The following is a 261,501-nucleotide window of genomic DNA, read 5'->3' as shown; positions in this document are numbered from 1 at the left end:
AAGTGTTTGGGTGTCTTTACCCCAGGTTTTCACGTGTGTTTTCTGTTGGGCATCTTAGCTCATGTCCGCATTCTCCTCGGCCCCAGGCAGCCACACGGCCTCCCTGGTGGGTGCTGAGACCCCTTCCATCTCACGCTTTGTCACGTCATTTCTACTTCGTCATGGCATACGGTGTCATCTCCTGGCCACTTCCTCAGTTTTGCTGTCGCATCAGCTGTGCGTTTATATTATAAATGCTTATTTCTCCCTTCTGTGGATTCTCTGCTCTCTCTCATTGGGATGACCCTGACCTGTGGTCGAGCTCTCACCAAGCTCAGGTGCAGAGTCCCCCGCCATATTGTGAGTTGAAATGGTTTTTCTGTGGCCTTGATCTGGAGGGCCGTCAGGTTGGATATAAAAATGTTGGTTCATGCTTGCTTTCAGTGATGTTTTTAATGCTTTTCCTTGCTTACTGTATATGGGCTTCCCTAGTGGCTCAGTTTGGCGAGAGCAATGGCACCCCACTCCAGTACTCTTGCCTGGAAAATCCCATGGACGAAGGAGCCTGGTAGGCTGCAGTCCATGGGGTCGCAAAGAGTCGGACACGACTGAGCGACTTCACTTTCCCTTTTCACTTTCATGCATTGGAGAAGGAAATGGCAACCCACTCCAGTGTTCTTGCCTGGAGAATCCCAGGGACGGGGGAGCCTGGTGGGCTGCCGTCTATAGGGTCGCACAGAGTTGGACACAACTGAAGCGACTTAGCAGCAGCAGCATGGGTTTGGGAAAGCCTGATTCCAGGTTAATTTATCTTGGAAAACTGACAGTTTTATGAGGCTTCGTCAAAGTTGATTTTATGGGTTAATTTTCCCAGGTGCCCACTTGCCTTGTCCATGTAGGTTTGGTTTTTTGGTTTCCATTTCTTGAAAGTTTCCTCAGATTATGGTTTAGTATAACTCCTGCCCTCACGTTTGCCTCCCTCTCTGGGGCCTCTGATAGCTCAGTGCATGTCCCCCTTCCGTGTCTTCCTTTACCCTGGGTTTTCCTGGCCCTTTAATTTTTTTTTTCTCCTTTGTTTCCTTTCTATTCTGGTGTTCTGCTTTTCTTCTGAATTCTTATGAATTTTTATTCGAGATTTTTCTCCCCTGAGCACCTTACAGTTTATATTCGTGTATGAGATAATTTTGTCTTTTTTTCTCATTTCTTTCTTGAGTCAGTCAACTCTCGTTTCTTTCTGGCTTTTAATTCATCTTGCCCTTATATTTTGAGGTTTTGATTCAAGGTGATTTTCATACTCTCAAATGTGTAAATACATTTTTTTGTTGAAAGCGTTGTCTTGTAGTTGCTTATTTTTCCAGATTGCATTTGGCCCTGATATGTGTAGAATTTCATTTTCTGACTTTTTGTGGTGGTTCTTGGTGCACTTGCTGATCTTCCTCTTGTTAATTTTGTGGTATGGGTGTTGACAAGATTTGTGGTCTGATGGCGCCCTCTCCTGACTGTTGTGCAGAGCCCAGTGACTTAGCTGGTGTCTGTCCTGATGAGGAGGGCTGAGGTCCTCTGGTGGCGCCCGCAGGATCCTGCATCACCCCCACTCACTTCTTGGTGTGCACTTAGGTACCCCCCGGCCTGCTCTGGCGGGAGGAGGACTCTCGCTGCTGTGTCTGCTGCTTGGAGCCGTGGGGGCACAGCCCCACTCCTTGGTCTTTGTGGAGCCTGGGCTGCGTCTTCATGTTGTGCGAATGCTGTGTTCCCTCCCTGTTCTGGATGGCCCTGGGGGAGATGATGGAAGATAACCGGGGTGACCTTGGCTCTCCTCTGCCAAGTGCCGGGGGTCCCTGCAGCCCTCCAGCTGCCTGTGCTTGGGCGTGGACAAGCTTGGGAATTGCACTGGTGTGAAGAGGACCAGAGCGAGCCAGGGGGTGTCTGTGCTTTTGGTACTTTGACCTATGTTACTCACCACCTAGCACATGGGGCATCACTCAGACACCCTCTCATGGGTGTGGACCTCTTGCTACTATTGTAGGGGCTCTGGGGGGAGTGGCAGTAAGGCCCCCCACGTGAGTTCCCCCAGACAGTCCCCAAGAGGCTGATGCTCCCTGCCACCTTGGTGAGGGCCCATGGCAGGTCCCTGCAGCTGCAGTCAGGTGCCGTGGCCGGTTGTGCCTGGCTCTGGGGGCCTGAGTGAAGTGACCAGTGAGCTAGGCAGGTTGGGGCTAAGGTGATTGTTTCCACTTGGTTTCCACATTGAGTGCTTGTTGCCCGTCAAGTTGGTTGTGGCATTTTTGGCAGAGTTAAGGTTACCTTCAAAGGAGACATTAGGGGATAGCCTTTCATTGATCTCATGATAGTCTTGGAATGGGACAGGTTGAGTTCACACAGTGCTTTCAGGAGGGGAGCTGGGGTCCAAGGTTGCTGTGTTTCAGCCCCAACGCCTGCAAATGCAAAACAGAACAAACCCGTCACCCTCTGTGCTTGAGCCTCTTGATGAAAGTGGACGCTGGCGTCTGCCGTGCAGTTTTCTGTCATCTGAGGTCACTGCCGACTACTCAGGGCCGCTTCCTGCAGGCTGGACACTGGGTTCCTGTGACCACCTTCTGTGGCCAGGACACCCCAGAGCCAGTCGGTCACAGGCTGGCACTCACCCCGTGACTTCGGACTATATTTAGTGTCAGGCAGGAGGCCTCTGAGCACAGCCTTCTTGTTAAAGTCCACGAAAGAGTGACGTGTGGCCACCTCGTGACCACTGGAGCCTGAGACGTGGTGAGTGTGGCCAGCACGGCCATGGAGTGGAGTCCCGCTGTGGGCTGTGCTAACGCCTGCTTGTCTTGTTTGGAGCCACTTTTGACTTCTGAAAAAGGTTTCATTAAAATAGCATTGACCTTGATTTCTGAGTTTCAGCATCCTCTACATTCTGTGCCTGAAGTGAGCCCTCACCCTTCTCCTAGCTGGTTTTGGTCGTTGAACTATTTTGAAAGTAAGAGCATCAAACATGGTCCAGAATTGTAACAAGTGTCACAGAAGACACCTGGCCCATGGTTTAGGTAGTGCTTTGTTCTCCGTGAGCCTTGAGGTCAGGTGGGGCCCCCCTGCCCTTCCAGCGCAGACACTGGCCTCTGCAGGCTCCCCCATGTTGAGGGTGCAGACCCACAGGGCCCCGGGCGCAGGCCAGCTCCCATTTTCCTGGTTCCTCTCGGCTGTGTGTTTTCATCACCGCCTTTTCAGGGGTGCTGTTTGTTTTGTACCCAAAATGCTCCTATAAGGCTGTTACGGAGACTCAGGGAAAACTGGCAAAAACCCTAAGTAGTTGTTTCAAACACAGACAAGTAGTCACCAGAGGACTTGTCTGGAGGACGGACTGGTGATTAAGGTTCTGAAGAGGGCGGGGTGTAAGGAACTCATAAATTAACAGAAGACGCATGGGATGCCTCGCCTGCCACCTGCTGGCCGCTTGCTGCACTGCGGCCTCCTCCAGCATCACAGGACTCATGGCTCCCACCTTCTTAAACTTTGAGAAAACGCTGTAAAAGTTCCATTGTAAGTTTTGCACTTGAAATACACATGAGCAACTTTAACCATCAGAATACAGACACTTCCTGTTCATTCTGAATGGAAAACCAAGACTCGTCCAGTTGGAAGTTGTGTGGTTTGTGCCCACGAGTATCGGATGGAGACGGTGACAGACTTGCTGAAATCATGGATGCTGCTGCTGGGGGGGGCGGCGACGCGGCAGGAAGGCACCCAGTACCCCAGCTCTGCAAGCAGGCAGGCACCAGAGCTCACATCTTCGGCTGGATCCCCCTGCAGGCTGACCAAACTGGGCTCCGAGCAGTGCAGGCCACTGTCAGCCCAAGGGAGTGGGGAGCACCCTCCAGGCCACAGACGACATGGTGACTAAAGAGTCCTGCAACCCAGCTTGCTGACCGCCAGCCCGCCCAGCCCACGAGCCTGGACCTTGCAGCTTTGGGAATGTGCCTTTGTTGGCGAAGTGGGGGGGTGACATGGCCACCACAGGTGCAGTGCCAGCCCACCTGAGTCCTGGACACCAGCAATGCCAGCCACGAGCCCTGGAGCCATTCTGCGACCCTTTGGGGCAGAGGAGCCGCCACGTTTTACTTCTGTGCCCGGGGCCAGAGTCTGACCTCTGTGGGGAGTCGCAGGGTTAGCATCTTCCAGTGTGTGCCTGAGCGCACCAGGCCTGGAGGTGGGCGCGGGGTCGTGCCCCCTGCTCTCACCCCTTCTGTTAGGGACTGGCTGAGCACCACGGCTCCAGCAGTTGGCCTAAGCCTGTCCAGGCCCGGCTTCCTCCATAGCCGGGTTCCGTGGGACACCTATAGGGAACCGTGCGCTGCCCCCAGGCCTGCGGTCCTGGGGTAGCACCTGGCATTGCCCCTTCCTTCCAGCGCTGAGGGCCCTGCCTACCTCTGCGCTCCACTAACTCGGCTGTCTTCTCCTTTCTCGTCACCAGGGCTCGGGCCCAGGCTCGGCGGTCCCAGGCAGTTCCGGCGTCGGAACCCCCAGACAGTTCACGCGGCAAAGGATCACGCGGGTCAACCTCAGGGACCTCATATTTTGTTTAGAAAATGAACGCGAGACAAGCCATTCACTGTTGCTGTACAAAGCATTCCTTAAGTAGCACGGACGCGGCCTCTTAGCAGAGACGCCTGGGGACTTTTTATATATTTGCAGATTACGCCTTTTTGTAACGAGCAAATGGGATATTGTTTAAAAAACAGCCACCTCTTTACAATGGAACAGTTTTATATTCCTGTTTCTAAGTCAACTCTTCAGTATGGAGGAAAACATGTTTCTGTAACAGAGAACACAGAGGCCTGCAGGTACTCTTACAGGACAATTAAATCCTAACTCATCTTTGATTGAGTGGCCTTCTTGCCAAACAAGCCATATATAAAAACTGATGGAATCGTTTAGCAAATAACTAGCTGCCCTCTTGTCACCTCATAGCGGTTTCTACATCGTTTGTGCATTTGGTTTAGTTCAACCCAGCTTACTGCGTAGGTGTGTGTCTACAGCCAGTGACCTCATTTCACTTATTTTATTTTTGTATCAGTCAGTTGGCAAAGCAAACTGATTTTTTAGACTATTTATCTCCCTCCTTCCCGGCCCCTCCGTTCAGGACCCTTGAGGAGCAGGCAGCCCACCGTCCGCCCGCGCCTCGGGGCTTGTCCCTCTGCTTCGTGGGGCCCCAGTGATGCGGCTCCTTCTGAATGTGTGGTCAGCATCTGTACAAATGCATTTTACTTGCTATTGTTTGTAAAGCTGTAAAGTTAAAAGAAATGAAAACCTTTTCAGCATAAATCTATTTTACTTGCACTGTGTTTTTTAGCTAAAAGTGAAAACTTAGATGAAATAAAATCAAAGTTGAGAAGAATCATCAAAAGACTGTTTCTCAGTGTGAATCAAGTGTTGAAAAATGGTTGGTGTATTTTGTCAGTAATTGTACATAATTTTTGGCACATAACATGAAGATGGCTATGTAACTATAATTATTTTGCTAAGAGACTGTATGCAAGCTGTGGGCCCACTTTACAGACGTCCAGAGCAAAAGCCCCTTCTTTGTACCTATTTTTTTATTACAAATATACTAATTGGTTCTTTATATTTTCAGAGGTTATTGTATTAAATTGTCTATTGATAGTACTTTTATGACTGTAAATACTTTGGCTTTCTCTTGTGTGAATTCTCATGTTAGACTTTATTCGCGCGTGTGAACTGAATGCTGATCAGTATTTTTTATGGACACCTGAAAACTGTTACACCTTTTATTTTGTCTTTTAGGAAATCCCTGTCTTTCCATTTTTTCATGTAAATTTTGCACAGTTACTTGTTCATATGTAAATATTTTACTTTCAAAAATGAAGTTTTTAATTGCTATTGTTTTATATAGGATTGAAAGAAAATTAACTCCTTTATTAAAAACAAATTTATCTGTATCTGTTTTGCCTGTTTTTCCCAGTTTTCCGTTGTAGATTCTGCTGCCAGAGATTTAGCTCTGGCTCCGCTGAGGTGTGTCTTTATGAGCCACTTGTTAGGAGTCAGTGTCTATAACCCAGCGAGTCCGGTAGAAATAGCCTCACCTCCGAGGACAGGACCTGCCTCCAGAGTCAGACCTGGTGTCACCTGTGAGGGCCCAGGAGCCGAGCTCAGGCCTTGCTCCCTGCCGGGCCACTCTTCCTCGGAGACGGATGGACTCGTGCAGCGTGGACGCTGGGCTGCTGTCCGTGCAGAGGCCTGGGGCGCCCCTGGGAGAGGGAAGGTAAGGCGGGGGTGGGGACACGTGGGCGTCCTGGCCCCAGCCCTGATGTGTACCCACGTTTCTGGTGGTGGTGGTGGTGGTGGGGTGTGGTGGCTGGAGGCCCCGCCCTGTCTGGCGGTGAGTGACAGCTTGGCCTCGATGCACGGTGGTTCCTGAGGGGGCGAGTTCACAATAGCTCAGGTCTCGCGAGAGCCGCCGCCGGCCTCGTCTGGCCTCGTCTGTGTGATGGCAGTTGGCGTCCATGTCTCGTTGATTTTTGACTGGATTTTTGGGTCTCTCAAGATCCGTGGGTTTCTGTCAAGTCACAGCATCAATCTGACCATGTTGTGTCGGTCTCCCCAGTGACGCAGCACTGCGGTTGGTCGTCTCCGTGCTGGAGGCGGAGGTCGAGACCCAGGTGCAGGCAGTGTGGTATGGAGGGCGCGCCCAGGCCTCCCCGGCTCCTGGCGGTTGTGCGCATGCCGCTGTTTCTTGGCTTGTGGGATCGTCGCTCTTTGCCTGCTGGGCCGTTTTCTCTGTGTGCACCTCTCTCTCCATGATTAAATCTCTCCCTTTCGTAAGATGCCAGTCGTTTGGGTGAGGGCCTGCCGTGGTCACCTCGTTTGAGCTTTGATGGCCTCTGTGAGGACCGGTCACGTTCTGAGGTCAAGTTCTGAGCTCTTGGGGCATTGGGACCCCCAACGTGATCCTTTTTGGGCCGGGGAGGCAGTTCAGCCCATAACACCTGTGATGCTGGCGATGAAAGAGGGTAGATGTGAATTTTTAGAGCCTTTTCCTGGTGGCTCAGATGGTAAAGAATCAGCCTGAGATGCAGGAGATCTGGGTTCGATCCCTGGGTTGGGAAGATCCCCTGGAGAAGGGAATGGCAACCCACTCCGGTGTTCTTGGCTGGAGAATTCCATGGACAGAGGAGCCTGGCTGGCTACAAGCCCATGCGGTTACAAAAAGTCAGACAGGACTGAGTGACTAACACTTAGCAGGAAGCACCAGGGCATGATTTCCAATATTCCCTCTGTACCAGAATGGCAGAGGTGGTTGAGTACTGAGGTCATACTTGGACTCTCCCCCAAGACTAATACTTTGTTCTCACTAAGTTCTTGGCTGGGAAATATTGAGAGCAGGAGGTGAAGGGTGCAATAGAGGATGAGACGGTTGGATGGCATCATCGACTCAACTGACATGAGGTTGAGCAAACTCTGGGAGACAGTGAAAGACAGGGAAGGCTGGCATGCTGTAGTCAATGGGTTGCAAAGAGTCTGACATGAATGAGCAGCTGAACAATGATAAGTTCTTGGCCCTGAGATAAACTGGTTTAGTCAGTGAAGGGCGGCAGTACTTGTGTTTCTGCTGGTGCAGCCTTGGTTCCAGCTTACCTGTACGTCTGATAGGGTCTGGTCGTCTTGCCCAGGGCCTCACCCAGCTGCAGACTGACGCTCCCTACCTAGGAATGACCCCCGAGAGAGGTGTGGCCAGCAGCTCAGAGGCAAACGTGTGTCTGTGTTTATGCCTCCTGTGAGCACTGGGTACTGCTCGGTGTCTCAGTAGAATCGTTACCAGTTGTCTCAAGTCCGACTCACATTCCTGTGGGATAGAAAGCTGTTGGGCTGGGCCAGGACCATGACCAGGATGTCTGTTCTGACCACGTGCATCTCCCAGGGAACTGCAGTGGCAGCTGGGCAGAAAGGCAGAGGAGAGAAAGGCATGAGGTTTAGAGATGAAGAAGGTGAAGGCAGGGCTTTAGGCAACACACTCACGGGCACAGAAATCCCTGAAGAATCTACAGACACATTGAAACTGAGCTGTGTATTTGGTAAGATATTGGAGTACAAGGTCAGTATCCAGAATAAAACGTTAATTCCCATGCACCAGAAGCAGAAAGGTAGAAAGTACAAAAGAGAACATTACCACCACCACTGAAAACATTAGGGTAGCTCGGAATATATGCAGTTAAAGATCTTTACGTTGAAATTAGATGAAAGAGGACCTAAAGGGAGAAATACACTGAGCCCTTGGAGGGGACCCAGTATTGTGAAGACAGCGGTTCTGCCCAGACTGATTCAGTGCCATCCCAGTCAGAACCCAGCAGTTCTCATAGAAACTGCAATCTGATTCCAGAAACTGCAGAGGATAGAAGAGCCAAGACAGCTTGGAACAAAATTGGAGAATTTCCACCCCTGGATTTCATGACTTTCTGGAGAGAGAAAATCATCAGGACAGCGCAGTATTGGTGTAAAGACAGATAGGATCCACGAACAAAATAGAGTCCAGAAATGCATCCGTACGTTGTGGCCACTAGGTTTCTGCTGGTGTGAACCAGATCCCTGACGGGGGAGGCACACCTTGACTCTACCCTCACACCACATGTGTCGCTTCGAGATGGATCACAGGCCTGAAAATGGGGCTAACACCACAAAGCTTCTGGGGGAAGATGTCACAGATCATTGTGACCTGGGAGTGGGCAGGGATTTCTAAGGGCACAGAAGGCACAAACTGTAGAGAAAAGACTGGAAAATTGGAACTTACAGATCCACTCATCAAAAGGTGCTCTTGTGACAGAGAGAGGCCAAGCCAAGGACTTCCAGAAGACATTTGTGGTATGTACTCCTGACAGAGGACTCGTGTCTAGAATACATTAATAGAATTTCACAACTGAGCAGTCAAAAGACAACTCATTAAGAAATGTACGAGACCCTTGGACAGGTGTCAAGACATGCCAGTGAGCCAATACATGAATGGAACGGTGTTCACCATTACTGGTCATCTGAGAGGAGCAAGTAAAAACCACAGCAGGTTGTCACCAGGTGCCCACATTGGCTCAAACTGTAAAGGTCAATGGTATCACATTGTGGGTGCCCTGGGCAGATGGAACTTCGTACGTGCTGTCATTGTGTGACATGGCGGGAACACCTGAGGAACTGTGTCACTCTTTCTGTATAAACATACTCCATCAAGGTGAATGCATACAAACCGGAGGTTATTTATTCAGTGAAAAGGCTGTGCTTCGTGGGTGCTTAGTCATGGCCGAATCTTTGTGACCCATGGACTGTAGCCTGCCAGGCTCCTCGGTCCATGGACTGCTCCAGGCAAGAATACTGAAGTTGGTTGCCATTTCCTACTCCAGGGGATCTTCCCAACCCAGGGATTAAACCCTTATCTCCTGCATTGGCAGGTGAATTCTTTACCACTGCACCCCCTGGGAAGCCCTCAATGCAGTACTACCCAGGAGTAAAAGGAACGAACTACAGGAAGTCCCCTACATACAAACCCTCAAGGTGTGAACTTTCAAAGATGCTAATGTGCGTTCTGTCAATGTCAGATGTGAGTGAAATTGCAACTTACCCTCCATCTCCTATTGTTGACAATCTTTTGGCTCCACCATCTCCCATCTCCTTTCCTTCCTCCAGTTAGTAACTCTCCCTGCTTGCTCACTCGATGCCAGCCTCTATATGCCAGCTGTAGTACTTTCAAGGTGCTGTCCTGTAAGATTAAAAGTTTTATTTTTTGTGTTTGTTTTTTATGTGTTCTTTGTGTGAAAAGTGTTGTAAACCTATTACAGCGCAGTACTATATAGCTGATTGTATTAGTTGGGTACCTAGGCTAATTTGAACAAATTGGGTTTATGAACGTGCTCTCGGAATGGGACTCATTCGTAATGTAGGGTACTTACTATACTGATGTGGTCAGTAACCTGGGGCATTAGCTCAGGTGAATAGACGCTGGGGCTGGGGCTGAGGTGAGGAGCTGTCAGCAGAGGGAAGGCCAAGGAGGCCCACGGTGTCTGGGAGTGACACCCAGGGCAGGGGCATGGCACAATTTATGTGGCTGCAGAGTCACCAGTGCCACGTGAGGGTTCAGGCCAGCACACGGTTAATCATCAGGCCGGGGGCAAGGAGTGCCAGAGAGTGGTGAGCAGCTGCTCTGCCCCCAGGGATGCCCGGCAGGTGGGATGCTGCTGAGTAGGGGGTGATGGTGGGGAGAGGATGGGTTGGGGGTCGAGCTGTGTATATAAGCTTGGGAACAGACTGTGTGGGAAGAGGGGCAGGAGCTGAAGGAGGGCCTTTTAAAGATGGGAGATGACCCCTGAGGGACTGCTGGTGCTGGCAGCAATAGTTTCAGTTGGTGGTGGGATGGCGCATGCTAAGGAAAAGAGAGGGTGTGAGGAGGGGGCAGATGGGGGATGTAGGGACGGGGAGCAGAGGAGGTGAGAGGAGGGGAAGGGGGTGCAGAGGGAGGGCTGTGGGCAGTCTACAGAAAGGAGCTGTACATGTTTGGGGGTGGGTAGGAAGTCAGCTCTGGCTGCTGCTTCTGGAGAGCATGGCTGAAGCCGAGGCCAGTACAGAGGCAAAGAGTGGTGTTCTTGGAGCACCTAGATCCAGCCATGCCTGAAGGCCCAGTAGTGAGCCTTTTTTGGAGGTGCTAGGGCAAGGTGGTGGCAAGAATTTCACTTGTTAATTCAACCAGGCCTGCAGAAGCAGCCAGGCCCTGAGAACCAGCTTCTAGGAGGTTGGGGAAGGACCGAAGACTGCCCCAGTGTTACAGACCCCACCCTGGAAGGAGCCTGTCTAAGCGTTCCTCACTCCCACCCTCCTGGTCCTTCTCCTCCTCCCCTTCCCAGGGCAAACTCAGCGAGGAAGCCAGGTGCAGTCCCTAAGTCTGGTTGGGCCAAGGACCCCTCCCCTGCTGAGAGGAGGGGAGGGACTACCCCTTGGGAGGGGGTCCTCTACCAACTATGGGTGAGAGCCCACTGGGTTTTCTGGAAGAGATGGGCCTGGGCAAGAAGGGAGTCATGCAGGGAAGGAGGTGGGGGAGTGACAGCGCCAGACCCAGGCCCCTCGATTGGGCACCTGCAGAAGGGGTGGGGTCCTCAGGCCTCGCCCCACCTTGTTTGCCCGCACTGGGTTCCTGGCAAGGTTGGCCTAGGGCCCCTGCTCCTGCAGCACGGAGTTGGGGCTCGCATCCCTCCTCTGGATGCAGCTTTTTCACCTACTGGGCCTCAGTTTGTTCGTCTCTAAAGTGAAGACAGTAGTAACATCCCCAGGGTGGCTGAGAGGTTAACCAAGGCAGGTGTGAAGCCCACTTATTCAGAGTGTGGGTTCCATCTTTACTTCCCTGGGGAGGGGTGGAAACCTGGCTGGCGCCCTGGGTTTAGAGCCCAGAGGGCCCGTTACTAAGCTGATTGCCCGAGGGGCAGTTGTGTGCCTGCCTCCCAGGTCTGTAGGAGTGGAGGACCTCTCCATTCCCCCAGAACGCCCCAGTGAAGCTACCAAAATGTTATTAAAAAGCATGGGCATGCAACTGTATGTGTGAAAACACTGGTCAAGTCTGAGAAAGAAATGGGAAGTTTTTGTGCCAATCTGCGGATTATAATCTAGGAGGCAGCTTCTCAAAGGGCTCTCAGGATGTCTCAGAGATGAGGGGAGGGGCAGCATAAGTGATCTTTTAAAAAATTATTTATTTTTGGTTGCACTGAGATTTTGCTGATGCCTGTGGGCTGGTCTTTTCTTTAGGGTGGCTTCTCATCTCGGAGCATGGGCTTTAGTAGTTGCGGCTCAATGGCTTTAGAGTGCAGGCTCAGTATTTGTGGCCCACGGGCTTAGTTTCTTTGTGGCATGGGCAGTCTTCCCAGACCGGGGATCGGGCCGAGTCTTATCCCCTGTACTACCAGGGAAGTCCATGTATGTGACTTTGTTCGTGAGGTGCAGGCCAGCCAAGCACACAGCTTGGTGGGAGGTAACTGTTGTCTTTGAGTAGGTCTCTAGTTAATGGTTTTAGTGCTTTTCTCAGTATGGGAAGAGGCAAGAAACTGGGTTCCTAAGATTCTCTCCTAAAAATATCTGACTACCTGAAGCCCAGTCCTGCCAGTGTCCCCAGAGCACAAAGCGCCTTGCCCTGGTCTTTGTCGTGAATTCCTGTTGGGCCGTGCTGCAAGTCAGCAACTGTGGTGCTGGTGACTTGATTCTTGTAGGACTGGGTGGCGGGCAAGGGTCTTTGTGTACAGTCCCCTCCCTTTCAGCCTGAATTTCCACGCAGAGTTGGGAGGCATTTCATGACCAGTTTGTCCCCCTGGGCTCATTCTCTGGTCAGGTGAGGATTTTGTTGCTGGGTGCTCGATGTGCTGTTACTGGACCACACCCTGTTAACAGTAGTCAAGCCTTTGGGCCACCCAAAGGTCCTTCCCACGGGCCTCCTGGATTCCCATGTGAGAAGTCCTAGGGCCCAAGCTGAGTAGGCAGAAAGCCGACACATGCCCTGAGATACGTCTTCAGGCCCGGAAATTGCCTGGCCCATCTCTGTTCGCCACTTGAGGTTGACCAGCCGCCCGGGGTAAGCAGGGACCCCCCCTTCCTGCTAACAGAATGGGGCAGGGCAGGGGCTGGCACCCACCATCCTGCAAAGGGTGTGTGAAAGACCTGCTGGATTGCTCCAGGCATAGTCACTGGCCCTTCACGTCCAGCATCCTCCCCCGACTTCCTCCATATCCCAGCCCAGAGAGAAGTCCTGTAACTTCCCAAGAGAGGCTGAGAATTCAGGTTTTCTTTCTTTCTGCAGAGTCGGAGGGGTGGGGTGTGGGTGACTGGCCCCACCTGGCTGCAAGCCCAGCTGATGGAAGCCCAACTATGCCTTCTCCTCAGCTGCTCTTGACTGCCAGCCTCTAAGTTTCCATGGCAACCATTCCAGAAATTTAAAAGAAGGAAAAGTCTAGGCTGCCAGCACAGACCCACTCCTGGCTCCAGGTGCAGAGTGCTCACCTCCTACCCCCTGCCTGGCCACTGGGGCCAGCATGCTTCTGGAAGTTTCTTGCCCCCTCCTTAAGTCACCCCCAGAGTCTTCTACAGCGTTTGGTGGTGGGTGGAAGTCTCAGTCAATAGGGCCAGGATGCAGTGCCCACCAGCTGCCTGGTTGGTTGGTGAAGGGAGATGGTGCCTGTTTGGTGAACAAACATGTGCGCACAGCCTGTGCACACCCTGCTTGCGTGCTGACCATAGCACTCATCCCTGGGGGCTGGCCCTGCAGTGTGGGTCCCCTGGGTGCCTGCGCACCCCTGGGCACTCTGAAATGCTCATGGACACTTGGATTTTATCTCCTCTCAGTTCATCTTCATCTTCCCAGCCACCCACTGGGCAGGTGGTATTGGCCCAGAGACCTTTAGGGAACTTATCCAAGGTCAGAAGCTCCAGGAGGAGCCAAGCTGGATTTTGGCCAGGCTCTGGCTACACACTCACTGCTGCCCCAGGGAGGCGGGGGGGCCTGGTTAACGAGTCTTGTCAGCTGGGGTGCCAGCTCCTTTGAGTCAGGCCATGCTTGCTGCTTGGAGCACAGTGGGGACTGCCAGGGCAATAACTGCCCTGCCAAGATGTAGAGACAGACTGGGGGAAAACTTGAGGTAAAACCCGTGAACATTCAGTAGTGAAGTTGTTGAAGGAATCCCATAAGGAGGCAGACGGTGAGAACTGAAGGACCATCTTGTGTGGGGAGCTCTGCACACAGAGGAATCCGAGGGCTGAGGACCATGAGAGCCTCCCAGGCATGCAAGGTGGCAGGCTGCTCACATGGAGCCCCGGCTGCTGGGCCCCCTCCCCACTGCCTGGCCCAGCAGGGGAGGGCCAGGAGAAGTGGTGTCCCCGTGGAAGGAGCTCAGCAGGGCCAGACCTCTCCTCTCTCTGTCGCAGTTCTTGTGTTTGAGGTAAGTTCCCAAGCGGGTGATTTATTCCCAAACAGGCAGAAGTTCCCATGGGCACTCCTGAGGCCACACGAGGCAGGGCCAGGCAGCTGAAAGTCAGCACCGCGGACAGCGCCCTTCAGCCGCATGTGAGTCAGGACAGCTCTGTGTGTGTGTGTGTGTGTGTGGTGGGGCGGGGTGGGGACAGGGTTGGTGGGCATTATTTGGGGTGGGGCGGAGATAGAGCATGTGGGTTGGGAGGGAGGGCGGAGGGAGTGGACATGACAGGCTGTGGGCAAGTGACCCTGACACCCGGCCATCCCCTGCCCCTTTAGTGAGTATCCAGGGCCTCCTGCTTCCTCAGGGTCAACCTTGAGGACCCTTATTTGGTGAGGCCTGATGCTGTCCAGGTGAGTCAGTGTTTAGGAGGCCCCCCGGCTTCAGAGTGTCCCCCACTCCAATCCAACCCCTGACGGCCTGGGTCAGGATGAGCTTAATGCCACTCAGGCTTCTGGGGAGCTGCCGGCCAGGGTAGCAGGTGCAGGGAGTGTAGGGTGGTCATCAGGCCCTCTCATTCCATCTCACCTCTGAAGGGGGATGACTGAACTACTCACCCCACCTTTGCTCAGGGGCCCTTCCGTCTCTGAGGAGGCTGCTTCAAGCTGCGGTGTGGAGGGTCGAGAGAGAACTCTGTTTGTGCCCAGGCACTACCCCTCTTCCCCAGACTGAGGTGCTTCAGGGCTGTGCTCGAGAGGCCTGCCCTGGGCGCCATGAGGGTAGGTCCAGTGAGCTGGCAGCACCCCTGCCCTTGTGGATGGGCCTGCTGGGACAGATCTGTGGCAACTGAGCCTCCCTTCACCTCCCTCACCTGGCTCTGGGCTGTTGGGATGGGGGCAGCTCCCGGGGGCATATCCCTGAGCAGATGGGGGAGGACTATGTGTTGGGGGAGAGGGCACTTAGGGGTTGAGAGAGGACGGGAGAGCAGTAAGGGATAGCCAGGAGAGCTTAGGAGAGCTGAGAGTGCTCCAGGCTCTTGTGAGATAGCACCCAGCCTGTGTTTATCAGTTAAAATTGGGTTCAGGGTGAAAGTTTATTTTTTTTCTTAAGTGAAAATTTTACCGAACTCAGGTCCAGCTGCTCACTGCTTAAAAATCAATACTGGCGTGGCACGTATTGGCAGGAATGGAAATGGTGCTTTTAATCAGAAAACCAGAAATCTGTGGAGGAGGGACTCTGTCCCCCAAAATGGAGTCCCAAGATTCTGCTTGGCCATGAGGGTTTTAAGGGGGAAAGAGGAAGTGAGGTCAGTTAATCATGGAGACGGGGGCCGGCCCCCACTGTCTGCAAGCTCGTTGGCTCCTTGTGATCTTTCCTTAGTTGCTGTCTTGTTCATGCACTTTGTTCATGAGATTGCTGAAGGGGGAAGCTGGGATAGAGTCCCGGTTATCTATTAATTGGTTAGTCTTCCTTTCTATGTCTTTGATCCATGGAAAGAGCCAACAGGTTAGGCCAGGGATTGTGTGATCAAAGATTTGAAAGGTGTGCTTGGGCCAGAGATGAGCAGAGCATGGGGGTGTCTGGTTTGAGGTTAGTGACAATATAGATTTCTAAAGTGACAAGGTGAAAGGGCCTCCTGCAGAGAGCTCTTTCTTGCAAAGAGCTGCTTACAAATCCCTACTTGTCTGAAAATTATTCCATTTCTGTGGGATCAAGGGTGAAGTCCATCTTGTGTAACTTCTGTATGTTGACATAGTGAAAGTGAAGGTTGCTCAAGTCATGTCCCACTCTTTGCGACCCCATGGACTGTACAGTCCATGGGATTCTCCAGGCCAGAATATTGGAGTGGGTAGCCTTTCCCTTCTCCAGGGGATCTTTTCAACCCAGGTCTGCATTGCTGGCAGATTCTTTACCAGTTGAGCCACAAGGGAAGCTCAAGAATACTGGAGTGGGTATCCTGTCCCTTCTCCAGCGGATCTTCCCAACCCAGGAATTGATCCAGGGTCTCCTGCATTGCAGGTGGATTCTTTACCAACTGAGCTGTCAGGGAAGCCCTGCATGCTGACAGAGGGCGCCATATTCTCAGAGTGGAAGCTGTTGACGTGGGTGTGTAGCATCTCTGCTGACAATTTTAGTCATGTGTCAACACTGAGTCCGTGACTATGTAGTATTCATTAGCTGCTGGAGCTACTCCTTTGCGACTCTGGGAGGCCTGGGAGACTCAGCTTTTCTACAGAGAGAGGCAGGGGGTGTGGAGGGGCCTTTGTGTGTGTGTGGGGAAAGAGGGGTACAGGGGTTCTGCTGGGTTTGAAAAGCAGCTCACGGGGGTGTATTTGCCCACCAGTCTGTCCATCCGTAGGCCCCGCCAGCATCAACCTGGGGTTCTCATTTAGTCCTGGGTCTCCACTCAGTCCCTTATCACCCACTCCTGGGACATGTGACTGCCTCCTCTCATGGTGTCTACTTTCCACTGTGCCCTGATCACCCCCCATCCGTCCCACTTGACCTCTCCCTGAGCTCCAGACCATCTTGCTGCCGGCCCAGGGCATCCAGCCACAGGCCAGAGCTGAGTGCGGGTCCTCCCCACGCCTGGGCTGAGCTGGAACAGGGCCTCCATGAGGGTCAGTCCACCGCCTGCCCCCCACATCCTGCCCTCACCCACACAGCCGTCTCCTCGTCTCTTGGCCCTGTTCCTGTCACTCTCCGAGCCTTGGCTCCTCCTCTTCTCAGGCTCCTCTCTCAAGGAAGCTTTCTCGGGGGTGGGCATCGGATTTGTGGTGGGGGGCTGCCATGTGGCTGGGGCATATGGAGGGCCAACCTGTATCACTGCCTCCTGTGGCCTCCTGTGTGCATCCCCCAGCACATTGGTCCCAGAGTCTGCCCCTTCCCCCAACTGCTGGCTGAACCCGGCCTCCTTGGTAGAGCAGCGGAGGCCCCAGGGGCTTTGCCAGTGCTCACCTGTGAACTGACTGCTCTGACTACCCTCCTGGGCCTGTATCCACATGTAGGCGAGGATAGTGACCTCTCTCTGGCAAAATGACCCAAGGAGAGGCCCTGGGGTCAGAGAAGGGGCTGCCTGGCTTCCAAGAGACCCCAGCCTGGCCTTTGTGGTTGTTCGAGCCAGGCCTCTGCTTTGGGGACAGGCAGGCCTCTGCCTCCAACCCCATGGATTGGGATTTCCCAAGCAAGAATACTGGAGTGGGTTGCCATTTCCTCCTCCAAGGTATTTTCCCCACCCAGGGATCAAATCCATGTCTAACCCTCATCTCCTGCTCGGGTCTCTTGCATTGCAGACAGATTCTGCTGAGTAAAGAATCTGCTGAGCCACTTGGGGAGCTGGGAGGCGTGACCTTAAGCAGAATGACCCCACCCTGGGCATTGCCCTAGGGGTCTGATTACAAGGAGTTTGTGCCCCACCCCTCTTTGACTGCCTGTCCCAGGCCCACAGCAGTTGCCTAATTGTGAATGTCATTAGCTGCAAGTATTAATCATGCCTGTGATTGTCAGCTGCGCCTGTGATTAGCTGTGATTTGAGCCCCAGAAAGGCCTGGTGGGGGTGGTTGGGGCTCCCTCTGCGGGTCTGACTGCATCACTTAGTTCTGGCTGAGCTGGGCACCCTTCAGCCTTTCCGACCTGCTTCCCTGAGGCTGGCAGAGCCCCAGCAAGTCCAGCAGTGTCCCTGGGGGTTCCCTGTGTGGCTCTGTGACCAGCAAAGTGTGAGCCAGTGCAGCTCAGACTCAGGCCAGTAGTCAACTGCAGGCCGTGCTGTGAGAGCATCTGAGGACTGGACCCACTTGCCTTGGGGTTTCTGGCCGGCATGGGGCTGGGGCTGCAGTTTGGGCTGGAATGAAGAGCCCCTGTGGTGGGGAGAAGGTGCGGGGCGCACAGAGAATCAGAGGGGCAGGAGAATCCTAAAGCTGACCCAGGCCTTTCCTGCTGTTATGAAGGTATGTCTGCCAAGGCAGGAGGTGGGATGCACCTTGTTTAGCAGTTTGTTAGCTTGGTTTATACCTTCTAGGAACGTTACCATATTTAGATGCATGGCACTTGGGTCTTATTTGTCCACACCCCTAGGCCTGATCCGTGTGAGGAGCCTGGTTCTGTTGAGGGCTGTGTTCGGAGCCCAGAATGGAGCCCGAGACACAGTGGGTGCTGAGATGTTTGCCGAGTGAGCAAGTCCCACTCCTGACACCAAAGCACCTTTGTTCATCCATCTGCTGTTTACAGGGACACTCAAAGAAAAACAAAGCAGGGTGAGGCCGACTGTGTAAAAGGGGGGCTTTATTTACTCCCCTGTAGCAGCGTCCGCTCCCGCACACGACGACCCTGCGGAGCCGCTGCTCAGTGTGGAACCAAAACCGCCTGGCACTAAAAACACATTGAAAACATCCACGCTCTTCCCTTTTTTTCCTTTTTTTTTTTTTGGTACAAAATGATACAAACAACAATACAAAATAGTTGTGCTGTTGACAATTACAAAAAAAGTTGGAACATTTGTCTAACTGCGCAATGCTCAGTTGCAGTGAGAATACGTCATACTCCAGTATCTTTCCCCAGAACAACCACAGTCATGCGGGCTGCTACACATGTTGTCCATTGTCAAAAAGAAACATGCAAAAAAAAAAAAAAAAAGATCAGAATGGGAAAAGGAGAGAGAAAGGAAAAGCGAAACGCGTTCCAATTATACACAGAGGTGGTCCCCCCACGGATCCCAGCTTTGCAGGGCCTGTCGTATATACACCACGTGGCCGGGGCTGTCTCACAGGGCGCTCTTCGTGGGGGAGACTCTGTTTACTTTTTTGGTGTTCCTTTCAGCCATGACAAAACCCAAGACTCCCCTCCCTGACATTTCCCCTCAGAGAGAACAGAGTTGTCTCGAAGGCCCGGATGGGTCAGTGGTGCTCACAGTAGGGAAGCCTGATGGCTGGCGGGTACCCTGACACTCCGGCGATGGAAGGCCTGGCGCCTGGGTGTTCTGAGAACACGTGAAAGGGAAGGCCAGCTGGGCTGTGGGGAAGGGCTGCCAAGGCCTGATAGGCTTGGGGCTCCGGGCTGGGGATGCCTGCTGCCCGAGACTGGAGTGTCCTTGTAGGTGAGTCCTGGTCACAAGAACAAAAATCTCTGCGGGCACAGGACTTGCCCGAGCACCGCGCCAGCGCCGAGTCCAGGCTTCCTCTGGCCGCACCCCCTGGTCTGGACCCGTTGCATCTACAAGCTACGTGAGAAATGTTTGACACTGACTGTGTAGCTAATGCTAACTGTTGGTTGGGACAGAGTTCCCGGATGCTTCTGGGAGAGGGTAGGGGTCTCCAGAGGCTGTCTGGGATGGCAGTGAGGAGGGGCTGCTCTCCAGCTGCCTGGGAGCAGGGATTGGGCCTGTGTAACATAGACAGATTGCGGGGTGGGGGCCTGGCAGTGATGAGGAGGAGAGGAGCTGCAGGGAGGCTGGGGGGCTGGTGTTCAGGACAACGAGCTGTTGGCTGGGCCTGGCACCCCATCCCTGGGGTGAACCCAGGACCTGGGGACCCAAAGAGGCTTCAGGAATCCAGTGGGGAGAGTCCACAGCTGTCTGGATCCCCCCCACCCCATATTCATACTTAGAACTTTGACTGCAAAAACATGAGATTCCAGCTAACATCTCACCAACCCTGAGGACACTAGCAGTCCTCAAGTGGCCACGCCCCCAGGTGCTGGGACAGTCCTCATTGGCTGTCTGAACCCGAGCGATTTGCATAGCAGGAAGGGGGTATCCCCCACCTGGGCAGGCTACCCACCTAGGTCTGTGAGATGGGCTATCTGCCTGGGGGCATCAGCACATGACCCAAGCGGCCGCTGGCTCTGTCTACCTGTCCCTTCGTCCCTCCTTGGGCCATTGTGGACGAGGTCAGGATGGACCTGCCTCCCTCAGGCCACAAGCCAAGTTGCCTCCCCAGCTCAGCTCAGCCCTGGGAGAGTGGATGGAGTTAGCGAGGAGTTTGGTTTGGGGAAGACCCTGATGTCCAGTGGGACCCACGCGGATCACACACACACACACACGTGTACACTCAAGTTCATCTTCGAGGGTGAAACTGTTTAGAAAAGAGGATGACCATGGCATTGGGGGCAGGCCACGGGTAGGGGTGTGGATCAGAGACCCTCTCCATGGAGAACATGGGGAGTATGTGCACCCCTGTCCCAGGTCCTCTGGAGGCCTGACCCCAGGAGCAGACCCAGGGTGGGGCTCCAGGGCAGGCCTGACGCCAAGTCCTGCTGGGGAGCCAAGAGCAGGTGAGGATTCCCCTGGAAGGGCCTCTCCAGCCAGCCCAGGTGCCTTCACACCAGACAGGCTATCCCTGGGTGATGCTTGGGGGAGAAGCTGCCCCAGGGCATTTTCTCACCCGTTTCCCTCTAGCTGCCCACCCCCTGCAACCCTGGCAAACAGCAGGGGCTCTGGTGGGTCCTTGGGACGCAGTGCCTCTTTTTGTCCTGTGGAACTGAGCCTGGAGTCTGGCTTGAGAGTCACACTGCCCATCAAGAGGGCACGTCCAGGTGTGAGAGCTTGAGCAGTTAACTGGCCCAGCACCTGCTGGGGGCTGACACCGGTCCAGAGGAAAGGAGACTGTTCCCGGCGGGCGTGGCCCAGACACGTGTGGGATGGACCTCACGGACGATGAGACTGTCCCAGCATTGGAGCAGACTTCTGCCATCCTTGTCAGCTCCCAGGCTCCAGAGACCAGTCCAGAGGGGTGGAGCTGGGGCAGACCCCAGAATCTCCTGCTGGCTGTGCTGGTTTCTGGACCCCAAGTGAGCATCAGCTGTCCCTGTGGTCGGTGCAGCCCTGCCAGTGGCCAGAGACATCCAGAGCCTTTGGGGGCTGGACTGGTGAGTGTTTGGGGGCTTTTGACATGGAGTCTCTTGGGAGTCTCATTGAGAGGGTGGAGGGCTCATGCCAGGGGTTGGTGGGATGCTGGCTGGATTTGGTTGTGGCTTCTTGGGATACCATACTCTCTTGGACAAAAGATAGTGGGGACCTGGGTGTCTTTCAGGGTCACAGTTGGCCCTGGGGGAGGCCTAATGATTGACTGGGGGTCCCTGGGCAGCCATGGGGGACATCAGGGACGGCCCCAGCTGTTTCCAGCTTCTGGGAGTCAGGGCAAAAGTCAGAGTGCACAGTGGGTCTTGGCTCCACGGGCTTGGCCCACACCCAGGGGACTCGCTGCTGTAGAAGCTGAAGGTAGGTCTTTGAGCTGACCTGGGGACCCCATGGGGTAGGAGACCCTAACTGTGGACAGCAAAGCATGAGGACTCAGAGGGGCTGATGGGGTTTGGACCCGTTATTCTTCTTTGTCAATTGTCAAGCGAGTCACCCATTTGTTTCCTTGGTAAAAGATCCAAAAAAAGAAAAAAGGACACATTCTTTCCAATTCCTTAATAGGTGCCTTCAGAGCTGGGACTAGCCAGGGCTGGGGGCGCTCAGGACCGGGTGGAGGGGTCTGTCTGCTTGCTTTTAGTCGCTCCTGAGTTTGAGGGAATCTGATACATGTACCAAAAGGCACTTTCATTTTTTTTTTTTTAAAACAGTGCTTCTGTCCTAAGAAATTCAAGTTAAGACAGAGTGCCTCTTGCTCTCCTCAGTGCTGAGTCAGCCGCGGGTCAAGTGTTCATGCCAGACAGCTGGGGCGGGGGCAGGGCGGGGACCCCCACCACTAAGTGACATGGCCTTGGGGGTCGGGAAGGCCCGTTGCCTCCTCCGGTCCTGCTCCTCCCGTCCGTCCGTCCGTCCATCCATCCTTGCATCCAGCAGGGAGGCCCGTTAATCCTCCTCACCGCCTCCATACATGTCCGCCAGCTTCTTGAATCTGGGCCCCCAGTCGTTCAGGTAGTCGTAGTCCTGGTCTCCGGAGCTGGAGGAGTCCAGGGAGCTGACGGAGCCCGCTGTGGAGCCGCTGCCCTCGTAGTCAAACACCAGCAGCGAGTCGTACGGGGGCGCCGTGGGGTCATTGTCGGCTGCGCGCAGGCCCTGGGGCCACAGAAGCGGGGTCAGAGTGCGGCCGAGGGGCTGGAGATGTGGGGTGGGGCCCTACAGTAGGTGCTCAGGAAGTGCTCCCGCATGTCCATGAAAGGCGTCTCAGAGCTCAGAGCAGAGCAAAGTTTACAGGTTGGCCTGGCAGGGGAGGGGGCGTGTGGGGAGGCGGCCACACAGTGGCTTCGCCATCCCCCTCTTTCCCACAAAGGAAGATGCGGCAGAGGTGGGGCGCACCCTGGACTTGCCAGGTGGGCACCTTGGGGTCAGTATCACAACGAGGAGGGATGAGCAAAGGCAGGGGCCCTGTTGGCTGGAACTTCAAATCCCAGATGTCAGGAGGGGGACTCAAGTGTGTGGTCAGGTGGCTGCTCTGGATGAATGCCCACCTCCTAGGCCATTCCCAGTGGGGATGCTGAGGGGAAGGGCTTGACCTGCCCGCCCCTGCCACACCCCCAGGCAGGACTCAGTGAACCCAGGTCTGAATCTGCCTCCTCATGCCATCCCCCCTCACAGAAAAGTGAGCTTTTCTGGTCCATGTGAGCAAGTATGCCCACCCCGCCCCCCCCACCGGACCACCCACCTCGTTGATGAAGTCGCCGATGTCTCCTGGGTGGGGCACCATGGGCCTGACTGGGTACTGGGGTTCGGCCCCCACGGGCCTCTCGTCCACCCGCCGCACCCCGGGGGCCTTGCTCAGCACATGCTCCATGGCCTCTGGCTGCTGTAGCTGGCTGAGGTCGTAGTCCTGGGGGGGTGGTGTAGTCAGTGAGGGGGCCCGGGTAGGGGTGGGGGACAGCAGGCAGAGACACCAGGGAGGTCCATGGGGTGCATCCTTGCCTGGTTCTATCACCTGGTCTGTCCTTTCTGAAAGGCTTGCCTTGCATCTGTCCATCAGATCCTGTCTGTCCTCAAGGCACATGTGGGGCCTGTGCCCCCAGCCCTCCCCAACCCGGGTCCACCCCTCACCTGCTCTGTACCACGTCCCTGACCTGGGGCCAGTGTTACCCCACTTCACAAGGATCCCTGAGCTTTCATGGGGTAAAGTGAAAGTTGCTCAGTCTGACTCTTTGTGATCCCCATGGACTATACTGTCCATGGAATTCTCCAGGACAGAATACTGCAGTGGGTAGGCTTTTCCTTCTCCAGGGAATCTTCCCAACCCAGGGATCGAACCCAGGTCTCCCACATTCCAGGCGGATTCTTGACCAGCTCAGCCTGGTAAGACTCACCCCAAATCCCCAGTGAGGCCCACCCAGCAGCTCCCAGGTCCCCTCAACGAGCCCTGGGATGCAGGGTGGCACCGGCCTGGGGTCAGTGGCTGAGGGAAGTGCAGGTGGGGGCACAGGGCTAAGGAGAGGAGGTCACAGGGCCCCTTGTGGGTGTGCTCGGCGGGGCCGGGAGGGTCCCCACAGCCTCACCTGGTCCTCCTCGCCACCCCCTTCCTCGTCGTACTTGAGGATGTTGTCCCGCACATCGTCCTCGGGGTCGATGAGCAGCTGCTTTGTGTGCCGCTCCTTCTCCCGCCGCTTCATCCACACAACGAAGAGCAGGACCATGGCTGCGGGGTGGGGCTGCTGTGAGCAGGTTGTGTGTGTGCACACTCGGGGGTGTGTGGGAGGCGGGCACGTGTGGCCACTAGGGCCCGTGTCCATTACTACGCCCCTAGTCTGGATCAGGCTTGTGGCAGACTCTGGTGGGTAGGGTGCCCCCCCGCCCTCCCGGGACCCGTCGGCCGCACTCACTGAGGAGCATGACGATGCAGATAAGGATAGCCACGATGGCACCCGTGCCCAGCCCGGCTGCTGCCACTGCGCCCACGGTGGTGCAGTCGCCGTTGTCGTCGCACGGGCACACCTTGACTTTGATGATGGACGTGTGGGACAGCGGCGGGTTCCCCGAGTCTGTGACAGTGATGGGGACGTCGTACACCCCGGCCTCCAGGTGCAGGACGCGCAGGCTGAGCTGGGCGTAGTCACCTGGGTGGGGGCGGGGTGCGCTTTGCTCAGTGGGCAGCCAGCCCTCCCTCCTGAGCGAGACGAACACAGGCAAATAGGCAAAGGCTCGGCCTGTCTGGCCAAGACACATGTAGATACACACGCACGTGCGCACACACATACCACACACCATCTGTCGTCCTGTAAGGTTAAGAGACTTGGCGATTCAGGAATAGAGCAATTGCAACATGTAGGATGAAGGAATTGTTTCCTTAATAAGGAAAGAGTTCTACCAAGTCAATTATATATTAAAAAAAAACCATTCCAAAGAAAAATAGTGAAGGACATTGACCAGATAATTCACAGAAGCAAAAAATGGCAAATACATGAAAAAATGTCCACTGGTAGTTATAAGATGCAAATGGAAACAGTGATTTTGGCTAAGAAACTGGAAAAATGATTTTAAAACAATAATGCTGTGTTGGCAAGGGTTTTTTGAACGAGTAAATGCTATCAGAACTCCAGAACTCGGAAGCCCTGTCCACCAAGGCCATGGCTAGGAAAGCGCCTCAGGGAACACGTGGTGGTGGTGGGGCCCATTGTTTGATGACTGGCTCAGGGAGTGGTCTCCATCACGTGGAGCTCTTTAAAGGACAAGGTTGGGCCTGCCTTGGGGCCTCCTCGGTGGCTGATCCCTGGAGCAGGCAGGGCCCCTGCCCTGCGGGAGAGGGCTGCGTGGCCCCTGTGAGACTGGCTCCCTACTCCACTGCTCCTGCTTCCCTGGTGACAGGCCCGGGTGGGGCTGCCCTCTGGACTCAGTCTGACTTTCTGGATGGCTGGGCAGCCAGTGGGCGGGTGCCTCAGGTGGGCTCACCATTAAGGCGGGTGACGGTCCAGTTGTTGCGCACGCTCGCCGGGACAAAGGGCAGCTCGAAGACGTACGGCCCGATGTTGGGGTCCACGTCAGCATCAGCCGCTGTGATGTTGATGGCATTGAGGCTGGGCTTCTCACAGACCTGCGCCTCCTTGGGCAGCAGCTCGGGGGCGTTGTCGTTGATGTCGATAAGATAGATCTGGAGGGTCCCGGTACCACTGGCCGGGGGGATCCCTGTGGGTCAGACATAGGCAGTCACGTGGTCACTCCTGGGCTCCTGAGCCCAGGCCTGCCCAGGACACACCCCATGGCCCCACACACTGACTCTGCTGTGTGATATACACAGCGACTCAGTTGTAGACCATGTATGAGTGGCACACGCCTGCGGACTGTGGTCATCCTGGAGCTCCCAAGCCTAGCCCCTGCCTCAGTGCAGGCCCACGGTGTGGGTGGACTGGTGCTGGCCGGCCAGAGCTGCTCCCTCTGTCCTCTGTTTGCTGACCGTGGTCCTGCCTTTTGGTGGCATCTCCAACCTGACAGTAACAATCGTGTTTTTTGGCTGAGGCAGGCTTCGAATGGATGAGGGAGGGGCTCCGGGGCACCAGTGGCCGAGGGGACCCAGCTCACAGCCCCCTACCCAGCACATCTCCCTGCCCCCTGGCGCACCGTTGTCAGCTGCCAGGAAAGTGGCCTCGTAGACGTTGTTCTTGATGTAGAGAGACTCGCGGTCAAGTACAGCTGCCGTGCTGATCTGGCCGTTGGTGGCGTTAATGTGTAGCCAGTTCGCTGGGTCCGAAAGCTTTGAGTATCTGCAGGGAGGAGGAGGGGTGAGGTGAGGGGCTAGGGGAGCCCCTCCTGCCCGCCCGCTTGCCCCCTGAGCTCACTGGGGCCTCCCACTTGGGCTGGTGACAGCAGTGGCTGGAAGTCTCTGAGGAGGATGGGCTACTTAACCTCACAAGAACCCTGGGAGGCAGATTCTCCTATCACCCCCCTTTACAGAGGGGAGACGGGAAAGCAGAGAGGGCTGGTGACTTGCAAAGTCACAAAGCTTGGGAATGAGAGGTGGGGTCCAGACCCAGTCTGACGCCAGATGTGGATGGATGTCCTTCAAGCTTTTCCCACCATCTTGTGCGAGGGCAGCCTGGTGGCTGGTGATCCAGCTGTCCCCAGACTGGGCCTCCCTGCCTGGGGGTGCCCCTAAGCACCCACCCAGGACTTTCTGGGTCTCAGGTTTCACTGGGCACTTTAGGCCTCTTCTCTGTGGAGCACAGAGCACCCCATTCCCAGAGTCCGAGGGTGCTCTGCGGGCCCACCTCACAGCCTGCTGCATGAACCGGTCGGGGTCCACTGCTGAGAACGTGGTGAGCATAGTGCCAGTGGGCACGCCCTCCTCCAGGCGGATCAGCTTGTGGTTGGAAGGGAAGTAGGGGGCCTCGTTGATGTCCATGACAGAGATGGTCACCCCCGCCGTGGACTGGAAGGACATCTGGATCCCGCTGGCCAGGGGCGCCTGGTTGGACACCATCACGGTCAGCATGAATGCTCTGTTCAGCTCATAGTCGACTGCCTGGAATGAGAGGCACCAAGGGGGCAGCCAGCTTAGTGCCCATGGGGCTGCTTGGTCTGCACCTGCTAGCTCTGGGCCCCAGAGGCCAGTCCCCAGGAATGCCATCCCCCAGCTTCTGTATCTGGCTTCCTGCAGGGTTAGGGCAGTGGGAGGAGAGAGAGAGTGGGGTTGGAGGACCTCACACCTCACCTTCCACCCCCATGTCATGGAGTGGCAGCAGCTGGGCTCCCTGAGGCCACAGTTCCCCCAGGTCCCCCCAAACCAGGCCTCCAGCTCTCATCCTACATTGGGAGTATGGAGCCCCCACCCTGTTCCTGATGCCCTGGGGGGTTGTTGTCTGTCTAGGCTGCCCATATGCTCTGGTGGCTGCAGGGGTAGCCCCCAAGGACGTGTCCACCTGGAACCTGTGAATGTGCCCTTTGGGCATATAGGCTCTTTGCAGGTGTGATGAAGGTGAAGGTCTTGAGAGGTGTTGTCCTGGATTGAGGTGGCCCCCAGTCCAAGCATGGGTGCCTGGGAGTCAGGGGAGGGAGACTTGAGATGCAGGGAGGGGCCAGGTGAAGGCATGGTGGCGGAGGTGGGGTGGTACGGATCCAGCCAAGGACAGCACCAGGAACCGGATGAGGCTGGGGGGACCCTCCCAGAACTGTGAGAGGACGTCCTTCAGTTGTCACCCACTGGGTCAGGGGTGAGTTACAAGACACCAGCCCCTGAGGGCTTGCGGGCCCTTCACCTCTGTGTGGGCCCCTGCGTGAACATTCTTTCCAGTTCACACACGTGTTGGGGTATCAGGATCCTGACTGATAAGTGCTGGTGTGGTCTGCAGGGTGTGGCTGGCCTGTGGGGTCATCTTCACATGTTGAGGAGGACGAAAGCTGCACAGAACTACCTGGGGCCCCAAGACGTGTAATTATTTGTGGCAGAGCTCGCAGCAGCCTCACTGGATAACAAGCAGCATGTCACACTGCGACTGCCCTTGAATAATTCTGCTTGGATGCATGTGAGGAAGCACGTGCCCAAGAACGTTCACCACAGCATCATCTGGATCGTTCAAGGAGGATGCCGCGGTTTCCACGGCACTGGTGGGTGGACGAGCCGTGTCGACACAGTGGGGACATTTGCAGCTGTAAGAACCAGGGTGATGTACACGGAAGTGGTGAGACCTCCAGGATGGATTGGTGAGCCGGAAAGGCAACATCCTTCATTTGCTGTCTCACGTGTAAAAGGGGGAGAGGAGTGTGGATTTGTGTATGCACCTGCTTGTAGAAAGAAATGCTAAAAAGAGGGGAAAAAACCTCGTAAAAATGGTCACCCCCGAGCAGAGGGAAGGACCCGATAGAGGGGAGTCCAGGGACATGAGTTTGCTGCATGTTTTGCCATATGGCTTTGGTTTTTGGAGCCACATAAAGTCTTGCTGTTGTGGTCCAGTGGCTAGGTCGTGTCCAACTCTTTGCAACCCCTTGGACTGCAGCATGCCAGGTTCCTCTGTCCTCCACGGTCTCCCAGAGTTTGCTCAGATTCATGTCCATTGAGTCGTGATGCTCAATGGTAAGACAGCTCCCAAGAAAATAATGACTTCTAGTGACTAGGACAGTATTAAGATCATGAGTCCTTCATGGGATTTATTCTGAGGATGACAGTTATTGCAGAAAAGTCTTAAATTCATTTGGTCTTCCTGGTGTTAACAGTGATGTTTGGTTTGTTATTTTTTAAGCTTTTTATGTACAGTCGGTTCTCTATATCCATGGGTTCCACATCTGTGGACTCAACCAACCACCAACTGGAAACATTTGAAAAAAATTCCAGAAATTTCCAAAAGGCAGACCCTGAATTTGCCACACACAGGCATCTATTTACACAGCGTTGGCATTGTATCAGGTATCATAAGTTAAAATATATGTGAGAATGTGTGCAGGTTGTGTACAAATACTGTGTCATTTAATATGAAAGACTTGAGCATCTGTGGATTTTGGTGTCTCCCTGAGCTGGAGGTCCTGGGACCAGTCACCCCATGGACGCTGAGGGACAACTGTGTGTTGTAGGTTCAAGTAAACTAGCAATTAACATTGTTTGGAGCCAACCAAGAGTTTCAGTGTAAGAGAGATGAGATCAAGTATAAAACGCAATGGAGTTAAGTAAAACCATCCCACGTTCAGTTTGGATGAAGTGTTCATGTGAATGAATGGGTGAAAGATTCGAGATGGTCAGGAAGCATGTGCTCTGAAATGAGGGACCAGATGTGCCATGAGGAAGCCATCGACAGAGCTGGCACCACAGACTCTGAGTCTGTGACAGGTCGGCGTTTGGGGGTATGTTCTAGGTGTTGAGAAATTCAAGAGATGGTGCAACCGAACACAGCCTTGGGACCCTTTTGGGATCCAGACTCGAAAAACGGCACAGCAAAGAGATGGTTTTAGGAAAATGGAGAGAAGTTAGGTGTGGACACATCCTGGAGACTGCAGAGGTATGGCTGGCCGTGCCAGGGGCCGTAGCGGTACATAGTTAGGCGAGCAGAGGAAGGGATCTTGAGGTCTGGAAGCATGGATAGAGCAACACTAGTAACCAGGGAACTGCAGTGCCAGGCGCGGGCACTCCTGTCTCTCTCACAGCTAAGTGCCCTTGGAAACGTCTGTGATAAGTACTGCAACACATCTCTGCTTAGAGGGGAATTGATGGCCTCGTGGGGCTGGTGGTCCCGTAAGACCAGTGGGTGCTGGAGGCAGGCCCCCTGCATGCCCAGCTGAGGTGCCCCCGCCCTGTCTGGACTCCCACCGCAGCTCAGCCTTGGTTTCTGTGAGTATTTAGTCATAATGCCTGGTACATCAAACCCATGCCTTTTCAGCCTCTGTTACTAAACAAGCTATGGAGTACAGGAAGGAGTTTAAGAAGTAATCTAACTGGGTGGGTGTGGAAAGGGGGCTTAGGGTACCTGCCCACAGGAGGGCCTAGAGGTGGCAGCAGAGATCAGGGTTCTGGGGCCGACACCCTCATCTCCTCCCCACTGTCCCCTCACCACCCCCGATGACCTTGGGGGACCCTTATCCTCTGCAGGCGTGGTCTTATCTGCCAATAGAAGGGGTATCTCCCAGACCCCCCCCCCCGCAAGATCCCCCAGTGAGGCACCCCATCCCTCCATGGCACTAACCTCTTCATGGCTGAGGCCCCCCTCCCCCTCCCCCAAGGCCTGTGTGGCTGCCAGGTCTCCAGCCCCTCCCCCAGGACCCCCCTGAGTAAAATGGGGGCCACTCCGCTTGCATACACTGTTCCATAGAATTACAGTGGTTTCGTCTGTGAGCAAAGTCACTGGAGGAAGTGATCTTTCTCCCGTGTGTGTCAGGTCGTGTCCCTGGAGGACGTGGGATAATGCTGCGTTTGTGTTAAAACTGTGTCACCATGTGAGCGAAGACGCCATCCAGAGGATGGGCATGGTTGGCAAAGTCCACAGGAGGGAAAGGAAAGCATATTTATAATGGGGAATCAATAACCAATTGTAATGGGGAAATCAATAGGTGATTTGCTCCAACCCTTCAATCCGAGCCTGACACACTCAGCTGGTCTCTGTTTGGCCGCCTCCCCCCAACATGGCCACGACCGCTTGCTCAAAGCCCGGGGCCGGTCTATGCCCCGAGAGGGAGTAGCCCAGGGTGGGTGCAGGCTCTTGGGGCGGGGGCACTAGAGCCTGTGGGGAACCCGGGAGCCGCACTGCCCCCATGGTCAGGAGGCTCCAGGGGAAGCTGCTCTGGGAGCTGCAGGGGGGGGAGGGCCTGCGACCCCTGAGCTGGCCTGCTCCCTGGTGTTCCCTCCTCCCTGACCCTCCTCTGGGCACCTGGGTCACAGCTTGCTCATTGCCCCTGACAAGGCTTGTTGCCTCCTGAAGGGAAGCAGGAGGGGCCGATTCTCGGCTTTCAGCTTCTGGAGCTTTGGGCCGGGTGTGGGGAGAAGATGGGAGAGTTCTCTCTTGGTGGGGCAGGGAATGGAAGGTCAGGCTGGCAGCGTCCTGGGGGTCATGTGACTGGTCCTTGTGAGGCTGCCTCTGACCCTGGCTTTTGGGGGTGCAGGCCTGAACCTGGATGTCATTTCTGTTACGTCTGTCTTGGGGTGGGAAGTGAGGGAGCACCCACCTTAACCACGGTGACCATGCCCTCGTTGGTGGCGGGGTCCGTGCGGATGCTGAAGTGGCCCGAGGGGTCCCCACTGATGATGCGGTAGACGGCGTTCCAGTTCGGGGAGTGCGGCTGATCTCGGTCCATCACTGTGAGGTTCGCCACCACCATCTCCACGCGGTTTTCCGGGACTTCCCCTGCATACTGTAAGGTGTCAGAAAAGACAGTGTGAGGAACCCACGTGGAAGCCCAGAGAGGCCGGAGAGCCCTCTGCCCACCCTGGAGGCTGCCCTCTGCCCCCAGCTGCTTCCACACGGTGATTCCCAGGGGTTGGCCCGTCCCACGTCTCTGCCGACCCAGGGGCATCCAGAGAGGCCCAGGTTTCTCTGCATACTGAGCCCCGCCTGTGACACCCCCACGCCAGGTTGCTCCCCTAAGTCCCCTCACGCTGCCCTGCTCTGTTCAGCTGAGGACCAATGCCGGTACCTGGGGCTTACGAGAGAGTAAAATGTGCTTGTGAGATGGGAAATGAACAGGAGAGGGCGGCAGCTGCAAAGGGCTTCCTGAACTGAATCACCCCTGGGTTCCTGGGGCCTGCGGTCAGCGGCTGCGGCTGGGCAGGCGACCAGTCACGGAGCCTTGGCCCTTTTTTTTCCCTGTCGCAGCTCAGTGAGGGCTTCGAGCCATCCCCGTGAGCGAGTGTGGTTCACGTGGCAGCAGTGGTGATGGGCAGGCAAAGTGAGTGTGAGTGTGCGTGGCTGTTGGTGCTGGTGCGGAGGTGCTGATAGAAAGCTGAGTGCCTCTCACCAGTGAGAGTCACTGCTGTGCAGACATGGCTCAGCTCAAGAGAGCCCTGAGCTGGGTTTATGCTCTGTGTCAGTCTTGAAATTCTTCCTAATTCGTGAATGAGGGCCCTGCATTCTTTCTTTACACTGGACCTGCAAGTCACGTGACTGTCCTTTGACCACGCAGTGTACTCTTGAGCCACAAAAGCTGGGCACAAACCTGGACAGATAGCCCTGATTTCCTTGTGTTCACAGCAGCACAGCCCTAACCGTGGTTACTGACTTCCAGGTGAAGTTTATTGGAAAAGGGTATTTTAATTCATGCAGGTTTAATAAAGGTTCACAAAGAAGGCCTTTAGCTGGTAAGTCTGGTTTAGGATTTTCTTGTCAGACTTCCTCTAGCCATCATGAGTTTTTAATTTAACTTCTGGGGTTTTCAGGCACAGGGAAAGCCTCCCCCATGCCCCATGGGATACTAAGGCAGATATTTGGGAAAGGAAGGATTTAAGGAGCGTTGGAATGGGATTTCTTGCCTTGCTGATTGGTAATCCAGAACTACTCACACCTACCCACCCCAGGGGCAGGTGGATTTCCTGTTCATGCCTGGGCCTTCCAGTACAATCCCAACTCCTCTCAAGGGAGGGTCATGGTAGCAGAAGAGTTGGGGGGAACAGGGAAGCCCAGCGACCCCTCAGCTGGGCCGAGCAGATGGAGATGACAGAGCCTGCCCCCCGCTCCCTGGGGGACGCCAAGCCCCCGAGATGTTGCTCTATGCCCCCTATTCAAGCCACAACTGGTCCTATCTCCGCTCAGGTCTGAGGACCTGCCCCCTCCTGCCACCTTCTCCCAGGGCCTGGGAGCCTGGTATGGCCGAGGGTGTGAACTGCAAGGGGAGTGCCCCGACCTGGCCCCTGCCTGGGGATCTGTCCTGGCAGCCCTGTCCAGCCAGGATGTGGTCAAGCCCCGCCCGCCTTGGGGCCTGAGGGGCTGAGTTGGCTTCTGTTGGGAAGTGACATTCCAATAATTTTAATATATATTTTTTCAGTTTCTTTGTTATTTGCATTTGGGGTTTCCAGTCTCTTCTCTCCTCTCCACCCTGCACTTTCGGGCTCCTCTCTTTTCTCTTCATTTCTCCACATGTGAGGCCCTGGGGGCTCCACGGGGAGGAAAGTCCAGCTCAGGGATATGGGCCAAGGGGGATGGAGCTCTGTGTGGCTGGTGCAAGGGGTCAGAGGTGGGGGCAGCATAATGTCCTGGTGATTTTAATCCTGTCCAGTGAGACTGCGGCGATTTCTGTTGACTGCTGAGCTTGGAATCGGGAGCTGACAGGTGGGAGCCGTGGCTCATAATGGGGTGAGACCGAGGTGCTGACATCCATGCTCCTCCACCCCCAGGAGGAGCCTGGGGCCCAGGACCAGGTGGGATGCTGCAGCCTCGCCCCTCCTCACAGTGCTGTGGTAGGAGCTCGTGAGTAACGCGGGGATGTGCCCGTGACGCTGGCTCAGGGGAGGACCCGACCCTCAGCCATTAAGACACCTTGAAGTCCCTCCCTGGCTTTGTGGTTCACAGGCAGGCTTGGTCACCCCCTTTCCAGAAAAGGAGGGTACTGGGGCTTGTCCTCTCTTCCATCTTCAGGGAACCCTGGGATGGGAACTGCCATAAACTCATCCTGCATTTTAAAGATACGTGTTTTTTTTTTGGCTGTGCCAGGTCTTAGCTGCGGCACGTGGGCCCTTTTGTGTCACGTGGGATCTTTTAAGTTGTGGCATGGGAACTCTGAGTTGTGGCATGTGGGGTCTAGTTCCCTGACCAGGGACTGAACACAGGCCCTCTGCACTGGGAGTGTGGAACCTTAGTCACTGGATCACCAGGAAAGTCCCCCTTTTAAAAATATTTAACCTAATATATTCACACTTCATTCACACTTGCCTTGGATGGGGAATAGTCATCCAGTCAAACACGGTGAAAACGAGCCTATCACAGTCTACAGCTATGTACCTGCAGGACTCCTGGCCTCCTCTTTTGGTACTTATATAATATAGTTTATTTACATGGAAAGGATCGTTATACTCTTTACCTGTCCTGTCCACTGGCTTTCCGGTGATTGGAAAGGATTTGGAGGATTTTCCACATTAGAATATGACACATCACGTCATGTTTGTTTCAAGTGGTTCTGTTGTATTTGATTGTATCAACATATAAGAATTTCTCTGACCACCTCCTTTACCACCCTCCTCTTTTTTTTTTTAACAGATGAGGAAACTGGACTTGGGATGAACGTTCTCGTGCCTCCATCCTGACTTCTCGCCTGCTGAAGGCAGAGCTGGAACCCTGTCTGTTCAACTGCCAGGTCAGGCCCCTTGTGATGGAGGTCAGGTACCACCTGGTGGCATTTTTAGGGCAGAGAACAAACTTCCCTGTAGTTCAGTAGATGCTCCCAGCTTCACCCTGAGCTGTGTAACACTCAGGTGTAAAGAGGGGAAGACATTCCTATGCTCAGAGAGGTCTGGCCATCAGCCCAAGGTCACACAACAGGAGGGACTCAGGGCAGAAGGGGTTTCCTGACTCCAGGAGACCCTCCTGTGGGCTTGTGTGTGGGTGGTGAGGAGGCTGGGTCTCGGGGCTTCGGTCCAGAACTGGGGCTTGGTGTGGAGGTGTGTTCTGGGGGCTCAGCCCTGCCCCCAGGGAGTGCTGAGGTCAGTGGCCTTCTCACAGCAGGAAAGCGATGCAGGGGCAGCAAGCGTAGAGCAGGCCCAGAGCAGGCAAAGGGAAAATGACTTTCAGTTAACGTTTAGGAATCGGATCATGCAAATCCACCCTCCCATCTCTTCAGCTTCTGCTGATTGTTCTTGATTAAACTTGATAAAAATAGCCCAGCTGTGTGTGGGGGTGTGGCTGGCCCCCACTGAGCCCAGCAGACCGTGTCCTGGGGTCCTGCTTGCCACTGGGCCCCAGGAACATGCTTCAGGGTGCCTCCTTGGTCATATGCACCCCCTGGCTGGGGTCTCAGTGTAATTCCTGGGCTGCCCACTCTTCACAGGTGGGTATGGACCTGGGCATATCTTGCTGGTCATCCCCCTGCCCTTGTGCAGATGCCCCGGTGCACACAGGGAGTCAGGATGGTTGTCCTCCCCCTCCTGTCCCCCTCCCCTTTGCTTCCTTGCGGGTCACCCAGGATCCAGCCTTTCTGGGGGCTCAGGGTGTTTGGATTGTGGCTGGTGTGCAGAAGGGCAGACAAGGTTAAGATTAAAAGCACAAAGAGCCACAGGAGGCCAAGCTTTCAAAGCCAGATGGGGGCTTGGGACAGTGGACAGAAGTGGTCCCCCGAGGACCCGCCCTGCAAGAGCTTGGGTGTAGGGGCCATGTCGAGGCCCTCTCTGGAGCTGCAGAAGCCCGGGTGGGCGACGGCTGGCAGGTGCAGAGGACACGGGAGCTGGGAGCGTCTCAGAGGACCGGGGTGTGGTGAGCAGGTGGCCGGGCGAGCAGGGGACCTCGGGCAGCGCAGAAGTAACCCTCTGGGCCTCAGGTGTCTCTGGTGGGAAAAGGGTAGCAGCCATTTCCCTGACGGAAAACCCTCCTCTTAGGACGGGGTGTTGGAACACGAGGCTTCACAACGTATGGCTGATTGTCCAGCCACTCAGAGGAATTCTGTGGGCACGTCTACAGGGAGCGGCAGGTATGGAGAATGGTGCTGGTGGGGTCACGTGAGTGGCTGTTGTTTTTAACTGAAGTCTAGTTGATTTACAGTGTCTGTCAGTTTCAGGCATGCAGCAAAGTGATTCAGTTACATGCATATATATGTGTATTCTTTTTCAGATTCTTTCGCCATATAGGTTGAAAAAGACTGAGTAACGTTCCCTGTGGTGTACAGTAGGTCCTCATGGATTATCTATTTTATATATAGTAGTGTATATATTTTTTATACTATTTATATATAGTAGTGTAGTTAATCCAAAACTCCTCTCCCCACTTCCCCTTTGATAACCATAAGCTTGTTTTCTAAGTCCCTTGAGTCTGTTTTCTGTTTTGTAAATAAGTTCAGTTGTATCATTTTTTAGATTTGACATATAAGTGATATCATACTGTGTTTGTCTTTCTCTGTCTGACTTCACGTACTATGATCATCTCTGTGATCACTTACTATGGATCATCATCCATCCCTGTTGCTGTACATGGTGTTATTTCACTCTTTTTTATGGCTGAGTAATATTCCACTATACATATGTCCCACACCTTTATCCATTCCCATATCAGTGGACACTTAGATTGCTCCCATGTCCTGTCTGTTGTAAACAGTGCAGCAGTGAACACTGTGGTGTGTGCATCTTCTCAAGTTATGGTTTTCTCCAGATATATATGCCCAGGAGTGGGATTGCTGGATAATATCTAGATCTGTATTCAGTTTTTTTTTAAGGAACCTCCATACTGTTCTCCACAGTGGCTGTACCAGTTTGCATTCCCACCGACAGTGTAGGAGGGCTCCCTTTCCTCCACAGCCTCTCCAGCATTTGTTTGTAGACTTTTAAATGATGGCCATTCTTACTGATGGGAGGTGGTATCTCTTTGCAGTTTTGATTTACATTTCTCTACTAATTAGCATTGTTGACCATCTTTTCCTGTGCCTTTTGGCTATTTCTATGTCTTCTCTGGAGAAATGTCTACTTAGGTTTTCTGCCCATATTTTGATTGGGTGTTTTTTTTATATTGAGCCACATGAGCAATTTGTTAAGTCCTCATCAGTTGCTTCATTTCCAAGTATTTCCTCCCATTCCATAGGTTGTCCTTTTATTTACGGTTTTCTTTGCTGTGTAAAAACTCTAAAGTTTTATTAGGTCCCATTTGTTTTTTTAAATTTATTTTAAATATTTATTTATTTGGCTGCTTTGGGTCTTAGTTGAGGCATGTGGGATCTAGTTCCCTAACCAGGGACTGAACCTGGGCCCCCTGCATTGGGAGTGAGGAGTCTTAGCCACTGGACCACCAGGGAAGTCCCTATTTGTTTTTATTTTCAGTACTCTGGAAGATGGATCCAAAGATATATTGCTGTGATTTATGTCAAAGAGTGTCCTCCCTATATTTTCCTCTAGAAGTTTACAGTATCTGGTCTTCTATTTAAGTCTTTAATCCATTTTGAGTTTTTGTATGATGTTAGAGAATGTTCTAATTTCATTCTTTTACACATAGGTGTCCAGTTTTCCCAGCACCACTTACTGAAGAGACTGTCTTTTCTCCATTGCATATTCTTGCCTCCTTTCTCATAGATTAGGTGACCATAGGTGTATGTAGGTTTCTTTCTAAACTTTCTGTCCTGCTCCATTGGTCTATATTTTTATTTTTGTCCCAGTATCACAGTGTCTTGATGACTGTAGCTTTGTAGTATACTGTGAAGTCAGGGAGCCTGAGTCCTCCAGCTCTGTTTTTCCATGATTTCTTTGGCTGTTTGGGGTCTTTTGTGTTTCCATACAAATTGTGAAATTTTTTGTTCTAGTTCTGTGAAGAATGCCATTGGTAATTTGATCAAGATTTCGTTGGATCTGTAGATTGTCTTGGGTAGTATAGTCATTTTGACAATACTGATTCTTCCAGTCCACTTGGTGTATCTCTCCGTCTGTTTGTGTTGTCTTTAATTCCTTTCATCAGTGTCTCATAGTTTTCTGAGTACAGGTTTTTTGTCTCCGTAGGTAGGTTTATTCCTAGGTGTTTTATTCTTTTTGTTGTGATGTTAAGTGGGATTGTTCTCTTAATTTCCCTTCTGATCTTTCATTGTAAATTTGTAGAAATGCAACAGATTTCTATATGTTAATTTTGTATACTACAGCTTTACCAAATTCATTGATGAGCTCTGGTAGTTTTCTGGTAGCATCTTTAGGATTTTCATGTAGAGGATCATGTAATCTGCCAACACTGACAGTTTTACTTCTTCTTTTCCAGTTTGGATAAGTTTAATTTCTTTTTCTTCTATGATTGCCTTGGTTAGGGCTTCCAAAACTATGCTGAATAAAAGCGGCAAGAGTGGACATTCTTGTTCTTACCTTAGAAGAAATGCTTTCACTTTCTCACAGCGGAGTATGATGTTAACTGTGGGTTTGTCATACATGGTCTTTATTATGTTGAAGTAGGTGCCCTCTATGCCCACCTTCTGGATAGTTTTTATCATAAACGGGTGTTGAATTTTTTCAGAAGTTTTTTCTGCATCTATTGAGATGATCATACAGTTTTTCTTCCTCAATTTGTTAATGATTGATTTGCAGATGTTGACAAATCCTTGTATCCTTGGGATGAATTCTCCTTGTTCATGGCTGGAGGTCCCAGTCTTTTTTTTAATTGATTGATACTTTTAATGTGTTGTTGGATTCTTTTTACTAGTGTTTTGTTGAGGATTTTTGCATCTATGTTCATCAGTGATATTGGCCTATAATTTTCCTCTTTTGAAGCATCTGCCTGATTTTGGTATCAAGGTGATGGTAGCTTCATAGAATGAGTTGTTCCTTCATCTGAAATTTTTCAGAATAGTTTCAAAAAGATATGTGTTAACTCTTTTCTAAATGTTTGATAGAATTCACTTGTGAATCCATCTGGTCTTGAACTTTCATTTGTTGGGAGTTTTTAAATCACAGATTCAACTTCAGTACTTGTTATTGGTCTGGTCATATTTTCTGTTTCTTCATGGTTCAGTTTTGGGAGATGGTACCTTTCTAAGAATTTGTCCATTTTTTCTAGGTTGTCTTAATTTATTGCTATATAGTTGCCTGTAGTAGTCTCAAAGAACCAATTTTTAGTTTAACTGACCTTTCCTGTGATAGGATTTGATTACATTGTGAGAGTGCTCTCCTCCCCTCGTGTTGTGGTTTCTTCTTTATATCCCTGGATGTAGAAAATCTCTTTTGGCAAGTCCCAGTCTTTTTTATGGATGACTGTTCAGCAGTTGTGATTTTGAGTTTTGGGGTAGGAGATGGGCTCGAGGCCTTCTACTCCACCATCCTGCCTTCTCTCTGTGAGGCTGTCCTATTCCCCATTCCTATTCTTGCAATCTTTCTGTGAACTTGAAATTATTTCTAAACATATGTTGAAAAAATTCCAAGGCCACTTGGAATCTGGATGTGGAAATGTCTTCAGGGCACATCATAAACAGAAAACTAGAAACGACGCAAGGGACAGAATTAAAACACCAGGGCCTCTTCCTCAAGGTAAGTCATTTTGTAACTTTAAGTTGCTGTGCTGTGTGTGTGAATGACCTAACCAAAATTCAAGTTAAAAGAGAATGATTAAGTCAGCAGACACAATGAAAATTTGTTACTGAAAGTTTCCAAGGATCCATGCTGAGAACAGAAAAACCCGGTAAGGGTTGGGGCTGCCTTGGCGATGGGCCTGGGGTTCTTGCAGGCTTGGGGGTATGTCTCACTTATGTCCAGACTCCCTGGATGTTGCCCCCTGGCCGTGGAGAGCCCACAGAATGGATGCTATCCCACCCTGACCCCACAGGGCGATCTGCCATCTGCCCACCAGGTGGCACTGTGCCCTCATGGCTGGGACTGCCCTCCTGCTGCCTTGGTCCACCTGGACCTAGAGCCTGGGACTCTAGGACGGAGCACTGCGAGATTGGGATTGAAGAGTGTGGGGGCCGTGGGGAAGCAGGCTGAGGGGATGCTGATGTGGGCTCATTGCAAGGGGCTCCCCTCTCATTCTCCTGAGAGCTCAGCTTCTGGGGCCCACTCCCAGCTGCTCCCCTCGTGGACTCTGTGGCTCTGGGTAAGTGACTTAGCCTCTCTGAGCCTCAGTCTCCTCTCCCATAACTGGGTCCTGAGCCTCGGGGGGTAGGTGGGGACCAAAGGTTGACCAGAGGCCCAGGCTGGTGCTGGGGGAGAGGGGCCTGGTGGTGCCCTAGGAACCCTCACTGACCACCCCCCCACCACCCACCACATTTCCAGCCAGGCAGCTGCAGGGTGGGTGTAGGTTCCTGTCCTGTCAGCACCTCCACGCCAGGGCGAGTGGACCGAAGGACACAGCTCCTTGGGAACCCAGAGGAACTGGGAGCCCGTGACTCCGTGATCCCACAGCTGTGCCACTGGGCCATTCCTGTGGGCACTTAGGTCTGTGGGCAGCCTGGCTCGTGGCCTGGTCACAGCCCGCCAGCCGTGCCTGAAGGGGCAGGACACGTTGTGTCCCCCACTGCCCTCCTGCTGATGGTGGGTCCTTCCAGAGGGACCTGGCATGTATGTCCCCCTGCAGCCCGCAGACTGTCCCGCCGAGCACACCCCACAGTGGCCGACACTTCAGCCTCCCCCTGGAGTCTGAATGCCACCGGCCCACTCCTCCAGATTCAGGAGGGGACACGCACTCACCGTGCTGGCAGTGAACTCTGGCGGGTTGTCGTTCACGTCCGTCACCGTGATGATGGCGGTGGCCGTGTTGGAGAGGCCGTAGTTCAGGTTCCCTTCCATATCCGTGGCCTGAATGATGACCATGTACTGCTGGACTTTCTAGAAGGGGCAAGGGGGAAGAACAGAGCAGCAGCTTGGGTGTAGGTGTTTATACTTTCTGCAAAGAAACATATTCCTTGGATGGATTCAGCTGCTGCTGGGTCCCCTTCCTGCCCAGGGTGTTGGCCGCAGGAAGAACATTTTCCTCACTCACAGTGGGTGGCAAGGTCTTTGCCTTCATCCCAATACCTGGTTTTCACAGGTGTGGATCGAACTAGAAGGAAGGAAAAGGGGGCTTGGACTGTAAGACACTGAGGTTTGTAAAATTGGGGTGGAAGTATGCAAAGAGAGGCGACCCCGGATGTGTGTCTGCAGCGACCTCATTTCTTTAGCATCTTCAGTGTCAGAAATTCAGACAGGAGAAGGGAAGTTGAGCCCTTGACCCCGTTACCTGCACACCAGCAGACTGTGTCTGCATGCTGCCTGGAAGGAGTGCTTAGTGTTCGGATACAGGTGTGGGTTTTAGGAGGCAAATAAAGCTGGATGGGGACAGCAGATTTCTGGGCACTGAAGGGGCTCCCCAACCCTTCTGCAGCCAGACCTTGCCAGGAGCCACCAGTGCAGCACCCCTGAGAGAGCAGTGCCTGGTAAGGTGTCTATACCTTCTTGGGTGCTGCGAGTCACCAAGGGGCCTTTGAGGGTCAGTAAACTCTGGCCTATGGGCCAAATCTGTCTGCCACTGTCTGTTTTTTGTAAATAAAGTTTTATTGGCACACAGCCAGGTTCATTTATTTACACGTTGTTTGTGGCTGATTTTGCACAACAGCTGAGCTAAGTGGCTGTGATGAGCTTACATTACTTCCGAAGCCTAAAACATTTGCTGTCTGGCCCCTTTCAGAAGCTGTTTGAGTCTCTTCAGCAAGTAGTGTTGGGAAAGCTGGACAGCCGCATGTAAATGAAGTTAGAACACTCGCTCACACCATACACAAAAAGAAACTCCAAAGAGCATAAAGACTTAAATGTAAGACACGACACCATAAAGCTCTTACAAGAGAACATAGGCAAAACATTCTCTGACATGAAACGTAGCAAGTGTTTTTTTTTTAGGTCAGTCTCCTAAGGCAACAGAAATAGAAGCACAAATAAGCACAAGTTTTTCACACCAGAGTGAGAAAACCTACAGGTTGGGAGAAAATATTTGCAAATGATGTAATCGACAAGGGCTTAATTTCTGAAATATACAAAAAAGCTCATACAAATAACAAAAACCCAAATAACCCAATCAAAAAATGGGCAGAAGACCTAAATATACATGTCTCCAAAGAAGATATACAGGTGGCCAACAGGCATATGGAAAGATGCTCAACCTCACTAATAATTGTGCGTGCTAAGTCGCTTAGTCACATCTGACTCTTTGCAACCTCTGTAGCTTGCCAGGCTCCTCCGTCCATGGAACTCTCCAGGCAAGAATACTGGAGTGGGTTGCCATTTCCTCCTCCAAGGGATCTTCCCAACTAAGGAACCAAACCCAGGTCTCCTGCATTGCTGGTGGATTTTTTTTTTTTACTGATTGAATCACCAGGGAAGCCGTTACATATAGAGAAATGCAAATCAAAACCACAATGAATTATCACCTCACACTGGTCAGAATGGCCATCATCAAAAATATCTATAAGCAATAAATGCTGGAGAGGATGTGGAAAAAGGGAACCCTCTTCCACTGTTAGTGGGAATGTAAATTGGTGCAGCCACCATGGAGAACAGTATGGAGGTTCCTTAAAAAGCTAAAAATAGACTTACCATATTTTCTAGCAATCCCATTCCTAGGTGTATATCCAGAGAAAACTCTTAATTTGAAAAGACATATAACCGCAGTGTTAACAGCTGCACTACTTACAATAGCCAAGGCATTGTGTCCATCAACAGATGAATAAAGATGTGTTAAATACATGACAGTGGAATATTACTCAGCCATAAAAATGAAACAATGTCATTTTTAGCAACATGGGAGCAACTAGAGATTATCATATTAAATGAAGTTAAGTCAGAGACAAATATATGATAGCACTTATATTGTGGAATCTAAAGTACGATACAAATGAGCTTAATTTATGAAAGACTCCCAGAGAACAGACTTATGGTTACCAAAGGGGAAGGGGGGTGGCGAGGGAAGAACGGAGTGGGAGTTGGGATTAGCAGATACAAAGGACTACAAACAAACCGGATGAACAATAAGACCCTGCTGCAGAGCACAGGGGGCTGGATTCGATATCCTGTGATAAACTGATGTTTCTCTAGCACTTCTGACCCCGACCCTCCAGGGCACCGCTGGCCTGAGGGCAGACTCAGGGCCTGATTGTCATGGCCTTGGGGTGGTTGTGGTGGGGGCTCCCCCTCTGGACACGCTGGTCACCCCCACAGTGCAGACTAACACTGTGCCCCCCCCCCCGCCCAGTTCTGTCTACAGGTTGTCCCTGACAGCAAACACATTCCTGTACTTCAGTAAGCACGCTTAAAAGCAGTTTCCCAGACTCACAGACTTAAGAGAATGAACTTACGGTTGCCAGGGGGAAGGAGCAGCAGGGAAGGGATAGTTAGGAGTTTGGGATGGACATGTACACACTGCTATATTCAAAATGGATAACCACAGGGAACTCTGCTTAATGTTATGTGGCAGCCTGGATGGGAGAGGAGTTTGACAGGTGTATGTATGGCTGAGTCCCTTTGCTGTGTACCTGAAACTATCACAACTGTTAATTGGCTATACCCTCATAAAAAATAAGTTTTAAAAAAAAGCAGTTTCTGCCACTGCTATAAATGGCAAACCAGCATCACCTGCCGTAAATAGAAATTAGTCCTAACATGACTGTTTATTTCTAAAGCTCCATCTGTGAATATCTAGGCCCAGCCCACAAAGTATGGGGAAGGGGGCCACCCAGGCCGACAGAGCCTAGAGCAGCCTCCTGTCACCTCCCATCGCGCAGAGAAACAAAGGCTGAGACACACATGCAGATGCCAAGAAGACCCTGCCCCTCTCACCTGGCGGGTCTGATTAACACAGAGCTGGGGGCTCACCTCTGCTCCGTGGGGAGGAGCCATGGGTCCCAGGAGCAGGTGGTGGCCTCAGTGGCCTCATTCTCTCCCCTCCTGCCTCATCCACTTTGCTGTAACCACGGGGCCTCCTTGCTGCTCCTCAAATGCATGTTCGCCTCCCCCTCAGGGTCATGCAGGGCTGCTTTGCCTGCTCTGACACTGCGCCCATCAGCAAGACCTTCCCTCCTCGAATAAAATACAAGTGTGCACCTGCTCCCCCTGACAGACACCCGTTCTCCTGAGACCCTGCTTTTCTTCTCAGCATCAGCACGGTGGCCCTCTGCACGTTCTTGCTCCAGAGCCCAGGACTTTGTGGTCAGAGCTCTCCCTCTGGCATCTAGAGCACGTGTACACACTGTCACTGGCGGAGGAGACCCTCCCCAGCATCCGCGGTGACCGTCTGCGTCACAGCTTGAATCTGCAGGCACTGGTCAGTTGCTAGTTGATTCCAGCTGTGCTAGACACTGGCCTGGGCCTGAGGATGGTGGCCAGGCCGGGGGCACACCTCGGACAGGCCCGTCCTATAGCAGCTGGCACAGGAGGGGCCTGGGCATTGGGGACGCCCCTTGAGCTGACCCCCTCCACACGCCTGGCTGCAGAGATGCTTCTGGACCTCCCACAACATAAACCACGGCAGGCAGAGTCAGGAAGGGGGCTCCTGGAGTCAGTGTTAAATGGAGACTGCCTCATGGCTGGCGACCTTATGGGGCTGAGGCATCCAGAGTCCCATTGCAGGGCACCCCCAGGGCTCTGCCAACCCGACGTGGAAGCTCTGGCCACCTGGGGTCCTGGGGGATGAGGAGCAGGAAGGAGATGCCTCCCGTCTGACCTGCCCAGGCCCTGCTCTGCATGAGCATCGTGGGGAAGATGACATGCAAGACCCAGCTCAGGAGCCCACTGTCCAGTGCAGGCAGCTCCTCACTAAACAGGTCACATGTGGGCCACATGGCCAGTCTGAGACAGATGGCGCTTGGCTCCTGGGCCCCAGCTGTCCACCTCTGTTCCTACCCTGCTCTCAGTGGCCAGCAGAGGTCATTCTTCAGGGACAGTAGAGATGATAGGACAACCTGGTGATTGGTCCCAAGTCCATCATGAGCCTTTTAGATAAAGTGAAGGTCGAGATGGACCTGGGCCCTCTGGGTCAGGGCAGCCCAGTGCAACAACAGGTGTCCAGTAAGAGACGATGAGGGCAGAGGACACATGAGATAGGGCAGAGGCTGGAGCGACCACAAGCCAAGGATGCCAAGGGCTGCACCATGATTGGAAGCCAGCGGATGCACAGGCAGTGTTTCACGACCCTCCAGAAGGAGCCAGCACGGCCCAGCCTTGGTCTCGGACCCCTCCCCCCGACAGCTGTCATTTGATGGCACACAGTGTGTGGTCACCCCAGGAACCAAGGCCTCAGCTTGACCTTCCCAGGCCACTGGAGGGACCGAGGCCCCTGAAACAGCCCCATCCCCACGCTGGCCTTCCTTGAAGCAGATGGCGAGACCCTGCTGGGAGAGGCTGTGCTGCGATCCCATGGCCTCAGCATCGGGACTCTCTGCCCGTGTAACTGCCTGGTGGGAGGGAGGGAGGGAGACCCAGGCTGGAGGGCTGAGAGGAGGGACTTCACCCCACCTTGGCTCCGACCCCACAGCAAAGGGAGGGGCTTAACCAGAGCAGAGGAGGGAAAGCGCTCACCCCGTGACACCACTGCCATGCGACTGCAGCGAGAAGGCGCCCCTCCAGTCTTATCTTTAATATAGAGGTGGAGTCACCACCTCTACATTGCGACCATTATGGGCTGTGGCCCTAAGAAGACACTGGAGAACCAAACCATCTTAGAGACGCGGGGGCCCTTCATGTGTGTGTGTGCATGGGTGTATATGCGTGTGCAAGCTCGTGTTCCTGTGTGTATGCCTGTGTTTCTGGACCCATATGTATGCATGTGTATACCGGTGTGTGTGCACATACATGTATGTGTATAGGCATGTGTATATGTGTATGTTTGTGTGTACATGCTGTGTGTCTGTGTGTGCATGCCTGGGAGTGTGTGCATGTTGGTGCTTATACAAGTGTGTATTGTACAGACAACCACCACTAGACGGCATACCGGTCCTGCTTTGGGGAGCCAGGTGGTGGTGGTGGTGGGGTCCTTCTAGGCTGTGTGGTGCAGGGGTGAGGGGAGTGCGGGGTGCAGAAAGAAAATCCAGAGGCCCCATGGGTGGGGCCTCTGAGATCCAGCCAGCCCTGCTGAGCTCAGACAGGTCATCGCGGGGGCACTGGGGGAATGCGGGCCAGGCTCTGCTGTGGCTTTGGCTTTAGAAAGTATACTTTACAGACTTCATAATGGTCACCCAAGGGTGGGTGGTGGGGCCCAGGTAGAACCTGGGAAACATCCCTGGACAGACACCCTCTTGCAAATGTTCCAGCTTTACTTGTTGGGAGGGTCTAGCGTGGGTAAGAGAGTTGATGTTTTTATATAAAAAGCCTTCCTTGGGCCTTGCTTCGTGGCCTTAGCGTGCTTGTCACCATTTGCCTGAGACCAGGGAGGGGCCCTGGAATTGGTGGACTGCGTGGGGCTGTTTTCAGGGTGGTTCTAGTGCCTCCTGCTGGTGGATCCACAGACCATACGCAGTATCCCCACCCGTCCTCCAGCCAGCCCTGGGGAATAGGGTGCAATACCATCCCCACTTTGCAGGTGATCAAACTGGGTTCTCAGGTCGGAACTGGTGAGCCATGTGGCGGCTGGATCCTGGACTCCAGCAACCCTCTTCCTGGGCCCCCCTGGGACTCAGAGAGGACCCTGGGCCCAGCTCTGGACCAGTCAACGGCCAGCGTTCCTCCTCCACCTCTGCTCTCCCTATGACATGCCCACCCCAGTGGAGCAAGAGGGAGGTGGGGGTGTGGGCCACCCGCTGAAGGATGGTTGGTGATAGCTGCGGCCACCAGGAGGCATACTGAGCAGGTGCCTGGCAGCTGCCCAGCAGTCCCCCTGCTCCTGCCAAGTGCAGAGCCCTCAGAGCCGGGCAGCAGTAGTGCTGCAGTGAATTCATTAAAACGTGATCTGACCATTTCCAAGTTCAGGAGGAGGGAAGAAAACTGCGAGCGGGAGTCTCTGGGGTTTTCACTCACCGCCCCGTAGCTCAGCATTTAAATTTTGCAGAACATCCATCAATAATGCAGCCGGGCGGCCTGCCCCAGAAAAGCATCAAAGATTCTTGCACCCTCCACTCTCGGCCCTCTCCACTTGGGGCTGCCAGGGCACGCAGCTCGGACCCTGCTGCCCCGCTGCTCCTGGGACTGGGCCAGCCTGTCCCTGGAGACAGTGCAGGCTAACTGCCTTGCCTGTGTCTGGTTCTCATGTGCTCAGCCTGTGGGTGTCCTCAGGGCCTGAGAACACAACTGGGGACCCACTAGATGGGCCCTGGGCGTGGGATGAGCCACAAGGCTGATGACCTGTTCACGCAAGCGCATTGAGACTTGTCCCAAAAGGGATAGAGTGTGTGGCCACCATGGAAAATAGGCAGTGGGTCCTGGGAATTCACACAGTCACCTTTTGACCACAAGTCCATGTCTAGGCATATGCCCAAGAGGACGAGAACAGGCATCCAAGCAGGGGCTGATCCGTGATCACAGCAGCACCTGTCACGGGGAGTGGTCTGAACACCCACCAGTTGACGATGGGACTAGCAAATGTGCCTGTCCGCAGCAGAATACGATTCAGCCGTGAAAAGGGGTGAAGCACTGACCCCAGCCACAGTGTGGACAGACCTTGAACGCTAGATGCTCAGTGAGAACGGCCAGACCTGCAAAGGCTCACAGCTTGTAGGAAATGCTCAAAGCAGGCCGCTCCACTGGGAGGGCAGGTTAAACGGGCCGGGCCTGGGGGGCTGAGGGTGGGGAGTCACTGCTGGCACCCAGGTATCCTTCAGGCCTAGAAAGGCCCTGAGGTAGACAGTGGTCCAGGGGGTGGGGAGGGAGCATGGTGCTGCAGAGGTGCCGAACGCCGCCGACCCACCCACGTGAACACAGTGGGCTTCCAGACCCAAATGACATTTCCAGGTACCAACACTCTACTCCTGCCTTGTGGGGTCCCCAGGCACCCACATCCCACACTGGGCCTGCAGGCTGACCGCATGCTGAACAGCCTCACAGGGCACCCACTCCGCACCCACAGCTTCACCAGGTGGCACCACCCTGACCTGGATGGGAAGATGGCCTGTGCCTGGTGGTACCCCAGTCCATCTTCCTGGTAGCTCCAGACTCTAGGCCCAGGTCTGCTGCTGCTTCTCTTAAAAGCCACTGTCAAGAGTGAGAAACCAGGACTTCCCTGGTGGCTCAGTGGTAAAGAATCTACCTACCAGTGCAGGAGACACAGGTTCAAATCCTGGTGTGGGAAGATTGCACATGCCTTGGGGCAGCTAAGCCCCAGAAAGCAGGTATGGGCCTGAGGGCCTGAGCCACTCCTGGCATGCTCTGTGGGCGGCTGCTCTGTGGCCTTGAGGGCTCTGTCCCGCATGGAGAGAATCCATCAGGGAACTCAGCACCGACCCTGGCTTTTGTTTTGCATTTCTCATCTTTCTCTAAAGGAAGTGCTGTCATCTGCTTCCCTGGGGCTGATTTCCCACTGTGACAACATTAAGTGGAGGGAGGTGACATCTGGAAAACCCTGGGAACCAGCTGGACTCAGTGTGGCCAGGAGTGTGGTATTGAGGGTCCCCGTGAAGACGAATGCATGGGCCGTGGGTCCTGGAGGGGTTGCCCTGCTCACTGCCAGACCCCCACGTCTGCAGGACCATCCTGTGACTCAGCAGACTCTTGGACGGCACAGGTGAGGCCAGTCTCGGAGGCAAGCTGGAGCCCTGAGGCCCTCCTAGGATCACTATTCTTCTTCCCTCTGTTTTTTTTGGGGGTGCAGTGACTTCAGGGGTGACGACCCAATGTGAGGGGGTCAGTGGATTCAATGGGCAATTTTTTTTTTTTCCTCTGAGACCACAAAGCCACATTCGGTGTCTTAAAAATAGTGTTTGGCAAAAATGATTCAAGGATTGCCAGTGGGATATATTGAACCCCCTTCATGGATCACAGCCTTGTCATGATAAAGGGACTTGTGTAACTGAATGAAGCTATGGTAACTCAACGGTACAGGGCTACACAAGATGGATGGATCATAGTGGAGAGTTCTGACAAAACATGATCCACTGGAGGGGGAAATGGCAACCCACTCCAGTATTCTTGCCCCAAGAACCCCATGAACATATGAAAAGGCAAAAAGACACGACATTGGAAGATAAACCCCCCGGGCTGGTAGGTGTCCAATGTGCTACCGGGGAAGAGTGAAGGGCAATTACTAATAGCTCCAGAAAGAATGAAGTGGCTGGGCCAAAGCAGAAACAATGCTCAGCTGTGGATGTGTCTGGTGGTGAAAATCAGGTCCAATGCTGTAAAGAACAATATTGCATAGGAACCTGAAATCTTATGTCCATGAATCAAGGTAAATTGAGGTGGTCAAGCAGGAAATGGTAAGAGTGAACACTGACTTCTTAGGAATCAGTGAACTAAAATAGACATGAATGGGTGAATTTAATTCCGATGACCATTATATCTACTACTGTGGGCAAGAATCCCTTGGAAGAAATAGAGTAGCCCTCATAGTCAACAATGGAGAAGGCAATGGCACTCCACTCCAGTACTCTTGCCTGGAAAATCCTATGGACAGAGGAGCCTGGAAGGCTGCAGTCCATGGGGTTGCTGAGGGTCGGACACGACTGAGCGACTTCACTTTCACTTTTCACTTTGATGCATTGGAGAAGGAAATGGCAACCCACTCCAGTGTTCTTGCCTGGAGAATCCCAGGGACGAGGTAGCCTGGTGGGCTGCTGTCCATGGGGTCGCACAGAGTTGGACACGACTGAATTGACTTAGCAGCATAGTCAACAAGGAGAGTCCAAAATGTGGTATTTGGGTGCAGTCTCAAAAATGAGAGAATGATCTCTGTTCACTTCTAAGGCAAACCATTCAACATCACAGTAATCTAAAAGTCTATGCCCCAACCACTAATGTCAAAGAAGCTGAAGTTGACCAGTTCTATGAAGACCTACAAGACCTTCTAGAACTAACACCAAAAGTATCCTTTCATCACAGGGGACTGGAATGCAAAAGTAGGAAGTCAAGAGATAGCTGGAGTAACAGGCAAGTTTGGCCTCGGAGTAAAAAATGAAGCAAGGCAAAGGTTAACAGAGTTTTGCCAAGAGAACACACTGGTCATAGCAAATACCCTTTTCCAACAAAAGAGGTGACTACACATGGACATCACCAAATGGTCAATACTGAAATCAGATTGATTATATTATTTGCGGGTGAAGATGGAGAACTTCTATACAGTCAGCAAAAACAAGACCTGGAGTTGACTGTGGCTCAGGAGCCTGGTGGGCCACAGTCCATGGGGTCACAGAGTTGGACATGACTGAGTGACTAACACAGGGAAAACCACTAGGCCATTCAGATATGACCTAAATCACATCCCTATGATTATACAGTGGAGGTGGCAAATAGATTCAAGGGATTAGATCGAAGGTCATGGCATCCAGTTCCATCACTTCATGGCAAATAGAAGGGGAAAAAGTAGAAGCAGTGACAGTTTTATTTTTCTGGGCTCCAAAATCACTGCGGGTGGTGACTGCAGCCATGAGGTTAAAAAACGTTTGCTCCTTGGAAGGAAAACTATGACCAACCTAGACAGCATATTAAAAAGCAAAGACATTCCTTTGCTGACAAAGGTCTGTATGGTCAATGCTATGGATTTTTCAGTAGTTATGTATAGATGTGAGCTGAACCATAAAGGAGGCTGAACACCAAAGAACTGATGGCTTCGAAGTGTGGTGCTGGAGAAGACTCTTGAGAGTCCCTCGGACTGCAAGGTGATCCAAGCAGTCAGTCCTAAAGGAAATCAACCCTGAATATTCATTGGAAGGACTGATGCTGAAGCTCCAATACTTTGGTCACCTGATGTGAAGAGCTGACTCATTGGAAAAGACCTTGATGCTGGGAAAGATTGAGGGCAGGAGGAGAAGGGGGCAACAGAGGATGAGATGGTTGGATGGTGTCACTGACTTAATGAACATGAGCTTGAGCAAACTCTGGGATTAGTGGAGGACAGGAAGCCTGGCACGCTGCAGTCCATGGGGTCACAAAGAGTCAGACACAACTTAGTGACTAAATGACACACACCAAACTCTGCCTGGTCCAAGACCACCGCTGACCCCACTCCCCCTGATGCCTGCTATAGTCTTACAGGGAGCTCATTTTCCAGGAAAACACATTTTTGGAATTTCCCACATGGCCTGTTGTGATGCTTCTTGTGAGCAAGGGGGGGGATGCTGGTCTTGTCACTAAGAATATTTTCCACCTGAGCTGAGTCCCATGAGTGAATTCGTATAGTTAGTGGAGGTCACGATCATCATTGGCCCTGGGATAAGCCATCTTTATCACTCGTCGCTCTCTGTGAAATCTCATCTGATAGCCACATAGGGTGGAGACGTTTGAAAAATATAGAAAGGTGTTGGAGTTGCTTTCTTAAAAGTCCTATGAACCATAATATGGTGAATTTGGCCCACCTTGGGGAGAAAGAAGTTTCAAGACGGTGAGCTACCCATGGTCAGTGGTTCAAGGATGGAGCTGGACGGGCAGATCACATAGCCCAGTGACTACCCTCCCTCCAGAGCACCACCTGCCTGGCTTATCAGGCCATAAATATTCTAATTAGGAGGGAGGCAGATGAGCAGGATTAGCGAGAGGGGCCCCTCCGATGATGGGGCTGCGAGAGACACTCAGGCGCTCCTGTGTCACCCCGGCTCTCCTGACATTTTAATCATGTAGAAATGCTCGATTTACATAGCTCTGCCTAATTAGACACAGTGGCAATTACGTTTGTGGATTTTCCTCCTTTCTAAAGACGACTTACTCTGCAAACAGGAAGCCAGTTCTGAAAGAAGTATCTGCAGTGTTTCCCCACCAAGAGGAAACCTCTGTCCACAGGAGTGGGGTTGGGGATGGTCAGCATCCTTCAAAGAGAGCAGAAAGGCCCTGCCTGTGGTCCTTTGTGCGTTTAAGCCACAGGTCGTGTTGGGAAACCACATGGGCAGGGCGCGGCAGGCTGAGTTCCCACCCAGCGTGGGTGCGCCCTCCACACATGCAGCCGAGGCCCTGCAAGGTCTGTTTCTAAGTGGAGACACACCGGCCACTGCCAGCCAGAGGAGCCTGGCATCCCACCCACAGGGGACACCTCGGGACAGAAAGCGGACAGTGTAGTGGATGGCGCCCCCAGCAACCGGGCACTGGCTGCCCCAGGGGGCTTGTCTTGGTGCAGTTGTATTGGGAGTGCATGGTACACAGGAGGTGCCCAGTGAGCACCACCTTGCTCCCTCCCTCTCCCCACTGCCCACGTGAATGACCATTTCCCTGGGGGAGGCTCAGAGCGAGCCCCCCAACCCTGTGTGCATTCTCTGACCCATCCCCTGTGTGGCTCCAAGCCCCAGGCCACCATCCTCGTGCCCCCAGCTCCCACTGGTCCCAGGTGCCTGTGTGGCCCCAGACAGGCTGGCTCTGGGCCCTCCCTCTGGGCCACCAAGCCTCCAGCTCACCTGTCCAGCCACACTGTGTCCTTATCCTGGCCTCACATGACCTGGGGATGGAGCCTTCTCTCGGCCCCTCACCAAGTCTCTTCCTGTCCCTCACTGGAGCTGGGGACACTGGCCACCCCCTTGGGTCACATCTCCTTGTGGGGACACTGCCCTGACGGTGGGGTACAGGGGTGCTGGGAGAGAGGTGCATGCATATGACATGGGCCATGCAGGCCCACAGGAGGGGACCCCCAGCAAAGAAGAAAAGCCCACAGAGTATCTGCCCCACACTGGGCTCTGTAGGAACTGCAGGTTCAGTGAGAGAAGAGGAGTCTGGGGGGCTTCCCTGAGAAGGTGACATCTGGTGAGAACATGGGAAGAACCAGATGGGAGAGGCCAGCGAGCCCGGTGGCAGGAGAGGGGAGGGGTGGAGACAGAGCCTGCGTGGTGGTGGTGGGGCCAGGCCGTGGGATAGCAGGGCCGAGGAGCTCAGGTGCGGCAGGCCTCGGGTGCTGTCCTTCTGCCCTTGTCTGGGTCCACCCTCCCCTTCCCTCTGTCTGCGGGGCTGCCCTTTCCTGAGCTGGGCCCTCCCAGGCTGCCCCCGCACACCTGGGGCTCACCCCGCAGTGGGGAAAGCGGCGGGAGGAGTGGCCAGCAGCTGTCTCAGGATAATCGCAGCGCTGGTCCATGGATGCACTAATTAGTGCAGACAGCTTGTGCTTAATTATTTCACTTGACCCGCTTAAGATTCAGCAACTACCTGCTCTGGGGGGAGCTGGGGGAAGGAGATTTTGGGGGGGCAGCCAGTGAGGTACCTATGACCAACCCAGGAGCGGTCCCACAGGAGAGGCCGGCCTCAGGGGTGGGACTGAGCCGATCAGAGGCCAGAGGACATGGGGCCGGGCACCGCCCAGGCTGTTTCTTCCCATATGGTTGGGTCTCTGAGAACTCAAAGTCAGGCTGATCCCAGAACACCAGCTGGTCCATTGCGTGCCGGGCAGCCAGCCAGGTGCTGCGGATCCCAAGGAGGGGGTATGCAGGAGGAGGTACGCACACTGAACTCTCCAAGAGGCACCCCTGCCCCCACCTGGGCCCAGAGTGGGCAGCTGCTTCAGAGTCGGTTGCCAGAGCAAACAAAAACAGAGCCTGCTCAGTTAAAAGTGAACTTCAGACAACAATGGACAGTTTGTGGTATGGGGGTTGAGCTCTGAGACCCCATGGCCCTGGGCAACTAAGAGCCCTGCAGCCTCGCCTTTCTCTTCTGGAAAGAAACGCTGCTCCAGGAGTCCCCCCAGGGCAGTTTCAAGGACTAAGATGTGACAATGAGCACAGTGCTTGGTCCGTGCTGGGGTCCCCAGGGAGCCCCACTGTCTGGAACAGGCTCTGCCACACATGAGCTCAGCACACGCTTGCACGAGTAGCAGGCATGCCCACACCTCCTCCTGCTTCTGGCTGACCACCCGTCTTCCGTCTGTCCCATTCCACACCTGCCCGGTTATTCGTACTTAAAGGCAAACCAGGACAGCCCACAGGCCACTCTCAGGGGAAAGCAGGATCATGGTGTTCAGAGCCGCTCTGTGCCTTCGGAACCAGCAGCTTCCCCGAGCTTTCCCAGCTGGGGTCTCCCTGCTCTGCAGAAGGTCCCCTGGGTGCTGCCCTCTCTCCTTGGGACAGAGGCCCCAGAAACACCTCTTCTATCCTCCAAGCCTGAAACTGCAGCCAGGCTCCCAGCAGGACTGTGCGGCGGGCTGCTCATTATCTCAAACAGGGCAGGTGATGGCTCAGCAGGCTGGGCGATCGGGGCCAAGGGCTGGTATCACCTCCTCCCGCCTCTCTGCTTTCTTCAACTGAAGTCCAGGCTCATCTAGCAATGAGCAGGGGCTCTTTAGAGGTGGTGGAGGCCAGCGAGGCTCTGCTGGGCGGGACAGTGGATCTGCGCCCCAGGGGAGGTGGGTGGGACCTTCTGCTATGCCGGGCTGGAGCCCAAGGTTGCCAGGATCTTGGACTCATGGTCTCCAGCACTGTGAGAGGACACACTTCCTTTGTCAGGACAGCCCTGGGACACTCATACGTACCCTTCCTGAGACCAGGATGGGGCCTCCGTGGACACCCCCGCCCCAGTCCTTTGTGGACGGCACATGATGCCATTCCCTTATAAGCCACGCCACTACCTGGACTCATTTATCTGGCGAGGATTGTCCTCCATCACCCCCTCCTCCCTCCTGTGAAGTCAGCTCCGCACAAGCAGTCACCACTCGCCCTGTCCACTGCTCTCTGTCTGGCACCCTTGGTGGTTTCCAGCACAAAGTTGGTGCTCAGTGAAAATTTTTGATTGCTCAGAACCAGTTAGACGGGTGGTGTGCAGTGTTCAGAAAAAGTGGGTCTTTAGTCCCAAAGGGGAGGAAATATAACTGATTAATCAACCTCCAAGGCTCAGAGCAAGGCCATCTCTTCTGAGAAGCCTCCGACTTCTTCATAGTTAGCTCTACCTCATCCATTCACGACAGCTTGTGGACAGTCCACTGCCCATACATGCAGCCCACTGTATATACACAAGATCTACTCTATATACATGTGCGACCCACCACACACACACGTGATCTACTGCATATAAACACATGATCCACTGTACATAACGTGATCTCCATATTCACATGCAATCCACTATATATATATGCGAAACCGACTACTTATATGTGTGATCCACTGAATATACACACAGTCCACTGTATATACACACAATCCACTTCATATCAACATGATCCACCTCATATCAACACATGATCTACTTCTTAACACACGATCCACATAATACACACAATCCACATAATACAAACACGTTGGAGAAGACTCTTGAGGGTCCCTTGGACTGCAAGGAGATCCAACCAGTCCATTCTGAAGGAGATCAACCCTGGGATTTCTTTGGAAGGAATGATGCTAAAGCTGAAACTCCAGTACTTTGGCCACCTCATGCGACAAGTTGACTCATTGGAAGAGACGCTGATGCTGGGAGGGATTGGGGGCAGGAGGAGAAGGGGACGACAGAGGATGAGATGGCTGGATGGCATCACTGACTCGATGGACATGAGTCTGACTGAACTCTGGGAGTTGGTGATGGACAGGGAGGCCTGGCGTGCTGCGATTCATGGGGTCGCAAAGAGTGGGACACGACTGAGCGACTGAACTGAACTTCACATAAGCATGTGATCCAATCATATAAACATGATCCACTTTATATAAATGTGACCCACATCATATAAACACATGATCCACACCATAAACATGTCATGCACTGCATATACACATGACCCCCCTCCTCCGTTCCTCTGGTGGCAGCAGCAGCGCACATCACCATTCCACGCAGGCCCACAGTGAGCTCCCTCTGGGTCATCCTCTCCCACGGCTGCAGTGGGGAGGTCGTGCCCCAGCCCCACGGCGCCCGCCTCACCTCTCGGTCCAGGCCAGCAGCCACTGTCACGATATCGCCCGTCTCACTGTTGATGGTGAACATGTTCTGGGAGGGGCTCTGCGGGGTCTGGGTCACGATCCGGTAGCGCACCATCCCGTTGGCTGTGGTGGCATCATCCGCGTCGTTGGCTGTGACTGTCATCACGTAGGTGCCTGCAACAGAGATGGCAGCTCATGTGGGACTCGCCTGTCACGCCCGCTGCTGCCCCTCGCACACATCCCAGCAGATGTCTCCTGCAGTCATATCTTCCTGGAGGCTGGATGTGGTGGCGTGTCATCCTTCACCCATGGGCTGGACTGCTGCCAGGCCCTGGGGACTGTGTCTGTCCCTCCCCCCACCCTCATAACCCCCTGCAGAACCATGGGGGTGGGGCCTTCTTCCCAGGCTCAAGTCTGCTCTGAGGTCGCTGCTCTGACTTCATCAGGAGAGGGAGCCACCCAGGGTCAGCGCAGCCCACAATTCTGGCTCAAAACCCAGCACATTCCCTCCTGAGCCACACAGCCCAAGGCTCCAGCTGGCAAGGGGCGGGGTGCTCAGCACATAGTAAAGAAACAGGGCTGTGTCCTGAAGGTGCCTAATAGGCACTGGAGGATGCTAAGTGAGAAGAGACCCCACAGAGGGGATGCTCTGCACGCGGATGCAAGCCCAGAGGTGGTGAATACCTACACCCTCCCCAGCTCAGCGCCTGTTCCCCACCAGGCACCAGGGTCGAGGTCTGCAGAGGACACCCCGGGAGAGTCCCTTGCCTCCTGAGAGTGGGGTGTGGCGTTCCTGTTGGTGTCCACCCTTCCCCACTGGGAGGCCCTGGCTAGATCAGCATACCCTCCACCCCTCCACCCGGTGATCAGGTCAGCAGTGGGCTGACCAGTCAGAGCTTGGGAGCAAAGGGATATGCTTTTTGGGGTTTCTAGGAATTCAGTGTGCCATCCCTGCCCCTGGACTTGGCTGGGCCAGCGTGTGAGGTTGGAGGCTGTGGTCACTTTTTGGCAACAGAGATAGAAACTGAAGGACAGGGCCATCTCAGAGGAAACAAAGCCATGGCAGGCTCAAGTGACCACCTCTCAGTGGGAAGCCCCTGGGTCAAGCTGCACCTGAAGCTCTTATCTGTATACAGAAAAAAAATGAAGACTTTTCTTTATTAAGCAGTTTTAGGTTCACAGCAAGATTGAGGGGAAGGTCCCTTAACAGATGCTTTGTACACCTGAACCAATATTAGAACATATTCCCCTCCTTGTCTTATGCTATTTTAGGCTTCCCTGGGGGCTCAGATGGTAAAGAATCTGCCTGCAATGCAGGAGACCCAGGTTTGATCCCCGGGTCAGGAAGAAGGGAAGGGAAGGGAGAGGTCAGGAGAAGGGAATGGCAACCCACTCCAGTATTCCTGCCTGGAGAATCCCATGGACAGAGGAGGCTGGCGGGCTACAATCCATGGGGTCACAAAGAGTCAGACACGACTGAACTAACACTATACTACCTTTGTTGCTTGCAACCTGGAGTTCTGACTGGCATGGGCTCTCAGCCCTGCACCTGCCCCTGGGGCCTGCGGGACACTGCCTTTGTCCTCATCTGCATGTTCTTGGTTCAGCTCCTTGTTCCCAGGTTGGAACAGTGTGCTGTTGAGGGCCCACAGGAGTGAGGGAGTGTGGGCACCATCCTCCACTGGGTCCTTTTTGAAGGTGCTGGCTTATGCTGAGGCTGAACTTGGCTTGGGGCCTCCAGGCCTGTTGGGATCCAGGGTGGTAATGGGCAGGGGGCTTTATTCATCAGACACATGCTAGGCATTTGCTCTGGGCTGGTGCTGCATGAGGAGCTGGGTGGACAGTGGTGTAGACGCTTCCATGGTCGAGGCAGGGGTCTCTCCTGGATGCTCCTGGAGTCTCTCACTGCACGAGGTGTGTGCCCGGCAGGTCTTCTTGCGTGCCTGTCCAGCCTTTCCTATCCCCCGTGCAGGGAGGGCCTGACACAGAGTCAGCTTTGCTGTCGACTTTGACTGAATAAAAGTTTCTCAAGGCAGATGCATTTTATGGAAACAGAAAAGAAGGCAAACAGCAAGAGGAAGGCGGAAATCTGTTTTATAGGGCTCAGGTTTTCTATCCTCATCCTCCAACCAGAGACGAATGGGCTCAGGACCCGCCTTTTCATGACTGAAAGACAGGACATCCTTGCTGGGTGGGGCTCGACGCTGTGGGAGGAAAGGTGCTGGAGGCCTGCAGCCCCTGCTGCCCACTCATAGAATCCTCAGATTTATAGTTGTTTTTTTTATCAACATGTAATCCACGCATCAGAAAATTAACCCTTTTAAAGTGCACAAGTCAGTGTATTCTGGCATATTCCATTGTGCCATTGTCAGTAGAAAGTATCTAGTTCCAGAGCATTCTGTCATCCCCCCAAAGAAATGTGTGCCCACTAAGAGTTTCCCCACATCCTCCTTCCCAGCCCCCGGAAACACACGTCCACTTTGTTTCTATGGACTGGCCTCTTCTGAGCATGGCTTATCAATGAAATCCTATACCATGTGGCCTTTGCATCTGGTGTCTTTCTCTGAGGCTAATGATTTCAGGGTTCATTCCTCTTTATGGCTGAATAATATTCCAGTGTATGGGGATGCTTAGCCCCCAATTTCCTGGTGGCTCAGCTCATAAAGAATCTGTCTGCAGGGCAGGAGACCCTGGTTCATTCCCTGGGTCAGGAAGATCCCTTGGAGAAGAAAACAGCTACTCAACTCCAGTACTCTTGCCTGGAGAATTCCATGGACAGAGAGCCTGGCAGGTTATAGCCCATGGGGTCACAAAGTGTTGGACATAACTGAGTGACTTTCACTTCACTTGCCCCTCAGTTACTGAGTGAGCACTTGCTGTGTGCAGACTCTGGGCTCTGTGCTCAGTGTGTAGGGAACAGCCATATGGCTGTGGTCCCACCCCTAACAGGCCAGTGAAGATGGGCAGAACGCACAGGAGACAGATCCTTGCAGCTGGGGTGAGGGCTTTGGAGGGGGTAAGAATGCTTGTGTCAACATGTAGAGTAACTAGGTGGGAGGGGACTACAGAGGAAGCAGGGCAGGCCTGAGAGATGAGGGCAGTGGGGTGGAGAAGGGGGAGCAGGACTCTAGGCAGGGGGGACAAAGGCCCTGGGGCAGAGAAGAGCTCTGGATGTTTGAGGAAAAGAGAGGTGGGGGCATGTGATGAGGCTGGAGGTAGGCTGGGCTCACGGCAAGGATTTTGGATTTTGTTCTAAGATCACAGGGAGATGTTTTCATCAGGAGAGTGGGTCGAATGTATGTCTTAAAGACACACAGAGGGCTTCCCTAGTGGTCCAGTGGCTAGGAATCCACCTTGCAATGCAGGGCTGGGGACACCGGTTCAATCCCTGGTCCAGGAAGATCCCACGTGACTGAGGGCAACTAAGCCTGAGAGCCACAACTACTGAGCCCACACATTCCAACTGCTGAAGCCTGTGTGGCTAGAGCCTGTGCTTGGCAACAAGAGAAGCCACCGCCTTAGAAGCCTGGGCACCACAATGATGAGTAGCCCCTGCTCGCCACAACCAGAGAAAGCTGACATGCAGCTCCAAAGACCCACCACAGTCAAAAAATTAAAAAAGTAAATAGATCAATCTTAAAAAATATATATCATTAAACAAAACAAAAGACATGCAGAGAACAGGCTGCAGGCAGCCGGAAGTGTGTGTACGGGGGTGGCAAGGGTGGCAGGGAGGACATGAACTCATTCGCTGGATTTCAGAGGGAATTGGCTGTAGTCAGACCAAGATGTTGCACACCCACTAGGATGTTTATTCCTTACTAGGATGTTTATTCCTTCATTCCACACATCTTTATCGAGTGTCTTCTAGGGGAAACATACAGAACTTCTGTGTTTTGAAAGCCATAGGAAGAAAGTCCATCAAATGCACCCACCTAGCTTCATGCAATGGCTATTCTCAAAGAATTGTGTGTAAACCCAGTTTTAATGAATTTAATTATCAGTAGAATTTCCCCAGAGGCATTCAGTATTTAAAATAAATCCAGGAAGTCCTGTTTTTAGCAAATGGTGGACAATGTTTATTTTAAACCAGTCTTCCGAGGAAAATGAGAGAAGCTGGACCTCACATGCAATAAGAGCACCTCATTCAGGGCAGAGAGACACCAGAGGCACAGACTTGGAGGGGACTGGCTGGAAAGGGGAGCCCAGGCCCGGGGCCGTCTTTCCTTTCGAGATGTTTGCTGATTCCAAATCTGACAGCCGAAGAGCTATACGGATCTTTCAACAGACTGATGGGAATGGGGAGAAAATACTGAGCTTAGGGCTGGCTGTGGGTGTGTGTGGGGGAACACCTGGAAAATGCTTGAGTCTTTGGGCTGATCTGGAAGGGCAGTGCACTTCCACGGGTGAGGGTGAATGGGAAAGAGATGGCCTCGCAGGAGCACAGCTCTAGTTAAGGTGACTTTGGTTACCAGTGTCCCCGGCAGGAGCAAAAGCACATCCTCCACAGAGACAGGTACCGTCTCACACAGCCTCAAGTCACCACGGCAACTGTTCATACGCAGGGCTCTGCCCATGATGAACCAGGCACACAGGAAGACAAAACCTGTCTGAAAACAGCAAAAGAACTGACCAGGACCAGACCAGGGGAGACTCTGATAACTGAGTCATCAGAGGCAGATTAAAAACAAATCAGCCAGGAACTTCGCTGGTGGTCCAGTGGTTGAGAATCTGCCTTGGAATGCAGGGAACACAGGAGCCAAGATCCCACATGCTGCAGGGCAACTAAGCTCGTGTGCCGCAACTACTGAGCCTGTGCTCTAAAGCCCATGTGCCACAATTAAGGTCCCATGCAGCCAAATAAAAACAAAACCCAAATCTTCCAGAAAAGTCAAAATGAACCCCTAGTCAATCACATAGGATGCCCCACACTAGGCCCCTACTGCCAGTCCCCCAGCCCCCACTGGGGCATGCCCAAGGCCCTCTCCATGCCTTCTTGTCTGCCTGTGATGGTGGCTGGTGACCAACCCCCTCCCCCGCCCTGCCAGCCCGTGCTCTGAACACACAGCTTCTGCTGGTTCCCATCGGCCAGTCTTTATTTCCACATTACTGTCAGGGAAGCTGGATGTGGGCTCTGTGTGTGTTCTGTTGCACAAGTGCGTGTGCATCAACAATGGTCTCAAATAAAAGTAGAAAAATGTCCCTGACCTGTGAAGCTCACACCTAGCAGTGCAAACAAGGAGCACAATTAATAAGTAATTGAGAACTTCCCTGGTGGCTCAATGGTAAAGAGTCTGCCTGCCAATGCAGGGGACAAGGATTCTATCCCTGGCTGGGAAGATTCCACATGCTGCCAAGCAACTAAGCCTGTTGCTGAAGGATGCTGTTCTAGAGCCCACCAGCTGCAACTACTGAGCCCGCATGCCCTAGAGCCTGTGCTCTGCAACAAGAGAATCCACCGCAATGAGAAACCCGCACACCACAACGATGAGTAGCCCCTGCTTGCTGCAACTAGAGAAAGCCCATGCAAAGTGGTGAAGACCCAGCACAGCCAAAAATAAATAAATTTAAAAAAGTAATCGATGCTGAAAGTCTGACAACTGGCTGAATAAACTGGTACATTCCCACAATGGAAATCATTTAAAGCCAGAATATTTCGACACTTGAAGTGTTCATGATATACAGCAAAATTGAGAACAATCTAGTTTCTAAACTGTGTTCTTTAATATAACAATGTGTTCATGCAGAGAGGAGACCAGAGGGATCTTTGACAGACATGCTCACGGCAATCTGCGTGGCAGGCAAGATGGGAGAAGGCGTTTTTTTCTTTGTGATTTTCTCTATATCTCCCAAGTTTCCTCCAAAGATTATCACTTGATGATCAGAAGGTAAAATGTTATTTTTGAAAAGGAAAACTGATGGGATTTTTTTCAGCCTTAATCACAATTTTGTTTCCTTCAAAACAGATTCTGAAAACCTGGCGGGTCCACAGCCGCTGCTCTGTGGTCAGGTGACCCAGGCGTGCCCAAGTGCTCTGAGCCCAAAGGCCAAGGGCAGGGTTGCCATGGCAACAAACCCAGATGAAATGTAAGTGTTCGGGGCCCTGGAACTGATCTAGGGCTCAGGGTTATTTTTGCTTCCTTCCTAGAAGAAGGGGGGTGCAGAGGTGGAAGGAGCTCCTTTCTGAAATCTGGAGAGCTGCCTGGGGGAGACGGCCTCTTCCTGTGGTCTGGGCACTCGTCCTAGCCCCCAGCGCCACCCCCAGTGGGCACTCAGAGATGGTTCCTGACTTGTGGGCCAGGCCTTGACCTGGGCAGCACCCTACCTCTGCCCCTGGCCCGTGTCCCGTGACTCACTCTCCTTACACTGGAGGGCGCCCCTTCCTAAACCCTCCAGCAAGTGTTCAGCAGCTACATCGCACCTTGGGTTGTGAACAGGGCTGGCCCCCAGTGTCTGGGAAGGCGTGACCTGGCCATCAAGTCCCCGGCTAAGCCTGACCCTTCTCCAGTGGGGCAGGTCTGGTCCACGGGCAGCCATAAGCATCCAGTAGCCCCAATGTCATGGTACACCTGCCGAGGCAGCCTGGGCCACCCATGGGAGGGAGCAATTTGACCGTGGTACCCGGCTGTGCGCTCTGCTGGGACTGCTCACAGCAGCAGCCTCTGTCATAACCTGGGAGCTAAGCCTCTCCCCACCAGCTGGGCTGTGAGATCCAGGAGGAAATCACCTTCTGTGGCTTTCTCCTTGGGTCTCCCTCCCTCCCCAGTAGAAAGGCCTGACTTCATCTTAACAAATGAAACTGAACATCGCTCTGCATTTTCATCTAAGAGGGCATGCCGTCTGCTGCCTGAGATGCTGGACATCTCTTTATTAATCGGGCCAGCAGGAAAAGGGGGAGAAGACAGAGGTTGGGCTCTAGCGAGGAGTTCATGTACAAACGCTGCCATGCGCCTTAAAGGATTAATTTCACAAGCCTTAAATCGCAGTTTAATTTGAAAACTAATTCAGCCCCATAATTGGCTTTCTGCTCAAATCACTGAGGCTAAAGATTTAAATTCTTAATATTCGGATGACTTTCAAGTATCCGGTGCCATCTGTGCAATAGTCCGTGGCATTAGTCTCAGGGGGACCTCCACCGGCACAGAGATAAAATAAATAAATAACCAGGGCCGACTAATAGAATAATCTATTTAAGCAAAAACTCTGCGTTATATAGATGAAGGTTTTTTTGACTTCATTTGCAGCATGTAGATTTCTCTGCTATTTAATATTTTAAAGTGACATTAATTTCAAAATTTATAATATAGGCCCTCATGCAGTTACAAGGGGTTAGGAAAAGCAGAGATTCCAATTAGAACTTTTTTTTTTTTTTAGTAAAAATAATCGATAAGGAGGCATCTTTTCTTGGGAGGCTCGAGAGACGCCATGCGACCCGTCTGGCTGCCTCCAGGCAGGAGAGCACACGGCAACTCTGATTTCCGGAGGGAAATGCTGTTGTAAGGACATGGACCCCCAGCTGGCGCAGAGGGGAGAGGGGGGTCCAGCTATGAGGATGGAGCTATGAGGTCTGTCCTGAGCCCTGTGAGCTTGTTTCCTGAAAAGTAGGGGCTGGGCAGCATGGCAGGAAGTGTGAGAGTGGAGGGTCAGCAGGATAAACTTGACCAGGGGTTGAGTCACATAGCATCAGACACCACTGGCCGCTGGGGTACGCTGCAGGCCTGGCCGCCTCCCTCTGCACAGGTGTGGACCCTCCAGGAGGCCTTCACAGAACTGCTGTGCACCCTCTAGGGAGGGTGGGGGCCTGGGCACGGAGGTGCGGTCCCCACCCCCGAGCTGGCCTGTGGCTCAGGCTGAGCTGTCACTGAATCCCACCCTTGCTCAGGCACATGGTGGTGATGGAGGAGGTGATGGAACAGACAGGGTCTCTGCCCCGCAAAGGGGAAAAGCAGTGATGACAACAAACTGAGAAAATGCAGTAGTGATAGGACCAGAGTGTGCAGGGAGGGGCTCCCGGTGAGAGCGGTGGGGAAGACAGCTCTGGAGAAGCGAGGAGGAGCCAGTGTGCTAGCGGTCAGCGGGAGGATGGCCAGGCTGCGCGCGCAGCCCGTGCAGAGGCCCTGGGGCAGGAAAGACTCCTCCCATCCTAATGGCCTTTGCCCACGCATGTCAGATATCCTCTGTAGGCCCCTACCTAGCACACCTGTCTTTTGGTTCCTCAACTGGACAACGGGCTTCCTGGAGGTGGCGCTCACGCTTTCCCACCCTGGAGAAGGGGCCCCTCACGCACAGCTTTTGTGTGTGCTTTTCCAGAGGGATGGTTCCCACGCTACACACTGCCCTTCTCTCCTGATAGTGGGTGTGACGCTTGGAGGTACAGCAGCGATATTGTGACATCGTGGTGAGAAATCAGAGAGGGAGGCAAAAGGCACAGAGATGGGGAGCCTGCCGGCTTCATGCGCTCATCTAAAACGCCACTTGTTTCAGCTGGGTTTTCTGAGACTTGCGTCCAAGGTTATTCCTGACCCAGGCTGGGGAGGGGAGGCAGTTTAGCTCCATGGTTAGAACTGCAGCTCACGAGCCAGATCACCTGGTTTAACTCTTGTCCCCACCTGAACCGAAGCAGGACACTCCGGGACCTCTGCCCCTACTTCCCCGACTAGCCCTGCCCCGCGCTGGCCCCCGCCCCGCACTAGCCCAGCCCGCATGTCCTCTGCACCAGCTCCTCTCTGAAATACCCTGATAACAGCATCTGATGCTGGTCTCTTGGGTGGGTTAACAAAGGCTGAGACCACCACCCCGTGGAGCACATTAACTACTTGATGACCATGAGTTCTGAGCACGCGTGGCCCGACCTACAGGCGCCTAAGAGTTACGACCCCGCCCCGCCCCGTGACCCTGCCAAGTAGAGATTTGTGCAGGAGCTAATGATCGCTCCCCCCACTCGCCCCACACACCCCCACCCCCACCCCCGCAAGAAGGGTTTGGATCTTTTGAGCATGAACCGCCTGTCCTGGTTTGGAGCCGTTTCAGTAAACACCACACGTTCCTTCACCACAACCACACCCCATGTGGGTGGACTGGCAGCGCCCGGCAGGGAGTGTGGTTCTACGGCGCGTGCTCCCCGGTGTGTCTTCTTACCTGCTCTTCGCCTCTGTTCCCTCCTGCCCACAATGCCTGTCACGGGGCTGGACATGGTTCAGCAGGTTTCCCGTCTGGAGGCCCTACCACGGTGCCCAGCCCCCAGCGGCCCGGGCAGAGCTGTTTCCATGCTGGCCGCGTCGTCAGAGCATCAGTGGTAGATGCGCCCGCTGCTGGGGAGTCCGAGGCCTCCAGCAGAGACGCGGGGCTTCCCCGGCCAGGTTCGGGAGCCTGGGAAGCAGCTGGGCTCAGAAGCTGCAGGTCAGGGGGCCCAGGGTTTTTTAACCTGTCCTTCTCAAAGAGGCCAAGTTCCAAGGAGCCGAACTTGACCTTTTAAAGATGTGCCTGCACCCGGGAGGGGCACCCAGAGGTGCAGGAGAGTGCTTGTTTCCGGTGAAGAAAACAGTTGGCCTGGGCGAGGGCCTCCCAGGGTCTCAGCCTCCGTTCTGCAGTGCCATCCCCCAACCCCATGCAACTCTGGGAACAGGACTGGCGTCGGAGGGGTGAGTGGGGGGCCCGATGGGGAAGCCTGCTCGGCTGGAAGCCAGGGTTTACAGGGGTTCCTCCAGCTTCTCCTCCTGAACACCCTCTGCTGCGGCCCACTGGCCCAGCTGTGGCCTCGCCAAGGAGGGCCCCGCCCCTTCCCTCTCCTGCGCATCCTCCTGAAGGGGGCAGGGCCTGGAGGAGCACCTGGGCCCAATCCTCCCATCAGCGCTGGGACCAGGCCTCAGCTTGGCTCCGGCTAGCCCAGCCCAGGCTACAAAACGGCCATCGTTCAGCCGTGGCCAATGGGGAGTCTGTGACAATTCAGAACGTCTGAGGTCTAGCTCGGCCATCAGGTGACCTGAGGGATTCAGGAACGTAATGTAGAGGACAGCTGGTTTTAAGCGAGTTTTATGGTTCAATCTGAGATTCCATCTGACAGTGTAACTTGCTACTAGAGTTGGGAAAATGAACCGATATTTTGAGTAAGAACATTTAACAATAGTAATAAGTTAATACCCGTTAATAGTAATTACACCATTAACAACAGCACAGGAGTCAGCTGCCACAGGTGGATGCCTTCAGCTGATTCCCCAAGGTCGGTGGTACTATCACCTCCATTTAACGATGAGACAGAGTGAGTGGCTGGCCGAGGCCTCGCCATGCCACATGCTGGCCACAGCTGGCCACCGGGAGTCAAAGATGAGTGGCTGAGTGCCACACGATGGCACCTGCCAAGTGCAGTCCCACCCCACGAGGATAAGGGCAGCTGGAGCCCGAAACAGCCTTTACCTCCGCTCCGCTCAAGGTTTCCTGTGGAGCTCCCGGCATCCAGGGAGCAAGGGGCTGGCAGATCAGTGGATGGGAGCAGAGAACACTGAGCAAACCCGTAAACAAGCCAACTGAATTTTGACAAAGGTACACAAGCAGCTCAGTGAAATAGAGAAAGCGTTTCCAACAAACAGCGCAGGAACATCTGGGCATCCGTAAGCAAAAAATGAACCAGACTGTCTCACACCTTCTATAAAAATCACACAGAAATTAACTCAGAATAGAAAAGTCAATGTCCAAAAGTGAATTTCAACAGTCTATAGCATCCCTGAAATGTGAATATGATGGAGGGGGTGGGGGAAGCGCCTTTCTTGGTTAATAGATGAACAAATTTGAAACATTAAGAAAAAAGAAATTAACTTGGAATGGACCAAGGACAAAAAATAAAATGTGAAACTTAAAACCTTTAGAATGAAGCCTAGAACATACTCAGGACCCAGGGTTTGGGAAGAGTTCTCAATACCCAACTCCAGTCCATCAGAGGAGAGTGAAGAATTGAACTTCATCAAAATGAAAAACTCTTGCTCCCAAAAGACCGCCTGAAGAGCATGAAAAGCATGAGTCCCAAAGTAGGAGGAATTATCTGCAGACCACACATCTGGCAAAGGGCTTGCATCTCAAATAAAGAATCCTCAAAACTCAATGATTAAAAAAGCAACCAATTAGAAGATGGACACAAGACATGAAGAGATGTCTCAGCAAGGAGAAGATGCAGATGGCAAGCACAGGAAGGGATCTCCCCCATAGTTAGCATCAGGGAAAGAAAAAAAAAACCACAGTGAGGTACCACTGCGCACCTATCAGAACAGCTAACACGACATGATGACACCACCAAATGCTGGTGAGGACACGGAGAAGCCGGACCACTCAGATGGTGGGACAGGAGATCGTACGGTCACCTCAGAAAAGTGTGTGGCACTTCCTGGCAGAGCTAAACACCTGGTGCCCGAACCACCCAGTGATTGAGTCCTTAGGCATTTGTCCCAGAGAAATGAAAATTCACATGAAAGTCCACATGTGAGTGAAAGTTCTTGGCAGCTTCATTACTGCCCCAAACTGGGACAAGAATGCCCTTCAAACGGTGAATGAGGGTAGGGCATAAACTGCGGACTTACAGCAATGAAAAGAAATGAGCTTAGGACACACAATTTGCCTGAATATCCAGAGAATTATACTGAGTGGAAAAACCCTGCCCCCAAAGGTAACATGGACTTCCCAGGTGGTGCTCAGTTTAGTTCAGTCGCTCAGTCATGTCCGACTCTTTGCGACCCCATGAACCGCAGCACACCAGGCCTCCCTGTCCATCACCAACTCCCAGAGTTCACCCAAACCCATGTACACTGAGTTGGTGATGCCATCCAACCATCTCATCCTCTGTCATCCCCTTCTCCTCCTGCCCTCAATCTTTCCCAGCATCAGGGTCTTTTCAAATGAGTCAGCTCTTCGCATCAGGTGGCCAAAGTATTGGAGTTTCAGCTTCAGCATCAGTCCTTCCAGTGAATATTCAGGACTGATTTCCTTTAGGATGGACTGGTTGTGCTAGTGGGAAAGAATCCGCCTGCCAACGCAGGAGATGCAAGCGACATGAGTTTGATCCCCAGGGCAGGAAGACCCCTTGGAGGAGGGCATGGCAACCCACTCCAGTATTCTTGCCTGGAGAATCCCTCGGACAGAGGGGCCTGGCAGTCTACAGTCCATGGGGGTCACAAAAGTCGGATACAACTGAGTAACTGAGAGCACACTCAAAGGTAACATACTGCTTTGGTCACAATTATATGAAAGTCTTAAAATGATAAAATCACAGATATGGAGAGCAGGTCAATGGTTGCAAGGGTAGGGATGGTGGGCAGATGCATTGGTGAGCGGGGAGATGGGTGTTAGCCTTCTTAAATGTTGCTGTCTTGACCATGGAGGTCATGCGAATCTGCACGTGTGATAAACTGCGTGGACACACACACACTCACATACACACGCGTGCTGAAGTCTGAGTAAGGGCCAGGGCTTGCACCAATGTTACACCCTGGTGTGACCCGGCATCTGTGAGATGTTGCCACTGGGGGAAGTCAGGGGAAGGGTCTGTGGGATGTCTCTGTATTACTTCTTACAACTGCATGTGCGTCTACAATCATGTCAAAGTAAAAAGATATCTTAAAAAGACATTTCTTCCAATGAGACCCTATCAGGAAGCACATTGAAGAGTTGCCTGGAGCGGTGCTTGCCTAGGAGGTTCAAGGTTGCCCAAAGCCCAGCCTTCCTGCTTCCTGCCCACCCAGGGCCAGAGATGCCTCTGTTACCCCAGACCTCAGTAAGCACCAGGTCACAATCCTCTTGGGTTTCTTCTCGTCACATCTCAGTTGAACCTTTTTTATGGGAAACTCTAATTTTGGTTCCACTTTCTGGTGCACTTGAAATAAATGAAACTCCATTTCTTTATGGAAAGCATCTATATTACAGACATAATTTTTTATAGTTATTGTTAATCTGAACTCACAAGCACGGGGTCAATTTCAAAGCTAGGGAAAGAGGATTTGATGGAAAAGACTGCTTTCCTTAAGACCGGTTTTGCTGGACAGGGATGCACACCCAGCGCCCACGTGTCCTGACAGTGGGAGTGCAGAGCCGGTGAATCTGCTCGCCTGCGTGCACTATGCGGCCACTCCTGCAGGCGCAGCTTCTGCCGGGAGGCATGAGGTGGTCCTCTCCAGGGGCGGGCCCAGCAGATTTGGGGGACACAGAACGGGGGGCATCAAGGCGGGCTCTGCAGAAAGGGCAGAGTTTGGAAAGGCAGAGGTGGGGTGTGTGCCTGGAAGCGGCAGGGCACCCACCCAAGCAAAGCTCCAGTGGCGGGACATTCAGAGGGTGGCCAGCGAATGTGCCTCCCCTTCTCATCTGCAGCCTTGTATGCAGTCTCTCAGGTCTTGGTGGCTCCTGGCCAGTTCCCTCCAGGATATGGGACCATGATCATCAGGAGGGGCCCGAAGGTCCCAGGCATGGGGAGGGACTGCTGCTGTGGCTCCATCTGGGTGGGGACTCAACATGGCAACCACTGCCCCCACGTGGCCATTATATGGAATTACAACGAGAACTTCAGCTGCTCAGCTGGATGTGAGAGTTGGACTGTGAAGAAGACTGAGCACGGAAGAATTGATGCTTTTGAACTGTGGTGTTGGAGAAGACTCTTGAGAGTCCCTTGGACTGTAAGGAGATCCAACCAGTCCATCCTAAAGGAAAGCAGTCCTGAATATTCATTGGAAGGACTGATGCTGAAGCTGAAACTCCAATACTTTGGCCACCTGATGTGAAGAACTGACTCATTGGAAAAGACCCTGATGCTGCGAAAGATTGAAGGCGGGAGGAAAAGGGGACAACAGAGGGTGAGATGGTTGGATGGCATCACTGACTCTATGGACATGAGTTTGAGTAAGCTCCGGGAGCTGGTGATGGATAGGGAAGCCCGGTGTGCTGCAGTCCATGGGGTTGCAAAGAGTTGGACATGACTGAGTGACTGAACTGAACTGAACAGCCGTATGAACCAGAATTGTGTGTGAGGCCCCTGCGACTCAGCAAAGCCAGAGAGGGCTTCATGACATGGAGGGGCCTGGGGGTCAGGGAGGATGTGGGGTGACCTGGGATCTGGCCCCCAGCAGCTGGCTGACGTCCCTGCCACAACTTCCCAGACCTTAGCTGACTCCTACCCGACTGAGTCAATACTGAATATATCTTTTCACTTGTTTTCCATTAGAACATGCGTCTGAAACCCTTCATTAGCCTATCATTCCAGAGAATAATGACTAATTTCTGGCGGTAGTTTTTCCTTATCCCACAAAGGCACTGTGTAAAACCTTCTATTATTGTAATTTACTGGGGTGAGAAAAGGACTTATAGAGACTGTTTCCATATCCTGGGCAGCCTCTTGCGTCGAGGAGGTGGGCTCGGCTCTGTCTGGACATCGCCTCCTCGTCCTGGACCAGGGCGTCAAGCCAGGCCCAACGAGGCACCGTGCAGCTCCATCCTGGCTTTGCACAAAGGGATTGCATCTCTGGTCCCCTCTGACAGTTTTCTGGGACCAGAAATGGAGCTGGGGGCACCGACGGGCTCCGAAAGTCACCCAACATTTAGTGCAAACAGTCTTGGAAAGGTGTTGAGTGCCCTATAAGGGCCAGCCTTCAGCCCGCCCGGGCCACGTCCAGCAATCTGAGGATGCTCCAATGTCCTGGCTTAAAGATTTATCAGGATTTTGAGGGGAAGATAAAGCAGTTTGTTGTTTTTGTTATCCTAATGAGTAAAGGCAGTCATGTGTTTGGGAAAACTGTCTCATTGATTTGTTCGAAAATAAGATGTGGGAGGCTTGATTTGAGGCACCTTCACAGAGTGTCCTGGGTCTTGGGGAGAGAGGACCTGCCGCTTCCGTTAACAAGAAAGTCCCCCGCCCCAACCCACCAAACCCGACAGCCACTCTCCACCCTGCTCCTTAAAGAGCTGGCTGTCAGCAGTCCTTATTTGGTTTCTTTGGTTGGTTGTAGCTAATCTGGCCACCCACCTGCCCCTCAGGGGCCTGCAGGGGACTGCAGGGCCCAGCCACCGAGGTTTCTGCAGAAACAATGTCACATTGCTTTCTCTTTGCTGACACTGGGCTGGCCCGAGCCTTCTGATTCTGAGGACAATCAGTTGTAAATGCGTTTCACCTTGTGGAAGCAGCAGCCCCTGGAGACGGAGCTGTGACAGTTGCCTCCAGGGAGAAGAGATGATAAATGCTTGCTTTCCTGCTCCTCCGCATGCTGGACGCCTGCTGACCCCTCCTCAGAGGCCCGGGAAGTCTTCCCAGGATGGGCACCCACTAGGGCTGGGGAGCGCCAGCCTCTGTGATGTTCAGATGACAGGCAACACCTTTACTGTGCGTATGTTCCCAGTATTGCACAGGGCATCACTTATGAATCAAAATGACCCTTAGTTTCTCTCAATTTCAAATGTTACCACAGTCCGAATTTTAGTGGCAGCTTCCAGCAGCCCTTAGCAGGGGCCTCAGCAGTGGTGCTTGGCTCAGCTCCACACTGCCCCCTGCCTCTGCCTGCCCCAAACTGAGTAGTTGTCCTGAGGACAACTGCCCCCCCCAACCCTCCCCCAAATCAGGAGACAGTGTGGGGCTGGGTTTCTCAAACCTTAGCAAGTGCAGAGTTACTTGGAGCTTGGCTGCCTCCTCGGGGCCCCACCTGCAGAGTCTGAATCAGCGGGCAGCCACCAGCGATGCATTTATAACACATTCCCAGGTGACGCTGGGGATCTCTGAGCTGTCGTGCCAGCATCTGCTGGGAACTAGCGCCCATGTCCACACTGAGGGGTTGGGACTGCTTGCTCCACCTCCTCAGGCCTTGAGTCCTGTCTGAGCTGAAGGGGGAGGGAGGCGCCCACTTCTTGGTCTTTATGGGATCCAGAGAGCAGACATTGTAAAGTGGTCGTTATCATTTATGCTGGACAGGAGTCCTTAGGAAGACGGGTCAGCTCTTGGGTCAGCTCTGAGGGGGACCAAGGGCTTCAGCCACACAGCTCACTTCAGGCTGAGGGAGTCAGCCCTCTCAGGTGCTTCCCACTATGCCCAAATGTGCCCAGGAGGCCTCAGATGGCAGCCTCCTCCCCGACCAGCCCCAGGACCTTTGCACATGCTCTCCCTGCCACCAGACTCCCTCCCTGCCCTTCTGAGTGCTGCTTCTGATCACAAGTCAGCTCCTGGTCCACAGGTCACCTCTGCAGAGGAGCTTTCCCTAATCTACAGCTGTTCCCATGACTCAGCGCCCAGGGGGCTCCTGAGCCAAATCGTCACCTCAGGGGCTCTGCTCCCTTGTTTTGACCCTTCTGTCTGTGCTTGGCCTGGACTGTGAGGTATGTGGGGCAGGGATGCCCCTCCCTAGGGCATGCAGTGGGTGCTAAAATAAACCATAGGTGATGAGTCCCAGGTGTCATCATGGCGGCGGGGGCTGCGTGTCCCTCCTCGGGAATGTCCCTCCCTTGGGGCTCAGGGCTCACCTGGCTTGGAGCCTTCGTCCACGGACCCGTTGTACACCTGGTTGAGGAACTCGGGGCGGTTGTCGTTCATGTCAATGACATAGATGTACAGGTCGATGGGGTTCTCCACCTTGTTGCCATTCATGTCCACAGCATGTGCTCGGAGCTAGAAAGAAAGCAACATATGCTGTCAGGGCCAGCAGCTGCCCCCAGTGGGGAGGCGCCTGACCCGAAGCCTTGTGAACCACCAAGAGCAGGTCTCCTGTGACCTACAGCCCTGGGGTGGGGCTACAGAGCAGTTCAGGGACCCCTCAAGGGGCAGCCTGGGGAGTGTGGGGTGGGCTTGGAACACGTCATGAGTCTGGGTTCTCTCATCTGTGGAAGTGGGAGGTGTCCTGGGAGGGCGAAACAGGGCGACCATGGGAGCTGGAGGCTGACCTGAGGGTCCACGCTGATATCCATCCCTGAACCACTGATGCTGAGGACTCATGTCTACCTAGAGCAGCTGCAGAAAGGCCATGTGTGCTAACGGGGTCGGGGCTTAGGCCCCTTGTTGCCAGGAGGCCAGGCCTGGGGGAGACTCAGAGAGGAGACACAGTGGGTCCTTGAACTTGGGCATCCACTTCGAGTCTACCCTGTTGGCCATTCACACCCTGGCTTATCTTTCCTGGGGCAGCAGAGAGGAAATGGGTCCAGGGGCCCTGGGGTGGAAGGCCCCACTGGAGCCTTCCCTTCCAGGGAAGGTGCTCCAGGGAGCTCCATCTGGGAACAACTCAAGGTACATAGGGTAGGTACCCCAACTTGGGCTGACGGGCCCACAGGGGCTGCTCAGACTCCCCTCTTCGATTTTGGATTTTTATTCATTCATTCATTCACTCATTAATTCATTCGCTCAATCAATATCTATTGAGGGCCCACCTGTGGCAGGCACTGGCTGTGCCCTAGTCCATGGCTCCATGAGATCCAGGGCTGCCCTGGGGCTTCTCATGCAGGAGATGGCCCCTGAGAAGGCATGTGACTGTGTGACCCATGGGGTGGGGAAGAGGCCAGGCAGGCCTCTTGGAGGAGGTGATGCTGGAGCTGAGCCCTGGAGGAGGAGCCCAGAGGACAGCAAGCATGGGGGATGCAGAGTGGCTGAGCCACGGGCAGCAGAGTGGGCTGGAGTGGGGCCATAGGGGCCCTGAGACTAGATGGGAAAACCACACTTGGAGGTGGAAGGGGCCAACCTGTTTCTCCAGACCAACACTATGACTGTCACACAGCCGTGCCCTCATCTGTCTGTGGAAACCATGTCACCCTCGAAACCAAACACACTGGACTACAGGATCCTTATGCCAAGACAGTGCCAAGTCAAGGGTGCCCAGAGGAGCCTCCAGCAGGAGAGGTCTCTGAGCTGGGGGCCCCACCCAGTCATCAGGCAATCCCCTTGGTGCCCTGCATCCCCAGCCACTCTGCCAGCCTTGGGGGAGGGGAGGGTGCCATCCATGACTGCAGGAGGGGCCTTGACCTATCCGCAGCCTCGGCCGACAGCCCTGTGTAGAATTTTCCCCTTGAAGCCATGTGTTTGGGGAGAGCTCCAGGCCGGCTTCGTGGAGGAGACGATCCGTGTCATCACAAGGAGACAAGCGAGCTCAGGTTCCTGGGCGCAGCAGCCTGCAGAGCCAAGCAGCTGCCCCTTCAAGACAGATCAGCTTGAAGCATCACTTTTAAACATCTCAGGGTGGGGTGCTGTGTGGTTGCTTCTCCCAGCCGACCGCTCCCCCAACACCCCCCCATTGGGCCTCCGCTCCTGGAGCCCAGTTTGCACCTCCCTGCTGTTGACGTCCTCCCATGGACGGCCAGTGTATGCTTGCTAAGTCACTTCAGTCGTGTCTGACTCTCTGTGACCCCATGGACTGTAGCCTGCCAGGCTCCTTTGTCCATGGGGATTCTCCAGGCAAGAATACTGGAGTGGGTTGCCATGCCCTCCTCCAGAGGATCTTCCCAACCCAGGGACTGAACCCAGGTCTCCCACGTTGTAGGCAGATTCTTTACTGTCTGAGCCACCAGGGAAGCCCAAGAATGTTGGAGTGGGTTGCTGTGCCCTCCTCCAGGGGATCCTCCCACGGGCAGCTGGGCCATCCTTCATCTTGTCAGATGCGGCCAGGCAATAAGGCGCCGAGCCAAAGGTTGAGGAGGCTTTGAAAAAAGTAATTCTGAGCTAAAATTAAAGTTATTATCTTCTAACTAAAGTGACACCCCGGTTGGGCCGCTATCTTTAGCAGCAGGAGCAGGCCGAGTGGAGCTCTCGATGGAAAGTGGTTGGCAGGGTCTCCTCATCCCCCTCCAAAAGCTTAAAACAACATTTGATAGATTGTGTTGGAAATCTCTAAGAGCCCACCCACCCCTCCCCTCCATCTCAGGCTGGACACACAGCTGCAGGCTTGGGGATAGGGGTCTGTCTTGGCATTGGAGACAAGAAATGCTTTGTGATTTGGAGATAAAGAATGTCCTGAGACTTGCAAATCTGGGTGTCTTGTGCAGAGTAAATTTCCTGCAACGCGCTGTATGTGCCTGCCATGTGCAGGCTCCTGTTGTCTTCCGTCAGCCTTGCACTGGCTCTGGCTGGGAGTGCCCCGAGACCTCCACGGGTGCTGCCTCACCTCATTGTTCACAGGAACCACGAGACGGGTCTGTTGGATTTCTGTTCACAGGGAGGGAAACGGAGGCTCAGGAAGATCCTGCCCAAGTTGACCGCTCGTGGCCCCAACAGCAAGGCTTCCTAAGGAAGCCATGAAGGTGCCTCTGTGGAATCGCCTTGCAGAGCAGACAGTGATGCTCGTCTGTCTCGTGATCACAGGCTTCACACAGTCACCTCCAGTGACCCGTGTCCACGGTCTCTCAGGTGGGAGGTGCTGCCCCACCCCCTCAACAGCCATGATGACGGTGGAACTCGGGACAGGATTAAACGGCACCCGTCAGGGGAGCAGAGAGGACTCTGGGATCTGAGGCGCAGGTTCCAGGTGGGAAGGTTACAGGGGTCACCCCGTGATCGAGTCACGTCATGTGGGGGGTTGACTTTAGTGGCAAGGAGACAGTCTGGGTGGGCAGAGGTAACTAAAATCAGAGCCCCACTAAAATCGTGGACTCTAAAATCAAAGCGATTCTCTGGCCCACGGCAGGCAAGGAATCGGGGAGCTATCTCTCAGTCCACAGCCAAGCGGGTCTCCTTTTCCCAAACGTGTCTCCTGCTTTCCCAGGGTCTGGTTTGGGGATGCAGGGAGAGGGGGTGTGGTGCTCTTGGGATCGAGCTGCTCTTGGGGTGCCCAGGGCTGGGGGGTCTTCAGAGTGGACAGTGACACCTGGGTGTGGCTCTGAGCTGTTTGCACCGAGGTGCAGAAGGGGCTGGGGAGGCCCGGACTGCCACGGGATGGGGCCCACAAGTCCTCCAGCTTCAGCCTCCTGTCTGTCCCACTTCACAGGAGGCGAGTGCGTGACCCTCATAGTCATTCGGGCCTTGTACTCAGAAGGGTCTGTGTGTGGTTTAACGCTTGGCCGTCATCATCTTAAAACACGTAGTAAGCTCAGAGGGGCCCCCATTTCATCTTGTGCTGGACTCAGAAATTCTGCAGCCATCCTGGGCTAGGAGCTGAGTAGTTGAGAGAGGAAAGCCTGTGACTCAGAGGGGCCTGCCCGCCCCCAGTGGTGGGTTCTGTTCTCCGCCAGGGGATGTGGTATGGACAAGCCTGCCCGTGTGGAGCCTCCCTTCTCAGGGTTCCCATCTGGCACTGCGGGCTGAAGCCAAGTGAGGTCAGTGCCGGTCCATAGATGACACAGGGCAGAGGCTGCGTCCTCCTCACCTGAAGGTCTTTGTGAACATAACCCGGGAGCTGGGAGTTCTGATGCCCTGGCTGTAGCCACAGAGGCAGCCTTACCATGTGCTGGGCTGTCCTGAACACCGCAGGGATGCTCACCCTGAGTCCTCAGAACACACGCTGAGGCAGCCTGACTGTTTCCCCTTTGCAGGAGAGCATGGAGGTCGGAGGGGTTAAGGGCACAGGTCTCAGCTGCTGGGTGGGGCTGCCCAACCCTGCCCCCCAGGTCTGGCTCCAGCCCCTGCCTCCCGCAGGTGCAAATGCTCATCCCACGAAGAGGAGGCATAGCCCAAAGGGAGTTGGACGCCAGGGCAGGCGGCGTGAGAGCCGTGCACCCACCGAGCTCTAGGGCCAGTTGTGTGCCGCCAGGCCAGGCGGCCAAGTGGAAAGTGGTGGACGGGCCCTTTAACTGAGCCTCGCAGCCTTCACTTTCTCATGGTCTTTTCCTCTCCACTGGCAGCTCCCCATGAAAGCAGCAGCGCTCGCTCAGAGCTGCCTTTCTGCTCTCAGAGGAAGGGGCAGAGGGGCTGGGGATGCGTGTCCAGAACTGGAGAGGTGGCAGTGACAGGTCAGCTGCACCACCCCTTCCCCAGCAGAACTCCCAGCAGGTCCTGTGGGCCCACGGCTCTGACCAGCAGCTCCTCCATTGTGTCCCAGACCCTCCCGGCATCACCGGGGACACGTTACCAGAGCACATTCTCTGCCCACCTGCTCTGTGAATTGCACAGCCCGGGGAGGCGCCCCGCAGGCAGGTGGGCTTTTCTGATATGGACTTGGGTTTGCACTCCCCTCCAACCGCCCCCCGACCTTAGGACGGAGTCCAGGGACACTCACATGGTAGGAGGCTCGCTCCTCCCGGTCCATAGGCCGCGTGACGTACATCCGGCCGGACATGGAGTCGATGCTGAAGACCTCCATGGGGGGCTGGTCAGCGCCCACGCCTGTGATGCTGTATCGGATGGGGATGTCATTGTCCTTGTCGGACCGGATCTGGAAGGGGGAGCAGACGGGGGCGAGGGAAGGTCAGGCTTCTTACCGGGACCTTACGTTCATCCCACTGGATGGCCTCACATGATGTCTCTCTCAGGGGCATGTGAGGCCACAGCCGGCGCTTGGTCCACTCTGGGGACCAGAAGGGCAGGTGAGGCCAGGGGTTCACTGAGAGCCTGCACTACATGTCCGGTGAGCCCACCAGGTGACAGGGAGGAGGAGACACAGTATTCCAAGAAGAAAGGGTCTGCAGGGAGCTTGGCAGAGGTGAAGATGCCCACGGTAGAGCCTGAGTGACGGTCTGAGATGGCTGAGGACCTGGCACAAAGGGCCCTCACATCAAACCTCCCGAAAGACAGGGGCGAGGACACAGCTCACTGCGTGGGGTTTTTAGGGAAAAGGTCAGGGCCCAAAACACTTGTGCCCCCGAGTGATCATCTGTGCAGAAAGGCAGTGAGCATGTTTGGATGTGCAAAGACACAGAGAATGTCCCCTGTTCCTGCTCTGGTCCTCCTGCCCTGCCCTGAGAGGGGGTCACAGCAAAGACTTCGAGAACAGGGCTTGCCTCGGAAATGCCCTCCCACCAGCATCTGGACAGAGAAACACAGCCCTGAAAGATGTTGTCAACGTGGTTACAGAGCTGAGTACAGGCGCAGTGTTTACAGAAATGGTATATTGTGGAAAACAGCAACTTAATAATGGTGAAGAGTGAAAATGATAGTCACTCAGTCGTGTCGACTCTTTGTGGCCACATGAACTGTAGCCCGCCAGGCCCCTCTGTCCATGGGATTATCCAGGCAGGAAGACTGGAGTGGGTTGCCATTTCCTCCTCTAGGAGGTCTTCTTGACCCAGGGATCGAACCTGGGTCTCCTGCATTGCAGGTGGGTTCTGTATCATCTGAGCCACCAGGGAAACCCAAGAATCCTGGAGTGGGTAGCCATTCCCTCCTCCAGGGGATCTTCCTGACCCAAGGATCAAATCTGGGCCTTCTGCATTGCGGACAGACTCTTTACTGTCTGAGCTACCAGGGAAGCCCCTACTAATGGTGATCTGGGTCCCACATCTAAAGTAAGCTAGCAAAGCCTGAGAGTTGGGTGAAGAAATGGAAAGAACAGAAGAAAAAATGCACAATTCTGTGCTTTACGTGGGTTGGGGGCGGACTATGCGGACACACACCAGATCGTTAGATAAATGCCCGACTATAGGAGACGGCAAGGACACCCACAGAATTACACATAAGGTGCGTGTCCTTCATTCAGATGAAGCAGAGGTCCTGGGCACGCACGGGGCAGCTGATGGGCAGGAGACCATGTAAGACAACAAGCTTCTCCGATGGCGAGAGATTGTAAATAAGCCACAGGGGCGTGAAAGCAATAGCTGATGGGGCCAAATTAAGATTAGCATAAACTCTGAATACACCTTTAGAAAAGACAGCTTTTAAAAATCAAAGCCCAGGGGACCATGGCAACATTTTACAAAAAAAATGGACCACAACAAAAACCTCAAAAAAATTCCACAAAGCAAAATTGACCAGGACTTCTTACTAGAATAATATGATTAAAATTTAAAGATGATTTTTAAAGAGATATTTTAGAAAACATTCTGAAGTAACCACAGGTTAAGAATCAAAACTGCATTTAGCTTCCCTTATGGCTCAGCTGGTAAAGAATCCGCCTGCAATGCGGGAGACCTGGGTTTGATCCCTGTGTTGGGAAGATCCCCTGGAGAAGGGAAAGGCTACTCACTCCAGTATTCTGGCCTGGAGAATTCCATGGACTATGTCCATGGGGTCGCAAAGAGTCGGACACGACTGAGTGACTTTCACTTTCACTTAAAAATAGTAATGACAATGAAACAGCGAAACCCAAGGAATTTGGCCAGAGACGGAATCAAAACAAACCCTTAACTTCAAATATTTTCATCATTAAAACAGAATTACAGTGAATGAACTGAGCATTTATATCCAGAAGGAAAGGAATGACAAAGCAGGATATGGTGAACACCCGGGTAATTAAGACGAATGCAGAAATTTCTGAATCTGAAAACAGAAAAGTTGGAAGGATTGATAAATAGATGCAAGAGCTGTACTCTGGGGAAAAAAATTCATAAGAAATAGATGTACCTTTGGCAAGCTTAAGAGGAAAAAATAAGACTTAAAACATCTATTTTATTCTTTATCTTTTATGCGAGCCAAGTTGAAAATCCTGATGAACGGGTTATTTTTTGAGAAAATATAAAATTTCACAGTTGGCTGAAGGAAGAACAAACGTGAAGAGACTGCTAATTCTTCAGGAAATTCCTCGGCAAAGGGCTCGAGGGTCAGGGGAGCTTACCTAGGAGGTGTTTAAAGTCTTCCATAGAAGAGGACATATAGAGAAAACACCTGCCCTGGCTTTACAAATCCTCCCTGGTACCAATCTACTAAGACCACAAAGTAAGGTAACTGCAGAGCACTCCCCCAGGCCAGCGGAGGTGTGACGGTCAGCGTGGAGACACCAGCAGGTGGGGTCAACCCACCAGAGCTGCCTTCATCAGCTGAGTAGAAGGGCCTGGGTGACCAGAGAGAGTCCTGGCTAGGAGTTACTGCCCAGCAACCTCCCAAGAGTCACGTCAAATGAGACCAGACTTCCTTTGCAAACAAATTGGTTTCACCATGATTATCTGATTATCTTAGAAATGGAGGTGATTATACAGAGAAAAATTAGGTTTTGGTAGAACTCTGTGCCTTGAGATTCTAGTCCTGTTTGTGGTCTTTGAGGTTTTATTTTTTACCTGTAACTGTTAGAGCTCTTACCTGTAAGTGGACTGGATTTGACTTCTAGTTTCCTCAAATATCTGGCTACATGGTTCCAGACCAATGCTTCCAATGTCCTTCTGCCCTTCTGACTTGGAATCACTAAGAACTGTGCTGCTATGCTCAGTTGCTCCATTGTGTCTGACTCTTTTCGACCCCATGGACTGTAGCCCACCAGGCTCCTCTGTCTGTGGGATTTCCCAGGCAAGACTACTGGAGTGGGTTGTTATTTCCTCCTCCAGGAAATCTTCCCAATCCAGGGATAGAACCCGAGTCTCCTGCATTGGTAGGCAGATTCTTTACCTGCTGAGCCAACTGGGAAACACTAAAAGCGAAACTGCCCTTTTCCCAGAGCCCTGCAAACTAAGGCTGGAGGAGTGGGAATGAACTTCAGGGAAGCACCTGAGAGAGCTCATGCACAGACAACCTGCATGCCTGCTGCCGTGCCAGTGACCACTCAAGGTTCCCCAGACAAAACACGATCCCACCAGAGGCATCCAGACCACAAAGATGCTGTGAGCTCACCATCCAGAAATATTCTCGACGGGCTGCCTCCCACCCCAGGGCTCAGAAACAGGTCTGGTCTAACCAGTAAGTTTGGTTTTCTTTGGCTTTCATAGAGATGCCTCCTATCATAACCTGATGGTATGCCTGCCCTAAAGCCTGCCCGCAACCCCACCCCCTGAAATGAGACAACTGTTTACTGAACTGACCTCCTCTCAGGACTGAGAGATGGGTTCAGGGAGATGGAGCAGCCTGCCAGCCCAGCTTCCAAGCCTAGAAACTGCCTGGGGGAGTGTCAAAGGCAGGAATGAGGGTTAGTGCGAGGGCCCTGCCATGTGCTGCTGGGTGTCGTGACGTTTGTGCTGCGGGCACTTGAGAACCACCAGCTGCAGGAGGCGCTTTCTCTCTGAGTTCCCTCATCTACCTGGAGAAGAGCCTCAGAGGGGCTCAGGTGTCACAGTGGCCCCTCCCCGGAGTGGGAATTATCCATCGAGGAACATCGTTGCTACCAGTCCTGGAAGGGGGCCTGGAGGAGGGCAGACCTGTCACAGCTCTCCTCCGAGGGCCATCATCTTTCCTACAAGTCACTTTGTCTCCCCCTTTCTCTGGGTTGGGAAGATCCCCTGGGGAAGGAAATGGCTACCCACTCCAGTATTCTTGCCTGGAGAATTCCAAGGACAGAGGAGCCTGGCGGGCTATAGTCTATGGGGTCATAAAGAGTTGGACACAACTGGGTGACTAACACTTTCACTTTCACTTTCACTTCCTCTTAAACCTGAATTCTAAGGCATCTTGGGGAGCTGCTCATTTTTCCCTGGGTCTCCCCGATGTGTACATGAGGCACACATGTTAACAAACTTCTGTTTTTTCTCCTTTTGTTTACCTGTCTTTTATTACAGGGGTCTCAGCCAGGAGCTCAGAAAGGGGAGGGAAGTTGACTTTTCCTCCCCTACATGCCTAGTAGGATTTACCTCAGAAACTAAGGGCAGCTTTTTCTTGAGCAGCTGATCTCTGTAGCTTGACAACCACCACAGGATGGTCTCTATGGAGGTGCCTCAGAGATTTGATAATGAACATCCTTTCCAACTGAATTTGGACCGTTAGCACAAGCCATCCCCGAGAAAACTCCGCTTCTGAGAAAATTCGGCTTAATAGAGAACCACTTTCCTAAACCAGCAGTGACTATTTACATATCAGAGGTGACCCCACCAGGGCAAGAGCGTGGGGGTAGGGACACTGGCCACCCTGACCATGATGGTGGCTTCCTACCTGATACACTGGAGGACGGGGAACAGAAAATGCCAGGAACAGTCGGCAAGAAGGAGGTGATGCCTCATCACACAGGCGTCAGTGACCTGGGGTGCTTGGGTGTTGACCAGGGTCTCCGGGAGAGGAACAGTCACGTGCACACATGGGCATGTGCATGCGGGCCACGCACACACGGTACGCATGCATACGGGCACGCACGCACATACAGGCTTGCGCACACTTGGGCCCGCACACATGGGTCCTCAGAGTCCGTGAGGAATATCTTCGCTCTGGCTTTCTGGGCTCCTCCTGCCTCGCATCAGGTCAGGCTCCCCTGCCCCTTCACTGCCCTAAGCAGGAGCACTGACCACGGTCTAGCTGGATGCCTGTCTGCACCCCCAGGCTCCCGGGGGCTCCCCTCCCTCTATCAGCGCTGCCCACCTCCTGCTGGAGAGAGATGAGCGGTCCCGGCCGCCCGCCTTCTGCCAGCTCCTTGGCTCCCAGTGCCGTGCGTCCCGGACACGAGGCTCTGGCCTGTCGGCATCACACATCCCCTCTCTGTCCACCAGGGATGGTCCTTCAGGCAGAACCACATCTGACCAGCCCTGTCCAAGGCGCTGAGCAGGGAGGAGTTTTGACCCAGCTCCATTCCCTGGAATCCGTTTGTAGAAAGAGGGTCCTCCCTGGCTGAGTTCCCTCATCTCCAGATCTGGGGGGCAGGGAAGTGCCTGCGCCTGATCGATTGAGGGCAGAAGGAACTGAGAAACTGGGCAGAAACTCAAACCAGTTCTTCTTCCCAGGAGCCAGGAAGATTCTAGAAAGGCTGGTGAATTCAGAGGCTTGCTTTGAGTTTAGCTTAAGAGAAGAGGACGTAGGGTACACAGGAGGGCCCCCGAGGACGGCGGTTGAGCTGAACTGGATGAAGGGGGGAGTGTGAGCCCCTACAGTCCTGCAGAGACACCGCCGGCCTGCACCCTCCCGGCCAGACTGCCCATCCTTCACAGGGAAATTTAATTATGAAACTGCTGAAAAGAACCCGCCACACATTTAAAGATTTTGATTTTTTTGCAAAGGAATCTCATTACATCCTGACCATCAGGCCACATTCCCCTAATTCTCCAGGTGCTGTTCAGCGGCGCCTCCTGAAATACACACTGAGTGAGCCCGGGGCTCTCAGGACGCCCTCAATTCTCCCATAGTTTACCGTGTTAAGAAGAAATACTGTGTGAATGAATTCACCAGATCAGGCGAGAGCGGTTTCTCCTTGATTTGTGGCTGGAAAATGAGAAAAACATCCCAGCGGCGTCCGGCAGGGCCGTGAATAAAGAGTGGAGACGGCTTCCATCACCCGTCCTAGTTTTATGACGCCACCGAGGATCATGCTGTTTTGCATTTGTTATGAAAGGACAGAACAGATGGTAAAAGGTTAGTTTAAAGTGATGTCTACATTAAAATAACGTATGGTGCCTGGCCATTGTGCTCACCCAGGGACCTCGTTCGAGGGCCGGCTCCATCCTCCGGAAAGGCTGTCTGGATGGCAGGATTCCGGCAGAATCTCCCCCAAGGAGGAGGTATTTTCCTAATTTCAAATGAACTTGAAACTGGAGAAAAGTCACCCTGTGTGGTCTTGTGAATTGCAAAGGCCTTGGAGGTTTATCCCAAGAACTGAAGGAGTGGAGGGTCCTATGGATGCAGAGGAAACCTCGCCCCAGGAGGGGAAGGAACCTGTTATCCCTGGGAACCTCACTGTTGGCTGGGCACTCCCCACCCCAGTTGTTTCAACAATGTCTTCACTCGGCCCAGACGGCCTGTGCTGTGCGCCAGGCCCCCTGCGCTGGGTGGACATGGTCCTGCCCTCATGTGGTTCATGCACCAGACTGCATGTGAGCTCAGTTGCTCTGTCGTGTCCTACTCTTTGTGGCCCCCTGGACTGAAGCACGCCAGGCTCTTCTGTCCATGGAGTTTCCCAGGCAAGAATACTGGAGTGGGTTGCCATTTCCTCCAGGGTATCTTCCAAACCCAGGGATTGAACCCACATCTCCTGAGGCTCCTGCATTGGCAGGTGGATTCTTTACCACTAGCACCATCTAGGAAGTCTCATGGACCAGAGGGATTAGATTTAAAAAGTGACGGCCAGTCAGTGCAGAATTATAAGATGACAGTTATGAAATGGGGAAAGAACAGGGTCTGTGAGAGACTCTGGAAGGACTTGAGGGCAGAGGGAATCTTTGAAAAAGTCGAATTAGAATTGTGTGGTTTTGTCTACTGTGGTATGTGATTCCTGGACAGGCACAGATAGAGTAACACACCCAAACATATGCACAAACAACACATGCATAAGTACACATACACACACTGACACACACGTGTGTACATGCATGCACGACTGGATGTCCCCGCCTTTCTGCGCTAAACCTCTTGGAAGGCGATGTTATTCTGCAGTTTAATGGCTTTGCCACTAACAAGGCCTCCCTGACCCCATCTCTGTGTTTTAAAAGATGCTCTCAAAACCCTTAGGATCAGGATCTTCCACGAGGATGTAATTCTTTGGTGAACCGTTTTAGCTCTTTCTCTTCGTGTGATATTAAACCCAGGGATCTTCCCAGGAAAGCAGATTGCAAGCTCTCATTTTCTTTACCTGGTGGGAGTTTCGAGTTGCTGGCAGCAGCAGAGTGAAAAGCCCTGAATCGTGACCGCAGATGCTTCGTTCCCCGCCTACCTCGGATTTGAAGCAGGCCAATCTGAACTTGGCCGTGACTACAGCCGGCCAGGAGAGGCAATTTCTTTTAAAATCTGACTCTCATGAGAGTCCAGAGGTAAGAACATGATTACACCTAAACGCATTTCAGCTTCCGTGGCCTCACTGGTCCCTACGCCAGCTCTCGACGCTGGGACTCCTGGATTCTCATGCTGACAGAGAATCTGCATTTTCTCAGGTTCTGTGCCTGTCCTCTTGTCTGCCTTGCAGGGATGGCTCTCTGTCTCCCATCTCCTCCTCCCCATCCCCTACTGCCAAGCACTGTGGCTGCCCCATACCCTCCTGGGCCGTGGGAACACAGACACCCTGCCTGACCCCAAGGATGGCAGGTGCAGGCCTAGCACCACGCACACAGTAATCACCGACCAAACCGACCGAACAAACGAAACAAGGACATGCTGCCCGGGGGGTGGGGGCAGACATACAAGCCGATGGCCAGGGTCACAGCCAGGTGCTTTGGGAAACCAAAGTGGGTGGGAGGCCCTCTTCCTGGAGGAGAAACGTCTTCTCTGAGCCAGGAGGGAGGAGGCAGTGGGCGCAGAGGGAAAGGCTGGGGGAGAGCCTGAGGGGGTGTCAGGCGTGGCAGGGTTCTAAGACCCTGGGTGGGAGGGAGAAGGACCAGCCAGTCCCGTGCTTACTGTCTGACGGTGAAGAAGCAGCAGGGAATCGTGGAGTGGGAGAAAAGCAGGAGGGAGAGTCAGGAGGGGAGTGATCACCCCTCCCCAGGCGCCAAGGAGGAGGGGAGGCCCACCCCAACTCCGTCCCCCTCCGGGGTTGGAGGAGGGGTCAGAATGGTTTTGCTCTAGAGACACCAGGGGGATGAGGGGCGTGGTGCCACCTGGTCCCCACCTCTGGCAGGAGAGGGAGGTGTGTGTGTGTGAGGGGAGGTGGGGAGGTGGGGGTTGGGGTGGCGTGGGGTGAGCGGATGGGGTGGCAGCCTGCCCTCCACTGTGTTTATCCCGCATCCTCACTGTGTCTCGAACGCCTGCAGCTGGGACGAGCTCCCCTGTGAAGAGCAGGGCCCAGGAATCTCCCCTCCTCACCCCTGTAACTCCTTAAGGACCAGTAAAGGGAAGTCCCAGGATGTCAGCCCCTGACCGTCGGGTCCAGTCCCTTCTGCAGATAGGGAGACCAAGGCCTGAGAGGCCAAGGACTGGATGAAGCTTTCACAAGCCATCAGGGTTCGAGGGCAGAGTTTCAGTTCTGGTCTTGGTCATGCTGCCTTCCTGGGAAGCTTCATGGGGCAGAAAGTGAGGCCGAGGAAGCTGTGCCCACTTGAGCAGACAGGACACGGGGCCCAGGAGGTCTCTGTATCTCCCTAGGGTCACTTGACTGCCGATGCAGACTCAGACCCTGGGTGTTGTGCTCACTCTGGTCAGTTCTGCAAATCTGCTGGGATTGCTGAAATGCTCTGTGTTTTAAAAAGACACCACCTCACACCAGTCAGGACAGCCATCATCAAAAATTCTACCAACAGTAAATGCTGGAGAGGGTGTGGAGAAAGGGGAACCCTCTTGCACTGTTGGTGGGATGTAAACTGATACAGCCACTATGGACGACGGTGGAGATTCCTTAAAAGACTAGGAATAAAACCTAGGATTAAAACCACCATATAATCCAGTAATCCCACTCCTAGATATATACCCTGAGGAAACCAAAACTGAAAAAGACACACATACCCCAATGTTCACTGCAGCACCATTTACAATAGCTAGAGCATGGAAGAAACCTAGATGTCCATCAACAGATGACTGGATAAAGAAGCTGTGGTACATATATACAATGGAATACTCAGCCATAAAAAGGAACACATTTGAATCCATTCTAATGAGGTGGATGAACCTAGAGCCTATTATACAGAGTGAAATAAGTCAGAAAGAGAAAGATAAATATCACATACGGACACATATGTATGGAATCTAGAAAGATGGTGCTGATGAATTTATTTTCAGGGCAGCAAAGGAGAAACAGACTTAGAGAACAGATTTGTGGACACGGTGGGGTGGGAGGGGAGGAGGGAGAGGGTGAGATGTATGGAGAGAGTAACATGGAAACTTACGATACCATTCGTAAAATAGATAGCCAATGGGAATTTGCTGTATAACTCGGGGAACTCAAACGGGTTCTGTGACAGGCTGAAGGGTGGGCTGGAGATGGGAGGGAGGGGACATGAGTGTACCTGTGGCTGATTCTTGTTGATGTAGGACAGAAAACCACAAAATTCTGTAAAGCAATTATCCTTCAATTAAAAAAAAAAGTCACCGTGGCTCTAAGGCCCAGGACTGGAACCTGATTTCAGCTGCTGTTGAAAGCAATCATGAAACTGTAACTGAGTTCTGCAGGCGGCACTGTTAGCTTGCAGCAAAGTTTAATTGAAAAGCCCTCTGCCCTGGCGCTGGGCGAGCAGTGAGATCTGGCCAGGATAAAACCGTTCTTAGCGTGTGATGGGACAGACCTGGGGCCGGGGGTGAGTGAGAGTCCAGATTCCCCTCACTCTGCACTCCTCCCTGATACATGAACATGACTTTAAGAGGCTTGACAATGTTTGTGTTCCTTGCATTTTACAAAATACTTTCCATGCACAGTGAAATTCAGCTTCCAATTATTTTCAATTAGGTTCTTGTAATGAGCAGAAAAACCCAGAATATGATGGGGAAAGGCATTTGTTGTGTAACATTGACACTGTTATACATTTCCATTCACAATTACTTGGAATTTTACAAATCATGAAAAAAATCCTCAAAGTCGTATGAATATTAATAACAGCCATGAATATGTTCTTACAAAATTTGCCTGGTGGGAAGAGTGAATTAGATGCTTCTCAAAAGTGTCCTTCAGGTTATACCAAATTAACAAAGACAGGTAGCTTCTTAGTTCTGGGTATGGGACAACTAAGACATTATTGCTGAAGATGGGAGTGGGGCAGGGTCCACTCCCGGCTCTTCTGGCAACAGAGGCCTGATTTTCTTTGGGGAGCACTGTTCCCCATTGTCTTGGTCAAGTCAAGGTGTCAGTCAAGTCAGGGGGTTGGCCAAGACTCCCTGCCCTCCCCTGGGCAACAGGCGGGCCCATGAGCTGAGCTGGCTGGTCAGCTTGGCTCTCAAGTGTGGACGCTAAGTTAAGAAAGAGTTGGGGCCGGGAAATGTGGCTGGAGCCCCCCACTGTGGGCCATCTCCCTATCAAGACCAGAGCACTGGGCCACCTGCTGGCCAGCCTTCCCTTCCATTCGTGAGCAGCCCAGGCACTCCTGGCATGTTCCTTGGGGAGAGGGACCTGAATGGGTCCCCCCGTTGCGTTAGGTTAAACCTCTGCCTGACCCAGATGTAGACAGAGGGGCTGGGCAGGGAAGTGCTAAGCAGAGGGCAGCATCTCCGAGGTGCCAAGGCCCCCGCCTATGCCCCGTCCCCTTGGAGGCCCACCTGACCATTCCATCCTGTTTGGGGTGGGGCTCCTTACAAGTAGAGATGGGGATGGGGTTCCCATCTGAGTGGTCGCCTGCGAAGAGCCCGGAGGAACAGCTTGGCCTGGGGTCTGGCTTCAGCCCCGTCCCCTGGGGCACCCTGCAGTGTGGAGGTAAGCCTCGGGGAAAAGAGGTGGCCTCCAGGGGCTGCCCAGGTGAGGAGGGGTCTGTCCTCTCCTGAGGTGTCCAGCCAGTCATCAGGGAGGTTTAGTGCGCCTCTTATACCTGCCTCCTCACCTCCCCAGCCCCTACATGGCCAGCGTTTTCTCGTCTATGTTTTTGCTGACCGGCCTCTTTCTGTCTCCCTCACTGGACTGTCCAGGAGGTGCTCAGGAGAGAGGGTCATGTGGCTTGTGTAATTTAACTCACATAGCACCCGGCCTCTAGTGGTGTTCAGTGGACACAGGGTACCTGGACCACCTCCTGGAAGATCGAGGGCTCTGAACACAGTTTGGGCTTCCCTGCAGATTCTTGAACTTAATGGCTACCAAGGGCTGTCACTACACAGAAGCCAGAGCGGGGACAGCTTTCCCTCTGAGCCCCCTTGCTGGACCCCTGTGTTTCAGGGAACAGAGCCCATGGATGGGACTCTGCCTGAGCTGGAGAGATGGGGTGCCCAGGGCAGATGGCAACCATGGCTGGAGTGCACTCTCAAGTCTGCCACCCACGTCCTGCCTGGTGTCATTTCTGGTCCCCATATGAAAAGTCAAATGTCTCGGGACTTCCCTGGGGGTCCAGTGGCTAAGACTCTGTGCTCCCAATGCAGGTTCAATCCCAGGTTTGATCCCTGATCAGGAAATGAGATCCCACATACTGCCACTTAGAGCTTGCATGCTGCAACTAAGACCTGAAGCAGCCTAATCAATCAATAAATGTTAAAAAAAAAAGAGAGTCAAACGTCTTGCCAGGAATGCTTCTTCACTAATACATAATGCATGTCCCTGCCCATTTCTGGAAGGCCCTGCACACACGGTCTCTGACAAGATGACCCCAGATGAGATCCAGTCTCTGGGATGGAGGTTATGGCAGCCAGACCACGGATGAGGCAGGGGAGAGGCCCAGATGGGAGCCCAAGGGTGAATTTTGAATGAGATCTTGTATGTGAAGCATGTGGACAGGGTTTTGTCCATAGTAAGCATTCAGAATTCTTATGAGTAAGCCTTGTAGTAAGGCAAGAGCCAGAGGCTGGATTTATAAATACTTCTACTTTGTATCACATAGGTAATTTCTCAAGTCAGGCGACAAATATATGAAGGAGGGAAGAAAGAAAAAAAATAGCCTCCAACTCTGGACTCCACAAGTCAAGTGAGAAAAATCTACTCTTATGCTGTAAATGCAAACATTTTAAATGTAACTCTGAGATGAAAGAAATGGCTATTGGGTCCTAGGAGAAGCGTGGGGTTTGGAGAGACCCAATACTTAGACATCCTTCTTGAGGAATCTTTGTGTTTATGCTGCCGACACTCAGAAAATGTAGCTTCATCTTGTAATCTTACAAGGGTTAAGCCTGTTCTTACAATGCTCATGGCCCCAGTGTTATTGCACAATTTAATGGTTCTTTTATAGAATAAGAGAGAAGAGACTCTAGATGAAGAAGGCCTTAGAATTAAAGGATTCTTTTTCTCCTTCTAAATATCCCTACAATTGGATTAAACTTGACCTGGATCTCTTGTTTGGCACTGGCTTACTATTTCTTATCAAGACCTCTTTTCTTGGAAGTTTTCATGCTGGTTAATTCCAAATAAATTAATGAGATCAGTATCAGAAATACGAACACGTGCACACACAGACTCTCATCACAGAGGCAGACAGCTCGGCACAGGAAAGAAATAAGGGGAGTTTTGCCTCCTTAGGTGAGACCCAGGACCCTGTGATGTTGCTCCCCAGGAGTCTCTCTGTTTTAATTCCTTCCACCTCTTTACATCATCAGTTCACTTAATTCACATCACTGAGGCAGGAGAGCATCCTTTGTGTATCTTATCCACCTCTATGAGATTCTGGAGCTGCTTTTCATGCTGAGTCATACCAGTTACCTGGGGATCCAGCTACCCAATGGCAACCCACACTTGCCAAGACGACATTCAGTGGCGATGCCTTTGGACACATGATGAGACCACCCTGAGGAGCCCAGATCTGAAAGCTGCAGAGTATCACAGGATTTCTCCCTAGGGGACCTGTGACTCCCAGACATCTGCTGGAAGATTATAATGAAAAGGAAAACAAGCTGATGTGTTCAACTGTGGCAAGCAGAGTAACGGTTCTTAGAGACTTGCTTTCCTTGAGCAACTGCTTCCCCACCCTAAAGACACTGTCTCTTCCAATCTTTCCAATAAAACACACCATTTCCGCCTAAGAAGCTGCCCCATGACGTGGCCCCACTGCAGAGCATTTATTGACTGACCCTTACTTTGACGTACATTTACTTCATGCAGAACAGCATGTCTTGTTTTCCTAAGACTTTGCATGAACTGGCAACATAAACGTGCTACGTGTGTTTATTCTCATGGTGCCAAATTATTGATTTAAGTGGACGTCAGCAAATCAGCTGGGTACAAAACACACAAATTCATGGTGAAGATATTATATCGACAGTGACAAGCATGGGTTTTGGGTGAAATAGTTCTGGGTTCAAATCCTCATTCCATTATTAGTATCCACGTGGGTAGATGTGATCTCCTTTGGGTGTTTCTGTGAGGGCATTTTTGATAGAGATGATCATTAAATGAGTGGATTTTGAGGAAAGCAGATTGCCCTCTTTAGCACGGGTGGGCCTCCTACAAACAGGTGAAGGCCTGAACAGAACAAGAGACCGACTGACCCCAAGCAAGTGGGGATTCTCCAGCAGATGGCTTCAGACTTTTCTAGATGGGCAGCTCTCCTGAGTCCCCAGGCTGTGAGCCTACACTGCTGATTTTGGCGTGAGCCACTTCCTTATATCATAAGTCTCTTTCTTTTACATCCATCCATCTGTCCATCCAAAAGGAAGCCAACCCTGCATATTCACTGGAGTGACTGATGCTGAAGCTCCAATACTTCGGCCACCTGATGTGAACAGCCAGTTCACTGGAAAAGACCCTGATGCTGGGAAAGACTAAGGGCAGGAGAGAAGGGATGACAGGAGATGAGGTGGTTGGATGGCATCACTGACTCAATGGACATGAGTCTGAGTAAACTCCAGAAGATAGTGAAGGACAGGGAATCCTGCCGAACTGTGGTTCTTGGGGTTGCAAAGAGTTGGACTCAGCTGAACACAAAACTAAAAAGTACACTCTTTAACGACTGAACAAGTTGCCTAATGAAGTCCCAGACCCTGGAATAGCTGAGACACCTTTAGGGTCCTGGCCAGGATATTGGGGACCCTGGGGTGGGCTCTGTGCCAAAGTGTGTCGCCTTGGCTGGGTCATACCCCTAATGTGCCCAAGCTCCGGGAGATGGTGAAGAACAGGGAAGCCTAGCATGCTGCAGTCCATGGAGTTGCAAAGAGTTGGACTCAGCTGAGCAACAAGAGCAATAACAATCCACCCTACTGGCCTTGTTTCTCTGAATAAGCCTGGTAAATACATCCCCTCCTCTCCCACAGTGGATGGGCAGGTTGCACAGGGGGTCAGCTGCCGGCTGGGAGCATGCTGATCTTCAACCTGCTGTTCTGGCACTTCTCTGTCCAGAGATCACAGGCGGGACTTCTCTGGTGGATAAGAATCCACCTGCCAATGAGGGGACACTGGTTTGATCCCAGGTCCAGGAAGATGCCGCATTGCAACTAAGCCCATGAGCCACAACTAACGAGCCCAAGGGCCGCAACTACTGAAGCCTGTCACCTAGAGCCCACGCTCCCGCAACAAGAGAAGTCGTTGCAACGGGAAGTCAGGGCAATAAAGAATAGCCCCTCCTCTCTGCAATCAGGGAAAGCCCATGTGCAGCAACGAAGATCCAGTGCCGCCAAAATAAATAAATAAATTAAAAAAAAATTAAAACAAACTCACTAAAATTACAGGTGGTGCAGCCTCCTGTTATGTCCAGGGTCCAACTAGGGGTAGTTAGCCCTCATCATCAGGGAGAAGGAAAACTGGGCAGCTAGCTGATTTGACAAGTCCAGTGGCCTTTCATCGGCCATGCTTGAAACCCCCTGAAGCCCAGTGACATCCTCTGTGGGGAAGGTGGGGGTTTGGGGGGGACACACTCTCTAGTGCTTCCTCACAGAGCCTTCTACTCCCCAGGCCTCCCCACCCCGGGCCGTGCACAGGGAGTCACCCCTGTCCACCTTGGTGACGGCTGAGGTACACCTCTGGGGTAGCCCTTTGCCTCCCAGGCCCTGGGAACTACAGGTATGTCAGCCCACTTTTTTTCCTTTATCAGTTTTCATTTTAGCACCATAATAAAAATTCTGATAATCTAAACATGGCAATAACTCTGCTCCATAAAACGACTGTCTCCTCATGTTACTGCCGTCATCAGAGGTGCCGTAATAACACTCACAACACGAGGGAAGATGGTTATTGTATTAAAATGAATAAATGACAAAGGTTTTTATTACATGAGTGATTCTTCTAGGCATCGAGACGCTCTTTCTGCTTCACTCGCATAATGAACACATAATTCACCAGCACATTAGAGCACTGGCCTTGCAGTCTGAAGGCACAGTCATGGCAAATAAGTAAATTATTAATGAGATGAAATCTAAAAATAAAATCGCAAAGCCCCACCTTCCTCCATAAAGAAGGGAAAAAAATTTCTAGTAAGTCTTCAAGTTGGAGGAGCTGGGAAGGGACCTGCTGGCAGTGCCTCCTTGCTCTAGAACATGTGTGGGAGGGCAGCTGATCCCAGTCAGGGAGCTCCCTTCTCCCTCCCTGCCTCCTACTGCAGAGGCTGGGATTTGCCACCATTTGCTGTCACAGCAGCCTTTGCAGTTCAGAGGGTCTTTGACAGTATCTGAAGGGTGAGAAATGAGGGAAAGTCTGGAGGGGAAATCCTGGGCTTTTTTTTTTTCCTTTCCTTTCTTGACAATAAACATGAAAAGATAGTTACTACTGTCATTTCTTGAAGTGGAGAACATTGCAGGAACACTGGCAGCTCTTTTGCAACCATGAGGACACAAAACCAATAGCTAAGGGTGGCAGAGTAAGGAAATAGAAGGCTTGATTCCTTGAAGACATTGATGAGCCCACTAACTGGCACCAACTCACTTTGCTTCTCATAACATTAAATAAAGACTGTGTCCAGGCCACTGTAGATTGGGCACTGCTCCTTGCATGGAAAACGAGATCCTGCACACTGCAACTAAGAGCTCAGACACCTCAACTAGAAGATCTCACATGCCACAACTCAGACCCAGCATAGCCAAGGAAATAAACAAGTTAAAAATAAATATTCAAAAAATTGAGAAAAAAATTCTCAAAGGAAAAAAGAAAAAAAAGGAATTCTGACCCATACTACAACATGGGCAAACCTTGAAGAGATTATGTTAAGTGAAATAAACCAGTCACAAAGTGAAACTCTATATGATTCCACTTTTATGAGGTCCCTAGACTAGGAGTCAAGTTCACAGAGACAGAAAGCAGAACTGGAGGGTTTCCAGGGGCTGGAGGTTAGTGTTTAAGGGGGACCGAGTTTCAGGTTTGCCAGATGAGAAGAGTTCTGGAGAAGAAAGGAGGTGATGGCTGCATGGCGTTATAAATGCATTTTCAAGCCACTGAAACGTGCATTTAAAAATGGCTATGACTGAGAATTTTATGTCATGTGTCTTTGACAACAATAAAAAATTAGTTTCACATCTTTTTTTTCTCTTCTAAATGTGCCTGGTAGAAAATGTGAATTTCACGTGAGGTTTGCGTGTTATCTCTGGAGAGCGATGTTCTGAGCTGGGGGAGTGGCCCCGCAGCATCCTACATCTCTCCTCTGGCCCTGAGTTGCTGGGGCTGCTGGATTCATGCTTGTTTCCTCGGGTTCTGGGGTGTTTACTTCTCTGGGTCTCTCTTCAGGTACACTGTGCCCTGGCCAGAGAGGGCCTGCTAAATGTTGGCAAAATTGAACCGAATTACAATGATAAGATTCTTTCCTTTGCTGTTTCAAATTGCAAACCCATCCTAAAGATCACAGGGAGCACAGAGTGGGGCTGAATCACAGAGGAGGAGAAGGTGGAACTTGATGGGGGTGGGTGCGGTTTCTGGTTCTTTCACAATAGCTACTGCCTTATAAGCACAGCAAGGAGGTCAAACCAGTCAATTCTGAAGGAAATCAATCCTGAATACTCACTGGAAGGACTGACACTGAATCTGAAGCTCCAATATTTTGGCCACACGATGTGAAGAGCTGACTCATTGAAAAAGATCCTGTTACTAGGAAAGATTGAGGCAGGAGGAGAACCAGGCAACAGAGGATGAGATGATCAGATGGCGTCATCGACTCAATGGACATGAGTTGGAGCAAATTCCAGGAAACAGTGGAGGACAGAGGAGCCTGACGCCTGCTGCAGTCCATGGGGTTGCAGAGAGTCAAACCCAACTTAGTGACGACGCAACGACTGCCCCACAAATCCTAGAATTTGCATTAGAGGCCAGCGCCGGGCACGTGGGATTCCCCGAGAAATGGCAACTATTCCTAAGGCCCAGTGCCCTGGGGACCCTAAATGACCTTGGGGTTCTGTGGGGAAGGGAAGGCTTGGGAGAGGTGAGTGTAAAGACAGGATGGGTGCAGCCAAGGGGAGGAAGGAGGAGGAAGTCGGTTGGAGATCTTCCCCAGAGGAAACCAGCAGATCTCGTGGGAGAAGCGGACCCCAGATTCCAGAAATTGGTGCCTGAGGACTTGACCTTTCAAAGCAGGTCTGCCACAGCTCAAGGTCACAGAGTCAAATTGGTAACACGTGTCCCCACCCTGGCGTCCCATCCCTGAGAACCCAGCGTGCCTTGCAATAATAGCTAATTAACCCAGCCCCCTCGCCCCATAAATGAATATGCATTTCATCAGTACAACTAAAATAGCTCCTTTAGAAACATCTTTCCTCCTTAGAGTGCACAAAGCTGGGAGAAGGTTGGTAATTATACGTGTATCACAAGCAGTCCCAGCCCGGCGGGGGCTCATTGCTTCATATAAATTATACCAATCAGCAGCAGAGGGAAGAGACCCCACAAGGGGATGGAAAGTGGTGCTTTCCCTAACTGATGTACACAAGTACGGGATCCTGGCAGAACCGTGTGGGGCTGGGGTGGGGGTGTCATCGTAAAGTGAGAGTTGCGCTCCCACTTGGCTGCCGTCAGAAACCATGGAGATCCTCTTGATGGTGTGTTTGGAGGAGATGTGATCAACCACAGAGTTAGGGGGTCTGCAGAATACAAATGCATCTGCAGGTTTCCTTGGGCAGTGGGGGATGGGTGCATCTGAGAGGAACAGTGGGTGCAAATAACGATACATGCTCTTATTCCTTCTGTGTCCCCCTTTCAGAAAGGGACAATTTCAAGGCTAATGCCATATTCCCTTGGTTGTCTCTGATGCTCCTTCAAGTTCACTTGGTCCCCAATGGGCCTGGCCAAGATGCTCTTTGAGGGAAGGTCCTGCTGGGAGGTAGAAGATGAAGTCCTTGCAGGTGCAAAGACCCCAGACCTCAGGGATGGGGCTAAGAAGAGCGGAGGGAACCCAGAGGCCCATTGAGGCAGGAGAAGGCAGTGAGTGCCTTGGGGTGCAGCCACGAGGCTCCTGCTGCAATGCTAGCGTCAGGGAGTTCCAGCGGGCCCCTTGACAGCTCTCCCTGGCTCGTCCTAAGCAGACCCACCAGCGAGGGCTGTGAGCAAGAAGGAGAAGCTCAGAGAACCCACAGCTGTTTGTGTCATTAGTTGGGATGACACACAAGGCTTCTGCTTGGATGATTGGGAGGTGAAGATGTGCAGAGAGTGGGTCTGGGCACTGTCTGGTCCTGGGTCCCCAGGAGATGCCACTGGGGTCTCAGACACTCCCTGGCCCCACAGGACCTGTTCCGGGGTGACTCTGGTGCCTGTCTTGAACAAGCTGCTATGATGCAGAAGTCACTTATGGAAGCAAGTGCAGGTGGCAGAGACAGGCTCAGGAATGAGCCCAGACCCCGTGGTGAGAGTGGAAGGTGTGGGAACCAGGGGGCAGCCTGTGGGTGAGCGTCTAGTCGGCGAGGTCACAGCCGTGCCTCCGGGGAATGGCTGCACCTGCGGTCCTTTAGGAGAACTTCTGTCTTTTGTCAACCTGAGATGACCAGGATCGTCCCCTAAATTCTAGACTCCATCAGCTCCCATCTGCCTGTGGACAGATTTCCATGTTTCACCAACAGCTCACCAACTGCAGGAAACCCAGAGGTCACATTTGGCTTTAAATGGTCATTTGCATAAGTCCCGAAGAGCCGAGGGCAAGGTTTCCATCTATAATAGGGGCTACATTTTACGTTTCCGGTTGGCAAAACATGGCCTGTTATTATGAAAATTAACATCTCATAGGATAAAAGAAAATAAATTTGGTGTTTAAGGAAGTGGAAAATAGAATTTTCCATCCTCTCCCCCTGAGAATCTCAGCTTAATGTGGCCATCAGGATTGCTGCTTTTGTTTTTAGAAAGTCAGGGAGCCACTGAGAGACCTGTTTGCTCAGCTGTGTATTTTTTAAAACAATTGTGTTTTTTTTTGGCCGTGCTGCCTGATGTGGAATCTTAGTTCTCTGACCAGGGGCTGAACCTGTGTCCCCTGCACTGGAAGATGGGTTCCTAACCCCTGGACCACCAGGGAATCCCTCTGCTGCGTATTTTTACCCCTCTGAACACTGGGGAGATATTGCTACTAGGCAAACAACGATGAAAGCAAACTAACATGTTACGAGGGTTTTCAGGTCGGGAAAGTGGCTGCACCCCCTAAATGCTGCACCCCCCACACCCCCACGCTCTTGTCCTCGAGTTTCCTTTCTCGCAAAGCTGCTGCAGGACAGACTTCCCCACCATACCTGGGCCTTCGACTGCCGTTGGGTGGATGTCTGCTCCAGAGCGAAGCTGTGACAGCCTCGGGAGGATCCCCAGGGGGCCGCCCTGGGAAGCTCCCATCTGCTCCCTAAATGGAGACACTCAGTTCCCAGGTTTTAGGTGACTTTAGATTCCTCTGTGCCAAGGCCAAGAGAAAGCACTTGCTGAAAGCTCTTCTGTAAATGAGCGATGTGGGGTTTTAAAGTCAGCATAGGTTTTCCAGGCAGTGGGAGACGACCCAGTTCCCGGCTCCAAACCTTCCTGTTGCGAGCGTCTCATTTCTGATCGGGGCGTATTTTGCATTCGATAAGCTAGGATTAACAGTTTCAAAGACTTAGAAACAGAAAACAAGTGTTCCTTTGGTTTATTTTCATTCCAGCTTGGAATTCCCTGGGCTGCGGCCTCCAAGGCCTGAGAACATAATCTCTGAGCTTTTATGCCCCTTCCCCACCCCTTTACTGCAAAGATAAATCACATTCTTGGGGGCTTCCTGGGGGTCTTCAGGATTCCTGAGTACCGAGGAATTTGGATTCAGACTGTTTACCCTCCAGAAGTCCAAGATCAAGGCTAAATTCTGAAACTTCCTGGACTGATGGAGTCAGGGAACACCAGGTCAGGAACTCAGATTGCTCTGGAAGCAGCAGTGGGCTACCCTCCTAGCTCATGAGGGCAGAAGGTGCTGGAATTACTGCAGGGGCCACTCCTGGGCCTGGACAGACACCTCAGGGCCACAGAGGAGGACATGTGGCCCTACTTCCCGGGGGAGGAGGGCCAGGGTGGTGACCTGGGCACCACAACTCTCCTGGGAGGAGGTGTCAGGCCGGGACTGTGGTTGTGAGTCAGAAGGCCGCCTTGGGTTATGGGGCATACACCCTTTCTGCCCGCATCCTTCTCTAGCCCTTGACCTCCACCTTGCACCCTAGGGCATGCACTCTGTCCAGCTCACACATCCCTGGAACTCAAGTGCACCCAGGTGCAGAACTTTCCAGCATCCAATGAATACTTTCAGAGCTTGTGTTGCTGCAAAAGTAGGCAGGGGATTCTTGGTTTACAGACGGGAAGAAATTGAGTTTTTTTCAGGAACTGCCTCCCAACACCCACAACTGAGGTCACACAGGCAATCACAAAGCCCTGTGCAGCGCCAAGGTGCCCCAGGCCGCTGGGCAGGGAGCACCCTGTGGGTAAGTAGGGGCAGAAAGGAGCATGACCTCCCTCAGGGGGCTTCCTGCAAAGAACTGTCAGCGTTAATCTCGCCCCACCCACGGCAAAGCCCCAGGGTGAGAATGTGCTTCCTTCAAAATGTTCACCTGGAAGGGGCTGCCTGTCCCAGAGGACTTGAGATGATGGCGATAAAGTGCTCAGCACCTGCCAAGGAAGACGATCAAGCACTGGAGTGAGTGGGAGCAGGAATTAATGAGGGACCACTTACAGACACACCACATTCTAGAGATGTATTTATGAGCGTGGCGGTGGGGTGGGGAGAGCCCATTTTCCTATCACGTAAAGCAGGGTTTAATTGCTGTGAACATTCCCTCGGAATGGGGGTTCTGCCTTGTGTCTCTCGCACCAGGGAGTTTTCTGCCAGTTGTTTTGGGAGGTGCCAGCTCACAGATGAGAGGGCAGCGTGCACCAGTTCACAGGCTGGAGGTGGCGGAAACCAAACCAAACGTCAGCAAGGATGTGGCTCCCAGGGCAGACCAGGTGCCTCCCTTGAATCCCTGGGGAAGGTCCGAAGGATTGCTTCGCCAGCCTCGTTTCCAGTTCTGCCCCTGTGTCCTGGCTGTGTGACCTCGGGTGACTTACTACAGTCTCTGTGCCTTACTTTGCTTGTCCCTGAACTGAGGTGACAGTACGGATGAAAGCAAGTAACCCCTAGGATGTTCTGGGTGGGGGGTCAGTCCTTGCCTACGGGCGCGGGGCATGTTTCAGATGCACGAGTGGCCCCACAGGGGCAGGCCGGTGGCCCCCAGTCACATGCTGCAGGGGGACCCGATGTGAACCCAGAGCTTGAGCTCTAGAGGCTGGGCCCTCCCCTGGGGGGTTCCTCTGGGCCACTAGACATAGGTGGTAGGGGCTGTGGTGGAGTGTCAGTGGTGACCGTCTCCCACCATTTTGGAGAGGACAGTGGACCAGATTCTGGGGGCCCCAGGTAGCCAGGGAGGGACGGGAGTCACACCCTGGGGGGAGGAAATGAAACACAGGCTGGCTGGAGCTGGAAGAGGCTGGACGCTTTCTCTGCCCTTGTGGGCAGCTCTTCTGGCCCAGGTACTGGGGTGGGGGTGCTTGGAGGCAGGCGGGCCTGTAACTGCAGCTGCTGCCTTCTGCTGTGGGACCCTGGGCAGGTGACTAAGCCTCTCTGACCCTCAGTTTCCTCATCTGTGAAAAGAGAAGGATCACGAGTCCTCGTGGACACGCTCACTCCATCCGACCTTGGGAACCAGGTGAGAAGTGCAGCACGAAGCCCCTCAGAGGCTTCCCTGGTGGCTCAGATGGTAAAGAATCCACCTGCAATGTGGGAGAACCTGGGTTTGAGACCTGGGTCAGGAAGATCCCCTGGAGAAGGGCATGACAAACCACTCCAGTTTTCTTGCCTGGAGAATCCCATGGACAGAAGAGCCTGGTGGGCTACAGTCTATGGGGTTGCAAAGAGTTGGACACGACTGAGTGGTTAACTTGTCCCCCGAGTGTCCCAGCAAGAAGACGCAGTTGTCAGCAGGCAAACCTGACGCAGGAGCCAGAAGCCGAGTGGGTCCCCAAGGGTGTGAGGCTTGGGAGGACGGATAAGAACTCGGGCTCATTAACAGCCAGAAGGAGGGTGGGGGCCTCCACAGTGCTGGAGGGAGCAGGAAGCACATTTTAAACATCCCCCTTGCAATCTTGTTTACTCTGTTAATTCTCAAAACTGAACGGGTTTGCTGAGGATGCTTAGAAATTCTGTTTGAAATCTGCGGCAGCAATTTAAGCTCTTTCTGTTGGAGAAGGGAGGCATACTGTGAATCTGGGTCGGCTCTAGTCTATGTAGTGCTTGCAGTCCCTGGAACCCGGGCATCAGCGGCTGCAGTGGGATCCTGACTCAAGCCTTGGGCCGCAGGGCCGACCTGCTGGCCAGCATGTCAGGCCTGTTTGTTAGCAGGAGGCTGTGGTTTTTCTCGGTCTGTTTCTGCAAGTGCAGTTGACCTGCCTGAAGAGGCTCCTCTCTGAGCCTGTGGAGCAGAGCAGCTGCTCTGAAACCAAGTGCTTCTCTGACACATCTGGGGTGCAGTAGGTGAGGAGGTGGAGGAGGCTGCGTGCCTTCTGCACATGACGCAAACCCTGAGAAATTCACATGTCCGTGTCCTAACTCCTGGGATCTCCTCAGGGGGTGTGGCCCGGTAACAGACCACCTTCTACAGAAACACAAAGACTATCTGCTTGTTGCTTCCCTGTTTCAGATGATAAAGAATCTGTCTGCAGTGCAGGAGACCTGAGTTTGATCCCTGGGTGGGGAAGATTCCCTGGAGAAGGGAATGGCAACCCACTCTAGTATTCTTGCCTGGAAAATCCCGGGGACAGAAGAGCCTAGCAAGCTACAGTCCATGGGGTTGCAAAGACTCAGATACGACAGAGATTCACACGCACATCTGTTGGTTGGTGAGGGAATTATACATCAAGGGTGGGGAACATTCCTATCCAGTTTCAATACTATGTTTGGGATGGTTTGACTTAAGGTCTAGGCCATGTGGAGTAGGAGAAATCCTCTTGGGATGTTGGAAAGCACACCAAAAAGAAGCAGATGTGCACGTGGCCAGGGCTCTGCCCAGACCCACCTCCCTGGGCAGCAGCCTCTCCTCCAGCTGCTAGGAGGGGGCTGAAGAGCTGCCCCTGGCCAAGTGAACCCCCTCCCATGGGAAGTTACTGCTCCCCGCCCAGGCAGCCATGGTCATGAAGGCTGTGGGCACAAGGGTGGATGGGGCTAGGGGCCACTTTCCTCCTTGGCTCCCGGGACCAGTCTGAGGCTGGGTTCCAGTTGGATCCAACTCTCTGCTTGGCTTCTTCCCTGCCCATCCCACTTCCCTGCCTCTTCTCCTGATAATGCTACCCCCCCCCCGCCCCGCCCCCACCCCACCCCCCAACCTCCATACATGCACCTAACCCCCAGCCTCAGCTCTGCTTGCAGGAAAACTCAGCTAAGTGCAGGCAGCAACCCTTGAGAGCAGATGAACCGAGCAGGAGGGAAGCCTCTTCCGGAGGCTCCCGGCCGGGGATACTGCTGAAGACACACAGGTGGTGGATGGCAGAACCACCTGGGCTTCGATGCAGAGTGCAAGCTGAAAGTCAGCTGGCTGGGCTGCAGATTGCCGGGGAGGGGCCCCCGCTGGGCTTATCGCCAGGATGGTGGCAAGGCCAGGGCTCTAGGAATCCCAAGACCTCTTGGCTCAGGCAACAACCATTTCCCATTTTGCTTTTCTATTTTCAACTGGTTGATATCATCTGCTTTGCTCATGCCTGTATGGTGAGCATCCTTTTCTCACAGCAAAGGAATGAAAGCTATTTATTTTTTTCTCCTTGCTTCAGATCGTTAAAGTTTGATCTTTATTACAGGCCATTGATGGTCACCGCTCTCCCTTCTGGGTGATTCTGTGTGAGCCCAGCAGACGCGTTTAATGCACAATCTTGATTAAAGCCTAACTGAGATGCTGGCATGCCAATCCTGCGTCTCAGGAAAACCTCGTTTCTTAAGCCTGAGTCCTGTGGATCTTTCTTCCAGCAACTTCTCACTTCTACCTGGATCAGATCCTCAGCATGGAGTGTATTTTTTTCTCCCTAAGAATTTGGGGATGTTTGTGGTTTTTCGAAACATGATTTCTGCTAGGTTCCTCCAGAGCGGTGTGCCTGACAGGCAGAAGCCGGCTGCTGATGAAGCAGCTGTCAGCGCATCACCAGCACTTTTGCAGGGACGAGGTGTGCGTAAGCTCGTTTGATTGACTCCCTTCCAGCTCAGGTTACAAATCCCGTTACAAGAGTGGCATAATTTGCAGAGCAGGGTAATGTCAGGATCTCCAGCCCCCAGCAAGCCCGGCTGAGAAAGTGCAGAGGCCACATGCTCCTGCCAGTGCCCCGCCAAGAGCAGTGGAGGGTCGGGGGCAGCGGAGGTGTGGGGGGCAGTAGCTTTGCTGAGAAGCTCTGAGACTTACAGGCTGACCAAGGGTCTGGGGTATGGAAGTTCTCAGGGACAATGGCCTCCGATTGGTTCTGCAGAGAGCTGATGGGTTTATGACATTTGGGGTTGCTCTTGAATTGGCAGGGGCCAGGGGAGGGGGCTTGGCGGAGATGGAGGGGAACAGGGTAGGGGCCGGGCAGGGAACCCGGGGAACACAAGCAGACTTGGATCTCCAGTGGGAGAGGCTCCATTTTTCTGATTCCTGATAACTCTCCACATTGAGTGAACAGAGGAGGGACCCCCGGTGTCATGTGGGTCTGAGAATCCAGGGGGGCACATTCCCCGGGGCAGGCTGCATTCAATTTCTATTTGATTACGATCTTGACTGTGAGATTGTGGAGTGTCACTTACTTTCATTTAAAAAATGGGTCTTGAGTGAAAATAGGAATATAATGGGGTTTCCCAGGTGGCTCAGTGGTACAGAATCCACCTGCCAGTGCAAAACACGCAGGAAGTGTGGGTTGGATCCTTGGGTTGGGAAGAACCCTTGGAAAAGGGAATGGCTACCCACTTCAGTATTCTTGCCTGGAAGATTCCATGGACCAAGGCGCCTGGCAGGCTGCCGTCTATGGGGTCACAAAGAGTCAGATATGACTGAGCAACTGAGCTCACAGCATAGCACAGGAATATAACGCTATAGCATCACTACAGGTCAGAGTCACGGTGGAATATACTCTAGAAAAACTCACCAAGTTAGGGAGAGAGCTCTGAGTCTGGCTCAGCATTTCTATTTAAACAACAAATTCTTTTTTTTTTTAATAAAGGGTTTTTAGATTTCACTTTATTTTATTGCTTTGCTTAGCTCTCTCTTATTGTGGTAAAAGATACACTATGTTAAATCTACTCTCCTAATCATTTCTACATTTGCTGTTAAGCAGATTTGCACTGTTGGGCCATAGACCCCCAGAATTTTCCCATCTTGCAAAACTGAAACTCTGTGCCCACTAAACACCAATCACTCCCCCTTCTCTCCCCGCACTTGACTGGAGCTGGTTTTTACTGGCAAGAATTCTGGGAACCTGCCCACAAGCAAAACCACTAAGCACACACAGGGGGCAGAAGGATGACAATAATAACACCTACAGCATAGCCTCGTGCATTGCAGCTCCATGATGATGGGTGGATTTCAACCCAGTCTAAATCCTCTCCCCATGTCCTCCCCACCCCCACCACCCTACCGTCTTCGCTGGGGTCAACCAGCACCTCACTTGGCCAGCAGGCCAGCAGTGACTGGTCTTGGCTGCCTTCTGCTTCTCTGCTTCTGTCTGGAGAGCCAGCCTGGCTCCTGCTGGAGGATGGAGGCCTTCCACTCAGCCCAACCCCCACCAAGCACCCAGGCTCGAGCAATAGTTGCTGGGGTGGTGAGGACTACTGCAGCTGTGATCTTTTCAAATAAAACTCAGGTCACGCCTCCCTATAAAACTCCCACTGCCCCTGGGAATGCCTGTATACCTCCCTGTGGCCTCTGGGTTGAGCTGAAGGCTTCCCATCACCCCTCTCTGGCCTCTCTGCCCTTGCCTCTCAGTCACTTGTCTGTCTTGTATGTAGGTTGTAATGTTTGCACTCAGCATTCTGCCTTTGTTCCTGAAGAACCAAGCCACGAAAAACAGCTCTGGCCAGAGACGGCCTGCTTTCCTTCACAAGTCCTCATGCATTAAAACCCAAGTTCCTGCTCTGGTCTCCTCATCCATCACCTCCAACTGGATAAGGTTGCACCTCCGCACGTGCCAGCTTTGCCTCCCCTCTTCCTTGCAAAAGCTAATTAGCCCTGGTGTCACGGACACGCGGCTATGATTACAGTCATCACTGGCTCTCAGGACCTTGAGGGCTAATGAGAGGTCCCTCGTTGCCAGGTGCCTCCGAGCTGGGGATCGGCTTTAGTTATGTAAACGGCGGAGATGACAGGTGAACGTGTCTTCCTGGGTATCATTTACAATTTGCCACAACACTGAAGATCCTAGATTAATTTGATTTCTGAATTGTGCTGACATGTCACAGCCGTTGTTCATTCGGCCAGCCAACCCTGGAAAGATGGGCTGGTTGTGATAGCACACCGGTCTTAGAAACACTTCTGACCAGCCGCAGAGAAAGGAGAAGGCTCAACTGGTGGAACTGGTCATCTATATTAATTCCGAGTTAAAGGTCTCAAGCCCACGGAGCACTCTCCATGCGGCTGCCATCTCCCAAGCAGTAGCATGTGCCTTCCTGATGGGGCTGCAGTTGGTTTTCAGGGGCAGATGGACAAACACAGCTTTTAAACAATCACATCATTTTGCTGCTGTTTTTTGGGGCGGGTCTGTTTTCCTTAGGCTTAGTTCTGGGGCTTTTCATTAAACAATGATTGCATAAAGTGGCCTTTAAGCTTATTTTGAGGGGGGTGGTGATGGGGTGATTTGGGAGGTTAGGATTGACATATATACAGGCTTGCCTGGCAGCTGAGTGGTAAAGAATCCACCTGCAATGCAGGAGATGTTAGTTCGATCCCTGGGTTGGGAAAAATTCCCTGGAGAAGGAAATGGCAACCCACACCAGTATTCTTGCCTGGAAAATCCCATGGACAGAGGAGCCTGGAGGGCTATGGTCCACTGATTGGTCCACCAATCGCAATGAGTCAGACACAGCTTAGTGACTAAACAACAACATCAACAAAATAAAACAAAGAATGAATGAGAACCTACTGTATAGCACAGAGAATGCTACTCAGTGCTTTGCGGTGACCTAAATGGGAAGGAAATCCAAAAGGCAGGGGATATATGTATACATATAGCTGTTTTACTTTGTTGTAGAGCAGAAACTAAAACAACATTGTAAAGCAAGTATACTCCAGTACAAATTAACTAAAAAATAAACTTAATTCATAGGAAAAGTGAGCTGATTAAAACAGCACCATCATAGCATATGCAGAGTCCAACCGAAGGCAGAAAGTATGGAGGTGGGGTCATGAAATGCTCACCCCAGGGGCTTGACCCAGACCCCACCACCATCCTGACCCCACCGGTCCCCACAGGACGTGGTAGCACATTTGAAATGCAAACGGGAGGCTGCAAACACTGGGAGGGAGGAGGCAAAGCTGGGAAGCTGCTCTGAGGTGCAGAGTCTACTGCTCTTCTGTTGCTAATCATGGTAGGAAGGGTCCTGCAAGTACCCCTCAATGTTCCGAGACGAGTTTGCTCTAGGAGGGGCAAAGCGGGGTGGAGGAAGCCCCACACATCATTAAGATCTAGAGCCGGGCCTTAATGTGCCCACGGTCTTGAAATGAAGTCTAAATGGAGCCTTTTTTCTGACTGCAGGGCACGGTGGTTATAAATGTGTCTTTGCACGGAGATTTAGCTGTATTTTTTGCAGCTGCCGTTGCTGCATTTGAAACGAGGCCAAGAAAACAGATGTACCCTTTAGGTTTGAGATCAGAGTCACGGTTCTGGAAGTGCAGACTCTTGGGTGACCCAGAGCTTTGTGAGGAGGCAGTTCTCACAGCCCTGCCCCCACCCATAGTGGTACCCGTCCCCTCGTCTGTCGGGGCAAGGTTTCCGAGTCACTGTGGCCCAGGTGCGTGCAGCCACAGATGACTTCCAGGCGCCTCGAACGCGGCCGGAGTACTTCTCACCGCCTTTGTCAGTCTCAGGCATAATATTGTCTGGACTGGGGTATGCTGGTGGACTGGCCTTTTCCAGCCTCGGGTCTTGCCCAACCTAGCCCAGCCTAGCACAGCCCAGTCCACCCAGCATGGTTTTGGAGCGCCTGGTGCCTACATCCAGCAATGCCTGCCAGCCCACTGCTTGGCCGATATTATTTAAGGTAACAGTGACGATATCACTGGCTCTGAGTGTTCTGTCTTTGCTGAGCAACCCCAGATACCCTGGGGGTTGATAAAGTGCTGTGGGCAAAATCCCAAGGTACCTGGTTGCCCTCTTGATACAAGATACTTTCCCCGCTTGTTCCACCATGTCATTCGAGCCTGAAGAGCTGTCAGTAATTTCTCAGCTTGTCTTGTCCTCTTGCTTCTGCTTATTTTCCTGAGCACAATTACCATGTGGCTGCTCCACACAGTTTATCACAGCGCACAAGACCTGCCCGAGGCTGCCCTCCCTCCTGGATGGTGGGAGCTGCCAGACCTCTAGGCGGGGCCAGGATCCCAGGCTCCCTACAGGCAGCGGAGGGAGTGGATGGGAAGGTTTCTGGACCTGATCGATTTAGCCTGAATAGCCCCAAACTCAGACACGGTAGGTATCCTGAACCCCTGTTATCAGGTGCTCAGAGAGAGGCCATAGAACAGATAGTCCTCTCAACATCCTGACCATTCTAAGGCCCCCAACCTCCACAAAGACACCAGCCAGGCAGAGCCAGACTGGCCCACCCTGTGGTTTGGAATACAGCGACCGTGGGCTTGACAACACCCGTTGCTTCTTCCAACATCACTCACTTTCTTCCCACGGCAGCTTCTCCCCACCAGGCACCTCCTGAACCCTCCCAGAGGACCCTCCACGCCCCCCATAGCAGTGTGTCAGCTGGGGCGGGCGTGTGTGTGGTGGGGGTGTTTCCATGGTCTCGGAAACTCATAGATCAGAACAAACGTCTCCTTCGTTTTCAAAATCGTCTACTGTGGTGGTTTCTTAGCAACCCATTATTAGAGGGCTTCTTGGCAGTTAAAATAAGCTCTGCCTCTCTCAGAAGTGTGGTTCTGGTTTCAAGAAGCCCAGATCCAATCTGTGCCAGGCATCTGTGTTACCTGGTGGAAGGTGGCCCTCAACCGTGTCCTCGGGGCCAGCTTGGCCCTGCATTGCTCCCAGGGGTGGAGGGGTGGCAGATGGCCCCTCCATTATCCCACTTGGCCTCACGGAGTGCTGACGTGGAGAGGGGCTACACATGCCTGGGGCTGAGATGGATGCGGCTGCGGTGGGGATGAAGGGGCCTGCTTTCACTGTCTCCACTCTCCTCCACAAGTTAAACACCTGTCAGAGTGAAAGGCTGTGCGGTGTTCCTCCAACGGCCCCACCTCTAGCCTGGTCTGTGCCCAGACTCTGCTATGGTGGTGAACTTCTAACAGGAGCCTCCCTCAGCTCTGCCAGGGCCCGTGTGCGGGCGTCTGGGTGCACACGTGTGCATGTGGGTGTGCCTGTGCATGCATATATGCACGCACAACATATGCACACACGTGTAGGTGTGCACACATATGTGTGCAGGTGGACACACACACTTGTGCATATATGTATGCATGGCACGGACATGCATGTATATAGGTGTGTGCACATGTGTGTGCACACATGTACATATATGCACGTGTGTGTGTGTGTGTGTGAGCATCTCTCTGGGAAAGGGTCTGGAACTACCCTCAGACCCTCAAATGGGTGTGGATTGCCCCCAACCCCACATTATAGTTTTTCATGGCAGCAGAGCACCTTCTGAATTATCGGGGTACAGACCCATGTGGGAGGGTTCTGGCACCCACCTTCAGGGGTGTAGACTGACCTTGTGCTATTCTAAACCATGGGTAGAAGTGGAGCCTGGTCTCTGTTCTGGGCGTGAGACTCAGGTGCACGCCTCAGCCCTGGGGAAGGAATGAGGACATCCCTCTTCCTGGTGCCTTTGAAAGAACAAACAGGCCCTCTGGAGAGGGCCCTGCACCATGCTGGCCCCAGGTGGGTGTACTGGACATGGAGCCCCCTGCCCTCCCCAACCTCTGGGGCCTGGCTGAGCACAGGGGTGGTGGGGGTGGGGGTGGGAGAAGATGAGTGGAATTCTGCTCCTTCATTTACTGAACGTCTGCTTCCCACAAAAACACTGCCAAGGATTTTCAGCCTTTCTTCTTCACTGTGGATAAGAAACCAAAGGCTCAGAGTCCCATCAGAGCCCTGTGGTTCCCGTGCAACTCCCTCTCCTCTGAGAGGGGTGGAACTCTGCCAGGATGATGGGAGGTTGGGGGCGGGGAGCTTGCCTGGCACCCTTGTCTTATTACAATGGGGACATGGCTCAGTGTGCAGGTGCTGGGACAGCCTGGGGATACCAGACCCTGGCCATGCACCAGGGTCACCTGGACAGCTTCTGAACATCCTCAGGGCTCCAGCTGTCCTAAGACCAGTGCGAACAAAGTCTATGGGGCAGTCACTGGGGCTTCCCTGAGAAGCGAGCGCAGTTAGGCCCACTCTGCCCACTGGTCTCCCTGCTGCTTCTAGAATTCAGCTGTGGCTGCTTAAAATGGCCTGGCCCTGTGTGGTCCCCAGGATCCAGCCCCATGCCCCTCGGCCTCATTCCTGCCCACGCTGCCCCCACGGAGCACACATGCTCTTGGGTGGCTTGTTTGGAGCTGCTGGTCCCTCTGCCTAGGAGCTTTCTTGTGTCTTCTCACCTCATTGCTGGGTGGGTATAGGAGTTAATCAGATTCATGAACTGCTCCTGAGAATTTGCTGGAACCAGTGGGTGGAGAGAGACTCTCTCCTTCCATAGAACTGGGGATGTAAGGGTATGTGCTCTGTGCTGTTCACGCCTGGGGCTGAGGGGTGCTGCTGAGATGGGCTGATGTTAAGGATGGCAGATCCGCAAGACGAGGAGAAAGCCACCTGATGACACAGACTTTGCCTGAGCGCCTAGATCCCACCATTCCTGAATCTTACACAGCTCATCGTGTTTCACCTACAAGAGCCATAAGCCCTGAGTTTGAGAGTGGACTTCTGCCATTTGCAGGCAGAATCCTGACTCTTCTGCTCCAGACCTCTGCCCCCGTCATTTCAAATTCAGGTGATGGTGGCTTCCACACTGGCCCCTCGACTTGAGACCCTTCCTCCCCTCTGAGTTTCTGAGTCTGCTACCCCTGCTCACCTGCTGGGGCCCCACTCTGGGCCCCCCAGCTTGACCCCAATACATCAGAAGCTGAACTTGCCCTCGGGTGAGAGGTGGCCGGGTCTAAGCTCTTCTTATAATGAATTTTTATCTGGACAGTTTTATAATCCAACGGCTTGGGAGGCTGGGGAGACTGTTTTCTACAGACGGCCCTTCCTTTGTGGCCAAGCAGGGAGCTAGTGTGTCCCCCTCCTAGGACCACAGACAACACCCTGAGACTGTCGCCCAAGATGCCCCACCTGGAGAATGCCTGGGTTGAACCTGGTCCATGCTTCCCAACAGCAGTGGCACGGAGCCCCCCATTTGGGTGGATTCCATCAGCAGGGGGATAAACTCAGAGGAGCAGAGACTTTGGCTGCAATCCCCCAGCCAAAGCTTCCTTAACATGTAATCAAGTTACCGTTTCACAGTTCCAAATAAAGTTGAACAGGCGAACACAAAGATCTCATTCGGGAGTCGAGCTTAAATTTAAATACCGCCTGCCTCCCGGAATTAGGGATTTTCAGACTTTGAAATAACCAGCCCGGGGAAATTGGTTTGGACAGACTCTTTGCCTGCACGTCTCTCTCGGTGGCATTGGTAATTGCTGGCTGGACGGATTGCCACCGGCATGCCAAGTACCTGTGAGTTCCTCGCTGGCCCATAAGCACTGGGAGGTCAGAATCTGCTGGGGCCACCCAGAGGGGACCCTGCAGCACTTCACGGGCACACGGGTGAGGCAGATGCCATCGGACACCTCACTGAAGGGAGTGGACGGCTCATGGATAGGTGGTTAATTAGCGGGTTGTTCTGTGAAGCATGGGGGTGGGGTGGGGGTGAAAGAGGAGGCTCCTTGTGGTCCACAACTAGTCAGATTCCAGTGACATCGCAGACATGACTGCCTCCCCATCTGCCCACACGCAAGGATGCCAGACTCACTCCAAATAGATGACAAGGCAGAAATACCCGAGCCAGACTCAGTCTGTGAGCATTGTGCAAAGGTAGGTGGGGTGAGGAGTACAGGACCCAGCCTGCAGCACATAGGGTGCCCTCTCCCAACCAGTGGCCCCCAGTGACGAGGCTTGGGAGTCAGTGGAGGGCAGGCCTGGTCACCTGCCCCACCCACATCCACACCTGCGGCAGCATCTCTGCTCAGAAGGTCCTCAGCCCCTCGCTGCCCCGGGGCGTGCAAGGCATCTCCACGGATCTCACTGCTTCTCTTCAGTCGTTAGCTTGTTTGCAGCCATCCTGGAGCTGAAATGGCTGAGCAGCTTAAAGCAGCAAGTGAAAACCACAAGCCATAGATTCCTATTCGTCCTTCCCTTCAGCAGAGAAGCTTGCTTTTCTTTCCCCGAGTAAATTTTCCTTCAAAGAGATATTCTGCAGCAATAATGCCTTTAGTGCTAATCCAGAGATGGTGAAAATGGGGATGATGGCCACCCCCAGACCTGGACACTCTGGGCTCCCAGTACACTTTGCCAGACTTTGTGGGTTCCCAGGCTAGCTCTGTGCTTTGAGCTGTGTGACCTCCAGTGAGAACCTTGGCCTCTCTGAGCCTGAAGCCTCTGCTGGGAACAGACATGGGTCAGAGTCCGCTCCTCCTCCAGGGCTCAGGGGTTGAACTGAGCAGGGGAGGTGTCGCCTGCATTCGGCCCCTAGGGAGGCTAGTAAAGGTGAGCTGCTGGGAACATCCTTGTTTCTGGGGGAGCAAGTGACACAGCCTGACGGGAAAGGGGGCAGAGACCAAACAGCACCTCCTCTCCCCCCACCTACAGGGCTCCCCACATCCTGCCTTGGGATTGACCGGCTGAACAGGGCCACGTGTCCTATTCAAAGACGTCCGGGTCTGGATCCCTGGAGTCCATGAGTGTCACCTCACAGGACAAATAAGAGTCTGCAGGCATGATTGCATTCAGGCTCTGGGGCTGGGAGATGATCCTGGATCAGCCAGGAGGCCCTAAGGTCCTTACATGGCAGAGGGAGAGAGGATTTGACAAAAGAGCAGCCAGGGGTGGGTGCTGTGCTGCTGGCCTTGGAGACACAGGAGGGGGCTGCTGGCCGAGAAATGCAGGTGCCTCCAGAGGCTGGAAACAGCCAGGATTCTCCCAGAGCTTGTGGACCGGCGGGAAGAAGAGGGGCCCCGCGCTCCTCGCATTCAGAGGTGCCGGAGCAGCATCAAGAGTTCACACGGATTGTCCTGAGCCTTGGAGGGTTCTGCTTCACAAGGGACATTGAGGACACACTCCTGGCCCCGAGACTTGACCGGGAAGGGCCAGAGGTGGCCCAGACCCCAAGGCTGACCCCCGATAGCCCTCAGTCTGGCTGCCCCTGAAGGAGCATTCCTGTGGGGTCCAGCTACAGACAAGGTGCTCTGAAAGAGGCCACGTGGGTGAAGCTGTGTTACCTGGGAAATCCCTGACCTGAGTCAGGGTTCACTGGCCTCTGAGCACAGGATGCCCATAGAGGGGTCTCTCCAGGCACCCCTCCTAGGTGGTAGCTAAGTGTCCCAGAGCCACTGCTGCCCCTCCCCTGCAGGCCTGTGACTGAACCCACCCCTCCCATGCCCACCTCTGCTGCCAGCAGCTCAAGAAGCCCCAGAAAGGCCTCTGGTCTGTCGTGTTCTGTCCCTGCTCCTGGCCGCCGAGCTGTTAAGCTGTCCGGCTGGGGCACCTGAGCATGGAAGGCAGGCTGTTTTGGGCTTGTGGGGAGGTATGAGACACAGCACACCTTGCCCCCCAGGGCTGGCAGCAGGGTGGGAGCAGGGGTGTGCCAGCCTGTGCCCCCCGAAACCATGAGGGTCAACGCAGAGAAAACTGGGGACCCAAGCTGAAGCTGCCGGGCACAAGTGCCAAACGTGAAAGCTGACTTTGAGGAAGGAGAGTCAGCCCGCAAAGTCCCCGCCAGCCTTAAGAGAATTTCAACCCAGGGCTGTTTATGGCTTGCTCGAGTTCTTCTGATATTCATGGGGCTATTTAAAAATAATCCTCTTACACTCTGAAACATATTAAACTGTTTTTTTCCCTGGAGTGCAACAGCTGGGTGTCAACCAACTCTCCACTTACAGCAGCCAGATGCGTGGACCTGTCCCTGTAAAGTTCCCAATTTAAACGTGATTTCCCGATGGAAGCAAAAAGACAGCTATTTAGTTTATTTAAACTATTCAAATATTATCTGAGTATTTAGAAACATTTATAGGGGCTAATTATAAGTAACAGTTGATCAGGAATATAGAGGCTAGAAAATTAACCCTCAATAACTACAGCTCTGATGAGTAGCTGGTATGTACTTAACGTTACATTAAAAGCTTTTAAAATTTGCATTAAGAGGGGCTAGAGCTCAGCGCACTCCAGGGGCCCGATTTCGAGGAAGGATCTGCCACCCCTCGACCTCTGGCTCCAAACGAGACGGGTCAATAGGGCTAGTTTTTATTGGCTTCCCCAACCTGGGAGCCAAGCAAAAGACTGGAAACAGCCTGGTTTTCTTCAGCAAACATTCTCCCGGTGTGAGAGTCCGTGGGGCCCATAGCTGGCCCCATGGGAGGTGTGTGTCCTGATCCACAACAACCTCCCCTCCTCATCCCAGAGGCTTGGCCTGGATCCCACCTGGACCTTCTTGATCCGAACCCTAGGCTCCTAGAGGCCTGGCACCAGCATCGTTATGAGCCCAGATGCATATTACTATTTCTAAACACAATCAGAGCTCCACATGAGCCGGAGCTTGCTTAATTTAAAAACCCGGCTGGGACTTCCTTAGTGGTCCAGTGGCTAAGACTGTTCTCCCAATGCAAGGAGCCCGGGTTTGATTCTTGGTAGGGGAATTAGATCCCACATGCTGCATCTAAGAGTTTGAACGCTGCAACTACAAAGATTCCACGTGCCTCAGTGAAGACTGAAGGCCCCTCATGCTGCGACTAAGACCTGGTGCAGCTGAAACAAAACCAGACCTGGGCTGTGGACAGACACATTCCGCTGTCAGGCAAATGTTTACCTCTCTGTCAAGATGCTTTAGGCTTTTTCGTGGTCATTTCTTGTCCTGAGCTTTGCCAAGGTTCACAGGAAGAAAGGATGGTGTGAACTCCTCTAATTGGTGGTGACATTAGTGTCCCTTCAATGCTAGATGGAGGGGAGGGACCCATGTGGCTTCCTCACTGACTGGCCTTCTGGCCCCCAGGGACCAGGCTGAAGAGCAAAGCACGCGCCCCTCGGGCCTGGGCTGGGGCCCCACTTACCGTGTAGCCAGGAGGGAGGCTGCCTTGTGGCAATGTGTCCCCCCACCTTGGGGCAGGGTTGGGGCATCCCACGGGCAGTCATCACTCACACCAGCCAGTCAGGAGGTGGCGCTGTCCCACTCCTCCTCTGTCTCCCCTCCTGTCTGCAGGCCCATGTCACCGTCCCTTGGGCTGAATCCCCCATCCTGGAGCTCAGGTGCAGTCCCCGTCCTTAACCTTCCGTCTCTCACATGCAGCCTGCTGCTGAGGGCGTGTCACAGAGGACAGACCAGCGTTCCTGGAGGGGATTGCCTAGACCTGCCACCTGGTCTGAGGCCCTGAGGGACCCAGTTCCTGCTCTCCTCCCTGGTCAGCCTTCCTACCTCCTCGCGGTGCTGGCCACATTCTTACTGCACAGACTTCCATCCCTCTGTGCACCAAGCTCATTCCTGCTCCAGGGCCTTTGCGCTTGTTGTTCTCTCTGCCTGATCCTCGCACAGCTGGCTTCAGCCCTATAGGAGCTCAAGGGCCTTGGGTGACACACCCCACCTGATGCACCGGTTCTGTCGCCAACTGGCCCGTCCCCGCCCGTCTCATCCCCGTGCTTGATTTTATCATGGTTCCTTCCATGTTCTGAACCTCTCTCTTCTCTTGTCTGTCTCCACCACCAGCACGTAAGCTCTCCAGGACAGGATGGGACCACGACTATGGGGCTCAGTGCTGACCCTAGAGTCAATGCTGGCTAGATGTCTTTGAAGTGATTGGCTAGGCCACTATTTCCTTCCAGCCTAAACTGGACTTCTTTCTAAAAAAACCTGAAATTTCCTCTAAGGAGGAATCTGGAGGAACAAACAGACTTCTTTCTTATAAGCCTACACTTTTTTGGCTGTTGATGATCTGAGAAAGCAATCAAGATGTTTTCTCTGGTCCTAAAATCTTCCTCAGGGATCGGCGTCATCATCGAGCCCAACAGTTCTGTCATGCTCATAGTTAAGCCAAATGGATGGCTTTCCCCCAAACCTGGGGGGGAATTTTCCACCACTGTCAAAAATCTATTACCTTTGTCCTCAATGGGGAGCCTTCAAATGCTGAAAGGAATTTAATGATGCCAACTAATGACGTGGGGTTTTGACTTCTTCAGTTTTTCCTTTACTTCGAAGGCCTTCTAAGTTTTGAAAAAGTGGCTGGAGTGTGTGTTGCTGTGGTCGTGGCAGATTCTGCCTTACAGTGTGCAGGGCGCTGAGAGGGCGAGAGTCCTGGATGGCCAGCACGGACGGGCAGATGCTGGGTAGACAAGTGGGTAGGCGGGCGAGGGAGAGATGGATGGATGGACAGACAAACGAGCGTATGGAGCATATGGTTGGATGCGTGGGCAGAAGGATAGGGACATGGATGGATGGAGAGAGAGGTGGACAGATAAATGTACACAGGGATGGAGGAATAGGTGTACAGATGGACAGTCACTGTCCCGATAGGTTACTAGTCACCCCGACATCCTTTCCCACCAACCCTGTCCAAATCTACAGGGTAAGTTTGCAGCCCAGTTTACCTTTGGATTCTCTTCTTTTTATTTACGTGTTTGGCTGCGTTGGGTCTTAGCTGTGCCACGTGGATCTTCGATGCCTCACACGTGTCTTTCATTGTGGCTCATGGACTTTCTAGTTGTGGTGAGCAGGTTTAGGTGCTCCCCAGCATGTGGGATCTTAGTTCCCCGACCAGGGACTGAACCCCGTCACTTGCATTGCAAGGCAGATTCTTAACCACTGCACCACCTGGGAAGTCCCAAGGATTCTATTCTTTTTAATAGGAAGCCTAAGTGTTGATTTGGGTGCTGATTTCTGGAGACAAAGTGCCCAGGCTTGGGCCCTCCCTGTTTGGCCATGGGGAACAAGCCTTTTCTCTCTCCTCTCTATCGGTTCCACCTCCTAGAGGCAACAGGTAAGTTGAAAACGCTGTGCTTCTGACCTCTGGCCAGCTCCGACCTGCATGCAGCTCCCTGGGCTGCGGGGATGATGTGCGGGGGACAGAGGTGGCCTCAGAACCCAGCGGAGCATGGAGAGCAGGCTTCTGCCAGCACATGGGACACACCACCGTACCCTCTCCCTTAACTTGTTTCACACGTGTAGACCGTTCCTGAAGCCATGACTGAGGTAACCCGCTTCGTCCTCGTGATGCACTGCTCAGGGATAGAGGAGGGGCATGAGGGTGTGGGTCAGGCTGCTGGCACCTCGTCCCGGGTGCATCCCCACAACCTGGGGGGCTTAGGAGGGCCCAGGCTTCTGTGAGATGCTGCTTAGTCGTCTGCTTAAGTTTGCTTTTAACAAACAGACACTGAGGCTCCATGGCTTTTCTTGTTCTTAACGCCTCCTTCTTTGGGAAAGGAAATCAGCTTTTTGACTTAAGCTTTTATAGCTCAAGAAGCCCCAAAGCCCAAATCAAGCTGGTAACTCAATGGCCAAGCAGACTGGGAGGCTGAACACCTACGTGCAGGTGCAAATGCCTCTTTGGACTTGGATTTGATTAAGCGAGGGCCAGTGCTGAGGCTGTTTCCGATAGTCGAGATGCAGAGGCCCTGTGCCCAGGGCTGTGGTGTCCGGAGACCCAGTCGCTCTTGGACGGGATTGTAGCCAGAAGTAAACAAAGCTCAGAGCAGTCTGGCTGCAAGTCCAGCCGTCAACACAGCCTGTCTCTGGGGTGTCATTTTTAAGAATAACTTTGGAGATGTAGGCTTGACTGCTCCAGCATTACGGGGGCGGCTGAAACCGCACCACCGTCTGCTGCTGTCTTCTGTAGGTTAGAGGCGGCCTGAACTCCCTCCCCAGACGCTCTCTGTTCTGACTGGCTTTGCTTGTGAGCTGGCATCTCTGTTCTCTTGTTCCAGGGAGAGGAAGTCAGATCCTCAGCTGGGAGCTTTGTGGACACAGATTGCACCGCTCCCATGGCGGCTGCTGAGCCCCCAACCTGATTCTGTACAATTTTGAGGAAGAGAGTCTTCAAAATAAAATGTCTGTGGTTTGGAAGTGATTAACAGGAGACACTAAGTATCAGAAACAAATCTGTGTCTCCTACAGGACCGCGGTAACTGGGGGGGTTTCTTGTCATCCAGGAGGGAAGGGGCCTGTGGGCTTCTCCCCCTAGGCTCCAGGGAGCAGCTGGACAACCCCTGGACACCAGCAGTGGTGTCCTCTGCCATCTGCTCCCTCCTGAGCTTGGCCGTCTCAGAAAATAAAGACTGCACTGTGCATTCTCCCTCCTCAGTGCCTGCAGGGACCCCCGTCCATGACCACCCCGGGGTCATGTGTCCTTCTGGTGGTCGCCCTGCAACTGCTGCTCCCATCACATGCACACTGAGGGTCAGAAGCTCCAGGGCTGCCTGGCCACAGGATGGACTCAGAGTGACTAAAGGGAGCCCCTTATTCCCCGGGGATCATAAGTACCATATTGGGTCATCTTGATGGGCAAGCCCCTTGGGACCTGGCCCTGGCACTCCCTGCCTCATCACCCTCACCCTCTCTCTGCCCATCCCATACAGCCAATCTGACCTCCTGGCTCTTCCTTCAAGACTGAGCTTTTATACTTGATGTCCCCTCTGTCTAGAATGCTCTTCCTCTTGGTATCACCCTGGTTCATCTGCCCCTGTATTCGCTCTCATACCAGGGAAGGCTCTTGGGTCTGCCTTGTGCTGCCTCGCACCCCACATCTCCTGGTCCCCAATACATAATCAGCAGTTTGCTTCTCCCTCTCCCTGAACATTAGACCCTGGGTGGCTGGGCTCTGTCTCATCATGTCTTTGCGTGTCCTCTGTGCCAAGAACAGCAGAGGGGATGCTCCGCGTGCATGTCCAGGCTTAATCTTCATTGTGACCTGTCATCATTTCATACAAAAAAGGAGGTCACACAGCAGAATGAAGGGCACCCCTTCCAGGAAAGGATGGCTGACAGCCCTTCTCCGAGGTACCCTCAAGTCTCTACATCCTCAAGCTTATCTGCAGGCCACCCACCCTGCAGCAGCCCCCCGACTCCACTCATCAGTGTGGGAATGAGGGTCAGAAGTCAGTTTCCCTGGTAATGTCCACATAGTCCTGGAGGTGACTTAGGAGTAAAAAGAACAATGAACTAGTCCTGCCCACATGGGTTGGTGGGGGGAGAGTGTGTGTGTGGGGAGAAGCAGGCTTCACCCACATAGCCACCTCTTCCCTCAATTACTGGCCACTGTTCCCCGAGTTCTGGAATCTTCTGAGCTCTGATGAGCCCTGCCCCGGGCTTTTCCCTGGTGTCCACAGTAAGGCCCAACCATACATGTGGGTCATGTCCATACTTGTGGACATCTGGTCTGTAGACACGAGGCCTGGGGGCCACGGCAGAACCCTGGCTGGTGGGAAACGGTTGGGGAGGGGGAGGCCCTAGGACCATTCTCAGCAGGTGCTCAGAGTCCACGTCCTAAACCCCATCCACCCAGGGTGATCCAGAGATTCTATGACTAAATTACATTTCTGAATATTAAATTAATGGTGGAAACCTAAAATATTAATATATTCTAATTGAATATTCTCCAATAAATTATCTGAGCATTTACAGAAATTTGATTTTACTTTCATTTCTTAAGGAACTTTCAGCTGCATAAATATAGCCATTAAAGCAATTCAAGAAAGGGAACATTCTCTACTCAGATGAGGGAGCCGTAAATACAAAGGGACTTGCACGTGTCTTCTGCACGATTGATTAAATCACAGAACCCATGATGCAGAGGCATTCAACAATGCTTTCTTCAGGTCCCTCTGGCTTTTGTGAGGGTAATGCATGCTCCCCTCAAGTAATTACAGGGAGGCCTGGAGGCTGCCTTGAAAGAGCCCCAAAGGCACATTTGGTGGGGGCTGTGCTTTCAGAACTGACCTGGGGGCTGACGGTGCTGACCCTCCCCCCCAGGGCTGAGCAGACGGAGGACCCCGCATTGCAGGTGCTGGGCACTCGTGCTGCCCCGCCTCAGCAGGAAAGGAGTCCTGCTATTTCTCTGAAACTGTCACTCCCAATACTTGAACATGTTCTTGTGGAGGGTGGAGGTGCGTCTCCTGGTGGGGACAAGCAGATGCGCAGTGGATTCTCTTCTTCAATCATTTCAACTCCTTTCATTCCAGCTCCTTCTGCTGCAGCTCCTTCCATTTCAGTGACCCTTGAAACCGTGGGAAGTGTGGTGGAGGCAGAGGTGACACTTCCGCAATCTCTTCAGATCTATCTGCAACGGAAATTCAGACACGAGCAAAATCCCAGAGCAGCTCTGCTCTGTTTCTTCCCAGAGGCTGAGAGAATCCACTTCACTCACCGATAATGCATTTCTGGCTTTGATGAATAGGCCAGAAAGACCCACTACAGAGGTTAGGAATTGGAGCATCTGAAGGCTCTGCCTCTTAGAAAGCAGCCACCTCTGCCCAGAACCTGCTCCCACGTGACTCCTTGAAAGGGAGGTACACTGAGCTCAGAGGGCAACATCCACCTGGCAGAGGGCCCTGCGCACTCAGAGGAGGGTCTTGTGCACCTGTAGAAGTTGCATAGCCACAGGGGCAAGTTCCAGTTACACCGCTTGTGCGTCAGACAATCACCCTGACAAGCAAGGCTGGGTCTAGAGCTCGGGCCACATTAGTTGTCTTTCCAGCAGATCCTGTTATTGTCATATTTGTTATAACTATAGAAATTATAAACCCACAATATACTGCTATATGTTTGCTTTAAATAGTCAGCTGCCTTTTTAAATAAGAGGAAAAATAGTCTTAAAATTTTATTTTTATTTTTTTTACTTTACAATACTGTATTATGTCAACCCACACATTTACTTTTTCCTGTGTTCTCCATTTCTTCCTGTAGATCTGAATTTCCAACAGGTGTCATTTCTTTTTAGCCTAAAGGACATCATTTGCTGCTTAATGTGGGCTCGCTGGTAAGGAGTTCCTTAAGTTTGTTTATCAGAAATGCCTTTATTTAACCTTAAATTTTGAGGGATATGTTTTTTCTGGATATAGGATTCTTGGTTGACAGTTTATTTTCATTTAGCAATTTGAAAACATCATTGCCCGGAGACCTCCATCACTCCTAAAGAGAATCCAGCCCTTGCTCTCATTGTGGTCCTTGTTGTGCTTCATTTTTCCTCTTTTTCAACATTTTTCTCTCTAGTTTTAGAATTTCAGCAGTTTGACAGTAATTAAGGTATGGCTTTGTTTGTTTTTATCCTACTCAAGATTCACTGAATTTATCAGATCTGTAAGTTTGTCTCTCCACCAAATTTGGGGACATTTCAGGCATTTTTCTTATTTTATCACCTCTCTTCTCTTACTTTGGGATTCCAGTTACACACATTAGGCCACTTGATCTTGTCCTATCAAAACTCTGTGCATTTCAATACTCTCTCTCCTGCCATTCTTCAGATTGAATAGTTTTTACTGATTGATGCACTGACCTTTCTTCTGCCCTCTACAATCTACTTTGTAAGCCCATCCAGTAAGTTTTTCATTAGAGATTTCATGCTTTCCAGTTTCACCATTTCCATTTGGTTGTAGTTTTGGAGTTTCCATTTTTCTGTTGTGATTCTCAATGTATTCATTCATTCTGACCATATTTTCCTTTAAGTCCTTGAAGTATATTTGTGAGAGATATTTTAAAGTCCCCGTTGTTAATTCCAATATCTGGGTTAGATTCTATGAGCAGTTTTTGCCTAATTATCGGTCACCTTTCCTTTATTGGCATGTCTAGTAATTTTTGTTTGTATTCTGGTCATTGTAATCATTGTAGATGATACACTGTAGAGAAGCTGGCTCTGCTGTCTTTTTCTAAAGAGTGTTAACTTGGCTGGACTGAAATTTAAATCTGTTTACCTTGCCTGGTAAGTCTCTTCTTGATTCTTTCAATCATCTAGGTGTTGCTTTTCTCTGGATTCTTTGGAATCTTCTGTGTGCATGTAAAGTTCAAGGGGCAGCTGAGGAACTGGACAGAATTTATGAGTATTTACAGGATTTACCCCCTCACATTCTAGCTGCTTTGTCAGTTCTAAATCCCATCTTCCAACTCCTCTGGCCAGTAAGATTGGTTTTCTGGGTGAGATCTAGCTACATTTTGATGCAAGGACAGATTGGGGGTGCTCTTAAAGACACACAAACACAGGTCACACTCAATTCTGTTTTCTTTTCAAGGGTGGAGTCCCCAACAGTTTCTGCCTACTATTGACCATTCTCAAGCAACTTCAAATAGTTTTTAGCAAAAAAATTTCCCCAAAGTTTACAACTGTTATTTGAGGAGTATTCGTCTGATATACACTACTGCTGCACTGCCAGAAACAAAACTTCCGGTTTCATCATTTCCAAGTATTGTTTATCTAACCCAACAATCTCCATAATGATCATGAAAAGCTACTAGATCTGGGCACAATAGTTGAATCATTCATTCACTCAGTAAGTACTTAATGACATCTGTTCTGTTCCCATTGTTGTGTTTGACAGGTGAACTATCTCTCAAGGACCTCTGTGTTTACTGGGGAGACAGATTGATAATTACTGAAAAAAAACTGTCAAAAACTCTGCCACATAGGCAGACAATGGGTAAGGGCCTGTGTTAGTCCTGAGACGTGGAGCATTCTCAGAGAACAGAGGAAGTAGGCAGGTTAGGGTGGCTAAAACACAGGGAAAACACAGGACTCCAGGCAACCAAGGATGTGATCAGATCTGAAAGCTGTGTGTGGCCCAGCATGGTGGGAGTTTGGTGCATGAAGGGCAGAGTCAGATCATGGGGTCCCATAGGATGTGCTTGGGGGTTAGGTTTTCTCCTGGTGACGACAGGGAAATGATGGGAGGGGGACAAGACATGCCCACTGTGCTTTGAGAGATAACCTGGCTTCCACAAGAAGGTGCATAATGACCACATCCATCATTCATGAATGGATAGATGCCTTCAGAGTACCAGGTTCTGAGGTAGGCGCAGTGACAATTACATTGCTAGGCCACCAGCAAATGTTTTGTAGGATAACACAGAACTCATACATGTATAGGATAACACGTGTATTCATACATCTGATGAACATTTATGGAGAGTCTATCCTGGGCAGATCTGGGGTTATCTTCCATTTCCCTGTCATACATCTCATGATGCAGACCCAGGCCCAGGGCACTTTTCATCCCACAGCTGGCTCCTGAGCCCTTGTTCCCCAGGGAACCCCAGGTCATCCTCTGTTTATACAAAGGTCTGTAAACATTTGTGGGTGGACCTGAGGCTGTATGGTCCATATGCACAAAATGGGAACTAAACTGTCAAGAACATGTGAAGAAAACCTTTGACTTCAGTTGGTTGAAGCTCATTTGGGTTACTTGATGTCGAGGGGCTGGTTTTTATGACCCTTCCCAAGCCACCTGCAGCCCAGTTCTTGCTCTCCCTACTCTAGGTGAGTCTCTGGCTCATCTTCTCCACGTTGCCGTCTTGCACACAGAGCAATTATGTAAGGACTTCCTTCTGGAGCCTTCTATTCAGAGCTCCCTCTCCAGGCCGGCTCTTGGGCAAGGGCTCCAAGGATAGGTTTGGATGACTCGTTGTCTATTAAAATGCCAACTTCCAAAATTAAAGGACTTGTCTCCCAAGAGCATTGCCTGCCTCCTCGTCATCTTGAGCCGACTCCTACGGTTGCCCTGGACAACCTCTCAAGTTAACCAGTTCTGAATTTTTATTAGACTCAGCTAAGAAATGTGTCCTCTTTCTAAAAGTTTGATTTTACCCTCATTCTGAATCTTGCCAGAAGTCAAACATAACATACACGCTAGAAAAGCGAGTGTCTTTTCAAAACCCTCCTCTAATCTACATGTGAAGGAGTCCTAACCGAGGTAGTAAAGGGACCAAACTCTGGATGACAAGTGGGAAATGGATGCCTGCTGCTTTTTGAGGCCACAAAAGGGCTGTGTATTTTCTCTCTTCTGACTTTCCAGCCTGCACGGTGCCTGGCACCCATAGGTGGCCCCAAACTGTTCAATCCAGAGCCCAGACAGAACTGGAATTCAGGAGCAGGAAGGTCGCCTGTTACCCTTTGCCAGGGGGCCTTCTCCTGCGTTTTCCATGATCCTGGATAATGAAGAGCCTCTGTGCAGCTTCCTAGGGGGTTGGCTTAATGGCTGTGAACTGCTTCCTCCTTCCTTCTGAGAGGAAGCACAGCCTGGATCTTCCGAATGGGATCTCCGTGAAGTGGCTGCATCTCCTCACTCACCACTTAATTTAGCTTGTGATTTAATTTCGGTGGGCACAGCCCCTGAGTTGTTCCATGCCTCGCCATGGCCATCACAGCTCCCGGCAGCCCCGCCAGTCACAGCAACCCTCTCCTGGCCCAGGACTCCCCTCTGCCTACCTATTATCTCTTCTCCTCTCGCAGCAGAAGGAAGGCTTGTGAAGAAACATGATATCCTTTCCAAGGAAAAAGCCTGTAATTAACGGAGGTTTTTTGGGAAGAACATTCTGCTTGCTCCTCTCCCTCCCACTTTTTCATTTAACATATTTTATCAGAATGAAATGCCTTAATGAGCACAGAATTGCAGCTGATCCCAGCTGCACCTCTATGGTCTGCAGCCGGCTTCCCACTCCCATCAAGCTGTATTCACGCTCACTATGACTGGGGGCTTCTTTCAGGAGCACCCCTCCCCCCCCGAAAAAACACTGACAGCAAACTCACCGATTTCCTGTAGACAGAAATGGGTCAGAAAAGCACCCCAAACCCTTGTCTGTGCTACTTAAGAGTTAAGGAGGAAACGGGGGAGGAGAGAGGCACAGAGGGCAGGAGAAGGCAGACAGTGAGCACGTGAGTGCATTTGTATGCATGAGTTTCTGGGCTGAGTTCTCCAGTAATGACTTAAAATTCATTGTGTGTGTGTTAGTTACTTAGTTGTGTCTGACTCTTTAAGACCCTATGGACTGTAGCCTGCCAGACTCCTCTGTCCACGGGATTTCCTAGTCAAGAATACTGGAGTGGATTGTGATTTCCTTCCCAAGGGGATCTTCCCGATCCAGAGGTTGAACCTGGGTCTCCTGCATTGCAAGTGGATTCTTTACCATCTGAGCCACCAGGAAAGCCTTTTGGAGTCCATTAGGAAAACACAAATACTGTACAGAAACCGTAACAGAGACTCTATTTTCCATCTGCTGAAGATTCATCTCCCCAAAAGGATCAGCTCAACTTGGACGCCTGACTCCAGTGGAAGCAGTCTGACCCTGGAGGAGCCAGGACAACAGTGCCAAGATCCCCCAGATGCCCTGTGTCTCGGCCACCGTGGGCGCCCAGGACAGTGTTTCACCACTGGGGTGGCTTCGATTGCTCACTCATGCATTCATTCAACACAGGCAGTGCCTACTGTTCACAGCACTAGAGATGCAGGCAGGCCTGGCCTTCAGGAGGCCTGTCCTTAGATGAGTAAATAATGAGCATGATGTCGGAGCAGTATGGAGGACAAACAGCAGGACAGCAGAGTAAAGACAGACCAGCTCAGAGAAGGGCAGTAAGTCAGGTCCCATCGCTCACCTCCGCCACCCTCTCCTTAGAGCAGAGGGACCCTTAGAGAGGAAAAGACATGCACCATTCTCATCTTGGGGAAACCTGCTGGGTCAGCGCCCAGTGCTTCCCCACATAGCTCTCCTCCTGGGCTGGGCTGTGTACCCCAGTTCCCCTGCAGTTTGGCCAATGGGAATCTGGCCCAATTGGCATTTGCCAAGTCCAGGCCCAGCCGTCCTGTGCCCCTCGCTCTGGAGCTCTGAGTGACCACCCTCAAGTGACCGTTCCAGGAGTAAGAAATAAGCAAGTATTGAGTTACATTTCTGAAATTGTGGGAAAGTTTGTCATAGCATCAGCTCACCCTAAGCCACCCTCTCTTCCTGCAGTCTGCGTCGGAGCAGACATCGACTTGGAGGTAGCCTCCCTCCAAGGGCTGCAGACACATTAGACATCTGAGGAGCAGAGGACACACTCCCTCCAAACCACAGCAACGCTTCAGACTGGAAACCAGGAGAGCTTGCCCCCAGTGACTCTGAACTGTGACCACTGGATTCCAGCATGTGGAATGTGCAGCTCTGCTCACCTGACGCCGGACACCTCGCCGGTCGCCAGCAAGGTCCGCCATCGGAGCTTGCGTCTACAAGGATCTGACAGCCTCTGCCTGCTGTTGCTTGCCTGCCCCACGTGCAAACTTTGTGTTAACTTGGGAGGGGGCGTGTTTTCCCCCATTGGAGCATGTAGACATCACTGTGGCTTGTGAGAAGATGTGTCCCCATCAACATGCCCGCGGGCCAGTGGGGTGGTGAGCCCCTGCCAGTGGGGGGAAGCCAGCCCTCCCCCTGCCGTCACCAGCCACAACTTCTCTGTCCCTGGGACCCTGGAGGGGGTCAGGAGGAAAGCACACCTGTGTCTTTTCCTCCATCATCCAGCAGAGGACAGACACAGCAGGACCAATGGACCTAGCAGGTCCTGGGGACCCTCGCAACACAAGGCTCTGCCCGTGGAAGTCTCCTCCCCTTTCACAGGCCTATGTGCAGCCTGTGAGGCAGAGGAGGGGATGTCCATGCGTCAGGTGATACTAGCGTAACCTGGGAGACTGGGAACCAGGGCAGTAGAATATTCCAGCAGTGCTTCTGCCTGGCTGGCCGTAAATCTGAGATTCCAACAATTCCTCTTCGGGTTCGGGTTGGATTAACATGCTAGAGCAGCTCACAGAATTCAGAAATGTGCACTCACTGGCTTGTCAGTTTATTGTAAAGGCTGTGACTTGGGAACAATCGGATGGAAGAGGGGTGTGGGGTGAGGCGGGGAAAGGGCACCCCAGATCTCCATGTGCTCACCCCCGAGGCTCTCTGAACCCCATCCTTTTTGGTTTTTATGGAGGCTTCATCACGTCAGCATGATTGATTAAATCATGGCCATTGGTTCAACCTCCAGTCCCCTTTCCATCCTGGAGGTAGGACAGAAGTACAAGTACCAGCCCTCTGGTCTCAGGGTTGGTCCGCCTGGTGACGAGGGTCCCCTGCTTTCCAAAAGTCCCCTTGTGCATAAACTCAGATGTGCTAGACAGGGTTTGCTATGAATGTCTGCAGACATCTTTTTCACTCTTATCTTTTAGGAAACTGCACAGGCTTTAGGAGTTCTGGTGAATAACGGGGATGAACACCAAACTATGTACTTCTTAAGTCCCAGCATCACATGTGGAGAAGGCAGAATGATGTTCATGACACGTCACTGTGGCTGTGATGTGTGTGTGGTGGGGCGTCTGACCTGGGGTCCCTGCAAAGTTTGAGGCTTCATCTCTGCATATTAAACACCACCCTCCCTTTCTGCATCAAACAGAATAGGAAACAAAACAGACAAATCAGGCCAAGGAATGAAGATGACGGCTTAATAACAGAGTGGGGCAAGGCACTCTCCATGGATGGCATTGTCTACTGGAATTCTCACTAGCATTTTATCAAATTATTGCTCATATTGGGTTGCAATTTTCATTCAAAGGGAAGAAGAAAATGCTAGTTGATGGCCTTAATTATTGAAACATGAATTTGTGAAATGAGTCTTTCCCTCCTTCAGGAAAAGCAACCTCATGGTGGCTGTCAGGAGAAGATGACACCAAGGGAAGAGATACAGAACTGCCCCCTGGCATCCCAGGCTCATTCTCAGGCCCTCTGACTTCACCAAGGTCACTGTCAGCACAGAGAAGCCATCATTCTCCATTTAGCATCTTAGTCATAATGGGGAAGAAGTATGAACACACAGATCAAAGGAAGATGTCAGAGGTCAAGGGCCATGAACCAAGTTCCTGTCCCATCTCCTCCCAAGCACCAGAGTCGTCATTTGACAGTGACCGGAGAGAGAGGACTCAAAGCGAGCAGGCCTGTCCACCCTGGAGGATGCGACCACCCTTATGACTTTTTTCTGTTCTGTGCAATACTGATCTTGTTACTGAAAAGGCAAAATCTTGATCTTCTTGGACACCCAGGGCAGAGCCATCCCAGGCTCCGGGAACATGCCTACCAGGCTCAATTCTCGACATCCTGGGAGGAGAAGCCCAGACTAAAGCTGAGAGCAGCCCCCTCGGCTGGAGGCTCTCCACTCACCCTCACCAGCTGCTGCGGGAAGGGCCCGCGCGAGTTCTCTGGCACGTTGATGGGTGGGATGACCCAGTCCCGTTTCTGCCTTCTCAGCCCATTGGAGCTCTGGCGCTGTGGCCATGGCAGCAGTGTGTCTTTTGGAGGCTGGACAGGGTCCAGGACTGTGTTCTTCTTTCCTTTCTGCAGAAAGGGAGAAAAGAGGCAGAGGAGCCTGGTTAGGTGTTGCAGAGGAAAAGGCATCACTTAGAATCTGTGTGTGTGTGTGTGTGTGTGTGTGTTTGTGATTTAATCACTAAGTCGTGTTAGACTCTTTGCAAACCCATGGACTATAGGCTGCTAGGCTCCTCTGTCCATAGGAGTCTCCAGGCAAGAATAATGGAGTGGGTTGCCATTTCCTTCTCCAGGGGATCTTTCTGACCCGGGATTGAACTCTGGTCTCCTGTATTGCACGCTGATTCTTTACCATCTGAGCCACCAGGGAAACCCCTGGAATCTAGATCCAGGAAAAGACTGGATGGTGTTGGGAAAAGTGTGTATGTGTGGATATATACTAGGGGGAAAAAATTCTACCAAACCTCTCGTGTGTACAAAGAAATGGACTAAAGATTGAGTGGGGGTAAAGAAAATACAGCTGACTATTTAACAAGTAGATCAGGGCTTTTAAAGAGGAAAACAATGGGGAAAAAATGACAAAGGAAAGTACTCATACATTCTAATTTAAAACCCTTATTTATGGATGAATTTACAACAAATATGACGAGTTAATAACCTCACTATATAAAGAGTTCTTATAAATCAATAAAAATGGAACTTTATTATAACAGGAAAAAGACCACGAATAGATAATTACAGCAAAATAAATACAAAGGATTGATAAACTCATGAAAAATGTTCACATCTTCCAGTTATCAAACCAAACTAAAGCAGTGTGTCTTCCTCACCCATCAGAGTGGCAGGAGTAAACAAAGCTAATCCTTTGCACTGAACTGTATGCTGTGCGTCAGCAGGGGGTGATGGCTGAGGATGTGGGATTTGGTGTCACAGAGATCCTCGTCCAAAGATTTGTGGACATGGGGCAAGGCCCTCAATCTCTCTAAGCTTCAGCTGCTTCTTTTATAAAGTAGGGATGGTATAACAGTACTGAATTCAGAGAGTTGCTATGGAAATTAGACTGATAAGAGCCCATGCCTGATGGGAACCAGTGGGTCTGGATGTCGGCTGCTCTGAAGTCATGGACCTCATCACTGCTGGGACCAGTGTTTAGCCAGCGACTTTCAAGGACCTCAGAAAAGGTCCTCGCTCTTGACCCCATAACTCCAGAGCTGAAACCTGTCCCAGTGAAACTGTGTGGACAAAACCCTACAAATAAAGATGTTCATTGTAGTTGTCTTTATAATAATGTGTATATATAAAAGAGTAAAAATACCAGGAAAAAATTCTGGAATTATGATAGTAGTAAATAGTAGTTAAAGGCATTGCACTGCATTCATATTTTGGGATATTACATGTCATTAGAAGTTACTCTGAATACATGAAGAAATTCCATATGATAATAGTAAATGAAGAAACGGTGCCAAAGTTATAGGCGATATGAGTCCCATGATTTTTCAAAGGGTAGAGAAAAGGCTGGGAGAAAACACAGAAATGTGAACCCTGGTCTTCTCTAGTCACCAGTGAGTTTTATTTTACTTTATTTTTTTTACCTTTCTGTATTTCGGGATGTTATAATGTGCATGAAATTCTATAAATAAGAACTCCTGTGTACATGTGGCGCCTACACCTGTGTGGCCTCCAGGTTTACTCACGGTGCCCCGTGTGGCTGCTTCTGCACTTTCCACTGTTGATGTTCATTTTACTCCAAGCTTCAGAGCCAGGAGCACACGGGAACTCATGGTACGGAGACAGACCTTAGACCAGGATAGCCCAAGCCTGGCTGGAGGCACCTGGCCCTACATGGCCCTTCTCCAGTCACGGCATCGTCTCCACCCTCAACTGAGCTCTGGACCCAGTGAGAACCCGCTGGTCTTGGTATTGTCCGCTGTGGACAGAGAACCTCTCCCACTCCCTTTTGCAAAAAAGTTGCATAGAAATGTTAGACACACGCAGACAAAACTAACTGATTAAAAAAAACAACAACTTGTATCCTTCCTGAATGCCCAAACCTAATGTTGATTTTTCTGTTGTAGTTTAGTTGCTCAGTCGTGTCCAACTCTGCGACCCAGTGAACTGCAGCACACCAGGCTTCCTTGTCCTTCACTATCTCCCGGAGCTTGCTCAAACTCATGTCCATTGAGTTGGTGTTGCCATCCAGCTACCTCATCCTCTGTCATCCCCTTCTGCTCAGGCCCTCAATCTTTCCCAGCATCAGGATCTTTTCCAGTGAGTTGGCTCTTTGCATCAGGTGGCCAAAGGATTCATATTTAAGCTTCAGCATCAGTTCTTCCAATGAATATTCAGGGTTGATTTCCTTCAGGATTGACTGATTTGATCTCCTTGCTGTCCAAGACTCTGAAGAGTCTTCTCCAGCACCACAGTTCGAAGGCATTAATTCAGCCTTTTTTATTGTCCAGCTCTCACATCCATACACAACTACTGGAAAACCATAGCTTTGGCTGTACAGACCTTTGTAGGCAAAACCTAATGCTACATCAGCGGAAAAACCTATCTAGGCTAACCGTATTCCACTGAGACCCCCACTGGGACTTTCCCTACCAGGGGCCCAGCTGTCTTCCGTGTTGAATTCCTGCATTTAAGAGTCTGCGGCAGTTAAAAACCAAAAGGTTCCCTAGGTTGCATCCCACCTTCATCAGAAGGATCCGTGCTAGGTGTGTGCATCCCAAGGCCTTGATTTCTATGGAAACCTGACATCCTCCCAGCCTTGTGACCAACCCTGCGTCTCTCATGATGATGGGCGGGGTTGTCTCTAGGCTCCTTGATGAGCATCACAGAACAGCTTTCAGGTTGGTCCTAGCTGCACGTTGCCCTTTCCCTGGCAGCCAGAAAGTGAAAGTGTTAGTGGTTCAGTTGTGTCTGACTCTTTTTGACCCCGTGGACTGTAGCCCACCAGGCTTCCCTGTCCATAGGATCTCCCAGGCAAGAATACTGGAGTAGGTTGCTATGCCCTCCTCATGGGAATCTTCCTGGGCCAGGGATTAAACCCAGGTCTTCTGCATTGCAGGCAGGTTCTTTATCGTCTGAGCCACTTAGGGAAGTCCCTGGCAGCCAGGAGGCAGATGACTGCTCCCCATGTGCCCCGGGAACTTCATGGGCACTGAACATTCTCCACTGTCTCTGCCTGTATCCTTCCTCCCTTCAAGGCCACAGGAAGGTCATCCCTTCTCTACCAGGGGACCCAGAGAGGCCAAGTCACTTCTGAAGGCCACTTAACTCATTAGGCAGAGGCAGGATCTGAGCGCCAGGGGTCAGGCCTCAAGGTTGGAGCATCTGGCTGCATGCCACCCTCACTTCTGGGGTCTCTTCATCAGGTCACATCCCCTCTAGGAGTCCTCATGTCAGCATGCAGTGGGTTGGTTAGACAGGGACATTCCCATCTAAGAGGCCCAAAGACATTGGTTTATCTCTGAGTTCCCCGCAGGTCAGCTTGCAGGATAGAAACGCAAAGTGTGAGATCCCAGCCTGGACTCATGCCCTCTGGGGTGGGGCCTGCGGTGTGTGTTTACAGAGCCCTCCCGGGGACCAGGGGCTGTCACCCTTCATAGACGTAAGACCTTGCCCCTCAGGAAATGAGGGTCACCTGTCCCAGCAACTGCCTCAGGAGACAGGAGGGGGACAGTGTTTGTTCTGAGCTTGTCAGCATGAGGGCAGCAGCTGGAATCAGCCAGATGCACCTTGCAAGATGGTGGGGGTTGGTGGGCCGGGGCAGGGGTCCCAGCCACAGGTACAACCTCTGGGAGGCGAGGACTGGACATCTGGGCTCCCCGCACGTCTCCCTGTGTGCGGTGCAGAGAACACAGGTCTACCTGGGCACCTGCTGAGGCTCACGTGCCTCTGAATCTCAGACTCAGGATCTGAAAGGTTTTCATTGAGCTGTTCTATTCTCCTTTAAAAAACCTGCCTCATCCTCCTTTGCTGAGGCTGCGCCTCCATGGCGTTAATTTCCCTAGTGTTGTTTAAATAAATTGCACATATTTGCTACTATTTTAAAGCTGTGAGACAAATGTAATAACAAAATCTGGAGAAGATCAATGCCAGACCTGAGCTAGCTTCGCCGGGATGGGAAGACACACCCGCTCCTCTGGGGGAGGGACGCCAACACCAACATGGACGAGCCATTGCCCACGGACCCGCAATGACCTCAGGCCGCTCAGATCATGGCTCGCAAACCCAGATGCACAATCACACAGATGGGAAATAATGCTGTGGCCGCTGTGGAGAGCATCTCTGAGCAGATGACAGCAGGCCCATTTCCCCATGTGCCAAGGTCACCAGTGCTTCTGAGCCACAATGGTGGATGTCGGGTGAGACATGAATGTGGCCTCTGTGCTCCTGTTACTAAAAACCACACGTGTGCGTGTTCATGTCCAGGCCTATATAGGGACATGCATGTATGGACACGGACACGTATGTATATGTGTACATGTGTACATATGTGTGTGCTCTGTATGTCTCTCTCTCTGTATATAAGGTATCACAACTTTCTCAGAACCAAGAGCTTGGCCCTGACCCGGTGACCAAACCCACATCACTGGTTCCTTACAGATACTTCAGCTCAAGTCAGAGGCCTTGTAAGTGGTAGGCGGAGATTCCTGACTGCTGGGCTGGCCTTGGATTCGGCCACACTCGTACCTGCAGGTCTGCAGAACGGTGAGCACTGAGGAAATTGCCTGGTGGTCTGGTTGGACCCTCGATCCAGCCCACCTGCCCGCAGAGTTGGCAGCTGTGGGGATGGTATGCAGCAGGGGGTGGCATTTGAATCCTGACGCGGTTTCCCTGAATTCTGTACGTCACCCCCTGCACCTCTGTCCTGTGAGTCTGGGTGGCTGCTGGCTCTGGGGACTCCTTGGAGCCCTGACCCTGGGATGGGGTGGCAGGTGGGCTTCTACAGGGACACCTGGAGGGGCCAGGGCTGTCCTGCCCACAGGTATGCCTTTCCCCAAGAGGGCAGATGAGGGTGGGGACCATGGCTCCCAGGCACAGACGATGCAGAGACTGGACGTTCGTTTGTGAAGCCCTGAGTCTGCCTGCTCCTTAATCGGCTCTTATTTACAAAGCGTCTCTCCTTTGAGATGGCCTCTCCCACTGAGCCTTAATCGATCGGGCTCAGCACTGGATTCTTCTGCTGAGGCGGCTCTGAAACGGTGAGCTGCCCAGAGGAGCTTCCCTAGCGGGGGTGGAGTGGGGGGTGTCCTTGCACCAGGCCTGGACCCTGAGTGAGTCTTTTACTTCCCCTGGGCCTCTTTCCCTCTCCAGAGGCCAGACGAGCTCTGGGGGCAGCTGGGCTGTGGGCCAGAGGTGGGGAGCGTCTGTCTCAGGTCACAGTCCGGGGAGGTTAGGTGGTCTCACTCCTAAGCGATACAGGTGAACTACAGGGTCACATCCTCAACAGACATGCACCCTGTAAAGAAAACACCCAGTGTTTGTGTGGCTGCTTGGGCTGGTCCCCCGGGAGGGGTGTGCGCCCCGCTCTGCCTGTGGCTCTTGGGGGTCTGGGGTGCCCAGGACAGGGTCTAAGATCCTTCCAGGTCACCTTGTCTCTGGGCTCAGTGCTTCTCTCTTGGCAGGGTTTCTGGACCAATCTCAGGTGTAGCATCCTCTGTCCAGCGATAAAGGGATGCACCCTCACACTCAGGAACACACTTCAACAAGCTCAGGAGAGAAAGGGACGCAAGGGAAGGCCACAGCCCCAAGTCCACAGACAAGCTGCACGATGCCCCCCATCAAAATCATCACTTTCTACCCTCTCCCTGCACTGAGCCCAAACCTGGAGCCCAGCAGTGACCCTTGTGCCAATGTCCCCAAGGTGGCTTTCTCCCCAGCTCCTCACCGGGCACACTGTCTCATTTTCTTAAGTTCCCGCAGCCCTGCACCCGCCCAGCTCTGAGCTCCTTTCAGCGAGGTTGTCCTCTGAGTCTGATTATCAGCGTAATTGAGAGCGACTCCCTGGTGAGGTCTTCAGGGACTCGCCGACATCAGGAAGAAGCTGGGTCATTTCCCTCCCATCATCGTTCACAAGTGAAAGATGAATAATGCAAAGCTATCCTGGGGCAGGTTTTAAATTATCACTTCTTTTTTCTTTCCTTTTTTTTCAAAAAGGAAAAAAAAATGAGAGAGAGAAAAGTGTTAGGGGAGGACGATAGTCATACGCTCCTCCTCCGATCTATATGCAAAAACTTATAATTGGTTATATTTTCCTGTTATCCAACCACTCACTGGTAGGAACACAGAACTATGAAGAGCCGAGTGCAAGCAAATAGGTGACTCAGAGAACACTCAGAAGTGAGCAGGGAATACAAACAACCCAGGTTCTGTCTCCAGTGTAGAAACTCCTTCTTGGCCATTCTGGATTGAGGAGGGTGTCAACTGGTTAGCAGTGGGTAAGTGGAGAATATTCACCTCTCCCGGTGATGGGAGTGCAGGTGAGGGTCCCACCATGAGCCAGTCTGAGTCCTGGGGCTCTTGGCTGTGCCTGGAGCAGGTGGACAGGGAGCAGGGCCTGGGACACAAGCCCAGGTCATCACACATGGGTGCCCAGCCCTTCAGTAAAGTGCAGTGAGCTCCACTGTCCTCCAGAGAAGATGGCTCCCCAGAGGCCTCTGCCCTCAGGGGATGACGCGGATCTGGAAGTGGCTTAAAAACTCCCAGACCACAGTGTGTTTCTTAAGAGCGCCCAGTCACCCCACCCTTCAAAGATGGGGTCACAGATGAAGCCTGACACCCCACAGTCATTGCACGGAGTTGTCGGGTCCCAGGCTGCTGTGCCTCAGAGCCATAAATTTCCCCCACTAAAAAGTTATTTATTTACTTTTGGCTGTGCTGGGTTTTCGTTGCTTTGCAGGGTTTTCTCTAGATGTGGCAAGTGGGGGGTACTCTCCAGTTGTGGTGCACGAGTTTCTCGTTGCAGAGACTTCTCTTCTCGGGGAGTACAGGCTCTAGGGTGCACGCCAGCTTCAGTAGTTGGGGCACAGGGGCTCAGGAGTTGTGGCTCCCTGGCTCTAGAGCACAGGCTCAGTAGTTATGGCACCTGGGCTTAGCAGCTCCGTGGCATGTGGGATCTTCATGGGCCAGAGATCGAACCTGTGTCTTCTGCATTGATAGGCGGATTCTTTACCACTGGGCTATTAGCGAAGCCCCCCGCCCCACTTTCGAGAGAATAGCATAAGCACAAGTCCACCCGATTCAATAAAAGCTAAATTTATTAGAAAATGTTCAAGCTAGCTCCCTGTGGGACCTGTCCACCAGGCAAGGTAACCCTGATGTCCACAAGGACGCTTCTTAATCAAGGGGTGCAGGGTGGGCTCCCTCCCCCCAGAGGTGATAGTGGGCTCTCACTACCCTGGGCAGCTCCTTCTGGGGAAGGTGCCCCACACATTCCACCGCCCTTGATGGGCAGTGCAACCCCGGACCCTTAATGCTGAGAGAGGAGGCTTCTGTGAGGCTGGAGCCTGTGGCTGCAATTTGCATAAGCAGGTAAGAGAGGGATGATGCAGGCAACAGGGAATCCTGTTCCTTAACCTGCTAGTCTTCCCTGCTCTCTGGTCTCTAGGCTGGCCATGTTCCGGGGAGCCATGTGCCAGCACCTCTCTGGGAGGTGGACGCGCAGCTGAGGGTCGGAGGTCTGGGACCAGGACCTGCACTCAATTTCCTGGGAGATGCGGGGAGAGGAAGTCCTCAGGTGGAAGGCCCTGGGAGCCCTGATTAGGCTGGGCTGCTTCTCTTTCATCACAGAGGTCAACCTGTGCCCGTGAGTCTCACTCTACTACCATCTCTGGGTACCCACCCCTTTCCTTTAACCGGCATCCAGCCCTGCCTGCTCCTGCACCTTCTTAAAGTGACCAAGATTGCTCGCAGTCTCACTGGACCCTCTTGGGGGCCTTGATATTGGGGAAGGGAGTGGCCCATCCCAGCAGAAACATGATGGTGTAGGGCTTGGTGCTCCCAGGTTACAGAATTTGTGGGTCTGTGCTCAGAATGAGACATGAGGGGATGACACGCTGTGTCTGCGTGTGGACTCACACTGTGTGTGATGGATCGCAGGTGCATGAGAGTCAGGCTCAAGTATCAGTGTTATTTAGGGCTCTCTCCTTGGTCTCTGATTCACCAGCCTTCCTGTTTTCATTGCTTCCTTACAGCTTTGGGTTAAACATGCTTCAAATAAGGAAACAGCGTCCTACCCATCCCAACTCCCCCAAATGTCAGGTCTAGTACTGATTTTCACTGAGGATAATTAGATTTTATGAGAAAAAAATAAAGGCACCAAAATCTATAAGATAGTTCATTCCTCTACCTCTGACTTCCCTTTCAATATACATTTGAAAAATGGTACATTTTGTTTGCCTGCAAGCATGTATATTTAAAATATTTAACTAGGGTTCTGTCTGCAGCCTTCTGGCTGGTTTCCATGGCAGCTAAGGACCGACAGAATAAAATGGTATTTAACAAACACAAAATAAAACAACAGAAAGATAGCTCCCTTCTTTAACAAATAGAGCATGGGAGCCATTCTAAACAAACATTTGCATGAGTTTGGTTCTGAAAAGGCACTTAGTGGAATTTTTTTTACATCCACAACACAATGGGGAAGACCAATGCCCTATCCTTGCCCCCCTCAAAGCAACTATGGTATTTCTTACTTCCCATCTCTTCTAAGATGGGGAGACTGTTTTGAGAATTCCCATAAAAGTCATGGAAAGAAAGGTCTCCTGCACGAAACAGCATGATTATTTCCTTGTGTATCCATATTTGGAAGGAAAGTCTGAAGCTAACACTTCTGTGCTCACTGCCTGGTGTGCGGGGGATGCGGGGGTGGGGTGGAATGGGGGATGGGATGGACTCCTCAACCCCCGGCCTCGTTCACTTGTACCCAGAACAACCCAGGAAGGGACGAGCTGACACGGTCGTCACTCATACCTGGGCAGAGGTCCAAGGACTGGCCAGGTTCATACAGCTGTGACGGCGGCTGGGGTCTGAACTCGGCCTCCCTGTTCCTCACTCACAAGGTGAAGCCCTGACGTGGAGGGCGGATGTCGCCTTGCTGTGCTGTTCTGAGACCACTGTCACTGTTGCCTAAGCAGACGGGTCAGGGACTGTGGGGGTGGGAGCATCCCTGGGAAACCACTGAGCCCTGGTTTTTCAGGCGGCTTGTTTCCATCATCATTATCCTTAGGGAAGCTTTGTGTTCTCAAGTAGTTTGAAAACCTCATTTCTCTTAACAGACGCTCAAAGCACACCCCTTGCCCTCTCCAGCCTTGTGTCCCCTGCAAAACGAAGACACAGGATAACGTGTCTCCCAGGGCCTGAGAAGTTCCCCCTGATCCCACCTGGCTCTAAACCAGGCTCTCTGCACTGCCAACATGTGGAAGCAGGGCGTGCTCTGGGGGGCGTCCTGTGCACTTGTAGGGTGCTTGGGTCCACGCAACGCCAGGAGCACCCCCAACTCTCTGTGACAACCCAAACTCCAGGCTTCTCCTCCTGGAGAAGCCCCGAGTGCCCCGCTGGGGGACCTGCTCTAGAGAATTAGGAAAATTATGTTTTGCCAGCAACAACGTAAATGAAATTACTCTTTAGTTTACAGAAAGAAGTACAATTACGGTAAGAGAAGATAAATAAATTAGCAAGTTGAGCCAAAATGTATGACTTTTTTCTGGAGTTGCAAGCGGTGGGACTGGTTGGGATCGCTCACATTGGTGTCAATTAGTGAGAAAAACGGTCAGTTTCGTCAACGTGGATGATTCTGGAAGGCTTCGGTCAGGATGAGCATTTTGTGGGTGGTGAGGGAGGGTCTCTTTCTGTTTGTACTTGCATCTTGTTTCCTGCACAGCTGCAGGAGAGGCGATGAGGGATGGAGGGGTGTGTCCTGCAGAAGTGACGGGTGTCCCTTCATGGGAACAAGGAGGCAGAGTGGGGGACTTGGCTGGGTGGGGATGGCTTCCGCCCTCTGAGGCTTTTGTATTTTCAGGAAAAAGAGAAGCTGAGAGGGAGGAGGTGCTAGGATCCAGGTGGTGGGTACTGGGTGGTGGGACCTCCTGGAGCAGGGAACGGACAGTGGCCGGCCGGAGCACAGTGGTGAGATGCGATGGTCCCCATGGGGCAGGAGAGGCAGCCAGGCCAGCCCCTGGGGGCCTTCACCCCACTTAGTAAACCAGCCCTGACCGGAGCCCACTCCTTGCCTCTCTCTCAGCAGAGACACAGCAGGAAGCAGGCTGGGCATGGTGCTGGCCCAGCCAGGGTTGCTGCAGAAAAAGCCTCACCCTCCCACCCTTGCTCTCAGCTCCCCCGGAACGTCGACACATCTTAGAATAGACACAAATGCCTCTCGAAGGGCCACCTGACCTGGGCTCTGCCTAAGGGTGCTCCCCTAGCCCGAGGGTGCTCCCATCTCTATCTGCTTTTCCTATCTCCGGTCTCGAATCAGATGTCACACTCCTGGTCTCCTGGACAGACCAGCAGCCTCTGCCTTCTACCGGCCCAGCCCTGGGCCATTCCGCACTCCCAAGACAGGCCAGGGAAAGTGACCAGTGATTATCAAGCCTTTCTCCCTGGGCCTGGACCCTGGACACCTCTCCTCTGCAAAACGCAGACCCTGACACTCATTCAAGGACATCAGCAGCCTGAAACATGGTCCGAATTGGCCCTTTTCCACCGTGTCACTCCTGCTCTCCCTGGGGCAGCCGGGAGCCCTCCAAAACTGCAGAAGGTGCAGTTTCCAGGGGTTGGAACTCACTCCTGCTTTTGCACTTGCAGAGTTAACAGCTGCGGATTTCTGGGGAGCACTGTGCCCCCACTGAGGTCTAAAACTGATCACCCATCACTGGGTGGGTCCACCTGGCTGTGGTCAGTATGGATTTCCTTCCTGGCAGTCTGTGTGGGTCTGTGACACGGACACTCGGTTCTCGAGTCCCCCAGGCAGTCAAGCCTGTGCCTGAAGCACCGAGCTCACCATCACGCATGAATGTGGCTGCCACCCTCCGGAGAACAGGCACATGGACAGCAGTGTGCTTGCTCGCCAGCCGTACTCTCACGTATTGGCCACACTGGGAATCTCTGTTTCTGTCACGTGGAGGCCACCTTTTGGAAAAGCATAAAAGGACCGTTTTGCTACTTTCTGAAGGTGCGTGCACACTCTGCTTCCAGGGCTCCACCTGATGACCTTCACGTGCTTTCCCTAGCTGACACTGCGTGTGGCAGGCTCCACTGGCCCCCTTTGGTTAAGACTCCCAAGTGGGCAGCGTAGGGTTAAGGCATGGGTGCTGGTCCTCTGGCGCTCATGAAGGGCTGCTCGGGGGCCAGCCTTTCCTTAGGGCCTCATTGCTGGGGAGGGGGGGCGCAGGGTGTGTCTCAGAAACTGCTTCTCAGCCAAGTCCTCTCCATTCTGTGTCCTGTCACAGATCTGAGTGTCTGTGATACAGACGGGCTCCTTCTACTCACAGAGGCAGACCGTGGGGATGGGGCTTTAACACCTGTGGTCTTGGCAAGATGTCCTGCTGGGACTGGAGACCCAAGCAGTGGCAGGAAGAGGACAGGAAGCTCCGAACTCTCATCCACCTGGATGTCTCCACCCAGCGACATCCCCAGTGACTGACTGTCCTGGGCCCACCAAAGACAGGGGCTTCCACGGCAGACGCTTATGTCATGATTCTGGAGGCTAGAGGCCAAGACCAGGTGTGGGAAGGGCAGTCCCTCCGCAGGGCTGAGTGAGAGGCTCGCCCCAGACCCCTCTCCTGGAGTCTGGTGGTTGGCGGTGTCCTTGTTTTGCAGAAAGGTCACCTCCATCCTTGTCTTCATCTTCACACGGGTCCTGCCCGGGACTGTGCCATTGTGCTGTGCTTAGTCACTCAGTCGTGTCTGACTCTCTGCGACCCCATGGACTGTATCCTGCCAGGCTTCTCTGTCCATGGGATTCTGCAGGCAAGAAGACTGGAGCGGGTTGCCATTTCTTCCTTCAGGGGATCTTCCTGGCCTAAGGATTGAACTTGCATCTCCTGCATTGGCAGGCAGATTCTTTACTGCTGCACCATAGGGGAAGCACCAAGGACTGTGTCTGTGTTCAAATTTCCTCTTTAATAAGTTCACCAGTCCCGTAGGATTAGGGTCCCTCTGCCCCGAGGACCTCACTGGAACTAATTACGTCTGACAACCTGGTCCCATTCTGAGGAACTGTGGGCTAGGACTTCCCCACAGGAACTCTGGGGGCACAGTTCAGCCCAACACTTGGGGAGGTGGAAATCCCAGGGAAAGATGGCGCTTTGGCATCTGGGCTCAGGCACGGGATAACGTGCGACTGAGTTTATCTTTCATAGATGCTGACACACTCTACAATCTAATATTCGTTTCATAAACAACAGTTTCCTTTTTCGCAAACTATACCCACTTCCAAGTGCTGCACAGCCAGCCAGATGACGAGGGTGCAAGAACTTGATCTCAGCATCGACTGTGAGGCCGAACGTCGCTCCAGTTCCTTGGGGGCGATGCAGCTCTCCCGTGGGAAATATGTGACCTCATTTGCATTTTCTAATTGAATTGCTATCAGCTTTCCTGCAAGACTGCACACAAAAACCTTCTTCCAGATTCCAGCCCTGCTGGTATTACCCACAAAAAGACCGCCTTTAAATGGTTGCTAAGAAGGGAGAGGAAAGGGAGAAGTTGCCAGGAGTTTATGGTTCACCTGACCGTAAAGCTGCTTTTGCCCACTCCCTGAGAGTCGCTGAAATAACGGACGAGGGAGACCGTGCTTGATGGGACCTGACACGAGAGAGCAGGGATTTACGGAGCCGGGAAATTAGGGGGTCCCTTTGCGCCCTCCTCCAGGGATTCACATCAAGTCTCCTTTCATGAGAGTTTCTTGGGACTTTTAACGCTGCAAATGGCTCCTTTGCAGCAGGCCCTTTGACTTCCCTGGTGAATCAGACCAGGGCATCTACCTGCAATGCAGGAGACCCGGGTTTGATCCCTGAGTGAGGAAGATCCCCTGGAGAAGGACATGGCCGACTCACTCCAGTATTCTTCCCTGGAGAATTCAACGGACAGTGGAGCCTGGCAGGCTACAGTCCATGGGGTCACAAAGAGTCGGACATGACTGAGTGATTAACACTTACACTTTGTGTTTCTAGAAACTTCTACCAGCAGAATTCCCACTTGCGGTGTCCCCCTTGAACTCCCCACCTTTCCAAACCCAGCCAGAAAGCCCTCTGCATGCACTGAAAAGATGCTTTGAAATTGTGAAGTATAAAGGACCTGTGGAAAAGTGCTTGCAACTTCAGTAAACAAACACAGGAATGATAACAGAATGAACACCTGGCCCGGTACCCCCACTCATTCCTCAAAGCCCCCTAGGTCTGCCTCCTCCTGCTTCCTCTGTGAGGTTGTACACACATTCCATGTTGTCCACGTCTGGACCACAGTCTGCATTTCCTGGCCCTCTGTCCCTCGGTGCATGTCTGTGGGATTTGCCTTCCCGGTTCATTTTTGCTGCTACACAGAATTTCACTGCATGAAGCCACCACCAGGTTCTTAAACAACCTAGTGCCGATGAGCCTTTGGGTTCTTTTCAGGTTCATCAAATTCTGGTGCAGAGCTCTTGGTATGGATGAGCACATACTTCCTTGTACCTATAACCAGCGGCATGATGAAAAATACACGCTTGGTCTCTGCTCCTCATTCCTGACACAGAGCTCTTGAAACCCCTGCAACCTCTGCAGTGATGGATTGACAGGGGTACCTAACCCATGGCTCCTAAGTCCCTAGGAATTTCCTGGATGATAGAGCATCTTTTGTTCTAGTGAAGTGACTCTGGGTGGGCTCCTGGAGGGGGCTGGTCACCAGAAAGTCTGAGTCATGATTAGGAACTTGGAGCTGTCAGCTCCCTGCCCACTCTATCCTCTGGGCAGGGGAGGGGGCTGAGTTGAGAAGTTGAGTTCATGGATCCTACCTGCGGGATGAAACCTCCATAAAAATCCCTGAGCTCTGGGGTGTAGAGAGCTTCTGGGTTGGTGAACACATCCATGTGGTGGGAGGGTGGTGCACCCATCACCACGGGGATAGAAGCCCTTGCATTTGAGATCTGTCTGGACCTCTCCCTATGTAGTGCTTGACCTGGACATTCCTTCATGATAAACTAGGAAGAGTAAGTGTGTGCTGCCCCCAATTCTGTGAACCTTTGTAGCAAATGATTGACCAGAGGTGTGGGTGGTGAGAACTGAGTTGGACAGGAGCGAGCAACCAGGAGGAGACTCACCACTTGTCACCCACATGTGACGGGAAGTGGGCTTGTGGACTGAGCCCTGAGCCTCACGGTCTGTGCTGACTCTGGGCTGTGAGGGTCAGAATTGAAATAAATTAGAGAATACCCAGTTGGTGTCCATGGAAAGTCAGAGGATTGGCTGGGGTGGAAAACCTACAGCTTTGGTGTCAGAGGTGTGAGAAGAGGAACAGTTTTCCTCTCAACTAGGCAAAGGTATATTCAGATTTAAATGGAAAATGCTGATTGTTATTGGAGAGGCTGTACCATAATGCATCCCCACCAAGCACATGGGAATGCCATTTCTCCACATTCTCATTAGAGAAGATCCCCTGGAGGAGGGCATGGCAACCCACTCCAGTATTCTTGCTTGGAGAATCCCCAGGGACAGAGCAGCCTGGCAGGCTGCAGTCCATGGGGTTGCAAGGACTTGGACGTGACTGAGCGACTAAGCACAACAAAGGGGTCACTTGACTTTTCCCCTTTCGGGTACCCCATTGGCCCAGCATCACTTACGGAAAAGACAGTCCTCCTCCACTATTCTAAGTAGGCTTGACAATTTTTTTTATTAAGGGGTCACACAGTTAAATATTTTAGACATTGCAGGTCAAGAAGCAAAGTCGAGGATATTAATTTAAGTGCTTATACAACCATTTGAAATTACAGAAACCATTCTTAGCTTGCAGGCATCAGCAGGCAGGTGGCAGGTCAGATGTGACCTGTGAGCTGCAGTTTACTGGCCTCTGCCATCCAGCGCCACTCATAAAAAATCCAATGTTGGCACCGTGTGTATTTGACAAGGTAAATCAAGTCATTTATGTGAAGTTGGCGAATTTTGTTGTATAAAAGTTAAACCTCCATGAAGATGAAAGTGAAAGTGAGTTGCTCACTTGTGTCCCACTTGTTACAACTCCATGAACTATACAGTCCGTGGAATTCTCCAGGCCAGAATAGTGGAGTGGCCTTTCCCTTCTCCAGGGGATCTTCCCAACCTAGGGATCAAACCCAGGTCTCCTGCACTGGAGGCGGATTCTTTACCAGCTGAGCCACAAGAATACTAGAGTGGGTAGCCTATCCCTTCTCCAGAGGATCTTCCCGACCCAAGAATTGAACTGGGGTCTCCTGCATTGAAGACGGATTCTTTACCAACTGAGCTATCAGGGAAGCCTTCCATGAAGATAAGACTTTCCAAAATGTTAAATAGTTTTTCTGGACTATCCTGTTCCATTTGTTTGATCTCAAACAGTACCACCTAATGACTGTAGTTCTGTGGCTCTCAGATGGGGCTCCTGGGGAGCATGTGAGGATGACATGAGACAGCTTTGTTGCAAACAGGGGTGGCGGGCTGCTGCTAACATCTGGAGGGGGCAAGGGATGCTGGCAAACATCCCACAGTGCACAGGGCTGCCCCACATCAGAGATGATCTGGCTGCAAATGCCAGCAGTGGTGAGGCTGAGAAACTGGTGTGGTTTATTCGGAGTCTTGATGTCTGAAGCACCTGGGCCTCCCATTTTTGTGTCATTCTAGGTTATTCCTGCATGCATGCTCAGTCATTCAGTTGTGTCCAACTTTTTGAGGCCCCATGGACTGTAGCCCACCAGGCTTCTCAGTCCATGGGATTCTCTAGGCAAGAACACTGGAGTGGGTTGCCAAGCCCTCCTCCAGGGGATCTTCCCAAACCAGGGATCGAACCTACGTTTCCTGTGTCTCCTGCATTGCAGGCAGATTCTTTATCACTGAGCCACCAGGGAAGCCCTTTGTATTTCTCTTTAAAAATTTAAAGTCAGCTCTTAGCCTTTCTATAGAAAAGCAAAGAAAAAACATGTTGGATTTTTGGTGGGATTGTGTTAAATCTGTAGAAACCTTTGGGTAGAATTGACATCACCATAACATTAAACCTCTTATGAACAGGGTGTATCCCTCTATTTTCAAAGATCTTTAAGTGTTCTCAGTAATACATAGGGAATTCCCTGGTGATCCAGTGGTTAGGACTTCATGCTCTCACTGCCGAGGAGCCGGGTTCAATCTCTGGTGTGAGAACTAAAATCCCACAAGCTGCAGAGTACAGCCAAAGAGAAAAAAATTCCTCTCAGTAATTCGTAAGGGTCTTGTATAATTAATGCAGTTGTAACCGGTATCTGGTTCAGATTTTATTTTCTAACTATTCCTGGTCTGTTGTTGTTGTTCAGTTGCTCAGTCATGTCCAACTTTCGACCCCATGTACTGCAGCATGCCAGGCTTCCCTGTCCTTAACTATCTCCTGCAGTCTCAGTTCAGTTCAGTCGCTCAGTCGTGTCCGACTCTTTGCGACTCCATGAATCGCAGCACGCCAGGCCTCCCTGTCCATCACCAACTCCTGGAGTTCACTCAGACTCACGTCCATCCAGTCAGTGATGCCATCCAGCCATCTCATCCTGGGTCGTCCCCTTCTCCTCCTGCCCCCAATCCCTCCCAGCATCAGAGTCTTTTCCAATTAGTCAACTCTTCTCATGAGGTGGCCAAAGTACTGGAGTTTCAGCTTTAGCATCATTCCTTCCAAAGAAATCCCAGGGTTGATCTCCTTCTGAATGGACTGGTTGGATCTCCTTGCAGTCCAAGGGACTCTCAACAGTCTTCTCCAACACCACAGTTCAAAAGCATCAATTCTTTGGTGCTCAGCCTTCTTCACAGTCCAACTCTCACATCCATACACGACCACAGGAAAAACCATAGCCTTGACTAGACGGACCTTAGTTGGCAAAGTAATGTCTCTGCTTTTGAATATGCTATCTAGGTTGGTCATAACCTTTCTTCCAAGGAGTAAGCGTCTTTTAATTTCATGGCTGAAATCACCATCTGCAGTGCTTTTGAGCCCCCCAAAATAAAGTCTGACACTGTTTCCACTGTTTCCCCATCTATTTCCCATGAAGTGATGGGACCGGATGCCATGATCTTCATTTTCTGAATGTTGAGCTTTAAGTCAACTTTTTCAATCTCCACTTTCACTTTCATCAAGAGGCTTTTTAGTTCCTCTTCACTTTCTGCCATAATGGTAGTGTCATCTGCATATCTGAGGTTATTGATATTTTTCCCGGCAATCTTGATTCCAGCTTGTGTTTCTTCCAGTCCAGCGTTTCTCATGATGTATTCTGCATATAAGTTAAATAAGCAGGGTGACAATATACAGCCTTGACATACTCCTTTTCCTATTTGGAATCAGTCTGTTGTTCCATGTCCAGTTCTAACTGTTGCTTCTTGACCTGCATACAGATTTCTCAAGAGGCAGGTCAGGTGGTCTGGTATTCCCATCCTGCAGTCTGTAGAGATGCAATTGCTTTTACATCCAGCATCCTTGCTAACATTCATTAATTCCAATAAATTAGCCACAGATTATTTTGGATTTTCTACATTCACAATTATATAAACTACACATAATGCTAGTTCTGTTTATTCTGATTTCTTTTTCTTGCCTAAACTCACTGGCTTGCAGCTCTGGTGTGTGATGTAAGAGTGTCCTTGCCCTATTTTTGAAGTCATGGAAGGCTTTGAGTATTTGAACTGTAGTTCAGATGTTTGCTATAGATACTCTTTTTGAGATTAAGAATGGTTTCTTTTCCTCATTTGCTGAACAGTTTCATCTTGAATGGAAGTTAAATTTAATAATCACTCTTCAGATGATCATGGGATGTTTATTCTATTTTGCATTACTTGGATTAATGTTTAAGTGTTAAACCAAATCCTGATTTCTTGAAACAGACAAATGTGGCCATTGTTTATCCCATGTAAACATGGGTGGATTCATGTGTGTTAAAATTTTGCTTAGAGTTTTTTCCCATCTATTCTGAGTGGACAGGCATGTAACGATCCTCTCTCTCATGGTTCTTTCAAGGTCCTTGCTGGCTTTGGGGAAAGTTCCTGTTGGTTTCAACATGGTCCCCATTTGGTTGGGGAAGCCATCCCTCTTGTAGGATGAATTTTAACTCCTTATAGCTTGGGTAAAACTTATCAGTGGAGCCATCATGGTGAGAGTAATTTTTTGTGTGTCATAAAAATCTGAACTAAAACTTTATTCACAATAATAAAACAGTTCAGATGTTCCTTTCATGTTAATTTTTGTAAATTTTATATTCTAGAATGTTACCTATTCCATCTTTGTTTTCAAATATATTGGTATAAATTGTATATAATGTCCTCAAGTGACCTTTCTAATGTCTGTGTGATTGGTCCTGAAGTTCTCTTGTCATTCTAGATAGGAATTATTTTCAGGTTTTTTCTTAGTCTATCTGAGCCGACTTCTGTCTTTGTTGATTCTATTATTTTCTGTTTCATTATATTCTCCTCTTCGTTTTATTATTCCCTTCTTTCTACTTTGTATTTCATTTCCCATTTTTATAATTTCTTGAGATAAGTGTTAAAATTGCTGATTTTTTGCATTCTTTATCTTCTAATATATGTATTTAAGGCTAAACATTTCCACCTGGCATGACTTCAGCGATTAATACATCCCAACTGGTTTTATTACTCAGTTCAAAATAATCTCCCATTTCCATGTGATTTATTTTCTACCCAAGGGTTAAGAAGAAGGCATTTACTTAACTTCCAAATCTATGGGGATTTTTCAGTAATTTTCTTTTTTATTGATTTCTAGTTTAATTGCTCTGTGGTAAGAAGAACAGAAACTACATTTTGATTCTAAACTTCTGAAGCATTTTGACGTTTGCTTGACGTCTGGCTAAGTTTTGCAAGTGTTCTGAGTATACCTGTAAACAATCTGTATTTAGCCGCAGCGGGTTTCTGCGCTTTATGTACATTTCACCAAGGTCAGCCTTCTTAGTTCTGTGCTTCTAATCTTCTGTCTCCTTACTGATAGTCTGTCTGCATGCTCCATTGTTTACTTACAGATGTTAGTTAAAATTTACCATTAATTTCATACTTGTTTATTTGGCTGGTATTTCCCCGCCCCATGCTCTTACTTCAAGCTTTTCTGTATCCTTATACTTTTTAGATGTATCTTTTGTAAGCTACATGGTGGTGGTTTAGCTGCTAAGTCGTGTCCTACTCTTGTGACTCCGTGGACTGTAGACTCGTAGGACTGTGGCCTGCCAGGTACCCCACTGTCCATGGGATTCTCCAGGCAAGAATACTGGAATGGGTTGCCATTTCCTTCTCCAGGGGATCTTCCTGACCCAGGAATCGAACCAAGGTCTCCTGCATTGCAGGCAAATTCTTTACTGACTGAGCTATAAGGGAAGCCCTGTAAGCTGCATATGGATAGATTTTGAAAAATATATTGTCAGTTTGTTTTTTTCCAAGTACAAGAGTTAATCTATTTTTAATGATTATAATTAATAATATAATTGTAAATCTACCCCATGGGTCTTTGATTATTATCTGCTTTTCCTCTTAATTTTTAGTTATCTTATCTTGTTCCTCCAGTCATTTTCGGTTGAGTGCTAGAAATTGTATATAAAAGAAGACAGATATAATTTGAGGTCTGGCATGATACCTTCCCCTGGAGAAGATTGACATTTGCTTCTGGCAGGTGACTAAGGACACCAGCCATCTGGATCACCTCAATCCATTTACACAGAGTGACATTGTTCAAAGGCCAACCCTGCTTTGTAAGGGCGCACCAGCTGGTCTCCCACACCGGCACTCCTCCCTGTCCTCCCAGGCACCATCCTGGTGAGGACCCCGTGGCCGAGAAGAGCAAAGGATTCAGAGGGCTGGGACCATGCCAATGACAGCAAGAAGATCTATTTTTCACCTCTTTGGGGACGATGGTCTCATAGAGTCTGCACCCTGCCTGACCTCTCATCATCCCACATAATCCTCTTAACAACCCTTGGGTGGGATGTAGGCAGCATTGCTGTCCCATTTTCCAGAGTAACAAAGCCTCAGAGAGGTTGTATGCTTGTCCCAGAACATCAGCTGGTAAGCTGGAGGAGCTTGATCCAAACAGACAACCCAGGGCAGCCAGGCTCTGTTATGATGCTGGGCTCAGCTGTGCCTGGAAACTCCCTTATTTACTCCTTTCCAGAACATCAGTTCTCCCATGTAGCAAGAGATTGCAGTCACACAGCTCAGCTTCCCCACCTGTAAAGCGGGGACAGTGACAGTGTCCACTTTGGGAGATGGTGTGAGGATTGATGTGGACACACTTAGGGAAGGGTCCTAGAAAGTCAGGGTAAGGCTCTTTGGGTTTGAAGATATGAAGCACGGAGCCCTTAGCAACGAAGGTGATGGGAAATAAACAGGGAAGGACTGGCTCAGGTGGGTGGCAGGGAGGTACCCACTGTCTACACGGTCGCGTGTCATCTGTTCAGGGTGCGGCCCCATAGTCACCCCACGGATGCCCTTAACCTGGGACGTGGAATCTGCAGATCAGGTGCTTCTCGGCCCCGCCTGCCATGGGGTTGGAGGTGCACGCATCCTGGGGATTGTCTAATTGCAGTCACCTTCTTGGAAGATCAGGGGATTAACTGCCTCAGAAATCACTTCATTAACATGCTTGACAAATGGTGTCATTATGTTTTTAATTAGTGCCTTTTATCTGAGGCCATCTATGGGCTTTAGAGAGCCCTGCTCCTTGGCCACAAGGCACTGTTTCCGTTTCCGCATTGCAATTGCAATCAAGATGTAAGCCTTCTACTGCTGCCCTTGGCTCGGCCCTGGCAGGGAAGGGGGCCTCCCTGAGGGCCATGTTGCCCACCATGGCGTGGCTGGTCATGATCACTAAGGAAGGGATGGAAAACCACATCCATCTCAGGATTTTCAACATCCTTAAGGTGAGACTCATGGTCTGAGGGGCACCCCTGTTAGAAGTGTGTTTCAATACCTAGCTAGTTCAGCACACCCCTGAGGGCACTCAAGATGTCATCAGCAAAAGTGTCAGCCCACCTCCCAGGATAAGGCTAGCCACCGAGTCACTGATTTTCTAACCTAAATCACCTCCTGGTGGTTTAACAATATGGCTTAAAAATAAGACAAAAATGAAACACAGCCCCAGTTTTCCAAAGTGAGTTCCTCAGAACACCTGCCTTGAAAGATTTCCCATAAAGAAGGTTTCTTTGTCAAATAGGTTTGGGGAAACTTACAGACTGTCTCCCACTGGGGTTTGCTGAGCACTTTAGTCCTGTGAGGTTCTGGATAAATCTACAGAAAGGCATCTGGTCAGTCTGGTCTAACCCTCCACTTCCTGGGGGCCCTTCCGGAAGGAATACCCCTGGATGCTGTCCCTGACGGCCTGTCCTGCTTTAACTGCTGTGTGTCTTTTCTAGTGAACCTCATGCATATCGTAACACCAATGGCCACAAGGCCTCTCAAGGGTCCTCCCTCCCAATGGGTCCACCTTCATGTAGATGGACGAGCAGTTGGACCCACCATGCCGGTCCTCTGGGCCGCAATTTCTCTGCTGACCTAGCAGCCCCCAGCCTGAGGCCAACACAGCTGCTGAAACGCGGGCCAAGGTGAGAGCTGATCCCCTCAGACTCGGGAAACCTAACGTGGGCATTTCTGGGGGCTAAGGGGTCTGGACCTGGAGTCCTGGGGCACACGGGGCGGAGAGGTCTTTCAGGATGGGGGGGCGGTTGGGGGAAGGTGAATTCACCCCTCCCATCCTATCAACACAGTCACGCAGCTAAGTTAGAGGGGAAGTCAGAGGGAGGGCTGGGGCCTGGGGACATGGGCTGGTGTGTGTTTATGTGGTGTGCCCTTTCTCCTCTCCCTCCTCCCATTCCTCCCCCTCCTCTCTGAATCAGTCTCACACCAGCTACCCTGTCTGCCTTGTGCGGCCAGCCATGTGGCCTCTGTCTTACTTCTCGTTCCTCTAGGCCTCGGGAGCCCCCGGGCTGGGGGGCTGCAAGCTTAGGCAGGAGAGGTGCCCAGTGAGAAATGGAGCCATGAGGCCCTTGTTTGCAAAGGAACTGACCGTCAGGGTGCTGATGACTGTGCACCAAGCTGATGGGGGCCTGTGAGCAGCCCTGCGTGGGAAGGCGGGAGGTCAGAGGTTGCCCCCAAGCCTTGTGCCACTCACTCAGGTGTCTGCCTCTGCCAATCAGGCTCCGCTCAGCCACCTGAGGAGGAAGGACATGTGCCCAGGCCCTCCCTGCGTGCAGTCATGCCTCACCTTGTGTCCGGAGTGCGTGGACGAGGTCTGGGCCACCAGCAGCCTCACTGCAGCGTCCCAGCGCTCAGCCGTCTGGTGGTCCCACGCCGTCACGGTGAAGGCCACCTGCTCGGAGGGGATGCGCAGCTCCCGGGTGGCGAAGACCGTTCCGTCGGCCCCGACCTTGAAGTCCATGCTGTTGGTCTCATAGTGCGTCCCCTTGGTCCCCAGGCAGCTGCTGAACTTGACTGCAAGAGAAAGGGGATAAGGTCAGGGTGGATGGGAAAGCCTGGCAGGCAGGCGTCTGCTCAGAGCTTATGTTCAGCTGCGGTCCTTGGTCTCTAATATGGGTGAGAAAGCGGTTATTTAACTGATTGCTTGACCTTCAGGTACTGAGTTTTATCACTGTGTGCGCTTAGCTGTGTCTGACTCCGTGACCCCACGGACTGTATGTAGCCCTCCAGGTTTCTCTGTCCAGGGGATTCTCCGAGCAAGAACACTGGAGCGGAATGCCATTTCCTCTTCCAGGGATCCTCCCGACACAGGGATCGAACCTGCCTCTCTTGCATTGTAGGTGGATTCTTTATCACTGAGCCTCCAGGGAAGTCCAGGGGTTTTTATCTCTACCTCCTGGGAATCAGCTGAGGCCTTAGAAAAAGGAACAACAACAAAACACAAGGAATTTGCTTCATTCTCTCTGAAGCATAGCTGTTCTCATCTCGCAAACTCATCCCCCTCTCCCCAACTTAACTACCACCTCTGGGCTCAACTGGAGTCTGAGTTGACGGCAGCGGGGGCATTCAGTGGATTCTCTAGTGACCTTGGGCAGCTGGAGCTTTCTCATGACCTGGAAGCAGGCGTGTAAGGTGGACGGTCTACTGACCCCAAACATCCGTTAGGCACTTCCTGTGACTCCATCGCCGGACCACTTGTGGCCCCCTGCCCCCTCCTTGCAGGAGAAGACAGAGCGGAAGCTGCCTGTTGCCTGGGACCGCATCAGGGCCTTTTTATCCATGTACTTCTGTAGCTGCCACCTGAAGCCATGGTAAATTACGAGGCACCCACAGCCTGTGTCACGTTCTGCTGATGAAAGTAACGGATAAAGTTACCTAACATTTATAAAAATGTGGGTATCTCAGCAATTATGGTGGGAGGATTGGTTTTTTAAGCAATTTCACTGTCACAGCTTACATGATTTAATTACTATTTATTCTAGAAACTAAAAAAAGCTCCTTACTGTTCTGATAAAGTGTTTCCCCCGGGTTCACCTTTTATTGTTGGCTGCCTTGAAATAATAAATAACATGAACGTTCCCTCGTTTCAAATACTTCACTCCAGACATCTCCCCAGTCACCGACACCTCCCACTTGTGGGTTTAATACAAAAATGCTCTTCAGTGTGATGGAGCCAGGCGTCTCCGCGTGTGCACAGACTCCAGGGTTCACAGACGAGGTCCTCGGGTGGAAGAGGGCAATCCAGGTGACAAGTGGTTGGGGCTCCAGGGAAATGCCCTCTGGGGAGGGAATAGTCACATTCTTTCCCAAGTGACAGGAGAATGCTAGACTGCTTTCATTGTACCATCGCCCAACGGTATATAAATTAAAGTCAGCAACAAACTGAATGGATCAATCATTTCTGATGCTCAATTGTCTTTGACAAAGATAAAATGACAATGCTGTGATTGCCAGAGATTAGCACAAAGTACAGAAATAAGCCTTTTGTTCTCTGAAAGCAAATTTCTAATATCACTAATGGGACTGGACAGCAGCAGGGAGTGTGCGTTTCTTCCAGATTAAGTGACGGTGTCACTGTATTTTTTTTTTTTTTAATTAGTGCAGAGCTTTGGCGGCATTTGAGGGAAGTGTGGACGCAGATGTCAGAAAAAAAAAAAAAACTACCTGTGTAGGCGCTGCCCCAATAGGAAGGTTGGGGCACCGTCCACAGGAGCAGGGACCTTGCAGGGGTTGGACATCCTCCGTGGATGGGAGACCCTCAGATCATTGAAGATGGCACTACCAGACGTGATCTACAATGATAAAGCCAGCCTCTCCATGCAGGCGCCTTTAAGACCATTTCAACCCCGGGGTCTGACTAGGACCCTCCAATCCTGAGGAGGCACAGGGGCTTTGGGACAACACAGAACTGGCCTCCGGCTTGTGTCACTGCAGGCTGGCTGATCAGCTCCACCCAATGGCTCATTTCACCACCTTGTCTGAGACTCCGAGCCCATGTCAGTGAGGAGGCGGGAGCTGGAATGTGTCTGTGGGAAGTTGGGGGCCGTTCCAAGCACACACAGAGTCGGGGAGCTGGGTTTTCAGAAGGAGGAGAGTTCAGGACAGTGCCTTCCTGGGCACTGCTGGGTGACCGTCTCTCTGTCAAAGGGAAAGATCAGGAAGGCTTGTTCTTCGTGACACCAGGGGCATTCATGGCACCTAAGCTCTGAATAAGTGAGCACCCATCTGAAACCCTAAGAAATGTGGGTTTAGATTTCTCAACATGCAAACATTGCTCAGAAGGTTACAAACACTACATCTTGTCATAAAAATGGGAAGTGAGCTCTTGGTGCGGGGGGGAGTGGGCAGACTCCCCTGAGACACATCTGGGGTCTTGGGCAGGAGCTAACGCTTCACCCAGGAGCCCATTTGTATTTTCCTGGAGAGTTGCTCAAGGCGGTTGCCTCTTTATTGGTGGCTGGGAAGCTCAGAGTTGGCGCTGTAGCCAGGGCCTAGCCAAGTGGAGGCATTTACCACCCTCAAGCATATCCTGCCCAATTTTCTCTCTTTGCTTCCTCTTCAACCTACTTCCCTCCTCTTCTTCCTTTTCGTTTTGGGGTCTACCTCCTCTCTGCAGGTAAAGTCCTTCTCTTTTAGGGGTCAGAAGCTGCCGGGCTGTTGCACACCCATGGACTCCTCTCGGGCCAGGCCGGGTGCTGTGACCCCAGCATGAGTGTCCGAGAATGTCCTCCAGCCTCGTGGGAAGAAAACACCCATGCAGAGTTGCAGGCACCGGGGTCATGACCTCCTCCAGGCTCCACTGGAGAAAACTGCCTGGAGAGGTGACTGCATCTCCTTCTATCCGTGGCTGGGATGTGGACCCCCTGGTGTGCTTGCTCCCCGCAGCCCAGATAGGCCACACATCTCCGAGGCCTGCTAATTACTTCCATTAGTTTTAAACAAACTTGACAAGAGGCAGAAGGATTCCTGAGAGAAATCAGGTCCAGTTGATGAAACACGCACAGTCACAGCCCCCGCTGCCTCTGTCCGCTTGGAGGTGTGGTGGGCTGTGGGAGGCCCAGTGGTCCTGGGGGGAGGACTTGGCCACCTGCCCAAGGACAGGACCGGGGGTCGGGGGTGATGTGTGTGCCCCTGCTGGGATGCCAGGGTGTGGAGGGCCTGCGTGGGGTGTAGCTGAACTCTGCAGTCATGCCCACTCTGGCATGCCTCCTGGGGATGCACCTGGGACCCTGGGTCTGTGACCTGACCAGCAGCAGGTGCTCTGAGCACTGGCCTTTGGGAGCAGCAGCAAAGGGTGAACCAGGGCCGGTGCAGGCAGAGGCTGGCTGGATGAACCCAGCTCATCTTACATCCCAGCATGTCACCCATCCGAGGAGATGGGGAGCAAAGGCACTGGCCAAAGTCACACAAAGTCATTCACTGCACAAACATATTCATGGGCCCATGGTGCCCGGCTCTGGGGATCTACCCAGGAAGACCTAGAGTGAAGGCTCCAGGTGGGCGGTGACTGGGAAATGGCAGTGTGGATGGTGGAATCTAACAGAGGGCTGGCCAAGCTGGGGGCCCCCTGGTGAGGAGGCCTGTGGGTGTGGGGTCAGCCAGCCCTTGACATTCTGACCGTCTTGCATGACTGGGAGCCTAGGTCCCCTTCCCCAGCTGGCCTGGCCCCCCAGAGCCTGCCTCTCCCTTTAGACTGGATTCCATTTCCAAGCCCTATTTATTCTGAGAACAGACACCCGCCAGCATCCGCTCTGCTCCTGAAATGTAACTTGATGCTGAGAAGGCCCAGTGTTCACAGCAGCAGCAGCACTGTCAATGGCTTGAGAAGCACGTGCAAGAACCCAACACCCAGGAAACTGTCTAGTTGGACACAATGGGAAAGGCTGAACACCAGAAAATTCAAGAAGAGCAGGATTTCATCTTCCAGGGGCCTCCCCTCTCTGACCCTCACCAGGAAGCCAGGAAAATGAAGTGGAGGCTGATGGGCACCCTGGGCTGGTTGTCCTCGGGCTGGGACCAAGGGCAGGGATGCACCCGGCCAGCCATCTGTCAGTGAGGCGTGTGTTCCTTTGTGCTGTGTACATGTTAGTCTCTGTTTGTCATCCTAGTGGTGTCCCTGCCAACATGCACAATGCGAACTCACTGAGTTATCGCTGGAATCTCTGTGGCCTCCCCCGCCCCAGGGCGGCCTGCATTCTGCCCACCCCTGGAAGGGCTTTGGCCCTTGGGGAAGGCAGCTGCACACACAGAGCTCCCATGGGAAGCGCCATCCATCCATCCGTTTGTGTGGATTTACAGATGCCACAGTCCGCAAGAAGCACATCCCTGCCAGATGGAGCTCAGGGTGGGGCGGGTCATCACACGGGGTGTGGCTCCCAGGGGTTGTGGGGTGGGGGGCTCTGCGTGAAGGAAGGAGCCCGGTTCTGAGAGAGCCCAACTGAGATGCACAGCGGGGAGTGTTTTCCCAGGATGAGGACCTGGTGCCTCTGCCAAGCTCCAGGGATATAAGGGTCTCTAGGAGGCCTGGGCTGGCGTGGGCTTCCAGGTGGGCAGCATGTGCAAAGATGGGGGAAGGGCGGAATCTCAAGGACTGAGAGCCGCTGTGGTGGGAGCTGGGCTATCGGGTAAACCAGAGTCAGAACAAGCACACAGGAAGGTGCTCAGCCAGCGAGGTGACCTGTCAGTAGTAAAGAACCCACCTGCCAATGCACGAGATCTAAAAGAAGCGGGTTTGATCCCTGGGTCAGGAAGGTCCCCTGGAGGAGGGCATAGCAACCCACTCCAGTATTCTTGCCTGGAGAATCCCATGGACAGAGGAGACCTGTGGGTTACAGTCCATGGGGTCACAAAGAGTTGGACACGACTGAAGTGACTGAGTACACACTTAGTGCACTGGGAAGGAAGAACCACCCCCCCGAACTCTGGGGGTTTCTAGGAAGGTCCAGTGGCCTTTGAGGCTGAGGGGGTGTCCTGAGTGAACGTGACACCCTCTTCTGGAGCCAACGTTGAGAGAAGATCACAGCCTTTCCCAGCCATAGAAACACCCAGTCAACTGAGTTAGAGGCCCACTGCTGTGACTTCAGAGGTATGTCCTCAAAGTTTAGCTACAGTGGATCACAGTATCCCCTATACCCACTTCACACATGTCTGCTTGCAGGAGAGGCTCTAGAGCCAGGAAAAGATGGAGAAAAGGAAGAAAAAGAGTGAGGAATCCAGGAGAGGCTTCCACAAGTAGGTGGTTCACCACCCGCCCAGCAAGGATGCATCACCAGGGGGATGTGTAGGGACATCACCACCACCTCCCGGGATGGGGGCAGGGGCAGAGAAGAGACTGGCAGTGCCTGCACAACCTCAGGACTCCCTGCTCCCCTGTCCTGGGGGCCCCCGAGGGAGGCTTTCGCGGGTCACCCACTGAGCGTGGCCATGTCCCTGTGGGGTCTCCCATTATCCCTCAGAGTGACTGCGGGTCCCCGAGAGACTGTCACCATTGCCATTACCCATTCGGAGGGCTGGAGCTGTGGCCATGGGACACAGATGCAGACGAGTGGTGGCCGGTGGCTGGGGAGTGTCTGCCAGGATGTATGGGGTCTCCTTTGGGGGATGAGAAGTGTTGGAACTAGGGAGAGGCGATGACTGCTTCACACTCAAATGTACCGAATCCCGCTGGATTGTTGCTCACGTTAATGGTGAAATTTATGGTGTATGAATTCACTGCAAAGCAGTTTCCAGGGCCTTCTGGCTGCTGGAAGGACAGGGAGAAGGGTCTCTCTGCTTTCTGCCCCTGGAAACCCCAGTCCCCCAGGCCCCGAATGCCCAGAGCTCTACAAAGCCTTCCTGTAAATAACAGCGCCCCAGGACTCCAGCTCCCCTCCTCAGGGCCCCTCCCTTCCTGGCCCAAGCACAGGTCGGAGAGAGAGGAGGGTGGGGTGAGGGGATACTGCCCTCATTGGAGAAGTTGGGAGAAGGGGAGAGCACACCTAAGCCCTGGAGGGAGGCGAAGGCTTCATGAAGGGGTCATCCAGGCTGCCCTCCTGAAAGCCGCCTGCATGCATGAGCCACGTTCCGGGTACCATGCCCCACTCCAAGAACCTGCGATGGCATCCCCGTGTTGCCAGCATCTCTGAGGGGTGTTTCAGTCCTCTAGGATGTCAGGACTGGAACACGCCCCAGAAGCCATCTATCCCACCCCTCATTTTATCAACAAGCAAACTGCTCTTGCTGGGAGAAGATGACATTGTGGAATGCACTCATTCACTCCAGGAATTCCACAGATCCTCCCCGAGCCCAGTGCTACATGGGCCCCGAGTCGTTACATACGCCAGCGTTTCCCATCCGGGCCCTGGGTACTTTTATAATGTAGCTAACCAACACCCCAAACGCAAGGCATTTGTAATGTTTTAGCTTCTCACAGCTCAAAACCGCACAATCCGCAAGTTGGGCTCAGCAGTGTGGGGCCCTGGCTCTGGTGAGTCCAAGTGGCTCCGTGTGTGCAGCCCCATAATTAAGCCCTGGGCTAAACAGCAGAGATCCGCTTCTTTTCTTTTTCCAGGACAGTGCAAAACCCTTTCTTAGGAGAATTTTCCCTCCCCCATGCCCATCTTGCTAGCTCACAGCAGACAGGTGCAGCCATGCTTATCCGCAGCATCTGCCGAGAATGCATGGCACCCACGAAAGGAGGCACGACAGCCGCCGCAACCAGGAGGATTTCATTTAACTCCCTACCCTCATCATTTTTAATTGCTCGCTCCATGAGAGGAAGGGGGCGCTAGTGTGCTGGGAACGGGCTACCCCCGATCTGCTTCCTTGTCGGCCCCGGCACCGTGCTGACATTTATGGGGGCAGGGGGCTGCGCCTGCGGTGCTGGAGACGTGAGCTACGGTTATGAAACCTCTAGTTTTATTATTTTTCTTGTTAGTTGAGTTGAGAAAGATCAAATGAGCCAGAGGTGAGCTTGTAGCTGGGCCTGTGCTGAGGAGTAAATATGTTTGCCTCCCTCCTCTCTCCCTCCTTCCATCCATCACCTGCTGCACCTGCTCAAGTGGCTGCCAATCCTGAGGTGTCCTGTGTGTGCAAGTGTGTCCCCAGGGGCCACCCAAGCTGCCCCGTGGTCTCCCTCCTTGTGGTCCGAGGCTCAGCCACCCAGGCCTGTTCCATCCCACCCTGCACCCACTTCGCTTCCCTCCACTCTGTGTGCAGGAATGCTCTCTCCTGCCCAGGGATCGCCCCTCTTCAGGGCTCCTTGTCCTCCAGGATATGGGGGACCATCCTTTGTGCCCCCAAGGTCACTGCCCTGTTCATGTGGCTCCAACCACTTACGTTAAGTATGCTGGGCCCTCAGGAACGAGGTCTGCCTTCCTCACTGTGAATTCCAGCACCTGCCGCGGGGTTCCTCTAAACGCTATCGGAATAAATGCACGAGTTCTATTCTCCTTAGCTTCAAAAATGGGAATCCAGGGATACACCAAGTCACGACAAGATGTGGAGGATACGTAAACACTTGTTATAGTGAGAGCAGCCAATCGGAGCCGGCTGCAGACTGTGTGAGTCCAGCGGCGTGGCACTCTGGAAAAGGAAGGACTGTGGAGACAGTGAATAACCAGGGGCTGGAATTTACTGATGGTCCAGTGGTCAGGACTCTGCCTTCCAATACAGAGGGCGTGGGTTCAATCCCTGGCCAGGGGACTAGATCCCATATGCTACCGCTAAGAGTTCTCATGCCACAACTAATACCTGGCACAGTCAAATACACACATAAATAAAAACAAATATTTTTTTTTTAAAAATCAGGAGGTGCCAGCAGTTGGAGGAAGAGAAGGATGAAAAGGAAAAGAGCACAGAGGATTTTTCATGTGGAGGAAATACTCTGATACTGAAATGGTGGATACATGTCATCACACATTGGTCCAAACCCAAAGAACATACAGCACCAGGAAGGAACCCTAAGGTTGGCTGTGGGTTTTGGGTGACGGAAGGTGTCAGCACAGGTCCATCCACTGTAACCATGTCTGGCACTAGTTGTAATAAGTGAAAGTGAACGTGTTGTTGCTCAATCGTGTCTGACTCTTTGTGACCCCATGGACTGTAGCCTGCCAAGCTCTGTCCATGGAATTCTCCAGGCAACAGTACTGGAGTGGGTTGCCATTTCCTTCTCCAGGGGATCTTCCTGACCCAGGGATTGAACCCAGGTCTCCCACATTGCAGGCAGATTCTTTATCTTCAGAGCCACCAGGGAAACCCCTAGTTGTAACAATGTCCTGGGGAGGTGTTAATAGCAGGGGAGACTGCAAGGAGGAGGGAGCATCTGGAACTCTGTTTTCTGCTCTATTTTCGAATGAATCTAAAACTTCTCTAAAATGTAAAGTCTACTAAAAAACGGATATTCACTCTCCATCAGACACATCTTCTCCAGAGGAAACACTCTGTATCAGAGATGTTAAAAATCCCATTTTAAAACAAAACACCAAAACCTCTCTGATGCCATTTCGTCTATGGCAGGCAGTGTGAAACCTGCCTCTGCCCCGGGTTTCTTTTATAATGAATCTAGTGCAGTGATCCAGCTACCCCGACTTCATACCCATTTTTCTCTCCAGGAAACACCAGTGGAAGTGGCAACAAGCGTGCTCCCTGGTCTGGGTGACTGTGTTTTCCAGTGTGCCTCCACCCCAGTACTGCTTTGATGAGCTCCCGGGGTCCTAAGTGAGGATTCACACGCCCTGGGAATCCAGGGATGCTGGTGGGAGAGGCAGAGCTTGTCTCCCCACACACTGCCTGCCACAGCTGGGACTGCATCACAAGGCTTCACTTTCAGAATGGTTCTGAGCCCAAGTAGGAGGGGTACTTCTCTAGGTTGTGGGACTAATTAACAGTCCTTTGTTGAGGAAGACAGAGGTGCAGGTGTCTCAGGAGACAGAGGGCTTGGAGAGGTGGGGGAAGGCAGCAACTCCAGATCCCAGGAAGGTTATTTACACAGACGTTCCTTCTGCAGTGGTCGTCAGAACCGAGGTCTGAGCTCCTTGTTAGTAAATCCCACTGACACCCCATCAGAATGGAGCCCGAGGCCCTTAAGTTGGGAGGATCCTCTGATGAAAGAGGCAGTCCCAACCCTGATGAAAGAGGAGGTTGGCGGTCCTTCTGCCTGCACTCACAGGGAGCCAGCAGGGGGGACGCTGGTGAATCTGGACGCAGACCTGCCGACTGGCCTGCAGAGTGCCAGGTGTGGGAGATGCCCAGATCACAGCTGGAGGACAGCACGATGAGTGACTGGCCACGCCCGTGTCATTCCCATGCTTAGAGATTTGGGCCATGAGGGATGTTCTTCCCCCAAGAGCCCAGTGTCACTGGAAGGAGGAAGGGCCTTGTGGTCCATATCTGATCTCGAGAATGTAGGAGCCTTGCTAATAGCCAAGGATGTTGGTGGGGGGGGGGTGCTCCAGAAATTGGGAGTTGACCCTAGGGGCATGGCCCTGCCCAGATTTTTTGCTCTCTCATCAAGATTCCTGGAGTCCATTTGATTCTTTGGAAAAATGGAGGTGGTTTTTGACTGTTAAGAAGAGAAGTGGTCCACTGGCTAACAATCCATGCTGTCAGTGCAAGAGGTCTGGTTTGATCCCTGGTCAGGGAACTAGATATCACGTGCTGCAACTATGAGTTCAAATGCCACAACTAGAAATTCTGCATGTTGCAATTATGACCTGGCACAGCCAAATAAGTAAAGAAAAATAAGTAATACAGGATACAGGATGCTTGGGGCTGTTGCACTGGGATGACCCAGAGGGATGGTATCGGGAGGGAGGTGGGAGGGGGTGTTCAGGATGGGGAACACATGTATACCTGTGGCGGATTTATGTTGATGTATGGCAAAACAAATACAATATTGTAAAGTAATTAGCCTCCAATTAAAATAAATTTAAATTAAAAAAAATAACAAAAGAAGTCTATGGGGACTTCCCTGGTGGTCTGTTGGCTAACATCCATGCTCTCATTGCAAGGGTCCTGGGTCTGATCCCTGGTCAGGGAACTAGATCTCACACGGTGCAACTGAGAGTTCTCATGCTGCAACCAAAGATTCTGCATTCTGCAACTAAGACCCAGTGCAGCCAAATAAATAAACAAAAATACATAATAAAAAAAGAAGTCTATCACCTTACTGGAGATCTGCACTAACATTTCCTGAACTAACGGATGTCCTGTGAGTTTTCCTGCGCTCGTCACTCAGGGGTCCCGCGAGGCACCTGGAGCTCATCGTTGTAGCGAATCTCACAGATCTGTCAGGACTCTGTGCTCCACACTGTCCAGGAGAGGAAACTGAGGCCCATGGCCAGCGAGCGCCAGAGCTCAGGGCTCATGGGGAGGGGCTCCTGGCTTCCAGCCTGCGCCAGAAGCGCCCTCTTCCTTCTGGGGTGTGAACATGACCGTGGTTGTCCCTGCCCCGGGGCCCTTCCCCAGGGACACAGACCAGCCAAGGGCATCATAGGCGTCATTTAAGAAGCACCACTCCTCAGTTATTTCCAAGGCTCCCCCGAGTCTTTCCATCAGCTCCTGCCACCAACAGCTTGACATGTAAAACCACACCCAGGTGTCCATTCACAAACAGATGGTCATGACTACATTTTAAGCCACCACGAGAGACATGGCTACACATGTATGGACAGTCTTGACAGTCTACAAGGGCGGTTCAGGCTTGTGGCTGTAATTCTGTGCACTATGGTGAGGCTGGCCTGGGGTAGACCTTTCCTGCTCTCCTGATGAGGATGGTCAGGAAGAGAGGATAAGGCTCAGGCGATCCTTAGACCCCAGGGAGGAGGTAGTGGGCTCTCTGAACAGGCTCTGCGACACCCAGGGCGGTGCCCATGGGCTTCCTGTTCCATCCCAGGCATGGGAATGTTATTGCCACTGGTGTTGCTGGCGATGAATGGCTATTGCTAAGCTGCACAAGGACAAGCTCACGTGTCTCTTAGGGGCCCTGATTACAGCTAACAAAGGTGATCATTCTAATAGTAAGGACTACGGTTGCTTATAGAGGTCTCAGCACCTGCCAGGCTCTGGGCCAAACTCCACACCCAAAGCACACAGCATCCCCGCCACTTGGGAGGGACAGCTGTCACCTGTTTTACAAGTGGGGGTGGGGAGGCAACCCTCACACTTGGCCTCTGTTTGGAGAGTGTCAGGGTGGGGGTTCCCGAGAGAAAATGGTGTGAGGTTGCTCCCCTGGTGGGGCTCAGGGGACAGCTGCTTGCCTGGCGGACATCCTGTAAGCTCCTGGCCGCTTTTCTGCCTTAGTCTTCTTTGTGGGGCCACCCGGTGCCTGGTTGCCCCAGAGAAGCCTGTTGCATGAGAACAGGGTGGGTTTGCAGTGAGGGCCTTTCATGGCCTCCTCCATCCTCTAGCCTCGCCTTCTGCCGGCTCGGCTTCAGTGGTCTGGGGCCCAGCTCCATCCCCTCTAGGGCTCCTAACACATCTGAACTGGGTGGGGGGCAAGGGGTAGGTGCTGGGGTAGACAGCAGGCTTGGGCTGGGGGCAGGGGCAGGCCAGAGGGCAGGCCATGGGGGACCCTTTACAACACAAGGAGCAGGACCGGCTATTTTTAGAACCATCAGCCTCTGTCATTAGCTCCCGTGCATCAGGATGAAGCTAATGAAATCATTCACAATTAAGGCCCAGGTAGAGAGGAGGTGCTTTCTGTCCTCCGGGGCCACCTTCCCTCCCCCTCCCCCCTCCCCTTCTCGCCTCCTCCCCTCTCTATTCCCTTCTCCCCTCCCCACCTCCCTTGTCTCCCTTCCTTCACTCCCCCTGACTGTCCTCTCTGCAGGTGAGGCCGACAGGAGGAAGGGGAGATCCCGGCTGGGCCCCAGACCTGGTTTCTGATTGTACTCCATTCTACTGAGGGGCAGTGGAAGGCTCTTTCATGCTCTCTGTGTTTTAAAAGCACTTGCAAGCATTCCTGCTCCCCAGATCCATCCACTCACAGCTTCCTTCTCCTTTCCAAGCTCTCAGAGACTGTTCCTACCACCTAGGGAAGACGTGCTGTTTGAGGACGTGCTGTTTGAACCTGGGCTGAGGATCGGGAGGGCGGCTCCAGGTGACACAGGGTCCTCAGTCTGGTGGGTGACTCCGGAGACTCCAGCTCAGAGAGGTGGGATCAGCCTCCTGGCCACGGTCCCTCCCAGCCCCGGGGTGCGGGGGCTCCTCCCACACCCCACGCCAGGAAGAGAGGAGCAGATACATGCTCCGCGTCTGTCCATCTGTCTATTCTGATCTGCGTCCATTCATCTGTCCAACTGTCCATCCACGTACTGACTGTCCTGGCTCACCCCTCACACCCTGCTCTCTGCTGGGCCCACCCCCTACCTCTTGAGGAGCCCGTGTTCTTCAAAGAGGGGAGACCCCTGGGCAGAACCAAGGAGGTGCTCAGGTGGGGCTGCACCACAGAGCAGTTCTTTGGAAAGAGAGTGGCCACATGCTGCCCTCTGAACTCTCGAGGGCGGGCCTCCCTCTGACTCACTGTGGGCTCTGATGGTCGGGACCTGGAGACACATTCACCAGGCTCATGATGAGGAATGGTTGGTTGGTAAAGAGTGAAATCAACCTCGATGCGGAGAGAAAGAGCACAATTCTTCCTGTCACCCGTCTTTCTGGAGCACCTCATTCCTTAGCCAGGGACCATCCCAAGGAAGCAAAGGCCGGAGACATCTGTGTTATTTCTGGTCCTGATTCCGCATCTGCAGAGCTCAAGGAAGCAGGAGCACGTTCACAACATCACCGTCCACAGAAAGCCCAGGACCACAGGTCCAGGAACGAGGGGGCAGGAACGGGGCTTCACAGTGTGGCAGCCATGCTCCCTGCTTATCCCTCTTGCAGCCTTCGTTAGAGGCACAGGGGCCTGGGAAGCCTGCGAGGGCCAGGGACTATAAGCCTAAGATGGTTGGACCCAAGGCTGCGAGGGGTGTCTCTGCTCTCATGATTGCTGAGCAAGGAGTACCTGCTGCTGAGAAATGGGACTCACTGGCTCCTGGGTCTCCTCCTGACCTTGCTCTGGCTCCCAGTTCTGGCCAAAGCAGGGCACATGGTAACCGTCCAGAAGCAAGGGAGCCAGAGCATGCCCTGTGTCGGAGGGAAGAAAGGTGGACTCTGTCAGTTAACACGTGAACACATACCTAGTGACCAAGTTAAGGACAGTGGCTCGGGGACACCGTTGTTCTGTGGAAGCCTCATGACAACTGTGATTTCTTTTCTACCATAAATACAATGGCGATTAGAAGGATAAATGTCCAAAGCAAGTCCCGCATCTAAGGAAACTGTTGTAATAGATGCCTCCAAAACTGCTGCCGCTTCATCTCAGCCTGGGGCATGGGCTGGATGTGCCCCTGCAAGGGCTTCCTGACCTCCCTGCCTCTGTTTGCTCTTCCTCTCCTGTCAGCAGTGGTTCCTGTCGGTGGAATCTGTGACGCTGCTACTGTTCTCACGTTGAGCAGAAAACTGAGGCTCCGGGAGGTTTGTCCATGCTTCTGCACCCCGTTTCTCTGATGGAGGCCACTGGACAATTGTTGCTCTTGTTCCCTAGCTCAGTCATGACTAACTCTTTGCGACCCCATGGACTGCAGCATGCCAGGCCTCCCTGTGCCTTGCCATCTCCTGGAGTTCACTCAATTTCTTGTCCACTGAATCGGTGATACCATCCCACCATCTCATCCTCGTTTGCCCTCTTCTTCTGCCCTCAATCTTTCCCAGCATCAGGGTCTTTCCCAAGGAACTGGCTCTTCGCATCAGGTGGCTGAAGTATTGGAGCTCTTGCTTCAGCATCAGTTCCTTCCAGTGAGTATTCAGGGTTGATTTCCCTTAGGATTGACTCATTTGATCTCCTTGCAGCCCGAGGGACTGTCAAGAGTCTTTTCCAGCATCACAATTCGAAACAGTGTGTTGGCCATTAAATCCCAAAGAGGAGGAGAGAGCTGTGTGCTGGGCTGGGTCTTGGAGGAGTCTTTGCAGATTCCTCTCTCACCGCAGGGGCTTCACCCACCGCAGGGAGAACAGCCAGTTAATGAAGTTGATTTGGAGGTGATGGATCCTGGCCCTGCCTGCAGTCCTTGCCAGGCTCCCAGTGCTCCCTCCCAGGCCTTGCCTGTGGATCTTTGTGCAAATGCAGCGTTTATCCTGGGGTAATTACCCCTGGTGCAAATCTGACATGAAATCTTGATAAAGAATTGTTTTTTAACATAGTGGCGAAGAAGCTCAGCCAAATGCATAAAAATTATGTGACATTTTACTTCTGAGTGTAAATTAAAATTTGCAGAAAGGTCAATGAACCAGGGATGATTTCGTTTCAGATGATTTAGACCACGAGAACTGGGAAGGCTGGAGGCAGGGGGAGAGCTCCTGGTGTCATCCACACCTGCTGAGGGTTTGCCTGCAGGGGGCTGTCCTGCCATCCAGCCCGCCACCCTGGCCTAAACGCGATTTGTTCCCTGCCCAGTGCATGTTAGAGGTCTGTGAAAGAAGGTTTTGGACTTTCCTTGGAAAGCCATCTCTCAGAGAAACACAGCCTTTGGACTAGATTCCTCTGGCTGCCGGAAAGAGAAAGTCACGTACAGGAGGCTGCAGTTCATCTCGCTGAGTCCCTACTGTGTGATCAGCACCTACTATGTGCACCGACTGTGGCAGGTGTGAAAGAGTGTGATGAGCTGCTTTGCCGAGAGCTGAGGCCTGGGAGCCAGTGGCCTGAGCTGTGTGGCCTTGGAGCACTTGCTAAACCTCTCTGATCGCCACACCTGAGCCAGCACAATCACCTTCAAACCACGGGGCATGCGTCTGTACCCACAGTCAGATTTATGGACTCATTGCAGCAAAGGAGATGCCATGTTGAAATAACAACCTCTGCCTTGAAGGGTTTTGCCATAATTCAATGAGGTGATGCACAGAACAAGCCCCACACAATTGTGCCCGGAGGCAGAAGGAAGCTGGCTAAGACTCCGTGCATCCTCCTACCCCTCCAGGGTCTGCTCTCCACTCCCAGCCCCTCTTCTGTGCCGGAGAAATGCAAGGAAGATGAAAGAGCGAGACAATAGCTTTTACAACAAGATGTGAAGGGGTAACTTTGTTTTCTAGGCTCTGCAAGTAACCAGCGCGCAAGGTCTTATCACTTTGCTTCCTTTTACAAAAGCAAGGTGCTTCCCCAGGAGGCACATCTTTATCTCAGCAGTCGGGGCTGCAAAGTGTATCTTAATTTAAAAAACAATTATGAGCGAAACACAAACTCCCAGGAATTATCCATTCTTCAGAAAGAAAGAACAAAGAGCCCGACAGAAAGACACGTGCCCCTGCTTGTGGTACAACATTCCTGCGGATGTTCATAGACACTTGGGGGATGAAGATGCCTGCGTCGTGCCTGGTTCCTATTGTTTCTCTTTGGGGGGGGGCGGGGCATGATCTGGTGGGTTTGTAGGTGAGAACAGCCTAAACACAGCCCTGTGCATCCTGCATTCAAGTCTCTAAAGGCTTTTGTGATTTAAAGCAGCAATTATATACAGGCCTGAGATAAAGACTCTGAGAACTTATCTCTCCTTGGGGTGGGAGGGGAGGGCAGCAGGCGAAGGTTAATGCTTTGGTGAAATATTTCCACAGTTATTTCATGCAACCGTTTTGCAATATCCCTAATGTTTTCGCACATTACATGCTCTTCCGGGAGAGAAACAGCTTGTGTTTTTGAAAGCAAGGAATAAAAACCTAACAGGCCTGGTGGCTGACTTGTACCTTGGAAGATTCTACAAGGAGTCAGCTTGGTGTTGTTCTTTTATATTCAGACACTGAAGATCTGGCTGTGTCTTTCTCTCAGTTAGTACTAAACAAAAATGGCCCACACTCAAAAACAGTTTCTGATCAGAATGCACTGAAGCTCCCTGTTTGGCTGCAGGTGACACTGAGGACGTGGGTACTAACACTGATTTTGGCCTTTCCTATCAGAAGACCCTCCTCCATGTTCAATTGCTTCCCAGGGACTGTCTCTCACACCTTCGGAACTCGGGGTTCACATGGGTTAGAGCCCAGATGGGACCGTGTGAGTCCCGGGGGGTGGGCAGCACTTCACCATTTCACCTGCTGCCCAACTTGTTGTTCCCGTTGTTCAGTCCCCAGGTCGTGTCTGACTCTTTGTGACCCCACGGAATGTAGCATGTCAGGCTTCCTTGTCCTTCACTATCTCCCCGAGTTTGCTCAAATTCATGTCTGCTGACTCAGTGATGCCATTCAACCATCTTATCCTCTGCTTCCCCCTTGTCCTCCTGCCCTCAAGTTTCCCAGCATTAGCGTCTTTTCCAAGGAGTCAGCTCTTCACATCGGGTGGCCAGAGTACTGGAACTTCAGTTTTAGCATCAGTCCTTCCAGTGAATACTCAGGGTTGATTTCCTTTAAGATTGACTGGTTTGATCTCCTTACAGTCCAAGGGACTCTCAAGAAATCTTCCAGCACCACGATTAAAAATCATCAGTTCTTTGGTGCTCAGCTTTCTTTATGGCCCAGCTCTCACATCCGTATATGACGACTGGAAAAACCATAGCTTTGACTATACAGACCTTTGTCAACAAAATGATGCTTCTGCTTTTTAATATGCTGTCTAGGCTTGTCATAGCTTTTCTTCCAAGGAGCAAGTGCCTTTTAATTTCATGACTACAGTCTGCAGTGCTTCTGGAGCCCAAGAAAATAAAATCTGTCACTGCTTCCACTTTTTCCTCTTTTATTTGCCACAAAGTGATGGGACCAGATGCCATGGTCTTGGCTTTTTTAATGTTGAATTTCAAGCCAGCCTTTTCACTCTCTTCTTTCACCCTCAACAAGAGGCTCTTTAATTTCTCTTCACTTTCTGTCCAACTTGTAGGGGATGATGAGACAGAGGACGATGAAATCTGACCTCCACGGATGCTGCAGAGAGAGCAGAGAGGTGGGTGGTACATGGACTCCAGCATCAGACACCGTTTGTCTAAATGGGGCAAGTGGCACAGTACCTGCTCTTGTTTGGATTAACTTGAATATTCTCTTGAGGTCCTGGGTCATCGGGCGACACTCCTGCAGGTGACACAGCGGTGCTTCCGTACCCGAGCATGAGTGTCACAGTGCAACCCGGGATATGGGGTGAGGTGTCCAGACGTTGCCCCAGCAGAGCGTGCTGAGTCCCTCCTCCTGCGTTTGGTGGTCAACACAGACAGGAGACTTCCTTTGGTCACACCAGAGTGGCTTCCTCAAGCACCCAGGTGTCCCATGTCCCCATGGTCCCACCTTTTGGGGAAGAACAGAGAGAGGAAAGGGGCACAGGATTCAGGGAAGGGGCAAGCTGGTGCCTCCCCAGGACCCTGGGCAGCATCAGCCCCTTTCCTCTCACCCCCAAAGAGGGCAGTGGGACTGTCTGCTCAGTGCGGGACCGGAACTTCCTTCCCTGTGATGGGGCAGTCCCCCAGCTCAGCACTTTGAGACGCGTCCTAAAATCATATCTTGAACCCGGCAATGTCTGGGGACGAGGGTGCAGGCTGTTTCGTCAGGCTGCACAGTGTGCATTTTTTTGGAGAATGGCACTGAAACATGTATAATATCATATGTGAAACGAATAGTCAGTCCAGGTTTAATGCAGGGTACAGGATGCTCGGGGCTGGTGCACTGGGATGACCCAGAGGGATGGTATTGGGAGGGAGGTGGGAGGGGGGTTCAGGATGGGGAACACATGTATACCCGTGGTAGATTCATGCTGATGTATGGCAAAACCAATACAATATTGTAAAGTACTTAGCCTCCAATTAAAATAAATAAATTTATATTTAAAAAAGCTTCTTTTGGGGGCCATTCTTTGTGCATAGGCCCAGAGAGAGGTGAGATCAGGCTCTCCTGAGATGTCAGGATGAGAGAACAGGGCAGGCTTGCAAGCAGAACGGCTGTTCAGTGGACCCTGGAGACACGGAATTTTCTAGCACCTCTCTTGTCCTTCATTGCTCACTCACAAGTCCCAGGGCCATCCCTGGTGAGTCAGGGATAGTTCTGCTGTTTGCTTCCATTAGTTCATTAACATTAAAAAAATATGACTTCCTGCCTGTTCAGCATGGAATTCTGGCTTCTAGTCCTGGCTGGAAGCTAAGAGGCTCCCTCTCCGGGTGGCCAGGGGCTGGGGACTCCAGGCATTGTATCTGTGTCTGGAAGTGGTGCCCAGCATGCAACTAGACAGGAGGGCCTCTTCCTTTACCCTGGTCCCTCCCCAACGCTTGCTGCCCATCTGACCACTCAGACTCAGCCTGTGATGAGGGACTGTCCCTGGGAGTGGACACTCCCGCAGGGCCAGGGGTGGATTGGCAGGACTGTTTCTGCAACAGTGGGTCTGATACAGGCTTAAACTGCCAGGAGGCAGCGGAGGTGGTCGGGGGGAGAGGGGAGGGGCTGGAGGGGTCTTCCCATCCTACATGCTCCCTGATTCTTCCCTCTCACCCTTCCCTGGGCCTCCAGGGTGGCCGGCTGGCTTGGACCTGCTTGGGATCAGTCAGGGCCCCTGAGAGCTTCCCAGCACCTCTCCTGGCCCCTCTGCACTTTGCCCATCCCCTCGGCTCCCAGAACTTAATCCTAGAACCTGAAAATACCTCACCTTCAGGGCCAAAGGGATCCCAGATGTTTTCTAGTTAAGGATCTGGAGATGGGAGGTGATCCTGGGTCACCCGGGTGGCCCTCCCTCTCATCAGGACTCTGATGAGAGGAAGGCAGGAGATCGGAGCCGGAGAAGGAGATGTGATGAGGAAAGCAGGTCAGAGAGAGACTGCAGGACACTGTGCTGCGGGTTTTGCAAACGGATGAAGGGCTGTGAGCCAAGAATTGGCTTCTAGAAGCTGGAAAATGCAGTGCAAGGATTTGCCAGCCTGGAGCCTCTAGAAGTAGCCAGTCCTGCTGCATGGGGACAGGGCACCGGTATGGACAAGTGACCTCACAGATGCCAGGTAATAACACTTATGTGGATTAAAAAAAAATCTATTCATTTATTGCCTGCATAGGGGCTTCACTGCTGCATGCGGGCTTTCTCCAGCTGCAGTGAGCGGGGGTCGCTTTTAGTCGTGGTGTGTGGGCTTCCCGTTGCGGGGGCTTCTCTTAGAGCGGGGCACGGGCTCCAGGCACACGGGCTTAGTAGTTGTTGGTTGCAAGCGCAGTCGCGGCTCTCAGGCTCTAGAGATCTGGCTCAGTAGTTGTGACGCATGGGCTTAGTGGCCCCACCGCATGTGGGATCCTCCTAGATCAGGGATCTAACCCATGTCCCCTGCATTGCAGAGCAGACTCTTAACCACTGGACAACCAGGGAAGGCCCATTCATGTGGTTTTAAGCCACCACATTGGTGGTGCTTTGTTACAGCAGCCCTGGGAGTCTGACTGGCCCTCCACTGGCTGGCATGCTCCTTGCAGGCAGGCCTGCCATCCTGGCCTCCACGTCTCCAGCATGAAGCGGGCTCTCAGCATACATTTGTTGAGTGAATGAATGATCATCTGTGCCCTGTTAGTCTGACACACAGCTTGCATCTGCAGTGCCATGGAAACGTGTTGGATGAGCGTGGCTCTGTCCTCACCAGCTCAACCCAGGCCCTCTCCTCACTGCCACAGCCCACAGCCCTCCTGCCCGAGCACCCAGAGATGGGCAGGCTATGAGTTCTCTTGTCCTTGCTCACCAACATGTGTTACTTTAATTGCAAATTGTATAAATTTGCACTAGAAGCTAGCGGAGAGGGCCTCTCTGCCACAGGAGAGATGACTCAGGACTTGCACAAGGGTTGAGGGCCCAGCGTGGCTGCAGACCTCCTATGCTGCCACTCATCCTCCAGAACCTTCTGTCAGGTCGCAAGGCCCTCACAGTCACTCTGCAAGACTGGACCCCTGTGAGCCCAGCGGCTGCAGCTTTTCCCAGACGCTGAGGCTCCTGAAGTGAGCTCACCTGCCTGAAGACCAGCTGGCAGTAGAGGGGCTTCTTGCCACCATTTTTTTTTTCTGGAAAGTTCTCTGGCTTGATTTTCAGCAGCCTGGGCTGGGCACACCACTGAGACCAGGGGAACTGGCCGAGAAGTGAGGAAGGCTGTGGGAGGCCCCCACCTGGCCTTCTGGTCTCTACATCCCGCCCCTCTCTGGCAGCCCACACACAGGTGAGAAAACATCCCGCCCAGCCCTCATTTCAAAGTTTTAAACTCACTGTTGGTGGCGAATTTCTCACTAAACACGCAGATGGTCCTGCCCAATCCTGTTAATGGAGAAGCTCTCACACAGCTATGGAAACAGACGTGATGATCTGTTTCCCAACATTTGGAAAAAAGCCTACAGAGGTGTAAGGTGCCACACAAATGAGGATAATTAGCGTGTGCCATCTGTGGGAAAAGAAAAGACACAGGCCTCCCTCCCTGCCGTACCTGCTATTTTGGGCTCGTGAAGATGCCGGGAGTGTCTTGGGGGGGCGGTGCGCAGCACCAAGCACGGTTCAGTTCCCGGCACCCTTGTGCCCTCATTCACTCAAGGAACTGTAGGAGCGCCTCTGCCATGCTCCTCTTTCACCTTGAGAGGAGCTGGCGATAATGACTCGTCACTGGGAAGTACTAAGTGGAAGTTCCTGACAGCCCCGTGGACAGCAGCTGTCCGGGCAGTGGCTGGGCCTGGCCACAGCCTCGCAGATTCGCTCACAGTTCCTGGAGAGGGGAGGTGCGCCCAAGTTCATAATGTGGACAGCCGGCTGCAGCATCCAGGTACAGGGGTGATGGACTCTGGGGTCATCCATGAACTCAAGCCTGTCTCGCCCATGTCTTCTCAGGTGCCCTGGGCCTTCTTAAGGCAAAGCCCATGCCCCACTGCCCAGTACATTCTGCTGAAAGCCCAGTGTTTTGCTTTTTAATTTGGTTTCCATCACACGCTGATGCCTCTGTAACATATAGTAACGATGAACTGCCAGGGGAAGATGGTGGGCAGGGGGTTGCTGCAGGTTCCTAAGTGCTCATTCGTGATTTCTGTGCTCATCTAGTCCAGATCTGTGACAAACAGTCTGGGGGCCCATGTCCATCTGTGACCCCACTCCGAGCCGTGCCCACAGCAAAAGGCAGCAACACCCCGTGTGAGGCTGGGGCGAACAGCCGTGCAGCCAGGGAGAAGCACAAGGGGTCCTCAGCTGAGGGATACCAGGTGGCTTCCTGGAGGAGGCAGAATTTCACTGAGACACAAAGGGAAAGGATGGGCTGCAAACTATGGGGAAGCAGCTGGCTCCACGCAGAGGAGGCCTGTGAGGCTGGAGTGGATTTGGGACAAGAGGTACCCAGGCGAGGAGTCAAGTGGCAGTGTATGCCCAGGTTGTTTCAGGGAGAGACAGGCTCCTTGACTGTGGCAGGATGGTGCACGTTGCCATCACCTGGCAGGGGACAATGATGGCTTCAACCCAGGCCAAGGCAGGGAAAAGAGGGGAGGGCATTCCAGCCTGATTAGGAGGTGGAAGGGGCTGAGCTGCTAGTGGACTGTGTGTACTGGTGAAAGACCAAACAGATCGATGGAACAGAAATATACCCCCATAAGCACAGTCAACTCATCTTGGACAAAATAGCAAAGACAACACACAGGAGCAAAGATATTTCTTCCAATAATGATGCTGGAACCACTGGACACCCACAAGTCAAAAAAAAAAAAACTTGACACAGATCTCACACCCTTCACAAAAATTAACTCAAAACAGGTCACAGATCTAAATGTAAAATACAAGCTATTAAACTTCTAAAAGGTAACACAGAAGAAAATTCTAGGTGACCTTGGGTATGGTGATGACTTATAGATACAACACCAAAGGCATAATTTATGAAAAATAATAGATAAGCAGGCCTCCTGCGATTTGCTCACAGGTGGGATGACCGACACAGGAGAGGTCCCAGCTCTGCCAAGGGAGTGGTGTGTGAGGGGTCCCCACTCCTGCCAAGAGGGGACCAGGGGGGCCACACAGTCTAGGAGCTGGAAGGCCAGCCTGGACCCGCTGGAGTTGGGCTTCTGCCAGCTTGGGTTGCCATCTACCCAACACGTCTGCAGGTCACGCCTTTCAATCCAGAGGCAGGTGGTCCTTGAGGGACTCTTCCCCCTGCACTCCAGCCAACAAACACCTCTCAGGTACCTGCTCTGAGTCCCCAGGAGGCAGGGACAAACAGAAGTTCTGAACATTCACTCAGGAAGCCCCGGGACATCCACTGCCTGTGGCCAGCAGAGCTGGACACCAAGGATGCAGACTTTACCTGGGCTGCTGCCCTCACCGAGCCATCTGGGCCCCCAGGGAGTGATCCCCTGAGCTGATCACCCACTCTGGGCATGGCCAGGCTGCAGATGGATGTGGGTGAGACAAGGACTCCACAGACACTGCTGTGGGGTGCTGATTCCGGGTTCCCCAACTCTGTCGTCTTGGGAGGAGATGCACACAGACCCAGCTTCCTGTCCATGGGCTGCGGCGTCCAAGTCTGCTGCTTCCTGGGGAACACGTGACCCTCAACCCTGGTCGGGGCGGCTGGATTCTCAGTCCCAGTGCAGATGCTTCCGTGAAAGCTCTCGATAGCCTCCCAGGAGGGCCTCTGTCCCTTCTCCAGGGGAGGACACGGAGGCTCAGAGAGGTGGACTGTCTTCTGCAGAGTCTTCAGCCCTGCAGTAGGACCTCCATCTCGCTCCATCTGCTTGAAGCCCAGGGTCCTGACCCCTTGGGGCACCAGCTTCCTCTGACCAAGCACAGAAAGGTTGCTCACCTCGTTTGCTTCCTTTCCCCTTATGTGGGGCGGCCTTCTCCCTGCCTGCCAGGACCAGATCCTGAGCCCTGTATGCAGGTGAGGACCAACCTGCCCTTTGACTTGTTTTTACATCACTCTACACATCCCCCATCACAGGTTCGCCCAGCATGAGTAGGAGGGGGAGGGGATACATGATCATCACAGCTCGTGGTGGCCAGCCATCCTGGGCTCAGATGTCCTTCGTCTTTATAAAAGGCACGGGTTCCCTTTATGAAGCCAAGTCCACGCTGGGTTACCCAGTTCACGGAAACTCCAAAGCTGATGGCCAAATGAAACTGCTCCGGGGCTGAGCCTCATCATTAACACCTGCCTGCCCCTGTACCGCTGAAGCTCACTATTCATCTGACCTGCGAGCACAGCACCCTGAGGAGACGTTAGCCCTGCATTTGCTAAATGCGAGGGAGCTAACGTATTTTCTGTGAACTTGGAGGGAAGATGGGCTCTGCCGGCTCAGCTCACATCCCTTCGCAGACCCAACAATCTGTGCCCTTGCCTTTGGAAACCCAGAGCCTAGTTGAACTGGCCCCTCCATCTGTCCTTCCTCCCCTAGAGCCTGTGGTGTGCCTAAACTTTCTCTGCTCCCAAGAAACCAGCCTTCGTCGCATGCCTTCCCCTCCCTCACTGTATCTGTGAAAACTTGTGTTACTGTTGAGAGATGTGGGTCTCCTGCAGGCGAGGCCGATTGAGCTATTGCCAATGGTCAGAGCTTCACGGCTGGTGCCTGTGCTGTCCCCTTGTTCTCCCCGAGCCTCCTTCAATCAGTAGGAAATCTAAAGGTAGGACTGACGCTTCCAGCTCTGAGACAGGGTCCTGGGCCCCTCCTGCAGAGCAGCTCACCTGAGAAGGTTTTCTGGGCAAGAGCAACAGCCTGGTGGGCTGCTCTCACTCCCCTCAGGTGTGAGTACAGGCTGTGGGAGGACTTGCTCTCTGCCCCGAGGGGAAGCGAGGAACTCCAAGGAGCCAGTGCTCCGGGCAGAGAAATCTCTAGGCGTCTTTAATGGGAAGAAGCAACGTGGAATTTACAAGGGGCTGCAAGCTCTGCACGTCACATCTGGGGAATCTTGACACAACTGGGGTATTTGATTTGGCCGTTGGTGATGCAATTTTTCATTGTTGACATAAATGTGTGCAAGAGAGCCCAGCAAACGCCTAGCAAATGGAGCCTTCCAGCAGCTCTGCGGGCTTCTGCCTAATTTAAAACTTCACTGAAACGTCTGCTGTTGGAGACCCCCCCAGATGCTGGCTCACAAGCCTGGGCAGAGTGAGCTGCCAGGAGACACCACTGTTAATCCGCCTGTTATTTCCACCCCGACTGAACCTGCAAGGGTCAGAGCCAGCCCCAAGAGGGTGAGTCTCCTGATGGAGGGTCCCTTTGAAGTGTCCAGAGAGGACACAGCTGCTGCTTCCATGGACAGCTGTTGGCCACGGGCTCCAAGACTGATGGAGATGCTGCTGGGGGCAGTCCACTGAGAACCACAGCTCCTGCCGCTCGGCGAGGTGGGCCTGGGAGTGGGACGGTAATGCAAGCTGCAGCTGAAAGGCTGACTGTTCATGTGATGTGGGGTGAACCTGGTCCCCCAGCCTGGTTGGTACCTGCCACACCCCCCATTGACTGGAAGGGGCATGGCCTCTCCAGGTGACTGAACGGCATTCTGCTCATTTCATGGAATCCGTAACAGCCCCACCTGAGGATCTGAAGGGAGTCTGGGGAGAAGATGGGAACAAGCATTTCCGTGTGAAGACACACCCCAGAACTCGTGGTGGGTCTGCCTGCAGCTGGCTGGGTTCAGGTATGAAGCCCACGTGGTGATGGGCGGGGCAGGAGGATGCTCTGGGGTTGAGGTGTCACCAGGCAGAGGGAACGGGACCTGGCGGGAGGGCAGTGACTGGCCAGGTACACCAGGCAATAAGGGAGCCCTTAAGCCCACGTGCATCTCCAGGCTTAGCAGGCCAAGGCTGTAATGAGGAGCGAGGACAGGTCTCACAGGACTCAGCTTTTTCCCCACTTGGGACAGAGACCAGGGTTCCCAGAACTTGAGGGGCGTGACTGCCTGCTTGCCCACCCCAGGGGCAAGGACTCAGTGGACAGTGTCCCCACTGCACAAATCTGCCCTGCCTCACCCCGACGCATGCTTGTTCACCCTTTTCATTTTATTGGAAAACTTTAATTGGGAGTTCCGAAAGGTCACAATTAATATTTCCAAATGAAAAACACAAGTTAGAGTGGCTTTGAGTAAATATTGTTTAAATCCACATCCAATCTGTTTAAAGTCAAAACAAAGGACAGGATTGGGGGCCAAGAAGGACATAGGCCCTGGGGGCACAGTCCAGCCAAGGCCCAGAGGGGCTCAAGAGTCCTGCGTAGGAGACCAGACGCACCCACCTGTTTCAGCCGTACTTCTCTTTCCCCGCTGATCCGTGTGTGCCCACAGATGGCATCTTTTCAAGACTGGGTTAAATGCTCTGCAAACACAAGGTCATGCCCCACCCCCATTCCCAGCCATGTTGTCCCCCCAGCTCCTACTCAGGGGAAATTCCACTTCACAGACACCTCCATCCACGCCAGGCCCACTTACCCCATTAACAGTTATAGCCACCTTCCATTTCATCCACGTGTGTGTGTGTGTGTGTGTGTGTGTGTGTGTTTGTCACTTGTCTCCTCAAACTAGGAAAGAAGCCCCGCGATATCATGGTTCCTGCACGAAAGAAGCCCCGTGACATCATGGTTCCTGCAAGCAGAGCAGACCCAGCACAAAGCAGGGTGGGTGGTATACAGGACGAAGGAGAAGATGGGGGCCCGGAGGCCTCATGTCCGATTCTCAGCCTGGTCTGTGCAGTATGTGCAGCACCCAATGGCCCTGGTAGCTCTGTGAGCTGTATGCTCCACTTGCCCAGACATTCAGCAGCGAGAGGTGATATCTATCGTGATCTGTGCTCTCCCCCAACGTCTGGCACTGACCAAGACACATAGAAAACGACACATCCAGTTTGCAGAAAGGAGCCTAGATGCCTTCTGCATGGTGCACGCATTCAGACACCCAGGGGACCACCTCACACAATGAGCAGGTTGTTGGGAAAACCAGGCCTGATTTACTTGGAGGAAAGTGACAGACGTTGATCAATAACTCTAAATTTCCATCAAGTTTGACAACAGTTAGTTGCCAAACTTTTCAAGGAGTTTTGGAAAAGATGCCAGGCTGAGGCAGGCAGACACACATGCCCGGGCCCTCTCCAGGCCACACTGCCCGTCTCCGAGTCCACAGAGCACCAGGGACACTGTGGCTCAGGTACAGACAGCCTTCGTGGTGTTGAGACGCACATTCAGATAAATAAGAACGTGTTTAATGACAAGATGCTGTTTTTTGTTGCTTTAACTCTGAATCAAGGTCGCAGAGCAATTGCAGCATCACTGAAATGGGCCTGAGGACTCACAGCTACCCACAAAATGCAGAGACTGGCATCCGAATTGGCCATGCTTGCTGCCCTGCCCTGGAAGCATGGCCCCTGCTTTCCTGTCACAGTGGGGTTCTGAGGGGTTTGGAATATTCTGGAGGTCAGAGGGCTCTGTTGGGATTGTTCCTGTCCCGCTCACCTTTGCTAAGCTGCCACCCAGGCTGCCTGAGTCCATAAGGATCACAGAATCCTCACAGAGCCCCTTCCCACCCCACCCGCTTCCGCAAGTCTCCTCTTTCCTCCTGATTTATCCTCAGCTCTGATCTCAACTGGGCTTCCCTGGTGGCTCAGAGGGTAAAGCATCTCCCTGCAATGCAGGAGACCTGGGTTCGATCCCTGGGTCAGGAAGATTCCCTGGAGAAGGAAATGGCAACCCACTCTAGTACTCTTGCCTGGAAAATCCCAGGGACAGAGAAGCCTGGTAGACTAGAGTTCATGGGATCTCAAAGAGTCGGACACGACTGAGCAACTTTACTTTCTGATCTCAATTTAAGGCCTGATGACTGGGTGACTTCTGAGAGACAAGCATGAAGACCCAGGGGTGGAAGGAGCTGAAAAGATTGGGTGGGGCTGGAGAAAATAACTTGGCAGGGGGCTAGTGACACCTGATCTGCAGAAAATAATGATGTCTGGAGTTGACAGCAGCCTGTAGCACAAGAGGCTGCCGTTCTGTCCAGAGGCTGAGATGAATCCCCCCAGGCCCCTCCACTCCACTCCCGCCACTGAAGCCCTCTGGGGTCATGGGCTGCCCCCACCCTGGGAGTTGATGGGACTCAAGTTGACCATGGGGGTGGTGTGTGGACCTCGGGGATTGGCCTCTCTGCTCCAACCTTAATGGTTGTTGCTTTTCCAGCAGCGATGACCTTTTCGGGACGAAGGAGTGACCAGCCAATTAGACTCAGGAGCACGGAGAAGGTCAGAGCATCTCTGAGGCCCTGCATGCTTTCAACTGAGGTTCTGATAAGTCATGCCATGGCTGAGGCTGTAATGAGGAGGGAAGAGTCACCTTTCTCCAGATAAAGACCAGGGAAACACACATTCCCCCAACACGACTCGGAGGCTACGCTTGCAGAGCATCAAGTGGGGGTGTTCAGTGGGGTGTGTTTCCCCCTCCCAGAGGCCCTGGGATCCTCGAACCCCCCAAGGATGCACAGGCAGGGCAGTTTCTCAACCCGGCCTCAGTTTGTCACCAGCTAACAAACCATCACAGATGCTTAGCTCCTGGCTCTAGTGCGGACCAGCGTCCCTGGGGACCTAACAAGGAGCTGCTTTCCTTTTTCTAATGTCTACCCAGGGCAGACAGTGAAGGACAGGGAAGCTTAGCATGCTGCAGTTCATGGAGGTGCAGAGTCAGACACAACTCAGCAACTGAACAACAGCAACCCCCAGGGCAGTAGTTCTCAGCTCTGTGTCTGGGGTCTTTTGGGGGTTCACTGCTGGGGTGGGTCTAGTGGCCTCTATGGGTAGCGGTCAGGAATACTGCTACTCATGCTGTGATGCCCAGGGCAGCCCCTCAGCCACAGGGCCCCTGCCCCTGAGTCAGCAGCACCGGGGCTGGGAGACCCTCGGAGTGTGTCTGAGAAAACCCCGAAGCTGATGCCCAGGACAGTGGGAACCCCATGCTGTCACGTGTCATTTGTCAAGAGGGAGATTAGAGAAGCGAGGTCACAGAGGAGAAGAGCTCTTGGGTTGGCAAGGTGTCAGGTCAGTTGTTTTCCACGTCGACTCCTCTCCCAGACGCTGTGGCTTCTTTGCTGGCCCCTTCCGTTCCTTTTGTATCCTGGGTGTCCCTGTTTTCTGATCCCCTAACGCACAGCAGCCCCACACCCTGCCTCGCAGGGCCTGGAGCTGACTAGGGGTCTCCGTTACTCTGTGACCACTGCCACCCATGGCGCTGAGGTTCCGGATGAGAAGCACCAAGATGGGGGGCTGGACAGTGATCAGAGGTCAATCTCTCCCAAACTGTGAACCCTCAGGGCTTTCCCCACAGCCCCGAGTGGGGCCTGGTGCAAGCTTGCAGGGCCACTTGAGAACTTCTGATCCCTTGGGTGATGTGGACAGTGAGTGACATAAAATTGAGATGGCACTGCCTCCAAGCAGGAAGGCCTCTCCAGGCTGCCCATTGACCTCTGGTGGAGGGAGGTGTGTGTCTCCTTGCTGGGCGACCCCGCCCGCCATGCAAAGTGCTAATTACTCTATGTGGGTATTAGTTCTGTGCTGACACTCTCAATCGGCAGACTTGGCTTCAAAGCATTCAAATTCTGCTCAGAAAACACGGTGGTTTTGATCTTCCTTTGCAGCCGAGCAGTAGGAATAGTGCACGTGTTTTCCGCACCTCTCCGAAGAAATCCATCTTTCACACCCTGCTTCGTGCCATATGTTGGGAGCTGAGAGAATGAAAGATTTAGCTGTCAGTCTCTGAAGGCACAACCAGCCCCACTCCAGCTCTTCTGGGGGCCTTGGGTCTGCAAGTATGACATTTCACTTAGCTTCTGTCAGCAGCATCCCCACGCGTCGCCCCCGTGCACTGCGGAGACTTCTGAGGGTGTTCCGTGCACGGGAGAAAACTGCCTGCTAATCTCTTCATGATGTCAGGTGGGGGTGGGGTGGACTGTGGTCCCAAAAGGATGAAGGTTGTGAGATGCAAGGCGGTCTCTGTGGAGGCCCTGCCTCTTACCCCCCAGGGTCCTGATTTAACCCTCCTCCAAGTGAGTCTGGGGGCCCCTGATGATCCGAGGATGCACGGCCTCCAGGAAAGCATGTTCATTTTCTAGTTTGAAACCCCGGTTCACGTTTTGTTTGGAAAAATGATTTAAATGTTGGTACTTCCTCATTGCCCTCTTGGTATTTTCACCTTGACCTAAGTGAGAAATAAATTTGTCTTCTGCCTCAATATTGGGAAGGTGAACAGGCTGGTGAAAGTGAAAGTGTTAGTCATTCAGTCGTGTCTGACTCTTTGTGACCCTGTGGACTGCAGCCCGCTAGGCTCCTTTGTCTACGGAATTCTCCAGGCAAGAATATTGGAGTGGGTTGCCATGTCCTTCTCCAGGGGATCATTCTGACCCAGGGATCGAACCCAGGTCTCCCACATTGCAGGTGGATTCTTTACCGCTGAGCCACCAGAGAACACGCTGGTAGGATTGCAAAATACAGCATCCTAAAAAAATGCAGAACAATTGAGTTTCCTTCCCATGGAAGCTGGCTTGTCTTTCTGTTCTGCAAGTTCATAACAGGATGTCATCTTGGGCATCTGAGAAGCAGTTCTGGTTGGAGGGAAACTCGGAGGTGCTAGCAATAGTATTCATTTCTCACCCGTAACCCTGGATCCTGCCCCTCTGGTGCAGTTATGGGGAGCTGGCACTGTTTGAGTCCTATCAGGGCACCTTATGCCTTTTGGTTTTGTCTGTGTGTGGGAGTGGACATGGGCCAGGCATGGCTATTACTCTCCAACATTCTAGCTGGAGAGGCTAAAACCCCCAAGTTAATATCCCAGGGAGTGACACAGGGTGGGTGGACAGACCCGGGGGCTAACATGGAGCAGGGGTGCTTAGGGGCCAAGAATGATGGTGATGCCTGTGTGCTCAGGGGCCCGGGTGAAGCTGCACGTGACTCTTCGCTACTCTCGCTCTGAGGATCCCAAGCCTTTTCATCACAAGTAGACCCCAAACTTCCACGGATGGTGGGCCAATCCCAGTCCCCTTGCTGCCCCTCCTGCCCACTCTCTGGGCTCCCGGCAGATGTTCCCACACAGTGTCTGGCACAGCAGGTGACAGTGGAGCACAGAAAGGAAAGAATGACCACATGAGGCTTGGATGAGTGACCCACCCTATCTCAGGCCCCTGCCCGTCCTACCTGCTGTGCCCAGCGAGTGACCAGCAGGCCTGGAGGTGGGTTAATAGGGTCCCCCAGGTCCCCAACTAGCCACTGAGAACCCCCAACACCATTCTTCCTAGCCTCCCTGGGGCTGGCTGTCCTCATGGTTCATTTTAATTAGATAACTGAAAAAAATCCTCCATTCATAAACCTTCCAATGCTCTTAGTTTAAGGGCTTTGAGGAAAGTGTGTTAAGTTTTGACCAATATCCAGTGGGCATTTCTGAGGCCCAATCTAGTGAGGAAAAAAAACAACAACAACAACACTCACTTGCTGGTAGAAAATAGAGCATTAAAATAGAATCTGAATCAATTTTTCTGATCAATTGCGGCAGAAATGTGTGTAAGTGGCTGCAAATTGAGTCTTAGGGAGCACAGATGGGTTTTTGCGATGGTGTAAAGTTGTTATAAATTTGCCCCCTGCCCCATCACACTCAGACGCTCAGGGAATTGCTGGCAAGGGTGCGTATCTGAGAAAATATCCTGGTTGATCAATAAATGTTTATTAGGAAACGTGGCATAACACGTGCCCACGGTAAGCAAATGTGTGTGACTGTAGACAGATGCTGAGTTTTTTCTCATCTTCTTTTCCTCTTTTAAGCCCTAAAGGAAGATTCATGTGAGGTCAGCCTATCTGTTTAAAACAGATCCTTTTAGGAATATGTTGACCAGTCAGGAAATAAAATGCCTATGATGCCCCTGGAGATAAAGAAATATTCTATTTAAATTCCTTGATTAAAGTTCAGGACACAGGTGGGGAAAGCAAATATAAAAAGTTATAGACACACACACATCTTTGTCTCCCAATGAACCTAATTTTCCCTCATGTAAGAAATTCCCTTACACCAAGACAAGGTGGAGAATTTCCTTTCCTTGGCAGAAACAAAAGACTTTACTTCTTTGCAGATGCACACTATACTTAGAAATTCTAGGAAGGCTGTAATGGGTTCTAATTTGTTTTTAGGAGTCAAATATTAATATATTTATATCTATACCTACACATGGGCTTCCATGGCTTAGTGGTAAAGAATTTACCTGCCAATGCAAGAGACCTGGGTTTGATTCCTGGGTTGGGAAGATCCCCTGGAGGAGGAGATGACTTCCCACTCCAGTACTCTTGCCTGGAGACTCCCATGCGCAAAGGAGCCTGGGGGGCTACATGTAGTTCTTGGGGTTGCAAAGAGTTGGACACGACTGAGTGACTGAGCATACATGCACACATCTTACACAGACACACACACTTATATCTGCTGCTGAGTGAGTGAGGTGGGTTGGGGCCTGGTCCCTCCTCCCACTGCAGTGGTCGCAACGGGAATCCTCCAGAAGGGCAGTCATCAGTCTGAGAATCGTCCAATAGGTTCCTCTCTGGGAGAGATGCTCGGCCCACAGCAGCTCTGCAGTGACTGTGGCTGAGACCTGGGGAGTGCGGCCCCTCCCAGAATCTGTAGCAGCACCACCACTTGGTCCTTAAAACCTGGAAACCTGCAGCCAGTGTCTCATGTCTCCTCTTTCAGGCCAGACCCGAAGACAGCAAAGCACAGGGCTATGAGTATGGCCAGCCATCCTCACGGGGAGGTGGGGTGGTCTTGGGAGGGGTCCCCAGGGTCATCAAGGCTCTTCACTCCTTGAACCAGGTGTACTTGGATAGGCCCCTCCAGTCTTGCTCCTTGGAGTGACTTGGAGCAGCAACAGGGAGACCCACGGGGTCCTGCAGGGAGGAGCCTCGGCAGGAGGACAGGAGGGTGCAACGGCCCTTCCTCTGCCCTTGGCCACCACTGCCTCTCCCTGGGTCTGACGCTGCACACCAAGAACCAGCTTCCAAGGACACAGACCTGCCCAACCAGCCCGGCCACACCCAGCATCACCACTTCCTGGAGGTCTCCTGGCCTCTCACCCTTGTCATCTACTTGTCACTCAGCTCCCAGCCTTGGTCCTCAGTCAAGGGAGCTAAAGGTTGTGGGGGTCAGTGGTGGCCACTCACACATGGGTCACATAGGCAGGAGAAACTCAGCCAACCCAGACCCTGGGCAATGGCTCAAGTCATGCTGGGAGTGAATCAAAAGGAATGGCCAGAGGGATTTCAGTCTTAAAGAATAAAACACATGATCTCTGTGCATATTTTACTTTATGCAGAAGACAAGCTCTTGGAGGACTATCGCCTGACACGTGGCTGTTCTCCATGCAGCTCGGATGACAGAGACGTCCCCATGGACAGGACACATCTCCATGTTTGAACTTTCCCTGTATCACAGACATTACATATGTTATCAGAAAGATGGGGTTAGAGAGACACACTTGATGGTGTGATCACTCACCTAGAACCAGACATCCTGGAGTGCAAAGTCAAGTGGGCCTTAGGAAGCATCATTACGAACAAAGCTAGTAGAAGTGATGGAATTCTAGTTGAGCTATTTCAAATCCTAAAAGATGATGCTGTGAAAGTTCTGCACTCAATACAGCAAATTTGGAAAACTCAGCCGTGGCCACAGGACTGCAAAAGGTCAGTTTTCATTCCAATCCCAAAGAAAGGAAATGCCAAAGAATGTTCAAACTACCACACAATTGCACTCATCTCACATGCTAGCAAAATAATGCTCAAAATTCTCCAAACCTGGCTTCAGCAATACATAAACTGTGAACTTCCAGATGTTCAAGCTGGATTTAGAAAAGGCAGAGGAACCAGAGAGCAAATTACAGGCATCTGATGGATAACCGAAAAAGTGAGAGTTCCAGAAAAACATCTACTTCTGCTTTATTGACTATGCCAAAGCCTTTGACTGTGTGTATCACAACAAACTGTGGAAAATTCTTAAAAAGATGGGAATACCCAAGCACCTGACCTGCCTCCTGAGAAATCTGTATGCAAGTCAGGAAGCAATAGTTAGAACTGGATATGGAACAACAGACTGGTACCAAATTGGGAAAGGAGTACGTCAACGCTGTATATTGTCACCCTGCTTATTTAACTTATATACAGAGTACATCATGAGAAATGCTGGACTGGATGAAGCACAAGCTGGAATCAAGATTGTTGGGAGAAATATCAATCACCTCAGATATGCAGATGACACCACCCTTATGGCAGAAAGTGAAGAGGAAGCCTCTTGATGAAAGTGAAAGAGGAGAGTGAAAAAGTTGGCTTAAAACTCAACATTCAGAAAACTAAGATCATGGCATCTGGTCCCATCACTTCATGGCAAATAGATGAGGAAACTGTGGAAACGGTGACTGAGTTTATTTTTCTGAGCTCCAAAATCACTGCAGATGGTGACTGCAGCCATGAAATTGAATGACGCTTGCTCCTTGGAAGAAAAGTTATGACCAACCTAGACAGCTTATTAAAAAGCAGAGACATTACTTTGCTGACAAAGGTCTGTGTAGTCAAAGCTATGGTTTTTCCAGTAGTCATGTATGAATGTGAAAGTTGGACTATAAAGAAAGCTGAGTGCCGAAGAATTGATGCTTTTGAACTGTGGTATTGGAGAAGACTCTTGAGAGTCCCTTGGACTGCAAGGATATCCAACCAGTCTATCCTAAAGGAAATCAGTCCTGAGTATTCATTGGAAGGACTGATGCTAAAGCTGAAACTCCAATACTTTGGCCACCTGATCCAAAAACCTGACTCATTTGAAAAGACCCTGATGCTGGGAAAGATTGAAGGCAGGAGGAGAAGGGGATAACAGAGGATGAGGTGGTTAGATGGCATCACGGACTCAATGGATATGAGTTTGGGTAAACTCCGGGAGTTGGTGATGGACGGACAGGGAGGCCTGGAGTGCTGCAGTCCATGGGGTCGCAAAGAGTCAGATACGACTGAGTGACTGAACTGAACTGAACTGGTCCTGGGGGTGGTGCTGAGCTCTAGGCTCAGGTTGGGGCTCCTGGGAGGTACACTGGGAAGAGGCAGAGCCATGCAGTGTTTGGGACACAGGCCTCTGTGGTGGTGCTGATGCTGAGCCCGAGGAGAATGAGGGTGAGGATGCAGGCCCTGCCCACGGGGCTCTAGGGAAGAGTACTGCTGGCAGGGTAAGACTGTCTTATGATTTTTATTAGAATGAGAGCTGTTCTACAAGTGCCCAGCAAACATCACTTAGAACTAAGTTCATCCTAGCAATGGGTGGTAGGTACAAGAGGGGGTCAAATGAAGGGGCAGAGTACAGGGTAGAGAGAGCAAGGGGGCTGCAGAGAGGGGAGAAGGGGGATGGAGGAGGGAATAGGGAGATGGAGAGGGAGGAAAAGCAGGGATGGAGAGGGAGATGACGATGGGGGAGGGAGGAGGGAGGCAGAAGAGGCTGGAGGGAGACAAGGACCAGAGTAGGTCAGTTTAACTTGAGCTGGTGACTATTTGCACAGCAGATTTGATGATGGTGGAGAGACACAAGTGTTGGATAAGAATATGCCAGGGCTTCTCTGGTGGTCCAGAGGTTAAGAATCTGCTGGCCAATGCAGGGGTCACAGGTTCCATCTCTGATCCAGGAAGATCCCACATACCATAGAGCAACTAAGCCCATGCGCTATAACTACTGAAGTCTGTGCGCCGTAGAACCTGTGCTGGGCAACGAGAGAAGTGAGTGCAACTAGAGAGCAGCTGTCGCTGCAACTAGAGAAAGGCCGAAGCAGCAGTGAAAGACCCAGCACAGGCAATCAATCAATTAAAAAAAAAGAATATTCCAGGCCACATGTCAACTGCTAGAACTAAGGCAACAGTCCAGCTCAGGAGAGGGCCTCTGAACTCCCAGGTTGGGGGACAGGCCCCTGGGTTGCCGACCTGGCTTCTGAGACTCAGTTACAACTCGGCCAGCAGGTCTTGTGTCCTGTCCAGTTCTTGGTCTGCTGAACCTAGATATGACCTAAATGAACCACTAGCAATATTGAAAGTAAATAATAGCCAAACTGATAGCCCTTAACTAACCGGAGTTAATTTCCTTTTAGGAAAGTGGGTGCGTGCTTAGTCACTTCAGTTGTGCACAACTCTTTGTGAACCCGTGGACTGTAGCCTGCCAGGCTCCTCTGTCCATGGGATTCTCCAGGTAAGAATACTGGAGTGGGTTGTCATGCCCTCCTCCAGGGGAATCTTCCCGACCCAGGGATGGAATCCACGTCTCTTGTGTCTCCTGCATTTGCAGGCGGGTTCTTTACCCACTAGCACCACATGGGAAGCTCTGTAAGAAAGGACCAGATACTACAAAATCTAACCCCAAACAACACCCTCACCCCCATGGTGGCGAGGGGGCTAAGTCTTTTTCCTGGAAAATATTTCCATGCCCTAGATGCTCAGAGACTATAGACTGCATTTCTATTTTTCAAATAAATGCTCCCTCGTCAGGTGCTTGAGGACTAGCAGATGCTCCTGAGATAAATGCTACCTGTCAAGTCGTCCCTCTGATCAGGCTTGAAGGGAGAAAGAATTTCCAAATCATTTACTTGGGAATTTAAGGAATCTTAAGTGAGTTTGTTTCCCAGAAAGGAAGCCCTCCCCTATTTCACATTGTCAAAACTATTTTTAAATAGAGTTACTCTTTGTGCTTAAAACTACTCCTAAAAATAACTCCCTGGCTGTTTGGTGGAATTACAGCAGCCTTGCTGATTAGAGGGTGGCTTGAGTCAGCAGGTGGCCTCTGCTCCCGGGAGGACGGACGGAGGGGCTGGCAGGCTGCTAGGCAGCGCCTGCATCTGTGACGATCACACTTCCTCCCTCCTTGTCCCAGGCTGCCTCAGGTACAGACAGTTACCACATAGGAGACTCCGGGTTTGGGAAGAAACGATAGTTAACAAGTCACATCCACAGGGAGGAGGGGAAGAAAGACATTGTCCAGTTCTGTCCGAGGGATTATGTCTGGTGTCGGAAATACAACTGGGGAGAAGCCCGAGAAGGAGGGAAGGTCACGGCAGAGGCTCTTGGGAAAGGCGGTGCTTCCCTCTGGGGAGAGCTGGACAAGTGAGCATCACTGCTGCCGGCTACACTAGGCAGGGCTGGTCAGGACAGCCCGTTTATGGTCACTGTCGTGGGAAGTGCTGAGCGGTTGGGTCATGAAACAATGAGACCAGGTGGCAATTTGTCGGTGGGGAGGGAGCAGGACCCCTGGTGGGCTTCAAAAGGAGGCTTTAATCTGACTTGAGAGCTGGAGAGGGGTCAGGAGTTAGCTCATCACCATCGGCTTGTGCTTGCACATGTGTGTACACACAGCACACACATGCACACATGCAAACACAGTGCACCCCCAGACAGCGCTTCTGAGCCTGGTCTCTTCATGCTGTCATCGCAAAATATCACAGGCCGGGGGCGTGTAAACAACAGGAACTTATTCCTCACAGCTCTGGGGACTGGACATCCACAACTGAGGACTCAGCGTCTGGTTCCCAGAGGCCTGTCTACCTGCTGCGTCCTCATGTGGTGGATGGGGCCTCTGTGATCAGGGCTCCAATCCCATTCATAAAGCTCCACCCTCACCACCTCATCACCTCCCAAAGGCCACCTCCCAACACATCACCCTGGGGGTGAGGATTCAACACATGAACTGGGGGTGGGGGAGACACACAAGTTTAGTCTCTAGCAGGCTCGCAGGTCTCCTGAGCCAAGCAGCTGTGGGGATGGGCAAACACTTAACCAGGGAGACGGCCCAGCAGGGAGACCACCTGTCATCAAATTCATGAGCAGTTTGTATAACTCCAGGAGTTTCACGGAAATTCTGGTTCTTTTAGGAAAAGCTGGCAGGACCCTTATTCTCTTGGCAGAAAAATATGGAAAATTATCAGTACAGACGCTACTGGTCTATTTTCACTGGAAAAAAAATCCCACCACCTCTGATGGTGCTAGAATGGTTCTTATTTTTGCCTTCAGTATTTATCAGAATCTTTAAGAACTACAAAATCTCCTCTGATAAAGGAGGGAGAGGGGCTTGGGAGGAAAAACTTTTCTCCCAGGATGCTGCCATCTGGAATGTCAAATGGCCTGAGGGTGCCATCCCATTGGTATCCAGAGGGCCATCTGCACTGCCCAGGATAAGGGAAAGGTTACACACTGGGCACATTTGAGGCTTCTGAAGTAGGTGAGGGATTACCCCAGGAGGGCTGGATCCTGGAGCTCTAAGACGGTTGGCATCTTGGTGACCCAGGTCAGGGCAGTGGAATGGGGTCCAGAGGATGGTCTCATACCATCCAAGGTGGAAATGACCATTGCAAGACCCCAAGCTGCACAGGCTGTGTCCAGGCTGGAAGTAAGGTGATAGGAAGGACCACTGTCTACACAGGTGGCAGGTAAGCAGGGGCAGTGAAAGCAGGTGCTCTCTCCTGGGAGGCCTGACACATCCCAAGTTCAAGGAGAGGCAGGCAGAGCAGGAACGGCTTGGTGTGCAGTCTCCTTCAGTTCCCATCCTGTGCTGGGGGGCTATCACAACCACTTCACACCTGGGTGGCAGATGTTTTCAGAGATCAGTAGGTGGAGGCAGGTTTTGAAGTCAGTGGGAATTTATATATGGCTCTCAGAAAAATGGTGTTAGCTAAAACATAGATTTACAAACATTCTGCTAAATGAAAAGAAGCTGGAGACAAAGGACCACATGTTGCATGACTGCGTTTGGGAGAAATCTCCAGAAATGGGAACTCTACAGAGATAAAGAGACTGAAGGTACCGTGGCTGTTGAGTGAGGGTGGTGGGCACAGGCTTTCCTTTTGGGGTGATAAAGTATATTCCGTAAAAGGATCTGAGACAGTCTCAGCCAGCAACACCCCCACTCACATTCATATTAAATCAGACTTACTTCACGGGCGTGTTTAAGATTAGGAGGTTCAAAGACATGAGTTCAGCGACTGCTGGAAACTCCTAGGGGCTGTGCTGGGGGCCCTCGGAGGACCCTCCCAGGCTGTCCTGCCCTCAACACCAGTCCTCCTGCTGGTTCTGTTTCAAAGTCAGTGGCTTCTAGAGCTGTTTGGTGGTTTCTAGAGCGCTGTGAGTCAGAGGGTGGGGGCCTTGTCTGGAAGGACTCTGTCTACATCCCTGCCAAACAGCAGGTGTGAGTCATCCTGGCTAAGGAATCTGTGAGTAGGGGTGGACACCACCTGCATGGGCTGCTGGGCAGACCATCCCAGCCCCACTGGAGACACCTGCCTGGTAAGACGGCCTTCTGTCTGTCTCCACTGTGGAGGAGAGCCAGGCCCCCATTCGTCATACCCAAAGGCAGCAAGAAAATCTTCTCTTGAAAATAGGGCTGTTAATTAGGGTCATTTACTCAGCACAGGGCCTGGCTCAGGGCAAAAGGCCTGTGACCAGTCACTGGTGTTATGAGGCCAGTCTTCTCCAGAAAGATTTATACTATGGGCAAGCAAACACATTTTAATATCTGACTTGAAGATAACACTTCATTATATAAAGTATTTCAATTGTAGTGTTGGAGAAGACTCTTGAGAGTCCCTTGGACAGCAAAGAGATCAAATCAGTCAGTCCTAAAGGAAATCAACCCTGACTATTCATTGGAAGGACTGATGCTGAAGCTGAAGCTCCAATACTTGGGCCACTTGATAGGAAGAGCCGACTCACTGGAAAAGACCCTGATACTGGGAAAGACTGAGACAGGAGGAGAAGGGGCCGACAGAGGACGAGATGGTCAGATAATATCACCAACTCGGTGGACAGGAATCTGAGCAAACTCTGGGCGATAGTGGAGGACAGAGAAGCCTGACATGCTGCAGTCCATGGGGTTGCAAAGAGCTGGACACAACTTAGCGACTGAAGAATGATGATATAAAGTATGTGTCCCACTATGTTGGCAGCTGAAGAGTTACAAACAAGATTCTGACCCGCTGACCTGTCTGTACAATGGTCACAAAGCTTGGTGTTGCATATTCCGCAGCCCACAGGTGGGCAGGAATCTGTCCTCCCACCCCCACCAGTCCATAATCCTCGGGACACGTGCTGTCTGAGTCCAGCACCCGCCACGTGAGGGTGCCAGGATGCAGGGGACCATTTGCCAAAAGTCAGCCCACGCTGCTCGGTGCAGGGGGTGAGAGGATTTGCCCGGTCTTCCTTCTGTGCCATATATACAGTCTCTGGAACAGATTATTTCCTCTGTGACGACGGTTCCCCTCTGCCATCCTAATGTCTATTACTCACTACTTTCAAAGATCAGGATTTTACAAGACTAACATATGGATCTCAAAATTTATCATATGCCCTATACCACACAGACGTGGAAATACAGCTGTGTGTACTTGCTCACATTCCGCATATTTATACCCAGCACATAAATTCACACAAACACATTCCAGGGAGAAAATAGTGCGTCGGAATCAGAGGAGGTGAGTCCTGCTGCCAGCCCTGAATGGCATGGTGACTCTGTATTTATTTTAATAGACTCCCATCTGTCATTTCCAGCTATAGAAAAACACGCTGGAGTTTTAGAAAACCGGCCAAGAGAGAGCCATTCACAATTTGTTCTTATGCATCTTTTCACACAGTGCATTTTTTCAAAGAAAGGGTGAAGCAGCTAACACCCACTTTCAGTATATTTGTTTATGGACATATTGTCCCACAATTAAAAAAGAAGTTCTGATGACAAATGCCATAAACCCTACAAATTTGAGAGTAATACAGTGTTACACAGATTAGAATCAACCAGAAATTTCCAAGGGGGCTACTCTCTAGTTGCGGTGCATGGATTTTTAATTTGGAGGGCTTCTCTTGTTGTGGGTAGGTGGGCGCAGGAGTTGCGGCACATTGGCTTAGTAGCCCCATGGCATGTGGAATCTTCCCGGACCAGGGATTGAACCCACCTCCCTGCATTGGCAGGTGGATTCTCAATCACAGGACCACCAGGGAAGTCCTTGGGACTTGTTTAAAATGAGAATCCTCACGCTTTACCTCAGACCTACTGAGTCAGATACCCCAGGGACGGAGCTGCAGGTCTGTGTCAACAGCCTCCAGGTGGCCCCGCTGCCCAGTGGAGTCAGGGCTGGGGTTCTCGCTCCCGAGAATTGGGTGACGTTCACTTGGCTCCTTCATCTCCCCAAACTGTGGTGTCTATGAATTTAAACCTCAACTTGGCCTCTTTGTCTTTTGTTTGCCTATTTTTTGAACCCCTTGTATATGAGGGGGTGGGTGCTGATGGAGATTTGGGGGCCTGGTCTTCGGCCCCACCAGCCAGGCAGAATTGGGGACAGGGACTCACCTGTGTCGGGGACACAGATGTACAGTTCTGTCACCCCTGGCGGCTCACACAGGCTCATATGATCATGCTTCAACATCACAATGTCACCCACACCTGCAAAATGCCAACTTCAAATCTCTCTCTGCCTTCCCCTTGGGAAGGAAAACAGAATCATTAAGGAAGAAATCATTTCCAGAAGCAGACAGAGAGCTCCTTAGTGTAGTCACACCAATTGCACCCCATTCGAGGCTGCGAAGGGCTCTGACTTTCTTTATGCCCGCGAGGCTCTTTTGGGGGGCTCTGTAGGGGCAGCCACAGCCCTGAACCTCTGGGCAAGGATGCTTAGACCATGACTTTCCTCCACACCCAGGTCAGTACCCTGTTATCCCCTCAGGGGCGGGAGACTAACAGATTCCTCAAATCATATGCACAGGTGTAAAGTTCTCAGAATTATCTATTGCATTTTGGCTGCCTTTTGGGTGATTTAAGCCTCGTTTTTATGCGTGGCAGAAAATCTTAACAATTCAGAAAGAGTATTTTGTATGATTTGGACAAAAGGGAAAATGCATCCTGAGCCCTGCAGAAAGCTACTTAGTGGTGAAATACTATGTATAATGTGTAGGTAATTCACACCCAATTATGTCTCAGATTTGGCTGTGTGTGGCTCAAAGAGAGGAAAAGCAGTGAGGATGTGAGGGTGGGTTTTTTCCCACCCTGTGAAGTTTCCTTAAAGCACATTAGGGGTCTGAGTTCTCTCCCTTCAGTCTCATGACCAAGTGATTGGTTAATAAATGCTCGGATTGAATGGGTCTCAGAGGCCACTTCACATCAAGCACATTTTCCCCCCTAAAACGTGGCCTACTGGTTTTCCAATAGAAGTGGGGCAGGAAGGGGGACACCGGAGGCAGGCTGCTCCTTCCCCAACTCCCAGAGGCCATGGTCTTTCAGAAGCATCTGCTGAGGCTCCATGAGAGGAACTGTCCCCCGGGGAGACCGGTGATCAGGCTGAGAGCAAGGAGAGGGAGAACCCTCCATGTGTCAGCCCAGGAAAAACTCATACAGACCCCAAACTGCTCGACTGAACGGCTCGACTGAACTGGCTACTAGATGTTGAGATGTCCACCACAATGTATGGTGTATAATGCTTATCTACACTGTTTGTGACTTTGAAGGTATTTACTTGGGCTTCCCAGTGGCTCAGTGGTAGAGACCCTGCCTGCCAATGCAGGGAACGCGGTTTGGATCGCTGGGTCGGGAAGATCCCCTGGAAAAGGAAATGGCAGCCCACTTCAGTATTCTTGCCTGGATGATCCCATGGATGGAGGAGCCTGGTAGACTACAGTCCATGGGGTCTCAAAGAGTCAGACACACCTGAGTGAGTAACACTTGCACTTTCAGATAATCCAGGATCATCTCCTGAATTTACTCCCACCTGCAGAGTCCCCTTTGCCACGTCAGGTGACATCATCACGGGTTCTGGGGATCAGGAGATTTACCTCCTGGAGGGCCCGTCTTCTGTCCACCACAAGTACCGCATTGAGCTTGAGTCTGAACACAACACCAAGGTGCCATCTGGGTTATTTCTAGTTCCAAGAAGACTAGAAATAACCTGAGGGAAATAACTACTGAGAAGCTCCTTGCCCTACAAGGTGGGTGACTTGCACCTACTCTGCTCCCCGCTGTCCTGACCACCACGCGTCTGCTGCCTCATCCCGTACATCCTCGCAGCCTCCACCCTCTACAGCGAACCCTCTCCTCCTCGGGCTGCACACTCACTCCTCGGCCCCTCACCTCCCACCCACCCCACTGAGAAGACAGCCCAGCTCGGCAGGGACACGAGCACAGCCTGACTCTTCCTCAGCAGCTCCATTGGCCTCCACGCACACAGGCAAGCGCTTTGCACCTTTTCCTGGATAAACTATTCTCGATGGCTCCCCTTCTCCTGCTGACAGAACCTGTTCCCTGTCTTGGTGGAGCTCCTTGGGAGGGAAACTCCACACGCAGCCCCACTGGGGACACAAGACCCTTGTTTGGACGATCCAACCACCCCAGGGCCTGAGTGTCCACTGCCCAGGCAGGGATGACAACCTGCTGAGGCTGATGGATGACATCATCCCCAGTACTTCCCTGGAACCACGGGGAGAGCAAGAAGTCTCTCTCTCTCTGTCTTTAAACAGCTGATTATCCATTTATTGAAAAGGCTGATTTAAGCATCTGCAGTGGTGATTTTCTGGGCTTCCCAGGATGACTCAGTGGTAAAGAATCCACCTGCCAATGCAGGAGACTCAGGAGATGTGGGTTCGAACCCTGAGTTGAGAAGATCTCCTGGAGGAGGGCACGGCAACCCACTCTAGTTTTGTTCCCTGGGAAATTCCATGGGCGGAGGAGCCTTGCGGGCTACAGTCTATGGGGTGGCAGAGTCAGACACGACTGACTGACTGAGCGCACACAATGGTGAATTCTGTCTCAACTCCTGGCTCAGTAGGTGGGAGAGATCCGCCTGATGACCTCAGAAGGACAGTGCAGGCTGGCGAGTCACTGGTGGATTCTCGCGAGGGAAGGATTCCAAGTCTTAGAACCTTAGAACAATTCCTCGTGGTGATTCTCAGAGTCCTGGTGGGCATCCAAACTGGTCCTTTCACTCTGAGGCTCTTTTCCTTCGAGCCTCTGATCAGGTCAGCTCACATCTTCTCCAGCAACTTCACATGGTGGCTGGGGAGGGTGATTCTGACTTGGTGAGTCACCACCTCTGGCTCCACAGGGCGTCTTCCCAGTGTCATTTAAAAGCCACAGCTGTGGTTCGGATTCCTGGCTGACTTGCTCCTCAGCAAGAGTGGATGATGCTGGGTGAACCAAGAGTGGTCAGCCCTGGCTCTCCAGGGTGATTGCGTCTTCCTGTCCTGACACTGGGGTGGCTGGAACACAAGGATGGAAGTTTCAGGAGGGTGGGACCCACCTGAGGCAGGGCCTGCCTGAGGCTGAGGATGGAGTAACCGAGGTGAAGCAGCCAGAGTGTCTTGGGCACCCCCTGAGTGCCAGGTCCTGCGGTTCCTTCAGCCAGGCCTGCAGGGGAGTCACCAGGAGAGCCACCCTGCTCGCTAGGCTGCTCTGGGCCGTGCTCTGGTTGCCTCAGCAGAAGAGCCTGCTGATGCCTGCTTGCCGCCAGCTCCACCTCCTGGGGCTGTGTGTCCCTCCTGTGGTGAGAGCAGCTCCTCCTAGGAAGGGTGCTGCCCCAAGCTGAGAGGTGCTGGTCTCTCTGGATGACCTGGGTAAGGGCCCCCCACTCCACATCAGTGTTCGTCTATAAATACAGCTGCCACGTTATTTTCACTAGAGCCTTTAGTGGCTGAGGGGCGGGGGGTGCGGACCCTCCTTTTGTGGAGAAGGAAGGGTATTAGTGGGAGAAGCATCCTATCGGAGCAGAGGTAGATTTGAATTTCCGGAAAGGGCCTTTCTCTGGGAACATTTCACCTGGGGTAACTTTCTGATGGGCCATCCTTTCTCACTTTCTTGCTACTCTCTAGCTCCTCTGGGCTTGAGAATAGGAGCCAGAGCAGAGGCCACTCAAGTGCAATTGAATACAGACCCCAGCCTCCTAATAGAACTCTCAGTGGCTCCCAGTGTGCTCAGAATAAGTGTGATGTTTGCACCATGGCCTCCCTCCTGTGACCTGTGACTTCTCACTCTCTCTATCATTCACTCTTTCAAACACTTGTTTGGCCAGTGAGTGTGCTGAGGACCTGGAGTGGGGGAGGTTTGAGGTCAGGGGGCTGAGAGCAGGGGGTACAGCGACATAAAGCTAGGTGTCCCAAGTCTCACTTATTACCCCAGACCACATCACCAACAGCCTTGTGCATACCAGGTGCCTTGTTGGCCAATCTCTGCGCCGTTCTAGGGGAGGTCACATCACCAGGCTTGTTGCTATAAATAGGATTGAGTCCACAACTGAGGGCAGAAACACAATTCTCAGTACTCCTGGGAGGAGACTGGCTCCAGATTGGTCCATGAGGCAGACCCCCAGCTCCTGGCCCAGCCCGTGGTTCCCATCTGTGCAGCCTCCTCTGGGGAGGTACAGTGGCTCTCTGACCACATGCAGGAAAGATCTCCCCTCTTCATGGAGGTGGGGACCAAGAGCTTAACTAGGAGGGTAGGGGACAGTCACCTTGCCTGCAACCTAGCTGGCCAGCCAAGCCTGGGACACGGCTTCTGGTTCCTGTCTGCACTCTTTGGTACCTGGGCCACAGTGGCCACCTCAACTGGGCTGGATGTGGGTCTCGGACCCTCCCCTCCTCGGCCTCTGCCCTGTCTGCCCTGAACAAACCTCCCAGCATGTGACCTTAACACTCAGCCGCTGGGAGCCCCTCACTCCCGCTGCTGTTTTCTCTGCTCCCTGTCATCAGTCAAGATCACTCTGAGATGCAGACAGTCTGAGGAACTCGCCCGCTCTGTGTCAGAGCACTGTATAAACTTTGCATGCGCAAGCCGCCAGCCTGCTCGTCAGACACTCAAAGGTCAGAGATAAATCTGATGCTATGTGACCCCCATGTATCATAAGCCAGTCGGCTGCCCTTGGCTACGTGCACCTCATCAAAAATGAACAAACAGGAGCTTGCCTGGGATCACCTACTTGCTTCCCCATCATCCCAGAGCTCTTCTAGCGCTCATTCCAGATCCCATGAGCCCTGCTTGGCACACTTCACGGGAGGTGTTTATCACTCACTCGGCGGAGCCAACAGGGCTCTTGCACCTTGGTGGAGGCAGAATCTGCAGAAGGGACTCACCACATATCAAAGCGAATCCCAAATGTGAAGTCATCCCCATCTGGTCTGCTTGTAAACAGGCTTTTCTCTCAAACCCACGGCTGAAAACCCAGACCAATTTGTTTTTAATGTCATGTAACTGATGGAAGGCAGGAGGAGAAAGGGATGACAGAGGATGAGACGGTTGGATGGCATTACTTGCTCGATGAACATGAGTTTGAGCTAAGTCTGGGAGATGGTGAAGAACAGGGAAGCCTGGCGTGCTGCAGTCCATGGGGTTGCAAAGAGTCGGACCCAACTGAGCGACTGAACGATGATGACAAACTGATCGAAGATCAGAGAGTTCCGGGTCCATTTCAGGAGTGTGCTGTCCGGCATGACCAGTGCCCAGCACAAACCGTGTCCAGAGTACAGCGAGTGATGCCCTGACGGCAGCTACTTGGATCTGGAAGCCAAGACCCCACAAGCCCCTGGGGGATGCTACTGCCTTCTGGCTTATGGTGTGCGACCGAGACTTTTCATCAGCTCAGCAGAGCACGTGCGCCCCGGCCTTCATACACAGGTAGGACTGTCCTACACGTCCCAGCTCCTGACTGTCGGCTACCAGCCACCACTGCCAGTGACTTCTTTGCCTGGAGATCTCCATCTCTTAGCAACCAAAGATTTTTATTTACTCAACCCCAGTTGAATGGGTTGGTAGAAACAATTTCAATTATGAAGACTCTTCTGTTTTTGTTCTGATTTGATGACTTGTTAATTTCAAGAAACTTCCTTTGATTCCCGCTGCCTTATCCCTCCAAACAAACACGGAAAAGATGAGACATTGTTGTGGAATCCAGTATGATGTCGCCATTTGGGGCTGTCTGCTGATTACCCGGAAGTAAAGGAACAGACGGTTGGAAATGAGGTGGGCGAGCAGAGGCATCTGCGGGCTTTAGGAAAGGGTCCCGAGAAGGAAACCCTTTTCTGTCTGCGCAGTAGGGTTCATCTTGGGGATGGGGCGCTTGGGTCTCAGATGGAAGACCTCTGCCCAGGGTTCCCGACTCGAGGAGGCTGGGCCCTGCCTTTCCCTGTCTCAGAACATGGGTTTATGGGGAGCCTGGCCCGGCTCCCAGCTTAGGCAGGTGGTGGCATTTTAACAAGCTTGTCAGGGGCCTGTGGTGCGTGGCCGGCACGGCAGGGATTGGTGGGGGAAGGGAGGCACCAGCTCACCCTCCAGCCTGAGCTGTGGCCTCTGCCTCCTCCCAGGCCGTTCTGGTCCGGCTTTCAGCTCACAGCAGCAGGAAAAGAGGCCAGGCTCATTTCAGCGGCTGAAGCCACCACCAAAATGTCCAGAGGCGAGTGTGACTGCAGCCTGGGATGGGGGGGCAGCAACGAGGGTCCCTCCCTGGGCCTTGCTCTCCCAGTGTGTTGGTTATGGTTCTGGGGGAGTCTATGTGCTTTCGTGTGCGGACTGCATCTCAGCTGGGCAGAGGCCGAGGTGGCCCTGGGGGGTCCAGGACCACTCATCCAGGGGCAGCAGTGGTCTAGCATTTGCAGACCTCAATCACCATGCCCACCAGCATGGTGCCCGCCAGGCAGGTCACTACTCATCCACCATCCTGCCTCTTCCGCTCACACTAGCCCTGAGGTCTGCACTCTGACACGTGCACTCTGACGGGTTCATAGCTGAAGGCCCGGAGGGCTTCCTGGGTCACCTACAGAACCCGGAGCCTCAGGCCCATCTGTCCAGACCTTTGAGTGTGGGGGGCCCATGCAGACCAGGAGTGGTGTAGCATGGGAGCTGGCCTTGTAGAGGACAGAGGGGCAGAGGGGTCAGGGCCCTGTGGGGGTGGGGGTGGGGCACGGCAGGAGAGAGACTCACTAGATGTGTCCCTTACTTCCTGATGGCCTGTCTGCCAAGTGCACAGAGAACAGAGGTGGCCATGGAAATTTCAGGAAAGGTTTCTACCCACCAGAAGCCCCTGCTTTCTCTTATCATCCTCGGTACCTCATTGTGTTACAGTGTCCACACCATTAGCATGATGTCATTTTTCTTTGCACTCACTCAGTTTATCACTGTCCATACAGATACACACCCACACACAGGTAAGTGTGTACACACACACACGTGCACGCACACTCATGTATTACATATACAGATGCACACACGTGTACATGTAGGTGTGTCCACATGCACACACACGTATGTGCACATATACGTGTATGCACACATGCACATATCCTTTCCACAGAGTCCTTAAATCTCTCTTTGGTAGAAAATCGGCATCACTTGCTATAAAGAATGGGTCATTGTAAGAAATAAAGGAACGTTACTATGTTCTGGCCGATAGTACACAGTGCTTGGAGGCAGGGTGCCTGATGATTACCAACAGGAGCTCTGGGACTGGATTGCCTGGCTGAAGTTCCGCTTTGGAAATTTTTTTTCCTGTATGACCTTGGACAAGTGACTTCACCTCTCTGTCTCAGTTTCATCATCTATGAAATGGGGGTAATAAAATAACCCATCTCACCGGGTCTTGCGAACTAAAGGGTTTGTCCCCAAAGGGCTGCACGCAGTGTCTGCTGAAGGACAGTGTTCCTGTTACTGTTCTCGCGGTCGCTAGTGGGGCTGTGATGGTTCCTTCCTGGCTGAAGTTCTGTGCCCGAGGTCTATTCTGCTCTTTGAAAGAGATTAGAAGAATCAAAGACACATTTGTTGAGAACTGGCATTTTCTCCTTGAGGTGGTCAGAACAGATGGGTGGGCCTTGGCATTAGAAAGCAGATTCTTTCTTTTTAAGGCTCTTCCATCTGTGCTCCTGCCCTCTGTGTGCCTCCCCTGGGTCCTCGTTCACCTCAGGGAACAAGGGCCATCCTGGAGTCTGGACCTTGGCGTGCGTCCTGGTAGGGTGAGGGGGTCCTGGAAGTCCTGCCCTTCCTGTACTCCCCACAGTTCATCCTCTCGGGATGTTCCCCAAACATGGGAGAGGGCAGGGTGGTGGGAAGAGGCTGGGGCCACATGCAGTGCCCAGTGGCCTGGGGGCACAGGTGCCCAGGAACCTGCCCTAGCTCCTCTCTCTGCCGCCTGTGGCAGGTATTCCAGGGCCATCCTGGAAGACCAGGAGGAAGGAGAAGGGGGTTTTGCTTGCAAATGCTAATTCCTGGAGAGGCCGGGGTGCCAGATGCAGGAGCCCCTGTTTGCTGTCACATGTATTTTTCACAGAACTAGAACAAATAATTTCAAGATTTGTATGGAAATACAAAAAACCACGAATAGCCAAAGCAATCTTGAGAAAGAAGAATGGAACTGGAGGAATCAGTTTGCCTGACTTCAGGCTCTACTACAAAGCCACAGTCATCAAGACAGTATGGTATTGGCACAAAGACAGACATATAGATCAATGGAACAAAATAGAAAGCCCAGAGATAAATCCACATACATATGGACACCTTATCTTTGACAAAGGAGGCAAGAATATACAATGGAGTAAAGACAATCTCTTTAACAAGTGGTGCTGGGAAAACTGGTCAACCACTTGTAAAAGAATGAAACTAGATCACTTTCTAACACCGCACACAAAGATAAACTCAAAATGGATTAAAGATCTAAATGTAAGACCAGAAACTATAAAACTCTTAGAGGAGAACATAGGCAAAACACTCTCCGACATAAACCACAGCAGGATCCTCTATGATCCACCTCCCAGAATTCTGGAAATAAAAGCAAAAATAAACAAATGGGATCTAATTAAAATTAAAAGCTTCTGCACAACAAAGGAAAACATAAGCAAAGTGAAAAGACAGCCTTCCGAATGGGAGAAAATAATAGCAAATGAAGCAACTGACAAACAACTAATCTCAAAAATATACAAGCAACTCCTGCAGCTCAATTCCAGAAAAACAAACGACCCAATCAAAAAATGGGCCAAAGAACTAAATAGACATTTCTCCAAAGAAGACATATGGATGGCTAACAAACACATGAAAAGATGCTCAACATCACTCATTATTAGAGAAATGCAAATCAAAACCACAATGAGGTACCACTTCACACCAGTCAGAATGTCTGCGATCCAAAAATCTGCAAGCAATAAATGCTGGAGAGGGTGTGGAGAGAAGGGAACCCTCCTACACTATTGGTGGGAATGCAAACTAGTACAGCCACTATGGAGAACAGTGTGGAGATTCCTTAAAAAATTGCAAATAGAAATGCCTTATGACCCAGCAATCCCACTGTTGGGCATACACACAGAGGAAACCAGAATTGAAAGAGACACATGTACCCCAATGTTCATTGCAGCACTGTTTATAATAGCCAGGACATGGAAACAACCTAGATGTCCATCAGTAGATGAATGGATAAGAAAGCTGTGGTACATATACACAATGGAGTATTACTCAGCCATTAAAAAGAATACATTTGAATCAGTTCTGATGAGATGGATGAAACTGGAGCCGATTATACAGAGTGAAGTGAGCCAGAAAGAAAAACACCAATACAGTATACTAACACACATATATGGAATTTAGGAAGATGGCAATGATGACCCTGTATGCAGGACAGCAAAAAAGACACAGATGTGTATAGCGGACTTTTGGACTCAGAGGGAGAGGGAGAGGGTGTGATGATTTGGGAGAATGGCATTGAAACATGTATAATATCATGTAAGAATCGAAATGCCAGTCTATGTCTGATGCAGGATATGACACACTTGGGGCTGACGCGCGGGGATGACCCAGAGAGATGTTGTGGGGAGGGGGGTGGGAGGGGGGTTCATGTTTGGGAACGCATGTACACCTGTGGTGGATTCATGTCAATCTATGCCAAAACCAATACAGAATTGTAAAGTAAAAATTAAAAAAAAAAATAATTAAACTCCTGAGACCATGGTCATGCAGGTAGGAAGTCCTACTACCTGCTGTCCTCTAACTGCTTCCAGGAAGCGGGTTCACTGATGAGGGAGCCCCACACCCCTGACCCAGGAGGCCCAGACTTGCCAGAGCCTGGAGCTAGAGGCTGCCTGGCCAGAAAACGATTTTTCCAAGAAGAGCACCAAAGACAGTGCAAGACATAACTTTTTTCAAACTCGATAATGAGCAGCTTTTCCAGCCCGAGTTCACGGGAAGTGGTAGCAGAGCAGGGGGAATGAGACAAATTAAAACAGGCCTGGACCAAGCGAGAGTTTCCTGAATGAAACATCAAAGGCAGCCCCAGGTGGGAGGCTATTTACAGATTCTGAGAGCCTGAGTTATTCATCACCATGGCCCCTGGGCCATGAGGGTTCTCCCAGTGTGTGCACTCACCACACCTTGCATGGAGCCTGCTGGTGTCTTCACATCTACCTAGAGTGACGCAGGCTCCCTGTCTGGACTTACCTCCAGCCCCCTGCAGAAGGGCAGTCACAGGACGGGTGGGTTTGGGAGGGAAGGGGGTGATGTGAATGCTGAGCACCTCTGCTAAGTACTCAGGGACCCCAAAGTACTGAGTACTGGGGCCCCCTGCTAAGTACTCAGGTACTCGTAAGTACTCAGTACTGGGCACTTTTGCTAAGTACTCAGGAACCCCAAGGTACTCTGTACTGGCTAACTCTGCTAAGTACTCAGGACCCCAAGTACTCAGTACTGGACACCCTTATGAAGTACTTAGGACATCTAAGTGCTTTGTACTGGACACTTCTGTTAAGTGCTCAATATTGGGTGCCTCTGTGAGGTGCACAGGCCGTCAGCCATCCTGTAAGATCCCACTTCCCCTCTGGGGCTGGTTCAAAGCCTGAAGTCTTACCCTGTCTTCCAGGTGTTACCAAGGAAGAGTCACACTTTTCTCCAAATGGTCCCCATCTGCCCTGTCGCACTCAGGCCAGGCTTCTGCTCCATGGGGCTCCGAGGGTGACTGTCCTTCCCTCCAGACACCTGGCCCTAGCCCGGCCACTGACATGTCTGCAGATTCCATCAATGACCATCTGCGAGCCTGGACCACTGAGGCCCAGGGTGGTCTTTGATATAAAGGAAGACAGTGGCTGGGGGTCTCCTTGGGGGCTCATGGTAGAAGAGACAAGGAAGGGGCAGGTGGGCACGGCTCTGCGTGGGGAGATAGGGACCTCAGGGACTGGAGAGACCCTGAGGGGGTTCTGTACTCATGTGTATGCTGGGGGAGGGGTCATTCATGGAAGCAACTCCTTGGAGGTAAGTCCCAGGAGAATCTGGCTTTAAAAACTCACATGTGTGCCCACCTGTGGCAAACCCAGGTATGTGGCTGTGGTCAACCTTTCCACAATTTAAGCATGTCACTACGAGGTTTCCAAGGAGATAGACACTGTGGATCATTGTGGTTCCTCTCACGGGAAGATGCTGTTTCTCTGGCTTTGTGGTCTTCCTCGTAGCTCCCCTTTTAGCCTCAGCTCCCTGGGTCCCCAGCCTTCTTCATGTCCAGCCTCCCTGGGAGGTCCCCCTGATGGTGGGTTTGGCAAATACCATCCCCAGCAGCTACCCATCCCCGAGGCTCTGTGTAGAGAGCTGACCCTTACCCGGGGCCCCCAGGACTGTGCCTGTGGAAACCAACCTCCCCGGGGGTGAGCAACCTCACTGCTCAGCTGCCTGCAGGGGCAGGCTCCTTGGAAGGCAGGTGGCCATGATCTCTGAAAGTTAAAAAAATTTTGTTTTAATTTTAAAAAGATTTATTGGTTTGGCTGTGCCAGGTCTTCGTCGTGAACTCTTGCAGGCCCAGCATACGAACTCTTTAACTGAGGCACGTGTGATCTAATGCCCTGACCAGGGATTGAGCTGAGCGCCCTGCACTGGGAGTGTAGGATCTTAGCCACGGGACCACTGGGGAAGCCCCTCTGCAAGCTTTTAAAGACAGGTGCCTCCAGGGACTCATCCAGTAGGATCTGAGAGTCCTTCCCTGGGGCTGGGTCCTGTGCTCAGAGCTCTCACATGCACTGTCTCACAATTCTGCACAGCAGCTAACAGAGCGGCTGTGGACTAAGGTGGTGCTTCTTGAAGTGACTTCAAGACCACCAGCTCCGGGGAATTGACAGATGCACAGTTTTGGGCTCCCCAAACCTACTGGCTCAGAAACTCGGTGGTGGGTGGGCTGCCCACCTATCCTGTCCATGCATCCTGCCCATAGCCGGGGACCTACCGTCACCACAGGAGGGCACATCCGTGTGTTTTTAAAGGATTAGCTTCTTTCACCAGCGTGGATTTAACACTACAGGTTTCGGTCCATCACAAATCCCACGTCACGCTACATTCCACTATGAGGAGAAGGCCACATTTATATTACTAAGTATTCTGCAAACATATTCATCTCGAGACCCTCTGCTCAATGTCCCTCCAGCAACACACAGAACCTGGACGCACACACGCAGAGACCAGACTTCTGAGCCTTCTGGAACGATCTCCACAGCACTGGTTTGCTTTTCCCTTTACTGTGACCTTGAAGAAGTCACAGACAACCCTGTCCTACATTTTCCTAATCTGGGAAACTAGAGAACAACTTATCTGCCTCATCAGAGGTGCTTCAGAATGGGTTTTGATAAGCGAGAGAAAAGGACATAAAACTAATAGCATCAGATAGGCGTTTGTAAGCTGCTTTGAAAGTCATCTTGTGGGTTTATCTTTATAACCCCCAATCCCTCAAATCACTCAGAAACACACTCATGAAAAATTGTACCAGTAGCCATGTGAGACCCTGCTGAAGCAGCCTGTTTGTGGAGACCAACCTCCTCCTTTGTGACTCAGAGCATGGAGAGGAGCTGGCTCTGGTGTCAATAGTTAGGTTTGCATGTTCATGAGTCATGGTGTGGGACGGAGAAAAAGAGGTGTCCACCAGGTCCAGCCGCAGGGAGTGCGGCCCTTGGAAGGATCCATGGTTGACCACATGTCTCTGAGACACTTGTCCTGTAGATGGATTCAATCATACATCTGTCAGGCCCTCCTCTGGTCCAAGAATGTTCTAGATGCTGGGGATCTCCATGGCAGCCTCAGTGGGACTCGGCTGTTGTCAGCCATGCCTGGCAGGTCTCCAGTGAGTGTTTCTGGGGTAGAAACAACAAGAGGCACTGGAAATCAGTGGCTAAATTAACTCGCTGCATTCTTACGCTGTGGCCCTTTGGAGAGCATGGAGGGAGAACCTGGCCAGCACAGGCAACCCCAGCCCTGGTCCACCTCCCTGTCTGCCTGCCAGGGCCTTGTCTCCAAATCTGCAAACCCTGCCGTTAGTGCGTTGCCCAGGAGAGGGCCTGTGGGAGTCTGACTCTCCAAGGTCCTCCCCTCCCAGTGGGCCCATCCCTCTACTGAGGGAGGACCATGCTTGGAGGGCAGCCCCTGCAGCCTCCCCGGCCCTCTCATGAGAGGCTGTCCCATTGCCCGTGACCATCACGAGGGCTGATGCCACACCTTTCAGGCCCCACACATTTGGACATTTGGAACAGAGTCATTTCAAACAGGAACAGGGTCACCTGGTCCAGGCAGGTGCATTCTTGGCCCCTGGTTCCTCTTATCAGCTGCCCGCCTTTATCTGTGCTGTGCTGGGCACCCACTGCTCACGGGGACCCTGCGAGGGGATGCCAGGGACCTGTTCTGGCTGTTCCTTGTGCCCTTCCGAGCCCATGCCTAGAACAGAGTCAGCACATGAGCGAGTGAAGGAAGGAATGAGCAGGTGAGCAAACAAGCCCGCTTCCAGAGCCGACGTGCTCATGGGATGCACAAACCTGTGGGATGACAAAGGATGTGATTCCCTGCTTGGCTGAGAGCTTCTGCTGAGGCTGGGCCCAGGGAAGGGGCTCTGCTCCAGAGCGGGGGACACGCCCGTGGTCAGAGAGGCCAGGCAGTGCCTGGGGTACAGGTCGCTTCTGTGAGCTGGGTCCCTAGTGCCAGTGCTGGGTGCAGAGGCCAAAAGGAAAGAGTCTGTGTGTGTGTATGTGTGTGCATGTGTGCGTGTGTACCGTAATAATGGTCACGCTTACACAGCAACCTATCTATTAAAAACTGGAGGGCACACATGGTTACAAAGCAGATGGGACACAGCCCAAAGCCTCTCGCCAGCAAGGAGCCTTGCCTGAGTTTCCATGTTGGCTCCCGGCCGACTGCCTAAGTTGAGATGCACACGAGTACCCAGTGCACATATGCACATTGCCTTATACAATTACAAATGCACTATTCTTATTAAGGAAAGGATCAAAATTTCAATAAATGTGATAAAAAGAAAAGCCCTTCTTGGAGCCCCTGGTTCCTGCCTGCCTCCCCAAGCCAGTCACCTGTCTCCACAGGTGCCTGGGAGCTGCCGGCCAGGGTGACCGCTGCTCCACTTGGGGGATCCATCTAGAACACCTAGTCCTCTGGTCTGAAGACCTTTCTAGTCAAGGTTTTTGTGGGTGAGGTCACACTCCCTAGAAAACTTTAGCTCCTGATTTTATTATTCAACCTGATTCTATAACTGCTTTATGTCATTTTTGGTAAACATTTTTAGCAAGTGTTAGAGATGCCAAATGAAACTCAATAATGGATTAACACACATCTGATAAATACAGTTGTGTAATAAATTACAAAACAGCCAGATGAAAATCAAATAATTATGCATATGACTTTAAAAAAAGATTACACTGCTTTTCACACAACATAAAATTCACAGCTAATTAACAGCTAAAGCTTCTATAGAATTCTTGAACTTTCTTTGGCATAATTATAGGAAACGAAAATGCATTTTTTTCAAATGAAAAATCACCCCATGATTTAATATCCCAAGCATTAGCCTGGGAACAATCATCAGGTAAAATTAAATTTCAAGATTCTGTGTATTTGAAGGAATTTTTCTCAAACACTAATGACGAAAATGCAGATAGTCAGTTTTTTTCTAAAGGACACTATGATAGAACTTAAAAAATACTATAAATGTCCATTATTATGACCCCAAAATTCTATTTTTCAGAATTTATCCCAAGGAAATAACAGACAAATGCAAAAATGACTGAGTGTTTATTATTACATTATTTATAATATTGAAAAATTAAAAGTAACAAATATCAGTCATACAGGACTGGTCATATTACAGTTTCTTCATAGTAGTGTATCCAGTCATTTAAAATGATGATGTAAATTTATAACATGGGTAGCTGCACATGGTTTATTAAGAAACCAAGCACCTTACTATTTAGCATAGAGAGTATCACCCCACTGCAATAAATGAACATATATATATGTAATTTATGGGAATAAGAACATGCATAAAAGAAACTATGGAAAAGTAGTTTTGCATGGATCCTGGGGTTACGGATGATTTTTTCCCGTATTTTTCACTTTTTCTACCATGAATGTCTATTATGTACTTTAAAAAGGTTAAAGAAATGGTGACATTAAAAAATGTTGACATTGACTCAAACTTCATATTATTCAGTTCTCTTTTTCTCTTCTCTGTGATTGCAGGCTGTAGTCCTAACTAAGGACATCCTCTAAGTAAATATGTGGAAGGTCAGTTGCTATTCTCTACCCAGCACCCGTCACCCCTTGCTGTGGGACTCTCCTCTCCTCTGAACATCATCTGGACAGCAGATACTGGGATCTGCCTCTCACCCCAGAGCTGAGGTCTCTTCTCTTAACACCTGCCATCCACAATTGCAAAGGTAAATGAATTAAAAGAGAAATGCCCTTTTTCACAATTGTGTTTTAAGACTAAGGGAACAGAGAGAAGCCTGAGAGAGGTACTAAAATGACTAAATCATTGGAAAATGAATGATCATAGATACAATTTTGGGATTCTCTAAATTAGAGAAGAGGAGATTGGTGGAAGGCCCCTAGAATGGGGTTGACCAGATGGCTCTTAGTTCATCTGTGGGTGGGGCAACCTCTCCTAGGTCACAGGGCTCTTCTGAGATGAAGCCTGAGTTCTGGCTTCACCTAAACACCAGAGGTTTGAGTCCACACCCATGCACTGACCAGGCGAGGGGCTGACGGGACCGAGGGCTCCTGTTAAGATAAGTTGCTGGTCTTAAGTGACAAGGGAAGGAAGCTGCAGTAAAGAAACCAGGGCAGTGACATGTGCATCCACCTGTTCTGGGGAGGCTCTGCACATAGGGCTGGGCGATCCAAGCAAGACCAACACCCATGAGTCTGGGAAACACCCACCAAAATGCAACTGTCCTTCTCCAAATATGAAGACACAGTCAGAAGTCACTGCCTTGGCAAATCACAATTCTAATTTGCAAGAGAACCCAAATGTCCTCTCTGGAATGTTACTGGTTTTAACACCTCCTTCAGTAAAGGTCTGATGTTAGTCCTGGGTGGAAATAAATATAAGGACCCCTTAAGAACATAATTGGGCTTCCCTGATTGCTCAGCTGGTAAAGAATCTGCCTGCGATACGGGAGACCTGGGTTTGATCCCTGGGTTGGGAAGATCCCCTGGAGAAGGGAAAGGCTACCTACTCCAGTATTCTGGCCTGGAGAATTCCATGGACTGTATAGTCTACAGGGTCACAGAGAGTCGGACACAACTGAGCAACTTTCATTCACTCACTCACTCAAGAACATAATTATGCAGACAGTCTATAAATGGATATGGTGATCAAACTCTTGCTGATATATAAATGAAATAATTTTTACACCAGCTACAGAGCCTAAGTTAATTGTTAGCTTTTGGAAAAACTAACAAAATACTACTTATTCCTGAATTAGCAGCACTAAAGCTTACTATTACCTTTAAGTATGGAAATAAACCTCTTAAAATATAGTATAAACATAGCATGTGGATGATCATAGATTGATACAAAAGGATAGTTTTTTTTTTAAAGGTGAGAACTATTCTCTCTTATCAAGACTACATCCCATTGCCTGGAGTAGTGGCTGACATACAGTAGATGCCCAATAAATACTTTTTTGGGAAAAAGGATGACATATTTAATAATAAAGCTTCCTGGCTAATATTAAATGAACTAGTTAACGACAATGTCAGTCAGCATTTGTCCATGTGTCCAGATACCCAGTACATAGACACTCAAATCTATACACACATGTCACAGCATAGATAGCAAACACAATGTTCATTCAACAAATATACACTGATTCATATAGTTTTTCTGTATAGCATTCGTGCTCAGCTGCAGAGTTGTGTCCAACTCTTGACAATCTCATGGTTGGTAGTCTGCCAGGCTCCTCTGTCCACGGGATTTGCCTGGGAAAATTATTGGAGTGGGCTGCCATTTCCTACTTCAGGGGATCTTCCCAATATACTGATTGCCTACTATGTTTCAGGCATCATCTTAATCATTAGGAATTCAGTTGTAAATGAAACCCAGTACTGGTCCTCACGGAGCTTATGGCCTGGTGAAGAGATCCATTGTGAATGATAAATCTATAATTATAATATATATAATTACTGAATGGGGAAATGCACAGAGCAAAGGACAGGGCTGTAAGAGAAAACTGCACAGTGGGGCAGGGGAGGGTTTAATGTACACTGAGGTGGTCAGGGCAGGCTTCTTGGAGGGGGTGACCATCCTGAAGGGAGAAGTGTCTACCAGGTGAAATGCAGGAGAAATGGCCTTCTGGTAGCAAGAAGCCATAGACTCTGAGGTTAGGAGGCATTTGGCCTGCTCAGAGAAATCGGAGACATTGTGACTGTGTTGGAAAACAGGGCTGAGTGCAGCCACCAGATCATGGAGGGCCTGGAGTCCATGCCGAAGAGCCCAGGGCCCACTTCACTAATGTGATGCCAAGCAATTGATGGATTCTGAGCAAAGCAGTGATTGACCTAATTTTTATTATAAAAATGTTGGTTGGCAACTGTGTGGAGAATGAAGGTGAAGAGGCAAGCATAGGTGATACATGAGACCACAATACCAGGAAAGGTACAAGCCTCCCAGGAGGACACAGCTAGGACACTTATCCCTGAATTAGCTGCACTAAAGGCCTATATTATAAGGCTTCCCAGGTGACTAAGGGGTAAAGAATCTGCCTGCCAATGCAGGTTTGATCTCTGGGTTGGGAAGATCCCCTGGAGGAGGAAATGGCAACCCACTGCAGTATTCTCCATGGATAGAGGAGATTGGTGGGCTATAGTCCATGGGGTCGCAAAGAGTCGGACACGATTTAGTGACAAGACAACAAAACAGCAGTCGCAAGCTCAGACGCTTCCTTCAAGTTCTCCCACACTTCCTGCTGCTATGTCTCCCCACACCAACACGGAGCCCCTGTTCAGCTGCTCCAGCAGGAGCTGAAGCCTGAGCCATTCCTGGCAGGTGCCAAGCCTGCAAGACTCTCCCTGCAGAAAGCGAGGTATTGTAATGAATGCAGAGTTTCTTGATTCCCTGTCTCCATTGCAGTCAAGAATATCAATTCTTCACTTCTCAACTGGAGTTTTTTTGACAGCTTATAAACTGTGACCTGGATGTACAACTTATAGAATCTCAAAATTCAGTTCAACGAAATAGCAAGAAGAAGGCTTTACTTAAAAAAAAAAAAAAAAAAAAAAGAAGTGAGAAAGAGAGCTAAAGGATTTAGGACAAGATCCAGGCTGCATTCTTGGCACACGAGGCCCCAGAAGCACTGAGCCTGGCCTATGTCTTTGACCTTACCTCCCACCCTGTGACTTTGGGCTCCAGCCAGAGGATGGTGGTTGAATGCAAAAGTCAAGTCCCCATATCCTGTGGGCTTTGCCAGATCTGGTGGCAGCCACAGAGAAGGGTGGATCCCAGTGGCTGGGCTGGTGTGACCAGGGTGAGTCAGCATGATGGTGACCACAGTTATGCTTGGACTGTCCTCAGAGGGAGGCAGGCAGTACTCTTCATGGTAAGCTCCCTCTAGAAATGCCTTGCAACAGTAATGCAATGAAGAGTGGACCCCGAACACGTGGTCACAACACTATGTGACTGGCAACGGAAATTGTAGAAAACATGGAAAAAGAGAAACACCAGGGCACGAAGACTCTAGTTGGGTTGAAGGGATAGAAATGTTGGATGTAAATTGAGTGTCACGGTGTTTGGAGATGGTTCTTCTAAGGATGTCGTTAAGGTTACATAAGGTCACAATAGTGGGGCCCTGGACCTAAGGGATTTGTCTCCATATCAGAGGAGATGACAGAGCTCTTGTGATCTCTGTCTTTCTCTCTCTCCCTGCACTCAGAGAGGTCATGTGAGCACACAGCAGGATGGTAGCTACTACCCTGTCAGGAGGAGAGGCTGCACCATGAAACCGACCATGCTGGAACCTTGATCTCGGACTTCCCAGCCTCTGAACAATGAGAAGCGGATTTCTGTGTTTCAGCTGCCCAGCCCATGTGTTTTGCCATGACACCCTGAGCAGACTAATGCAGTGAAAGCTCTGTTTGTAAAATAAATAGGAAAAAACCCTGCAGCGTGTCCCCTGTATAAATTCATATATTTTTTGTATTGAGTGTTCTTAAAGACAAGTGTATCTGAATCATTGGAGAAGAAAACGGCAACCCACTTCAGTATCCTTGCTTGGAAAAGTAAATGAACAGAGGAGCCTGCCGGGTTACAGTCTACGGGGTCACAAAGAGTCAGACACAACTGAATGACTGAGCATGCACACACATACTTTTTACAATTTAGGTTTATTTATATTTAAAAAATAATATGCTTTGAACAACATCAAGAGGCTCATCAAAGCTGGCATGTGGCTGTGATACACAGCAGAGCTTCCCAAGGTCGGAGGTGTGCCTGGCAGAAGCACACCTGTTGAGCTCGCAGAGTTCTCCCTGCCTCTGGGAATGAATCAGTGATGTGAGCTGAGCGGGTGGAGCTGCTGTGTGGGTGGGTGTTCTGTGCATGGGGCCCTTCCTGGGATTCAGGGCTCTTTGAGGACCAAGCGTTGTCCTTCCTTCTCCACCACTGAAGCAGAACCTCCCCAGGCTGTTCTCATTGCTGGTGGGACAGTCATGGTTTCCTCAGGACAAGGCAACTGGTTAAGTCACTCTTAACGCCTCCACTTTGCTCTGACACAGGACACTTCTGTTTGACACCACCCCTCTCTGGGCTTAATGAAGACCGTGGCTGTCTTTGAACTGCTGCCTATGGACTTGGATGGCCTTCGCCTCCTGCTGCACATTCTTTCATGGCGTCTAGCAATCCTCAACTGTTCTGAAGGTGCTCTTCAGGGGGCGGAGGGGGTTCCTAAGCCACAGGGAGGTTGAAGGAACACGGTGCACCTTAGGTTCGCCAGTCTCGAGTCGGCTGATGGGAGTCCCTTCTGCGGAGTCCGAGCCATAGCAGTCCTCCCCCCCTGCTCTGTCTCTGGGATCTGGCTTCAAGTGCCAGTTTTCTGGAGTGTTTGCAGGACGGGGAGGCTGGTTTTTCACCTTGGCTTCTCAGCTTTGCTGCTCCTGGAAGGTGGGAGGCTGCCTGTTCACGTGTAGAGCATTTCAGAAACTGGCAAGTAATCCGGGCCACAAGAAGAGGCGAGGAACACAGTTCCTTCTGCCCTACTTAGGGCTTCCCTGGCTTTCAGTGGAGTCTTGGTGGGACCTCCTCACCTGCTGAAGCTGCTTGGGTGACGATCTCTCCTTTCTGCTTCTGCTGGAACTCATGCCAAGCCCAGCCAGTTCCCCTTCATCAACAGAGCTCTCATGCAATCTGGGGGAGGGGACAGGCTCGGTAAGTGACTCTTTACCAAGATCTGGGACCAGCACTTCAAGGGCAAGATGGTCAGTGGCCAGGTTTGGGAGTTGGGGTCACCACGGCCAGCTCTGAACCCTTGCTCCCCAATCCCCATGGCTCTGTATGAGCCTCCACATCTGCAGGGAGATGACAGGGTCTGTTCTCAGGACTCAAATGCACACCTGAGGCCGGGGCTCCTCTCTGACTGGTCAAACCTTCATCAGGGTCCTCTGAGCCCTCTTCTCTACTTGGCCTGGACCTTGGCCTGCCAAACCCAGGTTTCATCAGAGAACCCCGCTGGGTGGTTTATGGACAATTCTCCTCGCCCTTGGTATCTGACTCCTTGGCCTGCCTTTAGCAAGAACCCCCACCCTTGTCATCTCATCAAGCTCCTCTCTGTGATCATCCCCTACTCTGCCTGCCAGCCATGCATCCCCAGCTCTCCCTGCTGCATTTGGAGGTCAGGTCGGTCTGCCTCCCCTTCTGCAATTGAATCCAGCAGAGTCTTCTCTGCTTTCTTTAACGAGTGTCAGAATAACGTTTTCTCTTTAACTTCTGCAACATAGCAGGGGCTCAATATACTGACAGTGTTACAATGTCGGCGAACAGCATAAATGAGGAAGAAAAACGCAGAGGGATCAGGAAAGGGCAGGTTCAAAGTCAGAGAACATGGTCAGAAAATCTGCGGTGGTGGGCTCACAACCAGATGTTTGCTGCCAGCTTGGTAGGAGAGAAGGGCCACTATTGCCAATAATAACAACCCAAATCACCAATCATGAAATGGGGGAAAGCCTGAGAGTGTCCCCAGATTTATCCACGGGTGGAAGGCCCCAGAAAGCCCTGCTCTTGGCACCTTCCCCTGTCAAGCTGCCTCCATGTCAGGCTCCCCTCTGATGCCTCAGGACCTGCTCCCAGGACCCCCTCCATCACAGCTGCCAGAGCATGTCACCAGTCTCAGAGGCATGGAATGAAGCAAGGAGAGCGGCCTGAAAATGCAGCACCAGCAAGAGGCAAGTCAGACCTGAACACCCGCTTACACGGGCCTCCTGGTACGGCCTGTGAGCCTCGGGGGAGCAGACACGAGGCTGCCCGCCAAGCTCCTCATGGAGATGGACACGCACAAGAAACATCCCCTGAGTGGTTGCTTCACCTGGAGTCCAGCATGGACTCTCACCCCTGTCCCTGAACCTGGAGCTGAAACCTGCAGCGTAAGGAGTCATTAGTACAAGCAGAACCAAGACTCATCCGGAGACAGACCAACAGCATAGCCCAAACTCCCGCTCCTCTTCAAACATTAATCACCATCTCATGTTTAATTAATCTGCACTGAGTTTGCTGGGTGATGAAAGCAGAATTTTCTATCAGTAGGAAAAACACGTATGGATTCCAGGCTCTTGTATGACTCTGCCGGCAGATCCCTACCAAGTCTGACAAAGCCGTTCAGATCCCTCACCCCCAAGGCAACCCTCATCTTCCCCTGGGTTGTGCCGAGGACTCACATGGAGAGATTACTTTAACCTTTCTCATGGTGGTACGGCTTGTACACTTGTCTAAGCTCACCGACAATCCCCTTGGTCAGTGGCAGCCATGGTGTTGGCCCTAGCAGGCAGCATGGGGCCGGGTGGCTGGTCCACCACTGGAAGCACACTGCCTTCCGTGTTGTGCCTGCATTTGCCCACTGCAGGCTTGCCTTCCCCTCTGGAGGCTGGACTGGTGCAACCAGGGATGGAGAGGGGCCGTTTAGGGGGTCACGGTGAGCTTGGCCACAGAGACACAACTGAAATCATTATTTGTGCTCTGATGAGCTGGTTTTAAATCTCTCCGTGCAGGAAAGCTGGCCTGGCTTTCCTGTTCAGATGTCACAAAGAGCGAGAAAAGTAAATGATTTTGAGCACATGCTTTCCTCCAGCTAAAGAGAGATCTTGCTATTTTCTCTGGGATTTTCTATCAAAATCTACACTGAACATCAAAAGCTGCAGCGTTTCTTGGGGACGCTAGATCTATGGCTTTCTTTTTCCCATCAGCTCTCCCAAGTGAACCATCCACGAAGATAAAATAGCAAAAACTCCTGTAAGAAAGTAATTACTTCAAAACCGAACAGAAGGCAATTATGACTAAACAGAGCTGCGTTTGGGTTCAGCATCTGACAAAGCGGCTCTGAGATGACAAAGATGGGCATTTTCATTGCCAGATAACCAGATCGTTTTTTGTTCACAGTGGTATTCTTAATACAAAAAAAGGACATAAAATAATTGGCCAGCTAACCCCCAGTCCACCAAGAAATAAAGATGCTGCTCACAGCTCCGAGAGGTCCTGAGAAGCTCATGCCTTCAGCTCCGCGCTGAGAATATAAATTGCCAGTGGAGACCGAGATGGATCTTTAAGGAAAAATGAACTCTTCTCCTTTAGAATTTTGCAGGATTATGGCCCATGTTGGACAAGTACAAGCTCAATTTATCCTTGACCCCCAATCGTCATGTTAAACTCCAGTTTTAATCACGATGACCTACCACCCGACTTCTTTATCATGTCTTTGAAGAGGCCATGTGCTTAAATTAATATCATCAATGGCTTTATTTCAGGTTGGGAACTGTGAGCACTGGATAGTTAGTGAGCACACAAAGGAAATGACAGAGCAGCAATCTGACACAACTGGGGGAAGGAATCAATTAATCTGATGATACTTGCCAGGCTGGATTGCAGCACTGGCAGAGGGAGCCAGCGGTTGGCCCACGTTGGCTCCCTTGGGAGGAGGATAGGATGGAGAGCACTCTGGGAGGCCCGTGTGATCCGTGGGCACTTAACGGCACAGACCATAATTGCACTGATTACTACCACTGAAGCAGGGTCAGGTACCTGTATTATAAATTCCTGCCCCTCTTGTATTTTCAGTCCATTGCCCTGCTTGAGCTTCAGATGGGCTGCCAAATGCTGGAGAATGTCCTGCACAGAAGCATGATCCAGGTGGATGGTCTCCTTCGTGCATTCATTCCTGTACCCGTTCATTCATTCCACCAGCAGCCACACCTGTGACATCCTCACATGCCCCATTCTGTGCTCTACACAAGACAGTTCACATCACTCCCATGATGACACTATGAGATGCTTATAACTCCCATCATCCTGTCAGCTGGGACCTGAATTGGCTCCAACCCCCATCACACACTTGTGGAAGTTCAGAGCCTCTCTGGGATCTCTGAGAGTTTCTAGGGGGGTTCAGTTCTCAGGGTCCCCTCTGCTTCCACATCCACAGTATGCCTCTGTTCTGCACTGCATCATTCCAAATGTCAAAGCAACACCCTAAACCAACCCTTTCTGGAAGCACAGAACTCAAGAAGGCGAGAGGGGAGACGGGAGTCTGCACAGGCAGTGCACTTCAACGGAATGTGAGGCATCTCTGCTGCCCTGGCCTGGGCACCAGGCTGGACCAGGTCTCCACGGTGAGCGGAGGGTGTGTCCCAAAGCCCAGAGGACCTACCACCTCTACGCACAGCTGACAGCTGACAATGACCAAAGAAAGGATCCATCCTACGGGCTACCAGTGTGGCCTGAGAACTTACACGACCATTCAGAGCTGTGGAGAGCAACCTGGTCCATTTCAGACAAAGTCATTTGAGGACATCGATTGAGAGATGACAGGTGACCCGAGGGCAAGGAAAGGGCTGAGTGACTGTCCTGATTCTTACTGAGACCCTGCGTCCAGGTGCTGGGAAGGGAGTGTGCCAACCAGATCGAGAGAGACCAAGTCTAAGTGAAAAGAGTTATCCACAATTCAAATAGGGAAAAAACCCAAACCTAACCAATTCAGCCTGAAAACCTGATTCTATATGTTGTTATGCACACGTTTCAGGGAATTCAGAGGCTGTGAAGGAAATGGTGGGCAATTCAAAGCATCAGAGACACAAAGACGTAAACTGTGAGCTCAGGAGGCATCCCCTGGGCTTTATGACCCATGATTCATCATCGATGTACTCCCCCAGAGGGACTTGATATCTCCCAGCTCAGAACAGCCTTGTTTTGCAACCATTCAGATTTAGTCAATGTGCTTTTTATTTTTATGTCATTTTTCTTCTAATTACAGAGATGCTTTATACTGAAAGAGAACAAAGCTAATATTCTGTAAGGTTTAGATGCTTGTTAAGAGGTGAGGAAAAGTACATAGAAGAAAAATAAAATGAAAAAGAGGAAAGGAAGGTGAATTAGCAGACAAGTTGACACGGGGCAGTGAGAGAGGAGGAGAGTCGTGGTTACTAGGAAGAACTAAAGCTTCAGGGTCAGGCAGAAAGTGGGGGCGTGTGTGCAATGCCGCCTCCCATGTGCTACGGGAGGAGACTGGGTGGGAAGTGAGTGGTGTGACTGTAAGGGCAGAAGCAGGAAGGTGGCTGTGGCCCTGCTGCAGCTCTGTGTCTGCTGCGGGGGCTGCATGAATCCACATGTATGATGAACAGCGGAGAACCGGGCCAGTGTCTGGGTTGCGACTGTGCACCACAGCTGTGGGTGGTGGCAGCCGCTGGAGGTGGGGAGTACTATCCCTGAGACTTTCCACTGATCTACAACCATTTCAAAATAAAAAAGTTATAAAAGTATTACAACAAAAACAAAGAAAAGCAAAAATCAAAAGAAGTCAAGACAAACGGCAAAATCACAGGAAGACTCAGTGCACCCTGGTCTCCAGGGTGGATCCGGGAGCCTACAGTGGACGAGAGTCCAGCATCTCTCCCTGCAATCCGGGGGTGGGGTGGGGGGTCAATCTCGGTTGTGCAGGGGTCACCCAGGGGAGGTCAGCTGGCCGGCTGAGGAGCGGCTGGAATCCTGTCCCTGCCCCCAGGCTGACACCCCTTCTACTCAGGCTCAGGCTATAGATTCTTCCGGTAAAGCCTGGATGAAGCTTCCTGGGCAGCTGGACACTTCACATTATGAGTTCAGGCGGTTGGCCCCCAACACGTCCAGTGGCTGAGGGTCTCAAATGTCTAAGGGGTCAGGGGTGGGCTCGGAGTTGGGAGCCTCAGGCCCTGGGGGAGGGGGTGGAGGGAGAGGGAGGGGAGCAGTGGTGGGGACCAGTGACCACCATTCCCTGCCTTCCAGCCTGAGTGCAGCAGGTGCTGAAAACTGTGTGAAAACTTGCAAACAGGGCTCAGAGGGGAGAGACAGAAAAATGTGTTCAGATGATCAGGAGCCACCAGAGTCTAACAGGAGACACAGGAGGCGAACGAACTCCACAGAGATGGAGATTCCATTTCAGTTGGTAAATGAGAAAACTAATTATTCAAGCAAAAATCCCAGTTTAAAAACCACACTTGACTTATTAATGTAATAAGAGCCCTGGCAGATCTCTCTCCAAAAGAGAAACTTCTTCTCTTTCTCATTTTCAATGGTTTGAGCCAAAGTCTCCTAGATTGAATAGAAATAGACTTTTTACGAAGGTTTTGATTTCCCCACATTCCATCTCAGGGTCCCCTGGAGCCCCTTTCTAGTGGGCAGGCAGAGGGTCAATGCCTCTGGAATTCTGCAGTAGCCCTTAGCACGAGGATCTAAATGAGGGATAGTGGCTTTTTACACTGGAAATGAGATGAGAGAAAAATAACAGAGTGATACCAAGGTTCACATCCAGGGGCAGAGGCCAGCTTTGATGAGAAGAGCAGTGGGCATGGCTGTCTGTGCCTGGGAGGCCTGGCTCTGCATGGTAGTCATAGGATGTGATTTCTGGGCTCAGGAGAAGTCCCTCCCCTACCCCTGGCAGAACTCCCAAACCCCCACATCTCCAAGCAGAGAATGTCAGCTTTGAGGCCTCTCTTTGTCCAGCGACCTGCCCTGGGGTCTGTGAGGTAGCCTACAGCCTGGCAGCTTTGGGCACATGGGGAGGGTGTTAGAAGGGCAAGAGCCAGAAAGATGGTACCCTTGATTCCAGTGCTCAGAAGAAGGTGGTCCCAGGTGTGTGCAAAGTGGGGAGCCCCTGGAGAAAACTCTTCCTTGTGTTCTGACCTCAGGAATTCCAAAGCTGCTTCCCTTGGGTTCAGCCTCACTGGGGATGACAGTGAAGACCCACAACATATCCCTTCTGGGCAACTGGGCCTGGGATGGATGGATGGGAAGACGGGAGGATGGGTGGGAGAATGGATGGATGGGGGGATAGATAGATAGATAGGTAGATGGATGGATAGATGGTTGGTAGATGGTAGATGATGGTGTGTGGATGGATGAATGGTTGGGAAGATGGGAGGGTGGGTGGAAGAATGGGTGGCTGGGAGGATGACTGAGAGAACTGATGGATGGATGGGTGGATGGTGGGTAGATGGGAGGATGGATGGATGGGTGATGGAAGGATGGTGGATGGGAGGATGGATAGATGGATGGGAGGACAGTTGGGAGGATGGGTGGATGGTGGATGGATGGATCAGTGGTTGGGAGGATGGGTGGATGAGGCAGGACTGCAGCCAAATTGGGAATCCTTGTGTTCTGGGCTGGTGAAGAAGCCTGGGGATGGTGGCTGGGGTCTCCAGCGTCTGTGGTGAATTTGCTCTCAGAATTCACTCTGCAGGATGTCCTGGTCTGAGTCTGTCTCCTTCCAGGCCTCTGTGGGCACCAAGATCTCTGTCAGAGGCTGTCACCCTCCTTGGAGCCCAGAGGAAGGCAGACACTGGGGTGAGACAGGGCTTCCTATCCCAGGGCTCTATGTGTTCCCAATTTCTGTGCTGGAGTCACCCCAAAGTGCATTCATCTCCAACAGGAGAAGCAGGGTCTTGTGTAAAGACCGAGATCTTCTAGTAGAGAAGCTTGGAGGGGCTCAGCCTGTCTGGCTGCGATGAGGAAGGGCACTCGGGGATACATGAGGCACCGGCACTTCCATGTGGGCAGGACACAGGGTGGACAGCACCGTGGTTTTTGGGAAGCCCCACTCCCGGATCTTCCCCATGGCCTCGGCCACCTCTGGGAACATGGCTGACTCCAGTGATCATTCTTAATAGGTCTCCCTGTAATTGGAAGATAAACCTTCCAAGTTTGCAGCTGTCTCAAATTCATCTTTAACTTAAAAAGAAATGTCAATAATTAAAGCCAACCACAAGCACCACGGCGACACGTGTAGGGAACAGATAAGGACCCACCGAGCCTTTGATTGTGACTTGTGTCTTGGCAGATTTACTCCCGAGACCCTGCTCTGAATTATCTTTTTTATTTCATTTCTGGCACTGCCGAGAGTCCAGAGCATCCTGACTCCAGCCCCTGGTGGCTGTTCCATGGGACTTGGGCAGCCAGGGAGCTCCTCAGTTCTGGCGGCCACTGCTGTCTCACTGCAAGCAGGGTGACCACCCATCCAGCCCCTTGCTCCTGCTCCCCACGTGGTTGGAAACAAGGTGGGCACCTTGGGCTCTGCAGACAAGTCTTGGGCTCCCAGCTGAGACGCTGCCCGCTGGTTCAGGAGCAGAGGTGCTTGCAGAGAGAGCCCAGACATGTCTGCAATGTCTCGGCGGAGAAGCGCAAGCTGACACTCATGAAGCATTTATTAAGCACCCCCTGCATGCAGTGCACTGCCCAGAACCAGGATGAAGGGTGTCCAGGACACCATCCCACCCTGCAGGGAGGTGAGAGGGGGTGTGGGGTCTGTTGTCCACTCCTGACCTCACACATCTGTCTGGGGATGTGGTCAAGTGGCCACACCGGGAGGGTTTGGATGCAGAGGTGAGTGTGCTCATGGTGAGTGTGAATGTGTCCCTGCTTCTCACACTTGAGTGTGAAAGCCCAGTACTGGGCCTGAACAGCCCCACCCTCATCTAGGCTGGACACACAGATTGTGGGGCTGGGGGTCCTCCCGGTCTATGGATGGTATTCTCTCTCCTGTACCTGGAAGACCAGCCAGGCTCCTGGCAGGAGCACTCACACCCATGCTCGGCCTTCAGTGAATACAAATAAAATATGAATTCATGAAGCCTGAGTTACGTAGACAAACAGATAAACTACAAAATGAACCAGAGACCTAAGAGGCCAGTGGGGAAGCTGGATGCCAGTGAGCAAGCCCGCAACACTGTCACTGAAGAGGGCCTGTCTGGGGAAGGTGTTCAGTTGCATACGTGTTGGGAACAAGGAGCAGAATGTGACGTGAGTGGTGCCTCTCTCTACAGTGAGCACAGGACTTGTCAGTGTTTCCAACCTGACCTTGGTCCTAGGGAGAGGACACAGCATGTGTGAGAGGTGCACAGACCTCTGGGAGTGAGGGCAGGGGGTGGTGGGGTGGGGAATTTCAGAGATGCTGGAAGAAAGGCAGCCATTCCAGGGGCCAGAGAAACACTGGGGCCCAAAAGTGAGGTGAGAACCCCCTTTGTGCTGCGTGGGGAGGTGGGACAGGGACCCCTGATGGGACTGCAGAAGCTGAGTGGCCCAGGAACCATTCCCTGATTTCCTTATCTGATAAATGGGGCAATGAGACCAAAATTGCCCTGTTGTCAGGGTGAGCACAGTGCTTAGAGGACGAGCACTTGGTGAGGCCCTCTGGAGTCTGTGACAGCTTCTGCTTTTTTATGTATGGAGGCCCTGAGTATCTGAGTGTCTGCCTAGATAGCTGAGTCTAAAAAAAGACCCTGAAAAACAAACAGACAAAAATCCCCATTTTTTCTTCCTCTTTAAAATGATGTTGTTTTCACTGCTTTCAGATTTGTTTTGGTTGATCTGCTGATATTTGGTTCTCCTGATAAGCAGATGATCATTATTTCTGACCCTAATATAGCCCTGTGTTTTCCCTGCTTCCTACTCCCACACAATCTCTTTGGAACAAACTCTCACATAGACTGCTCAAAACTGTGGATGCCTCCAATACAAATCCTTAATAAAGATGCCAAGTAGACAAACAGAGCAAATGTCAGAGATTTCTGATGTTCAGCAAATGTCAGAGATTTCTGATGTCACAAAAGAGGGAAAAGTTCTTATTAAATATTTGTGTGTTGAATGAATTACTAATTAAACAGCCAGAGGAGAAACAAATTTGTTAAAAGCGGCCTTTCCCGTGTTTTTGTGCCCAGGGTGGGTGGCTCTGGGGATCTCAGCACCACCAGGGGAGTCCTGCGGGGACTCCCGGCACCACACAGCGGCACTCCTCGCTGGTCCTCAAGACTCGGTGGGTCTTGTCCTGGAGATGCTTACACATCCCATCAATGATGCATGAGCCTCAAAAGGCAACTTGACGGCCTAGGAAGACCCCAGCCCCGTGACCTAGAAACAAAAGCACCCACTGCTCAGGTGGAACCTCGCAGGGCACAATTATGCATAACTGAGCTCAGTTTATTAACTGTGTATGGCCTTGACCAACTGGTCAACCCTCTTTCAGCCTCCTTTGCTGTGGTTCTGCAGACAGCTTCATTGCGGTCACCTGGATTGGTGGGGGCTCCTGAGACCAGTCCTGGGAAGAAGCCAGCATTCTCCTCCCTCTCACCTGGGCCTCACCCACTCCTCCCGATTCTGCAAACACATCTCTAAGCTCTTGGTTTCATTTTCTCCTCATCAGAGAAGCCCCCACGGCTCCCTCTGTGTGATTTCCTGGCATTTTCTGGAGAACTTTTTGAGAGATTTTCTGTCCCTCGAAGTTGACACTGTCTTTTCATTTCTTATTCCTTATCCTTGCATTGAGAATCCCCATCTTCACACCCCCGGGTATGGGCACAGGGGGTTGGCCTCACAGTCTACCCTTCTGGCCTTGGATTCCACCTGATGGACACTGTCCTTTCCAGACACCATCAACCTTGTCTGGAACCACTTTACTGGGAAGTCAGGAGGGAGAGTGCAAGGTTCCCTGATGTGGGCTACATCTTCCCAGGGAAGCACTTGAAGACCAAGAAGCCCAAAGTCAGCATTGCCTGATGCTGAGACTTGGACGGTAGGGTACTGTGGGCCCATGACTCCTTGATGTGGCTTTAGGGGTGAGTTTTAGGAAAGACAGATAATAGCTTTCCTTTGTTTGGACCCTGCTTGTGAGGTGACAGCAGCATGATGAAGGATGGTTTCATGGAACATTTACTGGGAGCTTGGGGCTTCTTGTTTCATCCTTCCTGTATCCTCCAAGATAAGACTAGATCACCCTTAATTCACAGATAAGAAAACACAACAGCAGGTGTGTGTGCATGCTAAGTCACTTAGTCGTGTCTCTTTGCAACCCCATGGACTGTAGCCGCCAGGCTCCTCTGTCCATGAAGTTTTTCAGGTAAGAATACTGGAGAGGTTTGCTATGCCCTCCTCTAGGGGATCTTCCAGATCCAGTGATCGAACCCACATCTCTTGCATTGGGAGGTGGGTTCTTTACCACTAATGCCACTTGGGAAGCCCCATTGCAACAGCAGGAAGAATACGCTATTAATACTTGCCCCAAGACCCAGAGTGAGGACATGGCCCAGATTTGAACCCAAGCTGTTTGGTTCCAGAGCTGTTTACAATGAGGGCTGTACTAGGGTGGGGATGACCTCTTAGAGTAGGTCCTGCCAGGGTCAGATTTCCTGAAGACAGTGGATAAACCATGTTTCCTGATTAGATTTTATTTTGTTTACAAAACACTTTACACTCAATGACTTGCTAAAACAGCTTTTCCTGTTGATGGCTGGTCCCCAGGGCTGCGCGGTGACAGGTCAGAATGTCCCTAAAGATCAGCTCTGACACACTTTCAACAAATGGTGCTGATGTACAGAACAGAAAATGCAGCCATCGGATAGGACTCTCAATTAGCCTATAGGGCTCTCTTTCTGTGGTTTAATTACAGGCAATTGTGCATTTTCAGGTGTTTGGTTTTTTCTTGAAATCACTTCTATTGTAGTGGGAGTCCTAAACACTTTGACAAAGGGCCGAATCTACATAAGGAAGAAACATGTGAAATTAGCACCTTCAATATTTATTCTAAAAGGGAGCTGAGAAGGCGGCTCCAGCTGGTGTGGAGAAAGGTAAACCCCGAGGTTCTCCCAGGAAGTTTCCGTGCCCCAGGACAGGAGGACAAGAGGTCTGCTGGTGACAAGGTGTCCTCCACACTCTGCCACGGGCGTGATCCTGTTTAATCCTCCCACCAACCCAGCTCCATTTCATAGATGGGGACAGAGTGTAGTATTGTGTTAAATGCAGCATATTATGGACTGAGTGTATGTCCACTGAATTTGTATGCTGAAACCCTGACCTCCCTGCATGACGGTGTTGGGAGGCAGAGCCCTTCAGGAGGTGATGAGGTCAGAGGATGGAGTCCCCATGATGGGATCAGCATCCTCATTAGAAGGGACATGAGGAAGCTTCCTGCCTTTCTTGTCCCTTGTCCCATGAGGACACGGTGAGAAGCCAGGTAGAGAGTCCTCACCAGGAACCCAATCTGCTGGCCCCCTGACCTGGGACTTCAACTGCCAGACTGTGAGAAATCAATGCTGTTGTTCACCCGCCTGTCTGTGGAATCTGTTATGGTCAGCAGGACTGAGACAGGCAAACCCATCCATCACTTCCTCCCAGCTCTCCTGTGTGAAACTATGGACAAGAGTGTCAGTCAAACTTTTCTTTTTCTGCCTCTTCTGCTGCAAGTCCTGGAGGGCTGGTCCTTCCCTGAGGACAGGACCCAATTGTGAGATGACTAACCCAAGCTAATGCCAGCAGAGAACTTGGAGACCCTGCTTTAATATTAATAATTATAGTGTATACATGTAATCTGGGCTTCCCAGGTGGTGCTAGTTGGTAAAGAATCTGCCAGCCAATGCAGGAGACCTAAGAGACTCAGGTTCGATCCCTGGGTTGGGAAGATCCCCTGGATGAGGGTATGGCAACCCACTCAGATATTCTTGCCTGGAGAATCCCATGGACAGAGAAGCCTGGTGAACTACAGTTCATGGGATCGCAAGGAGTCAGACACGATAGAAGTGACTTAGGTTGCACAGACACATGAACTATCTTTATTTTTAAAGTAAACACCTATGTGAGACAGAAGCACACACATTTCATTTGAAAGAGGGTTTTCATCTGCAGTGAATTAAGTAAAATAGAAAATTAACACATGTAAATAATACCAGCAATCTGAATTAAATACTGAAGCCGTCTCTAACCTCAATGAATACACACTACTTCCAGAAAGGACCCTGAACGGTAGAACCCTCCTCACCAGCACAGCCCCTAGCTGCTGGGTGTTTCAAGTTGGACGGCATTTCTGGCACTCTTGCTCATTGTATTTCTGCCAACTTGTGCAACCAGAGGACGGCAGTGATGAAAACCCCGTTTGACAGATGCGGGCATCAACAACTTTGTTACTCTGATTGACTGCATGGTATTTTAGGCAAATTAACCTGTCCAAAAACATTCTTTATTGCTGCGCTCAGGCACAGATGGAAATACGAACTTGACAATTCTGGGGACTAGCTTCTCAATTAACTGTAATGTTTCAATAGACTAATCAACTTTCATTCGAGGCATGTTCCCTGTCAGCAGAGGAGACGGGCAGTTGTCTGAGGAAGTTACGGGACGGCAAACACACTCAACAGCCATGCTCTGTGCTGCGGGGCAGGCAGAGCAGTCTGGGGGGCCCTGGGGAGCCAGCACCCAGTCTGGGATCGTGGTCCATTCGAGGGCTCCTGTCTCACGTTCCAACTTTTCCTAAAGAAACTCCAGTTCCAGTGCTGACCTTTGAAAAAAGAAATGTTGGCGGTGCCATTTTAAGAAATGCATGAGAGCAAATATTAACAGTGTGACTAGAAAACAGAAACAGATGCCAAGGACTCCCTGAACACATGGAAACAGAGAGAGGCCCACAAATCCACAGCCAAACTGAGTGGGGACCAACCCAGACACAGGGAAGTGGAACCTTGCTCCTTGGAAGAAGGCCCCTCACTAGGAGAGGGCTGGGAAGAGGGGCTTGAAGCCCCCCCAGCTGCTGGGGTGCCCAGGGGATGCTTCAGTTTTGTGTCTGATCTGTCACAACATATAGACCACTCTACCACAACATTCTTTCCAAGCCGTCCAGTGGGAAATGGAAGATGCTGGTTTCAATTAAATGGACTGAAATGAAAATAATTTAAATATCTTTGCTAATGAATTATGGAACATGCTGGCAAACAGTAACCTCTACCTCTATTCTTCTGACTATATTTGCACATCTATCTATCCATCTACCCTTACCTTTCCCAGTCCTGTAGCCACTGCTGAGTTTTCCAAATTTGCTGGCATATTGAGTGCAGCACTTTCACAGCATCATCTTCCAGGATGTGAAATAGCTCAACTGGAATTCCATCACCTCCACTAGCTTAAATTCAGCAGTGGCCACAGGACTGGAAAAAGGTCAGTTTTCATTCCAATCCCAAAGAAAGGCAATGCCAAAGAATGCTCTAACTACTGCACAATTGCACTCATCTCACATGCTAGTAAAATAATGCTCAAAATTCTCCAAGCCAGGCTTCAGCAATACATGAACTGTGAAATTCCAGATGTTCAAGTTGGTTTTAGAAAAGGCAGAGGAACCAGAGATCAAATTGCCAACATCCGCTGGATCATGAAAAAAGTGAGAGTTCCAGAAAAATATCTATTTCTGCTTTATTGACTATGCCAAAGCCTTTGACTGTGTGGATCACAATAAACTGTGGAAAATTCTGAAAGAGATGCAAATACCAGACCACCTGACCTGCCTCTTGAGAAACCTGTATGCAGGTCAGGAAGCAATAGTTAGAACTGGACATGGAACAACAGACTGTTTCCAAATAGGAAAAGGAGTACGTCAAGGTTGTATATTGTCACCCTGCTTATATAACTTATATGCAGAGTACATCATGAGAAACGCTGGACTGGAAGAAGCACAAGCTGGAATCGAGGTTGCCAGGAGAAATACCAATAACCTCAGATATGCAGATGATACCACCCTTATGGCAGAAAGTGAAGAGGAACTAAAAAGCCTGTTGATGAAAGTGAAAGAGGAGAGTGAAAAAGTTGGCTTAAAGCTCAACATTCAGAAAACGAAGATCATGGGATCTGGTCCCATCACTTCATGGGAAATAGATGGGGAGACAGTGGAAACAGTGTCAGACTATTTTTTTGGGCTCCACTCAGTCACTGCAGATGGTGATTGCAGCCATGAAATTAAAAGATGCTTACTCCTTGGAAGAAAAGTTATGACCAACCTAGATAGCATATTCAAAAGCAGAGACATTACTTTGCCAAAAAAGGTCCGTCTAGTCAAGGCTATGGTTTTTCCAGTGGTCATGTATGGATGTGAGAGTTGGACTGTGAAGAAGGCTGAGCATCAAAAAATTGATGCTTTTGAACTGTGGTGTTGGAGAAGACTCTTGAGAGTCCCTTGGACTGCAAGGAGAGCCAACCAGTCCATTCTGAAGGAGATCAGTCCTGGGTGTTCTTTGGAAGTACTGATGCTGAAGCTGAAACTCCAGTACTTTGGCCACCTCATGCGAAGAGTTGACTCATTGGAAAAGACTGATGCTGGGAGGGATTGGGGGCAGGAGGAGAAGGGGACGACAGAGGATGAGATGGCTGGATGGCATCACAGACTTGATGGACATAAGTTTGGGTGAACTTTGGGAGTTGGTGATGGACAGGGAGGCCTGGAGTGCTGCGATTCATGGGATCGCAAAAAGTCGGACATGACTGAGCGACTGAACTGACTGACTGACCCTTACCTATCTATTTATCCATTCATCCATCATCTATTCATCACATCTATCATCTATCTATCTGTATCTATTTCTACCACTTGTGTATCATCTGTTAGATATCATGTATCCATCCATCTTTCCCTTTCCCTTCTTCCTTTTCCCTTTTTCCTATCTATCCATCACCCATCCATCCATCTTTCCCCTTGCCCCTTCATTCCTTTTCCTTCCTCCTTTTCTGTCAGTCCATTCATCCATCCACCCATCCATCCATCTTCTCCAACATTATCACGGCACAGAGCCTTACCCATCCACACCCATGAGGAGGCCCTCCTCCTCTGAGCTTGTTCAGTCACAGGGATGTCCAGGAAGCACTGACAGGAGCTGTGGCTCCCTGCCCGGCGCCTCCTGACTTCTAGACTAGAGCCGTCACCAGCCGCAGCCCCCTTTCCACCAGGCATCTTGGGGAGCAGGCAGGAAATGCCCAGGAAGCTGCAGTTGCGGGGCTCTGTGCTCTTCCGCAGTCCTGCCCCAGCACCACGCCAGCCTGTGTCTTCCTAGAGAAGGTTCCATCTGAGATGTTCCTTCACACAGAAACCTCTGTGCCCCCCAAGTCACACAGCCCGCCCCTCTGTTGAGCACTTGGCTTTCGGTTGCCCCTACTTGTCAGTTCTCTGAGGGACCAGTCTCCATGGGAAGATAGGGCCGTGCATGTGGGGCCGTGGCCATGGGGACAACTCGGGATCCTCCCCTCCTCCCTGATGGAGATGCTCGGGTCCTGCACTCCTGGACCTCGGAAAGGAGATGGCCCCTGACTCAGCCGGGAGGAGGGGCGACGACACAGGTGCCATGATCAGGACAGAGACAGTCCCCTGACTTGATGGACCACACCTCGCCGTCACCCTGAGTGTGGAAGTGCAAGCTGCAGTGCCCTCATTCTCGTGCACACTGATCTTTAAAGTGAGTGTTAATTCTGCTGTCTCTGGAATCTCTACATTAATAATTACAAGGTCTGTTGGGAAACATAGAGCTGGCTGGGCCCAGATACATGCTATTTCCTTAAGACACTGCAAAGAGACAGGAGGAAACACCAAACGGAGGATCCTCAGGGAGCTGACAGGCAGTGTCTTCAGCAGAAAAGTTTCCAACTATCCACCATCTGTTAACTTACTTTTCTTTATGAAATATTAATACTGGAAACTTAAAAGTTCGTAAATCAGCTGCACTTGACCACTTTGAGGTTTAACTGATCATAAGTGTTTTCCATTGTGGGAAGTTGCTCACTTATGAAAACACACAAAATATGTGGACCCATTTCCAGAGCATGGAATTCCAGCACTGTGGAAGGGCTTCTTCCAGCAAGACCTGGGTGCCCATTGGCTCTTGCACACTCTGGGCAGGCAGAAGTCAGCGTTTTCTTACTGAATTGGTCAGTAGGCAGAGCCCAGCAGTAGGAGTTCTCACTTGAGAAAGGGCGGGGAGGGACAGTGCCCTGGGTGGGGTTCGGGCAGGTGGCCCATCCCTGGGGTCTGCGAGAATAGCGCCCCTCACAACATGAGAACCTGGCACTCCCTCCACTCACCTCCCCAAAAAAGAGGGTTTAGTTTTTCCGTAGCTTTTTGCTCACACCCTCTGGGGTGTTTTCTTTGGCAGCAACCAGTTCTTGGGCAACAGAACTGATATACAACCACTCAGTTCCATTGGACACTAGTTACCGACAGAGAACGCGGACCGCACAGGTTCAGAGCTCAGTCCCCCGAGACCATCCCTACTTTAGACACAGTCATAAGTCCTAGGTTGTCAACTTTGCTTCTGATCAACTGGGGGTTCCCATGACCCCCTTCTCAGGTTCAATAATTTGCTAGAACGTCACCTATTATAATTTGCTGGCTTATTATAAAGGACACATGTCAGGCTCAGTCACATGGAAGAAATGCACAGGGCAAGGGTACGGGTGGGGGCAGAACTTTCACGCTGTTTCTGGGCTCCCCATCCTTCCCGCACAGCTGGGAAGCTCTCAGGATCTCAGGGTTCCAGAGTTTTTAATAGAGTTCAACCTCCAGCCTCACCCCCTCCCCTCTTGGAGGTTGGTGGTGGGGTGGGGCTGAAAGTCCAAACCCTCTAAGTACTTGTTCTCTCTGGTGAGCAGCCCCTTTGAGGCTCTCCAGGGACCTGCACTGAGTCTCCTCACTAGTGTAAACTTGGGGGGCTGGAGAACGGTCTTTATGAGGATCTAAAGTTACTCCCACCACTCAGGAGATTCCAAGACTTCCAGGGGCCCTGTGCCTGGATTTGGGGACAAAGACCAAACATAGTTCTCTTTTTAAAAAATATTTATTTTTATTTACTTATTTATTTGGCTGTGCTGGGTCTCAGTGAATTCTTTACTTGTGGCACGTGGGAGCTAGTTCTGTGACCAGGGATTGAACCCAGGTCCCCTGCATTGGGAATGTGGAGTCTTAGTCTCTGACACACCTGGGAAGCCCTCAAATGTATTTCTTATTCTACTGCTCACCTCCTCTTGGCTGTCCCCACTTCCCGGCAGATCCTGCCTCTACAGGATGAGACAGGTGTATCAGAGACTCATGGGCTCAGTGCTCATAGGGACCCTGAAACATGCACCCATTTAAGCTGCAGCACATCTGGAAAATCAAGTACCAGCAACTGCCATGGGGAAACAAACAGGTGCCTCTCTCCCACTGCCCCGTCCCCGATCTGAGCTCTCAAGGGTGTTGGAAACAAGCTGCAAAGAGCCCATGGACTGTGCGTCCTGGGCCCTGGGAGCAGGCTGGCCACACACACCTGTCCACGAGGTGCTGACAGGAGGGGTGGGGCCGCGCTTGGCTGGACCTCCCAGTTGGGCTGCTCCTCTCCCTTTCATCTCCCGGAACTAATCATTTCCCTAGTGGTTTAGGCATCCAGGTCACTAGAGTCACTTCTCTTTAAAGCCTTTTATCTGGTTCTTCTAGTGTCACATCCCGGATTCTGCTCAGAGATGGACAGTTTACAAGTGACTCTTACTAACACCCGTGTGGAGATGATGAAAGGAGATGCATGTTCGCCCTGATGCTGACGTGTTTCCAGGGGAATCAGGGAGTGGGGACGCTGCCACGTTGCACTCGTTCTGCTGCTGATCGTTGGCTGTCTGGTCTTGTCTGCAATGCAGGTGGGGTCCCTGTACTTCAAGAGGAGCCGTTCTGGACACTCGAGTTTCAGCCTTGGGTTCTCTCTGCCTGGAGGGCAGCTGTGTCTCTCTGAGCTGGCTCTGATTTCTAAACCCCTCTGAAGGTGTGTTTGCTTTCTGAAGCACTGGGGTGAAGACTGGGGACTGTGGTAATGAGGCTGGGACAGTGAAATGGAGACAGAAAGTGAGGGGTGGGGAGAGAGAAGGAAAACCCTGTATTTTTCAAGAGGGAGCACTTGGAGGGGAGAACAGATGAACCTTCTCTAAGCGGGTGTATGAGAAGCATGAGCTCAAAGACCCATCTCCCTGGGCAAGCAGGACCTCTGGTCACACTTTGCTTGCCCTCTGAGAGGTGTGGAGGGTTGCTCGCATGTCATTTTCTGCTTCACACACAACACAGAGGGAGCGGTAGAGGCTTCTGAATGCTGAGTTCTCTGTAGAAAAAATGAGGTGGAAGAAGAAATGGTCAAGCACCAGACAAGAGAAAGGAGAGCCTGGAGACAGAAGTCTGTGTGTGACCCCTTCCTCACAGCAAATGCAAAAGCCCAGTCCTCAAGGGTCGCAGAGCTCTGTGCAACACACAAAACCATAATATCAATGATCGAAGATGGAGGGGGCTGTTTGTGACTTGGGAATGAGGAGAGAGTCTTTAAATAAGGCCTGAGAGTCTAAACATGGCAACAGAATGAAGGGCTTCCCTTCAGTAACATCCACAATTGACAAAGTCATCCTATGTGTACCCAGTTGGAGACATTCCATCTTGTAAAATCAATAATGTGAATGCTACCTAAGAAACCTTTGCAAAACCACAAGGAAAAGGCAGAACCAACTAAATTATTAAAATCACAAAGGATGCAAGTAGAGAGTTCACAGATGGGGTGTAAGTCGAATGGGAACTAGGTATGTGAGAAGATATGAATCACAGAAATGCTAATCGAAGCAGAAGGAGGCCCCCAGGGCCCACTGGATTCAAGAACACAAGAGGTACCCGAGCGTGACCCCTGCCGTGCTTGTTCCACATCTGGTTTCTACAGGACAAGACTTTTATGCATCAGGTACAAGAACTCGATGTCTCCCTCTCTGTCTCTTCCCCTTCAGTTCCTGCCCCACTTCTACTGCTGCATTAAAATAGATCTCCTAGAGGAGGGCCATCACCAAACTCTTCTTTTCACATCTACTTCAACTTGGAAGGCACTGCCAAGAAGTACATAAGAAATAAACCAAACAGAGAGCAAGGTGCCAGGTGGAGGCGGCTTTCTATCTCCCAGGTCAGGAGCCTGTACAAAGCCCCATACAAGCACCAGACAAAGGTTCCTCAGTGGAGAAAACCCTAGAGGTGATTCTAGAGCAGGCGAAACCAAGTCTTTGCAGTAGTCATATCAGTAAGTACTAGTGAAGGCAACGAGAATCTTTAGAACACTCATGTGTGTTTGGTGTCAAAGTAATAAGACAGAAAGAGACATTCTGCCTATAAAGGCTTGACTGAACTAATTTCAAAAGCCATAACTGCATGCCCTGGACACTTGACGTTTGAGGAGTCCATGGAGCTCTGAAGCCTGAGAGGGGAATGTAGTGTGGAATTTAGCAAAAGCTGGAGGAACTGGGCATGGCTTTCAATGTCCAGTGTTGTGCTTAGGCATGGGGTTGCACAGCTGGCCCTGCTGGACGGGTCCTGAGGCAGCTGCTGCAGAGCCAATGCTGCAGTGGTGGCCTCTGACCCTGGCAGCCAGGCCTGGCCCTGCACAGATCATGAACGTCTACTCTCTGACCTGAGGTCCTGCTTGTCCCCAGTCTGGATGAACGTATGATGGCTTCATGGGGAAATGCCTCCAGGGACCCTCAGCAGTGATGCCGGTGTCCTGCTGGCCACGAGGGCCAATCCCAGAGTGAGGCTGACGCAGTGTAGGTGGTTCATCCAGTGACTCAAGAGTGAGTGTCCTGCATGCAGGTCTGCAGGATTCACCACTTGAATAAAATAAGTGTTGGTCGCTCAGTTTGTCTGACTCTTTGTGACCCTATGGACTGTAGCCCGCCAGGCTCCTCTGTCCATGGGATTCTCCAGGCAAGAATACTGGAGTGGGTTGTCATTTCCTTCTCCAGGGGACTTTCCTGACCCAGAGATTGGACCCGGGCATTCTGCATTACAGGCAGATTCTTCACCACTGAGCCCGCAGGGAAGCAGAATAAAATAAGAGGAGGTGAGGAAAGCCGCAGTGGGGCGTGTCAAACATTCCTACATCACAGAGCAAAACTACGTGAGAAACAACAGTGCTCCAGAGTCAGGCCACAGCTCCACAGGCTGAGGGGACAGTGGCAGTCCAGCCAGGAGTCGCAGAGACTGAGACCCTTGGCTGCAGGCTGGGGAGCTCTGTCCAGGGTGCTGACGACTCCTGGGTGCGGTGGTCTGTGCTGGCAACCACCCGCTGGCACTTGGGGCTGTTCCATTTGGACAAACAGTGGGCCAGCCTGTTGGCAGGGAGAACTCTTAGTGGACCCATTGATATTCTTTGTTCTCAAAATGACAGCTGCAACTTCCCATTTGACTGGAGCCATTGGGTAAATTTATTGTTAGCACTTTCTAGACATGATCAAAACATCTCCCTGCCAATTGGTGTGGCTTAAAAATAAATCTACTCTTCCCCAAGTTGTGTGTGCTGGACCAGGTGTCTGTTACAGAGGGCTACACAAAGAAGGTGGGATCCCTCTCTTCCAGCCCAGGACACAGCAGCCACTCAGGGGTGGAGAGGGACAGACTTGCAGGGAGAAGGCTCATTTTTACACCAGTGCTGCTTGAAACCTAACAAGGGGAGAGTTCTTGGAATGTGGAAAAGCAGGAGGGAAGCCGGACGGAGCAGGTGTACACTGAGTGGTCCTGTCGGGAGGGAGGCTGACCCAGCATGTCAGACTTGGACCAGGGCCAGTGCTCCAAATCAGCCAAGAGACAAAGGAATAGCACCAGGCACCCACCAATGAAAACCCTTTCTTATTCCTAATGAAAGCCTCTCTGAGGCACCTTGAGTGGCCCAGATGAAAACTCAGCCAGGATTTAGAAGGCTGTCAAGGGCCCTAGCCCAGGTAAGGAGGACTGTTTCCCAGAGAGGATCCAGGCTGCCAGTCCCTCCCCAACTCTGGCTCCCACAGAGCCTTTCATGAGTCCCCTTGCAGAAAAACTCCTTCAAAATATCACATGAGTGAGTGGGCTAAGTCACCTCAGTTGTATCCGACTCTTTGAGACCCTAGGGACTGTAGCCTGCTAGGATCCTCTGTTGATGGGATTCTCCAGGCAAGAATACTGTAGTGGGTAGTCTTTCCCTTCTCCAGGGGATCTTCCCAACCCAGCGATTTAACCCAGGTCTCCTGCATTGCAGGCAGATTCTTTACCAGCTGAGCCCCCTGGGAAGCCCCAAAAGTCACACACATTTTACTGAATCTTATTACATCAACGCAGATTTCATGGCTGCCAACCATACTGTATGTCATCTCCCCCATTTCTGCATGACCATGTTATTTAGGTTTTATGCCCATTTTTTAAGAGATGGTGAGGAAAATAATTCATGAGAAAATCATAAAGAGTGTGGGTCACCAAATGTGTTTTTGAAACAGGACTTTACTTCTTCTTAAATGGAATAAAAAAGCTTTTCCAATTTTTAAAGTCTTTTTGCATTCCAGAAGATCGTGATGTTACTGAGCACTTTTACAAAAGGAAAAAAGCAGACAAATGTTAAAAAGGAAAACATCTTGGCCAGTGCCTCCTGGGTCGGGGGCAATTCCACTTCCATGGATGTGTCCACTGAAAACCCACGGCCCTCAGCCGAGCGTTGTTTGCTTTCCATCATGTCTGTACAGCTGAGCCTCTGTGTTTCGGGGCTGAGTGGCGAAGGCAGATTAAAACAGCGATGGTGTTAAAACAAGATTGTAAAGGTTAACAGACCAGGAAATGGACAAATTACCACCACTGGCCATGGCCAGCCCTATGCTCTGTCCCTTCTCTGTCCTGCCTCAAGCTGCCTGTCAGGCTCCTGGACCAGTTTCCTGAAGGCCAGTGAGAAAATTCTCTTCTGGACACCCCAGCACCCCCTGCCCTCGACAAGGTATCACAGCAGGGACCTTGAGGCCAAGCTGGAGGTGGCAGCGTACGAGCCTTGTGCCCTTCCCCACCAGCCTCTTCAAATAAGGCCACCAGAGCCACTTAATCTGAGTCAGATCTGAGGTTCATTTCCTTTACTTTCTAGGACGCGTCACTTCCAGGCCCATTGCCTGACCTTGTGGGCTGGTCTTCCTCATTTCATGCAGAAGTGAACACAGGCAGGGGGAACGCCCCCGCCTTCCACATGTTCACAGCAGACACCCTGGAATTGTGCTAGGGACACAGGAAGCCTGAGTCCAGCCCTGACCACGTGGGCCACGAGACCTGTGTTTTCAGGCCAGTCCCTCCCGCCATCTCCCCCAATTACATGGGCATCCCAGCTTAGTTCCCTTTCTCCCGAAGTGATGCCCACAGCAACGTCCACTGAGAGCTCGGTAATTAGGCCATTACTGCGAGCCACCGGGTTGGGAGCAGACATTTGTTAAACACCTTGCCCCAGAAATGAAATGAAAGGTCCACATGTGTGTGTGTGGGAGGGTGGAGCATGTGTGCACACATGCTCTCACGTGTGTGTGTGTGGGGGGGAGGGTGGAGCATGTGTGCACACATGCTCTCACGTATGTGTGTGTGTGGGGGGGGGGGAAGTGTCAGGAAGAACAAATGCCAAACAGAAGGAGGGCTCCCCCCACCCCACCCCTGCCATGTCCCTCAGCATGGGGTGCCTGGACTCCTGGATGAGCCAGAAGCAGTCCTCCCAGCTCGTCGGCAGGTCGGCCTCCTGCCCAGGAGCACATTCAGGTCGAGGCCAGAGAAACGTTTCCTTACACTGCCAGATGGTTCCCATTCTGGGTCCTGCACTCGCCTGTAGTTATTGGAGCTGCCTCCCAGGACCGGGCCTCACCAGGGACCAGCCTCACTGTCCAGGAAGGCTCATTAGTGGCACAGGGCCGCACAGGGCCACAGGGCGATGCCGCAATTACGTTTGCACCACCTCCTCCGCGGAAGTTCTCGGCCTCACTGTCAAACAGTCACTGTCTCAGGAGTCTCCCTCCGGGGCTTAAAGACATGTGTTCCTGGCTCCTGACACAAGAGTTAATTGGAAAGAGAGCAGTGGCATCAGTGTGGACTGTGTGAACACTGCGGTCTCTGCTAGGATGCGGAGAAGTTGCCGTGTGTGCTCACATGTGGATGAGTGTGTATGCTGCACACCCATATGCATATACCAACATCCCTGAAGTGTACTATTGTACCAAAGGCTTTGCTTGTCTTATCTGTCTTAGTAACCCTCAAAAAAGGTTACAGGAATCGGAATTTTTACTTCTCTATCTGGGAAACTCCTCTGAAGGTTTCCTGATGCAGCTCGAATGCCACCTCCTCTGGGAAGTCTCACTCATGTCCCCAGCATGTTGCACACTGGGAACTCTGCCCTGAGGGGCCAGGAAGGGACTGGGAGACAGGATCCCCTGCCAGAGAGAGGCTCCAAAGAGGTCCAACCTCTGCTTCCACCCCTGTTCCAGAGGGTGTGGCTGGATGTGGGCAGAGGTGGTGAGGTGGCCCCTAGGCAGGCACAGGGAGGCAGTGGCATCTGAACCAGCCACCAAGGGTCGTCCAGAGTCTGAACAGTGAGTACCTACTGTGTCCTGGGTGTTGGGAGGGCAAGACAGATGTCAGGTCACAGGTCAGGAGTGTGCAGGAACTTGGAGCAGGAGAGGAGTGGAAGTCAGGGGAGCTGCCTCAAGGAAGGACAAATGAGCAGGGTGTTGAAGGATGAGTAGGAGTTCACCAACAGGCGACTAGGGTAAAAATTGTCCTTGAGGTTATATTAAAGTAACTAACACAGAAGTCTCTGGCTGAGTGCTTACTCTGTGTTAGATTCTCAGAGCAGCCTGGTGACGCGGGCACCATCAGGGTTCCCACCACAGAGATGGGAAAACTGAGGCACAGCCCAAGGCTTTGTGGCAGAGAAGTGGAGGAACCCTGCCTGGCACTGAAGTCTGTGTCCTCAGTCACCACATGCATATGTGCTGCTTGAAGACAGCATGGCTGCAGAGTAGGTCCCATCCTCCCTGTGCCAGGGAGTGCCACGTGCTGGCATTCAGAAAGCAATGAATCCAGGAACTGATGGTCGACCCCACTGCCCTCCTCTTTCATGTTGTTTTGGCCAAAAATTAAATGATGCAACAGAACCTGTGTGGTTTCATGCAACTCTTGCCCCCTCACCCTCCAATACTGCATACCCTGCATGTCAGCTGTGCTCTTACATGTCCCCCAACCCTCACCCCTGCCCCATATTTGTAGCAGAATTCTGGGAGCCAGCTGGTCTTGAGAAACATCTCTTGATAGGCAGGCCATCCGCTTGACCAGAGAGCATTGCTAAATTACAGTAAAGCCTCACACTTTCCGTCATTAAACCCGAGTGAATGCCTGTCACTTCAGCTCAGCTCTGATAGTGGTTCTCTGGAAAGGCTGATGCTCTGTCCTGTGGCTGGGACTCCTGAGCACGGTGTCATGCGAGGCACAAGGATGTGGGCCTCAGCTTCAGCAGAAATGGGAGAGAGCGTCAGGAGGAGGAAGAGGGATGGGAGGTCCGGCTGATGCAGGGAAGGAGGTGTGGCCATGGCAGGTGATCAAGGAGGGACACAGCAGATTCCAGGTGCTCATCCACTGCTGCCTCTGCCATTAGCTCGGGGCTTGCTTCACAGGAGCCTGCCCTCTTGGAGGGAAAACATGGTTGGAAGTCCCTTCCAACATGCCCCCAAATTGGGGTCACAGCATCCACGCCACCCCCACCCAATCCCTTCACCACTCATTGTTGCATGCCTGCCCTGCCAGGTTGGGGCTGAGCCTCAGGTCAGTTTGTCCACTTAAGACTTACTCTGTAGCCCTCATCTCTGTCCTATGAGAGCCCTTCCTGCCCCCACACTCACCCCATTCATGTCCACTGTTGGCTCCACTTGCCTGGACAACCCCCCTCCCCCCTCCGAGGACCAGATGGCCACGCACAGGGGAGAACAAATCCAGGCATTCGTAGGGGGAGGTAGGGCCTGGGGCTGAAGAAGATCCACACAGTGAGGCCAGAAGCTGCCAGGGCTTGAGAAAATGCCAGGAGTAAGGATAGCAGAAGGCTTCCCTGGTGGCTCAGTGGTAAAGAACTTGCCTGCCGATGCAGGAGACGTGGGTTCCATTCCTGGCTTGGGAAGATCCCTTGGAGAAAGAAATGGCAACCCACTCCAGTATTCTTGCCTGGAGAATCCCATGGACAGAGGAGCCTGGTAGGCTGCAGTCCATGGAGTTGCAAAGAGATGGGCACGACTGAGCATGCACACACAAGGACAGCAGAAGGAGAGGAGTGGATGGAGATGTGGGCAGAGCAGATGGAAGGGCCTTCCAGGCCAGGGGTTCTGGCCCTATGTGCTGTGCCTGGAGCTCAGGGAATCCATGAATGTGGAGCACAAGCTAGCCCCACCCCACCCCTCCCTGGCTGGCACCCCCCGCCTGCGTGCCTGTGAGCAGCGCACCCTACATGTTGTCCTAGGTTGATATTGCGAGCTGCAGCTGTGGGTGGCCTGAGGGACTGTGGATGGTCAGCACCACTGGGAAATTTCAGAATGTATTAGAGCCACCACTGGATAACTCTTACTTAGCAGGTTAATAAATGGTACATACATAGACGTGTATGTATAAACATACATAAAACAAAGGAATTCAACTGTATAAACATACACTTCTATGTCACAGACTTGTTTTTCATATTTTGATAACCACATCCCAATATAATTGCTTGCCTTTGTGATCCAACAAATTTCACTGTATGCATTTGGAAACATTGCTCTGTTAAAGGGGGGTCACAGCACAGCTCCACCCATCTGGCAACAAGATCAAGGATACAAATACCTCAGAAACAGACACGTGGCAGCCGGGGGTGGGAGAACACGGAGGAAGCCCAGGTGGCCCCACTGGGGACTTAACCACCCCCCAGGTCAGTAACATCATGCGTCATCACTGTTACTAAGCTTGAGAGTTCCTGGGACATCAGTCTGTCATCTGTTGAGCTCACCACTGTGTCCCCAGACCCAGACCAGAGCTGGGGCTCATGACCCAAGAAGGGATTATGACTTTAATGGTTTCAAATCAAATAATAAACAACTTTAACTAAATGGCAGCTATGGGTTTTATTGCAAACAGCACACTTGATGTCTCCGCTCCTCCAGTTAGTGTTTCCTATGGACACTTGGGGCATTGGGATGACTGGGAAGACTGGGCTTCCCTTGAGAAGCACCTGGCTGCATCCGTTCAAGCCACTGGGACTTGCCACTTCCTGTGGCAATGAGCTGGCAACCTTCGGGTGTGGCCGGTGTCCCCAGCGCTACTGGATCACAACCCCTCCCGTTCAGCAAGCCAAGAATGTGCATTGGCCTTGGGAAATCCTAAAGATAACCCACCAGGAGCGCCTGTAAGAAGGCTCTTTTGCTTGTCAATATAAACACCTTGAATTCCTTTGTTTTATGGTGGTGGGAAGTCACTGGTGGGGAGGGAGAAGATTTTAGAGGCTGAGATCAGAGTTACCTTACCCCCAGTGCTTAATGCTGCTCTGGTCCCTGGAGATTTCTCAGCTCAGTTCAGGCAAACTTGCCCTCTCGCTGAGAGATGTGTTTGTTCCAGGCTGTTGCTGTAACAGAGAGCCAGCATATTCCCAGAGGATCACCCCCTCCCCCTGCAGGCTCACACATTCTGGAGGGGAATGAGTGGCCTCTCCTTGCCCTGAGCCGAGAGATTGAATTTTTATGGGCAGACATTATACCAGGAGGGTTTATGGGAGGCAGTTATGGAAAACGTTGCCATCAACCCAGCCCACGGTTGTCTCCTTGAGTCAGAGGCAGAGCCTGGTCCCCAACAGTTCAATCTTTTCTACCAACATGCTCCTGAAAAGCAGCCCAGAGAATTAATCCACGTGGCACAGGTTTACGGTGTATGGTGCACCATGCGGCTTAGACAGAAGGGGCAGCTCTAAACTCTGAATGAGCTCCTGCTTCCTCCATCCGGCATGGCACCAAGGAATGTCATAGAACACTCTTGAATCAATAAAAACATTTTCCTTAAAGAAAGAACGGTTAACTCCTGTGTGCTTCTTGTTTGTTCTATGGGACATCGAGGAGGAACGGGGTTCCCATGACTCAACAGGGTCCTCACAAGCCCCCTCTTCCCTTCTCGGGCTTCTCTGTGGGGAATGGCCTCTGGAGTTCAGGCAGACAGCTCAAGGGGCCTCAGAAAGGTGCCTGCCTGCACACTCCGGTGAGGGAGTCTGCCTGTAGAACTTCCTATGGTTCTCTGATGAGACTGGACACTCGGGATGGGGCTGAGAGGCCGCCCGGCACCCAGTCCTTCCTGTGTGCAGAGCCTGAGAGGTAGGCCGGGTGGGGGCGGGGGGACACAATGGACGCTGGCAGGGGGCTTGATTAATCCCTGAATGCTTTTAGGAAGATGATGGCATTTGGGTTTCCTAATTGTGAAGGAGAGGACCAGGAGGTCACAGGGAGCCGACTCAAACCATTACTGACCTCTTTTTACCTATTTCCTGTAACGCAACTCAGGCCTAATTACAGTCCCCAAATTGCAGGTCATGCTTTACGTCCCCAGAGAGTGGCCAGTGCAGACACAAAGCAGGTACTCAATAAATATTGGGTGAATGGATGGATGGATCCACAGTGAAGATGTAGTGAAATAATGGATGTAAAGTTCTCAGATACTAGCTATTAACTCTATCCTATTTATTGGTCTTGAAAAGGAACTGTGCCCGTGTGGCCGGCCCTGGGGCCCAGGGCTCAGCTGACACAGGCTGTGTTTAACACCTGGCATCAGTGTTGAGGTCCTTTCCTAAAGCAGCACATTACTCTTCCTGCTGCATCTTATCAATTCAAGAGCATTCTATGAGGCTCCTTGGCGCCATGCAGGATGGAGGAAGCAAACACAAGCACAGTCCGGGGTGTGTTCTGTCCTTGGGGCCCAGAGCCCCAAGGCAGCAGGTGCTCAGGGCTGGGAGGGGCTCAGGGTCTCATTGAGCTACAGTAGGCTGTTCTCTGAGCCTGTTTACAGCTCAGGGAACCAGCCGTTCTGGAAACTCCTGCTGCGGGAGGAGGTGAGTTGATGCACTGAGGAGGGCTCTTTCCTGCTGGAGCAGCAATGGGGCAGTTACTGAGATAGATTTAAAAAAAATCTCACAGCAGATGACCCTGTGTTCAGTCCCTTCTCAGGTGCCCATGGGGTCTGGCTCCTCCCAGGGCTGCAGATGACCTCCACCCCACCCCCACCCCAGCCGTTTTCCCCACCTCTGAGCCTGCACCTGGACATTTGGCTCCTTCCTTCAGTAAATACAGAATGTCTGTCACGGGGGCTTCCTTGGCGGCTCAGCTGTAAAGAACCCACCTGTCAATGTAGCACACACAGGTTCCATGCCTTGGTAGGAAGACCCCCTCGAGGAGGAAGTGGCAACCCACTCCAGTAATCTTGCCTGGAGAATCCCATGGACAGAGGAGCCTGGCGGGCTACAGTCCATGGGGTCGCAGAGAATCAGACACGACTGAGTGAGCAGGCAGGCAGGTCTGAGCAGGCAGGCAGGTCTGCTGTGTGCTTGGGAGACATCAGCAAACAATGCAAGTCCCCGCGATGCTTCTGCTCCAACAGGGCGCACCATTTCCTGTGATTTCATAGCTTCCTCAAAACCCTTTCAGGGGCTCTGTTATGTCCAGTGATTTTTATAATAATAATGAGGTGTTGAACCTAAAGAGTTCTGGAATGGAGGTGTGAGGACCCCACAGACTCCTTCCCCAGAGAAACAAATGTAACTGGTAAAAATATTTAATAAACAATCATTCAGCATCTTTGGAAATTGTCCTAAGAGCATAGAGCAAGTGGAGAAACACTCATCCAGGCAAAGGTCCTAAATCACAGTAGGAAGAGTGTGAGTCTGAGTCTTTGAGCCTACCTGCTCCCTAACCTTAACCCCACCCCTCCAGGTTGGCCAGAGGAAAAGCCTCCTCCACGTGAGTGTGGCCAGGAAGACAGGGCTCCCTCCTTCCAGTTCCCTGTTTAGGGCAGCGGGTTCTCCCTGGGAGGAGTAGGGCTCCAGCCTTTCTCAAACCTCCCCCAAGCTCTGTGGTGTGGAATGGCTGTTCCAGGCCAGCACGGCTGAGAGGTCTGGGGCTCCCTTCCCCCTATGCAACCCCATGGACTGCATAGGTCAGAGATCTGAGCATCTGGGGAGGAAATATGTGCAGATGACATATCTAATAATGAACTTGTACCCAGAATGCATGAAGAACTCTTACAGCTCAATAGCAAAAAGATGGATAACCCAATTAAAAATGGGCAAAAGACTTGAATAGATATTTCTCCAGAGACCCAAATGGCAGATAAGTGAATGAAAAGATGAGCAATATCATTATTGTGGACCCATCAGAACCAAAGCGAATCATAATCACAATGAGCTGTTTGTTGTTGTTGTTCAGTTGCAAAGTCATGTCCAGCTTTTGCAACCCCATGGACTGCAGCATGCCAGGCTCTTGTCTCTTCCACTATCTCCCAGAATCTGCTCAGATTCATGCCCATTGAGTTGGTGATGCTGTCCAACCATCTCGTCCATTGTCATCCCCTTCTCCTCTTGCCCTCAGTCTTTCCAAGCATCAGGGTCTTTTCCAGTGAGTCAGCTCTTCACATCAGGTGGCCAAACTATTGGAGCTTCAGCATTAGTCCTTCCAAAGAATATTCAAGAATGATTTCCTTTATGATTGATCTCCTTGCAGTCCAAGGGACTCTCAAGCGTCTTCTCCAGAATCACGATTTGAAAGCATCTATTCTTTGGCCCTCAGGCTTTCCACAATAAGCTACCACTTCACATCTACTATGAATAGGAATGGATGTGATAATAATTTAAACAAAACCCAGAAGACAACAAGTGTTGATGAATAGGTAGATGCATTAGAACCCTAATACTTTGCTGATGGACTGAAAATGATGTAGTTGCTTTGCAAAATAATAACTTGGCAGTTCTTCAAAATGTTCAACATAGGACCCAGCAATTTCACTCCTAGGTGTATATGCCAAAGAATTGAAAACATATGTCCACACAAAAATGTGTACACAAATATTTCTAATAGTTTATTCTTAAGAGCCCAAAGGTGGCAGGGATCCAAGTGTCTATCGAGGAAGAATGAATAAACAGAGTGTGATAGATCCACACGCATTACTTTCCTGCAGCTGCTCTAACAAGTGACTACTAATTCAATGGCTTCAGACCACACAAACTCATTACAGTTTTGTAGGCTGGAATCTGAAAAAGATCACAGAGCTGTGTTCTTTCTAGAAGTCAAGGAGAGAACCTGTTTCCCTGCCTTTTCTGGCGTCTAGAGGCACCTTCGTTCCTCAGCTCCTGGCCCCACATCACCCCAACTTCTGCTTCCACTGCCACATCTCTTTCTCTGACTCTGACCTGTGGCTCCTTTTTGTATAAGAGCCCTTGTGATAACACTGCACCCATCTGGATGATCCAGGGTAATTTCCTTATCTCAAGGTCCTTTTTGGGTTTGTTTTTTGTGGCTGTGCCACGCAGCATGTGGGTCCCAGCGCCCCGACCAGGGACTGAACCCTCACCCCCAGAAATGGAAGTGTGGATTCTCAACCACTGTACTGCCAGGGAAGCCCCTCAAGGTCCTTAACTGAATCAACCTGCAAAGTGTCTTGTGCCGTATCCAGTGATACAGTCACAGGTTCCCGAGTCAGGAGTAGACCTCTTTGGGGGGCCGTTGTTCTGTTTACGATATCATATTATGCAAACCTATGCATCAGTAGAAAAGAAAGAAGCACTGACAAAACTTCAAAATCCATGAACCTTGAAAACAGCGTGCTATTGAAAGAAACCAGTCACAGAAAACCACATCTTATATGATCCCATTTACATAAAACATTTAGAATAGGTAAATGTATATAGATAGAATGTACATTGCTGATTGGTTGTCTAGGGTGTGTGTGTGTGTGTGTGTGTGTGTGTGTGTGTGCAGTGAGCGGGAGGTTAGAAGGGGAATGGGGAGCAACTGCTAATGCGTATGGAGTTTATTCTGGGGTGATGAAAAGGTTCTAAAATTATATTAATGGTGATAAAAAAGGTTCTAAAATTATATTAATGGTGATGGTGCCACAACTCTGTGAATATACTAAAGATTCTGAATTTTACATTTTGAAAGACTGAATTTTTTGGTATATAAATTTTATCATAATAAAATGGTAAAATGGTGAGTGCCTTGGCAAAAACCAGGGTCATGAAGTCATCATGTTTTTCATCACCAAGCCTTCACTGTGGGAAAACCATTGTTTCATTAAGGAATGTCCTTGTTTAAGCAGAAGCAGAATTAATTTTATTAAACCTTAATATATTTCTTTTTATTATTCAGGGTGATGAAAGGGAAAGTTCAGATAAATACCAAAGGGAAGCATTTGCCTTGAGGTGAAGCACTTGTGTGACTGTTTGAGTTGCCAGCTGAACTAGCCACTTTTTTTTCATGGAAAATTATTACTTTTTAAAAGAACAACTGACAGGCAAACCATAGTTTGTCATGTCTCAGTGTTTGGCAGACATTTGCCTGAAGATGAACAAAGTGAGTCTGTCACTTTGAGAAAAACAACTGACAACATTTGTTGCCAGTGATAAAATTAGAGCCTTTTTTTCCAGCGAAAATTAGATTTCAGGAAATTTATGTCTGTTATTGTGAGATTGAAAGTGTCCCAACAATGAAAGACTTTTCAGATGAGACTCTTGGCGGTATTGACGAACGTGATTTTTAAAATATTGTATGACTGAAGCTACACATGATGCAGAAAAACAACAAATTCAAAAGATGAATCCATGATGTTATAAAATTACTCATCGGTTGGAGACTCATTCTAAACACACGACAGGTCCATGGATTTTAATTTAATGGAGTATGAGAAGTTCAATGAGATGGTCTCAGCTTCCCACGTTGCAACTAACCTTTAGGAAGTGAACACATCAACTTTTGGTATAATATCAAAGAAGAGTGTCCAGTATTATCTGAAAAGATGATTAAAATACACTCCACAAATCTGAGTGAGGCTAAATTTTTCCATATATTTTTCAACCCAAATAACACATCACATAGGGAATGCAAAAGCAGATACAGCAGTCTTTTCCCAGACATTAAAAGAGTTTTGCAAAAATGTAAAACACTGCTGCTCTTGTCACTAATTTGGTTTTGTTTTTGTAAAATATGGTTACTTTTCATAAAATGTGTTATGTTAGCAATGTAATGGGTTTATTTTTCTTATTTTTAAATGAATTCATCAACAACTAGTTTCAAATCTCTTTGTTCCAACGTTTACTGTGGTAAATATGGAAAGATTTCACCTGTATGCACAAAAACGCTTTGGGTCTTGAATAATTTTTCAGAATATAAAAAAGCCCAGAGAAAAAAACACTGTAGAAGTGCTGGTAGATCCTGCTGGATGTAGGCAGGGGTGGTGCTAAGTGGGGAGAGAGCCGGATGAGGAAATTCAGAGCACTGAGGCAAGCAGACAGGCTGCTGACCAGACAGGGTGGTCAGGGCAGGCCTCAGAGGGAGTGTCTGGGGTGAGCTATGTCCTTCACACGCATACATTGAAGCCTGAATCCCCCAAGCACCACAGGATGTGACTGCATTTGCAGACACGGTCTTTAGAGAGGTGATTAAGGCTAAAGGAAGTTGTATGGGTTGGCCCTAATCCAGTATGACTGATGTCCTTGGAGAAGATTATGACATTCACACAGAAGGACTGATAATGAAGCTGAAGCTCCAATACTTTGGCCACCTGATGCAAAGAACTGACTCACTGGAAAAGACCCTGATGCTGGGAAAGATTGAAGGCAGGAGAAGGGAATGACAGAGGTTGAGATGGTTGGATGGCATCACTGACTTGACGGACATGAGTTTGAGCAAGCTCCGGGAGTTGGTGATCGACAGGGAAGCCTGACATGCTGCAGTCCATGAGGTTGCAAAGAGTCTGACATGACTGAGTGACTGAACTGAACACACAGCAGAGAGCTGATGGGTGTGAGAACCTAGGGAGAAGACGGCATCTACCAGCCAAGGAGAGAGGCCTGGGAAGACCAAGCCTTGACCTTGGACGTCCAACCTCCAGAGCTATGAGACAATGCATTTCTGTGTTTAAGCCACTCAGATGGCAGTATCTCGGCGTGGCAGCCTAAGCAGGTCTGGGAGAGTCATACAAAAGCTGTGGAGCTGTGAAGCAGGTGGATCTAAGGAGAAAGGGCGTTCTGGGCAGTGGGAACAGGGAGCAACAGTACAAGTGCCTAAGTAACAGCTCCATTGGTGACTGGGACTGAACGAGGGCAAGAGTGGGAAGAGGGTGGGTGGGGACTTCCCTACTGGTCCAGTCATTAGGACTCCATGCTTCCAGTGTATGGGGCGCAGGTTCAATCCCTGGTCAGGGAACTAAGATCTCACATGCTGTGTGGCCAAGAAAATTTTTTTTTTTTTAAAGGAAGAGGGTGAGTGGTGACAAGGGTGGTTGCTGCAAAGCCCTTACTCTGCTTTGAGTGAAAAGTGGACTCTGGAGTCCTGGGGGCTGACCAGTGATGGGACCTGGCCTGGGCTTTGGCTTGATCCCTTAGCTGTGTTGGACAAGGATCGGGGTCAGCAAACTACAGCCTGCCCACCACCAGCTGATTTTGCAAATAGTTAGGTTCGAATGCAGCCATGTCCATTCTTTTACATACTGTCTATGAGTGCTTTTCAGGCTACAGTGTTGAGTAGCTGAGTACAGGAAGCAAAGCTAAAAGTATTTACACTCTGCCCCCTGAGAGGGCAAGAGTGCAGGCCCCTGGTATTGATGGTGGGGATGAGTGTGGATCAGAAGACAATTTTGTCCCTCAAGCTTAGAGTTTTCAAAACTGAGAGTGATATCAGCAAGGTGACAGGGTAGGAAGCCCCAAATCCTTCTTCCACGAGAACAATCATGTAATAACAATACATAGATCAATTGCCTTTGAGAAGAATCCAGAAATCAGTTAAGAGTGTCCTGCATCTGAGATGAACCAAGAACCTTATCAAAGTGGACAGGAAAAAGTGTGACATTTACTTATGCTAGCCCTGCCCCCAGCACAGAAGAATATGATTGATCAAAAACTCCCAACACTTGGCTGCTCCCTTGGGAGGGAAAGAGAAGCATGAAACATTGGCCAATACTCTGCCTTGGCTGAACCTAAATGTTCACAGGGAAGGGAGCTGGGTTGGGGGCCACTGAAAACAAAAGGAATTCCATGGCAGTCCAGCGCCAGAGAGGCTGAAGTGCCACAGACAGAAACTAGGGAGAAGTCCCGAGTAGAAACAGGTGGTCCTCAGATAGAAGGTTACATGGACCAGCAGAGAGAATACCATCACCAGAAAGTCTTGAGAAGTCTCCAGAATCTTTAACTGGTGGATTGGTGAAGGTCTGTCTCTATAAGCCAGATTATAGAGACTGAGAAAGGCGGTCATTTTTTCTCCAAATATGTAAGTCCCAGCAAAGAAACATGGAAATACAGATGAACCTTTTTGCTGGGTAGGATTAGAGACGCAGATGTAAGGAATGGATGGCGGGGTGGTGGGGTGGTGGTGGTGGGGCGAATGGGGACACTGGGATTGACGTGTGTGTAAAATAGACAGCTAGTAGGAAGGTGCTGTACAGCACAGGGAGCTCAGCTCGATGCTTTGTGGTGACCTAGAGGGGTGGGGTGGGTGTGGGTGGGAGGGAGGTCCAAGAGGGTGGGGATGTATGTATACATATAGCTGATTCATTTTTTTTTGTATAGCAGAAACTAATACAACATCGTAAAGCAACTATGCCCCAAGGAAAAAAGAACAAATTATATCTCCAAAAATCAACTTTAAAGGAACGGAAATAAATGATTTACCAGATAAAGAATCCCAAATAACCATCATAAGCTTGGTGAAGGAAGTAAAAGATATCAGAAAGACAACTAAATGAAATTGAGGAAATGATGCATGAACAGAATAATGTATCAACAAAGAGAAACTATGAGGGAGAAAGAAGCAGAAAACTCTGGAACTGAAGAACACAATGACGGAATTGAGAAATTCACTAGAGGAGTTCAACCTTGAACCTGACCAGGCAGGAGAGAGACTGGAGAACTTAAAGACATGGGTATTCAAAATAATCAAGTCAGAGGAGCAAGAAGAAGACAGAATGAGGAAAAGTGAAGAGGGCCTGAGGGATTTACAGGACAGTATCAAGTGGAAATACTTAGACTTTATGGGAACCTAAGCAGGAGAAGGCGATGGCACCCCACTCCAGTACTCTTTCCTGGAAAATCCCATGGACGGAGGAGCCTGGTGGGCTGCAGTCCATGGGGTCGCTAAGAGTCGGACACGACTGAGCGACTTCACTTTCACTTTTCACTTTCATGCACTGGAGAAGGCAATGGCAACCCACTCCAGCATTCTTGCCTGGAGAATCCCGGGGACGGGGGAGCCTGGTGGGCTACTGTCTATGGGGTCGCACAGAGTTGGACACGACTGAAGCGACTTAGCAGTAGCAGCAGCAAGCAGGAGAAGAGAAAGTGGCAGAGAGCCTATTTGAAGAAACAGTCAGTGAACATATCCCAAATCTGAGGACAGAAACAAATACATTAATTCAAAAAGTTTGAAGGTGGCTCAGTGGTATAGAATCAGCCTGCCAATGCAGCAGACGCAGGCTTGATCCCTAGATCAGGAAGGTCACCTGAAGGAGGAAACGGCAGACCACTCCAGTATTTTTGCCTGGAAAATGCATGGACAGAGGAGCCTGGTGGGTCCATGGGGTCACAAAAGAGTCAGACACGGCTGAGAACACACACACACACAGACCTCCAACTATGTTACATCTAAAGAGACCTATACTGACATCAAACTATTAAAAATCACAAAGAGAGAATCTTGAAAGCCGCAGGAGAAAAGCACCTTTTCACATAGGGGCTCTGGTAAGACTATCCCTGGATCCTCAGTAGAAACCTTGCACACTAGTGGGGAGTGGGTGCTGCTTCCAAGTGCTAAAGAAAAAGCTGTCAACCAAGAAAGTGGCATCTGGCAGAACTGCCTTCAGAAGTGAAACATAAGGGACTTCTCTGGTGGTCCAGGGGCTAAGATTCTGTGCTCCCAATGCAGGGGCCTCAGATTTGATCCCTGGTCAAGGAGCTGGATCCCATGTGCTGTAACTAAGAGTTCTCATGTTGCAAGTAAGAGATCCTGCATGTTGTGACTAAGACCTGGCACAGTCAAATAAATAAATTTCTTTTAAAGGTAAATTAAGACTTTCTCAGATAGACAAAAGCTGAGTAAGTTCATCACTAGATCTGCCCTGCAAGAAACACTAAACGGAGACTTTCAAGTTGAAATGAAAAGATGCTCAACAGCAACGGAAAATAATATGAAATATCAAACCTTCTGGTGGAGGTGTCTATATAGACAAATAAAATGCCTGTAGCATCATAATGTTGGAGTATAAATCACTTTTAATTATAGTGTAGAACTTTTTTTTTAAAAAAAGCATAGAAAGTAGCTATAAATCTTTGTGAATGAACATGCAGTATAAAAAGACGTAATATGTGTCACAGTAAGATAAATGGGCTGCAGGCATGTAAAGGATAGTTCCCATATGTGGTTGAAGCTAAGTTTGTATCAGTTTAAGTGAGAGTGTTACAACTTTAATGTGTTTTATGTAATTTCAACAGTAACCACAAAGAAAACATCAACAGAATAGACACAAAGGGGGATAAGAAGGCAATCAACATACATTATCATCAGCCTCTGGGTGTCCTAGCACCTGAAGTGAATCTCTTGCAGACACCATATTGTTGGATTTCTTTGTCTTTTTTGATCCATTCGGTCACTGTGTGTCTTCTAATTGGGGGGTTTAATCCATTTACACTTAGAGTGATTACCAATAGGGGAGGACTTACTATTGCCATTTTTACTGTTTTCTGTATGTTTTTTCCCTCTTTGTCTCTCTTTCCCTCTCCTACTGCCTTATTTTATGTTTTGAGACTTCTTCTTTTTTTTTTTTTTGCAGTGACGAATCCTTAGCTAGACTGAGAAAAGATTCAAATAACTAAAATTAGAAAGGAGAGGGCATTACCACCAATGCCAGCAGAAATACATGGGATTATAAGAAAATACCATGAACAATGATGAGTTAACAAACTTGATGACCTGGGAGAAGTGGATATATTGCTAGAGACATCTGACCTACTAAAACCAAGTCACGAAGAAACGAATAAAAATCTGAGCACCCTGTAACCAGCAACTAGAAACGCTGCCAGGAGAGCGGCAACCCTGCCAGAGCCTGCCGGCAGACCTTTCACGTCTCCTCGGGACTGTTACTTTGAAAGACAGGTGGTCTCTCATTTCCAGAGAACCGCTACACCCACGTTGTCAGAGCTGCCGTGCTGTCTGGACGTGTGAGAAGCAGTGAGGGGAGATTGGGCTTAATGTGTTCATCTCAGGAATTTGGTCTCGTAGGTGCCAGCATCGTCCTGCTAGAACATTCCCTGTTGGCATCATTGTGCTGCCGACAGGAGGAGATGACTGTCGCCCTCCACTCTCGCGTCCTGGTCCCAGGTCCTGGCAGCTCGGGGTCCTCGCCGATCCTGTGTGACCGGCTCCCTGGGTGGCAAAGGTTGGCTCAGGTTCAGCTCCCTATGAAGCTCTCTCCCCCACATGCCCTGTCCCCACCCCACCTCCTGCCCTAGGGAGTTGCCCATTTCTCCGGGGCTCAGCCAGCTTTCTGCTGACACCCACAGGGCCTGTGGGAATGGGCAACTTCCTGTACGTGCCCCCCACCCCGGCCCATCCCAATCCTCCCCACAGGCTGTTTCTTGACATGGAATAAAGCCTCTTCTCCCTTCTGAGTGCAGAGGAAATGCTGCTTCCCACAGGTGCCTCCCCAGGCCAGTCAGCACCTCTGTAGCCCTCGTGCACTGACAACCTTGCAGTTTGCAGTCAGAGTGGGGCTATCTCAACATTCATCACAGACTGCAAGCTGGTGGGTGGGGGTGTGGTGCACAGGGCACAAGGGCTGTTCACAGGGAACCACCAGCAGGATCCCAGAGGACCCACAAGGGCTACTCACACTTTGACCAGGTCTTCAGTGAGTGGCTCCTGTGTGCTGGGCACCTCTCTGGGGACACGACTGACAAAAAGGCACTGTTAACACACTAGCAGAGCTATGTACCAGAGTGGGGAGGCGGATGGCAGACAGATGGGCAGCACAGAGAGAACTCAGGCGGAGCAAGGGGCCAGTGGGGCAGGGCAGGTGGTACGGGCCGGAGGCAGCCTTGAGGCCTGGGGAGCCATGTCTTCGAGACCCTGGCAGACGCTCTGTTAGATCACTGCCATGTCCCATGGGAGCATGCAGACCCGATCACAGACAGAGAGCATCATAGACAGAGCGAGGCTGGGCCTTATTCCTCAGAGTGGAGCCTGGAGATGCAGGGACCCCCAGTGGTCAGCCACAAGTATCTGGATTGTAGCTCGACACCCAGATTGACATCAGGATGGTGGACAGTGTGTTGACTGCCGTCCTGCCTCTGACCTGGGGCCCACAGAGCCAGAAGCCCCTCAGGCCAGGAGGCTACCCCATGATCAGAACCTGGTAGAGGAAAGGCTTTGTGTTCTGCCTGAACCCCCTCCAGGTGAAGCATTCCAGAAATCTACTGATTCCAAATGCTCTGTTCTTAAAATGTGCAAAGAGACTATTCATTTCCTATAAAGAAATTTTTTTTTTTTTTTTTTGCCAGAGAGTCAGTGTGGGCCTGAGTCTATGGTTGGTGATATGGTGGGAGAGGGCCACCTTGTCCCCGGGGTGTGGTGGACACCTGCATCTCCCTGCCCATGGGGTGCTGAGGCCCTGCAGGCTGCAAGGAAGGTCCCCTCCTGCCCAGCGGGCACCGAGGCTCCCAGAATCACATGTAAACCAACCTAAACCTGCCTCCAGGGTGCCTGGCTCAGGGCAGCATTCCGGCCAGTTCAGTCTGGACACCGGCCCCATCGCAGCCCCCCTTGCCACTCCCTGTCTGTAAATCTTGCACAGGGCTGACCTCTCTCCCTCTGATCCCTTCACACGAATCTGTCCACAGCAGTTGAATGAACACATTTTATCAATTACTTGGGTTCTTGGTATAAAATCCTCTAGCACCTCTGTCTGTGGGTCCACTGGGTTCTCTCCCACCCCAGGGCCCTTGCACCTGCTCCTCCCCTGCCCAAGGCTCCCTCCCAGCTGTCCTTCCTGCAGGAGGAACCTCAGCTGCCCCCCGGCTGCCCCTTCTCAGGAAGAACCACTCTCAGCACCGGGGGACCCCTCGGTGCTGCTGATTACAGTTTCTGTGTATGGTGTTGGTTCACCTGCTTTTAATTGCCTCTCCCCAAAAGTCTGGGGGTCCCTGAGGCTGGAATCTTGTCTTTCTGTTCCACCCCTGAATTCTCATCATTTAGCACTTTACTTGGCTCCCAGTAGGCATTCTACAAGTGCATTCTGAAAGGAAGACTCAGGAGAGCTTTGACTTCTCTTGTGGACTCACCTGTTTCTGTATGTCATTGGTTGAATTATATAAGCTACAGGCATATTATATTCACCAACAGAAATTTTCCAGCATAAAAAAAAAGAACCTGAAAATTTACACATTAGAAACAAAGTTAAATGGAAAGGTTAAAACAAGCCCAGCTTAATTATTTCCCTTCTGCAAACACTGAAAAACTCAGATGAAGAAGAAATCACTCCTGATTAATTTGCATCTGTCTTAAATCCAAATGGAGCCTTTTTGTTTTAACATCACTTAATGCTGAAGCAGAGGAAGACTTGTGTTTTTAAAGACAAATGATTTGAGTCTTATTTTTAAGTCTCCACGTAGCACAGATAATTCTAAGAAGCTTGTTTGGCAAAAGTTAATCAGACATTGGAGATTAAATTTTTCCTTTATAGTATGCCCACATTTAAAGTTATGAAGAGAAATTCTAAGTAAATAAATCACGCTTTATAAATTACTAATACCCAAGGAACAGATAAAGACATGTGGTGAAGTTGCGTTCCAGTCTCAGATGTGTAGGGACACACACATCTCTGATCTACTGTCAAACGGCTCTAAATAAAACAATTAGAGATGTTTGCATATATTTATCTTCTTGTGTGTTTGTACGAGCGGGATGCCAAGAGTGTGCTTGGAGCTGCACAAAAGATGAAACAGGACGAGGTCTCAGCCCTCGGGGGCTACAATCAAAGTGAGGCAGATAAAACAATTCAGACATGAAATACATCAGTTGAGAAGGCTGTTAAAATTTATGAGGTGCAAGGTTTGTTGGCTTTTCTAGGAAAGGCAGAACCGAGAGGGGGGCCAGCTTACTGAGAACCACCGTGGGCGAGTGAGTTTCAGGAGGAAAGTTGAATAATAGATACAAGTGCTCTGCACTGGGAGAGAGAAAGAATGGGTGGGGGTCTGCGTGGGGGCCGGCTGCGGGCAGGAAGAGCAGGCCCCCAGGAGCAGAGTCCCCAGGTAAGAAAGCCAAGGACCTGTGCCTCAGGTCTAAACAGATGACTCGGTTTCACCTCGGGGGGAAGTGCCATTGCTCAGGTGATCACTGGCATCTGGGACTGGTCCCTCCATGTAGAATTCAGGGTCCTCGCTCTGCACGTCTCATCCTGCCGAGGGTCTGGAACTGCCTGAGAGCAGGGCTGGTCCTCCGTGTGAGTTGAAGAGAACAGAGCCCTCCCTGCTCTGGTTTCCTGCCCAGACTCTGCTTCTGGATCAGGCTGACACCTCAGACCACAGAACCTCGGACTGATGGCTACAGGAAGGAGTCGGTCTTCTCTCGGGTCCTGGGGTTCAGTGTTAACTCTGTTAAACCACTTTGGAAAGGAACTTAAAAATCTAGAGCTTTCCCAGTTTGCAAGCCCCAGTTCCATCTCTTTCCCAACTCTGGCTTGCTGCAAGTAACAGGTGATGAGGCAGAAGAGCCATGATCCTGGCATCTGGGTAAGTACTTCTCAGGCCCCGCCCCTCGGAAGGACCCCTGAAGCTAGAAAAGCAAGTTCTCATAGCAGCACGGTAACATCACTTATGTCTCTAAAATGGAAGACAAATCTGTGCACGCTTATGTATGTTTTTAACTGTGCAGGGAAGTAAACACATGAGGCAGGAAACACGGTTTCTCCAGGGGAGAATTGATTGAATGTGAGGCTGGTGCTACTCAAGTGGCACGACTTGACTTTCCTACAACAGTGAGTCACTCATGTGATAACTCATGCAGTTAAAAATGAATTTAAAACAGAAGATAACAAAGAAAGTGGCTGTTTTCTGCTGCTTAGTTTTCCTTCAGGAAAGACGCTGAGAACTAAGTGGGCTACCAGGAGGCTGTCAGTCTTTAGGTTACCTGTTTCCTCCTCCTCCCCCAATCCGGGCTGGGGTCTTCCACACTCAACTCCCCAGGCAGGGCCAGCTGGTGCACCAGAAACAAAGTGCTGTGGAAGGTGCTGGTGGTCCGGCTGCTGGTGGGTCGGTTGGGGAAGGAGGGGGATGTGGGCCTCTTCCACCAGCACCTCCACTGCCACACCCCCCACCCCTCTTCCCTTGCTCTCTGCCCAGGACTCTCTTCTGATTCTTTGAGCTGAGACAAGACTGTAACAGGAAGATGAAAGCCTTCTTCCCAGTCTCAGAGTCAGTGTTTTTTTTGGTTAAACTGACTTGGAAATCAGTGTAAAAGTCCAGTGGAGGAGATGTCGTGCCCCTTCCCCCAGTGGGGGTCTCCAAGGATGATGAAGTGAGCAGAAGGACAAGGGCCAAGTTGGAGGGGGAAATGCTGCTTCACTGTAGTATCCATGCCCCACCTTCTCTGCCCCACTTCAAGCTGCAGCACTCCTCACCCTCCTCAGGGGTTTCTCCCTCCTGCCGTCCAGGAGCCTGGAGGCCAGGTCTCCACAGGGACCCTTCCCCACTCCTCCTCTCCCCTCATCTTCCCCTGCGCCCACTTTGGTTCTCAGTCTCTCTACAGCAATCAGATGAAGACCCTGATGCCGGGAAGCTGAGCCACCTTCTCCAGTCCCTGCATCATCTCTGCACCCTGAATCCCACAGCATCCTTCTCCATACCTTCTTTTGCAGTCGTGGGGCACCCGGGACAGCAGTGAGGAGGACAGCTTCCCCCTCCCACCTTAAGCTCCATAAACCGTACCCGCTTCATCCACACTCCTATCCTCGGGCTATTAGCACACAATAGGCACTCATGTTTTTTCAATGAATAAATTAATGATTGAACCACAGTGGACAATTTTTGATTGCTTTGAGGATGTAGGTGCACATATTGTGTTCGCGCATGTGTGTGCATGTGTGTATGTGTGTGTGTATGTCTTGTCTCCCACAAACTGGTGCCTTCTCCAAAGATGGAGGCTAAGAGCAGGACCTGTGGTCCCAGCAGCCTGGGTTCAGACTGCACCTCTGCCACTCACTGCCCGAGTGACTCTGGAGGTCACGCCAGTTTCCTGTGCCTCATATTCCTTGTCTGCAGAAGGAAGATGCTTCATAAGGTTATTGAGAGCATCAGATGAGTTAATGTGTGTGAAGGTCTTAGGACTGTGCCAAAGAATCCATCCGTGCTGAAGAGTGTTGGCTGCAGCCTTCATCATCATCACCATTAACATCATCATCATCATGACTATCGCTATCACTGTCATCATACCAGCATCATCGTAACCGCCGTCACCATGACCATTATCACCATCATCACCATTATCACGACCATCACGAGCATCACTAGCATCTTCATTACCATCACTATCACCATCACCATCATCCTGATAACCGTCATTATCATCACCATCTCTAAAGCTCCACCATATTTCAGGAGGGTCCCACAACAGATATTCACTGAAATCCTATTGAGCTGAATTTGGGCAAATAATCAGAAAGAGAAAACGTCCATTGAATATGAAGATTAAAATTAAGGGGGAAAGGATGCATAAATAACACATGAAGAAGAGATCTGCATCTAAACAAGCCTAATAAATAGAAGTGATTTGCTGGTGGGTTTAAAATTGACAGGACAGGAGGAGGAAACGGCCCACGCATGACAGGGCAGGGAAGACCCAGGGTGAGGAGGACTTCTGCCAGTCAAAGGGGAGCTGGCTGGAAATGAACAGGAGCCCATGTTTTGAGCCTATGCCGTTCCACGTAGCACTCAGCTGTGCAGATGGTGTTTCCCATCTGCACAGAGTCGCTTTGCTGGAATGTTTCAGAGCAGACCTGTGGCTGGGTGCCAGTACTGCCACTTACCATGCTGGCCACCCTGAGCCAAGATTCCTGAGCTTCAGGTCCCATTTTCCTTATCTGTGTTGTGCAGGAGGAGGAGCAGGGAGCCTGGTGTGGGGTGGGGGTGGGGCACAGCAGGCTCTGCACACAGCAGTGACCGGCTGAAGCCCTCGAAGGTGACCTCCCAGGAAAATGCCATCACCCGTCATGGGGAAGCTGCTCATCAGGCTCCCCCCGACAGGCTCGTCCCCTCACGCTTCACAGTGACCCGATGGTAGGCAAGTGTCTCATGGGTGGGAGTGCTGGTGGGCAGGCTGGGTGCCCTGTGCTCTTCACCTCCCTTGGGCAGCCATGGCATGGACCACCCTGGAGCTGGTAGCCTCTGTGGGTTCTGGGTCACTGCTTATGTCACCTGGGGGATCTTTTTCCCTCAACTCATTATATTTTAGCATCGTCTGAGTGAAAATCATATTACCCAGTTGGCACTAGCGGTAAAGAATCCGCCTGCCAATGCAGGAGACTCAAGAGATGCAGGTTCAATCCCTGTGTTGGGAAGATCCCCTGGAGAAGGAAATGGCAACCTACTCTAGTATTCTTGCCTGGAGAATTCCATGGACAGAGGAGCCTGGCAGCTACAACCCATAGGGTTGCAAAGAGTTGGACAGGACTGAGTGAAAATCTACTGGGGTACCCTGAAAAGCTTCACCTCGCTGTGGCCAGGCAATGTGCGGCCCCTGGAGACAGAGCAGTGGGCAAGATTGGAGCTTTTAGGGGGAGAAATAGACTGATTTGATCCACTAAAGACAGGCAATCACAGAGTTGAGCGTGGAAGAAAACTGAGTGATCTGGCAGTGAGCAGAGCAGGCACTCTGACTTGAAAGGGGGTCAGAGAGGCCTCTCTGGGTGGAAGGGGCTTCTCAGATCTGCTGAGAAGGAGTGGACATTACTGTGGGCACCCAGGGACCAGGACAGGACACCCCAGGCCCAGGAGCAGGGAGATTGAGGCTAGGCTATCTAGAGGCGTAGGGATTTTATTCCTGGAGCAGGGGTGAAGCCAGTGGAGGAGCTTAGCAGAAAGAATCCTGACCTTGTGCTTATTAGAGGTCCCTCTATTGCCTGGAAGGCTTGCACACGTGACGTGCTGTCCTAACTCGGGTGTAAGCGGGGAGAAGTCGGCGAGGGGAGGTGCTTCTAAAGCCTGAGTAATACAGCAGCAAACACAAAGCCTGAGCAGTATGATGTCACAGACAAGACACTTAAATGTGGAAAGAAGGGGAAGTCGTGATGCTGTCGTGACTTCAGTGAGGAGAGAGGCCGGGCTGCCCGGAGAGGAGGGGGCGCCTTGTCCACCCCTCTGCAGGCCCACCTGTTCTTCCTCCTCTCCCAGATGTGCCCACACAAGGTGGGGGCCTGACTTTTGCCGTGAGGCAGCTGGGAAGGCCTCCTTGAGGAGGGAGCTTAGGTACATATGTTTGTGCTGAGATTTGAATGACAAATGCTGGGAGGACTATCAGGGTGTTGTCCCATGATGATGACAAGACAACCCAAGGACAGGCTGGTTTGCACGCTCGCGAGATCCTAGGACTCTGAGATGGTCCCACTGGGGAGGGTGACAGAAGGGGCCATGGCCATCAGACTCAGGGAGAGATTTCAGGTATTGGAGAGAGTCGTACTGTGGGGGCTGAGTAACAGCACCCACAAATGTCCATGTTCAAACCCATGGATGCTGTGAAGATGTCATCTTCCAAGGCAAAGGGGACTTTGCAGATAGGATTAATTAAGGACTCTGAGATGGGAGGTGATTCCGGATTCCCTGGGGGCCCAGTGTTGTCACAGGTCCTCATAAGAGGGAGGGGGCACAGTCAGAGAAGGGATATGATGACCGAAGATGTTTGCTGCTCCCTGACCATGGAGGAGGGGCCGGGGGTCCAGGAGCCCTGATGCCTCCAGAGGCTGGAAAAGGCCAGGATCCAGATCCTATCATGAAGTCATCAGGAGGAACCACCCGCTGACATCTGGACTTCCAACCTCCGGAACCGTGAGATCATAAATCTGTTATTTTAAGACCCTCTCTGTTCATTTGTTACAGCAGCAAAAGGAAGTGAATACACATGGCATGTCCGCTGTCAGATATTTGCAGCCAGGCTAGACAGACAGCTCCTAGGGCTCCCTTGTCCATGCCCCGTTTCTCTCTCATGCTTCCTGTCTCTTCTGAGAACCAGACCAGAAAAGAGCAAGACAACCCTGGAGGAAGACTCACCTGCCTCCCCTTCCCTAATTCTAGCAGAGAAGCTGCTCTCTGGGTCATGGTTGACTTTGGGGTATGTTCACTGGCTGTTGGTTTGCAGATAAGCCCTCATGGACAAGAGGCTGGGATCCAGGCCCTGGACAGACTCTGTTTGGTGACCATGACTTCCCCAGACCCTCGGGTCCCAGACAGGCTGCCTCCTGTCACTGATTGTGGCTCAGGGCTCAGGGGGTCTCTGTGAGGCTCATGGTCACCTTGACTTTTTGGGGAGTCACAGTCCTAGTGCTAAACCATTGACATGAACAAAAGGGGGCGGTGGGGAGGTTGCACCCCACTGTACATTGGCCAGGATGACCTCACTCTATGTTCCTGCACTTTCACAGACACGGTCTGCAGACAGAGACGCAGAGTCATCTTCACAAGGCATCTCGGCTTCAGCCTGCAGAAGACACACAACAGACTGCCTTCCCTTCTTGAGTCTCAGCTCAAAATCAATGAATCGTCTTCACTGTATGGGCAACGCAGCCAAAATGAGCTGTGTACTCTGCTAATTAAGGCACGAGAGGTCTGAGCTGCATAGGCACCAACCAGACACGTATGAAGTGGTAACTAAACACACTCAAACATTAAAAAAAAAATAGAATTTGCCTTGACTTTATGCAGATTTCTCCCCTTTTTACACCAACACGAGTCTGTAAATCAAGGCCTTTGCCCCGGGTTGCGTTATAAACAGGAAGGTTGCGCTCCGCAAGCGGGCTGCTCTCCAGCTGATAAAGATGCAACATGCACGGGAGGGGTTGGATGAACCTCAGGTGCACAGATGTTTACTCTACAGTTTTATTTTTATTCAGAAAGTGTGTGCAATTTAATTAGCTACTTTATTTTATAAAAAAAGGTATATTTTGACTCCAAGAGCTTCTGAATGACTGCAGTAGAGGGGGAGGGACCTTCCCGGCGAGCAGCAAAGTCGCTCACCTCGATTTGACTGGACTTCATCGTGAAGGCAAATGTCATCTGGCTTTGCGTGGAGACGTGCCGGTGACGACAGGCACCCACCCTGTGCTCTGCACTGGGCGTGGGGGTGGAGGACAGGGAAGTGAGCCAGACCAAGGCTCTGTTTTCATGGAATCCAAATCGGGACCTCGTGCCAAGGCAGGAGGGATTCACAGGGACGTACTCCCTGGTCACCTGGCTGCTCCTGGTCCTCCCATTCGCTCTTGTGGACAGGGTGTGGTCCTGTGGACAGGAGTCTGAGGAGTCTTGGGAGGAGCGAGTGCAATGCATATTTGCCAGTTGGAACCCACCATCTCTTTTGGGAAGCCCCTCACCTCCATCTTAGGTGGTTTTGAGCAAGACAGGCCCTCTCCCTTGGTGCCATATTTGGGCCCCAAAGAGATGACCCGTGTTGCCTGCCCCTTGGCCACAGTGGTTCTGGGGTGGAACCCAGTCCTGCCAAGGGACATGGGAGAGAAAGTGTCCCCTCTCCTTCACAGACCCGACAGGTGGGCACCGTCCTCTCTTCCACTGGGTGGGGCGCAGGCACCATCTCACTGCAGGTGTGAGGATGGGACCTGCCAGAGGCCGGGCACACGGAGGACTGGAAACGGCTGGGAGGATGAGGAAGAAATGATGCTGCGGTGACATGAGCTCTCATCAGATGAATGCTGCGTTTGGTTTTGAGTCCCTCATAACCCGGACATTGCATAGCATGGAAGGGGATGACTCGTGAGGAGGTGCCCGACAGGCAGCAGGCTCCTGGCAGAGGGACACCTCAAGCTGCCACCTCCAAGGACCATCCCGTGAGGTCAGAGTGTGGATGCTGAGCTGCAGACCTTGAGCTGTGAACGGTCTCTCTGGACCTGTCGCTCATGGCTCTAAGCCCAGGCCGGGAGGGGAAACCAGAACATCCCCAGCTCCTTTGCATTAATTTGAAGAGGAAGTCGGCAGCTACATCCAGTGAAGTCACAGAACATAGTGGTATAGAACCTTCTGACAAACCCAAAAAGTGACACCGTTTCAAGAAAGCTGAGTCTGCTGAGGCCCACATGGCGCTCATACATAGCTTTGGCCCCAACCTTGCCTGCCTGCCTGCTGCCAGTGGACCGTGAGCATGGCATTCTGTCTGGCTGGGGACCGGCCTCTGCTCTCCAGGCAGCAGATCCTAAGTGTCACAGCCACCCCGGGAGTCAGGGCAGCCTGGTGGGGAGGCTGCATAGGCACAGGGACTGGGAAGGAGGAAAGTGGTTAAGATTCTGTGCTTCCACTACAGAGGGCTCGGTTTGATCCCTGGTTGGGGAACTAAGAGGGGAAAGAAATGAAGACAAGCTTTGCCTGTTCATAGCTTTGCCTCAGGCTAGTTTGCTCCTAAGACAGAAGGAGTAGGGAAGACACTGATCAGAAATGTTAATTGTGTCAAGACACACACCTCTCCCTGCGTCCTCCTGGGGCTGCCCAGGGCCACCACCAGGAAGATTTAATCAGCAAGGTGGAGCCACCTCCTCCCACAAAGGCAGCTTCCAGAATGGTGAGAACAATGGCCTCTTCCCAGCATGCTGCCCACACGCCCAGCCCACCAGCCCCATTTGTCCTCCCTGAGACCCAGACCCCAGCCCACAGCATGCGTGGGGAGAAGAGAGACTCGGCTGGGCTGTGGTGGACCGTGATGGGATCCTTCCATCACACAGACCATCAACAGGCAAGAAACTTGACTGGCAACAAAGGTAAATATCTCCTTGAGCTTCTTGCAGCCATCAGCTGAGTTTTCAAGGCTGCTTTTTAATTTTCTACTGCACTTTATTGCTCTTGCAATGACTTTCTTGTCTGGTATTAAAAATAAATAAATCTCCCAAGACCCTAGAGTCCCAAGGCTTAATGGGGCTAATTGTGGATTTGCGTTTTCAATCTTACAGACGAATTGCTTAGGGGCACAGATAAATTAATGTGCTTCAGACAAGCCCTCTTTCTTTCTCACCATTTCGAGCATCCAGGACAAGGGTGACACGTGAGTTTCTCTGGGTGCCAAGTGACAGCAGTGGCTGCCAATAGCTCTGAGCTGAGCAGGTTCACAAGTCTCCATCTAACCCCGCTGGGATTGATTAGTGATGTCTGCCTCAGGTGAGGGATGAAGGGGTTTGCACAGATGCCATCATTTCGCCAGCTGACATCCATGTGTGGTGCTGTCCAGGTGCTGAGGAGATGGCTAAGCCAAGTGGCTGGTCAGACAGGCACCAGTGAAGCCAAGAACATGGGTTAGAGAACAAGGCTAATCCATCCAAGCTTGGTGTTCTCAGCACCAAGAGGTTCTTTATTCTCTCACAACCCTGGCGTGCCATCTACAAACACCACCGTCTGGAAGAAGGATGGAGGTGGAGGGGGTTAACAGCACCACTGGCGCTTAATCCAGTGAGAATGGATCTGAAGTGTCATCTCGCTGGAGGAAGAAACTTTGTTTTATGTTCACACGCAGAAATGTAATAAATGTCAAGATGCAACCCGCACTGAGAAGCTGAGCTCCCAGGAGCTGTGCTCCAGTTCCTCCTGCAGCTTCAACTCATTGCCATGCCCGCTGCTTCAGAAGGGAAGCACACACCCTCTGGGTCCATCCTTCACCTCCTCCTCCACGTGTCCCTCCCCACCCCCCAACCATCCCACTCATAAAGGCTGATCCCAGGAGGAGCAGTGTCTTACAGCCAAAGCCCCTGACCATCTCCCCAGCCCCTCCCATAGCTTCTTTCCTTACTCCGACCTCTTCGCTGAATTAAATCCTATTTATTCCCGAGATCCCAGTCCACATGTCCCTAGGGAAGCTTGCATCCATCAGGCCATGCTCCTTTATTCCTTGCTCTGTAGGAGTCAGCAAACATTTTTTTTTTTTTTGTAAAGGGCTGAGAGAGTCACTATTTTAGCCTTTGCAGGGCATATGCTGCTGCTGCTGCTGCTGTCAAGTCGAGTCAGTCATGTCCAACTCTGTGCGACCCCATAGACGGCAGCCCACCAGGCTCCTCCGTCCCTGGGACTCTCCAGGCAAGAGTACTGGAGTGAGTTGCCATTTCCTTCTCCAATGCATGAAAGTGAAAGGTGAAAGGGAAGTCACTCAGTCGTGTCCGACTCTTAGCGACCCCATGGACTGCAGCCCACCAGGCTCTTCTGTCCCTGGGACTCTCCAGGCAAGAGTACTGGATTGGGGTGCCAGTGCCTTCTCCGGCAGGGCATATGGGCATTTTGCAATTGTTCAATATTGATGTTGTAGCATGAAAGCAGCCATAGACAATACATAAATGATGGACATGGCTGTGTTCAATAAAACTTTATCTGCAAAAACAGGCAGGAGGTCATAGCTTGCAGACCCCTGCTCTATAGTCACGTTCCTTTCTTCTCACTGCTCTTTTTTTCATTCCAAGTTTCGACTGTCTGTCTTTCATTAACAGATTCAAACTCTATGAGTACAAACTGGTGTGTTTTTTTTTTTAAATTTTTACCACTATGATAGCTCCTCTGATAAATGCTTGTGAGATGTGGCACTGAGCCTGGCACCGGAGCTGTGTGCAAGCCATTAGCACGCATCCTGAGAGTTGTATTAACACTGACAGGAAAAACCTCTTTCCCCCTCTCCTTAAACTGGAGAACAGGTAGGTTTGGCTCTATCATTGCCAGCTTGTCTCACTGAGGGCAGAGCCTTGATTGAAAGGAGCCAAACTGGAGGAGGCAGAAATAAGAGACATCAGGCCCAGATGATAACATCTTCTGCCCCTGGATCAAGCCATCACTGAAGGTATTGCCTGGATTTCTCTGATACTTTTTTTATACTAGTTACTTTGAGTTCAGTGTGGCCACCTACAGTTGGAAGAGTCCTAAATGAAGAATTTGATTAAGGAAATATGGAGCTCTGACCCCATTTTGACACCTTTCTAGTGCCTCAGTTTTTAATGTGGTGGAACACTCCATGAGTTCATTAATAGGCATCTGAGCCGTGCTGTGGTTATTCTTGGTCCATCCTCAGGCTCTGCCATATTAGTTTTCCCCTCACTGGAACAATGCCCAGGTGTTTAACTGGCCACCGTTGGGGCATATGGCAGTTGGCACAGCTACGAGAATCTTGGACTTGGCCCACGCCCTTACGGGTGAGGACAGAGTCTGCAGACTAGGGTGCACAACCAGCTCCTGCAGCAGAGCTGTGAACGCGTCCCTCCATGGAAGAGCCAGAGCTCCCATTGCCGGTGTCTCACCCTCTGACTGCCGGGTCAGAATCTGCTAATCTGACCAGAAACCCCTGTTTCTCTTATTTGGGTCATTTGCTGAGGCTATGAGTTATCTTTTTTAAACTCAAACTGAAAATTACATTTTCTCTGTTAAGTTAATAAGTTAAATAAGATCCACAAGGTTCCAGTGGCATTCACACCTGGAGACAGAAGTGGGTAGGGCAGTAGCTGGCTAGGACCAGAGGATGCAACTCTGTGTGACATATATCTCCCCACAGCAATGTGAAGGCAGTGGGCACCACTCCTGGTGTGCTCCACGGTGCCCCCATTACACAAAATACCCGCATCTGTATTCATTTCATTTTCCTCTTTGGGGCTCATGCGTCTCACGCAAGCACAGCCTTGCTTGGTGGAGCACGCATGCAGCTGTCCGCTCGGATGGCGATAGCATGAGATCCCCAGTGAAAATATTAATCTTGGCATGGTTACAAGCGAGGAGATACTCTTTCGAGTCTGACGTATGGGCTGGGCTACTTTTGAGTCTGACATATGGGCTGGGCTACTGAGCTGAAGGGACGGGAGAGCATTTTACTGCCACAATCAGGAGAGCAGGAACCTGAGGGCTCAGTGAGGGAGGGGCCCCAGCCCACAGGGGTCAGCTGGGGCTGCTGGTGACAAGTGGATTCCTGGGGCACCGCCCAGGGTGGGAGACTAATTGGCTGGAATGCCCACCTGCAGACCACTGGCTTCACTGTGCCCCCACAAGTGCCCCAATCAATCAGCCTGAGGCTGAGTGGGACTCAGGAGCTGTAGCAATGAAAACTCGTGTCTGCTGTTCCTCCGAGGTGGGGTTGGGGTCGGGGTAAGGGTGCGAGGATGCAGGAAGAGATGGTGCAGGGAGGGGCATGGAGTTCCTGGCTGCGCTCGAGATGTTATCGGCACACAGCTTTCCCTTCCATCTGTCCTGGTTTGAGTGTATCACGATTGTGTCTGTGTGCAGTTTACAGACACAGTCACAGTTGTGATATGAGGGAATTTCTTCCAGATGAGGACCCAGAGCACAGAGGCCATTGCTACTTTCTCTTCTGCTCCTAATGAAAGGGTGGTACTAGCGAGAGGGCGTGTAGGAGGGCTGACTCAGGGCTCAGTGGGCACCAGGGCCTGGGGCCCCCTGAGTGGCATGTGTTGGCAGCTCTGTGTGGCCGGAAGACACAGGCTGCCCATGCGACCCTAGGCATGCTCACAACTCCCTCCACCAGCCTTGTCTCCTGATTTGTGATGGGTGATCACACACCAGGGGGACCCCACAAGGTTGAAGCCAGGTTCCAGGGTCATGACGTACTCTTGGGTCCTCAGTTTCACTCTCAACAGCATCTAGCCTATCTTCCAAAATGCCAAACCAGGGACAGTTCCCCAGAAATCTCCAAATCCTCCACTTTTTTTTTAGTTTGTTTCTGAAATGAATCTCAAAGTAAACGCCAAAGTGAGTCCTGAACACTGGGCGGGGCTCAGGGGTTGTCCAGTAACAGGAATTTCCCTCCCTGCAGTTACTAGGATGGCATTTCCTCCACCTCCCTTCATGATGGGGGTCCTCCCATGATGGGGTCCCTCTCTGATGGGGGTCTCATTTCCCAGGTTTGGAGCTCAGCTGAAATTGGAACCCCCTCCCTAGTCAGCTCGCTCTCCCTAAAGGCAAATTTTGTGCACAGGTGGGACTGCAGGTGGAGCCCCCATGGCCCAGGCAGGAAGGGCTCCTGTCCCCAGCTATTTGTCTACAACAGGGACTTTAGAAAACAATTGTGGTTGAAAATTCATGGCATAAAATTGTGCATCTTCACTGTGTTCCAGTGAACAGCAGTGTTATCTCCACACACCCATCACCGAGCAGAATCTTCTCATTCTACAAAACAGAAATGGTTCCCACTGGACGATGACCTGACTTCCCCCTCAACCCCTAGCCCAGGGCACCCATGCTCCTACTTCTGGGGACCTCAGATAAGTGGGATCCTATAGCATTTGTCTGCCTGTGACTGCTGGTTTCAGGCAGCACCCTGTCCTCACGGTTCATCCGTGTCGGCAGATGTCAGATCCCCTCCCTTTAAAAGGCTGACTAATATTCCGCTGTGTGGCCAGCACAGTCTGTTTACTCATTTCTCTGTCCGTGAGCACTATAGGGTATACATTCTAAGTGGGATCTTACAAGAAGATGGAACTTCTCAACAGCCACTACACAGTCAAACACAACACACTTGGAAGAGGAAGAAAACTCCAGCTCTGGTTCCCAGGTGTCGAAGTTCTCCTTCCTTGTGGCCACCTGCAGTGCTGTGCACAGAAATGATGCTTCTGTAGTGAGTGGTGCAAACCGAGGCAAGAAAACGGTAACCACACAAGGACGTGGGGAAGGGCCTTCTACCTGGAGGTGGGGCGGCATCCCAGGG

At 51.6% G+C, this 261,501-nt stretch overlaps 2 protein-coding genes and 1 pseudogene across 2 annotated transcripts in view; 1 reads left to right on the top strand and 2 right to left on the bottom strand.

The window, feature by feature from the left end:
* The window catches only part of TAF4 (TATA-box binding protein associated factor 4), a 69,494-nt gene extending 63,561 nt beyond the window's left edge, over positions 1 to 5,933 (top strand). The window contains exon 16 of the mRNA XM_040248873.1: positions 4,448 to 5,933. Coding sequence (XP_040104807.1) covers positions 4,448 to 4,615 — 168 coding nt within the window. The 3' untranslated portion in view covers positions 4,616 to 5,933. The remainder of the gene's footprint in view (positions 1 to 4,447) is intronic.
* A 12,238-nt stretch (positions 5,934 to 18,171) lies between these two features.
* Positions 18,172 to 147,830, bottom strand: CDH4 (cadherin 4). Its single transcript, XM_040248713.1, has 15 exons — positions 147,610 to 147,830; positions 139,569 to 139,574; positions 125,095 to 125,268; positions 75,888 to 76,043; positions 71,221 to 71,365; positions 54,749 to 54,921; positions 39,524 to 39,661; positions 30,415 to 30,600; positions 26,040 to 26,293; positions 25,393 to 25,535; positions 24,727 to 24,960; positions 23,661 to 23,894; positions 23,337 to 23,476; positions 22,499 to 22,663; positions 18,172 to 21,912 (listed from the first exon to the last, which is right to left on the bottom strand). Exons 1-15 carry the CDS (start codon positions 147,781 to 147,783, stop codon positions 21,706 to 21,708), a joined length of 2,529 nt encoding a protein of 842 aa, XP_040104647.1. The 5' UTR covers positions 147,784 to 147,830; the 3' UTR covers positions 18,172 to 21,705.
* A 42,665-nt stretch (positions 147,831 to 190,495) lies between these two features.
* Positions 190,496 to 190,855, bottom strand: LOC120869508 (annotated as a pseudogene).
* Between the last annotated feature and the right edge of the window lie 70,646 nt (positions 190,856 to 261,501).

Source organism: Oryx dammah, unplaced genomic scaffold, assembly GCF_014754425.2.
Source record: "Oryx dammah isolate SB20612 unplaced genomic scaffold, SCBI_Odam_1.1 HiC_scaffold_10, whole genome shotgun sequence".
NCBI classification, from domain to species: Eukaryota; Metazoa; Chordata; class Mammalia; order Artiodactyla; family Bovidae; genus Oryx; species Oryx dammah.
The sequence above is the reverse complement of the archived record's forward strand: the minus strand, read 5'-3'. Positions and strand labels throughout refer to the sequence as shown.

Excerpts from the sequence above, each read along its gene's own strand:
- CDH4 (XM_040248713.1), bottom strand. The coding sequence starts at position 147,783 with ATGGACTTCAAGGTCGGGGCCGACGGAACGGTCTTCGCCACCCGGGAG. Across the intron at positions 71,366-75,887 it reads AGGAGCGAGCCTCCTACCAT|CTCCGAGCACATGCTGTGGA; the intron begins GTGAGTGTCCCT and ends CTTTCTTTCTAG. Across the intron at positions 21,913-22,498 it reads TCGGCGACTTCATCAACGAG|GGCCTGCGCGCAGCCGACAA; the intron begins GTGGGTGGTCCG and ends CTGTGGCCCCAG.